The 288,358-nt window shown below is 37.7% G+C and overlaps 4 long non-coding RNA genes and 1 other non-coding gene across 5 annotated transcripts; 1 reads left to right on the top strand and 4 right to left on the bottom strand.

The window, feature by feature from the left end:
- The first annotated feature begins 97,339 nt into the window (after positions 1-97,339).
- LOC129650114 (uncharacterized) lies at positions 97,340-215,800 on the top strand. The gene is made up of 3 exons (XR_008713599.1): positions 97,340-97,419; positions 98,375-98,531; positions 215,169-215,800. It is a non-coding gene; the product is annotated as an uncharacterized LOC129650114 (long non-coding RNA).
- Positions 99,922-105,519, bottom strand: LOC129650110 (uncharacterized). The gene is made up of 3 exons (XR_008713595.1): positions 105,229-105,519; positions 102,925-102,981; positions 99,922-100,887 (listed from the first exon to the last, which is right to left on the bottom strand). It is a non-coding gene; the product is annotated as an uncharacterized LOC129650110 (long non-coding RNA).
- LOC129650109 (uncharacterized) lies at positions 192,850-197,569 on the bottom strand. Its single transcript, XR_008713594.1, has 3 exons — positions 197,505-197,569; positions 195,543-195,573; positions 192,850-195,312 (listed from the first exon to the last, which is right to left on the bottom strand). It is a non-coding gene; the product is annotated as an uncharacterized LOC129650109 (long non-coding RNA).
- A 16,151-nt stretch (positions 215,801-231,951) lies between the features above and the next one.
- On the bottom strand, positions 231,952-232,024 carry TRNAR-ACG (transfer RNA arginine (anticodon ACG)). The gene has a single exon. It is a non-coding gene; the product is annotated as a tRNA-Arg (tRNA).
- A 34,913-nt stretch (positions 232,025-266,937) lies between these two features.
- On the bottom strand, positions 266,938-268,144 carry LOC129650111 (uncharacterized). The gene is made up of 2 exons (XR_008713596.1): positions 267,814-268,144; positions 266,938-267,258 (listed from the first exon to the last, which is right to left on the bottom strand). It is a non-coding gene; the product is annotated as an uncharacterized LOC129650111 (long non-coding RNA).
- Positions 268,145-288,358: the final 20,214 nt, after the last annotated feature.

Below are 288,358 nucleotides of genomic sequence, written 5' to 3'. Positions count from 1 at the left end.
ATAAATTTAGGAAGGTCTTCATAACAAAATCTGTGATACAGGCAGGAGCAGCTGCATAATTTGTGGAGCTCTTTGCAAAATGAAAATGCAAGGCCCATGTTCAGAAATAACTAGGATTTCAAGACTGCCACAGGAAAGCATTAAACAAAGTGTAGGATGTGGGGCCAAAGAAGGCAATGGCAACCCACTCCAGTACTCCTGCCTGGAAAATCCCATGGACAGAGGAAACTGGTAGGCTGCAGTCCATGGGGTCGCTAAGAGTCAGACATGACTGAGCAACTTCACTTTCCCTTTTCACTTTCATGCTTTGGAGAAGGAAATGGCAACCCACTCCAGTGTTATTGCCTGGAGAATCCCAGGGATGGCGGAGCCTGGTGGGCTGCCGTCTATGGGGTCGCACTGAGTTGGACACGACTGAAGTGACTTAGCAGCAGCAGCAGGATGTGGGGCCCTGTGGGGTAAACTGATCTCATACCCATGAGGCCAGCTCTGTGTATGGAGTCAAAAGGGCTTCAAAAGTCTTTGAGTCAGAGCTAGATTTGAGTTCCATCCCTGACACTGTGTCACTTTGAGTGACATACTTTGCCTTTTGGCTTCTTGATATGTAAAATTTGCTGAATAAGTCTTACTTTGAAAATTTATTGAGAAAAACAAGTTAGGTAATAATGAAACTCTCTGTGGTAGCACGGGGCATATGGAAGATAATTTCTTTAAATTCTAAAAAAAAAAGAGTTGGTAGGGATGGAGAGGTTACTCATCTCAGTATGGGTGTGTCATTTCTCATAGTCTTACTAAACTAATTTATTAAAGGTTTGTTGATTACTTATAGAGTGTGAGACAGTGTCCTACATGTCCATGTTTGTGTAGGTCACAGTCTAATGGAAGACATGGCCAGTAAACAAGAAGATGAAACCGTAATTGTGAAATGTGAAGTGCAATGGAAAAAAATAACTGGCATATGCGGTATGGTCTTAGAGGGAGGCCCTGGAAAGCCTCTCTGAAGAGGCGGTATTGAAACTGCTATTATCTACAGGTGAGGAAAATCTCATTAGGGGAAAAGAATTCCAAGTGGAGAGAGAAACACAAGCAAAGCCTCTTAAACAGAAAGGACTTTGGTGTGTTTGAGAAACTAAATGAGACTAGCAGGCTGCAGCTAGAGAATGAGGTAGAGAGTGGTAGGAGATAAAGTTGAGGAGCAACGTAGGACCAGATAGGTAGCCCTTGGTGGGCGAAAGTTAAGAAGTCTGGATTTGATTGCAAGTGTGATGGGAAACCATGGAAGACTTAAGCAGGGAGATAATGTGAGCTCATGGATATTGTTAAAATATCACCAGTTGCTTTGTAGACAGTAGTGAACAAGGGACAAACAAGGAAGTGAGAAGCTATAGTGGAAAATTCAATGAGAAATGATAACAGGCCTGGACTAGGTTTGTGGCAGAGGCGATATGGAGAAATTGACTTTCTTTTTCTAATGTAGTTTGGTGATAGGAGCAATTGAATTTGCAATTGGGATGTGTGTGAGTGTGAAGAGAGATGAATCAAGAATAGATCTCAGATTTCTGGTTTGGGCAACTGGCTAGATGGTAATATTCTCAGAATTCATGAAGACCTGGAGGAAAACAGGCTTTGGAGGAGAGTGAGAAGTCCAATTTTGAACATACTGATTTTGAGATGATGGAATCAAGTTGGTTAGTTGAATATATATGACTGGAGTCCAAAGGAGAGGTTGGGTTGGAGTAAGAGTTAGTGTGGATATCATCTGTTTATAGATGGTAATAAAGCCCTGGAAATGAATGATGATTTAGATGACAATACACAGATAAGGGAGTGCAGAAAAGAACCATGTGGATATGTTTAGTAGAGAAACCATCAAAGGAAACAAAAAGAACAACCAGAGATGTATTTAGTTTCTCATGTCACAGAGGTCAAGAGAAAATCTTTCGGGAAAGGAGAAGTGACTATAAGAGGGTTGAATGCTGCAGAGACTGATCAAGAAAAATGAGGATACTAGAGACCATTTGTATTTGGTAGTTTTATATTCTTGTGAACTTGCCAAGAAGTTTTTGTTTCAGTAATGGGGACAGAAGCCAGATTGAAGTAGACTGAGGAATGAGGTAAAGTAGTGGAGACAGTGTGTGTACTCAATATTTTGAGACGTTTGATGTACAAAGGAGCAGAAAAAAATGGGATGGGCATTTAAGATGGCATACATTGTCAATGTGCTTTTTTCCTTGTAAGATAATGCTAGGGCATGTTTGTGTGCTCACAAATGATACCACATAAAGGGAAAAATTAATGGAGAGAAGAGAGGCTTATTAAACATAAAGTCAGTGAAGACTGAGGGGATCTCTAAAATTGTGCCAAAAAAGCCGAGTGACTGGCTGAGAATCAGTGGCCACATAGTAAACCTAAGATTTGAACTATGTCCTGTCTTATGATATTGCTTGTATTTGGGTTTTTTAACTTGTTTTGCATACTTACCTGTTTCTCTTCTTGGCTTATAAGCTCCCAGAGGAAGACAAAATGTCTAATTTACCTGACCCCTTACACAGTATCTTGGTATACATGTCATCCGATGAGTTTTCTGTAATGTTATAGTGGGAAAAAAGATGAAAATTTGAACCCAGATATCTTAAGAATTGGTAGGTGGCTTCCCATCAGGCACAAAACGATGGTTTCTGAACAGCATATGAGCACAAATATAAATTGGACCTAGGGTTACTGAACTGAGATATAAAACAACAAAGAAATGAGATTTCTCCACAGAAGACTGTATTTTGAGTTATCTATAAGAAGCCTTCAGTTCAGTTCAGTTTAGTCGCTCAGTCGTGTCCGACTCTTTGCGACCCCATGAATCGCAGCACGCCAGGCCTCCCTGTCCATCACCAGCTCCCGGGGTTCACTCAAACTCACGTCCATCGAGTCGGTGATGCCATCCAGCCATCTCATCCTCTGTCGTCCCCTTCTCCTCCTGCCCCCAATCCCTCCCAGAATCAGAGTCTTTTCCAATGAGTCAACTCTTCGCATGAGGTGGCCAAAGTACTGGAGTTTCAGCTTTAGCATCATTCCTTCCAAAGAACACCCAGGGCTGATCTCCTTTAGAATGGACTGGTTGGATCTCCTTGCAGTCCTTATGATGATATAAAGTGATAGTGATCTATAAGACATCCTTAAGAATCCAAATGATGGGAGATCTGGGTGGAAACCAAAAGCAGACCCTGAAAGTTGAAAAAGTGAGCTGGATTCACTCTCACTGGGAGCCCTCAAGGTCCAGAAGCTCAGCCAGCTGTTTCATTCAGCCCCTTCTCTCACCTTGTCCTGGACAAGTAAAAACATTACTGGACTTGGAAGAAAGGCAGATGATGGAAGTAGGTTAGTTACGTGAAGACTTGGTTGACATCGTAATAATCTTGGCCCCATCAGAAAAACATTGTTTCTCTGTATTATGAAATTGCAAGCTGAGGCTAAGATTTAAAAAGAAGTAAACTGTGAGAAATAGAAGAAAAATATTATTTAATGGTTTAGGCAAAGATGTTATTGCTCTGTAATGTCAATATCCTGAGCTATCCTTTTAGATTTTTTCAAATATATACTTCTTAAATTCCATAGCCAGAGATACTGAAAACAAAACGTTAAAAGCAAAAACTTTTTTTTTTAATTTCTAGAAGAACATGATAATGTTTTCTATCCATAAAAGTTCAGTAATGAGCATAAAACATTGGAAGAAAACAAACTTAAAACTACTTTCATGGTATCAGGCTTTAGTTCTAGAAGACTGTTTTGTAGAGAATGGTGACAATAAATAACTCCTAGTGAACAAAGGAATGTGTACTCAAAAATGCCAGGTTTATATACTGCTTAGATGGAGTTTTGCTTCTTCTGTATTCTGGTCACATTCCCAAATGGTTTTAAAGGATGAATCTTGAAAACAAAGTGGCAAATTTTGATTGTTGTTAAAAGGGTAGTTTATAAATAAAAATAAAAAAATCCTATTGAAAGATTTTTCTGGCCATCCTTACTGGATTTTTCCTGTTTACTTCATATAATGTTGTCAGTATAAAGTTGCTTGTCGAAGAGTGAATATTTACTGTGAACAGGAGAAGTAAATTTAATGGTAGTGAAAGCAACTTGCTCACAGCAGGGAATGGAATTATGCTCCAGATTTTTTGCTTTGTTGAGCAAGTGATGAGAGACTGAAATGAAAGTGCTAAGAACTGAATGAAACTCTTAATAATCAGCAGTATAGGGAATAGTCATAGAATGTATTTGTTCAGTTTGGTGGGATGGAAATTAGAGAAGTTTTTGCTTTGTAGATATTGCATCTTGATGTGGTCATGAATGTGGGAGGGGCCCTTTAAAGGTCACCCATATCACTATGTGTGGTAAACCGATAAAGCCAAAGGTTGATAAATTGTTTTTAAATCCCCACTGAACAAAAAGGTAAGATTTTATGAGTTGCTGTAATATGTAGTTGTCTCAAAGATCCGGAGATACTGGAAAATGTCAAATAATGTGTGTATTTTATCAGCTGAATAATCTTCAAAAGCTAACTGTTTATAAGAAGCCAAGCATAGCACTATTACATGGGTTCAGCCGAATGTGTCTCATTTGGAGTCCCTTTTTAATTTCAGTGATCTTGGAAATGTTTTTAGTTCACCTGAAGTCTTTGGAGATAAGTTTCAAGAAAAACCTTCAAATTATGTTATCTAAAGCATAAGGAGACTGATTTCTCAAACTGCTTGTTGGAACCCCAGGTTTTTGTAAAATGTTTATTAGGATTCTACGGGGAACTAGGTGTGTGGTCAAGTGGTCATAACTCTGCCTCTGCATTCAGTAGTGAATGCAGATTGAGGGATCTCAAAGGCAGAAAGTTTCCCAAGTCAAAAGGACAGAAAACCAATCCCTTAAATAATACATACAGATGGCACTGCTTGCTGTGAGTGTCTGTTTATAACTGTGTGGATAATCTGTCACGTTTTCCTTCAGTGTCTAAGATACTGCTTCCTTTTTTCATATTTTCCTTTTAGTATGATGTCAGAATGGTCATGGTTTCTTCCTGAGTTGATAGACGTATTATTGTACCTCCGTAATATTTGCTCCATTGCTCTTTTCAGAGTCTGTGCTTGACACAATTCCTCTAAACATCATCCTGAATGAAGGAAGGGTTTATTTAAGACACATTTGTTCAATTAATTAGGTGGCTCTTTAAAGGAGGAAGCAGGCAATAAAGCCAGTCTGGGTAGCATTCTTGTCTTGGTCTTTTCTTCAGTCACCTCTCTAATTCTCTCTTTTTCCAGTCCCCTTCTTACCAGACTTTCCACCCACACCACCCACCCTGAGATGTTTCAGATTCCTACTGTTCTCTCCTCCTTATGAAGAGTAGTATAAGACAAAGGTGGTAGCTAATGTTTATGAAGATTGTTAAATATGGAACATGTGAAAATTTTTATTTAAAATGATTTGTAGCAGAACATTTTATTTTAAAATTAATTTTATATTAGAATATATTTGATTTGCAGTATTGTGTTAGTTTCTGATTTACAGTGTTTAGTTTCTGCTATACAGCAAAGCATATCAGTTATATATATACATACATTCACTCTCTTTTAGATTCTATTCCCATATAGGTCATTGCCGGGTATTCAGTAGAGTTCCCTGTGCTATACAATAGGTCCTTATTAGTTATCTATTTTATCTATATTAGTGTGTATATGTCAGTCTCAACCTTCCAATTTATCCCTACCCCCTTTTCTCCCTTGGTAACCATAAGTTTGTTTTCTACATCTGTGACTCTATTTCTGTTTTATAAATAGGTTCATGTGTACCATCTTTTTAGATTCCACATATAAGTGGTCTCATATGATGTTTGTCTTTGACTTACTTTACTTAGTATGGTAATCTCTAGGTCCATCCATTTTGCTGAAAATGGCATTATTTCATTCTTTTTAATGACTAAGTAATATTCCATTATATTTATGTACTACATCTTTATCCATTCCTGTCCGTGGACATTTAGGTTACTATTTTAGCTGTTGTAAATGGTGCTGCAGTGAACATTGGGGTGCATGTATCTTTTCAAATTATGGTTTTCTCTGGATGTATGCCCAGGAGTGGGATTGCTGGATCATATTGGTAGCTCTATTTTCAGTTTCAGGAAACTTTATACTGTTCTCTATAGTGGTTGTACTAATTTATATTCCCACCAACAGTGTAAGAGGTTTCCCTTTTCTCCATGTCTTCTTCAGCATTTATTGTTTGTAGCTTTTTAAAAGATGGCCATTCTGACTGGTATGAGGTGATACTTCATTGTAGTTTTGATTTTCATTTCTCTAATAATTAGTATGTTAAACATCTTTCCATGTAGCAGCACATTTTAAATGTAAGAGTATAACCAGTTGGACTGTGGTTGGTTGACTATTTTTAAAAATTTATTTTTTTGACTATGTTGAATGGCATGTGGGATCTTAGTTCTCTGACCAGGGATTGAACCCTGGCCCCCTGCATAGGGAATGCAGACTCTCAGCCACTGGATCACCAGGTTAATTAGCCCAAGGGATTGGTTGACTATCAATAATAATTCATAATTTTATCAAAAAAGTAGTTTTGTTGGATTTCAGTGAACCTCAGGAGTTTTACTATTCAGTGTGAGAATTACACCTGAAATATGTATCTGAACCAAGATATGAGCATTGTTATCATTATTCTGATCTTTATTATGGAATGGAAACCATCAGATTGACATATTATGGGAAGGAAATTATCCAAAATAAGATGATTTATGTCAACTTTTAAGGTAGTTTTACTTTTTTATTGTGGTAAAATAAGTAACACAAAATTTACCATTTTACCATTTTTAAGTGTATAGTTCAATGGCATTCACTACCTTGACATTGTTATATTAGAGCTTCTAAGGAAAAGTATTTTGTGACATTTATTTCTGGTTATAAATTTTTATTGCAGATGTTTTTGTCTCTTTTGCTATTAGTTACCCAGTTATGAAAACTAAGAGAATTCAAGATTTATGGCCACAGTAAATTACCTGACTTGATACCTGACTAATTTTCCATCATGCTCAGAAATAAATTATTCCTCAGGCAAAGAGAAACCTACTAACATGCAAATAAACAGAAAAACCACTGGAATATACACTGAAAATTTCTCAAACCTGAAACATCTAACCAGTCATTGGGTTTTTTGGTCCTTTTGGAGAAAATTTTTTAATAGGAACAATCTTTTTAGAATAAATATCCACACCTTACTACTACTGTAAATAATTATTGTACTACATTAAATCTTATCCATAAAGCCTTTTCTAATATGAGCTTTGTAAGTTATTCTGGAAGAAAAATTGCTGTAGGAAGTAGATGCTATATTAAGATGAACAAAACTCATAATGGCTCTGACATTTTACATTTTATGATGGCTTGTTTTATTTTCCTCAGGTTTACATTCACCAATATGTGTTTTCATATGCCTGCTTTAGGTTCCTATCAGTGTAAGGAAATGTTAACATTTTCTAGATGTCTTATGGTTTTCACGGCACTTATGTACTTGTATAATTAGAGCCTTTTAGGAACCTTTTAGCTGGGGAGGAAGGGCCATTCTCAGAAGAGTTTTACAGATTGAGATATTTAACTTGACTGAAGTCATTAGTGGAGATTGACTAGTTCCAGAATACTCAGGATCTTTTTCTGTTTCATGTAACACACGAATACCCTTTCCCCCTAGATAGAGTCAGTGAGGGCTGTAATGAGGGGCCCACCAATACCTGGTCATGGGGGCAGGTATGAGATCTAAAGCATAGATGGTTAGAGTCTCCATTCTTGGAACATGAACAATGAGATTGCTTGAGGCTCAGGTTACTCCATCTCAACAGAGGGCATGTCATGATGAGACCATTCCTGCTAAGAGCACTGCAGAGCTTCCAGCTCCCTCAATCTAAAATCGCCTTGCTGCTTCTTTTCTAGGTTCTCAAACATCCTGGAGGCTCTGGGAGTCCTTGATATCTTTTCAATGAGTTCCCTTTTGTTTGAGTTTGCTGGAATCTTTCTGTTGCTTGCCACTTCAGAACCAACACAAGATCATTCCCAGTGTTGGTGCTTGGACTCAAATAGTCCCTCATTATGTTCCATCAAATAGTGGTTCTTTTAAAGCATATTGTTAAAACTGGATTAAAGCAACTTCTCATCCTTTTAAAAAGATATTTCCAATTACTTTAATGTTCATCCCCATTTCTTTTCCCCATTTCCATAGGACCTTCTCACCAAAGAAAAGTTTTTATAGTCTTTTTAGAAACTTAAATTTTAAACTTAAATTTTTTTTTCCCTTCATGTATTTGCTGACAGTGATAGAAGCATAATAAAGAGAAATGATTCATCAAGTACAGGCAAATAATGTATTGAAGGGATAATAAAATAAATCTTCCTCAAAGCTGAGGTAAGGCAGTAGTTAGAGATGAGTGTGAAATGATTTGTTTCATTTTCAAAGTAATCACGTCTTCTAAAGTCATTTTCTTAGAGTACTTCTTGTTTACATGTCTATATGAGACAGTAAAAGAACCCAATGTGCTGGGTTCTTTAATATTTCTGTTTTGTTCACACTTTACTTCTTTTATGCCCTCTCAGATATGCTTCCAATACTTGTTTCCTGTAGGTTCTTTATCCACTCACTTAGATTAAGACACTAAGTCACTTCAGTCATGTCCAACTCCTTGCAACTCTATGGACTGTAACCCACCATGCTGCTCTGTCCGTAGGATTCTCCAGGCAAGAATACTGGAGTGGGTTTCCATGCCCTACTCCAGGGGATCTTCTTGACCCAGGGGTCAAACTTGCATCTCTTAGGTCTCCTGCAATGGCAGGAGGGTTCTTTATCAATAGCAACATCTGGGAAGCCCTAAGACACTAATGTCATAGGATAATAAAGCACCAAGTCGTTCATTGAGTCACTATTGGGTGTCCATGAGTTGGGCATTGTGTTAGTATGGGTAGATATCTTTCAACAAGTAGACTGTTCTCGGAAAGATTTGGACAGGAACTTCACAAAGGATGATATAAAAATGGCCAGTAAGCACATGAAAAGATGCTCAGTATCACTAGTTTATCAGGAAAATGCAAATTAAAACCACAACTACACACTAGATAGAATGACTAAAATTAACAAGATTGATGCCCAGTATTGGTAAGGATGTAGAACATGTGAAACTCCCATATTAGTGAGAATATAAACAGGCGCAACACTTCAGAACACTTTAGAAAACAGTTTTACAATTTCTCACAAAATTAAGCATACACTTACCATATATCTCTGTAGTCCCTACGAAAATATTACCACCCAAAGAGTATTGCTTTAGTGTTCATAGCAGCTTTATTTGTAAGAGTCTCAAACTGGAAACACCTGGAAGGTCACTAATAGGTGAATTAATAAACAAATTGTGGTATATCCATACAATAGAATACTCAACAATAGAAAGGAATGGACTAAGAAATAAAATTGCATGGTTAAATCCTAATAATATGTTGAGTAAAAAAAGTCGAAAACAAAAGAGTACATATCATATGCTTTCATTTGTATGAGATTCCAGGAAAAAGCAATCTAAATCTATAGCAGAGCAGTGATTGTCTAGGACTGGGGATGGGAGTTTTGCTGTTTGGGAAGGGGCACAAGGAAGCTTTTGGGAGTGATGGAAATATTTGTATCTCATGGTGGTAGTTTCACAGGTGTATAATTTTGTTAAAACTCATTGATATGTACTTTTAAAATGAGTGCATCTTATTGTATGTAAGTTATACCTCAATAATATTGGCAAAAATCTAGGTGGGATACTGCCTTTAAAAGATTTTTTGTTTTATAAGTCAATTTGAAATACGATTGTAATTAAACTGGAAACACCACAAGGCACTTAATAGTTATGTTTTTAAAAGTATAGTACCTTTTTGAGAATTTTAAATAAAAATTCCCATCTATTTACAATGATGGGGAAATTATCCAGGAAACCAAATATATATTCCACTATTAAATAATCTATTATGCAACAAGAGTTCAACAAGTCCTCATACCCTCATATCTTTAAGTAGCTTGTTCTACTCATTTGGGAGAAAAACAAAAAATTTTTTCCTAGATGGTAAGAAGCTGTTGACCATTCAAACTAATTAATCGAATATAAAAATGATAATTTTAGCATACTGAACTCAGTATTTTATTATGTTTTATAAAATTTCCAAGAAAAAAATATGTGTTAACTTCTCCCATGCTTTCTTAAATAACTGCTTTAAGTTATGTTATTAAATTGCCTTCATGGACTTGTTTCTTTTAACAGGTGCCAAATAAATCCCAAACAATACTTTGATTCTGTAGGCAAAATGCCTAGATTCTGTCTTTGTGAAATAAAGCATGTTAAAAACTCATTTTTTCGGTTTGGTGCTGCTCTGTATTCCTCTCAACTAATGGAAGGTAATACCTTACAAAAAATCATTGGGATAACAGGATTATTAAAAAATAGGTTTTCCTGAGGTCTCAGGTAATAATAGAAATTCAGCATTCTACCATGCATTCTTTTAGTGCGATTTCAGAGTAAGTTTTTGGGAAATAGTCTCCTCATAATTCCTTTACATTCCTAGCTTTCTAACACTATTTCATTTTTGGTGCTTATATTTTAAAATCCACTCATGAAAAATCTAGAGAGGCTCTTATAGATGAGAGCCTCACAAAGAGTCTTTTGGATACCCATTTGGAAACACAGGGTATAAAAACTCTCATTGGGGCAGCAACAGAAAGTGGATGAAGCATTTTCCAACTTGGAGTCATTCAGCTTCCACTTAAGAGTTTAATGGCCATACATAGCAGTGGAGGTTTATAATTTCTTAAGTCTGTTTGCAGTTTTGAATAGTTCTGAAACTTGTGGGTTTACCTCCTTAAAAGCATATTTTCATAGCATCCTTAATAATGCTTCTATTTATAATTTAGGAAAAATTTTTTCTTATTAGGTTATTTTTAACAGAAAAGGAAATGGCAACACACTCCAGTATTCTTGCCTGGAGAATCCCATGGACAGAGGAGCTTGATGGGCTATAGTCCATGGGGTCACAAAGAGTTGGACTTGACTGAAGCGATTTAGCATGCATATAAATAGGAAAATATATTTATATATATTTTAAAAATAATTAGATAATTATACTATGTTGAAACTTAAGTATGACTGTATCAGTTTCTTGTGGCTAAATTTAACAATCACAAAGACAACAGAAACTTATTTTCTTGTAGTTTGGAGGCCAGAAGTCTGAAATTAGTACCACAAACCGAACTCAAGGTGTCAACAGGCTCACACTCCCTGCATAGTCTTTAGAAGAGCATCTGTTCCTTGTCTTTTCCAGGTTCTGGTGGCTATAGGCATTCCTTGGCTTGTGGCCACATTACTCCAATCCTTTCTTCCATAGCCATGTCTTCTGTCTAGGTCAGATTTCCCTCTGCCTCTCTCTCATAAGGGTACTTGTGACTTCATTTAGGGCCCACTCAGATAATGTGGAATAATCTTCTCAAAATCCTAACTCTATCACATTTGCAAAGACCCTTTCTTCAAATAAGGTAACAATTACATGTTTCAGAGATTAATTAGGACCTTGTATCTTTGAATGCCATTATTCAGACTACTGCAAATTCCTAAAAAAATGAAGCTTGCTATGCTAATTACATTGCTCTTTTTCCTGTCACTTCAAAGCACATATGGTCTTTCCTACACATTTTGTAGTTTAAATATATTACTTATTTACTCAAAAAGAGACTGAATATCTCTGTTATATAAGACACTGTCTGTTGTCATTTACAATAATTAGAAGAATCTTGGGTTTTCTCTGCCTTATGAGTTAATGTCCTGTTTCTCCATTACAGCAGTAAAGATTTTGCAGACAAGACCTATGTGATACCATGCTGTGTATTGTGAACATGAGAATTTCATGGATTGTATTAATTTAAACTATTCAGTCCTGTTGTTAACCAATGTGTCTATTACACGCTAAATTCAGAAAATGTGATTGATGTACACAGACCATCTGACAGAATAGGACTTTTAAAAGTATCTGTTCAAGAGAATAATGACATCTCAGTTTTTTAAAGCTAGTTTACCATATCCTACTTCTGTGGGGTTTTTTTTTTCCCACTTTGTGAAAGGAAGTATAAAGGTAATCGATGAGTAAGCTGTTAAGAGGGGGGCTATCTCAAGTCTTTCACCACATCAAATTATGACCTCCTATTATTGTTATGATGAAATGATTCTTGTAATAAGACTTGATGTAGGAAAAAATCTATCATATTAAAATTTCATTTCCATGGTCTTACTTAGATGCTGGCATCTGCCCTCGAATGGTATATTTTTCATTTTAACAGTATCTTTTAGCTTTCTAGGCCACAAAAACGTGCTGCTTCTGTGTGAGAGGTTAGAGCTACCCTGTACATCATAAAGAATGGAGTTACAACAATTGCAATACAATAGGACAAATAATTTTATTTTTATGCAGCACAATTAAAAAGTTTTTTTTCAGTTTAGCCTCATAAATATTACAAAGCAAAAAAATCATTCTTGGGAAGCCACTTTTAGGATAGTGTCTGTCAATGAGTGTAGTGAAGTACAGAGGTGTGAAAAGTGGGTTGACAGTACATGAGCCAGTGATGAGTATGCACTATGAATTCATCTATTCAACAAATATTAACAGACTGTCCAGTGTTGAGAGGCTTGTTAAGGGTGTAGTTTGGGGGGTCTGCCCTCATGCATACAAATCACATTGTGAATAGTTACTAATTTTATGACCTTGAGAAAGTTACTTAATCTCAGGTACCAAAGTCTATTTTCTTATCTATAAAAAAAGATAATAATAGAAATTATCTCATAATTTTAGAAGTTAAGTTAGATGAACTATAAGAAGCAATAGAACTGGCACATACTAAGTGTTTAACAGTGTAAATTATTGATTTTCAGGATTTGAACTAGGTATAAAACCAAATAGGAGATAATAGTTTGATGAGTTTGAGCTACCACCACTCTCATTCAAATTAATAAGTAGGCCATATTTAATGCATTTGACCAATAGAAGTTTTTCCTTCAATGAAAATCAGAACTCCATGCCAAACTCCAAACTGGCCCTCAGATTCTCTATATCAAACCTAATTATTGTTCTAAACTTGCACCCCTAAAGTCTGAGTTCTGAAAGTCCAGATCACTTTGTTGTCTTTGAGATCAATCCTTTATCCCTCAAGCAATATCATTATTTCCATTTTTAAAGAGGACTCAATACTTTGAAATAGAGTCCTCTAATCCAGTGGAAACTATTATGTGTCATGAAGGTAGTGGCACGTATGACATGATTGCAACAAAGATGGCAGAACAAACCAAACACATTTGTGTTGGTTTGATTTAAGGTCACAACAAATATCTGGAGAAGTTCCAGCCACATTTTTTTCTATGAACAGAATTTCCATTTTCTCCATTTTCTCTGTGTAAAGACAAAACAAAACTCATTTTTTGCTTACTGTGTGTGTGTATTTTTGTGTGCTGTGTGTGTGCTGTACTTTTCTTTTGGTAAATTTATATAAATGGTTTTCACATTTAGGAAGACCAGCTATAGCTAAATGCTGATGTTGGAAATGTTTAAGTCAATTCTGAGACATTTTCTTCCCTTGGAGTTACCCCTTTCTAACATGCCTTAATGTCCTCATTCTTTTAGGAAAACTTTGTTCTTCTTTTACTTTTTTTTCTTTTCTATACAATGTATCTCTGTAGACAGAGGCTATATCCTGTGCCTTCTTCCATGCTCTACATTCACCTCTTTAATTCAACAAATACTAAGCACTGCCTGTATCCCAGGCATTGTGCTAGGTGCTAGGAATACTACACTAAACAAAATAGACGAGGTTGGATCTTTTTTTAAAGGGACCTATTTACCAATTTCTTATTGTTTTAAAATAATGACACTGTATTCAGTAATGGAAGCCTTAATTTTTCTTGTTTTATTCTGTTACCTTCTTAGTATTTATGCACTTAAGTGAGGGGCAATGAAAAAATAGGTACCTAGATGTTTTCTTAGCCTTTGGCATCCTTTAAAATATATTTTCATCTTGAATATGTATTAGTTGTCATTTGCAAACTATTAATTACTGTTCTTTGAAGCATGCCTGGTACAGGGAATAAAGACAAATAGGGTTGATACTTTTTGCATAGCACTGTGAAAAAGGGAATCATCAGGAGGAGATGAAATTCATAAAATGACACTTGTTATAAAGCAGTTATAATTAGATCTCAATATGTACAAAGCAAACACAGTTTTTCCAAGAGAACTCTCTGAACTTATGGTGGTTAGAGTGGTTTAAGCTTACTTTTATCGTCCTCTCATTTTCCTCAAGGAAAAAACACACATCTATTTGTATAACATAGACAAGCAGGAAATATCTATTTATGGGGTTGAAGTTTCAGGATAAGATCTTGCTTACATGAAAAGAAAACCTACCAATTATCTATTACTGTTGGAATACCTTTGAGAATTGGAAGGATGTGGGCAGCTGTGTCTCTACCTAACCTAACCCCAATGGCTAATGATCATTTGTGCCCTTTCCTAAACTCCTAAAATTTAGCACAGGAGGAAAGATCCAATTTTTTTCTGATTTCTGACCCTATTTTTTCTTTGTATGTTCCACTGGGCATAGGACAGGGCCATACATATGGTAAGGGAGTGCTATACTCTAACAGACTCAGAACGAAGTTGTTTTTATGTGATGGTAGAATCTAAGGAGACAGTAAGACGAGGAGTAATTATCACTACATTTTGCCAGTTGACAAATATTTACTAATAATTAGTATGAGTCTCATGGATGGAGGAGCCTGGTGGGCTACATACAGTCCAGGGGGTCGCAAAGAATTGGACATGACTAGAGACTGAGCATGTATGCACAATTAATATGAGAGGCTGTCAAGTCAAATGAAAAGGAACCTCTGATTTAGAGGTACCCACAGTAGGTGAGGGCTTCCCAGGTGGCTCAATGATAAAGAATCTGCCTGCCGATGCAGGAGATGTGGGTTCAGTCCCTGGGTTGGAAAGGTCCCCTGGAGGAGGAAATGGCACCCTACTCCAGTGGGAAAGGAGCAGAAATTATGGCAGGGTAGTTAGATGGCGGGGGAGGGGAGGGGAGGCTGGGTAAGACTGTGTCTTGTGGGTTATGTGAAAAAGTTCGGACTTCATTGTTCATACAATGAGGAGCCATTGGAGGCTGTAGGAAGATCAGTGGCATTATCTTAAGACCCTATTTGTCAGTTCGAGATGGGCTGGAGGAGAGGAAAAGATTGACAGAGCTAAAACTATTAGATGATGACAGCACGAGTCCAGTCGAGAGATGACCAGGATCTGCCTGACATAAACACAAGAAAGGAAGGAGAGATTTATTTTGTAACATAGATTTGAAAGAAATCGATGAGTAATTAAATTGTAGGAAAGGATCGATAAAAGATAGGTAAGAGAAAGGCATCTGGAGGAATTGCAGATTCAAAATATTTGCAATGAAAATGCATCTGATTAGCTACGTTTATTTCCTAATTTATTAATATAACACACAATTATTGAACACATTTTTATTTCTTATGTGTTGGATACTCCTTTATCCTTAAAAATCCTATGACAAAAACTAGCATTATTGAGCTACTACTTTGTGTCAGGCATTGTGCTGCACACTAAGATATTTTTATTATCCTCTCTGTCACCCTGGGATGTGTGTATTATGGTCCTAATTTTATAAATGAGGCTGCTGAAGCTGTGAATAGCTAGTTTTTCATGAAATTGGATGTATAAGAGGTTTACTAGTTGAATGACAATTGGACATTTCTGATTCTAGAACTCTGCTCTTCTCTGCTTACTTTGCTTCTGTATGTCAGAATTTCATATACCCTGCATTTTCAGGATTTTGAAAGGAGAAATATTCCTAACTGGTCATTAGGAAGGACCAACTTGTTGACATACTCTGAATTCCTTTTAAGTTTTATTCCTGTGGATTCTTAATTCTCATTAGGAAAATGCACATGCCCTTTGTCTTCTAGGAGTCTGGAGTTCCATAAGTCTTGTCTTTTTAGATGGCATCTCCCAAAGGTTTTGTGGTGATAACTGCCTCATACTTGCCTTACAAGTGGTATAGAGCATAGGAGTTACACCACCCAGGTTCAGACCTCTTCTCTGTCATTTATTAGCTGTGTAACCTCACTTCCATTCTCTCTGCATCTGTTTACTCATTTATCAAATGCAGATTATAGTCTTCATGGGACTATTGTGAAACTTAAATGAGGTAATGAATGTGAAAGGATTAGTAGAGTAGTTAGCACCTGGCAAAAAGCAAACACTGAAAAATGGTAGTCAGTATTAATATAGCTTTTTCAACCACCTATTGCATAAAGTGCTTTGTAACCTGGTTCATGTTTATTCCTCTAGTTGCGTTCCTCTCCACCTCCTGAGCATACTCTATGTTCCAGCTACCCTGAGCCACTCATGGTTTACTTTGAAAAAACCATTTTTTATTTACTTTTTGGTCACTCTGCTATCTTTGCATAGATAGGTGGTGGTTCCCTACCAGGATGGACAGATTCTATCTTCAAATCCTTTATTACCTCTTTCTCTAGAGTAAGAGTTAATAAACTGTTTTTATTTTTTTGCTAAGGGCTAAATAGGGCTTATTTTAGGCTGTGGTATGTGGTATCCATGGCAATTACATATTGCTGCCATTGTACCATGAAAGCAGCTATGACAGTAATTGAAGGAATAATTGAGAATGCATTCCAATAAAGCTTTCTCACAAAACCAAATGAGTCGGTTTTGACTTGCAGGCCTATTTTGCCAACCTCCTTTCTAGAAAGTTCTCTGGAAGCTCCCAGCCTGAGGTGTGTTCCCTTTTAGATGAGCCTTCACCCACTCATCTACTTGTATAACCAAGCATTCTTTACACTCAGGAAATTGTCTCTGTCTCTCCTAAGACTGGGAAATTTGAGAACAGGGATTGCATCTTGTCTTTTCTGACTTTTTATACCTTTCCAAGGTTAGAGAAGTCTCATTAATGTTTCTTGAGGAAATGGGTGAATCTCAGTAACAAGATGCTGTGCACTGACTTTGTGATTCAATTGTTCTTTACAAAATCTTGTTGAAACTGATAAGATTAGTGGAAGGTTCAAATTGAGGCCAAATCAGCATGGATCAAAAGGTGTGGCCTCTTATCTCATAGATAACATGAAATTGGCATATACCATTCCTTTATGTTTGCTTTAAAGTATATTCTCTATAAAAGAGTATAACTTTCAGGGGCCATCAAAGTGAAACAATTTAATATAAACTGTTCTTTCATTTCTTAGAAATGGGATGATTCTGTTAAGTGCAATTTTAAGTTTAGAGATACAGAAAAAAATTTGGAGCATGTTGATTCATTGCATGCTTTGGAAATACCTGTCATATAGATTATTGAAGTAGATAGAAGAAATACCATACATTCGTACAAGCCCTGAGGGCATCTTCACCATAGCTGAGTAGGGAAGAGGCTGAAGATAGGGGTTACCAAAATTATCAAAGAAGAATTGATCTGGAGAAGACAGCAAACCAGGTACCTTATATTTGATCATTTTCTGTCATCTCTTTTCCAATTTTAGGAAACTGTATACACTTCTTATTGTCAACAGGTCTTAAAGCAGCAAGACTTTGTAGCATCTTTTCAAATTTTCATTAAGTTGTCCTAACACAAAAATGAATGTAATATCTAAAATAGCTTTGGATTTAAATTTATTTTGGCATATGTAAGCAGCAAAGTGCCAGGCTGTGTAGACTTGCATGCTGATTCTAATTTGTGATAAGGAATTGATGACAATTTTTTCAAGTGTTCATTTCTCCATTTCAGCCTTCCTGACTCAAAGGAGCAGAAACAATTCTGGGGTGTAGGCAGCCATCACTTTATTGATCATGAATGGTGTGCCCTTTTAGAACTCTTTTCCCTAGTAACCCATGAGAGTGATCTGAGGGGACAACATTAACTTTTACTTTTTGCTTCTTCCATTGACTGTTAAGCTGGATAAATCATTCACTGGAACTAATTTTTCAGTTACTCAGTTAGCTGTCTGTGGGCAGATTTGAGTCTAAGCTTTATTTTGACTTTGCGCCAGAAGTCTTAGGCTGTGTCATTCTTTTCAAAGACTGTTTTGAAATGGCAAACAGGGACTTTGCCTTCCTCCTCATTATAGTTCTCATAACTCAAGTTCAGCTCTTTAGCGCTTTAGCCTTATAGCTCATTTCCTATGCTCTGATTACTCTCTAAGCACCCTGTGTATTAATTCTGCTTTTAGGATGTCGTTATTTGTCCCAGAATATTCAGTAAATCCTTACTATGTACATCATCAAGAGCAAACTCTTCACTTTTGCTTTTTTAAGCAGTATTTTTAACATACAGACTTTATTTTTTATTCTTTTATTTTTGACTGTGTGCAGGCTTTCCTTAGTGGGGTCTGCTTTCTAGTTGCGGTGCACCGTCTTCTCACTGCAGTGACTTCTGTTGTAAAGCACGTGCTCTAGGGGCACGGGCTTCAGTCGGTGCAGCATGTGGGCTCCGTAGTTGTGGCTTGGTGGCTCTATGACACACAGGCCTCAGTGGTTGTGGCGTGCAGGCCTTGGAGCATGTAGGCTGCAGTAGTTGCGGTGCATGGGCTTAGTTATTCTGTGGCATGTGGAATCTTCCAGGCCCAGGGATTGAACCTGTGTCCCCTGCACTGGCAGGCAGATTCTTTATCCACTGCGCTACCATGGAAGTCCCAACTCTGCTTTTAAGACCTCCAAAATCTAGCTCCATTCTATCCATCCATTCCTCAATTTTTTCTCTTTTAACTAACTTAAAACACTATTTTCATATCTTGGTTATTGTGAATAATGCTGCAGGGAATATGAGAGTGAAGCTATCTCTTGTCAAACTCAAAGAAGTAGAGAATAGAATGGTAATTGCTAGGGCTGGTGGGGAAAAGAGAAAATAAGGTACAAAGTTACACAAGAGGAATGAGTTCTGAGATCTAGTGTGCAACATGTGAAAAATAGTTAACAATACTGTGTTGTATACTTGAAATTTGCAAACAGGATAAATCGTAAATTCTTCTCAACACACACATACTCAACACAAACAAACACAGTTGTAACTATATAGAGGTAATAAATTATTTGGGGCTTCCCTCATGGCTCAGCTGGTATCTCTACAAGAATCTGCCTGCAATGCAGGAGACTTGGGTTTGATCCCTAGATTGGGAAGATCCCCTGGAGAAGGGAGAGGCTACCACTCCAGTATTCTGACCTGTATAGTCCATGGAGTCACAAAGAGTCAAATGCAACTGAGCGACTTTCACTTTCAATAAATTATTTAGCTTGATTCTAAACTTGTATACACTGTATACATATATCACACTGTATACATATATCAAAACATCAAATTATATGCCTTAAATATATATGATTATTTACATATAGAAGATATCTCTATAAAGTTGTTTTAATAAAACCTACTGTTTCCAACAGATGAATTTATTTACTGTGCTTTTTGTTGTTCAATGGCTTGGTCATGTCCAATTCTTTGCGACCTCATGGACTGCAGTACGCCAGGCTTCCCTGTCCTTCACCATCTCCCGGAGTTGCTCAAACTCATGTCCATTGAGTCAGTGATGCCATCCAACCATCTTGTCCTCTGTCGTCCCCTTCTCCTGCCTTCAGTTTTTCCCAGCATCAGCGTCTTTTAGGCCTGCCAAAACCATGTCCCTCATCTGATGGCCTTTTCTCTAACAGTATGCTTGTATGAATCCCGGGTGACCTTTGAGTCCCTCCGGTTCCCTGCATCCCCTAACTACCCCAGCCTGCCCTGACCTGATCTTCTCTCATCTTTACCCTAATCTACATCCATTTGTTTCAATTAAATGAAACTGTAAGTTCCTTGAAAGCAGAGGTTACTTGCAATATCATTGATTCTTTCTTTTAAATATTTTTTTGATGAGGACCATTTTAAAATTTTTATTGAATTTGTTACAGTACTGTTTCTGTTTTATGTGTTGGGTTTTTGGCCTCAAAGCATGTGGGATCTTAGTTCCCTGATCAGGGATCATACCCACATTCCCCTGCATTGTAAAGTCAAGTCTCAACTACTGGACTGTCAGGGAAGTCCCTAATAGATTCTTAATGAATATGTATTCATTTTTTAAAAATGAAAATTAGAAACTCTTTTTTTGAATGTATTTTTATAAAGTTGGTCATTTTCCATGTCATTAAGACCTTGGGAAGATAAAGTATAAGAGTAAAATTAATATCTGTTTTCTAATTATCTAAAGATAACATTGTTCTAATTTTAGATTTCTTTGTAGTCTTTATTTGAGTATATATTTAATAAATAACTGTAATCACTGTGACTATATGAAATCTACAGTTTATCTAGATATTTTCACTTAGACTCTAAGCTCTGTGAAGTAGGGAATTTGTTTATTTTCCACTATGCTCCCAGTGTTTTGATAATTGTCAGCTGTATGCTGGATATGAACAAGGACAATTCTCTCTGCTTATTTCCATATTAAATAGTCTTCTAAGTCATGATGGTTAATGGATTCATTCTTTGTTGTAATTATACTATGTTATTTTAACATTCTCTATTTTTGTGCATTTAGGTTGTTGCGATATTTTTCCTAATAAAATTGCTGCCTTGAGGCTTCTTGAACACAGACGTTTCTGTATATATTTGGGTTTTCTTAAAAAATAAATATGGTTTTAGAATTGAGGCAAAGCATATGGCCAAAATTCTTCTATTTAAAGGCAAATTGTGGATATTGTTAATGCCCTTGATAAATGTTATCAATTTTGAGATTGAAAGGAGAACTTTCAGATCTGCATTTCTCACTTATGAAATTGAGCAATTTCCTACCATTCGTGGATTGTATGATTATCAATTGCCTGTTCATGCCATGTGGGCTTTCTTTTATGAGGATGTTCCTCATATTTCTCTCTTTACATTTATATGTGATTTATAGATTCAAAGTACAGACAGTTCCTGGCTTATGGTGGTTTGACTTAAAATTTTTTGACTTTTCGGTAGTGAGAAAGCAATATGCATTTGGTAGAAACAAAATTCAGATACTGAATTTTGATCTTTTTTCAGACTAGCAGTATGTGTGTGGTATGATGCAACTTCCAGTTAGCCAATGTGATCATGAAGTCAACAACTGATACATTTAGAACCATTCAGTTTTTTACTTTCAGTATAATATTTGCTAGGTTATATTTGATATTCAGTAGTTTATTGTAAAATGAACTTTGTTGGATGATTTTTGTCACACTATAGCCTAATCTAAGTGTTCTGAGCACTTTAAAGAGGCTAAGCAGTGAAGTTCAGTGTGTAAGGTGTATTAAATGCATTTTTTACTTTATTTTCAGTTTATGATGAGTTTATTGGTATGTAATCCCATTGTAAGTCAAAGATCTGTACACATAGCACCTTATTTACTCACTGTAACAATCTTCTTGGAGAAACAGTGGCAAGTATAAGCTTACTTTTTACATGAAGAGAGACTCAAGAAACTAAACTTCTTGCTCAGGGTAATGTGCTAACAGATGCAGCTGGGACTAGAACTTGGCTTTTTTTTTTTTTTTTCAATTAGGAAAGTATGATAACACTTTTACAGGAGGCTTGGAAAATATAGAGCAAAGTTACATATAGTTCCACTATGTATTATGTTTATTTTTTAAGTAGATAAATTAAGATTTTTAGGTGAAGTTTCAATATCAAACTGTCAAAAATTAATAGAATGAATAGAGAAGTAGAAGGATGTAGTAGACATGCAAAGCACTATGAGACAACATAGTTAACATAGTTAAGATTTATATAATTTTCATACAACAGCAGGATACAAATCGAATTCAAGTTCCCATAGACTATAAACCAGGAGACACTGGAACATATCCAGGGACATAAAACAAGGTGTAAAAATTTCATGATCTAAAGGTATTAAAAATATAATTTAAAATAACCCACATATTTTCAAGTGCAATGTGACATTTACCAAGAGAGATCTTTGACTTAGCCTTTGAAAGCCTCGATAAAGTTAGAAGACTGAAAAAACAGAGAGGGTAATTGCAGAGAAGAAAGCATTTAAATGAGAAATTAATATGAAAGACACTTTAAAAATTCCATGTATTTGGAAATTAAAGTCCATTTTAAAATGATGGTTGTATCAGAAGCCATAACAAGGAAAATTAAGAAATATCTGTAACAAAAAAGAGAATTTATCATAGTTTGTTGCATGCAGCTGAAGCTGTTCAATGCCACTAAATACAATGTGGAGTCTTGAATAAGGTATGAAAACAAATAATGGACACTAGCATAAATTTTTGTGAAATTTGAACAAAGTCTGTACTTTAGTAATACTGTATCACATGTTAATTTTGTTTTTACAGCATAGTATTTCTTTATATTCTCAGAATTGAATTAGAAATTTCAAGCCTCATTTAGATTTTGTTTAATCACTAACATAATAAACTTTCTAGACTTTTAGCAGTAATAGTAAATGCCAGAATAAATGGAATTATATCAAAGTTTAGAATGAATATAAATTAGAAATCTAGCATTCTGTTCATACATAGTCCAATGAATGGTACCAAAATGCCATAAATTTTTTAGCTAGGCAAAAATTCATATGTTTTCTACAATATATATGTTATACATGGTATTTATATATATATGTATATAAAAGCTTTTCTACTATACTTGATAAAGGCTTGAGAAAGAACAACAAAAAAGAGATGAAGAACTTGGAAAACATAAACTAAATAAAATGGGAGCACTGAATATGAAGTAGAAAAAAATGAAACAAACTAGATAAAAGATCATCATAGAGACCAGTTTTTTTTTTTCCAGTTGTTTTTTTTTTTTTAATTTTAATTTAATTTAATTTTTTAACTTTACAGTATTGTATTGGTTTTGCCATATATCAAAATGAATCCGCCACAGGTATACATGTGTTCCCCATCCTGAACCCTCCTCCCTCCTCCCTCCGCATACCATCCCTCTTCCAGTTGTTTTTAAACATGGCTGTTTATTAGAATTACATCTGGAGCTTTGGAGAAAAAAATCAATATCTAGGCATTTGTATTTTTTTAGAAAATTCCAGGATAATTCTAATGTACATCTGGAATTTAAAAAGTGATTACAGATTTTTCTGTTAAATGGTAATTTTAGTGATATAAAATTCTATTATTTCCTGTTGACCAATCATGATACAATCATTAAAACAAATACTAGTTGGATTATCACAATAGTAAAAGATATTTATATGTTTTTACAATTAATAACCAGACAAAAAATAGAAGATAATTACAGTTGCAAACCATGATGGAAACATGGTTAACCTAGCAATATAAAATAATTACATACATTTTGAGGGGTTAAGTAGAGTGATGTGGTAAGTGGAAGTGTGTATATATGCACATGGTTTTCATCTACTGAGCCAGTCTATCTTCTTTTGGTTGGTGCATTTAATCCATTTACATTTAAGGTAATTATTGATCTGTATGACTCTATTGCTGCTGCTGCTGCTAAGTCACTTCAGTCGTGTCCGACTCTGTGTGACCCCATAGATGGCAGCCCACAGGGCTCCCGCGTCCCTGGGATTCTCCAGGCAAGAACACTGGAGTGGGTTGCCATTTCCTTCTCCAATGCAGGAAAGTGAAAAGTGAAAGTGAAGTCGCTCAGTCTTGCCCGACTCTTAGCGACCCCATGGACTGGAGCCTATCAGGCTCCTCTGTCCATGGGATTTTCCAGGCAAGAGTACTGGAGTGGGGTGCCATTGACTCTATTACCATTGTCTTAATTGTTTTGGGTTTACTTTTTGTAGGTCTTTTCCTTCTCTTGTGTTTACAGCCTAGAGAAGTTCCTTTAGTATTTGTTGTAAAGCTGGTTTGGCGGTGCTGAACTCTCTTAAATTTTGCTTGTCTGGAAAAGCTTTTGATTTCTCCTCAAATCTAAATGAGAGTCTTCCTGGGTAGAGTATTATTGGTTGTAGGTTCTTCTGTTTCATCACTTTAAATATATCATGCCATTTCCTTCTGGCTTGTAGAATTTCTATTTAGAAATTAGCTGATAACCTTATGGGAGTTCCCTTTTTTCTTTGCCACTTTTAACATTTTACCTTTGTCTTTAATTTTTGTTAATTTGATTACTATGTGTGTTCCTCCTTAGGTTTATCCTGCCTGGGACTCTCTATACTTCCTGGACTTGGTTGACTGTTTCCTTTTCTATGTTAGGGAAGTTTTCAGCTATTATCTCTTCAAATATTTTCTCAGGTCATTTTTCTCTCTCTCTTCTTCTGGGACCCCTATGATGTGAATGTTGATGTGTTTAATGTTGTCCTAGAGGTCTCTTAGGCTGTCTTCATTTTTTTTTTTTTTCATTCTTTTTTCTATATTCTGTTTTGCAGCAGTAATTTCCACCATTATCTCTTCCAGGTCACTTATTCATTCTTCTGCCTCATTTTTTCTGCTACAGATTCCTCCTTCTAGTGTATTGATCATCTCTGTTTGTTTGTTCTTTAGTTCGTTCTAGATCTTTGGTAAGCATTTCTTCTGTCTTCTCCATTCTTTTTCCAAGATCCTGGGTCATCTTCACTATTACTATTCTGAATTCTTTTTCTGGAAGGTTGCCTATCTCCATGTCATTTACTTAGTTTTCTGGGGGTTTATTTTATCTCATCTGGGATTCATTTTGATTAACTTTCATTTTGATTAGCTTTCTGGTATAGTTCTTCTTACTTCTTCTGTCTGATCTCTGGTGGATGAGGCTAATTAAGAGGCTTGTGTAAGCTTCTTGATGGGAGGGACTGGCCTTTGGAAAAATTGAGTCTTGGTCTGTGGGCAAGGCCATGCTCAATAAAAGTGAAAGTGAAAGTGAAGTCGCTCAGTTGTGTCCGACTCTTTGCAGCCCCATGGACTGTAGCCTACTAGGCTCCTCAGTCTGTGGGATTTTCCAGGCAAGAGTACTGGAGTGGGTTGCCATTTCCTTCTCCAGAGAATCTTCCCAACCCAGGGATAAAACCAGGGTCTCCCACATTGTAGGCAGCTTTAGTCTGAGCCACCAGGGGAAGTCATGCTCAATAAAACTTTAATCCAATTGTCTGCTCATGGGTGGGGCTGTGCTCCCTCCCTGTTAGTTGTTTGACCTGAGGCATCCCAACCTTGGAGTCTACAGGCTCTGTGGTGGGGTTAATGGCAGTCTCCAAGAGGGTTCACACCAAGAGACGTTTTCTAGGATTGCTGCTGCCAGGGCCCCCACTCCAGTGGTGAGCCTCTGCCAACCCACACCTCCACAAGAGACCCTCTAACTCTAGCAAGTAGGTCTAATTCAGTCTCCTGGGATCATTGCTCCTTTCCCCTGTGTCCTGATGGGTACAGATTTTGTTTGTGCCATCCAAGAGTAGAGTCCCTGTTTTCCCCTGTCCTGTGCACATCCTATAACCAGATCCCCCTGGCCTTCAAAGTTAGATTCCCTGGGGGTCCCTAGTCCTTTTGCCAAATCCCCAGGCTGGGAAGCCTAATGTGGGGCTCAGAAGCTTCACAACAGTGAGAAAACTTCTTTGGTATTATTGTTCTCCAGTTTGTGGGTTGCCCACCTGGAAGTATGGGATTGGATTTTATCATGAAGTGACCATCCTATTGTCTCACTGTGGCTTCTCCTTTGTCTTTGGACGTGGGGTATCTTTTTTTGGTAGGTTCCAGCATCTTCCTGTTGATGATTCTTCAACAGCTACTTGTGATTTTGGTGGTGTTGCAAGAGAAGATGAGTGCATGTCCTTCCATTCTGCCATCTTGAACCAGTCCTCCAGAATCTGGCTTTTTACTGTTATCTTGAAAGCTTTCTTATCAATAATACTCTGGCCTAAAGAAAATGTTTTCAACAGAGAGATCTTTGGGCTTGTAAGGTAAAGAAAAATTATTACTAACTGGGAGTATCAAGTATAACTGAACAGATATATCATGAAGCTTATCATGACACAGACCAGTACTGATCACCTCCTTGGTCCTATGCTAGTGCCTGACACAGGTGATGCACTTAATACATGGTTGCTAAGTAAATAAATGGACAGAGTCTATGTTGGATAAACTGGGTAAAGTTGCTGAGAGGGTACAAGTTTAGACTGAAAATCTAACCTGTTTGAAAGGGAGTTTGTTTTAGTAAATAATCCATTCAATTTTCCAGGCAATGTTCAGATCTACATTTGAAAGCAGTTTTTGCCAATTTAAAGAATATCCAATGTGGATTTGATGAGATTTGATGGGCTCAAAATAACATAAATTCCGCATCTTTCTCTTTCAGTCTTTATGATGTAGAAATGAGTTCTGAATAAATGCTGTGTGATATTAGAATCATGAGTTTAAGTTACTGCACTTCAGATTACATAATCCTTGTCTAAAATTTCATTTCAGACTCCTCTGATTTAGGTAAGCAGACGTTTAATGCCAGGGATTTAACTGTCATTCCTTCTGCTTCTGGCAAAAATGTATCAGAGAACTATGGGGGATAGAGGAGAAACCCCAAATCTTCCTCTGTGAAGTATTTTTTTAGGTTTAACGCAATAAGCATTCATTGAGATATTGTATGTAATATGTAGTATGTAATAATCAACAGACCTTAGGATATCAGGAATCTCCATTATTAAGATAGGGTTCATAAGATTATTTGATTCAGAAAAATGGTGTATTATTTAGAGTAAAAAGGAGAAGTAAAAACTGATTTGTGGTTATACCGAAAGGTCTTAAAAAACGCTAGAATAGTATTGGAAAATATATGCTTTATAAACAAAACCTATTATCCCTGACCAGTACCCTCCAGATAAAGACTATACTGTTCTTGCTGTAAAGGAGATAATAGTAGCTTCCAAAATGGTCCTTCTCTAAGTAGAGATGCATTTCATTGTTGGAGCAGCATGGTTTTATCCTGGTTTCCAACTGTACTGTTTTACTTAGAAATATCTTATTATACTACATTAATGTTACTGAATTAATTTTCTATATTGGAGACATATTTTCTATATTATTTGTGATATAAGACTATTTTTCCTGCCTAATAAATTAGCATAATTAGATATAAACAAACACTGGCAGAACAAAGCTTGTGTATGTTTTTACTCAGCTGTGCATGTTGTACTTTTATTTTCTAACAGAAGGATTTTGTTCCAAAGATTGATTTTAATTTTCCTAGACATGACTCTTAAAAACATCTTTCTTCTGAAATGATATTCCTATGATTGGGATTTTCCAAATGTAAGAGCTTAATAGGATGACTCATATATAAAACTGGCCCTCTGACTTTAAAATATTCTACCCCATAACAACAAACCTATTGCTTAAAATGAAAGCTAAATCAAAGTTTCTGTAAACAAACTATGGTTGTTTTGCTCATGCTTAGACACTAAATCATATCCGACTGTTGGTGACCCCATGAACTTGTATCCCACCAGGTTCCTCTTTCCATAGGATTTTCCAGGCAAGAACACTGAAGTGGGTTGCCATTTCCTCCTCCAGGGGATCTTCTTGACCCAGGGATCAAACTAGTGCCTCCTGCGTTGGCAGGCAGATTCTTTACCACTGTACCATCTGGGTGCCCCATGATTGTTTTACAGCTGTCTAAAATCAAACTGTGTCACATTCTGGGCTTCCAAGGTGGCGCTAGCGGTAAAAAACCTGCCTGCCAGTGTGTAGGAGACATGAGACGTGGGTTTGATCACTGGGTTGGGAAGATCCCCTGGAGGAGGGCATGGCCACTGACTCCAGTATTCTTGCCTGAAGAATTCCATGGACAGGGGAGCCTCGCAGGCTGCAGTGCATAGGGTCACAAAAAGTCAGACGTGACTGAAGTGACTTAGCATGCACATGTCACTCTCTGGACTCAACAATTAAAAGTTGTTTGTTAAGTGCTTTGATAATCATTACTGACATATAAACATGTGTACATCAAGAGTATCTTCTCAAAAAAGAGTTCCTAAAAAGAATTTATAAATTTAAATGTAGAAAAAGTATATCTGCTAAATAATCTGTGATAAATTCTAAATATAATGAGCCAGAGCAGAAGACCAATAACTTTGCAAAGTTATTTCTGTTGCCAGCCTGCTTGAGTCCATTTTATGGCTCTAAGAGTTGTTTCTCATTGGTCATGGAATTAAGGTCAAATTACCAAGCTCTTCTTCAAAATAATCCTCTTACTTTTATTAACTTTCCAATTTTTATATATATATTTTTTCCATGTTAGCTTTCCTAAGTAGTTTTCCGAAACATTTTCGTCTCCTGACTTTTTATTTTTTGGCCCTCACTCTTACCTTTGTTCATTTCCCAAATTCATACCCAGGGAAAATTATTCTGTGCTTTCAGACTGTCAGCTCCTAAACATTTATATTAATTTTCTAATTTCATTTCTCCCACCGAATATTCTTTACTGATTAAAGAAGGCATTACTTTTCCCTCCAACTATGTCTTTTCCAAAGCATGTAATTTCTTCTTTGTTCCCATCTTCTGCTTTAAGTTTCTCTCTCCTTGACCCCCTACTAAAAGACAAACTTTTGGCCAATTTTGATTGGCATGAGGCTTGCCCAGCACATGAATCTAATAAATTCTTTTAATCATAAAGAATGAACTAACATAGAGTTTTAAGACATTAGTCAAGATGTCTAATCAAATGTTGAAGTAAGCTTTCATTAATTTGCTAGCAGTCAGAAAATAATCAGAAAGGAAAACAGTTAGTAATGTTTGATCATGTACTTTGGTACCAATATTGCCTGAGTATAGTACAGGTGTTATATTAAAGTTATATTAAAGTTAATAATTCATCTCAATATGTGCATGTTTCTTTAAAAATAACTTCCCTAGAAAATCCAAAGTTTTTGTAATAGTTGACCTTTTCCTGTATAACCTATTCTGATTTGTTGACATAGTGCTTAGCATTTCCTCAATTATAGTACTCAGAATTTTCGTACATGACCACACACTCAGGACCTCACTGCTCAGTTGAGGAAGGCAGAACATTTATATATGAAGTTGTTAATCCATACATAAAACCATATAATTAAGCACCAAATTGAGTACAAGAGATGAAGATCCAGAGAAGGAATGTGATGAAGGTGTTGGGGGAAATTTCCTAGAGAAGACAGATTGGTCTTGAGCCCCACAGGAGAATAGAGAATGGGAAGAACATAGACAAAGGCTTCACTGTTTCTCAGTAGAAGTGCTATTCGCATTTTGGCAGTACAGCTCTTCATTATGAGGGACTCCTCTGGTCACTGCAGGATATTTGGCATCCCTGGTCCTTGGGTACTAAATGATAGCAGTATCCCAGTTACAGTGGTGATCAAAATACCCTACGCAGGTCCAAAGCATTTGTGTGGTGCTGTGCTGCCTTGATTGGGATCCACTGTGGAACACGCCATCCTCTTGTGATGTCCTGATTTTGGTTTTCCCAGGCAAAGTTTACGAAGTCAGAAAGTAGAGTTGTGTTTATTCACTCTGTAACATATTTTAGAAGATGTAGAGTTGGGTGTTTTTAAAGACAAGTGGATTTTTCTCTTGAAGTTATTTCTAAATGAATTTCTCAGTTATCCAGGAGAAACCTTTTGGTAGGTTAGAGAAAATCATCTGTGAGATAGATAGATCGTACATAATTAAAAAGACTAGGACAACCTGCTGCTGCTGCTGCTAAGTCGCTTCAGTCATGTCCGACTCTGTGCGACCCCATAGACGGCAGCCCACCAGGCTCCCCTGTCCCTGGGATTCTCCAGGCAAGAACACTGGAGAGGGTTGACATTTCCTTCTCCAATGCATGAAAGTGGAAAGTGAAAGTGAAGTCGCTCAGTCATGTCCGACTCTTAGCGACCCCATGGACTGCAGCCCACCAGGCTCCTCAGTCCATGGGATTTTCCAGGCAAGAGTACTGGAGTGGGGTGCCATTGCCTTCTCTGTGAGGACAACCTGGCACCAAAAATATGTAATTTTCTGAAATTGAGTCTCCAGAAAAATTTGGAACTGGTCAGTTTTGGCTGACTGATATACCTGCACAGGGAAAATAGCTTCCTATTTATTCTGGAATCCTGTACTCTCTATGTATCTTTATAAATTATGTATAAATAATACAGATTAAATCCAAAAAAAGAATACATGCATATTTAAGAAAATTTATAGGACACCAAACATTGTGGAAAAATAAGAATTATAGCCTCAATAATGATGGAAAATTTTCCAAAATGTTTTGTATGGTTCACACATGCGATTGATATACAAAATGTAGTTTCCTGCTTTTTTTTCCCCTTAAAATTATGATGAAAATATTTTATTGGGTTGGCCAAAAGTTTCGTTCAGGTTTTTCTGTCAGATCTTACAAAAATTCAAATGAACCTTTTAGTCAACCTAATATATATATATATATGTTAAACTCTTTATATTTGTCATGCATTAATAATAGAATATTTAATATGAATGAGTCAATTGTAGTACTTTTTTCTTTTATCAGTTCTATGAAAACTCTCATGTTAAATGAATTCTGGCAAGCAGGTGTCACTTTTTTTCCTCTCAGCAATGATTCTTTATTTCTTGCATCTTACATCTCTTTGAAAAGAGGGCCTTAGGAAGTCAGTGGATCTCTCTTCAGAAAAAGGCTTATGTGTATTCTCAGAATTTCTAGACCACCTGAAGACTCTCTGTGGATCCTTTAAAGAAATACAGATCTTGGATTATAAACTCCTATTTTTCAGCATAAACTTTCTCTCAAATATGGGAAATGTCAGAGGAGAATGAATGGCACTGTTGAGATGGCTGTCACTCAGTGGTCTCAGGGGAACTTAATAACATGAGTGTGCTGTGTGGTTTGCTCTTGCCAACTGTTCTGAACCCCAAAGCCATCTAGAGTTTGTTTATTCCAAGCTATTGTACCAGAGCTTCCCTGATGGCTCAAATGGTAAAGCCTGCAATGCGGGAGACCTGGGTTCGATCCCTGGGTTGAGAAGATCTCCTGGAGAAGGAAATGGCAACCCACTCCAGTACTCTTGCCTGGAGAATCCCATGGACGGAGGAGCCTGGTGGGCCACAGTCCGTGGGGTTGCAGAGTCGGATACGACTGAGGGACTTCACTTTCACTTTCATTGTACCAGAACCTGTTTATTGATGGAACTGGCTGTGTAGTGTTGGAAGGAGTATGTAGAATTTCTAAGTTATTAACTTGGAAAGAACTGAAGTCTACATTTCCAATGAGTCTAGAAATAAATCTTTTTCTCTGGGCAGTACTAATTTGCTGCAGAATTAGGAAGTATCTAGATTTTTGTTGTGGAGAAGGTAGTGGCACCCCACTCCAGTACTCTTGCCTGGAAAATCCCATGGATGGAGGAGCCTGGTAGGCTGCAGTCCATGGGTCGCTGGGAGTCGGACACGACTGAACGACTTCACTTTCACTTTTCAGTTTCATGCATTGGAGAAGGAAATGTCAACCCACCAGTGTTCTTGCCTGGAGAATCCCAGGGATGGGGGAGCCTGGTGGGCTGCCATCTATGGGGTCACACAGAGTCGGACACAACTGAAGTGACTTAGCAGATTTTTGTTGGTGACTTCCCACTTTCCCTTCAGGTATTTTTAATCCTTCTGTTTGATGTTGTATCCTTAAGTTAAGCTCAACTGCAACTCTCCTCCACAAGCACACTTAAGTAGCACTTACCAGCATCTCCCTTTTCATATCTTGCCCCATCACTCTCTCTTCTGTTTTATTCTTTTCCACTTAGGTCAAATTCTGGAACATGAGAATGAAAATGGATATTGATTTCTCAACATATGGAGCATTTCACTCCATATTATGCTTTTCAGTATTTATAGAAATATCCACAAAGTGATGTTCTCTCTCAAACTTAACTCTGTGCTTCCCTTTGACTTTTTTTTTTATTGCCATAGAAACTTTAACACATTTAAAAGTCAATTCATTTATCTCACTCCTTTGGCTTGAATAGAGCTCTCCTTTTCTTATTGCTACATTATTTCAATTGCTCCAGATTCAATTGCCTGGTCATCTTTGACATCTTCATTTCACTGGCCATTTGGAACAATGGCATCCTAATTCTTCATGGAAAACAAATTGCTTCCTCCTTTTTAGTTCTGACTGCTACTGGCCTAATACAGGGCAATAATTTATGTTCTAGGTTGTCCTTTCTATGTTGTTCTATATTCCTACCAAATAATGTTCTAGAATGTTACTTTGACCACATTACACATGTACTTTTAAGCACTTAATGGCTTTTCCATTTCCTAGATGATAAAATGTTTCCAAGTGAATAATTATTCAAGTAACATGTCTTAAATGCCATTCTCCATGCTGTAGAGGGTACAAATGTAATTTAGATGTAGTAACTCAAGAAATTGTCCCATAGGAAAATGAAGATGTGCATAGTTCACTATAATGCTAGATAGAAGGTGATCCAAATCTTGAGAGATAGAAAGTTATAGTGAATTTTAATGGACTGATGTTTCCCTCTGACTAAGAGTTGGAAAGGCTTGTTAAAGCCAGAGCTAAAAGAATGAATGGGATATAGATGAGACTGAAATGGGGCAATAGCCTTTGAAAACAGGGAAAATAATAGACTCACACTGAGCCTGGGCACATTTGGGGGATTGAGGTTGTGCAGTTTAAACTTATTCTTGCATTGAGGACCTTGCAGATCTTGGGTTAGTCTTCTTTCTGGACTTCACTCCTTCCATCTCCTTATATACATCCTTTGTTCTAACAAAATTGGCTAATGCTTTATTTGCCAAATGCCTTGATTCCCCCTCCTTCATGTCTTTGCATTTGCATTTCTGTAAGTAGGCTCTTTCAGATTTTTTCCATAACCAAAATTCAGACTATCAGTTACAGGTCCTGATTCACTTCTGAAGATGTTTAGCAGGTATAAAGTTTGTTTTTAAATTAAATTTGAATGCTTGAATGTGGGGCACACATGCTCTCATTCACCACAGTTCCCCTATTTCTCTTGTCATACTTTTAAAAATGGCTTTTCTTTTCAATTCCCACCCAGACCCTCATCAGCATTTGAGTTTCTGATAATCTCTATGAACTTGTTCAAATCCTACTGAATTTTTCTCTAATGATTTTCCAGATCACTCTAGCCCATGGAAATGACTTCTGTTTTTAAATTGTCTTTCTTCTCTGAACTTACCATTTTATCCCCTTCATCTGGAAATTATGTACTGCTTTAAAATGTCTATGGATTTAGTGATAAAGTTTGCATAAATATTTGGCTATTATACCCAGTGTCTTCAGCACTGGTTATGTAGGAGCTAGAAATATTTTACAAGTTTTTCATGCTACAAGAACATCTTACATTCAGCATGAGTACAACGAATATTAAGTTGAACCATATGAAATTGTTATTTGTGTTGATCCAGATGGTTGAATATTAGCAATTTCAAACAGTGCAACATAATAAAAATAAAATTAGATTCTTAAATTTGCTAACTTATATAACTTCCTGAAATGAATTTTTTCATTGTTTGAGTAGAAGTTCATTTATTTAGCATCCTTCTTGTGGAAAAATTCCAATAACATTTAATAAAACTTGACCATTATATTCATGAGTTAGAATTTTAAAAACCAGTCCAATATAAGTATATGAATAATAACCATTATTAACATATTTATAATAGGAACAGTTTGGGGAAAAGGTATTGTCTTAGAATCACTTTATATGTTTTACATATATATATATATATATATATATATATATATATATATTTTTTTTTTTTCTCTCCAAGAAATAGAGGTAGATAGATGTAATTGCTTTTGTATTATTGTAGAATCAGTTATCTGAACTTGGTTTTTGGTTCTGAATGTTACTTCATTTTTTAACCTCAGTTTTCTATTGTATAAAACAGAAATCATAGTAATATCTCCCTCATAGGTTTGTTGGGATGATCAAAAAAGATAATATAGTTTAAGAGGCCAAGGATGGTGCCTAGTGTATAATAGATGCTTATGTTGGTTTCCTCCTTTTTGATCTCCCTACAGGGATGGTCTTAGGGAGAATGTTGGTGACAAATGAGGGTAATTTGTAGTGATCAAGGCTACGGAGAATCTGATATGTAGGACCACTTCATTAGAAAAGACCCTGATGCTGGGAAAGATTGAAGGTAGGATAAGAAGGGGATGACAAAAGACGAGCTAGTTGGGTGGCATCACTGACTAAGTGGACATGAGTTTGAGCAAGCTCCAGGAGATGGTGAAGGACAAGGATGCCTGGTGTGCTGCGGTCCGTGGGGTCGCAAAGAATCAGGCGTGACTGAGTGGCTGAACAACAAATGTTGCTCATTTGGATTGGTCTGATAAGTCACTCTGGCCTTGTGTTCAACACCTTTTACCTCTTCGTTATATTGTTGTTACCTCTGTTTTAGCCAACTCCACGTTATCTTTTTATCTTTGCTGGAACTAGCCTCTTCCCTCTGTGTGCTCATGAGGACAGGTCTCACAGGACTCTGTGCTGCTTTCTCCCTTGTAGCAGGTAACCACAACTGCAGTAAAACACAACCACGTACTTCAGTGTTTATTACCTCCTTCATTTGATTTAAATCTCCAGTGCAGTGACCACATCAGCTAATATGCCACCGTCACTGCAAGGCCGAGCATGGCACCTGGTCCATAGTAGGACAGGGTTCAATGAATGCTTGCAGAGTCAGAGACTGACATCTAGTTAGTGAATGTCTCCATCTAGAGTGTTGTGTGTACAGTCAAGATGGAGGAAGAGTCAGTTAAGTGGTCACCTCATGATAATTTCCCAGCTGTAAACTGTCTAAAAGAGGACTACTGATTCATGTTTATGGTGCTGGTAGAAAGGAGAGTTTAGCTGAACCAGTGATTGGGTTCTCCTTTTAGAATGATCAGAATTGAGAGATATACAAGTGACTGAAGCTGAAATTTGGACATATTCTAGAAATATAAATGCTGCTCAAATGACAGCAGCCAAGTTCAGTTGTTGATTGAGATGAGGAAAATTATTTGTTTGTTATGCACATAAACAAGGAAAACTTAATAATCTCGACATAGTACATTTTTTTTTCTCCCTCTACCCTTTCCCCCTTATATCCTTTCTTCCTTTAAATAAATGGGCCCCTAATAGTTTTACCTTCTGTTCTATGTGCTGGTAAGATCTATGTGGAGATAGATCTCACCTGTCTCATATGGAGAATGTAGATGAATGTTTGTATGTGTGTATATATGTCTGTTTATGTGTGTATATGTATGTGTGTGGAGATACACACACACACACACACAAAGGAATATAATCAGTGCTGTCTTGTCTAAAATATTAAGGTTTCTAGATGGGTTGTTTAAATTTTATATGAGGTTGAGATTATCTTATGTTTAGCATGTAACATTTTGTTTTTCATTTTTTCTCTAAGAAGCTGTTGCTTTGCTATAGTTCTTATAGCAGGATCAGATTTTTCAAGTAGCCAAACCTATTCACATTTCAGTTCAAGTCCCCAGAATTCTCATTTTGATTTCTCTGAAAAACAGTAGATTCCGTTGATCCCTGGGCTCTGGACTGCAAATGTGCATTTTCTCAAACTAAGAGTACTCTCTCCTGGGATCCTGAAGCTACATTAGGGAAACTGAAGACAAAAATTCTTTTTTTGTTCTTGAGTTTTAAATGACTTTACTCTGAAGCTAACGTCTCCCTTGGCTGGAATATGTAGAGCCATTACAAAATCAAGAGGCTAGTAAAATGTACCAGTAGACCCTAATACACTGTGTCAACTGTTCTCTAGGCTCAAATAGGTAGATGAGGCAGGAGCATGGATTAATTTCTGCTTCAGCAGTAAACGACTTACAGTGCCTAAAAGGATTTTTCATATTGTCAATGGCTTTCCTGCACACGTCGCACGTTATGAGGCCAAGATAATATAGCAAGTGCCATATATGCACTCTAAGGCTTATCTCAGAAATTTTGTGGGGAGGGACTTGTACCAAGCTTTTCTTATCACTTTTCAATCTTTAAGTCTTTCTTATAACCCGACTTGATTTGATTCTCTCAGGCACATGTAACCAAATAATCAGATTTTATACTTTTCTTGAAAAGAGATAATGCTTTTTGATTTTTTTATTCTCCTAAATTTCATGTAGCTATGTGTGTTTCTGTGTGAGCTTGTTAAAAATAAATATGAAAAAATAAGCCTCAAGGTGAGGTTTTTTCCTCCTGGTTCTTCATGTAACTGGTGGGTCTTCTTTTTCTTGTCTGGCTATGTGAAGCGGGTGTTGCCAAAATCTTGACAGTGGCATAGAACTCTGACTAATGAGCCTTTGATTATTGTGGATTCTTTGAAGACAGGAAGAGAATCCTTCAACTTATTATAACTGGAGCTGTTCAAAGTATATTATTTGGCAATGGAAAAGTTATTTGAGAATGTAGAGATGAAAAAAATATATATACATGTATGTGTATATATATATACATGTGTATATATTATATATATGTGGAAATATAGTCAATGTACAGCATAGTGTCTGAAGTATGATCTTATTTTTATCCAATGAGAGGATACTTATATGTGTTTGCGTCTGTATGTGCCAAGACATTGTGCATGTCTTGTGGAATATGCATTTCAGTGCTAGTAATGGTTATCTCTGGAGATGGTACTTTAGTTTTTGGAAAACTTTTATAGTAAAAGTAGCTACTGGTAGGTAGTCTTGACTACTACACATCAGGCGTTGCTATGCCTTATCTAAATTATTTACTTCTCACATTTAGTAACATTATACATATTTTTATGTATAATATATAACATTATACATATTTTAATAAGAAACAAGTAATGTTTAATGAAAATAATAAAAATTAATGTTTCAGAGGGTTTTTTTCATATTTTTCCAGCTATACTGAAAGTGGTATGTATAGTTATCAAATATTTAATTTGAAAAGTTGTGGAATTAGCATTACTTTCATAAAGATCCAAAGTCTATCCCATTTCTTTCTAGTTTAAAATACCTCTTCATAGATTCAATTTATGGATATAAAATACCATGGTTTTTTGTAAAAATTAAGATAGTTTTTAGGATCCTGTCACTTTCTATTTATCTCTGCATCTGCCAATAGTAAATCCTTCCTTGAGAGATATCCCCCATAGATAATTTGTTGCTATCAAATTAAAGATTAGGTTCTAATATCTAGTTTCTTGTAACCATGAAGATTTAGAATTCAGGATCAAGTTTAGTATCATGCTTGGCAATTGGCAGCTCTTTCATGTCCTGTGGTCTAAAATTCAGTGTTCTTGAAGCTATTTAGAAAGCTTCTTAACTGGGTTTAGACATGCATTCCACCCAGATGGTCTCAAGAACATCTTATCTTTTCAAAGCTATATCCTTGAAATGGCTGCTAGAGCAGGAATAGTAGGAATATACATTCCAAGGACAAGTGATGGGGTGAGGAGCCTTGAATGCCAGAGTCCAGCTTGTAGGTCAACCAGTAGTCATGTTCTCTTGATGCCCTCCTCTAACATGAGTCATTTTGATACATAAGATAACCTTAATGAGTGTGCTAAGTTGCTTCAGTTGTGTCCGACTCTGTGTGACCTCATAGACAGCAGCCCATCAGGCTCCACCATCCCTGGGATTCTCCAGGCAAGAACACTGGAGTGAGTTGCCATTTCCAGTGTAGGAACCATTAGTTGAATAAATGATATCTCTGGGAAAGCAACCTGCAAGTATTCACTACATTTTCCAATATTCGAATTGTTATTCAGCTGTGTATTTTCAGTGCCAATGGAGAATAAAGTGCTCTTACTAGAAAAGTAAGTGTTTGTACATTGTATTTATGTCCATCAGTTAAGTTACATGGTCAACTAAGAATCAAACTGAATTTATAGAATATTATCATTTTATTCAGAAATTTTATGAGTTCTCAGGTTGTTAAATATTACAGTTATTCCTAGAAATTGAATCCTTATCTATAGCTTATGCTACAGGGCAAGTATATAATGAGTGATCTGGTATCATGATGAGCAATATTATATACTTGATTTTCTTGGGGTTACCATTAATAACAGCATGAAAGTTCATAGAGGTTAGTTATATATATATACACATACTCCCAATATTCAGTTGACTACCAGATATATGTGAACCTTGATATTGCACAGGTATTATAAAGTCAGTGATTCTAGATTTATTCTCATTAATTCTGCTACCCCTAGCCCTCTAAATGTATCCTTCTCCTACAGTTACTATTTTAGGTAGTAGTCCACTGCTTTCCTCCTTTTACGTCCTAACCCAGAAATCTCAATCATTCTTAGTTCCATTCTTCAACTTGTAACTTCTACATTCAACCAACCATAATTTCTTACTGATGTTTGTACCTATATATTCTAAGATTACTTAAAGATAACAGATAATCTGTGCATGTCAGTGTGGTGACTAGCACATTTTCATTGTAGATAAGGGCTAGTCTTTTAATTTGAGCATCATAGTTTGATCGTAATGTGATTGGAAATGACAAGGATTGTAGCAAGTTGGATAGTAGCCATGTAGAAGAGCAGATTCCAAGTTTTCAAAATAGTCCAGTATTTTAAGAGAAGCAAGAAATCTGATTCTTTGTGTTAGCTTCTGATTTTTTAAATGTAAGCCTCTAATTTAAGTAAAAAATATACCAGGTATGTTAATATACTCTATAAATCCAGTTTCTACCTTTATACCTGTATATATAGATCATATTGGGTACTGTGTTTCATATACATTAAAATTGTTTTTTTTTAAGTAGTCATTGCTTCTGCTGCTGCTGCTGCTAAGTTGCTTTAGTCGTGTCTGACTCTGTGCGACCCCATAGACCACAGCCCACTAGGCTCCCCTGTCCCTGGGATTCTCCAGGCAAGAATACTGGAGTGGGTTGCCATTTCCTTCTCCAATGCATGAAAGTTAAAAGTGAAAGTGAAGTCGCTCAGTCGTGTCCGACTTTTGGTGACCCCATGGACTGTAGCCTACCAGGCTTCTCTCTCCATGGAATTTTTCAGGCAAGAGTACTGGAGTGGGGTGCCATTTCCTTCTCCGGGGATCTTCCTGACCCAGGGGTCAAACCCAGGTCTCCCATATTGCAGGCAGATGCTTTACTGTCTGAGCCACCAGGGAAGCCCAAGTAGTCATTAAGGAAATAATTATTTTTCAGAAAAATTGAATTTCTAGATTGATATTTTGAGAATACTGAAAAGGCAAATGTAGAAATAATGCTCTATTTCCTCGTATTCTGGAACCATTCTCTAAGACTTCAAACAAACTTCCATAATCCAAATTTATGGCTCTCTGTGTGCTTGTTCAACCCTTTTAGATCTTTCATTTGTCTTTCCCTTTATCAAGGGAAGAGTTTAGTTTCATTCCTAAAATGGAATGGAAGTTAACTGTGTCCCCATTGAATGACCTCAGGAGATTCAAAATTTTGTAATTTCTTCATTACATTTTGCCAAAGGAAGTAGACTTCAAAATCTGTTAACTTTTCCTCTTCATTATTTGAAAGATTTTTATTAACTGAGAAATTAATGCCTTTTGTGACTGTTGATTCTTAAATGACATTATAAATAATCTTTTAAGAATCTTGAGGTTTCCTGAACAGTTTTAAGGCTCACCTGGTCTTGTATTAAAATGAATTCTTCCTGATACTGTATTCATTGCACAGCATTTGATGCCTGAAATAAATTGTTACACTTAGGTACAATAAAGCAAGAGATTTTGTTTTGTTTTGTTTTCTTTCTGGCGTTGCCAGAAAGCCCTAAGACTGCTAAAGGCTAAGAAAATCATAGCTGAAAATTCAGTGGTATCTCTGGGAGCATCAAGGAATAGAAAGGTTAGTGACTGGCAGTTTCCATGGCAACAGCGGAATTTTCGGGCTAGAAAGATGGTAGGTTACACCATCAAATGTGCCAGAGATTGGTCTCCATGACGACAGCACTGTGAATGGGGAAATACATGCTCATGAGATTTTGTTTTAAAAACCTATTGGATTATTTTAGAAGAAGATCCTTGATAAATCAGTATTTTTTCTTCCTGTTATGCTTTCCTTAAAAAATATGGTAAAAAAACAAATTCCATTTGTCCTAATATTTGAGAAAGTGACATTCTCACTTTCTCTGTATATTTGTGTTACAGAAGGGGTTATTGACTTACAAATAACTCCTTTGGCAGCATATCTGAAATAGAGAACCCAAAGAATACAGAATTTTCAAATGTATTTACTTTAAAATTTCAACATTTATTTCAGGGAGCAGTGCCTCTAAATGTGAAAATAACTAGTTATTTAAACTTTCTGATGTTTCTGAACATAAATCAACCACCAGAAAGCATAATGTTTTAAAGCTTTACAACTGTTGTATCAAAAAGACAGGATTTATTACACCAGTCATAGGGTAAAAGAATGTTCAAGACTAATTGCTACTCAGGTTCTTCTTATGCTTCAGTTTATAACAGCTCTTGGCAAATTTTCCTTATTGCTGTGTTTTGTAGTCTCTATGTAAGCACTAGGGAAACGGAATGTGGAGTTAGTATGTTGTGTACATAATTAAGACTTCATATACAAAGTGTTAGTGAAGGATCGATTCAACCATAGAAGTAAACACTGGCTTTATGCCTAAGGTTTAAAACACTTGGTGAACACATTTTGTTTTCATTTCATGGGCAGATGCTTGTGTAATCAGTTTTTGAGACCTGCTTGGTAAGATTGATTTGTTTGTGTTAGTGAGGAAATGCAAAGTTTACAAAACTGTAAGCAGGGTTGAGGAAAAGCCAAAGAGGCATAGTATCCACCAGGGTGGTACTAGCTGGAAGCAGGTAGGCTATATGGGACAAAAAAGAGGTAGTCCCAGAACCTGGAGAGAGGAGCTGCAGCCCTTTTGTAGAGGGACACAGGTAGCTAACTTGGAACAGCCTCACAGAGCAGGAGCTGAGAGAGGAAACACCCTAACCGTTCTTGGCACCCTTGTCAATCTCTTGTTGCTGTTTCCCACCAGCTCATCCTAACAGAAGTCAGAAGACAAAAAAGCATAATAGTCTCTCAAAGTCAGGTACCAGGGGCAGAGGACAGGGAAGAGAAGGGTGGAAAATGGATCTGCAGGGACAAACATAAGATATTTAGCACCAGCAGAAAGGAGACATATTTAAAAAGGTCAAGAATAAATATTCAGTTCAGTTCAGTTCAGTTGCTCAGTCATGTCTGACTCTTTGCGACCCCGTGAACCACAGCATGCCAGGCCTCCCTGTCCATCACCAACTCGCGGAGTTTACCCAAACTCATGTTCATTGAGTAGGTGATACCATCCAACCATCTCATCCTCTGTCGTCCCCTTCTCCTCCTGCCCCCAATCTTCCCCATCATCAGGGTCTTTTCAAATGAGTCAGTTCTTCGCATCAGGTGGCCAAAGTATTGGAGTTTCAGCTTCAACATCAGTTCTTCCAATGAATAAATTTTAGCTTGATTTACAAATATCACATATACATATGTATATATATATATTAGTTTGGGTTAGTAGTGTTGTAAATATTCATATAAAGTGTTGGAGAAATCATTGTTTTTATGCTCTGTTTTTAAAAAAAGCCTATTTAAAAAATGAATAGTAACATAAGATATTGACTAAATGTATTTTTAATAAAATGAGTTCTACTTCATCATTGTTGATAATCATTTATCCAATATCCATCTATAATATATGGTATTGTTTGGGGTTTATATAAAGTAAGCTAAGTAATAAAGTCCCCTTTTCTTTTTTTTTTTCTTTTTTTTTTTTTTTTTAAAGTCTCCTTTTCTAAAGATCAGTACTATAGACCTCAAAAGGATTATCAGACACTATTTTAATGTTTATTCTCTAATTTGAGACAATATATAATATCAACTTTTAGTGAGTTAAGTAAAATGTATATGGTCATTCTGAGTAAAGGTGAAAAAGGAAGTATAAAACATTGCTCTGGCCTTTAAAGAGCTAAAGATTTAATTGAGAAAGAAGAATCCATTTGAGAGACATAAAGGACATTAAACAAACAAAATTTCTATTGCTGTTTTGAGGAATTTTAATTTAATATGTTCAAATAAAAGAAATCAGAATACCACAAATTTGGAGGTTCATCTAGTGCTTTTACTAGGTCTGCATATAGCAAGCATTTTCTATTGCTTCTGCCTTATAGTCTTATAGGTATGAATTTTTTTCTGACTATTTAAATTCACTTCTAAATACCATGATACGTAGAATGAAAAAACATGAGTCCACATCTTGGTTTTACTATTTTCTAGTAGTGTGGTTTAGACTTTTAACATATTGGCTCCTCAGTCACCTTATCTATGAAATGTGAACTTAGAATAAAATAGAGAATGGAGAGATTTTCCACATGCAGCTGACACACAGTATATACTACAAATGAAGTGGATTCTAGGTTTTTATTTAGTCAGCTAAACACTCAGTTAGATTTTTATGGAGAATTAAAGAAGTAACTGTTTCAAAGTTGAATTAACTAAAATTCTCATTGACTTTTCTAGTCCATGACTTGTTTCCCTCTAGGTGAAACAAATAGTTCCTTTCAAGGACTCGGTTTAATAACTGAATCTTTAAAGTGGCTTCCCAGTTATACATACTTAGCTTCTTGTCAAATTGTACAAGGATTTTGAGTTCCAAGTCTACAGAAACTGAATTGGTTTTTTTGAATTTAGTGACTAATGTGGCAATTGTAGACAGTCGTGAACAGTAAGAAAGGTAGACATTTGTTTGTGTTCAAACTTGTTAGTGCTTTTGCCTAGTGGCATGGAAACAAAGGTCAGTCTAAACTTTAGACCACAGGACACCATCACTTATAACACCAGAATAAGCAGCAGTTTATTGAATGCTTACTCGTCAGATACTGCACCGAGTGCTTTGCATACATGATTTCACTTAACTTGAATAGAGACCCTGTAATTCCTAGGTTGTATGATCCTCATTTTATGGATGAAGAAGCTGGAGTTTTGAAAAATTGAATCACCCTATACAAGTCTGTGGGAGAAGGCAATGGCACCCCATTCCAGTACTCTTGCCTGGAAAATCCCATGGACGGAGGAGCCTGGTAGGCTGCAGTCCATGGGGTCGCTAAGAGTCGGACACGACTGAGCGTCTTCACTTTATTTTTTCACTTTCATGCATTGGAGAAGGAAATGGCAGCCCACTCCAGTGTTCTTGCCTGGAGAATCCCAGGGACGGGGGAGCCTGGTGGGCTGCCGTCTATGGGGTCACACAGAGTTGGACACGACTGACGCGACTTAGCAGCAGCAGCAGCTATACAAGTTTGTGTAGGTAATAAGTGACAGAAGTAGGATTTAGAATAAAGTCAGACACTAAAGTGATGTTCTTAACCAAAACCACAATTTCAAATACTTAATTGTGTTGCATGGCATGAATTTGTTTATCCATCCATTCATTCATTTACTCAACTGTTGCCTGTGTCACAGTATACTGTAATTGTTTATTCTCTTCTCTCTCCTGTGGGTCTGTCAGCACTGTGAGGTCAAGTTCAGGTGGAGAGGAGGTGCTCAAAAACTGTAGAATCACCCAGCATTTACCAAACCCAGGACCTTCTCTTAGTGAAGAGAAGACAAATAGGAAGGATGAGGAACCTGGAAAGAACACTTAATAATGCTCCTGTCTGAAAACTAAAGCCATTCTAATATTAGAGGAAACCCTGTAACATAATGAATTGTGTGGGCTCTGAAGTAGGCATATTCACGTTCGCATCTTAATTTGCTTGTTGGAGTGAATTTGCTTGTTTCTGTGAGCCTGTTTCCTTACCTGTAGGTTGCTGTTAATAGTGGCTACATCATTAACTGTCATGCTGATAACAAATATTAACATTTAACAATAAGAGGAATACTTTAGTGCCATCTGTTTGTCAATTTAGTTAGAAAATTTTTTTTAAACTTTGAAACTGGCATTTGCCTGAAGTCCCACTTAATCACTGAAAGCACTAAATGACACACGAGGCCTTATCTAGTCATTGAAATGGCCAGGTTTTGACTTGACCCATACTTAGGGGACTCTTACTTCCTCCTACTTGTGGTCTCCAGGGATGTACTCACCTGCTGTCTTCTACTTCTGTGGTTTTGATAATATTCATCCTATGTCTTAGAGATATCAAGGGAACATTTCATGCAAAGATGGGCACGATAAATGATAATTTGCCCATTATCGATATCTGCCCTTACCAGATAAGGGCCTAACAGAAGCAGAAGAGATTAAGAAGAGGCAAGAATACACAGAAGAACTAAAGAAAAAAATGTCTCAATGACCCAGATAATCATGATGGTGTGGGTGATCACTCACCTAGGGCCAGACATCCTGGAGTGTGAAGTCAAGTGGGCCTTAGAAAGCATTATTACAAACAAAGCTAGTGGAGGTGATGGAATTCCAGCTGAGCTATATAGAATCCTAAAAGATGATGCTGTTACAATGCTGCACTCAATATACCACCAAATTTGGAAAACTTATCTGTGGCCACAGGACTGGAAAAGGTCAGTTTTCATTCCAATCCCAAAGAAGAGCGAGGCCAAAAAAATGTTCAGACTACCATACAGTCGTGCTACTTTCACATGCTAGTAAGGTTATGCCCCAAATCCTTCAAGCTAAGCTTCAGCAGTATGCAACTGAGAACTTTCAGATGTACAAGCTAGGTTTAGAAAAGGCAGAGGAACCAGAGACCAAATTGCCAGCACTTGCTGGATCTTAGAGAAAGCAAGGGAATTAAAAAAAAATCTACTTATGCTTTATTGACTACATAAAAAGTCTTTGTGTACATCACAACAAATGTGGAAAATTCTTAAAGAGATGGGAATACCAGACCATCTTACCTGTCTCCTGAGAAACTTGTGTTCAGGTCAAGAAGCAACAGTTAAAACTTTACATGAACAACTGACTGGTTCAAAATCGGGAAAGGAGTACAACAAGGCTGAGTATTGTCACTCTGTTTATTTAACTTATATGCAGAGTAAATCATGTGTACATCACTGATTCAATGGACATGAATTTGGGGAAACTCTGGGAGATGGTGAGGCACAGGGAATCCTGGTGTGCTGCAGTACATGGGATTGCAAAGAGTTGGACATGACCTGGCGACTAAACAATAACAGTATCATGCAAAATACTGGACTGATGAATCACAAGCTGTAATCAAGATTGCAGGGAGAAATATCAACAACCTCAGATATGCAGATGATACCACTCTAATGACAGAAAGAGAAGAGGAACTAAAGAGCCTCTTGGTGAAGGTGAAAGAGAAGAGTGAAAAATCTGGCTTAAAACTCAATATTAAAAAAACTAAGATCGTGGCATCAGGTCCCATCACTTCCTGGCAAATAGAAGGGAAAAAAGTAGAAGCAGTGACAGATTTTATTTTATTGGGCTCCAAAATCACTGCGCATGGTGACTGCAGCCAGGAAATTAAAAGACTTGCTCCTTGGAAGAAAAGCTATGACAAATCTAGACAGTGTATTAAAAAGCAGAGACATCACTTCGTTGAGAAAAGTCCATATAGTCAAAGATATGGGTTTTCCAGTAGTCATGTATGGATGTGAGAGTTGAACCATAAAGAAGGCTGAGTGCTGAAGAATTGATGCTTTGGAATTGTGGTGCTGATGCAAGGACTGATGCTAAAGCTGAAGCTCCAATACTTTGGCCGTTTGGTGTGAAGAGCCAACTCATTGAAAGAGATCCTGATGTTGGGAAAGATTGAAGGCAAAAGGAGAAGAGGGTGGCAGAGGATGAAATAGTTAGATAGCATCACCAAATCAATGGACATGAATTTGATCAATCTCCAGGAGATAGTGAAGGACAGGGAAGCCTGGTGTGCTTCAGTCCATGGGGTTGCAAAGATTTGGACGTGACTAAACATCGACATTATATGTCTGGGATGATAATCTTTCTCTTCCCCCATCTGACTGTCACTAGCTTTTAAGATTTAATTCCAACTTTCATTCTTCTAAAAATACTTCCCTATCCTCTAGTGTTTATTGATGACTGAGTATTCTAGCCTCTACCACATAATACAACACTGTTTTATTCTGTCTTAGGTCATCTGGTATCATTTCATATGTGTGAGGATTATGGGCAGTGACTGTTGTCTTATTATTACTTAAATATAGTCATAGTTGGCCCTTATTTCAACCTGGGAACAGACCTGACTCTGCTTATTTAAACCTGTGTGTGTAATGTCCTTCCAGTGGTTACAAGTTGTTCCTGTTCTTCATTCTTCAGTCTTATACTTCCTAGTACCTAAGGGCCAGTTGCATAACTTCTTCCCTAGTAAGTTTTAAGAAGTTCTGAGTCAAGATGCTGAGTGCTTCAGAGTCTTCTTGGCCCAAGATCAGGGGAGTGCATTCTCCTAGTCAGGTCTTAAGTTACTAGGTAAGTCTATTTATGATGTAGTGAGTGAAAGATTTAGAAGTCCAAGAGACAAAACTGTAAAAATGGATTTTTTTTTTAGTAAAATCACTTCTTTTTTCTATGTAATATAATGTTAAATAATAACCAGATATAGGCCATACTGGCTTCTTGAGTTCAGTTCAGTCGCTCAGTCGTGTCTGACTCTTTGAGACCCCATGAATCGCAGCACGCCAGGCCTCCCTGTCCATCACCAACTCCCGGAGTTCACTCAAATTCATGTCCATCGAGTCGGTGATGCCATCCAGCCATCTCATCCTCTGTCGTCCCCTTCTCCTCTTGCCCCCAATCCCTCCCAGCATCACAGTCTTTTCCAATGAGTCATCTCTTCACATGAGGTGGCCAAATACTGGAGTTTCAGCTTTAGCATCATTCCTTCCAAAGAAATCCCAGGGCTGATCTACTTCAGAATGGACTGGTTGGATCTCCTTGCAGTCCAAGGGACTCTCAAGAGTCTTCTCCAACACCACACTTCAAAAGCATCAATTCTTCGGCGCTCAGCTTTCTTCACAGTCCAACTCTCACATCCATACATGATTACTGGAAAAACCATAGCCTTGACTAGATGGACCTTTGTTGGCAAAGTAATGTCTCTGCTTTTGAATAGGCTATCTAGGTTGGTCATAACTTTCCTTCCAAGGAGTAAGCATCTTTTAATTTCATAGCTGCAGTCACCATCTACAGTGATTTTGGAGCCCCAAAAACTAAAGTCTGATGCTGTTTCCACTGTTTCCCATCTATTTGCCATGAAGTGATGGGACCAGATGCCATGATCTTCATTTTCTGAATGTTGAGCTTTAAGCCAACTTTTTTACTCCCTTCTTTCACTTTCATCAAGAGGCTTTTTAGTTCCTCTTCACTTTCTGCCATAAGGGTGGTGTCATCTGCATCTCTGAGGTTATTGATATTTCTCCCGGCAATCTTGATTCCAGCTTGTGTTTCATCCAGCCCAGCGTTTCTCATGATGTACTCTGCATATAAGTTAAATAAACAGGGTGACAATATACAGCCTTGACGTACTCCTTTTCCTATTTGGAACCAGTCTGTTGTTCCATGTCCAGTTCTAACTGTTGCTTCCTGACCTGCATACAGATTTCTCAAGAGGCAGCTCAGGTGGTCTGGTATGCCCATCTCTTTCAGAATTTTCCACAGTTTTTTGTGATCCACACAGTCAAAGGCTTTGTTTGGCATAGTCAATAAAGCAGAAATCGATGTTTTTCTGGAACTCTCTTCCTCTTTCCATGATCCAGGGGATGTTGGCAATTTGATCTCTGGTTCCTCTGCCTTTTCTAAAACCAGCTTGAACATCAGGAAGTTCATGGTTAACATATTGCTGAAGCCTGGCTTTGAGAATTTTGAGCATTACTTTACTAGCGTGTGAGATGAGTGCAATTGTGCGGTAGTTTGAGTATTCTTTGGCATTGCCTTTCTTTGGGATTGGAATGAAAACTGACCTTTTCCAGTCCTGTGGCCACTGCTGAGTTTTCCAAATTTGCTGGCATATTGAGTGCAGCACTTTCACAGCATCATCTTTCAGGATTTGAAATAGCTCACTGGAATTTCATCACCTCCACTAGCTTTGGTTGTAGTGATGCTTTCTTTGTAGTGATGCTTTCTAAGGCCCACTTGACCTCACATTCCAGAATGTCTGGCTCTAGGTGAGTGATCACACCATCGTGATTATCTGGGTCGTGAAGATCTTTTTTGTACAGTTCTTCTGTGTATTCTTGCCATCTCTTCTTAATATCTTCTGCTTCTGTTAGGTCCATATCATTTCTGTCCTTTATGGAGCCCCTCTTTGCATGAAATGTTCCCTTGGTATCTCTAATTTTCTTGAAGAGAGCTCTAGTCTTTCCTATTCTGTTGTTTCCCTGTATTTCTTTGCATTGATCACTGAGGAAGGCTTTCTTATCTCTTCTTGCTATTCTTTGGAACTCTGCATTCAGATGCTTACGTCTATCCTTTTCCCGTTGCTTTTCATGTCTCTTCTTTTCACAGCTATTTGTAAGGCCTCCCCAGACAGCCATTTTGCTTTTTTGCATTTCTTTTCCATGGGGATGGTCTTGATCCCTGTCTCCTGTACAATGTCACGAACCTCAGTCCATAGTTCATCAAGCACTCTATCAGATCTAGTCCCTTAAATCTATTTGTCACTTCCACTGTATTATCATAAGGAATTTGATTTAGGTCATACCTGAATGGTCTAGTGGTTTTCCTTACTTTCTTCAATTTCAGTCTGAATTTGGCAATAAGGAGTTCATGGTCTGAGCCACAGTCAGCTCCTGGTCTTGTTTTGGTTGACTGTATAGAGCTTCTCCATCTTTGGCTGCAAAGAATATAATCAATCTGATTTCGGTGTTGACCATCTGGTGATGTCCATGTGTAGAGTCTTCTCTTGTGTTTCTGGAAGAGGGTATTTGCTATGACCAGTGCATTCTCTTGGCAAAACTCTATTGGTTTCGCCCTGCTTCATTCCGTATTCCAAAGCCAAATTTGCCTGTTACTCCAGGTGTTTCTTGACTTCCTACTTTTGCATTCCAGTCCCCTATAATGAAAAGGACATCTTTTTTGGGTGTTAGTTCTAAAAGGTCTTGTAGGTCTTCCTAGCACCATTCAACTTCAGCTTCTTCAGCGTTACTGGTTGGGGCATAGACTTGAATCACTGTGATATTGAATGGTTTGACTTGGAAATGAACAGAGATCATTCTGTCATTTTTGAGATCACATCCAAGTACTGCATTTCGGACTTTTTTGTTGACCATGATGGCTACTCCATTTCTTCTAAGGGATTCCTGCCCGCAGTAGTAGATATAATGGTCATCTGAGTTAAATTCACCCATTCCAGTCCATTTTAGTTCGCTGATTCATAGAATGTTGAGGTTCACTCTGCCATCTCCTGTTTGACCACTTCCAATTTGCCTTGATTCATGGACCTGACATTCCAGATTCCTATGCAATATTGCTCTTTACAGCATCGGACCTTGCTTCTATCACCAGTCACATCCACACTGGGTATTGTTTTTGCTTTGGCTCCATTCCTTCATTCTTTCTGGAGTTATTTCTCCACTGCTCTCCAGTAGCATATGGGGCACCTTCTGGCCTGGGGAGTTCCTCTTTCAGTATCCTATCATTTTGCCTTTTCATACTGTTCATGGGGTTCTCAAGGCAAGAATACTGAAGTGGTTTGCCATTCCCTTCTCCAGTGGACCACATTCTGTCAGACCTCTCCACCATGACCCGCCCGTCTTGGGTGTCCCCACAGGGCATAGCTTAGTTTCATTGAGTTAGACAGGCTGTGGTCCGTGTGATTAGATTGACTAGTTTTCTGTGATTATGATTTCAGTGTGTCTGCCCTCTGATGCCCTCTCGCAACACTTACCATCTTACTTGGGTTTCTCTTACCTTGGACTGGCTTCTTAGCTCTTTGCTAATGAGGGTTCTTCCCCTAGGAAAAGTTGTCTTCCTTAGGAGGGATGCTTTAGGGAGATTGATGTATGTATGGTTCAGCCCAGTGGATTGAAGTTAATTACTGCTTCTCCAGGGTCAAAATGACCTAACTCCCTCCTTAGGAGATGAAATGATTGACAAAGATGAAACAGTTTGAACTTATCTGTTCTTAATTGTGGTACTGAGAGTTGGGATTCCTTGACTTTAGTTATAATACTGATATTGCAAAGTCACAAGCATGCATAATTTCTCATAACGTAGGGCATGGTTTAAATGTTTACATACCGTTTCATATGTTTGTTCTTTTCTGCATTGTATGTATCATCCTTTGGGATTGGAATGGCCAAGGACTTGCCCTGTTAAGCACAAAGAACATCAGTGACATTTATAAGTGTGTCTTTTCCTTGAAAGGAGAATTTCCCTAGGTAGATATTAATAACTAAGAAAACCACTGCACATTGAGAAAAAGCTACAGTCCCATTGAATTATGGGAGTGTTGAACACTAACATTTTAAATCAAGATTGTACTTCTTGAATCTGCACATTTTAGTAAATTTCCTATGTTGAAGGATTGTAAAAGCAGTGAAAATTAATATATGCTTTTTTAAACCTGAGCAACCATTATTTTGCCCTAGGAAAATTGGTAATTTAAATTGATGATTGTTCCAAATAATGCTCTTTAATACTTTGTCTCTTTCATAAGACCTACTTAAATAATGAAGATCTATTCTATCATGGCATAAAGATATGATTAAGCATTTATATAATTTATATTTTCTTATTAATATGTCACTTGATGTTTTACATTTATCTAAAGTTAAAATATTTAGGTACTATATGATAAAGAAATAGAAACATCTAATTTCCATGTCAAGTCAAAGTAGTTATAAATTTCTGTGATACAATACTATACCTAAAAAAAAAAATACTATAGCTAAAATGGAATTTAAAAATAAGACAACACATTTTTGCTACTTAAAATTTATGCTCCTTTGATATTTATATCTTTATATTCTTATGACAAAGCAATTCTTTTTACAATTGCTGGACTTTTAAGAACAAAGATGCATCTAAATTATATTATTGACTGTTTCAGTGATAGTTGTACCCTTTATATATTATTATTCAGGAATAGGTAACTCTTTAATAGTATCTAAAGTAAAGGTTGGACGTGCCTAGGTCCTGGCAAAGGGAATTTTTTGGACAAACAATTGATTAAAATTTTACTTCAATGATATTTAAAGATAGTCACTCAAGAGGGCATTGTTATAGTCTAATGTTTTGTTAATTTGAATAGTGACAACATAGAAACATCCCCCGAAGGTTTCAGAGGGTAGCAAAAGGAAGCATCTCAGTGTGAAAATACAAGGGAGAGTTGGAGTCTTATATCCTCAGGACCTGGTACAGTGTCTGTGACATACTAGGTATTCAGTAAGTTTTTGACTGAATAGCATTTGCATTTTGCCCAAATCAAGAAAATTATGGCAAAGGTTTCCAGTGCCTTGGATGGCTCTAATTATAGAATTATTAAATAAAGAATATTACAGATGAAACTGCCATAAACATTTTTGCTAAATAGTGAAAGTATTTGTACCAATTTACAAGTAGTTCTATCAGCTTGTGCTGTTTGTGTTCAGTTGCTCAGTTGTGTCTGACTCTTTGTGACCCCACGCACTGTAGTCCACCAAGCTCCTCTGCTCTTGGAATTTCCCAGGCAAGAATACTGGAGTGGGTTGCCATTTCCTACTCCAGGGGGTCTTCCTGACCCAGGGATCAAACCTGCATTTCTTGTGTCTCCTGCATTGGCAGGTAGATTCTTTACCACGGCACCACCTGCTATCAATGGTGTGCCTAAATTCTAGCTGTTCCATTTTCTTGCCACTACATGGTATTTTCAGTTTTTTCCATGTTAGCCATTTCAGTCTGTGGGTAGGGGTATCTATTTTGTTTTAGTTTATAGTACCCTGTTGCTTAGTGAAAATAAGTCCTTTTTGGGATATTTAGGACTATATGCCTATCTTTTTTGAAGTTCTTATTTCAAATCTTTTGTTCATATTTCTCTAGGATTGTCTTTATTTTTGATTTGAATTATTCATGTATTCTGGATATGAGTAATTTAGACATACATATGGCAAGTATGTTCTCCTACTCTGAAACTTTTCTATTTTTTGAATAGTGTCACTTGACAATCCAAATGCCCATTAATAATGGAATGGATACATATATTGTTGTAATTTCATAAACTGAATATTATTTAGATTATATAGCAGTTTTAAAAATAGGCTACTGCTACATGGGCAACATAGGTGTATCTCACAGATTAATGTTAAGTGAAAGAAGCCACATACTAAATAGACTAGTGATGTCTTATTTTTACATCTAGATGCTGTTCACCTAAATGTTGATTGTGTTGGTGTGTTTACTTAGTAAAATATTTTATACACTAATAATTTGTATACTTTTAGTATATATGTATGGTGGCTCATATATGGTGACTTCCCTGGTGGCTCAGCAGTAAAGAATCTGCCTGCAATGCAGGAGACATGGGTTCAATCCCTGAGTCAGGAAGATCCCCTGGAGGAGGGTATGGCAACCCACTCCTGTATTCTTGCCTGGAGAATCTCATGGACAGAGGAGCCTTGTGGCTACAGTCCATAGGGTCACAAAGAGTCAGACACAACTGAAACACTTGAGCATGCACGCATGCTGTAATATATGTATACTTTTCTATATATATCTTATACTTCAATAAAAACTTTACATAAAAGAGAGATTGACTAATCCCACTTATAGAAGGATAATGTATCTAAAATAGAAACTCTTTAACAGAAGATGAAACATAATGGGCATGGTGATTTACTATAAATCTATCTTGTGATGAATTGATTCAGGTCAAGGTCATATTAAAATTTTGGCTATTGAATACAAGCAATTTAATAGAGCCAATACTGATGTTTCATATTAAGTGTAAACAACATTTGGTTTAAAGAAACTTAGATAAGAGCCTTCATATGACTGTTTCCTCCTTCTTGTCAAATGACTCAGATGATTATCTTTGAATAGTGGTTTAATACTCCATCTCTGGATAGTGGTCAACAGTCCATCTCTGAGGTCAAAGAATAGTTAGAAGGTTTTAATACCATATGTCTAAAGTTTATTATAATAATGTTACCAAAATATCTTTGGCTAATAGGACTTTCTAATAGATAGCTATTATGTTTAAATATTTTTTCCATATGAAGCAATATACCAGGGTGAAAATTTAAAAAATTGTTTGGCATCTTCAAAAAGTGCTGTGAAACTTGTTTCTGTCATTTATCAGTTGTTCTCATTTGTGTAATTTCCGTAAGTTTTGAGCCATTTTTAAATTGTGTACTGAGAGAAACACTTTTATAGCAAATAGTAGGTACATGATAATTGGTAGCTATTATGCAGTTCTGAATTGTAAATTCCATTCTATGAAAGAATTTTAATTGCAGTGATATAGATGAAAATTACATTTTAAAAATAGCATTGAAAATAAAAAACACTTTCAAATTTAACTGAAATATTGAGGATAAATATAAAATTTTAATCCATGCTTCACTGTGACTTGTGAATAGAAACACAGAGTTATAAAATTTTTAATTTTCTTAGCATGTCATTAAATTAGAATAACCTTGATTATAAATTGCATTACCTATTTTTGATGATTAGAACCTGGATGTATGTGTTTAATTTGGTGAAAAGGAGTTACAATTCTAATGATCAAAATGTTGATGATGATGATAAAATAGCAAGCAATTATTGAGCCCTTACTACATGGCAGGCACTGTTTTATTAGTTTTATATGCATTTTCGTGTTTAATCCTAACAACTTGGATAAAATAGAACATTTAGATAACTGTTATACTGACAAGGAAATAGAAAGTTTAATCTATTTAATCTAAGTTTAATCTAAATCTAAAGTTTAGATCTAAATCTAAATCTAAAGTTTAATATAAGTTTATCTATTTAAATCTTTAAATAGATAAAGAAGTTTCATGTAAATCAAGTGGAGGGGAGACTTGTTTTCTCAAAGTTATGAGAATAAGCCTTAAAATTCTACATTGTATTTACATTATTCTATGTACTACATTATTCTATATAATATGTAATATATATATTACTTAGATTATATTCTATGTTATATAATCCTAAATGAAAATGAGACATAAAAGTTTATTTTTTCCAGATTTCATTTAAGTTAATTCAGATTTGGGGATATAACTCCCTCCCCCTTACCACTCAATGTTGGAAATGATTATCTATGAGTTAGAGGAAAGAGATTGCAGTCTTGTCAGGAAGTATCTGGTTACATAATTTAAAAAAAATTTTTAATTGATTAATTTTTTAATTGAAGGATAGTTGCTTTACAGAATTTTATTGTTTTCTGTCCAACCTCAACATGAATAAGCCATAGGTATACATATATCCCCTTCCTTTTGAAACTCCCTCCCATCTCCCTCCCTATCCCACCCCTCTAGATTGATACAGAGCCCCTGTTTGAGTTTCCTGAGCCATACAGCAATTTCCCATTGGCTATCTATTTTATACATGGTAATGTAAGTTTCCACGTTACTGTTTCCATACATCTCACTCTCTCCTCCCCTTTCCCCCTGTCCATAAATCTATTCTCTATGTCTGTTTCTCCACTGATGCCCTGTAAATAAATTCTTCAGTACCATTTTTCTAGATTCCATATATATGTTAGAATATGATATTTATCTTTCTCTTTTTGACTTACTTCACTCTGTATAATAGGCTCTAGGTACATCCACCTCTTCAGAACTAACTCAAAGGCATTCCTTTTTATGGCTGAGTAATATTCCATTGTATATATATGTACCACAACTTCTTTATCAATTTGCTATTGTAAATAGTGTTGCAAAGAACAATGGGATACATGTGTCTTTTTCAATTTTGGTTTCCTTGGGGTATATGCCTAGGAATGGGATTGCTGGGTCATATGGTGGTTTTATTCCTAGTTTTTTAAGGAATCTCCATACTGTCTTCCTGGAGAAGGCAATGGCAACCCACTCCAGTACTCTTGCCTGGAAAATCCCACGGACAGAGGAGCCTGATAGGCTGCAGTCCTTGGGGTCACTAAGAGTGGGACATGACTGAGCGACTTCACTTTCACTTTCATGCACTAGAGAAGGAAATGGCAACCCACTCCAGTATTCTTGCCTGGAGAATCCCAGGGATGGGGGAGCCTGGTGGGCTGCCGTCTATGGGGTCACACAGAGTTGGACACGACTGGAGCGATTTAGCAGCAGCAGCAGCAGCAGCATACTGTCTTCCATAGTGGCTATATCAATTTACATTCCCACCAACAGTGCAAAAGCATATCCTTTTCTCCACACCCTCTCCAGCACTTATTGTTTGTAGACTTTTTGATGATGGCCATTCTGACCAGTGTGAGGTGATATCTCATTGTAATTTTGATTTGCATTTCTTTGATAATGAGGGACATCAATCATCTTCTCATGTGTTTGTTTGCCATCTGTATGTCTTCTTTGGAGAAATGTCTGTTTAGGTCTTTTCCCCACTTTTTGATTGGGTTGTTTGTTTTTCTGACATTGAGTTGTATGAGCTGCTTGTAGATTTTGAAAATTAATCCTTTGTCAGTTGTTTTACTTGCTATTATTTTTTCCCACTCTAAGGGTTGTCTTTTCACCTTGCTTATAGTTTCCTTTGCTGTGCGAAAGCTTTTAAGTTTAATCAGGTCCCACTTGTTTACTTTTGTTTTTATTTCCATTACCCTAGGAGGTGGGTCATAGAAGATCTTGCTTTGATTTATGTCATTGAGTGTTCTGCCTATGTTTTCCTCTAAGAGTTTTATAGTTTCTGGTCTTACATTTAGGTCTTTAATCCATTTTGAGTTTGTTTATCTTTGTGTATGGTGTTAGGAAGTGTTCTAATTTCATTCTTTTACATGCAGCTGTCCAGTTTTCCAAGCACCATTTATTGAAGAGGCTGTCTTTGCCCCAATGTATATTCTTGCCTCCTTTATGAAAATAAGTTACCCACAGGTGCATGGGTTTTTTCCTGGGCTTTCTATCTTGTTCCATTGGTCTACATTTCTGTTTTTGTGACTGTGCCATACTCTTTTGTTGACTGTAGCTTTGTCGTATAATCTGAAGTCAGGAAGATTGAGTCCTCCAGCTCCGTTCTTCTTTCTCAAGACTACTTTGGCTACTCGGGGTCTTTTCTGTTTCCATATGAATTGTGAAAGTTTTTGTTCTAGTTCTGTGAAAAGTATCATTGGTAATTTGATAGAGATTGCTTTGAATCTGTACATTGTGTTTGGGAGTATAGTCATTTTCACAATATTGATTCCTCCTACCCAGGAACATAGAATATCTCTCCATCTGTTTATGTTGTTTTTGATTTCTTTCATTAGTGTCTTATAATTTTCTGTGTATAGTTCTTTTGTCTCCTTAGGTAAGTTTATTCCTAGATATTTAATTCTTTTTGTTTCTCTTTTAATTAATTCTTAATTTCTCTTTCTGATTTTTCATTGTTAGTATACAGAAATGCAGGTGATTCCTGTGTATTGATTTTGTATCCTGCTGCTACTGCTGCTAAGTCACTTCAGTCGTGTCCAACTCTGTGCGACCCCATAGATGGCAGCCCATCAGGCTCCCCCGTCCCTGGGATTCTCCAGGCAAGAACACTGGAGTGGGTTGCCATTTCCTTCATCAATGCATGAAAGTGAAAAGTGAAAGTGAAGTCGCTCAGTCGTGTCCGACTCTTTTTGACCCCATGGACTGCAGTCTACCAGGCTCCTCCATCCATGGGATTTTCCAGGCAAGAGTACTGGAGTGGGGTGCCATCGCCTTCTCCGTTGTATCCTGCAACTTTGCTAAATTCATTGATTAGCTCTAGTAAGTTTCTGATACTTTCTTTAGGGTTTTCTATGTACAGTATCTGGAGAAGGCAATGGCAACCCACTCCAGTGTTCTTGCCTGGAGAACCCCAGGGACAGGGGAGCCTGGTGGGCTGCCGTCTATGGGGTTACACAGAGTTGGACACGACTGACGTGACTTAGCAGCAGCAGCAGTAGCATGTACAGTATCATGTCATCTGCAAACAGTGAGAGCTTTATTTCTTTTCCTATCTGGATTCCTTTTTTTCCTTTTTCTTCTCTGATTGCTGCTAGGATTCCGAACTATATTGAATAATAGTGGTGAAAGTGGACACCCTTGTCTTGTTCCTGACCTTAGGGGGAATGCTTTAAGTTTTTCACCATTGAGAATAATGTTTGCTGTAGGCTTATCATATATGGCCTTTACTATATTGAGGTCGGTTCCTTCTATGCTCATATTTTGAAGAGTTTTCATCATAAATGAGTGCTGAATGTTGTCAAAGGCTTTTTCTGCATCTATTGAGATTATCATATGGTTTTTACCTTTCAATTTGTTAATATGGTGTATCACATTGATTGATTTGTGTATATTGAAGAATCCTTGCATCCCTGGAATAAACCCTACTTGATCATGGTGTATGAGCTTTTTGATGTGTTGCTGAATTCTGTTTGCTAAAATTTTGTTGAGGGTTTTTGCATCTATGTTCATCTGTGATATTGGCCTGTAGTTTTCTTTTTTCATGTCTTTGTCTGATTTTGGTATCAGGGTGATTGTGACCTTGTAGAATGAGTTTGGAAGTGTTCCTTCCTCTGCAATTTTTTGAAAGAATTTTAGAAGGATAGGCATTAGCTCTTCTCTAAATGTTTTATAGAATTCTCCTGTGAAGCCATCTGGTCCTTTGTTTTTCAGGAGATTTTTGATCACAGCTTCAATTTCAGTGCTTGTAATGGTTGTTCATAATTTTTGTTTCTTCCTGGTTCAGTCTTGAAAGATTGAACTTTTCCAAGAATCTGTCCATTTCTTCCAGGTTATCAATTTTATTGTCATAGAGTTCATAATATTCTCTTTTAAGCCTTTGTATTTCTTCACTGTCTATTGTTACCTCTCCTTTTTTATTTCTAATTTGGTGATTTGATTCTTCTCTCTTTTTTTCTTGATGAGTCTGGCTAAAGATTTGTCAATTTTGTTTATCTTCTCAAAGAGCCAGCTTTTAGTTTTATTAATCTTTACTATTGTTTCTTTCATTTCTTTTTTCATTTATTTCTGCTCAGATCTTTATGATTTCTTTCCTTCTACTAATTTTACTTTATTTTTTTTCCTTCTTTTTCCATTTGTTTTAGGTGTAAAGTTTGGTTGTCTATTCAGTGTTTTTCTTGTTTCTTCAGGTAGAATTGTATTGCTATAAACTTTGCTCTTAGAACTGCTTTTGCTGCATCCCATAGGTTTTGAGTTGTCATGTTTTCATTGTTATTTGTTTCTAGAAATTTTTTGATTTCCCTTTTGATTTCTTCAGTAACCTGTTGGTTATTTAGAAACAAATCGTTTAATTTCCATGTGTTTATAGTTTTTACAGTTTTTTTCTTGTAATTGATATCTAGTCTCACAGCATTGTGGTTGGAGAACATGCTTGATATGATTTCAGTTTTCTTAGATTTACTGAGGTTTGATTTGTGACCCATGATGTGATCTATCCTGGAGAATGTTCCATGTGCACTTGAGAAGAAAGTGTATTCTTCTGCATTTGGATGGAATGTCCTGAAGATATCAATGAGATCCATCTCATCTGATGTATTACTTAAGACTTGTGTTTCCTTATTAATTTTCTATTTTGATGATCTGTCCATTGGTGTGAGTGGGGTGTTAAAGTCTCCTACTATTATTGTGTTACTGTCAGTTTCTCCTTTTATGTATGTTAGTGTTTGTCTTATGTATTGAGGTGCTCCTATGTTGGGTGCATAGATATTTACACTTGTTATGTCAGCCCTGGGATTTCTTTGGAGGGAATGATGCTGAAGCTGAAACTCCAGTACTTTGGCCACCTTATGCGAAGAGTTGACTCATTGGAAAAGACTCTGATGCTGGGAGGGATTGGGGGCAAGAGGAGAAGGGGATGACAGAGGATGAGATGGCTGGATGGCATCACTGACTCGATGGACATGAGTCTGAGTGAACTCTGGGAGTTGGTGATGGACAGGGAGGCCTGGCGTGCTGCAATTCATGGGGTCGCAAAGAGTCGGACACGACTGAGCGACTGATCTGATCTAATCTGATCTTATGTCTTCCTCTTGGATTGATCCCTTGATCATTATGTTGTGCCCTTCCTTATCTCTTGTAATCTTCTTTATTTTAAGGTCTATTTTGTCTGTTATGAGGATTGCTATTCCAGCTTTTTTTTGCTTCCCATTTGCATGGAGTATATTTTTCCATTCTCTCAGTTTTAGTCTATATGTGTCTTTAGGTCTGAAGTGGGTTCCTTGTAGACAACCTATACATGGGTCTTATTTTTGTGTCCATTCAGCCAGTCTATGTCTTTTGGTTGGATCATTTAGTCCTTTTACATTTAAAGTAATTATTGATATATATGTTCGTATTGCCATTTTCTTAATTGTTTGGGGTTGATTTTGTAGATCTTTTTCTTCTGCTGTATTTCTTGACTATATAAGTCCCTTTAACATTTGTTGTAAAGCTGGTTTGGTGATACTGAATTCTCTTAACTTTTGTTTGTCTGAAAAGCTTTTTATTTCTCCATTAATTTTGAATGAGATCCTTGCTGGGTAATCTTGGTTGTAGATTTTTCCCTTTCAGTACTTTAAATATATCCTGCCATTCCCTTGTGGCCTGCAGAGTTTCTGCTGAAAGATCAGCTGTTAAACGTATGGGGTTGCCCTTGTATATTACTTGTTGCTTCTCCCTTGCTGCTTTTAATATTCTTTCTTTGGTTTAGTCTTTGTTAGTTTCATTAGTATGTGTCTTGGCATGTTTCTCCTTGGGTTTATCCTGTATGGGATTCTTTGCATCTCTTGGTCTTGATTGACCATTTCCTTTTCCATGTTGGGGAAATTTTCAACTATAATCTCTTCAAAAATTTTCTCATACCCTTTCTTTTTCTCTTATTCTTCTGGGACCCCTTTGAATGTTGGTGCATTTGATATTGTCCCAGAGGTGTCTGAGACTGTCCTCAGTTCTTTTCATTCTTTTTACTTTATTCTGCTCTTCAAAAGTCATTTCCACCATTTTATCTTCCTTCTCACTGATTCATTCTTCTGTTTCAAATATTCTGCTATTGATTCCTTCTAGAGTATTTTTAATTTCAGTAATTGTATTGTTTGTCTCTGTATGTTTATTCTTTAATTCTTCTAGGTCTTTGTTAATTGATTCTTGCATTTTCTCCATTTTGTTTTCAAGGTTTTTGATCATCTTTACTATCATTATTCTGAATTCTTTTTCAGGTAGTTTGCCTATTTCCTCTTCACGTATTTGGACTTCTGTTTTTCTAGTTTGTCCCTTCATTTATGTAGTATTTCTCTGCCTTTTCATTTTTTTTAAACTTATTATGTTTGAAGTCTCCTTTCCCCAGGCTTCAAGGTTGAATTCTTTCTTCTTCTTGTTTCTTCCCCCCTAAGGTTGGTCCAGTGGTTTGTGTAAGCTTTGTATAGGGTGAGATTTGTGCTGTGTTTTTTTTTTTTCTTTCTGATGGGCAAGGCTGAGTGAGGTGGTAATCCTGTCTACTAATGATTGGATTTGTATATTTGTTTTGTTTGTTGTTTAGATGAGGCATCTTTTACAGGGTGCTACTGGTGGTTGGGTGATGCCAGGTCTTGTATTCAGGTGGTTTCCTTTGTGTGAGTTCTCACTATTTGATACTCCCTGGGGTTAGTTCTCTGGTACTCTAGGGTCTTGGAGTCTGTACTCCCACCCCAAAGGCTCAGGGCTTGATTTCTTCATTTAGGACTGATGAGATGAAAATGACCTCTTTGTTTTTCAGACCTCTTTTATAGTTATTTCCCATATCTGGTCAACTACATCTTCAGTTTCTCTGCATCCAGCATGCCTCAGGAGCCACAGTTCCTCTCACATAATTTTTTAAAGAAATATTTTACTGCAGTATAGTATATATGCAGAAGCAACACAGATTATAAGTGTAGAAACTGATGAATATTCACAAAGAAGCACAGTAGTGTAGCCATAACCTAATCAAGAAATTGACCATCATCAGCAAGTCAGAAATCCCACACTAGCCTTCTAGTCACTATTCCGCTATATGTAGCACTAGTATATGGTCTGTCTTCTTCATTTAGTTTCTCTAAGTTGCTTTTTTTTTTTTAATTTATTTTTTTTAATTTTATTTTATTTTTAAACTTTACATAACTGTATTAGTTTTGCCAAATATCAAAATGAATCCGCCACAGGTATACCTGTGTTCCCCATCCCGAACCCCCCTCCCTCCTCCCTCCCCATTCCATCCCTCTGGGTCGTCCCAGTGCACCAGCCCATTTTACATGTTTCAATGCCGTTCTCCCAAATCTTCCCACCCTCTCCCTCTCTCACAGAGTCCATAAGACTGTTCTATACATCAGTGTCTCTTTTGCTGTCTCGTACACATGGTTATTGTTACCATCTTTCTAAATTCCATATATATGCATTAGTATACTGTATTGGTGTTTTTCTTTCTGGCTTACTTCACTCTGTATAATAGGTTCCAGTTTCATCCACCTCATTAGAAGTGATTCAAATGTATTCTTTTTAATGGCTGAGTAATACTCCATTGTGTATATGTACCACAGCTTTCTTATCCATTCATCTGCTGATGGACATCTAGGTTGCTTCCATGTCCTGGCTATTATAAACAGTGCTGCGACGAACATTGGGGTACTCGTGTCTCTTTCCCTTCTGGTTTTCTCAGTGTGTATGCCCAGCAGTGGGATTGCTGGATCATAAGGCAGGTCTATTTCCAGTTTTTTAAGGAATCTCCACACTGTTCTCCATAGTGGCTGTACTAGTTTGCATTCCCACCAACAGTGTAAGAGGGTTCCCTTTTCTCCACACCCTCTCCAACATTTATTACTTGTAGACTTTTGGATCGCAGCCATTCTGACTGGTGTGAAATGGTACCTCATAGTGGTTTTGATTTGCATTTCTCTGATAATGAGTGATGTTGAGCATCTTTTCATGTGTTTGTGAGCCATCTGTATGTCTTCTTTGGAGAAATGTCTATTTAGTTCTTTGGCCCATTTTTTGATTGGGTCATTTATTTTTCTGGAGTAAGTTGCTTTTTTAATAGAAATATGTCCTTTTAGTTATATTTTCAAGTGTATTGGCATAAGGCCATAATATCATCTTATTTTTTAAATGTATAGGCTATTATTATTCCTTTTTAAAGTCCTGATATTAGAATTCCTATTTTCCCTCTTTGCCTTTTGATCGACATTACTAGGAATTCTATTAGACCTTTCAGAAAAACAAAGTTGTTGATTTCTCCTTTTATATGTTTATCTTTTATTTCATTCATCCATTTTCTCTGCTTTCATTTTCATGATCTTTTTCCTTTTCCCTAAAAAGGGAAAAGGATGCATAGTTTATTGATTCTTTTAGCCTTTTCAGCAACATATCAATATATCTGTAAGACTGTATCCCCAGTAAGCATGATCTTTTTTTATATACTACATGTTTTGATATGTCCTATTTTTATTTTTAAGTTTACCAATTTTTAAATTTCCATTGTGATTTCTCTTTTGTTTGGAGGATTTTATGCTTTTTGTATGTTTTATTTTCACTTACTATATTTTGCAAAATTGAGTGGATTCAGCAGAAGTCCATTGTTAGCAGTTGTCTATCTTGCTTGTTTTAGTGTTTACCTAGTTGTGGATAATATAGAAAATATTTAATTCTTTTCATGAACCAGAGTCAAAGTATTTTGTTTATTGCCTAAACTTAGGTGCAAAAAAAGAGAACATTTCAGAACAGTAAATCACTAAAATCATCACATACAATTATATTAGAGCTAGAGATGATTGTATAACAAATGTATTACAAATATTACCACATATTAAGCATTACCTATTTTGATTTGTTGTTTTAAAGCCTTAATACTTATACACATCCAATAATGGAAGATTAAGTTCATTTTACTCTGATATTGAAATTGGTGAATATTTGGGGGCTCTGCTCAGGGTACTTATCAAATTTAATTTATAAGAAACTAGAAAGAAACTCTATTTCAATGCTATGACATTTAGAGAAACATAGACTGAAGTTAATTTGTAGTCTTAAAAGTGCTATTTAAATTTTACTAATTAAGTGAAACTTTTGGCCCCAAAAGACAGAGTGTTGAATATTAACATTAAATGCTTTAGGAACAATTGGTACCAATTACCAGTAGTAATTGGTGAGTCATGATCTTATATTTCTACATATCTAAGGATGATTTAAGAAGTTTTAAGAGACATAGAGTAATCTTCAAATTTTGACTCAATTCTAGTATCATATATTTTGACATAAAGAACACATGACAATGAAGAGGTAACATCATTTTTAGGAAGAAAAATCAGAGTATCCCTACAACAGGCTAAAGTGATAAGACTTTAAAGACATGCATCTGGGTATTCATATAACGACTGCATTTTCCAATTACTAGTAAGGAATTTGTGAGTGTTCCCAAGCAATACTTTAGGTATGTGCTTGCGTGCTCAGTTGCTTTAGTCACGTCTGACTCTTTGTGATCCTATAGACTGTAGCATGCCAGGCTCCTCTGTCCATGGGATTCTCCAGGCAAGAATACTTGAGTGGGTTGCCAAGCCATCCTCCAGGGGATTTTCCCAAGCCAGGAATGGAACCCATGTCTCCTGCATTTCCTGCACTGCAGGTGGATTGTTTACCCACTGAGCCACCTGGGAAACCCTACTGTAGGAATATGAGATAATAAAGTATATAGGATTTTTAAAAGTTTCTGTTTGAGTAAATAAAAATCCTTTTTATTTTTAAAAAAATGTGTTTATTTTTTATTATACTGCCAGGCTGAATCTGTCTTTAAAATTTGAAAATAATGCCTTTTTTCTTTTTCTCAGCTTGAAATTACTGCACCTTTTTGTTATAAATTGTTAAAGGGACTTACTGATGTGTCTATGCAGGTTGTGCTGTAGGCTCAGTGTGTTTTTCTTGGAGTGGGGAAAGGAGGAAATTTTTGGAAAAAAAATAGAGTCCATTACAATAACAAGCCTTTAGTGAAATAAAACACTTAAGCTTATAAATACTTAGCATGTATGAAAGTGATAGGTGACATTATAACCCTCATATTGTATTGCTTTTTCCAAAGCGCTTCTTGAATGTGACCAACTATGATTTTACTTTGTGTTTTAATGAGTTGGTTTATTAATGATGAAATGGTTTCAGTTAGTTGTGTTTCAGATACTTTTGATTCTTAAGCCTCTTTTAACTTTATATTTTCTTCTAGCTTTAGGATCCTAGGAATTAATGGGTAAAAAAAGAAATTGACTACCTTATTTGCCTTTTTTAAAGGACAGTGGATTACTCATTACTACCTGAAGTCTCCAAATGTGAAAAAAATATTAAAATTGTTTATTTACATGAGAATATGGTTATAAATATGGTTATATAGGTTATTATACTCTGGTTCCCATTAGGTCATATTCCAGTGACTACTCTAAGCAGGCATTATACAGGTAGCCAGTTACCTAGCAAGGTAACAAATTCACCAGTAAGTTTAGCTACTGAAATTCCTTTCACAAAGAAAATGAAAATAAGAAGAAAAAATAGAAAGTGAGACAGTTAAACCAACAGTATGGTTTAAAGGACACAGGGCCGCATGTGTGTAGTTTGTGGCACCTCTTGCTGAAGATGCACATCATGTCTGCAATATGCAATGTAAATACTCTTGCTTCCCATTGTAGTAGGTTATGACAACATGTGATTTGATTAACACCATTAAGCAGGGGACTGTAGGACACACAGAAGGCTTTAAGACAGTTGAGAGTTGTCGGAATTCCTATGATTTGTGTCTCTAAATTTTATTGGAAAAAAATCACGGTATAGATGATAAAAAATTCATGTATGACTTCTGAATTACCCTAGAGTAGATATGGAACTCTAGCTATAATATTTCTTTGTCTTCTTTCCTCTTTTTTTTTTTCCAGACTCAACTTATGTACTTTCTTTATAGAGTAGAGGCAAAGGACCACCCCAGACATACACATACACATTTTATTGCAGGTCTTTTCACTTATTAATTCAATAAACATTTCCCAGGCCACCATCACTATATGCTGGCCCTTCTGCTCCCTGCTGGGCAAACACTGTTGAACAAGGTAGACAGGGTCCTTTCCACCTACTGGTTAGGACACTGCTTTACTCCTTTGATCCAGTGATCCAATGGTGGAACTTTTTTCCCTATAGGCCTTATAAGATTTTGAGATAAAAATTTCTCTGCTGTCACTTGCATTCACATGGGAGTCAGGCCTGTAGTTTGGCCAGCTGACTGAGGATTATACTAATTCTAAAGTTTAAGTTTAAAAATAAAATTAAATAAAAAAAAAAGTTTATCAGCAAAAGTTTCAGGGTAGCAATAGCTCCCCTGATCTAAGGCATAAACTCTGTAGCTGTCAAACAATTAATCAGAAGGTTGAATCAGCTTCTACAATTGTACTCACAATCAGAGGAAATAGTGCTGTTGGGAGTCTTCATCACAATTTATTAATACCAAAGAAAATCATTTTAAGTTCACTGTGGCAAATCCAAAATCTTGGTCCTCTCTTTAATGGTTGCAGATCCACCCTTGGTTACTGATACTTCTTTAGTCAGTTAGCCTAAGACACACACACACACACACACTCACTCAGAGGAAGATATTGTGACAGTAAGTTGAGACACCAGCTGTTTAATACATCTAAAGTAGGAGAAACACATCTACTAGGATCCCCAAAAAAGCAACCTTAAACCATCCTAAGAGTAACTGAATATTTGCCCAGGACCCAGGCGGACACTAACTGCACATATTCCTCAAGAGAGGTGACAAATTCCCCATGGGTATTTTGCAAATAAATTAGCAACACAGAGAAATTGCTAATTCCTCATGCCTATTCTCTGTTTACAACACATTTGCCTTTATCCTTTTACTTAATTGTTTTGGTGAGTTTGTACCTAAACTAGATCTTTTTGGATGAGAAAACAGGCTGAAGGAGAATAGTGAAACTGTATCTAGAACTCAGGTCTTCTTTCTCTTCCTGTTACTATTTCATGCTGCGTAACTTTATCTCTGTTCAAAACTTCACAAAATGTTATATTTATAAACTTTTATTGTATAAACTGTAGACAACTCATTGAACTTCAGAAAATCTCCATTTTCTCTGTCTACAAAATGGATATGATAAAATCTTCCTCCCTGAGTTCTCCTGAGGATTAGTGGCCTTCTCCCCATCATATAGAACAGAGGAAGACACTCCAGGAGGCTCATCTGTTACTATACAACACTTTCCAAAATGCTTTACTATGCATGTTCTCTTTTGATTGTTTGTATACATTCTTTTTGAATTGCGCTCTTAGCCTAGGGTAAAGCATTGCTAATATCTCCAGATTTTTCAAACTATTGTTTTAAGAAAGGAAATTTGATTCTGAAATTACATTGAATGTTTTTCTAATGATCACTTTGCTTTGTTTATTGTCTTGTTAGAACAAGACAGTTCAAAAAAAAAAATCCGTAGGAAATTCCTTATTAATTCTATTCATCATATACAAGTTAATGCCCTCTGTCTACCTGGCACTTTGAAACAGTCAATTAAATGGATTCATTTGCTTTATGAACGTTTTCAGCTTCTTTCAATTGGTGGAATCTCAGCTATAAGAAGTCTATTTGAATTTGTAATGACAGTTTAAATTTCTGAATGTGCAGATTCACCACTGACAAATTATTTTCACTAGAGAGTAATCTACATTGAAATTACTGACTTCACTTTTCATAGACCTTTCATGTAGTAAAAAAAAAAAAAATGCAAGTTTTAAAGACACAAATAGAAAGCAATTATTTTCGTGACCAACTGCTGTGTGGGATAAATTATTAGTAGGAAAATGATCTCTTGGGGAGATAAAATTTTAGACAGCACCTGACCATATGCCCTTAAAAATACAAAGAATCACAGTGGCTCCTCAGGGTCAAGCCCTAAGCAAGTTGATCACATAGGTAGGCTTGGGTGTGGACCCCATATATCCTTCTTTCCTCCCCCACACCACCTCAGGCTCTCTTCCTGCCTGTTCCATGAGACTTCAGGCTGTCTGCTCAGCTGCTGAGCTTAATGTGGCCCTGCCCTCCCTCAGTTAGTGTGTGTCTCAAGCCCCATCCACCTGCCTGCTCTTCTCCCTGGTGCCAACACAAAATGTCATTCCTTTAGGTTCTCTAACTCCGTTTCTCATGTTTTCTAAGGGAACAATAAGAGACTGTCCATGGTAAGGTCCTTGTGGGTGCTTTTGTATAGATTTCCAGTAACACTTGTGTATAAGAAAAAAAATTAACTTACATTTTTGTTACAACACTTACATTTGAGTGGTTACTAGGTACTAAGCATTTACTGTACTAATTTCTTTATTTGTAAGATTTTTATAATGGTCAATCTTTGGAAAACTCTTTTAACAGCCTTCACTTCATTTTATTCATGTTTGAGCTCAAGTGTAACCTCCAAAAGATCTTTGATAATCACCATTTATCTCCCTTTTCTATTTCATTTTGTTTTGTAACATTTATTGCATTGACATATTTAATATTGATCATGTGTTTGTTTATATTTTCATATCAAGCAAAATGGTAGTCCTGTGAGGACATGAACTTTGTTTTGTTTGCCTCAGTTTCCTCCATATTTAGAACAATAGGTGCTACATGCATATTTGTTGAATGAAGTTGGATTTATCTCCATTTCCACAGCTGAAAAAGCAAGACTTAGAAAATTGAGCTCAAAGTCACACTCTAAGAAAGTGCATGGAAATGGGTCAGAACCTAGGCTTGTTTGGCCCCAAATCCTTCATCTCTCATTACATCATGGTGCAACTTTTCCCACTGCTGCCATATAGCAAGGAGGGATCCTAATTAAATAAATGGCAGATGCCACAATCTCTTCAGGTGACAGTTCTTAAAGTCACACCCTTCAGAATCCCTAAAATCATAATGCTTAGGTTGCTATCAGTTTTGCCTATAACCCAGCCCAGTTCATGTTTCTATCAGGGGAATTTTTAGAATCGAAAGTGATGTCTTGAGTGAAATGAAGTGAAAAATATCATTATAGGATGAGACAAATAATATGAAGATCAGTCCAATATGTTACCTGGACACTGAAAACAGTAAAAAAAAAAAAAAAAAAATAGAACGAAAAAAAATTTTATGCCTCTACATGGGGTAGAGCTTAGTAGGAAAACAGAACTTAACAAAACCATGCAATTGTATGACTTAATATAAAAAAGCAGTTCACTGTGAATCAGTGGTTGGAATTCTGTTAGATTTGCTCCTTCATTCCAGGGACCCAGGGTCATGGAGCAGAGCCAGAAGTGGGGTCTTGGCCTGTTATTTACAGTGACCTCGAGGAGGAATCAGCTCTTGTGCTCTCAAGTCCCCTGTCAGCTTATTTCCTCCTGTACCTTTTCTTTCTGTTTTACTTTCCTTTCTGACCTACTGTCACTAAAACCAGGTTTTTTTTGTTTGTTTGTTTGTTTTTGTCTGTAGGTCTACATTGTTAAAATGTGCAGATTCTAGTGAGAAATAAGATTGTATCTTATTATTCTACTTCCTTTATGAAAAACAAATTCCTTTCCCCCAGGCGAATGCTTATGAACATTCATGTGATTATTCAGTTAAAAAGAAGAGGGATGTAGTCCTGTGTCTGAGTAAATCTTTAGTGATTCACAGTTCATGGTTTTCTTAATTGCAGACTTCTCTGTTGTCACTTTTAGTGTCCTGGGTCAGTAACCGGACATTCAGGATGATAAAAGACATTTTATTTAATGAGACACAAGCTGTAGGTATAAATATTCTTTTATTGTGTCATCCATGGAATCCTTACTACCTCCTCTCTCCTAGGATTTGTGAAAATTTTAAAATCACTTCCTTGTCCCAGTTTAGCTCTGAACCTCATGTTAAACTCTTAAGAGGATTTATAATTTTTCATAGTCATTTGGAATAACCAGTTGGGTTTTGTGATAAGCAAACAAATTAGCCGAGCTTCTTCTAATGACTCTTCCTGACGCTGCTGAAGGCAGATGTGTTAAGGTAATCTGCCTACCACACACGTTTTATCCTGACCAATTAGTGGCTAAAAATGTTAAGAAAATTATCCCATTTAATTCAGCAAAGATAAATGATGACTCCATGTGTCTCATTATCTTTGAGTGCTTAACTTTCCGTAAGTGATTTGAGAGTTAGTTTTCAAAATTGTTTTTGAAATTGATATATTCTAATCATGGTTAACAAATAAGGCTGCCCCAGGAATGGACGATGTTTTCTTTATATGTGGGGACCCAATACTTTATTTTAGGCCATATTCTGTGTTCTCTGCTTCTTCTCTTTTTCTCCTTCTTTTGTTTGCATAAAGATGTCTTATCATCATACCATGAGATAGTACTAAATATTTTTCCAGTCCTATTATTCTTCCTTGTTGACACTAACAAATAGTTTTCAAAATTCAAATGAACTTCAGTACCACAAATTTAGCATATTATTTCATCCATTTATTTCATAAATGTTTTGTAAAAATGCTAGGCTTGGGCATACAGTGGGCTCTAAGCCAGGTTCAGGGTCTATTTCTCACAGAACTTATAGACTAGTGGGATGTCAGCCTTCAACAAGCACTTGATTCTAGTGTGATGTGTTCTGGTAGTGAGTAGAAGCTATGGGAACATGTGTCAGGGTCCTCCTGTTCAGGGATCAGGAGAGAATTCCCAGAGTAAGTGCGATATAAGCTGGGGTGCAATGGATGAGAATGAGTTAGCTTAGAAAAAGAGATTTTTACAAAGAATACAGTTTTACCTTTTATGCTTTGAGCTTCTAGCTCTGACAAGTGTATTTTATGGAGATGGCTAGGACCAGAAGGGGTGTTTTGTTTTGTTTTTCTTTTTAAGGAAAAACAACTCATTGAATTAAAAAAAAAAAACAACAACAAAGCATAGTTAGACCATGTGAGGCAAGTTAGTGACATGAAAATGAAAGGACCTTAGAATGATGGGGGCTTGAGTTCAAATCACACCTCTGCTGTTTATTGCTATGAGTCCCTGGACACATGACTATGCCAATCTTCATTTCTTTCTTCTCTACCTAGGGTTTGTTTGGCTGAAATAATGAGGTATAAAGTATCAGCATGCAGTGGCTTCTATCTAAATGGTATCATTTTTGTTACTAACTCACTGGCACCCCACTCCAATACTCTTGCCTGGAAAATCCCATGGACAGAGGAGCCTGGTCAGCTGCAGTCCATGGGGTTGCTAACAGTCAGATATGACTGAGCGACTTCACTTTCACTTTTCACTTTCATGCATTGGAGAAGGAAATGGCAACCCACTCCAGTGTTCTTGCCTGGAGAATCCCAGGGACGGGGCATCCTAGTGGGCTGCCATCTATGGGGTCGCACAGAGTCGGACATGACTGAAGTGATTCAGCAGCAGCAGCAGGACTGAAAACAAGCTATCACATTACACTTTTGCAAATAGGATGAGCAAATTAGACAACTGAAAGGCATTTGATTTGGCCATTTTTGCTCTCTTATTCATGACATGGCATGGGTGGCACCTTTTTTTCAGAATCAAATTACTCCATGCCAGGAAAGATGGTGACGATCATTGAGATTTTCTTGTAGTTAGTAGTGAATCCAAATGAAGTGAGCTGTACAAGCGCAGTGAATTTTATATGTTCTTTATGGGACTAAGAACCTATGCCAGCATTTTGGAGTCTCCACTATTATGTGGTTTCCTGGAGCACAACTTTGGATTTCTGTTTTATTCCTTTAGTTTAAAAAAGATGAACTTGATGGAATTAAGAGTATTTATTTAGCAAGCTCTTAATCCAGATTCTGTGGAGAGCATTTTCATGGCATATCACATTTAACCAGCATTTATGATCATATACATGAGAAGCAGTCACTGTAGTGACGGGGAACCTAGATTGCTGTTACCCTGACTGTGTTCTAGTTCTGGCCTTGCTGTGTCTTAGCTTGGATAAGTTAATGTCACCAACCCTGTCTTTCCCATTTCTACAGTAATCATTATTACAGTAATAATAGCCATCTGATAGTGATTTCATGGTCAGTTAAGATAATGAATGTAAAGTACATACCACATGCTTAGCATAGAGCAAGGGATCAATTAATGGTAACTAATCTCTCAATTTGGTTTGTAACATAAAAATAAAAAGTGAAACTCCAGGTCTGTTGGCAGGTAGGCTACTTACAGATCTATTACAGACAGAACAAAACTAGTTCCATGACCCTTCCAGGAAAAGATTGTAGCATGGTGTTATTCACCTGGGAATGATGGCAGATATCTTCTTATTAGCTGGGTGTTCCCTTAATACACTATTAACTTTCCAATAGTAATTTAAGTTCTAGCTGAGCCCATATACAGAAATTTGCCATATGAAAATGTTATCGGAATGATCACTCAGGAGTAAGTTGTACAGGTAGTAAAATGAATAAAGTTAACATTTCTGGTTTTTCAACTGTAATATTAGCAAGACTTCTTGTTTTCAAAATATTGCTCTGAAGATGATTTTGCTTTTTTAGTTTGCTTGTTTCATATGAAAGAATTGCTTTTAATGATCTTAAGCAATTCCAAAGAAATGCTAGTCTGTTTTCACAAACCCATGCCTACTAAGTTTAATTCCTAAAGTGGTTATTATTATTATTTTATCTTTATAAGTTCTGGCCTAAATTTTGTACAGTTATTAACTAGAGCCATAATCTGTGTTCCCAAGGCACTCAGCTTTAGTAGATATGCTACTGCTAAGTCACTTCAGTCGTGTCCAACTCTGTGTGACCCCATAGACGACAGCCCACCAGACTCCCCCGTCCCTGGGATTCTCCAGGCAAGAACACAAGTGGGTTGCCATTTCCTTCTCCAATGCATGAAAGTGAAAAGTGAAAGTGAAGTCGCTCAGTCATGTCTGACTCTTAGAGACCCCATGGACTGCAGCCTACCAGGCTCCTTCATCCATGGGATTTTCCAGGCAAGAGTACTGGAGTGGGTTGCCAATAGGTGATGTTTAATTTGAAACTTTAGAACTAATTCATTATGTTAGAAGAAAATGTATTTAATTAAGTTATAAAGAATTGTCATCCATTATGTTCAGGAGGTTTATCTGTAGTCATAGAGACAGGCAGTAATATTAAATAGAGGATCATTATGGATGTTGGTAGTTTGAAACTTTCATTTTAACTAATTTTTAGAACGTGTGAGTACAAGGGCTACCCTAATTGAAATTTGCTTTAAATAGATAAAAGTAATAGTTCTTCATGGCCAGCCACAGGGGAAATAGTCAAGTAGACAGTTTTTCTTGGATCCAGTCACAGCTTCCTGTACCACAGCTCTCCTTACTGTTCTGAAGAAAGCCCCCCGAGGTGAGCACTATTAACTTCCTATTCACTGGACCCTGCCCTTCACAAGGTTAGTATCCTTTGTTCTGGACTGATTGTTTTTAATGGCTTCGGGCACATCTCCTCCCAGGGGATCCAGGTTTGTAATTTCTTATCCCTGAACAAGAAAACCTTAAAAATCCCTATGTGCAATGAAAGATATTCTAGTTGTGAACAGACCTAGCAGGGGATAGAGAAAACCCTGCCTGAAGTTCTTTCAGTTGCCCATATGTGAGATAAGGCCTGTATATGACCTTATCCATGGGTATCATTCACGCAGTGAGAAACACTAGGGGAGTTAGCCATTCAAGGCTCCATCCCAATGTGGCATTAAGTAAGGTGTGATGATCATAACCAGTCCATTCTGAAGGAGATCAGCCCTGGGATTTCTTTGGAGGGAATGATGCTAAAGCTGAAACTCCAGTACTTTGGCCACCTCATGCGAAGAGAGTTGACTCATTGGAAAAGACTCTGATGCTGGGAGGGATTGGGGGCAGGAGGAGAAGGGGATGACAGAGGATGAGATGACTGGATGGCATCACTGACTCGATGGACGTGAGTCTCAGTGAACTCCAGGAGTTGGTGATGGACAGGGAGGCCTGGCGTGCTGCGATTCATGGGGTTGCAAAGAGTCGGACACGACTGAGCGACTGATCTGATCTGACTGATCATCAGATCATAAAGCAAATCACCTCCTAGCTGAACCTTAAGTCTCTTGCCAATGAAATGAAGAAGCTTCAGCTTGAACATCCTGTGATTCTATAATCTCTTTTATCTCTTTTAGCACACTTGCTTCCATTGGACTGCAGGGGGGAAAAATGGAAAAATTTTTATTTTTCAAGTATATTTGAAACTGATCAGGGAAGAATGACTAGTCCTTCAACTCTGCAATAAATCCAGTTTAATTAGTGTCAACTTTTTGGTAGAAGTTGTAGTGTGATATAGACTTTGAAAAAAATTGGAGGAACTTCATATGGAATAATTCATTGGTGCTAGAAACAAAGAAAGCCATTTTTACCTACCAGAATTTCTCCATTTCTGTGGCAGTGCCAGAGGAATACCACCAATAAAAATGCAATCTGGTCAAAAGAGTGAGCTTCGACACAAACACATACACAAGAAAAAACTTGCTCTCTTTTCCAGCCAGCTTGCTGTACCCGAGCCACTCACATGTAAAGCTTTGATAGCTACCACTGTTTAATCAACAATTTGGTATGGTCAGCCACAAGGACTGCACATGACCACTCCCTGCCATAAGTATTTCCACCTAAAGGAGGCAACATTTTTGGGAAAAATTTTCTTGTCCCTTTTGCTTCCTTTTATCTCTACCTTGTAACTTTCATTTTCCTAAAAATCTTTGAGAGTTAAACTTATTTTTCTATGATCTTTCAAAACATCATAGGGACATTTAATGTTCTCATATTTATTAGTTTTTGGAAATGCAAGGCTCATTTCAAGGTGACATGATAGTTAAGATTTTTCAAAGTCTAATTTTTAAAAATTATTATGAAAAAATTTTAATATACACGAAAGAGAATAGTATAATTACCCCCTACATATCTATCCTCTGCTTCCACAATTTTAAACATGGTGGCAATTTGCTTTCTTCCTGACTATTTTTCTGAAGCCCTTTTCTACAAACTCCACTGTTACAGTTCAAAGTCCTATGATATAAAAGGATATACTGGGTTGAGAAGATCCGCTGGACGAGGGAATGGCAATCCACTCCAGTATTCTTGCCTGGAGAATCCCCATGGACAGAAGAGCTTGGCGAGCTACCGTCCATGGAGTTGCAAAGAGTCGGACATGACTGAGTGAGTAAGCACAGCACATGTGTACTTCATGGTTACACAGCTGAAAGGTAAAGACTAGGACAAATATGATAAGAATGATACTGATGAAAATAACAACCAACAATTATTTTAACTATATGCCAGCTACTTTCCCACCAACATTGTTCATTCTTTCTCCTTTATTTAATAATTTTTTATTGAATTCCCACTAAGCACCAGGTAGTGTTCTAGGTGCTAGAATATAGCAAGAAGTAGACCCCCGAATCCCTGCTCTCATGCATCTTGTAGTAGTATTCTGTATAGATCATTCTGTTTGAGTGTATACTGCAACTTTACTGATAGCTACTCCTCTTTTCCCCATTTTATTGTTGGGGAAATTGAGTCCCAGAGAGTTGAAGTATTTTAAATTCAAGGTCACACAGGTAGGATGTGACACCAAGAATTTGAATACAAATGGCTTGCTTCCAGGATCTGTTATAGTTCAGTTCAGTCACTCAGTCGTGTTGTCTCTTTGCAACCCCATGAATCACAGCACGCCAGGCCTCCCTGTCCATCACCAACTCCTGGAGTTTACCCAAACTCATGTCCATTGAGTCGGTGATGCCATCCAGCCATCTCATCCTCTGTCATCCCCTTCTCCTCCTGTCCCCAGTCCCTCCCAGCATCAGGGTTTTCTCCAGTGAGTCAACTCTTCACATGAGGTGGCCAAAGCATTGAGGTTTCAGCTTCAGCATCAGTCCTTCCAATGAACACCCAGGACTGATCTCCTTTAGGATAGACTGGTTGGATCTCCTTGCAGTCCAAGGGACTCTCAAGAGTCTTCTCCAATACCACAGTTCAAAAGCATCAATTCTTCGGCGCTCAGCTTTCTTCACAGTCCAACTCTCACATCCATACATGGCGACTGGAAAAACCATAGCCTTGACTAGACGAACCTTTGTTGGCAAAGTAATGTCTCTGCTTTTCAATATGCTCTCTAGGTTGGTCATAACTTTTCTTCCAAGGAGTAAGCGTCTTTTAATTTCATGGCTGCAATCACCATCTGCAGTGATTTTGGAGCCCCAAAAAATAAAGCCTAACACTGTTTCCACTGTTTCCCCATCTATTTGTCATGAAGGGATGGGACCAGATGCCATGATCTTCGTTTTCTGAATGTTGAGCTTTAAGCCAACTTTTTCACTCTCCTCTTTCATTTTCATCAAGAGGCTTTTTTTAGTTCCTCTTCACTTTCTGCCATAAGGGTGGTGTCATCTGCATCTCTGAGGTTATTGATATTTCTCCCAGCAATCTTGATTCCAGCTTGTGCTTCTTCCAGCCCAGCGTTTCTCACGATGTACTCTGCATAGAAGTTAAATAAGCAGGGTGACAATATACAGCCTTGACCTTCTCCTTTTCCTATCTGGAACCAGTCTGTTGTTCCATGTCCAGTTCTAATTGGTGCTTCCTGACCTGCATATAGGTTTCTCAAGAGGCAGCTCAGGTGGTCTGGTATTCCCATCTCTTTCAGAATTTTCCACAGTTTATTGTGATCCACACAGTCAAAGGCTTTGGCATAGTCAATAAAGCAGAAATAGGTGTTTTTCTGGAACTCTCTTGCTTTTTCCATGATCCAGCGGATGTTGGCAATTTGATTTCTGGTTCCTCTGCCTTTTCTAAAACCAGCCTGAACATCTGAAAGTTCACAGTTCACATATTGCTGAAGCCTGGCTTTGAGAATTTTGAGCATTACTTTACTAGCGTGTGAGATGAGTGCAGTTGTGTGATAGTTTAAGAATTCCTTGGCATTGCCTTACTTTGGGATTGGAATGAAAACTGACCTTTTCCAGTCCTGTGGCCACTGCTGAGTTTTCCAAATTTGCAGACATATTGAGTGCAGCAATTCCACAGCATCTTCTTTTAGGATTTGAAATAGCTCAACTGGAATTCCATCACCTCCACTAGCTTTGTTCACGAGAGGGCATCAGAAGGTAGACACACTGAAACCATAATTACAGAAAACTAGCCAATCTGTTCACACAGACCACAGCCTTGTCTAACTCAATGAAACTAAGCCATGCTGTGTGGGGCCACCCAAGATGGACGGGTCATGGTGGAGAGGTCTGACAGAATGTGGTCCATTGGAGAAGGGAATGGCAAACCACTTCAGTATTCTTGCCTTGAGAACCCCATGAACAGTATGAAAAGGCAAAATGATAGGATAATGAAAGAGTAACTCCCCAGGTCGGTAAGTGCCCAATATGCTACTGGAGATCAGTGGAGAAATAACTCCAGAAAGAATGAAGGGATGGAGCCAAAGCAAAAACAATACCCATTTGTGAATGTGACTGTTATCATAAACATCGTGCTATATTATCTCCATATCAAGCTCCAAAACCTTTATAGGTAACCACTCTGCTATGCCACACCTCTAATTCTGCATTTCTTACTGAAGTTCTTAGCTTTATCTTTAAAAGTGAAACATGGGTGGCAAATAGACTATGTATCCCTATGGTTCATTCAGCCTGTTTCCAGGGAACTTCTTTCAGAGGTAAGGGGGCAGTTGTATCTCCATACTTGTTCAGTCATTGGTATGTTAGGTAAGATCTTCAGTTGTGGTTGTGAATTTTCTGATGGTAACAGAGAGGGCTGGCTTGTTTCAAAATTTGAGCAGCTTTGTTTCTTGGGATCAATCTTTGAGCTGCCAGCTAAGATGCCCTAAGTCAGCCAATATAAAATTGAATTTAGAGGATAGGAAAATGGACTTCTAAAAATATCACTTAAAAAAATTTCTAAAAGATAGCTTTCCTATTGGAGAAAAAAGTAGGAAATAGGAAAGAGATTTAGCATATTTCTAGTACTGACTCATCATGAATATGTCAGAATATGAGCAATATGGTAACCAGCCTCAGAAAATGAGTTAAAGCAGCCAGAAACTGACAACATGAAAGGTAAGAAATTGCTTTTAACAAAAGCATTCTCTTACTGTGTTTCATGGAAACATGCCAATTGATGAGATGTTTGAATTTAAAAGGTAAAACAGAGACATTCAGTATCTACAGTTATGCTTGCTTCCCTTTTAAAGGGTTCTTACAGAGTAAGGGTATTTTCCCTCCTTAGTGTGAGCTGTTAAATATGAGTGTTAAGGATATTATTAAGTTGGGTCTCAAAGGCCCTAAATTGCAAAGGCTTCTCTGGAAGAGTCTATCTATAGAAATAGCCATGAAGCGTTCTGAAATGGATTGAAACCATAAGATATTGAAAGCATTTGTGTTGTAGCCAAAATTGAGGATAGTGCTTAATTAAAAATTTTAACATCTTTCATAAGATATCTTGACACTCTTGCTTAGGAACCAAGAAATATTCCCTGTGTGCTCCTTCTATTAGACTGAGTCTTGAAAATAATGAAATTTTCTTCTTAATGTGAAATTCCAGGAATATCTTAAAATTCTAGAAGGAAATATGTACCGAAAGAGAAAATTGTTAAGAATATAAAGATTAAAATTTTAAATATTGGCAAAATAGGAACTGTGGGAGGTTAACCATGTTTGTCTCTAGCAATTAAATTGACAAGTGAATGCAGAGGCTTTGAAAGTATTTGTATCTTAGAATAATAGCATTTACTTAGGCACAATCTAGAACTTTCTGTCAGTGTTTCAGTACTTCTCTTCAAGATTTCCTTTCTTCATGGATGCAGCTATATTTGATCATAGATACAACTCACAAAACAAGCATGTTTTTTCTTTTCCTTACTAACCATTTCTTGACTCTTCACCAAATGAATTATTTAAATTCTTACAGATTTATTGTTTCACATTCAAGTTCCAAGCCTCTTCTTTCTTCTACATATTGATTCAGATCAGATCAGATCAGTCGCTCAGTCGTGTCCGACTCTGTGCGACCCCATGAATCACAGCACGCCAGGCCTCCCTGTCCATCACCAACTCCCGGAGTTCACTGAGACTCACATCCATCGAGTCAGTGATGCCATCCAGCCATCTCATCCTCTGTCGTCCCCTTCTCCTCTTGCCCCCAATCCCTCCCAGCATCAAAGTCTTTGCCAATGAGTCAACTTTTCGCATGAGGTGGCCAAAGTACTGGAGTTTCAGCTTCAGTATCATTCCTTCCAAAGAAATCCCAGGGCTGATCTCCTTCAGAAAGAACTGGTTGGATCTCCTTGCAGTCCAAGGGACTCTCAAGAGTCTTCTCCAACACCACAGTTCAAAAGCATCAATTCTTCGGCACTCAGCCTTCTTCACAGTCCAACTCTCACATCCATACATGACCACAGGAAAAACCATAGCCTTAACTAGACGAACCTTTGTTGGCAAAGTAATGTCTCTGCTTTTGAATATGCTATCTAGGTTGGTCATAACTTTCCTTCCAAGGAGTAAGCGTCTTTTAATTTCATGGCTGCAACCACCATCTGCAGTGATTTTGGAGTCCAGAAAAATAAAGTCTGTCACTGTTTCCCTTGTTTCCCCATCTATTTCCCATAAAGTGATGGGACCAGATGCCATGATCTTCGTTTTCTGAATGTTGAGCTTTAAGCCAACTTTTTCACTCTCCACTTTCACTTTCATCAAGAGACTTTTGAGTTCCTCCTCACTTTCTGCCATAAGGGTGGTGTCATCTGCATATCTGAGGTTATTGATATTTCTCCCAGCAATCTTGATTCCAGCTTGTGTTTCTTCCAGTCCAGCGTTTCTCATGATGTACTCTACATATTGATTGCTATCCCCTAATTCTTTCTCTTTGGGTAGAAGATGATAATTGCTATAATTAATCCTCCCCTAATCCCAGTTCTTAACATTTAGATAAATGACACCTAGCCTTGGTTTCAAGTCTCAAAGAAGCACTATATCATAAAAAAAAAAGTTTGCCATAATTCTTAAACGGTCAATAGAATGATTTGAACTTATTTTAATGTATAGAAGTTGTAAGTTATTTTTAGAAAAATGTAAAAGGCCTGGAGTATAACTGCTGCTGGCAAAAAGTTTGGGAATTATAGGCTATATCTATCTGTTCATCCTTTGGGCAGTAGCATCTATGTGTTGCAAGCTCTGATAATTCTCATACAATTTCTGTAAAAATCTGTAAATTTTCTTCTAAATGACTTGTGCTTTAAAGATCTATTTAAGGACGTCTTTGTGATTTTGAAGTCACAAACATACTCTCTTACATTTTCTTTTGGTAGTTTTTATGATTTTTCCCTTCCACATTTTTATCTGTGGTCTCTTGGGACTTAATATTTGAATTTGATATGCAGTATTCTAATTTTACATTCTTCTATATTGTGTTGTTGTTCAGTTGCCCAGTCGTTTCTGACTCTTTGTACCCCATGAATTGTAGCACGCCAGGCTTCCCTGTCCCTTACTCTATTCTGAAGTTTGCCCAAGTTCACATCCATTGCGTTGGTGATGCCATCCAGCCATCTCATCCTCTGACACCCTCTTCTGCCCTCAGTCTTTCTCAGCATCAGGGACTTTTCTAATGAGTTGCCTGTTGGCATCAGATGACCAAAATCCTCGAGCTTCAGCTTTAGCATCAGTCCTTCCAGTGAATATTCAGGATTGATTTCTCTTATGATTGGCTGGTTTGATCTCATTGCTGTCCAAGGGACTTTCAGGAGTCTTCTCTAGTACCAGAGTTTGAAGGCAAGTCTTTGATGTTCTGCCTTTTTTATGGTCCAGTTCTCACAACCGAACATGACTACTGGGAAGACCATAGCCTTAACTATATGGACCTTTGTCAGAAGATTAATGTTTCTACTTTAAAATCCACTGTCTAGGTTTGTCATAGCTTTCCTGCCAAGAAGCAATTGTCTTCTGATTTCATGGCTGCAGTCACCATCTGCAGTAATTTTAGAGCCCAAGAAGAGGAAATCTGGCACTACTTCCACCTTTTCCCCTTCTATTTGCCATGAAGTAATGGGGCTGGATGCCATGATCTTAATTTTTTTAATATTTAGTTTTAGACTGGCTCTTTCACTCTCCTCCACCCTCATCAAGAGGCTCTTTAGTTCCTCTTTACTTTCTGCTACTAGAGTGGTATTAGCTGCATATCTGAGGTGGTTGATGTTTCTCCTGCCTGTCTTGATTCCAGCTTGTGACTTATCCAGCTCAGCGTTTCTTATGATGTGCTCAGCATATAGGTAAACAGAGTGACAGCAGACAGCCCTGTTGTACTCCTTTCTCAATTTTGAACCCGTCAGTTGTTCCATACAGGGTTTTAAATATTGCTTCTTGACCTACATACTGGTTTCTCAGGAGACAGGTAAGATGGTCTGGCATCCCAATCTCTCAAAGAGCTTTCTACAGTTTCTTATGATCCACACAGTCAAAGGCTTTAGTGTAGTCAATGAAACAGAGGTAGATGTTTTTCTTGAATTCCCTTGCTTTCTCTATGATCCAATGAATGTTGGCATTTAACTGCTGGTTCCCCTGCCTTTTCTAAACCCAGCTTGGACATCTAGAAGTTCTTGGTTCACATAATGCTGAAGCCTAGCATGCAGGATTTTAAGCATGACCTTACTAGCATGGGCTGCTGCTGCTGCTGCTGCGTTGCTTCAGTTGTATCTGACTCTGTGCGACCCCATAGACGGCAGCCCACCAGGCTCCTCTGCCCATGGGATTCTCCAGGCAAGAACACTGGAGTGGGTTGCCATTTCCTTCTCCAATGCATGAAAGTGAAAAGTGAAAGTGAAGTCGCTCAGTCATGTCCGACTCTTCTCGACCCCCTGAACTGCAGCCTACCAGGCTCCTCTGCCCATGGGATTTTCCAGGCAAGAGTATTGGAGTGGGGTGCTATTGCCTTCTCTGTACTAGCATGGGAGATGAGTACAATTGTCTGATGGTTAGAATATTCTTTAGTACTGCCCTTCTTGGGGTGTAGGATGAGGATTGACTTTTTCCAGTCATGTGGCCACTGTTGGGTCTTCCAGATTTGCTGACATTGAACGCAACATCTTGATGGCATCATCCTTAAGGGTTTTGAAAGGCTCTACTCGAATTCCATTGCATCGCTAGCTTTATTAACAGCAGTGCTTCCTAAGGCACACTTGACTTCACACTACAGAATGTCTGGCTCTGGGTGACTGACCACACCATTGTCGTAATCCGGTCTCTAAGATCTTCTATGTAGAGAGTTAATTTCCCCAATACTATTTATTAAATAGTTCTTTCTTTCCAGATTGACATGTTCTAGGTTCCTATGTAAATGTTTTTGTTTCTATATTCTCTAATATATCTCCTTTTATTCATCTGTTATTGTTCCAGAACTGTGCTATCATAAAATCTGTGAATTTTTTATGTGACTTGACATATGATAAAGTCTCCTGTTTTTGATCTTTGAAAAATTGTTTTATCTCTGTATTAAAACCTCTTCCATGAAAAATTTCTAGATCTGTCCATTTTATCTCCTTTCCCTATGATCAGATACTTGATAGAAGATGTCATATCCTAGCTTTAAAACGTCTGCTGACTTCCTCATTCACTTTGCTTTGTTTTCTGCCTTTTTTTTAGTCTTCTGACCACAATTTTGTATTTTCAATGCCTTTATATAGGGTAAGAAGTTTGAGATATCTTGTAATTAGAAGGATTGTCAGTAGATTATAAAACATTAAGGCTTATGGTCCTATTTAATCTGAAGAGAACAGAAAGCTTGAGTGAATGGATAGCTTAGAGCCCTTCATTTTAGAGTATATTCTAACCCACAGTCTCTACAGTAGATTCCTGTAGTTTTTTCCATTATTAGCGGTGGGTTGTGTTTGTCTAGCTGTGTATCTTACTTCACCCTGCCTGACAAATAACGCACGTTTTCTGAAAGATGGTCCGAGGTTTACATGCCCATTAGTCTCGAGAGTGATGTAAAATTAACAGATTGAGATAGAGGTTGAATCCATAACCTTGGCCTCATTAAACGCTACCAGTGAGTGAATTGTTAAAGCCACAGAGAAAAAGAGAAAACAACAAACGCTGTTGGGAATGATGTTTGATAACAAATTAAATGGATGTTCTGATAATTACTGAACATTCAGACTGCTTTCCCAAAAGTGAGATTTGAACCCAAATTTATTAAGTTTATTGAAGATAAAATGCCTGCCACCTCTTGTCAGTAATTAGGTTCTGTTCAGTAAGTATTGTATTCTCTTAAAATACAATAAGTATTTTATTTCCACTGTATTTATTTTTTTCTACACTTTTTCTCACTCCTCAAGGGCCTTGTTGCATTAAGATCTGGGACAGAAATGTAGAGTGAGTAATATAGTCCATTTTGAAAAACTGAAATTTGTTTGCAACAGAGTATTATCTTTTAAATTGCTTTCCAAATGCTTTTGGAATCACTTTCCTTCATCACAGATTCATGGGAAAAGCCTTAGAACTGAATAGTTGCCTCTAGATCTCTTTTTAATGATTAAAAATTTTTTGTTCTTTCAGAGATAGCATATCACTTAAGTATGAAGCAGTTAAGCCTGCTTTGAACCTAGTCCCAGTGATCTGAGGGCATGATTTGTATTTCAGAGAAGGTCAGTTAATTCTGATGTGTGACATCACAATATAGGCAGTATTCCCAATTCCAGCAAAACATCTGGCAAATGCATGCTATTGTTAAAGAGTAGGCCAGGAAATGTTGATGGATGCAAATTCAAGCCAAAGTGAGGGCACAGTATTGCTGTCTTTGTAAATCATAGAGTTGTTATGAATTTTAGTACAACACAATGTGTCTATTTAAGCTTCGTGTTTGGAACTCCTGAGCTTTGGTTCATTGTCAAGTTACACATCTCACACTGTTTGAACCCATGACACTTGAAGAATGTGAACATGCTTTTTGAAATAAAACATTTTGGTTTGAAGAAAAATGACATGAAATTGTATCTTTAATATAACATTTGCTTCTTTAGAAATAACAGAAAATATTGGTAATGCAGCAAGAAGCAAAGCTTGCAATGTTTGAAAATAAGTCAAATCAATTTTAACTGAGTAATGTGTTCATTTTTTAAAAGCAGTTTCTCCCCATAGCAAACCTAGCATTGTGGTAACCCTACGTGTAGTGGTTTGATGAAAGGTGGGCTCTCTCTTTTGTGTATCCTGCTGTCTCTTTTCACTGTTTTATTTTTCATGGGTTCTATCAAGCCAACAACCACCAGGTTTTGGTAGAATCGGTTCCTTCTGAAGGTCTGAGTGAGAATCTACTCCATTCCTTTCTCCTAGCCTTGGTGGTCACCAGCCATCTTCTTTGCTTGTAGAAACATCACTCTAATCTCTGCCTCTGTCTTCACATGGGATTCTTCCCTGTGTGAGTCCAGATTCTGCATCTAAATTTCCCTTTTCCTATAAGAACACTAGTCAATGGATTAGTGTGTACTCTCCTCTAGTATTACTTTTGTGAAGATGCTTTTTCCAAATAGTTACATTCATAGATACTAGGGATTGGAATTTGAACATATCTTTTGGGGGGAATAAATTCAGGCCACAACAAGGACCATGAAGTACAATCAGACCATCAAGTTGGAAAAGTAGAGACATGGAAATATTTGGCAAAAGGTTTCAGTGACTATGCCCCCTTTTGAAATTTTAAGGAGAAACACTTCTTTTCAGAAGTTGCTGGTAGTTTAAGAAAAGTTAGCAGCTCAAAGAATCAAGATTGACTATGGATGTTAACCAAATAGCCTGACCTACTAAGAATGTATGAATAACAGAGGGATACTATTTGGAAAAGGAGCCCACAAATATTATTTATAGTCTCAGTGGTCTGAGGCCTCTGCCTTTCTACTCATCGTTGTTACCTCACAGAAGGAAGTAAATCAGGACTTATGTGAGCTTAGGGGCAGAAATAAAAACCAAGTCTTTTACCTAACTGGAGCGTTTTATGTAGGATATGTATATTCTCTTGGTGGTGATTTTAACAGAAGACATTCTAGTGCCAGCCTTGTCTCAAGGTTGAGGATTCACTACAAAAAACACAGTTTAATTACAAACAATGACTGTAAAAATTGCTGATGAAAAATTCAGGGTTAAAGTTGACAAGCTATATCTTTTGGTTAGTTAATACTCAGGTATCTTTTAAAATAAAATTGTTTTATGTTTAAATTCTGCTGCTTAAAAATGAAGTATATTTGGATAAATAATCTGTGGGAAATGTATGGTAATAAATGTCTTTGGAGTTAAGAAGGAGGTCTCATCAGTAGGTTGTTTAAGGTATCCTTGAGTTGGTTCCACGGGATTCGGGTTATGAGTTTAGTGTAAAGGGTGACACAGAATCCCAAAATCAAAGTGGTAGCAACATCACAAGGAAACTGTATACCTAACAAGTGTGAGGGTGGTTAGGATGCAGAGAGTATGCTTAGGACCTGTCAAGTAGCATAACATAGTCATCCATCTCTTGTTGTAAGATGAATCTTCCTGGACCTTGCTCTGTGGACTTCTATAGCTTGATTGTGATTTTCCCAATTGCCTATCTCCCACAGTTTTGAGGGGTAGGAATTGGTGGTGATGAGACCTTTCATGCATTAAAATTTCAGCAAAAAATGACAAAGTATTTCAGAGGAAGGGAGGGAGAAACATGTGGAAATAACAAAAGGACTCTAGCTACTGCTTATGGTGAGTGATCTGGAAGTTAAGGAAGTCAGCAGTTAATCAAAATGAGAAGCCAGGAAATGAAGTGGAAAGACTGAGAGACAGAAGAGCTGGGTTCTAGGTCAGGCTTTGTTACCAACCATTTATAGCTTAGGCAAATCACTCCTCTAGTTTACAATTGAAGCAGTATTTCCTAAATTCCTTTCTAGCTGGGAAGTATTATGGTTAAGGGCATTAGCATCTTTCTGTTCATCAATATACGTGGTCAACGACTCATGGCAAAGATACAGTCCTCAGCATTGGCAGAAGGATTTTTTTCATAAAAACTGCCAGTTGTTTGTAAAGGAGGAGTATCTCAGGTTTGGTATCAGAACTGCATACAGTGATCATAAGAAAAAAATAGTATAATATTTATTGAGTGCATTAATAGATACTTACTGACAGATCCTGCTCTGTTTTCTCAGCAATTAGTCTGCATACAGTCCTAGAGAAGGAAGTGGAACTACAGAAGTTTGAAGTAACTTGACTGAAATGACACTTCTAGTGATAAGGTGGCCTGACTGTTGAGACTTTTCTCCTTACTTCTTTATTAAAATTCCTGCCATGGATAAATACATAGACATTCAGTTGGGGGAAAAGCCACAGGGGTTCATGATGGCCTTGGACTTCACTTAAATATATGCATTCACTTATTTACTAAATATTTATTTACCATGCACTTGCTGAGTTTCAGTCACTGTTTTATACACTAAAGATAACAATTATGATCAAGAGGAGCCCAAATCCTGCCTTCACAGTGATTCCAGTGTAGTAAAGGAACATAGACAGTTAGACAGTACTTATAATACAGTGTGAGAAGTGCTGATATGGGAACAGTTACAGTTAAGAACATGGGTGTGTGTGTAGGGAGGTCATCTGCAAGTAACATTCAAGTTGTACCTTGAAGGATGCACATCTGGTGAAGGAAGTCGAAGTAGATGAAGAGAGGAGTGTTTGCAGCAGAGAGAACAAGTGAGAAGAATCTAGCCCTTCATCTGGCCTGGCACTGACATAGTAACTTAAGTGTCACTTGAGAACTGTGAACTTCCAGATGTTCAAGCTGGTTTTAGAAAAGGCAGAGGAACCAGAGATCAAATTGCCAACATCTGCTGGATCATCGAAAAAGCAAGAGAATTCCAGAAAAAAACATCTATTTCTGCTTTATTGACTATGCCAAAGCCTTTGACTGTGGGGATCACAATAAACTATGGAAAATTCTGAAAGAGATGGGAATACCAGACCATCTGACCTGCCTCTTGAGAAATCTGTATGCAGGTCAGGAAGTACCAGTTAGAACTGGACATGGAACAACAGACTGTTTCCAAATTGGGAAAGGAGTAGGTTAGGGCTGTATATTATCACCCTGCTTATTTAACTTATATGCAGAGTACATCATGAGAAATGCTGGGCTGGATGAAACACAAGCTGGAATCAAGATTGCAGGGAGAAATATCAATAACCTCAGATATGCAGATGACACCACCGTTATAGCAGAAAAAGAAGAACTAAAGAGCCTCTGGATGAAAGTGAAAGAGGAGAGTGAAAAAGTTGGCTTAAAGCTCAACATTCAAAAGAATAAGATCATGGCATCCGGTCCCATCACTTCATGGCAAATAGATGGAAAAACAGTGGAAACAGTGGCAGACTTTATTATTTTGGGCTCCAAAATCACTGCAGATGGTGACTGCCACCATGAAATTAAAAGATGCTTACTCCTTGGAAGGAAAGTTATGACCAACCTAGATAGCATATTCAAAAGCAGAGACATTACTTTGTCAACAAAGGTCCATCTAGTCAAGGCTATGATTTTTCCAGTAGTCATGTATGGATGTGAGAGTTGGACTATAAAGAAGGCTGAGCACTGAAGAATTGATGCTTTTGAACTGTGGTGTTGGAGAAGACTCTTGGGAGTCCCTTAGACTGCAAGGAGGTCCAACCAGTCCATTCTAAAGAAGATCAGTCCTGGGTGTTCATTAGAAGGACTGATGCTGCAGCTGAAACTCCAATACTTTGGCCACCTGATGTGAAGAGCTGACTCATTTGAAAAGACCCTGATGCTGGGAAAGATTGAGGGTGGGAGGAGAAGGGGATAACAGAGGATGAGATGGTTGGATGGCATTACCAACTCAATGGACATGAGTTTGGGTAAACTCCAGGAGTTGGTGATAGACAGGGAGGCCTGGTGTGCTGCAGTCCATGGGGTCACAAAGAATCAGACACAACTGAGCAACTGAACTGAACTGAACTGAACTGAACTGAGAATAATTGGTAGGTGTGGGCCTGGGCATTTATCTTGTGAACAGAGTGATTTGAATATCAGGCAGGTTTGTAAACGCTGAGTTTCAAGTTGTTTTGACTCCAGGAATCCCACATATTCTAAGGTCCTACCTGAAGGTTCTGAATCATTTTGGAAGTGGGCAGGAAAAGAACCTGGTTTGATGTGAAAGATTACAACCTCCTTTGGGTTGGGTGGTGTTTGAGACAGACAAAGGTTGGGCCTTCTGCAGATGGTCTGCAAGTGGCTTGAACCAGCTAGGGGGCATAAGTTAGAGGAGATGCTGAAGTGATATGGCATGACCTATTTCCTTCTTGTTTGAAAAACTGAATTTGAAGATGTATTTCATTCTCAAAGATTATGACAGAGTTACATCCCATGATGAGTTGTGTTCACTTAGGTGCCCACAGTCACATGAATCATGTGGCAAGTGTCTGTTAGTTTTGTGACAACATTTGTAGGTATTTTGCATGTGTATCATAGGCCAAATGCTGTTATAGCTTATCCCATTCTTATCAGTTGAAAACCTTACAGGAATACAAATGGGGCCATCATTTTTTATTGTGTCAGTGACATCTTTATGCTGTTTTTCCTAGGAAAAACGTTCATTGTGTAATCCTGTGGAAAAAAATCTCAGAAGTTATACTGTATTTGAGTCACTTTCAGAGTATTCATAGAAGTTTTTATGTCAGTTACCCTTTAAAATTTTATCATATTTTTTCTTTCACATTATGGAACTTTTCTTATGTATAAAAAGGTAAGAAGAATAGTATACTGAACACATATATGTATTATATTCACTTTAAAAATGTTCCCAATTTCACTCCTTTCTCCCTTATTTTTATTACCCACCCCACCCAAAACACTCTTTGTTGAACTTGGGGTTCAATTTCAATAGGTGTTCAATTTCAATATTGTTTTAGAATGTCCAATTACTACATATTTTAGAGTTAATACCCTTATATAGTAAATGATGACATCAATAACCTCAGATATGCAGATGACACCACCCTTATGGCAGAAGGTAAAGAGGAACTAAAAAGCCTCTTGATGAAAGTGAAAAAGGAGAGTGAAAATGTTGGCTTAAAGCTCAACATTCAGAAAACGAAGATCATGGCATCTGGTCCCATCACTTCATGGAAAATAGATGGGGAAACAGTGGAAACAGTGTCAGACTTTATTTTTCGGGGCTCCAAAATCACTGCAGATGGTGACTGCAGCCATGAAATTAAAAGACGCTTACTCCTTGGAAGGAAAGTTATGACCTGCCTAGATAGCATATTCAAAAGCAGAGACATTACTTTGCCAACAAAGGTTCGTCTAGTCAAGGCTATGGTTTTTCCTGTGGTCATGTATGGATGTGAGAGTTGGACTGTGAAGAAAGCTGAGTGCCGAAGAATTGATGCTTTTGAAGTGTGGTGTTGGAGAAGACTCTTGAGGGTCCCTTGGACTGCAAGGAGATCCAACCAGTCCATTCTGAAGGAGATTAGCCCTGGGATGTCTTTGGAAGGAATGATGCTAAAGCTGAAACTCCAGTACTTTGGCCACCTCATGCGAAGAGTTGACTCATTGGAAAAGACTCTGATGCTGGGAGGGATTGGGGGCAGGAGGAGAAGGGGACAACAGAAGATGAGATGGCTGGATGGCATCACCGACTTGATGCATGTGAGTTTGAGTGAACTCCGGGAGTTGGTGATGGACAGGGAGGCCTGCTGTGCTGTGATTCACGGGATTGCAAAGAGTTGGACATGACTGAGTGACTGAACTGACTGAACTGAGGACATTTAAAATATTTTTGGGGGTGTATGTAAATGTATGACCGTAAAATATACAGCAATTGCACATTTTAAAACATTTTATAAATCATAGATTCCTGTATATATCTTCTAAAACCTTTTTTAGCCAAACATTATTCTTTGAAGATCTAGCACTATTGGTGTATATTGCTATTTTGTTCACTTTTATTGCTGTATAGTATTTCCATCTAGAAAGACCATGATTTATTATTCCATTGACAGATGTTTAAATTGGAAATGTGATGAATTATAACTATAATTTAAATGATTCAATCTTTGCCATTTATAGCTGCCTCCTTCCTCCATTTTTTTCAATGATCATCAAAAGTATGCAATCATTTTTTCAGAAAGATTAAAGAAAAATAGATAATATTGCAGTGACTAAATTTGTGTGAATATGATTACAGCTTGAACACTGTGTGCCTAAGCTTACAATTGGGACTCATGATGATTTAGTAAATGGAGAGGAGTCAGTGAGACATAATAAAGCTGAAGCTCCAGTCATATTCCATAACCTAATATTTTCTAGATCGACTGAACTTGTTAGAGGCCAAATAAATTGGTAAGTTTCTACAGGAAAATATTTTCATATCAGTGTCTTCAGGATAGCCTTGCAGATTCACCTTTACAAGAATTACTTATTGTAAGAAAAGGTCACCCAATCAGGTCCTGTCACACTCTTGACCTTTTTGGTCTTGAATTCCAAATTTTATTTTTAAAAAATCTTTATTGAATTTGTTACAATATTGATTCTGTTTTATGTTTTGGGCTTTTGGCCCTGAGGCATATGGGAATCTTAGCTCCTGGACCAGAGATCCAGCCTACACCCTGTGCATTGGAAGGCAAAGTCTTAACACACTGGACTGCCAGGGAAAGCCCTTGAATTCTGAATTTTAAAATGCCCCCATTTTTAGCCTTCTTAATTCAGAAAGTTTTAGAAATATTTGTTTCATGAACATGGCGACAGATATCAACATGGCCGAATCACCATAGTGTGTATGGAGCTACCATCTTCTCCCCAAAATATCTCCTATGTCAGTTATCAGTGGTATCGGTTATCAAATGGTCTCATTAGAAGATACATCCTTTCTGCTGTATAACTAAAGATAGTGCTTGTTAAATTTGGATGATATGAATTCTGGAAAATGATTGTAGGTTAGATAACAAAGGTGGTAATTTCATACATTTGAAGGATGAACCCAAGTCAATGAAATAAAATAAAACTAGAATGAATGGGAAAATTAAAAGAATCAATGACAAAACATTAGACTAGGCCAAGTATATTTGGCAAACTTTTGTATGAAAAACATGTAAGGGTTTTAGATTACAGTAATCTTACTGTGAGTCAGCAGTTCAGTTATCCTGTGAAACTAAAATTCAAATGGAAATTTATATTAATAGAAGTATAAGTCCACAATCAAAGGAATTAATCAGCCTGTTCTACTCAGGGACTAATCAAACAACATCTGAGAACTTGTTTGCAGTTCTGGAATCTGCAGTTTTCATTGACATGGATAGACTAGAAGTCTGGAAACTGACTAAAGTATTGAAAAGTTTGGAAATTGGGCTACTGAATAAAAATTTTCATCAATATGTATCTTTTGGGATCTAGCTTCTTTCACTTCCACTTAACAAAATTCATTTGAGATTCATCTATGTTACTATGTGAATCAATTGTTTGTTACTTTATATGCTGTGTAGTATATCCAGTGGACATACCATAGTTTATCTGTTTACTAGCTGAAGGACATGTTTGTTTGCAATTTTTGATTTTGAAAAAAGCTGCTATAAAAATTTCTTCCATAGATTTTTGTGTAACCATAAATTTTCATTTTTTGGGTGAAAACTTAGGGATAAAATTGCTGCTTCATATGGTAGACTTCAACCTTTATAAAAAACTGCCAAACTGTTTTCCAAAGTAGCCATATAATTTTGGATTCCTACCATCAGCATTCTTAGTTGTTCTGCCTTCTTGTTAGCACTTTACTTGGTATTGTCAATATACATATGTGTGTGTGTGTATATGTGTGATTGTGTGTGTGTGTTTGTATAGCCATTGCAATGGAAGTGTAATGTTGGCTTTTTACCTAGTTTTAAAACTGTTTGTTTATTATCGAGTTTTAAGAGTTCTTTATCTATTAGGATATATGTTCTTTGAAAAAAATGTGATTTTTAAGTATTTTCTCCCAGTCTGTGGGCAGCCCTTTTTAATTTTCTTAACATGATGTTAGTTGCCATGCAAATCATTTTATTTGTAGATAGTAATCAAGGTTATCAATCTATAATTTTATTGAATATAGATTTTTGAGTTATAGTGTTAGACCATTTCTTATACTTAGGTTACAGAAGAATTCACTCATTTTCCCTTTTGTATAATTGGCAGTTTTATTTCCAAAGTTTAGATCACATATGTTTGGAGTTTATTCTAGTATGTGGTATGCAGAATTGGTTCAGTAGACCCAGTGTTATCATTTTTCAAATGGCTATGCAATAATCCCAGTATTATTTATTTGAGTATGTTACTCCCTAGTGGTTTGAGTGGAGAAGGAAATAGCAACCCACTCCAGTATTCTTGCCTGGAGAATCCCAGGGACAGAGGAGCCTGGTGGGCTGCCATCTATGGGATTGCACAGAGTCGGACATGACTGAAGCGACTTAATAGCAGCAGCAGCAGCAGCAGCAGCAGTGGTTTGAGATGCTACCTTTATAATATGCTCAATTTCCATAAGTTGTGAGGTCTATTTTAAGCCTTTCTCTTCTGTTTTATTGGTTTGTATATTCATGCACCAGTGTGTGCTGTATTTTAATTTTGGAGGCTTTGTTGTGTCAGGTAGAGCTAGATTTCCCTCCAGAACTCTCTTTTTTCATACTGGTTTTCCCAATTTTTATTGCGTATCTGTTTTTTTCCACTTGAACTATAGTATCAATTTGTTTAGCTTCAGGGAAAAATGTGATTTTTATTGTGATCACATTTTGTTGTTCAGTCGCTCAGTTGTGTCCAACTCTTTGCAACCCCATGGACTATAGCATGCCAGGCTTTCCTGTCCTTCACCATCTTACAGAGCTTGCTCAAACTCCAGTCATTGAGTTGGTGATGCCATCCAACCATCTTATCCTCTGTCGTCCCCTTCTCCTCTTGCCTTTAGTCTTTTCCAGCATCAGGGTCTTTTCCAATGAGTTAGCTCTTCGCATCAGGTGGTCAAAATATTGGAGCTTCAGCTTCAGCATGAGTCCTTCCAATGAATACTCAGGACTGATCTCCTTTAGGATGAACTGGCTGGATCTCCTTGCAGGTCAAGGGACTCTCAAGAGTCTTCTATAACACAACAGTTTGAAAGCATTAATTCTTTGGTGCTCAGCCTTCTTTGTGATCCAACTCTAACATCCATCCATGACTACTGGAAAAACCATAGTTTTGACTATACAGATCTTTGTCAGCAAAGTAATGTCTCTGCTTTTTAATATGCTGTCTAGGTTGGTCATAGCCTTTCTTCCAAGGAGCAAACGTCTTTTAGTTTCATGGCTGCAGTCACCATCTGCAGTGATTTTGGAGCCCAAGAAAATAAAGTCTGTCACTGTTTCCATTGTTTCCCCATCTATTTTCCATGAAGTGGTGGGACAAGATGCCTTGATCTTAGGTTTTTAATGTTGAGCTTTAAGCTAGCTATTTCACTCTCCTCTTTCACCTTCATCAAGAGGCTCTTCAGTTCCTCTTTGCTTTCTGCCATAAGGGTGGTATTATCTGCATGTCTGTGGTTATTGCTATTTCTCCCAGAAATCTTGATTCCAGCTTGAGCTTTATCCAGCCCCGCATTTTGCATGATGTACTCTGCATATAAGTTAAATAAGCAGAATGACAACATACAGCCTTGGCATACTCCTTTCCCAATTTGGAACCAGTCTGTTGTTCCATCGCCAGTTTTAACTGTTGCTTCTTGACCTGCATACAGGTTTCTCAGGAGGCAGGTGAGGTGGTCTGGTATTCCCATCTCTTGAAATATTTTCCAGTTTGTTGTGATCACATTAAGTTTATGAATTAACTTGGAGAAAACTTACATGCTGATGCTATTAAGACTTTAAGACCAATAAAGAGATGTTTTCCATTTGTACAAGTCTCCATTTATATCTTTTATGGATGTCTTTGTAATTTAGTTCATAAAGCTTTTGACGTTAACTAAGTTAATTTCTGGGTATGTATCTTTATTGTTCCTATTGTGGATTGTTTTCTTTTCTATTTTATCTTATAACTTGTTACTTGTTATATAAAGAATATTGAGTTTTCCTTGTTAATTTTATATCTGCTACCTTGTTTAAATCTTTTATAATTTAAGTTAGTTTTAGCATTGATTCTCTAGTTGTTTTTTGGTGTAGTGGTGTGTTACTTGCAAATAAAGATAGTTTTATCTCTTCTTTTCTCATGTCTAATTGCATTGGTTAATGCCTAGAGTACAGTGTTAAATAGTTTTGGAGATAGTGAGAATTAGAATCCTTGCTTTGTTCTTGATCTTAATGGAAATGTTTATGCTGTTTCCTCACCAAGTAAAATGCTGACTCTGAGACTGAGGTAGGGGGGTGTGTGTGTGTGTGTGTGTGTGTATGTGGACAACAAAATATCCATCCATTCTTCATCAAGGGTTTTACTAGAAATAGCTGTTGAATTTTGTCAAAGGTGTTTTGACTACCAATTTAATCATTTATTTCAGATATTGTTACTTTTTCAGTTCTAGGATTTCCATTGGTTTCTTTTGTAGTTTTCATATCTCTCCTGATATCTCCATATCTTTACTTATAAATTCAACTTTTCTTGGAGTTTAGCATTGATCAAAGGTTCTTTTCTTTGTTTTCTAATTGTTATGTGTTAATTCCAGTCTGCTTTGTCAATGGATCTGTTTATGATGACCTTTTTTTCACTTGACCAGAGTTATATTTTTGTTTCTCTGATAATATGCAGGACATTACACTGATGAGATTTGGGTTCTGTCATTTCCCAGAACACCTTTATTTTCTGTAGACTTGATTTCAGGTTTTTATTTTTGGAGTGGTCCTGTATCAGTTTTACCCTTAAGTTAGTTCAGTTCAGTCCAGTCGCTCAGTTGTGTTCGAGTCTTTTCGACCCCATGAATCACAGCACGCCAGGCCTCCCTGTCCATCACCACCTCCCGAAGTTCACTCAAACTCACGTCCATAGAGTCGGTGAAACATCCAGCCATCCCATCCTCTGTCGTCCCCTTTTCCCCCTGTCCCCAATCCCTGCCAACATCAGAGTCTTTTCCAATGAGTCAACTCTTCGCATGAGGTGGCCAAAGTACTGGAGTTTCAGCTACAGCATCAGCCCTTCCAAAGAACACCCAGGGCTGATCTCCTTTAGAATGGACTGGTTAGATCTCCTTGAAGTCCAAGGGACTCTCAAGAGTCTTCTACAACACTACAGTTCAAAAGCATCAATTCTTCAGTACTCAGCTTTCTTCACAGTCCAACTCTCACATCCATACATCAGATCAGATCAGTCGCTCAGTCGTGTCCGACTCTTTGCAACCCCATGAATCGCAGCACGCCAGGCCCCCCTGTCCATCACCAACTCCTGGAGTTCACTCAGACTCACGTCCATCGAGTCAGTGATGCCATCCAGCCATCTCATCTTCTGTCGTCCCCTTCTCCTCCTACCCCCAATCCCTCCCAGCATCAGAGTCTTTTCCAATGAGTCAACTCTTCGCATGAGGTGGCCAAAGTACTGGAGTTTCAGCTTCAGCATCATTCCTTCCAAAGAAATCCCAGGGCTGATCTCCTTCAGAATGGACTGGTTGGATCTCCTTGCCGTCCAAGGGACTCTCAAGAGTCTTCTCCAACACCACAGTTCAAAAGCATCAATTCTTCAGCGCTCAGCCTTCTTCACAGTCCAACTCTCACATCCATACATGACCACGGGAAAAACCATAGCCTTGACTAGACGAAACTTTGTTGGCAAAGTAATGTCTCTGCTTTTGAATAGGCTATCTAGGTTGGTCATAACTTTCCTTCCAAGGAGTAAGCATCTTTTAATTTCATGGCTGCAGTCACCATCTGTAGTGATTTTGGAGCCCAGAAAAATAAAGTCTGACACTGCTTCCACTGTTTCCCCATCTATTTCCCATGAAGTGGTGGGACCAGATGCCATGATGTTTGTTTTCTGAATGTTGAGCTTTAAGCCAACTTTTTCACTCTCCCCTTTCACTTTCATCAAGAGGCTTTTGAGTTCCTCTTCACTTTCTGCCATAAGGGTGGTGTCATCTGCATATCTGAGGTTATTGATATTTCTCCCGGCAATCTTGATTCCAGCTTGTGTTTCTTCCAGTCCAGCGTTTCTCATGATGTACTCTGCATAGAAGTTAAATAAGCAGGGTGACAATATACAGCCTTGACGTACTCCTTTTCCTATTTGGAACCAGTCTGTTGTTCCATGTCCAGTTCTAACTGTTGCTTCCTGGAAAAACCATAGCCTTGACTAGATGGACCTTTGTTGGCAAAGTAATCTCGCTGGTTTTCAATATGCTATCTAGGTTGGTCATAACTTTCCTTCCAAGGAGTAAGCATCTTTTAATTTCATGGCTGCAGTCACCATCTGCAGTGATTTTGGAGCCCAAAAAAATAAAGTCTGACACTGCTTCCACTGTTTCCCCATCTATTTCCCATGAAGTGGTGGGACCAGATGCCATGATGTTTGTTTTCTGAATGTTGAGCTTTAAGCCAACTTTTTCACTCTCCTTTTTCACTTTCATCAAGAGGCTTTTTAGTTCCCCTTTATTTTCTGCCATAAGGGTGGTGTCATCTGCATATCTGAGGTTATTGATATTTATCCCAGCAATCTTGATTCCAGCTTGTGCTTTTTCCAGCCCAGCGTTTCTCATGATGTACTCTGCATATAAGTTAAATAAGCAGGGTGAAAATATGCAGCCTTGACGTACTCCTTTTCCTATCTGGAACCAGTCTGTTGTTCCATGTCCAGTTCTAACTGTTGCTTCCTGACCTGCATATAGGTTTCTCAAGAGGCAGCTCAGGTGGTCTGGTATTGCCATCTCTTTCAGAATTTTCCACAGTTTATTGTGATCCACACAGTCAAAGGCTTTGGCATAGTCAGTAAAGCAGAAATAGATGTTTTTCTGGAACTCTCTTGCTTTTTCCATGATCCAGCAGACATTTGATTTTTACTCCTCAGGTAAACTGAGAGCTTCAGTGGAATGACTGAGGTATTTACCAAGCCCCTCTGACTTAGTGCAGCAGGCAGCTGTTCAAGTCTTGGTCAGTTTTTTCAGTATTCTGGTGTTTTTTGTTTTTTTTTTTTCCTTTGGGCTATTTGGGGTCTTGCCTTTAAACCTGTACAGTTAGAAGTCACACAAACATCTTAAGAGTAAATTTTATGTAGATTTTAGGACTCCTTACTTTTTGCTCTCTCCTCTCAGGGAGTTTGCTCCTTGATTTATAGTTTTCCTAGCAACCTCAAGCTCTGATACTGGACTCCTCAGTTCATTGAGATAACCCCATTTTCTGCTTGAGGTCTAGCTCTTGCCTTGAAAAGAATAGACTGTGCTTACAGAAGAGTAGTTGCATTCATGTGGATCTCATTCAGCACCATTTCTTTTTTCAAGTCATAGATTCTATCCAGTTCCTATCTACTTTTCAGTCACTTTCGAATATCTCCAACCATGTTAAAAATAAAATAGATTTTTGATTGTTATTGACAGAATACTGAATAGTCTGATACATTGACTCTGTCATTGTTTGAATCCATACGTACAGAACCAAGACTAATCCCAGTGGAATTAAATCCACAGCATATGCTTGTTCTATTTTATCACACTTCCTTACCTACTCTGATTGGTGCTTCTTAGATATAAGAAATGAGTTTTACTATTTTCTGGTTATTTTCAAAGCTAGGTTGCCAGAAGCATTCTTCTTGGAATGTGGTACTATGCCAACAGTTTGGCTATATTTAAATGAATTCATTCGTAGTTTGGAGGAGTAACCATGTTGACTGTTTTCTCCTGTACCGATGAGTCTTTAAACCCATGATAATTTGCCTGACTTTGGGAAACCCTTCTGCTGCTTTTATGTTGTTTATATACAGAATCCAAAGTTGAAGAGTACCATATCTTGTCACTTTGAACAAGGTTAAAGATATTTTGTACTGCAAACCCAAACTAATTTCCAAATGTTATGTTTGATAGCTCTGTTTGATAATAGACCTTTCCCAGAAATCCCTCATGTTTAATTTTAAGATTTGGAAAGTATATGACTTATCTTTAAGAAACTCATTTAAAATGATTATTTGCTTATTCTTTCAAATAACCCACATTATTGGTCCTAGGGCATAACAGAGACTAACTTATAATTTCATTTTCATTATTTCAAAAAGGAAAAAACAGGTGAATTCAATTTTGGCAACTGTCTTCAGAATTGTTTCATATTGATGTGAGGAGATATTTGATATGCCACTTCATCAAATTATGAATTGTTGATTGAGTCATATAATGAGAAGATTATAAAAGGTGTGTTCTACTTTAAGAGTACTCAGTATATGAGAATGTAACTGCTAGTTTGTTAAGTTTAAGAATGGCTACTCATTTTAAGAATGGCTACTCATTGTAGATTAACTTTTAAAATTGGAGTATAATTATTTTACAATGTGGTGTTAGTTTTTGCTGTACAACAAAGTGAATCAGCTATGTGTATATATATCTATCCTCTTCCTTTTGAGCCTCCCTCCCACCCACCCTCTAGCTCATCACAGAGCACCAAGCTGAGCTCCCTGTGCTATAGAGCAGCTTCCCACTGGCTATATATTTCACACATGGTGGTGTATATACATCAATGCTACTGTTTGTCCCACCCTCACCTACCTTCTCTGTGTCCATATGTCCTTTCTCTACATCTCTGTCTCTATTCTACCCTGCAAATAGGTTCATCAGTACCAAGAATGACTACTCTTTTTATACAGTATTATTTTCTTAATGTGATTTTGTGTCAGTGGTCTACTGATATACATAAAACATCATCTAAAAGTTTGATTTGCTGAACTTCTACCAAGGATTTTAGGGGAGTGTTTAATTTACTGCAATCTGTGATCATCTGTGCTAATTTAGCAGGTCTTGCCAAAAAGGAAAGCTAACTTGAAGTCCCCAGTGAGCCAGGACTATGACTCAATTTTACAGACTTATTAATATGCTTTCATGTCACTAAAATTGATTATAGTTGCTGTAATCCATAATTTCTGGTTATCCATAATCTCCTTTCTAATATTTCCTAGTTCATTGTTCATTTCATTATGGTGGTTAAAATTTCAGTTGTGATTGCATTTTTTATTGTGGGGCAAAATTCTATCATATTATCTTTAACAGTTGACATTTTATTGAGTGATATTTTAAAGAGTTCAATTTTGGTATGTATGCCTGTGTGCTCAGTCACTCAGTTGTATCTGACTCTTTGCAACTCTGTGGACCATAGCCCATCAGGCTCCTCTGTCTGCGGGATTTTCCCAGCAAGAATACTGAAGAGGGTTGGCATTTCGTTCTCCAAGGGATCTTCCTGACCCAGGGTTTGAACCTGTGTCTCGTCATTGCAGGTAGATTCTTTACTGCTGAGCCACCTGGAAAGCCCATTGGTATGTATGCATGGTGTAAATTAATAAAAGAGTTTATAGTTGGAAAGAAAAAGATGAATAGATGAAAATTACATAGTAATTAGGATGTTAGTTGGTGAGGGCTTGAACTTATTCTTATAGAAATATAAAGGAAGTAGTATTTAAGGTAATTAGATTAAAGAAATAAAGAATATCTAATGAGGCTTGGTAACTAGATGAAAATGACTATGGTGGAGCAGTGCAACAGGGAGGCAATTTGAGGAGAAAAATGAGTACTGAAGAAGAAATAGATTAGCTAAGAGAAAATACAATTTGAGATAAAGGATTGTAGTTTAAGGATCCGGCCATGGATGAAAAGCATATTTGGGATTCATTCTCATAGAAATGATAGATGAAATGTTGAAAGTAAGTAAAATAGGATTAGCCATCATTTGTATTAGAACAGATGATGTTATGGTAATTCTGTGGCACAAATTTATAGAAACATTCTGTCTTAAAATATTTCAGTATGACTTATATTCCTGAGTGTATTTCTGTATTAGAAATTGGCTTCTTTTTCCTAGCAGTTAGTAACTCATGTATATTAACCACAGTATAGGTTTTTAAATTTAAAAAGGAGGAAAAATAATCCCTTGGGTTTACTTTGCTGCTTGCTTATTACCATTTGGCAGAAACACATGAACCAAATGTTAAGCAGCTTTAATATTAGAGCTTTGATTGATTCAAGGTCTCTCTCTGGTGAATTGCTCAGTTAGTTATGATTTTTTTCTTCTAATTTTATTACTGATTACCCTACCTCCTTACAACAGGAACTTCTTACCTTTTAATATATCATCTCTGTTGTCATTTTATACTTATAACTAGAAGAAGAAATAGCTGCATATTTATCTATTGAATGAATTTTTCAAGTTTAAAAATGTTAGGATATTTCACACACATGAATCTGAATTTCCGGCTGCTTTGGGAGAATTGGGAAATCTGGTGACACTCTGCATTAACTATCTACCGGTTAGCACAATAGTATCTGTTGTGTCAGTTTCTGTGGCTTGGGAATCCAGGTGCAGCCTGACTGGCCCCTCTGGCTCAGGGCCTCTCATGACTCTACACTCAAGGTATGTACTGGGATTGCTGTCGCTATAAAATTTCACTGGGAGAGGATCATCCAAGTTCACTCCCAAGGTTGTGGGAGGCATTCAACTCCTCAGGGGAGGTAGGTTAAAGGCCATCCTCAGTTCCTTTTTTAAAAAATGAATTTATTTTTTGTTGAAGGATAATTGCTTTACAGAATTTTGCTGTTTTCTGTCAAACCTCAACATGAATAAGCCATAGGTATACATACATCCCCTCCCTTTTGGACCTCCCTCCTATCTTCCTCCCCATCCCACCCCTCTAGGTTGATACAGAGCCCCTGTTTGAGTTTCCTGAGTCATACAGCGAAGTCCCATTGGCTATCTGTTTTACATATGGTAATATAAGTTTCCGTGTTACTCTTTCCACGCATCTCACCCTCTCCTCCCCTCTCCCCATGTCCATAAGTCTATTCTCTATGTCTGTTTCTCCATTGTTGCCCTGTGGGAGGAGGGTTCAGGATGGGGAACACGTGTATACCTGTGGTGGATTCATGTTGATATATGGCAAAACCAATACAATATTGTAAAGTTAAAAAATAAATTAAATAAAAAATAAATAAATAAACCTAAAAAAATTATTCAGTACCATTTTTCTAGATTCTGTATATATGTGTTAGAATATGGTATTTATCTTTCTCTTTCTGACTCACTTCACTCTGTATAATAGGTTCTAGGTTCATCCACCTCATTAGAACTGATGCAAATGCATTCCTTTTTATTGCTGAGTAATATTTCATTGTGTATATATACCACCTTGGTTCCTTTTCAAGTAGGCCTCTTCACACGGCAGCTCATCACATGGCAGCTTGCTTCATCAGAGCAAAAATGAAAGCAGGACGGAAGTCACAGTTTTTTTGCAACTTAATCTTGGAAATGCCATCCAGATACTTTTGCTGTGTTTTTTTCATTGGACACAAGTCACTAGGTCCAGCCCATGTTCAAAGGGAAGGCATTCATTACCCAAGGGAATGAACCTGTCATGAGCCATTTTAAAAGTCATCGATTGCTCCCTGTTCATGAGTTTTCACACAACAGGCATGTGTTAGAGCTGAGTCATGACGGGCTCCTTATGAGTGGGTCATGAACTCTCTGGTCCACAGCTGACCTCCTCCAGTCGCCTTAACCTGTTTATGTTCCCTGCTGGGATTCTACATATAATTGAGTTAGTGACAATGACATTAAACAGGGATCACGATCTTTTTTGTAGAGATGTTTCTCGACAGTTTCAAATTCTTCTCTTCTCTGCTCTGTGGAGAAAAAATAACCACAGGAAGTCAGAATAGGAGATTTGAAAAGGACCAGATTTAATATAGACTAGTTGGCTAAAATATACCACTTAGTTTTGCAAAGGTTCTTTAAGTATTCTCCAAGTTTTGAGTTAAACGTTATTAATATAGATATTTCAATTATTTAAAAACTGTTTAAGTAAACCTACTAAAGGCATTGATATTTAATAAAAGTTGTCATACTGAGAAGACAGAGAAACTTATTTTGCAATACATTTTAAAGTATTCTAAATACGTTATTAATTAAAAGCTTGTGGCACTGCACCAATTGTTTTTTAAGAAGTTCATTAAAATTATACATGAATGCTCAGTGCTATGAAGCGTTTAGGTAGAATGGTATGAGTCAAGTTCCTCATGAAAATACGCAACTAAAATGAAATATCAACTTCATTATCAATTTATCCATATATAACACTGTAACTTTAATACCCTGCTTTCAGATTTTGGGGTTTATCAGATCATGTATTCTCATTGACTTTATACATTTTTTAAAACATGAACTTATTTATGTTAATAAAATGTCACTTTTAGCTCAGTTGCAGTACTGTGTAAGAATTCACATAAAGTTTCACCATTAGAAAGCATAAACAGCGTTCCAAGCTACTGGCCTGTAATAAATTTCCTTTGGGTTAAAGAAACTTTAGCAAGAGATATTTCCAGTATAAGTTTTATTTTTCTTAAGCAAAGCCATAAAATAATCATTTCAAATAAAAAATTGCTTTTCTAAAACAGTGACAAATAATATTTAAAATAAAAAACCCTGAGATGCAGCAAGTTTCCAAAGTGTCTTTTTAAAAATCATCTAAGATTTAATATGCATAGTGTAGTTTCCACCTTAAAGAGATTATTAATTATCCAGTTGTATTATTATGTTACCATACCACTACATTCAATTAACCAGAATTTGCTATTCCCTGACCATACTATGTAGCAGAGTTCATTTTATAAACACTGTATCTACAGTAGCCTATGTAGATACTTGTTTATTTATTTACAGTAGCCTATGTAAATACTTGTTTTATTTACCATGTTGGTTACTATTTTTAAGATACCACTTTAATTATAAGAAATGTAAAAAGTATGCTGAGTATCTCCTGGGATTCCTCTTGTTAGGTATTTTGCCTCCTCTAGATAGAATTTTGTAGAGAATTGTGGCTGCTATGTGCAGTAACAATGTTAGCAAATCAAATATTACTATAAGTCAGCACTCTTCAAGAATATTTATTAATGTGTCAAAATAAATATATGGCTAGTTTATCTGAACATTAATGAAAAGTTTATTGTGTTCTTAAACATAGATATTTTTAAGAGTTCATAGTATAACTTTTTTTGATGAGTTTCTGTTGTATAGTATTTCCTTTTGTTTCACCTCATTTACCACTCCAAGATGGCAGTGGCTTTGTGGTATTTTCTCTAGATGTGCCACATTGTTAAGGAACCTGATACCCCAAAGAAATTGCCTCATCCCATGTTTCATGCCAGAGAAGGCAATGGCACCTCACTCCAGTACTCTTGCCTGGAAAATCCCACGGACAGAGGAGCCTGGTAGGCTGCAGGCCATGGGGTCTCCAAGAGTCGGACACGACTGAGCGACTTCCCTTTCACTTTTCACTTTCATGCATTGGAGAAGGAAATGGCAACCCACTCCAGTGTTCTTGCCTGGAGAATCCCAGGGACCGGGGAGCCTGGTGGGCTGCAGTCTATGGGGTCACACAGAGTTGGACACGACTGAAGCAACTTAGCAGCAGCAGCAGCAGCTTTCTTCTATTGTCTTTCTAAACGTGGGTCTTTTTTTCTCTTTATTTTTCTCCTGGTCTGCCAGCTTACACCCAACAACTCCTTCAAATTAAAACTCAGAATATGATGCATCCAAAAAGTTTTCTATATTTGTACCAAGGTTTATGAATACTTATGTTTGAGTTATTGGTTGCTCAGCATACAACAGGTGCTCATAAATGCTCCTTTAAAAAATTCAGAAACCATGAAACACATTTTTACCTTTTTCTGTATGGAGATAGTATCCTAAATTCTGGGGTCATGCATGTATCTTTTTTCCTAAGAATACAGAAAGAGTATAGATGAAATTTACTCTAGTATTTAAGGATAAGTGATTTGATTCAAGATACCTAAGGTATGTATTGATTTTTTTTATGGTTGCATATCATTTTGATTACCCATGGTGCAATAGTTTCAACCCCTCTTTAATTTCCTTTTTACCCAATTTCAATTTCATTCGAATATCCAAGTTCTAAAGCATATAAAATAAAGCTTCTGGAGTTGAAACTGCATCTTCTTGGCCACTTTGAGCCCTAATTGTATCCCCAAGGTTCAGCTCAGTTGTATAGCTTTGAGATACTCCATATCCAACTCTTCTTGACCAGTTGAAATATTGAAAAATCATCAAATAATTAAAATTTTTCTACTGTCTACTTTATGCTTTAAATCACATTAGATACTACTACATTAGAAAATTATAAGATATAATCATGTCTTTTGGAGAAGGCAATGGCACCCGACTCCAGTACTCTTGCCTGGAAAATCCCATGGACGGAGGAGCCTGGTAGGCTGCAGACCATGGGGTCGCGAAGAGTCGGACACAACTGAGCCACTTGACTTTCACTTTTCCCTTTCATGCATTGGAGAAGGAAATGGCAACCCACTCCAGTGTTCTTGCCTGGAGAATCCCAGGAGTGGGGGAGCCTGGTGGGCTTCCATCTATGGGGTCACACAGAGTCGAACACGACTGAAGCGACTTAGCAGCAGCAGCAGTAGCAGTAATCATGTCTTTACAGATGCTACTTAAGAGATGATACAAGGGTGAACAATCAAGGCATAAATAATTGAGAATAACTATTTCACAGTTCTGGGGATTCTTGCTGTTGATGTGCTTCATGGATGCTGCAAAGCTGGAGATAATGAATAATAGGTAACTTTTATTCAGTTGTGTCAGGCAGTTCTCTTGCCTTATCATCATAATAACTAAGTGTCTCTCCTCCTTTACATATGAGGAAACTGAGGCTTAGAGAGGTTAAGTGCCTTGCCCATATGCACCAGAGCAGAGTTTTCTAAGTTCACACTATTGATTATTATACTTTTCTGGCATTCAGACTTGTGCATATGTGAGAATGGAAGGTCTTGGCATCTGGAGCATGGCGATAGGGATGCATTTATTAGTATGACAGTATTCACGGTAGCAGCTAAAATACAAATGTGACTCGTGGTATAATGCTATGCTGCTGCTAAGTCACTTCAGTCGTGTCCGACTCGGTGCGACCCCATAGACAGCAGCCCACCAGGCTTCCCTGTCCCTGGGATTCTCCAGGCAAGAACACTGGAGTGGGTTGCCCATTTCCTTCTCCAATACATGAAAGTGAAAAGTGAAAGTGAAGTCGCTCAGTCATGTCCCACTCTGTGCGACTCCATGGACTACTGCCTACCAGGCTCCTCAGTCCATGGGATTTTCCAGGCAAGAGTACTGGAGTGGGGTGCCATTGCCTTCTCCATAATGCTATGCATGAGACTATAAAAATTTAAAAATCAACTGAATAATCTTTTGTATTTTGGAAGCAGTTGTATGTACATTATCATAGATATGAAATTATCATGATTAGCTAATGTTTTAACAGATATTGCTATGCACATTGGAAAGATGAGGAAATACACCAAAAGACTTTAAGTGACTTGTCTGTCCTAAGTCACAGGACTAGGAATCGATTGAGAAATAGAAATCAGTCCTGGACTCCTTTGGAGCCCTTCCACCAAGGTTTTCTTCAGAATTGTAAAACAGAATAAAAAAATGCGTATTTTGTGGGCTGCCTAAATACTTTTATTAATAGCAATTTTCAGTTTATAATAATGCTTCATGCTTGTCAAAGAAATACTGGATGGAAATTAAACATTAATTACTTGGACATGGAGACCTGATTCACACCTAGTTTTCATTTTTTACAGATATTTTTCAAATACCACTGGAATTGAACCCCTTAACTATTTGATCATATTTTCCCCAGTAGTGATTGTGGAGGAATTCAAACCTGCTTGCATGAAACCTATTGGCAGTCACCTGGATAGTAGTAGTTACTGGCAATCTTTAGTCTTGTGATCAATCAGTTCTTTAGTATTAATAAATTAGTTAAAAACACTTTCCCTCTTGGCTCAAAATTTCAGGAAAAAACCCGCCTCAGTCACATGTTGAGCTCTTGATTATTTGACACCCCATGGCCTGTTAAGGCTGAGGAAAAGATCAGGATGAAACATGAGGTGTCCTAGTTAGATACTAGGACAAACCTGGTACTCACAAACCTGGGACAAGTTGGACTTCCAGAGAGGCTGCAAAGATGAACGAGAAGCCAGAATACAGATGGGGGTTGAGGACCCTTTGGCCTCCTCATTCTGATCACCTAGTAGCTTTTTCTCAGCACAGCATATCTTTTCCTTGGCTAATGACATCAGTAGTCATTCCCGCCCTTGTTAATATCCAGAGGCTCATCACCATTTCCCAAATGAATTCTACTGAGTAGAGCTGTAGAGCAAGCAGCCAGCACAACTTCAGGTAGGAGGACTGGCTCCCTGAAGGGCTGCATTCCTGTTCTGCTACTTAACGTTAAATACCACACACAGCTGACACTCATGAACTGATTCTCCTTATATTCCTTCTGGAAGCAGGGAAGAGATAATGATTAATACATTACAACATTTTTAAAACATTGATAGACCGTCTTAGGAAGATGCTGGTAGGTACAGATTGTTTCTGAAGCAAAGCTAACTTCTGATGGGAATTCAGAGGTTGTTGGAGAGATAAAAGAAGAGTTGAGGGAACCTAGGAACAGTATGTGTTTGCTTTAAGATACACAGAATTTTTAAAAAGGCTATATTATTTAAACCTTTTGAAGCACTGATTTATAGCTTTTGATTTGAAAATCAGTGGTTGACTTGTCCTGCACTCTTCCATTTGGTTGTAAAGTTAGTATCTTACTGCATATTTACCTAGTGAATTTTGCCCCAGAAGCTGTCAATGTGACTATTACTGCAGATAAAAACCCTCCTGTATCCTTGGAAAGCTAATACATCTCTGCTAGAGGCAACATTACCTGGGGAGGCTGAGTGTATGATGTGGCTGCTCAGTTAGCTTGTTCTAGAATGCTGGGTGCTTAGGCATCCCTAGAAGTACTAAGATTAGATGGTTGTCCACATTGGTTGCTCTCCAAACTCACCTTTTTCCAGTGATCCCCCCCCGCTTAAAACATTTAAATAAAGTCCTAACTTGATGTCAAATCTTCAGCATCTCCTTAATAAAAATGGAGACATCCAGCCTCAGTACCACAAGAAAGTAGATGCTGCATTCCAGGAAAGATTGGAGAAGTAACATAATTATAAACAGCAGGTCCTACCAGCTAGTCCAAGTGTAAAATCTCGGATCTGAACTTTGGAATGGACTACTGCTAGAGTGGAAATATCTTTTGAAATGATAGTCTTAGATTCTGTCCAAGCTGGCCAAAAATGAGTAAAATACCTGGGTTAATTTGGTTATGATTAGCAATAAAAAATATAAGCAGACAGGATTTCCCTGGTGGTTCAGTGGTTAAGATTCTGCTTCCAGTGCAGAGGATATGAGTTTGATCCCTGACTGAGGAACTAAGATCCCACATGCTGTGTGGCATGACCAAAAATTAAATAAAATAAAATTTAAAAGCAATAAGCACAGTGAGAAAAATAAAATTCCAAAGGAAAATCATTATCAAATTACCTTTCTCATTTAATGAAGTATGTGGCAGTATCTAGATCACTGTATGCATGAGAGAGAGAATGAGAATATGGTTAGTTAGCATCTTTGATTTGGGAGAATGGCATTAAAACATGTATAATATCATATAAGAAACGAATCGCCAGTCCAGGTTCGATGCAGGATACAGCAAGCTTGGGGCTGGAGCACTGGGATGACCCAGAGGGATGGTATGGGGAGGGAGGTGGGAGGGGGGTTCAGGATGGGGAACATGTGTACACCCATGGCGGATGCATGTTGATGTATAGCAAAACCAATACAATATTGTAAAGTAAAAATAATAATAATAATATAAAAAAAAGAATGAAAAAGGGAGAAGTTGCATCTTTGTTGACTTGGTTATTGCCATTATTTTTCTGTCTAAACAATTCTTTCATTTATTAACAAATTGTCCTCTCTCACATGTGGGCAAAGATGTGTTGGAAGTTACATGATGGTTTCTTCAGTTCTTAGTTTTATAACTTATAATTTCTGTGACTGTAGACATTTTCTCTCTCTGAGCCTCTATTTCCTCATCTAAGAAATGGAGGAACACTTTCCTCACGAGATTTTTGTGAGGATTTAATAAGCATATATATAGTAAAAAGATCAAAAATATGTAAGTAGCCTTTGAAGACATGTCAGTTCCTTTGCTTACCATATCAGCTCTGTTGACAAAAAATCAGTTGATCTAAAAAAGAAATCAAAAATTTTATTTGAGTCAAATTGAGGATTATAATCCTGGAAAGCCCCTCAGAATGCTCCAAGAACTATTCTACCCATTCGAAGTAAAAGCAGAGTTAAAAGTTTTTTGAGACAAAGGGCTGTACAGTAAAGGATATATTAATATTACCAACAGTTCAGCAATCCAGATCAGCAAGTACAAAGTGGTGGGTCATGTGAACCCTTAAAAGATCAAGATGGAAGAGTATCTTTAGGAGAATTGTCTTGTTGGAGTGAGGGAAATGTTGCTCTTTATGGTTAAACAGGTATTTCTGCTGAGAGGGAGGCTTGGTCAATGTAATGCAGATATGAAATGCACAGTAGAGGGGAGAAAGGAGGCCAAAGGGCAAAGATGTCTTCTGTTTAAATTTTTCTTCTCTTTCCATGAAATATGAATTTTATTTCAAAGCTCTTATTGTAGAATTTGGCTTCTATTGACATTAGTCCTGATTCACAGTCATGTGGAAGATTGTTTCAAAATATTGTACTATGGAGGATCTGGTTTTTTGGTTTGGGTTGCAGACAATACTAATGACTTCGGATCATTTATTCAAGAGATCTATGATTTCCAAGACTCTTTTCACTTAGATACTTTCCTTAATTATTTCCTAGTTGTTATTTTCCTAATTCTTATATATATATATAAATTCTATTACAATTATAAATGAAACAATAAATATATATCTCTATATAAAAATTGAATAGTAAGTTATACCAATGGGCATATTCTGACACTCTGTTTAAGGTAGCAAAGAAATATATTTCACAGGGAAGAGCAAATTCAACATTTTGAACATGACAAAAGCAATGGGAATAAAATCCAGAGCTTGATATTAGGTCTCTACTACAGTTTTTTAGCCAAGGCAATTTTGACTGTGACAGAGCCCACTCTAGCTAGCTTAAGTAAAGAGATTCATTGTATGTCTCTGGTAGTTTAATTTCATTGTCATCCAAGATCAGGAAGTAAATTAGAGCCAGACCTCATGGGAACCAAAACTGGATAGCCAAGTATAAGATTCTTTTTTCTCCCTTTTAGGTTGCATGGTTGCTTTCATTTTGTCTTCTCTCTGATCTTAGTATGTCAACTTCATTTATTTTCTTAACCAGTTTCTTTGGCTTGCTCGTATTGGATATGGCTTAGCAAAGTCATTTCATTTCAGACTACACTGTGGCTTTTCATTATTGATGCCTAGATGCAACTGACAACATCTTTTTGTATCTTGGCTCAAATTCTCAAAACAGTCTCATGGATTGTTTGAGGTCAAATACCCATGCCTGATCCATTTGGTAGTTTTGGTTGTGAAGGGTACAGACAACTAACCATATCTAGTAAAACCCTTACTAGTTTAGTAAACTTGAAAAAGATGCAGTTAAATTTTGTCATCTGAAAAAATGTGGATAATGACTTCAAAGTATAATGTGAGAACCAAAGTCAAATACTGTTAGGTAAGGTGTACAGAATTCTATCTATAGCAAGGGATTCTCCCTAAGGATTAATGGTTAGTGAGTAAGTTGAAGTGTTTGGCAGCTAGTATTCCCAAGTCTACAGCTACTCCTCTTTACGTTCACTCCAGCTCATCTTAAGGACATATTTCCCAATCATGCTATAAGATGTGAAAGCTAATGAAATTGTATCTCTGAAGAATAGAGACCACACTGTGTTTGAATTACTGGGGTGTGAAAACAGGACAAATTAGCTTGAGCCACAGAGGAGAAAAAAATAACTATTTGTGTTCCCAAATGTTGAAATATATTTAATAATTATCCAATCTTGACATTTAGAATGTATCACCTTTTTTATTAAAATAAAGGCAAAAATACTTAGAAATATTGCAAAAAAGGTGAATGAAGTGATGAAGTGGCTGATCTGTTTGTCAGCAAGCACACTTTTTTAGATGAACTATTATCTTCAACTTGAACTAACCACTTCCTTTTATCAGGTCAATTTACTCAATTTGTGATTTGCATTTTTAAAAAAGGATTTTTGGTTTGTTTTTGTTTTTTGTTTACTTTGAAAATGACGGATTCTGGGAAGAATTGCTTAACTGTGCAACTCATCATTTGGACAATATATCAAAATGTAGAGATCAGGCCAAAAATAAACAAAAAATAATTAACTGGTTGATATGGTGCTTTTTCATGAAATCCTGGGCTAAATGTCTTATTTAGTATAGTTTGTTTTTTAATGGTCTCTGTTGACCTCATAACATATAAATTGGAAAAAGATGACTGCTTTTTTTATGTCTTGTTCCCAAAAAGCTGTTCATGAGATAGGACTCGGCATTTTCCTTGTAACACCTCACTCACACAGAACATGTTGGCATAAACTCTGCTGTAACCTGAGGCAATATAACTAGCTGAGATGTCATTTCTAGGGTAACATATCCGGTTGAATAGCTAGTTATATATGAAGATGCTTAATGAATTTTCATTTAAGAGATCTACTGCAATCTTACAGAAAACATTTTGAATAATAACATTCATTCCAACAACTATGACATCATCATCATCTGATTGCACAGTCATTTGAATGACCGCGAAATATCTGTGCAAAATTTACAGGCCAATATTTATTTAACGTCCCAGTGAGGTCTCTCTTATCCTCTAAGATGGCTTATGGCCAAATGAATGACAACTGATTTTTGTAATCTAAAATGTTTAGGGCATAAAAGCTACTAAATATTATGACTAATAAACTAGATGAAATACATGGTATACCATTTTTCCTCATACAAAAAATCCAGGTTGTCTATACAACCAAAATTATTTGATGAAAGTTTCTGTAAGTCAAAGCTCTTGCCAAACCATAGGCTACTTCATCTACAACTTCTTACTAAGCATTTAGTTTTCCTACTTCAGTTTTTTCCTATGAAGCTTGTATAAACCTATTAATCTCTTATCCCTCACCTCATTTCTTTCCCTTTTGTTGTATCTTCTGGTTGTATGCTTTTAAACTTTTTTTTATATATTAATTATGTATCCTCACCTAGATGATGAACACCTCGAGAGTACAAATCATTTCTTGCATCTCTTTACTAAAAGTTGTTTATCAAATTAATGTACGTGTACTCAATAAGTACTTTCTGAATAAGAACGTTTTATACACAATAGCCTCAGCTCAGACCCCCTCAACGGCTCATAGACACTTAATGTCTAATGTCTAATATATTAGACACTAATGTCTAATGTCTAAATAATTAGACACTAATGTCTAATATATTTACCAAGAAGTTCTTTTTATAGTAACTATTGACATTTAGTTGATGAAAGATGTGTATAATACAATTTGTATCCTATTAGCCAATGCATAAAAATTTTAAATGTTTATTTCTGTGTTCCTTGTGTCTTATGACATAGGAATGAAAAGTCTCATAAATGCCTCTTATAAAAGTGATATTATGCATATTCAGTTTCATGTTAACTGAATTTTCTATTTGTACGATTTCAACTAAGTAGGTTAAGCAAGGGAGAGATTAAAATCTTCTGCTTTAGAACAATCGATGTGACTGAACTTGTAAAAGAGATCAGGGAAGCAAAGACTGGAAGTTAAGAGAATAGTTTCAAAGTGATTAGTATATCCTGGCAAGAGATGATTATGATGATGTCAGTCTAGTTGGAGTGGCTTTGAGGGTGGAGAAAGGTGGGTAGATTCAAAGAATATTTAGTAGGTAGAATAAAAAATTTTGGTTGGATTTCAGGTATGGTGAGGGGAAAGAGAGGATGGTTTTTGTTTCGAAAGATTCCTCTGGCTCATTTGCAGAGTGATGAGAAGGAAAAGAGGAGCCTGGAAGAAGTATGGGTTGGTTTGTTAGGGAGTTACTGTTGCTGTCCATGATGACAATTTGGATGAAGATGAAAGCAAGTGGGATGGATAGAGGTGGCCTGATTTAAGAGAGATACTGTGTTTAGAGGGTTAAAAACAAGAATTGATGATGGCTAAAGCGTCTGCCCGCAATGCGGGAGACCTGGGTTTGATCCCTGGGTCAGGAAGATCCCCTGGAGAAGGAAATGGCAAGCCACTCCAGTATTCTTGCCTGGAGAATCCCATGGATGGAGGAGCTTGGTGGGCTACAGTCCACGGGGTAGCAAAGGGTCGGACACAACTGAGCAACTTCACTTTCACTTTCTAGATATAGGAGGGGGATTAAGAAGAATAAAGTGTCAAGGGAGGCCCTAATGCATGGGTAGCTGGATGAATCATTTACTGAGGTAGGGAGTTGTGGAAGAGGATCTTATTTGGGAGGAAGATCAAAAGTTTATTTTTGGGATGTTGATCTTGAGATGACTTTGGAACATTCAGAAAGATTTTTCAAGTAGGTGAGTGAATATGTAAGTCTAGAGCTATGAAGGGAGGTTTTGGCTGGAGATATACTATTGTGAGTCATCATGTGTAGTTGACAATTAAAGGCATGCGAGTGGATGAGACTGTCAGAGAAAAGAGAGGACTGACAGTTGAGCTTAGAAACATTTTAGCCTTTACCCACTAGGTCGAGGGAGTTACACATGAAAAGGAGATAGAGGAGAAATTGTCAGGGTTTGAGCACTGGGGCTCAAATCTGTCACTGGGCTGGAGCAATGACGGAACAAGTGATAGAGTGTACGGGATATTCATAGGAGAGGGTTGTTCCTTCTCTCATCTCTGACTGACATCAATATTTTCTTATTTCCATGCTATCTGTTGATCTGATTCATTTGTAGAAACTATTCTGATAAGCAGAGAATTCTGTTTCATGAGCAATTGCTCAGTGCTTAGACCATAGAAAATATATTTGTTCTTAATTAACATTGCAAATATGTTTGTCACCCAGGATAGAGGAAATACAGTTCTAGAACTAATGCCATTCTATCCTGCCACTCTTTTTAAAGAATTTTCACACTTTAGGGAAGATAGTGTTTTGGAATGATTACAGCCTGGAAGATAGCCCCTCCTGCTTACTCAGGTCTCTAGTCTAGATTTATCAGAAGTTATCTCTTCTCTGCCCTTTGCTTGCATTTTCTAATTATGTACCACAGTTCTTAAAATAACAGTTATTTTAACATAATAAAATATGTTTTCTCAGGCTAGAATTTTATAATTCCTCCTTTTTAGGCATCACAGGAACTAACAGTAATGGTCCAGGGAGTATATGTTTTCCCCTCTCCAAATTTCCTTCCTGTTTCATGCAGTAATAACCATTTGCTAAGGACCATTTACTTGTTGCCAAAGTAATGGAATGTCTGAAGCTGAGGTTAACATTTTTAATAGTAATGTTACATTAATTTAATAATATTATCTTGCAAAGTAAATGTAGCATTTGGCCATGGAGAAAACCATGAAGGCCAGCTCATTAATTTGTTCACTCATGGTTAATTATGTAAATAAAAAAAATTAGAACTACACTCAGAAATAAAAAGGGAAGACCTACTGATATAAGCAGCAAAATGGATGAATCTCAAAATTATTAGGGCTTCCCTGGTGGCTCAGTCAGTAAAGAGTCTGCCCACAATACGAGTGACCTGGGTTTGATCCCTGGTTTGGGAAGATCCCCTGGAGAAGGAAATGGCAACCCACTTCAGAATTCTTGCCTGGAGAATTCCATGGACAGAGGAGCCTGGCGGGCTATAGTCCATGGGGTCACAAAAAGTCGGACACAACTGAGTGACTAACTTTTGCTTTCAGAACTGTTTATGCTTAGTTAAAGAAGCCAAGCAAAATAGAATACATGATGTATGATTTTATTTCTGTAAGATTTAAAAAAATACAAATGTATCTATAGTGACAGAACAGGTCAGCGTTGCTGGGGTTTGGGGCTGAGGGTAGGGAAGTAGCCTGGGATGCATCACCAAGGGACTGGAAGAAACTTGAGGAGCTAATAGAAATATTCATTATTTTGATGTGGTGATGATTTCAAATGTCAGAACTAATCAACTGAATACATATTTAAAGTTTATTTTACTTTGGTAAATTATATTTTTTAAAAAACTAAGTAACAATAAAAATCAAATTTACTCACCCTTCAAACTCTCACTTTCTGTGTTCCTTTTATTTTAGAGGTGAGGAAACTGAAAGCAAAGGACAGTATGTCTTATGAAAATTTCTCTGCCTAGTGTTAGGGCTGGTTGGTTATGATTAGATTGCGATTTCTCAACAACTGCCCTTCCAACAGAGTATCTCCTCCTCCTCAGAACCTTATCTAGTAAGAGAAAGAGGCCTTGAAATACGACATCCCTGGTGGTTAAAGGAGAGCTGTGTATGTTGTGAACATTGTTATTGAAAAATGAAAAACTTTACTTACCATTCAGATATCCTTTAATTACATGCAATAAAATCTCATCATCAATGTAGAGTTTTGGAAGTTCCATGCAAATTTGTAATAGGTTAAAATTTAATATTTTATTTTATTTTATTAATGTCATTTTAGTTGTCAAAGATAAGTGATATATTAGTGGAACATAATTATATTTGCAGTTAAGCCTCTATTATATAATGTCTCATATTTCAAAACCTCTGATTTTGACTGCTGCTGCTGCTGCTAAGTCGCTTCAGTTGTGTCCAACTCTGTGCGACCCCATAGACGGCAGCCTACCAGGCTCCCCCGTTCCTGGGATTCTCCAGGCAAGAACACTGGAGTGGGCTGCCATTTCCTTCTCCAATGCATGAAAGTGAAAAGTGAAAGTGAAGTCGCTCAGTCGTGTCTGACTCGTAGCGACCCCATGGACTGCAGCCTACCAGGCTCCTCCGTCCATGGGATTTTCCAGGCAAGAGTACTGGAGTGGGGTGCCATTCTCTTCTCCATGATTTTGACTACTTTTTAATAACTTGGAATTCAATAATAAATGCATTTCTGAATTGGTACAAAGTCTGTATTAATAGACTTGTCTTACAAAGCTTCACTTTTTCCCAGTCTATTTAAAATGTTGAAACCCAATATTCTGCCTGCAGTTTTTCTAGGATGTACTCAAAGGATTCATTTTTGTTTGTGTTTTAGATGGGCCAAAATTTGATGAACATGATTAATGTTATATTTTTGATAACTTCTGAATACTTTCTTAAAAATAAAAACTATTTCATTGGGTAAAAGAAGAATGAATGAGAGTAGCAGTTCAAAATGTAATTAGAATTAAAATGACAGGATTTTTTGCCATTGTATATTTTGAATAATTTTTTTTCTTGACTCTATGGAAAACACAAAAGTTGTTTATATTTATCAATCATTTTCTACTTAACATTGTTATCATTCTGGCCAAGATACTTGCCATTCCTTCTCTGCTAGAAAGAGTTGATTAACCTCTTGTGCACTCATTTTTTGAACCTTTAATATCAGCATTCATGGGCATGCTGCAGTACAGATGTAATATGATAGGACAGAATTATATCCTGGTTGTTAAGAGTGCATCATTGATATCTTCTGGAGAAGGGAGCAAAGCAGTGTCAGAAACCAAAAAGCTCTCACTGGGAGAGCTGCCCAGTGTTCCTCTATCTTCAAAACTAGCAAGGTAGAATCTCTCTGTAACCTCTGACTCTTAGCCACACATGTTCTTTTAAGGAATCATGTGATTAGCATTGAGAACACCTGCATAATTCAGGGTACTCTTGCATTTGCAAGGTCCTTAACCTTAATCACATCTGCAAAGTCACCTTTGCGACTGAGAGTAGCCTGGTCATAGGTTTTAAGGATTAGGGTATAGACGTCTTTGGGAGGCCATTATTATGTTTGTTATATGGGTGAAATTCAAGAACAGTTAGGGACTAAAACAAGGGCAGGGAGAGACTGAATTAATGGATATATTTCAGAGAGTATCAGTTATGTGGTTTTCAACAGAAGAGTCAACAAATGGCGGGGGGCACGTAGGGGGGAACTACCAAAAGAAAAAAAGCAGGCATCAGGATAACACTTTTAGTTATCAGTTGCCACACTTTGCACGTAAAAAGCAATACTCTTTGTTCAGTCAATGTTTAAATAAACTAATTACATGAAAGGATCTGTTCTGTCACCGGGTTTTAAATTTTGTAGCAGGTGAAATTTCATTACTTAGGTACTTGAAGTTCTGTAGCAAACATTTATGAGAATAAGTTGACAACTATTAGGGTAAAAGAAAAATTAGGTTAATACCATTTTTAAACCTAGAGTTTCTTGCTTAGGATGTATTAAAGATTCATAGGAGAATGATGATAATTATACACCAAATAAACTAGAGACTACAAGAGTCTTAGGAAGATTTTACTTAAATAGATGAAACTATGTTATGTGAACATCAATAGGAGTGTAAGATTAGTTCTAGCTTTTAAATTAGCAAAACAAAAAAATTCTATTTTCACAAAGCTTAGTTGATATGGAAAGGCAGATTATACTTCAAAAATTTTTTAAAAAACACTGCTGGATAATATTCTTTTTGTTTTAGTTCATTAAATGCCCTTAATTCCTTAAGGAATCCTTTTAAACTATATTTTTCTTTTTAAAATAAATTTTAATAAATGGACTGGATAAAATTAATACTCTGTTGATTCTAATAGATGCAAATATAGCTGGATATGGTGGTCTTAAAATTAACTGTAGTTTGAGATTTAGAGCTCAAGCTATAAAATCTGTGACAGGTGATCTAGGCAGAGTTGGAAGATAATTTTGTGTATCATGGGAAATTCCTCAGCTTCAACTATGTAGAAAGTTTTTAAAAATGCTCTCTTATGTTTATAAGGAAAAACTGGTTTTACATATAACAAATAGCTGACCTTTGCAATAGAATTATTTGGTCTGTTTTTTAAAGTTAACTCTAAATTTAGTAATAATGGCTGTACATTGACACCATGTTTACATGTATAATTCTCTTATTCCATCTCCTGGAGTTGGGTAGATAACCTGGAAAGATCCAGAGTTTGCTTTATTTCACTCTTCCTCGAGTCTTAGAGGAAAAAAGGAAAGGACCATGTGAAGTGAAGGGCATCTGGAGGCAGGGAAGGGAATTAATGCTTCTTAACACAAGCTACGCACTAGGTACGATGCTTCATGCTTTGCACACATTGCCAAAACTTACCGAGTTCATTATTATCCAAGAGAGAGAAATGAAACTTAGAGTGGCCAAGAATTTTGTCAAACACACCTGTGCAGTACAGCATGACTTGAACGCAAGTAGACTTGACTCTGAAGCTTTGTTCTTCTCCTTGTCTCGGTGCTTCCTTCTTGAACCTTAAGATCCATTTTTTTCTGCTTCTGCTCCTTAAATAGAAGGCACTGTGTGCAATAAAGAAAGGGCAGGTCCTCAAAACGTGTGACACTGACAGGTTTACAGGATTTTCCAGAGTATCCCAAGGTTCCGAAATCAGAAAAGCCTTCAAGTCATGGAGCCATTCTTGTTATAGTTGTGTGATCCATCTACTCCTTTAACCCAGAGTCTCACTTCCATGTAGTTATGAATCTTCTCCAGGAGCAGATGGCCTATGAAGCTGGCTATGTTCTCTGCATGGTTACAGTGTATGAGGGCTCCCTTTTCTCTATACCCTCTCTAGCATTTATTGTCTGTAGATTTTTGATGATAGCCATTTTCTGAATGGTGCAAGGTGGTACCTCATAGTTTTGATTTGTATTTCTCTATTGATTAGCGATGTTTAGCATCTTTTCCTGTGCCTCTTAGCCATTTGTATGTCTTGGACAAAATGTCTATTTGAGATGGTTATACTTCAGCTCAGTTCTTCCTGTCTTATCAACTCAAAGAGATTTCTCTGAGGACTCCTGCCTTCTTGTCTGTTCCTCTCTTCCTTACACTCGGTCAGCATAAGGAATAGAGTGTAGGGCCTAAATCATTTTTCCTTATTTTAAAAGAACTTTAATAATGTGGACTAAAGTTGGACCTACAAAACAAAAAGAGTTATCACACAGGCTACTGAAAGGGAAATGACCTCTTAAAGGCGGGAATATGTGGAAAATATGTTTGCAGAGTACATTGTGAGAAACGCTGGACTGGAAGAAACACAAGCTGGAATCAAGATTGCCGGGAGAAATATCAATAACCTCAGATATGCAGATGACACCACCCTTATGGCAGAAAGTGAAGAGGAACTAAAAAAAGCCTCTTGATGAAAATGAAAGAGGAGAGTGAAAAAGTTGGCTTAAAGCTCAACATTCAGAAAACAAAGATCATGGCATCCGGTCCCATTACTCCATGGCAAATAGATGGGGAAACAGTGGAAGCAGTGTCAGACTTTATTTTTCTGGGCTCCAAAATCACTACAGTTGGTGACTGCAGCCATGAAATTAAAAGACGCTTACTCCTTGGAAGGAAAGTTATGACCAACCTAGATAGCATATTCAAAAGCAGAGATATTACTTTGTCAACAAAGGTTCGTCTAGTCAAGGCTATGGTTTTTCCTGTGGTCATGTATGGATGTAAGAGTTGGACTGTGAAGAAAGCTGAGTGCCGAAGAATTGATGCTTTTGAACTGTGGTGTTGGAGAAGACTCTTGAGAGTCCCTTGGATGGCAAGGAGATCCAACCAGTCCATTCTGAAGGAGATCAGCCCTGGGATTTCTTTGGAAGGAATGATGCTAAAGCTGAAACTCCAGTACTTTGGCCACCTCATGCGAAGAGTTGACTCATTGGAAAAGACTCTGATGCTGGGAGGGATTGGGGGCATGAGGAGAAGGGGACGACAGAAGATGAGATGGCTGGATGGCATCACTGACTCAATGGACGTGAGTCTCAGTGAACTCCAGGAGTTGGTGATGGACAGGGAGGCCTGGCATGCTGTGATTCATGGGGTCGCAAAGAGTCGGACATGACAGAGTGACTGATCTGATCTGATCTGATGTTTGGTAAAATGGATATAGATCTCTGTACTCTTTTTATGTGATGAAGGATAATATAATTGTGTTCATGGTGTATTGATCACAAGTACATTTTATTTTTAAGGCCAGTATGGTATCATTTAAAAAGCATCTATGGAAGTACTTAAAATTTAAGCAGGCTTTACTGAAAAGGTGTTGGTTACATCATAATGCTCATAAGCAGGAAAATGTACCTCCATGTGATGTCCTGGAGAAGGAAATGGCAACCCACTCCAGTGTTCTTGCCTGGAGAATCCCAGGGACGGGGGAGCCTGATGGGCTGCCATCTATGGGGTCGCACAGAGTCAGACACGACTGAAGCGACTTAGCAGCAGCAGCAGCAGTAATGTCCTTAGTCTTTAACAGTGGTGTTTATAAGGAATTTATAGTGATAGAACAAAAAACCTTTACAATAATATTTTGAAAACAAGATGGAAGTTGGGGATATGATATTTACTTAATTATGAAAGTGGATAAAATTCTAAACAAAACTGCTAAAATGTTAACAGTATTTGCCTGGGGAATTTGGGCTTATTGCTGATATTTTTCTGCTTCATTATATTTGTTTCCACTACTTTAAAGTGGAAAATCAAATAAGGTTCCATGATGAGGGGGGAAAAAAAAAAACAGACAATTTTATGAGTATTTTCAAGTGACCAGTGAGGAAACAAAAGATCTTTCTGGCCAGATGAGACTTAATATTACTGCAAGTTAATTGATTCTGTGATCCTTCTGTTTAGATTAAAGTCAGTAGAAATCAGATAGTAACTGTATACCTAAATATTGTGTTATTTTAGCAACAGGAAAAAAATAATAAAAGTTATGCAACAATTTTTCAACTATCATGAATCAAGAAAAGGCATCTCAGGAATCATATAAGGCACATTTTTGAACATTAAAATGATCTTTGTAGAAATAATCATAAATCAATTATATAATTTTGAAGTAAATAGGAATAACATCTTAGTGCATTTTGCTATGTTCTAGTTTTTATAACTTCCTCTGATACAAGATTAGCTTTGTCTAAAGAACCACACAGGTCATTTAGAAGTTTGGAAACAAGCTATCAGGTATCAGTTCATACTTTTTAAAGCTATTAAAGTACTAGACTTGGGGATTAACATCAGTAAGCAATGAGTAGTTAGATTATATAAATTCATAAGTATATTAATTTTAAAATTCTGAGTGTTTCATTTTTTCTAAATAGATGTTGTCAGAGCAGATTTAGGCTCACAGCAAAACCGAACAGAAAGTACCGAGAGTTCCCATATTCTTTTATACCCCTTGCCTCACATAGATGCAACCTCCCCCATGCATCATCATCCACATCAAAGTGGTACATTTATTTCAGTCAGTGAACCTACATTGACACACCATTATCACCCAAAAGTTTGCATTAAGGTTCAATCTGAGCATTGTACATCTGTGGATTTGGACAAATATATAATGACATGTATCTACCAGTATCACATGCAGAGAAGATTTCTGCTTCCCTAAAAACCCTTTGTGCTCTGCCTATTCATTGTTCCGTTTCTCTAACCCCTGGCAAGCACTGATCCTTTTACTGCCTCCATAGCTTTGTCTTTTACAAAATGTTATATAATTGAAATCATATATAGCATGTATCCTTTTCACATTGGTTCTTTTCACTTAGTAATGTGTGCTTAAGTTTCCACAATGTCTTTTCATGGTTTGAAAACTTGTTTCTTTTTAACACTAAATAATATTCCCTAGTCTGGATGGACCACAGTTGGTTTGCCTGTTTACCTAGTGAAAGTCATCTTGGTTGCTTCCAAGTTTTGGAGTTTTTTTTTGTTTGTTTGTTTGTTTTAAGCTGCTATAAATGTGTGCAGGTTTTTGTGTAAGTGTACATTTGCAGATTTCTTAGGTAAATTTGATGGAGCTTGATCACTGGATCATATGGTAAGAGCATATTTGGTTTTATAAGAAATTAACAAACTGTCTTCCTGTGATTGTATCATTTTCACCACCAGTGAATGAGAGTCCCTGTTGCCCCACATCCTCACCAGCATCTGGTGTTGTCCATGTTGTAGATTTTGGCCATACTGTTAGGTGTGTTTTAATTTGCAATTCTGTAACATACAATTTGGTGCATCTTTTCATAGACTTCTGGTCATCAATATATCTTCTTCCAGGTGTCCAGATCTTTGGCCCAGTTTTAGTAGAATTTTTTATTTTCTTATTGTTGCATTTAAGAGTTTTATTGTGCATTTTGAGTAATGGTGTTTGATCAGATATGTCTTTTGCAAATATTTTCTCCCTGTTTGTGACTTCTCTTCTCATTCTCTCAGGCACGTCTTTCACATAACAGAAGCTTTCATGAAGCCCAGTTTATCAATTACTTCTTTCATGACTCATGCCTTTGGTATTGTATCTAAAAGGCCATTGCTATATTCAAGGTCATCTAGATTCTCTCCTATGTCATTTTCTAGGTGTTTTATGGTTTTGCACTTTACATTTAGGTTTATGATCCATGCTGAATTAATTTTTGTGTAAGGTATGAGGTCTATCTAGATACATTTTATTACCTATGGATGTCAAGTTGTTCTATCACCCATTTTCTGAAGAGTCTATCTTTCCTCCATTATATTGTCTTTCCTCTTGTCAAAGACCAATTGACTATATTCATGCAAGTCTATTTCTGGGCTCTCTATTCTGTTACATGGGTTGATTTGTCTATTCTTTCACTAACGCCACACTGTTTTGAAGAGATATTACCTTGAAAACTAATAGAAAGTAGAGTTTTTTCCTTCTTGACTGTGATACATATTTTCTAAAAAGATATTATTTTTGTAGAACTTGTTTCTCTAATGTTGAAATTAGTTCTGATATCCTAAAGAACTTAAATTGTGTTGAAAATATGAATTTACAGAAAAAAAATACTTTCTTAGTGACAGTTTGGTTTCACTATACCTATTTGTATACAAGTTTTAAACTCATTTCTACAAGAATGGATGTGAAATAATTATCAGAATGACATTAGATTATATTTTGTGCATGTTTTCTTTAAAGTTACTTCTAAAAAGTATGTAAGAATAAAGAGATGAAGAAAGAAAAAGTATAACATTGTGGTTTCTGTTTATCCAGTTCTAGAGTAATCCTTCTGATAATTTTTAGTAGGAAGGTATATTGAGGAATAAAACTCAATTGAGGAACAGATTAAGAATTTAAACCAATACAGATTAGAAGCTGTTTTAATCATTTATTACTATTTCTTAAACTTTACAAATTATATTTTATTTCACCTCTTTATTGACTATGTGATTAAAAAAAAATACATCAAGCTGTATCAGGTTTAACTTTCCTTGGTGCCTACATTTTGGTAAAGAGTGTTATTCAGGGTGTTGTCCTATGTTTGAAATCTCAGAGTATGTCTGTTCAGTCTGAAAGATTGATTTGTATTAGCCAAAATCACAAGAGACTGATTTATAGGCCTTAATGCCCACTTATTAATTTACAGTAGGAGCTATATTAATACAATAACTGCGTCAGTTAACTATATAAGACACTCCCTTTGGGTGAGTAGATGTACTCTAGTGGCCAAATTGTAGATAGGAAGCTTGTTTGGAGGCTATAAAATTAGAGCAATGGGAATTGAATATTAATAGGTATTTCTTTATAGCTAAGAAGCCTGATAATTTGCCCTTTACCCCTCTAGGGATTTTTCAATTATAATAACCAGAGATGTTGCCCAGATCGCCCCTTTAAAATTTTTTTAACCTACCACTCCTTTCCTTGGATTGTATAAGTTTACTGAAACATACTGTCATGAAATCATCCTTCATGAAATGTTTGTGTCTAGTTCCAAGATTATAGTATATTTCTGATTCATTTTACTGAGTGAGTTCTGTTAATTCTTGGAAACAGATCTTCCTCAAAAAGATAAACTGTCTGAAAATAATAGTATAGGATACAATGAATCCAGCTATTGTATGTCGATTATTACTCCTTTTAATTTCAGAGATTACCACACTGTGATTTAGGATTCTATCCCATTTTTTCACTTGTTCTTTTTCCCTGTAGTATACTGGATGATAGGATATACCTATCATCCTAACTTTCAGTTCAGTTCAGTCCTTAAGTAGTGTCTGACTCTGCGACTCCATGAACTGCAGCACACCAGGCCTCCCTGTCCATCACCAACTCCCAGAGTTTACCCAAACTCATGTCCATTGAGTCGGTGATGCCATCCAGCCTCTCATCCTCTATCAGCCCCTTCTCCTCCTGCCCTCAACCTTTTCCAGCATCGAGGTCTTTTCAAATGAGTCAGCTCTTAGCATCAGGTGGCCAAAATGTTGGCATTTCAGCTTCAACATCAGTCCTTTCAATAAACACCTAGGACTGATGATCTTTAGGATAAACTATTTGAATCTCCTTGCAGTTCAAGGGACTCTCAAGAATCTTCTCCAACACCACAGTTCAAAAGCATCAATTCCTCGGTGCTCAGCTTTCTTTATAGTCCAACTCTCTCATCCATCCATGACTACTGGAAAAACCATAGCCTGGACTAGATGGACCTTTGTTGGCAAAGTAATGTCTCTGCTTTTGAATATGCTATCTAGGTTGGTCATAACTGTTCTTCCAAGGAGTAAGCATCTTTTAATTTCATGGCTGCAGTCACCATCTGTAGTGATTTTGGAGCCCCCAAAAATAAAAAGTCACCCACTGTTTCCACTGTTTCCCCATCTATTTCCCATGAAGTGATGGGACCAGATGCCATGATCTTCGTTTTCTGTATGTTGAGCTTTAAGCCAACTTTTTCACTCTCCTCTTTCACTTTCATCAAGAGGCTCTTTAGTTCTTCTTCACTTTCTGCCATAAGGGTGGTGGCATCTGCATCTTTGAGGTTATTGATATTTCTCCCGGCAATCTTGATTCCAGCTTGTGTTTCATCCAGCCAGCGTTTCTCATGATGTACTCTGTATATAAGTTAAATAAGTAGGGTGACAATATACAGCCCTGACGTACTCCTTTTCCTATTTGGAATCAGTCTGTTGTTCCATGTCCAGTTCTAACTGTTGCTTCCTGACCTGCATATAGGTTTCTCAAGAGGCCGGTCAGGTGGTCTGGTATTCCCATCTCTTTCAGAATTTTCCACAGTTGATTGTGATCCACACAGTCAAAGGCTTTGGCATAGTCAGTAAAGCAGAAATAGATGTTTTTCTGGAACTCTCTTGTTTTTTCGATGATCCAGCAGATGTTGGCAATTTGATCTCTGGTTCCTCTGCCTTTTCTAAAGCCAGGTTGAACATCTGAAAGTTTACGGTTCACATATTGCTGAAGCCTGGCCTGGAGAATTTTGATCATTACTTTGCTAGCGTGTGAGATGAGTGCGATGTGCAGTAGTTTGCGCATTCTTTGGCATTTCCTTTCTTTGGGATTGGAATGAAAACTGACCTTTTCCAGTCCTGTGGCCACTGCTGAGTTTTCCAAATTTGCTGGTGTATTGAGTGCAGCATAATTGTGTATTTTATTTTGATAGCTATGAATATCAGTAGTATAGTATTTTTAGTATTTTTGCTATCTACCTTAATATGTTATATATTTTATAAAAGAAATTCTTTTTAAAGATTTATTCTCCATTATGAAGTTCTGATCTATTGGTTGAGTAATAGAAATCCTTAATTCAATTTTAAATTCCATAAATCACCTTCAGAAAGTAAAATAGCATGCTGGGGAATTTTTTTGTATAATTTTGTCAATTCTGTCATGACATATTTATGCTATTTTGATAAAAGTGAATGTGTATTTTCATTGTAAATTAACATGTCAGTATAAAGGTTTTGGCTTCCCGCATGGCACTAATGGTAAAGAACCCTCCTGCCAATGCAGGAAACATAAGAAATGCCGGTTTCCATCCCTTGTTTGGAAGATCCCCTGGAGGAGGGCATGGCATCCCACTCCAGTATTCTTGCCTGAAGAATTCCATGGATAGAGGAGCCTGGTGGGCTACAGTCTATAGGGTTGCATAGAGTCGGACACAACCGAAGTGACTTGGCGTGCACGCACGTACATAAAGAGTTTTAGGAAGAATTTCATTCTAAGAAAATGGTAACAATGAATTAAATATTCAAGGTGTGTCTTCCCTTTGAGATATTTATTAAATACAGTATATTTGTTATTCCTTTTTATGTTAATTCAGAATTATATCAAAGTTGTAAAATCATGAAAATAATGAAAGATCCAGCATTGGAAAAATGCAATTGTGGTAGTTCTTGACAAGCATAATTTATTTTTGAGTGATATGCTTTTACAGTGATGGCTGGCATCCTTTGCTTATGTCTGCTAAGTAATTAAAATGAGTTTGCCTTTACCATTTGCACTAGGAAACATCTATTTTTCATGCATTGAAAGTAAAACTTCTATTTTGGTATCTTTCTGGAAAATATATGTGAGAAATGTTTATTATTACTTTGAGCCTGTTTGTATTGACTATTCATGAAACAAATGGAAATTTTGCTATGAATACAACACAAAAGTGGAATATTTATGAAACTTACCTCAGAAAGTCTAGATGCTGAAAATTATAGCTGTAATGAAATGGGTAATAACCAAGAATGTTTGTTGTGAGTCCTTTTGAAAAAGAATACATAATCTGATGAAACTACATTATTAAGTACACATTAAAAAACTAAGAGTTTCAGATGTTGTTTGTATCTCTGACACTAAGTTCTGTTTCATAAGGTGGCTCCAGTGATTCTTTGGAACATGTAGCAGGACCTTAAAGTATTGACCAGTTAAAAACAAAATCTTACACTATGGAAAACTCTGATAGTTGAGTCAAGTGCCAGTCAATCTTAGGCTACAATGTCTCTTGATGCTAGAACGATATAGTCTGTGTTAAACTGGAAAGAGAGATATTTAGGGGAGTATTGTTTACAATTTAACACCAATATGAGACCTCAGTTCATTAAAATTGGCTTCATAATCTTATGTTCCTAAAGGTTGGAAAATCAGTCTTAACCAGAAGCCCCCATTGGTCTGTATTTCTTTTCATTGATAGTTTATTGGTTTTCTGCTTCTACAGTTTCATGGGCTGTCTTTGAGTTTCAAGTACAGAACACAGCAGTACTGTTTATGTCAATGCCCCCCATTACTTTGTTTTCTCTAGTGTAAAATAATTTTCATTCTGACCCAGAACAAGTCCTACCTAATCTCCAGCTGGCCCCCGTAAATGAAATGACTAGGTTCTTCAATTTAAGGGTGTTAAATACTATCTTTAGGAAAGGCGTTTTAATGAAGTGATAACTGATCATTAAATAGTTATGCCAACTATACATTCTTTTTGAATTGCTAATAAGACCATATAAATGTATAATCACAAATTGATGTTTAAATTATATATATAAACAAGCTTATTAATTTCCCACTCCATTCTCCTGGATTCATGCTGAGATAACCTCAAATAATTCTCTATGCTCAGTGACAATGTGTAAAAACAAATAATCTTTTTATTTCTGAAATAAATATTTCTCAGTTATCATTCTTTCATATAGATTATAAGTTATTTTTATTGATTTGGGGGAGTCAAGAATGTTAAAATATACTGAAACACATAAATCTTAAACATTTAATTATTGATATGAGTAAAATTCTTAGATAAAAAAGTTTCAATGGCAAGTCACATAAAACATAGACCTCTAACCCTAAAACTCGAGAACTGTTGTCACTTTCAGAAAATAAAACTCTATAGTAGAAAAGTTGAGTAAACAATAAAGTAAAAGAATAAGCCTACTCAGGCAACTCACATTTATCCTAGAATTTATTCAGTATTAATAAGTTCATTAATGTTCTTAGTTGCTCAGTCGTGTCTGGCTCTTTGCGACCCCATGGACTGTAGGCCACCAGGTTCCTCTGTCCATGGGGATTTTCCAGGCAAGAATACTGAAGTGAGTTGCCATGCCATCCTCCAGGGGATTTCCCTAACATGGGATCAAACCCAGGTCTCCCACATTGCAGGAGGATTCTTTACCATCTGAGATATAAGTTCATTAATAGAAGAGTCAAATATCACGAGCTAGCAGAAACCAATAGGGTTATGATAATAGGTAAGGAAAAGACATTTGATAAACATTAGCACATTTTATCAGTTCAGTTCAGTTCAGTTCAGTCGCTCAGTCGTGTCTGACTCTGCGACCCCATGAATCACAGCACGCCAGGCCTCCCTGTCCATCACCAACTCCCGGAGTTCACTCAAACTCATGTCAATCGAGTCGGTGATGTCATCCAGCCATCTCATCCTCTGTCATCCCCTTCTCCTCCTGCCCCCAAATCCCTCCCAGCATCAGGGTCTTTTCCAATGAGTCAACTCTTCGCATGAGGTGGCCAAAGTACTGGAGTTTCAGCTTTAGCATCATTCCTTCCAAAGAACACCCATGGCTGATCTCCTTCAGAATGGACTGGTTGGATCTCCTTGCAGTCCAAGGGACTCTCAAGAGTCTTCTCCAACACCACAGTTCAAAAGCATCAATTCTTTGGCACTCAGCCTTCTTCACAGTCCAACTCTCACATCCATACATGACCACAGGAATAACCATAGCCTTGACTAGACGAAACTTTGTTGGCAATGTCTCTGCTTTTCAATATGCTGTCTAGGTTGGTCATAGCTTTCCTTCCAAGGAGTAAGCATCTTTTAATTTCATGGCTGCAGTCACCATCTGCAGTGATTTTGGAGCCCAAAAAATAAAGTCTGACACTTTTTATGAGGCCACTCAAAATATAAATATAAGAATATTTCCTTGACATAATTAGCATATATACTCCAAAATAATATGTATTTCTACCCAGTTAAAACACTTACTTGCATAAAATGCAGAATATGTTCATCATGATTATTTTAGCATACATTATTTTTAGTATTTTTGGCTGTTTTACAAATGTAAAACAATGTAGATGCCAAAATATCAGTATAAGAATAACCAAGAAAATTCATTGTAATTAATTTAAAATAATTTAAATTAAGAAATGACTCAAGTTCTTAGAAAATAGGTAACTACTGGTTAAACTTAATTGTAATACATTTACAGTTTTCCCTTCAAAAAAGGAGGAGAAATGCCCAATATAAAGCAGTTTTAAATAAAAGGTGGGCAGTTTGAGTAACAAATCTACTTAGATGCACATTTTATACAATTTACTACAGTGATTTTCAAAGAATTAAATTATAATAATATATAAGAAAAAATTATATATTTATTAGTTCTTAGTTGAAAAAATAATCCAAATTTAAAAGTGCCAGAAGAAGTTTAAAAGGAAAAAGATCAACAAGTTTAATTAATTTTTTTAAAGATAGTCACCCTAAGGAACCAAAATAGTTAGGTAACTAAGTATGATACTTAAAAAATATTAAGAGCAAATAGAATTTTTCAAAAGGCAATATATTTGTATTATTAACATATAAATATATAATATATTTATAAAATAAATGCAGTATGTAAATATGCAATTTGGTAAGAAAAATATTTGATCAAGTAGATAAAAGATCAAATTTAATAAAGTACAACAGCAACTAACAAAATTCACAAGAGTGGCCATGTTGATAAATAAACATGAAAATAGAGAAAGATCAAAGCATTGTTATATTAGGTATAAATTGAAAGAGAGAACAAAGGAAAACGAAATTTTAAAGTAAGAAGTAAGAAAATGGTTTCCCCTAATGAGGTTGCCATGAAACCATCAGTCACGTACTGCTGCAGTCAGTCCACATAAAACTAACTTTGAAATTCATCAGTATTCCAAGAAGTGTTTATATCCTTTGACCCAGTAATCCCACTCCAGATTAATTTAATTGAAGATAAAGCTAAAATCATTAGGCTAAAAATACATGAAATGTTTATTTAGCACAGCAGCATTTATTCTAGTAAAAACATTGGAAGCAAACTAAATAGTGAATAATATATGAATTGCTAAAGTATGTTTCATAGTAATGGCAAATAAATCTTTTACAGACAGTAGGCAACGGCACCCCACTCCAGTACTCTTGCCTGGAAAATCCCATGGATGGAGGAGACTGGTGGGCTGCAGTCCATGGAGTCGCTAAGAGTCGGACATGACTGAGCGACTTCACTTTCACTTTTCACTTCCATGCATTGCAGAAGGAAATGGCAACCCACTCCAGTGTTCTTGCCTTGAGAATCCCAGGGACAGAGGAGCCTAGTGGGCTGCTGTCTATGGGGTCACACAGAGTTGGACACGACTGAAGCGACTTAACAGTAGCAGCAGCAACAATGATACAGTCTCAAAATACCCCTGAACAGATACTTTAGTTTTTTTAAACTATCTTTGTATTTGAAAAAAAAATAAAGAAACCTATAGATATTAGAATAGTGTTTATATATATATATATATATATATATATATATATATATATATACACCCCACCCTGCTTGCCAGATTAGATTTGTAATATAAAAAGAATAAACTTAAAATTGAGAGAAAAAGGGACACTTTCCATACTGACCATGTCTGTGTGTTACTTACAAAAGTATCAAACTAAGAGCAGAAAATGAAAAAAGAAAGTGTTTATGGGACTGTTCCACATTAATTCAGGCAAAGTTCTCTCTGCCAACTGGTGCCAATTACAAATGGAGGTCCTGGAGGCCAATAGAAGTCATATTATGGTTGTGAGTCTAGCATGAAGTTGTTAAAAAAAAAAAGAGAGAGAGCGCGAGATGGTCTAGTCATATAACCAGAAAGTTAACAGATCTGCAGGGATTTCCTGGTTAGTCCAGAATTTAGATTGCAGAGTTATGACTTAATGTCAGTGAGCAAAATTTTTCTTTCCATCGTCTAAACTATAACCAACCAGATATATTTATGGTAAGAGTTAGCAAAGCCCCTGTGCATTTTTGCTTGAGACTATGCACTTAGAACAATTATGTATATGCATCACAATCAAATATCCTTTTTATTAATGGCAACCATCAAACCCTAGAAGAGGATCAAACTATCAACTTGAAATGCAGAATGAGAAAATTTAGTATTCATGAGCCACTTTTCTTGGATGTTCTCTTTACAGTTAGAGAAAATTGCAAAGAAACATCATGATTAGGAATAAGCCATGATTGCATAAAGAAATTTCCAAAGAAAATGGTCCTAGTATCCATATAAATCCTGATGATAAGACGATATAGCTGTGAAGAACAGGCATCATGACCTAAAAGAGAAAGTGGGGCAATGCTAAATTTTTACAATTTCTAAACCTAATCTGAGAGCTGACATGTTACATCCTTCTCACGTATTCTGGTAGAAAAGAACCCACTTGCCAACGCAGGAGACTTAAGAGATGCAGGTTTGATCCCTGGGTCTGAAAGATCCCCTGGAGGAGGAAACGGCAACCCACTCTAGTATTACTATCTGGAGAATCCCATGGACAGAAGAGCCTGGCAGGCTACAGTCCTTGGGGTCACACAGAGTCAGATATGACTGAAGCAACTTAGCACAGCACATATTCTATAGAATGAGTCTCAACCCTGACTGCATATGAGTATCTCATTAGAGTGCTTAAAAATTCCTGATGTCCAGGCCATGACAGAGCATTAAGATAGAACCTCTGGAGGTGGACCCAGGCATCATTATTCTTAAATATCTGCAAGAAATACCAATATGCACACAAGGCTGAGAACTAGTGCCTTAAAGGAATATCAATGGTTTAAGAAAGTTATTTCATAAAATAGGGGCTGCAAATAAAAATATCTATGTGGTCCTGATACATAGTTAAATAGTGTAAATGAGTAAAGCTGACCAGGTTTTCTTTCATAATAGTGTCTTCAGTATTCTTTCAAAGCAAATACTTTGCACACATATCAATATTACATGTTTAGGAATGGTTTGTTTTCTACCACCCCCAGCCACCCCCTCCCAACCCAGATATTTTCCTGTGTGTTATTAAAATGTATTTGGACCTGTCTTTGGATTGGGCCTCTCTTTGATTTGTCCAATTTTGATAGAGTTTCAGAACAAGAAATATTTCATTTTCTACTTTATTGTATGAAAACCTAGAACAAGGGTGATAATAAAAGACAATCAACATTTGTCGGCTGCACCATGGCAGCTGCTCTCTCTCTGTGGCCTTCGGTTACCATGCAGTAGTGCAGATCCAGTCATTACCATACTTTCTAGATAGTTCAGAAGACAAGAGACTCAAATTTGTGTATGAAGTCACTCAGTATTTATATATTGGTAACTCAATTTAAAAAGGGAGAGGATGGGATGATTTGGGAGAATGGCATTGAAACATGTGTAATATCATATATGAAATGAGTCGCCAGCCCAGGTTCGATGCATGATACTGGAATCTTGGGCTGGTGCACTGGGACAACCGAGAGGGATGATATGGGGAGGGAGGAGGGAGGAGGGTTCAGGATGGGGAACACATGTATACCTGTGGCAGATTCATTTTGATATATGGCAAAACCAATACAATATTGCAAAGTTAAAAAAAAAAGTGCGGTGTACATCAACATTGCAAGCCAAAGAATACACGTGCGGGCTTTTTCTGCTCACAAACCAAATCTGGTCAGTGGGGTGGAAGTTCATAGGTTTTGTTCTAAGGTAAATCTATTGAGGCCCCATAACTAGTTGACCTAATTGTATCATTTCAGAAAAAATCTGTTCTTGACTGTAAAATAAGCAGGGTTCAGATTCAGTTATAAAAAATATGACTTGTTCTAAAAGTAAGGTCAAAGAACTAGAATTAAGGCATGTGGTCAGATTTAGACTATTGGCCGACTATTGGCCAAAGGTTTTTGATAATGAGTGCTTCTATGCTGCTACTGCTGCTGCTACTGCTGCTAAGTCGCTTCAGTCATGTCTGACTCTGTGCGACCCCATAGACAGCAGCCCACCAGGCTCCCCTGTCCCTGGGATTCTCCAGACAAGAACACTGGAGTGGGTTGCCATTTCCTCCTCCAATGCATGAAGGTGAAAAGTGAAAGTGAAGTCGCTCAGTCCTGTCCGACTCTGAGCGACCCCATGGACTGCAGCCTACCGGGCTCCTCCATCCATGGGATTTTCCAGGCAAGAGTACTAGAGTTGGGTGCCATCGCCTTCTCTGGAGTGCTTCTATAGTAACGTTAAATCAACTCTCACCAGGGGCAGTGCGTGTTCTATGGACTCTGGCAGGGTTTAGTTAGTAGGGAAGATGAGAACTGTGAGAACTAACATCAGTCATATCTGAAGCCTTGGAATAAATCTTTACACCGTTGACCTTTACTGTGGCTTGTTGATATCTTCCTCTTGTTACCACCAAAATCTAAACAGCTCACATAATCTTCCATATGGTCTTTTCACAAGGTTGGTTCTTGGAGAGAATTTGGGGAGAAAAATATGTTCTCCTTTAGCTGACTAGACAAAATATTGATGTTATATCTGGAGAGCAGTGGTCCTCAAACCTCAATGCACATTAGAATCATCTGGGAAGAGTTGTTAAAGCACAGATTGCTGGTCCTGCCCCCAGAGTCTCTGATGAGTAGGTGTGTAATGGGACCTGAGAATTAACATTCCCAGCTGATGTTGATTGCTGCTAGTCTGGGAACCACATTTTGAATCCTCAGGTCTAAGATCTTTAATTCTCATTTCCCTGCTAACCTATTTTTGTATACCTTTGTTTCTGATAGTGGGAAATGATGTTCTTTTGGTGTGTGTGTTAGAGTTCTCCTTTGAATAAAGTAAGTACCAATGCTAAATAAGTATTACAAAGTATTTCTTCATAGAGACAGCACTAATCTTTGGATACTGTTAATTGGCAATTGTAGGAGACACTTGAGATCCCTTTCTTGTAAGTTTTCTGTGGCAGTCAATGGAAGCTATCTCTGCATTCCAAACTTCCTGGCATATTGGTGGGGATGATAACTGGGGAACCCCAGAGCCTATACCTTATATAGTCCCAGTGCAGGTTCCTAGATTGTCTGGTTGAAAGCAGGATATCTGTCTTTTCCTTGTCTTTATGTATCTGGTGTTATTTTCTAAGACAGTTAAATCACGAGGCACACCCTGGAAGCTGTTCATGGTTTCCTTGTTATTATGATGTTAGTTACTGGAGCTGTCATTTGTCAGGCATGGACCTAGTAATTGAACTCTGTGGAGATCAGAATTACTGAGAGGGAAAACATAAGTATATTCAGTTCAGCCAGATATTTTTTCTGTATTATTTTCTGGGAAGGATTCCATTTGGAACAAATCTTAAAGGAACAAGTCAGTGATTCTCAACTCTGGCTGAGATATTTTTAAAAATCCCTGGGCTTTGGGGTAGGAGACTGAGTGTTTGGACCCTCCACCCCCACCCCAGATTAATTAAATGTGATGCTACAGGGGTGGCGCCTGGAATCGTGTTATATTTAAAAATCTCTCTAGATTGCTGCCACTGCCAAGTCGCTTCAGTCTTGTCCGACTCTGTGCAACCCCATAGACAGCAGCCCACCAGGCTCCCCCATCCCTGGGATTCTCCAGGCAAGAACACGAGTGGATTGCCATTTCCTTCTCCAATGCAGGAAAGTGAAAAGTGAAAGGGAAGTCGCTCAGTCGTGTCCGACTCTCAGTGACCCCATGGACTGCAGCCTACCAGGCTCCTCTGCCCATGGGATTTTCCAGGCAAGAGTACTGGAGTGGGGTGCCATCGCCTTCTGCACTCTCTAGATTAGTGGTTCTCATATTTTCACCGGCCTCAAAATTACTTGCAAAGACTGTTGGAGATTGTTGGGTCCCTCTTCTAGAGTTTTTGATTGAGTAAGTCTGGGTTGGGGACCTAAGGATTTACTTTTCCAACAAGTTCCCAGGTGATGCTGTTGCTACTAGTTTTGGAACTGTGCCTTGAAGACCACTGCTTCTAATGATTACAGTATACAGCTCTAGATGGCACGTCTGCTCTGGGTGCCTTTTCTCTGAGCTCAGCTGTTAGTTACTTCATTAACCTCAGCTTCCCTAGCAGGCTAAATAATAATCCCTAAATCCACTATGAACCTTTCTTCACAGACTGAAGTATTTGGGGGGAGGGGTGGCACTGTTAGTTACATTGGAGCCTTTAAATTATATGGCAATTTCATTTTGTATAAGCAAAACTATATTTGTATCAAATTTGTTACTTTAGTCACTTCTAGCTGTATCAGTCAGCTTCAAAGAGCTCTATCTTTGCTGGTAGTTTTCACTATATTTTCCTGTAATTTTATTTACCAGACCATTAAATTGAAGAAAAATAGCAACCACAGCATCAGCAGGCCTAAAATAAATTAGATATGTGTGGGCTGTTTTCTGCATTATACTCCCCTGGTATGATAAATTCAGTCATCATTTTATGAAGCTCACCATTACTGGAAAGGTTATTTTTACCAAAAATGTCTAAAGAGCATCTTCAAACTCAGTGAATCTTAGGAGTTTCTAAATCTTGGTTCTTGGACGCTTTTTGGTCCTGCAGAATTCTGAATGTGTTTTAATCATAATTAAACTTTTAAAGCATATATACATATACATTAACTTTCTCACTGTACCCAATGTTCATGCCTCTCTTGCTAGTATGATAAGGGTAAGGCCTTCACAGACATATCTGTATTTATATTACTAGCTGAATAAGTTTGGGCAAATTACTTGGGCACTCCTTGCCTTAGTTTTCTTATCTGTAAAATAGGAGAAATCATCCTGTTTCACAAGGATATTGTAAGATCAGATATAAGGAGGACCAAGTCCCCTGCATAGTGCCTGAAAAAAGTGCTGTACGAGTGGGAGATATTTTTTGTGGTGTTAATGGTTTCTAAGAAACTCTTGGAACCCTCTATGTGGAGAGAGGATGCCATGAACAAAACGGGAAATTCACCCAAACCACAGAACCAAATTTTAAAAAAGCCATATAAAACTCCATTGTGTCTAGTCATGGATTCACTATATGTCTATATTACTTTTGTACTTCATTCTAAAATATTAAATATGCTTCAGTGCAATGCAGACTGGATCCCTGCTCTTAAAAAAAAAACACAAAAAAACCTCATGCAGGTATGGTTGTTAACCTAGTTTTTAGTTTTCTCTCTCACATTTACATGGTGACATGATATGTCTATTAGGCATTGTTGTTAATGTGGAGTCTTGGCAATAATTCACTTAGGCTTAATTAAAAATGGGATTTGATTTAATTAAAGGATTACCTTCACAATAAAAGCTAGGTTGGACTTCTTTGAGGTTTCTAAATCTTCCTTCTAATAATCATGTGACTGATGCCTTGTGAGACTGTGCTTATTTACAGCTTAAACCAGTCCTTTCAATGCACTTCTCATTTCCTTGAACAAAAAAGGGCTTTGGAACTCTACTCTCCATTGAATGAGGTGGGTGCACCCCCGTAGTCTGCTATAGTTTTTCAAAGCCAGCACTAGTTTGGAAGAAATAAAGTTATGTAAAAAACAAAATCAAAATCAAAACCATACCTGGAAAACTCCAATTACTTTTATCTTGGTATGCTAATTTAGCAAGATTACAATATAACTGTATAATTCAATGCCACCCCTGGTAGTTCAGATGGTAAAGTATCTGCCTGCAATGCAGGGGACCTGCGTTTTATCCCTGGGTCAGGAAGATCCCCTGGAGGAGGGCATGGCAACCCACTCCAGTATTCTTGCCTGGAGAACTTCATGGACAGAGGAGCCTGGCTGGCTATATACAGTCCATGAGGTTGCAGAGTCAGACATGACTGAGCAACTAACACATATCATTATGCAAATTAAGTATATAGCTTATTTTAAGTACATTAGCTCAACTTGTTGCATCTATTATTGCAGTTCTTCAAGTTAGGAATTTTCTGTGTTGGTCTTCAAAATGTGTGTGTCTCAGTCTTCACAGGTTTGTTGATACATATGTTTTTGTATAGGTTGGTGAGCATTTTGAGGAGAGGAGATTGTTATTATAATGCATAAAAACAAACCTTGAATCATCATTATAATATAGTGAGGATAAAGCATAGCTTCATTTTCCTTCAGTATTTCTGTTAAAAATGTTTAAAATGATATAAAATCTTTATTTTCTGCCTTTTCTCTTGAAGTCTTGATAATAGAATTTTCTTTTTTATTTTAATGAGCTAGTGAAACAAGCTAGTCTCTTACATTTGATTTTCCCTAACCTTTCTCCTATAGCATTGACCTTTCCTTTCCTCTCTTCCTCAGGGAGCATATCTCCTCTTCTCACTGATGACCTAAAAACTTAAAAATAGTGTTAATGCCAAAAAACACATAGGATTATGATTCCTGGCCCCCCACATTTTTATCCACTGTATTCACTTGGACTTTTTGCCAACTGTCTACTTCTCTAGAGGTTCTTTTTGAATATTTCTACTTGCTTATTCTGCCAGTGTTCACAAGTAACATCAAGAAAGCGCTGCCATCTATTAGGATTTCCACTGCAGGATGCAGTGTACAGATACAGAAACTTGACTTTGTTTTCTGCAATTGAACTCAACTTGATCATGAGCTCCCATTTCTGCTGATGGTGAGATAACATAAACTTACTCTTTCAAGGTAATTTGTTTTCTTCCTTTATACAATTTTGTCTTTATATAAGGCAGTGGGCCCAGGATTGTTTTCTACCATCCCTTTTTTATTTCCTTCTCTTGAGAAAAAAGGGAAAGCTTATTGAATCCTTTAGTTGTGAGTTGGGATGGGTGGAGTGTTCTCTCTCTGGCCACTGTGGGTAGATAACTAGATTTATTCACCTCTGAGCATCGGTCAGTACCACCTGTAGCACCACCTCTATCCCTGAAATCTGTGGTAGAATCAGGCCTCAAAAGTCAGCAGCTCTGAAAGCATCTACTTTAACTTCACTGGTGGCCACCAGGTGGACCTGAGTGGGCCTCTGAGAGCCCCAGCTATGAGCCAAGGCACAAGCCTCCTCTACTGTACCTTCCCCTTCAGTCTATCTGTGGTTTATACAGTTTCCTCCTGGACCCACATCTTCTCCCCAGCCAGGGTTTCTTACAGACACAGGTAGTATCTTAATGTTAGACTTCTCATTTTACAGTCTCTTCATTCTGCAATACAGTTGTAAAGGGCTTTTTAGAAAACCTTGTTTTTTTGGTTTAAGAATGTATTCCATATTCTGCAGTTGATCTTATTTATCTTTGTGAAAATCTTTCAACTTTGACTCATTGGTCCTTTGAATGCATCCTTGCAACAACATCTGGCTCTTACAACATAAAAGCATTTGCTCTCACAAGTGTCATTTTAAAAATGGAAATTAAGAGCCTGTTTTGATAGTTCAAAAGTAGACTATTAATTTATTTTTCTCTACTGGATTTTTGTCTGCAAAATCCCATGAACAGAGTAGCCTGGTGGGCTACAGTCCATGGGGTCACGAAGAGTCGGACATGACTGAGCAACTGAGCACAGCACTGGATTCTGCCTTTCTTCTGAACCAATGGACACCTCAGCTTCAAGGAGTACAGACTAAGGGTTGTGCTTAGTTGCTCAGTCCTGTCCGACTCTTTGCGACCCCATGGATTGTAGCCTGCCTGGCTCCTCTGTCTGTGGGATTCTCCAGGCAAGAAGACTGGAGTGGGTTGCCATGCCCTCCTACAGGGGATCTTCCCAACCCAGGGATTGGACCCAGGTCTCCTGCATTGCAGGCATGTTTTTTACCATCAGAGCCACCAGGGAAGCCCAAAGACTAAGGGTTAGCAATAATTAAATAAATTAAATTATATCAAGTAACATTTCAGTATTATTTGATATTACTACTTCAAATAAGCTGATTTTACAAATCTTGCATAATGGTTTTGCCAGTATTGTTTCAGATACTATTTTAGTGGATTTTGGACTTTCATATCAATTAAGTAGCCCCCAGGCTTCCCTGGTAGCTCACATGGTAAGGAATCTGCCTGCAATGTAGGAGACTCAGGTTCAATCCCTGGGTTGGGAAGATCCCCTGGAGAAGGGAATGGCTTCTTAAATTCCCACTTTGGTATTCTTGCCTATAGAATCCCATGAACAGAGGAGCCTGGCATAGGGTTCAAAGGGTCCAAAGGGTCCAAAGGACACAGGGTTCAAAGCCTGTCCATAGGGTTGCAAAGAGTTGGACACGACTGAACGACTAACACTTCCACTTTCATTTACTTAAATTGTTGGCTTTTCAGTTTGATTATAAAGTCATATGTAATGAGGATGCATAAAATATTTATTAATATTTATTGGAAAATTTCTATGAATTTCTATTGGCAAACATATTGAGAAATATTTGCAATGACCTTTATTCTTACTGCGTGGTTTAAATACAGTTTATTTTTTAACTGTGTAGGTTTTTAAAACTACAGTTACATAGAAAGCAGTTTAAAAACCTACTGTGTAGGAGTTGATTTGTGACACTGAATTATACATTTTTTGTTTTATATAGATATTTGGAGTTTGCTCCCAAAGCTACGGCAATTATCTCTAATGGTTCAGCGCAAAGAAGGGCATAAACACACAAGCTATTTCATAAGGTTCATTCAATGCAGAATTTGTAGAGAGAATAACTGATCAGATTTTATAACTATTAAGAAAACCCCTTGAGGGCAAATCCATGTTCCCACAGAAACATAAAGGGAATTAATATTTATGGAGCATCTTCTGTATGCCAGGCACTACAGTAACAGCTTATATGTATAGGATGTTTTATTTAGTCTCTTTTAGGAAGGTAGTTCCGGAGAAGGCAATGGCACCCCACTCCGGTACTCATGCCTGGAGAATCCCATGGATGGAGGAGACTGGTAGGCTGCAGTCCATGGGGTCGCTACGAGTCAGACATGACTGAGCAACTTCACTTTCATGCATTGGAAAAGGAAATGGCAACCCACCCCAGTGTTCTTGCCTGGAGAATCCCAGGGACAGGGGAGCCTGGTGGGCTGCCGTCTATGGGGTCGCACAGAGTTGGACACAACTGAAGTGACTTAGCAATAGCAGCAGCAGGAAGGTAGTTCTAGTAGTAAAAAAAAAAAAAAAAGAAAGTGCATTTTATAATGAAGCAATTGGCACATGGCCAAGCTGGAATTAAAAATGAGTTCTCTCTCCTACATTGCCAAGCACTAAAATCAGTTCTTTCTTTCCATTACATAAACAGTAGAAACCATATAATAATAAAATGATTAAGAACATTTTTTAATTGAAGTGCAGTTGACTTAGAATATTATATGTGTTTCAGGTGTACAACATAGTAATTCAATATTTTTATAGATTATACTCCATGTAAAGTTATTATGACATATTGGCTATTTTCCCTGTATTCTTAATTATATCCTTGTAACTTAGTTATTTTGTGTCTGTTAGTTTGTACCTCTTAATCTCCCTTACCCATTTTACCCTCCCCTGACCCTTCTCCCCTCTGGTACCAACCAGTCTGTTCTCCATATCTGTGAGTCTTGTTTCTGTTTTATTTGTTCGTTTGTTTTATTCCTTAGATTCCACATATGAGTGATAACACATAGTATTTGTCTTTCTCTCACTTAGTTCACTTAGCGTAATACTTTCTAGATCCACCCATATTGTTGCAAATGTCAAAATTTTAGTAATTTTTTTACACCTGAGTAGTATTCCATTGTATATATGCCACATATTCTTTATCCATTCATTTGTTGATGGACACTTGTATTGCTCTCATATCTTTGCTTTTATAAAGCTCCTATAAACTTTTTTAATTCAGTGTCTTCATTTTCTTTGTATAAACACACAGGACTGGAATTGGTGGATCACGCTAGTTCTATTTTTAATGTTCTGAGGAACTTCCTTACTGTTTTCTACAGTGGCTGCCCCAGTTTATATTCCCACACGAGGGTTCCCATTTTCCACGTCTTCTCCAGTGCTTCCTGTTTGTTGTCTTTTTGATAATAGTCATTCTGACTGATGTGAGGTGATATCTCATGGGGGTTTTGATTTATATTTCCTGATATTAGTGATGTTGAGTATCTTTTCATGTACCTGTTGACTATCAGTATGTCATCTTTGGAAAAAATGCCTATTAAAACATCTTCTGACCATTTTAAAATCAGGTTGTTTGTTTCAAGTTGTATGAGTTATTTATATATTTTGGATAATAACCCTTTATTAGATATATCATTTGCAAATGTCTTCTCCCATTCAGTCAGTTGCCTTTTTGTTTCATTGATGGTTTATATTGCTGTGCAAAAGCTTTTAAGTTTGAGTAGGACCCATTTGTTCACTTTTGCTTTTGTTTCCCTTGCCCAAGGAGACAGATCCCAAAAAATATTGCTAAGACCAATGTCAAGGAGTACTGCCCATATTTTCTTCCAGGAGTTTTATAGTTTCAGATCTTGTACTTAGGTATTTAATCCATTTGAGTTTTTTTAACGAATCTTAAATTTTATTGTCATAATCATTTCGACAAGATTAAATGAGAGTGACTAAATTCAACTCAGTGAAAAATAAATACAGCAAATTACTAGCTAATTTGAATAAGATTATCTTAACCAAAAAAAAAAAAAGAACAGATAACATACACTTTGTTTCTGATATTCAACTCTAATTCCATTAAGGAAAAATCACATCTGAACAAGGGAAATTACCCTTCCTTAGTTCTATTGAGATCCTCATCCATCATCCTGCTTTGGATTCATGTTTTTCCATTTGACCAGTATTTACTGAGTCTCTGTACTGTAGCTGACGGGGGTTACAATGATGAATGCAAATGGTCATTGCCCTCCAGGAGCCTACAGTCCAGTGGAGAAAGCTGAATTTTAAACAGAAGCCACAAGTGGGAATCCTAGGTCATAGCTTCAGGGTAACAAGAATTCTTAACTGCCTTTTCTATAACTGCATTAAATCTCTATCTTGATCTCTCATTATGTCAGTAGTAAGAAGTTTACTTCTAGCCAATTCAGACTGATAGACAATTCAGGGGTTCCATCTTGCCCTTCTCCCAGCTCCTTCAGCTCCCTTCCCAGATATGGGGGAAGCGAAATTCTTAGGAGCTCTCCTCCGTTTTGGGGCACCCTCACCCACCCTCCTAGTCACTTGCCAGTGGCTTATGGATGCTTACTTCTCTTCCCTTTTCTCTGGCTCCAGTCCATAAGACCTTCCAAATCAGAATGAACTTTGTGCTGGAAGATCCTCTGGACCTAGACTTTTGATCTTTTAAAATATTTTTTAAACAATGAACTACCAATTTGAGTCTATTTGGGGAGACCATGTGAATTGATTTTTGTATATGGTGTGAGAAAATGTTCTAATTTCATTCTTTACATGTAGCTGTTTAGCTTTCCCAATACCACTTACTGAAGAATCCATCTTGTTCCCATTGTATATCCTTGTCTCCTTTGTCATAAACTAATTGACCATATGAGTGTGGGTTTATTTGGGGGCTTTCTATTCTGTCTCAGTGCTCTGTATGTCTGTCTTTGTGGCCATATCATACTGTTTGGATTACTATAGCTTTGAATGTAGTATACCCTGAAGTCACAGCACATGATATCTCCAGCTTCATTCTTACTTCTCAAGATTGCTTTGGCTAATCGGGGTCTTTTATGGTTCCATATAGATTTTGGGACTATTTGTTCCAATTCCCTGAAAAATGTCATGGGTATTTTGATAGGGATTGCATTAAATCTGTAGATTGCTTTGGGGAGTATGGACATTTTAGCAATATTAATTCTTCCAATTCATGAACATGGGATATCATTTTATTTATTTATTATCTTCAATTTCCTTCTTTAAGTTTTTATAGTTTTCGGAGAACAGATCTTTCACCTCCTTGGTTAAAGTTATTCCTAGGTATTTTTGTAAGATGTGATTCTTTTCTTGATTTCTTTTTCTGATAGTTCATTATTAGTGTGTAAGATTACAATGGATTTCTGTATACTAATCTGGTATCTTGCAACTTTACTAAATTTATTTATTAGTTCTAGTACTTCTTTTGTGGAGTCTTTGGGATTTTCTCCGTATAGAATCATGTCATCTGCATATAGTTACAGTTTTACTTTTTCCCTGCTAATTTGAATGCCTTTTCTTTTTCTTGTCTGATTGCTGTGACTAGGACTTCCTCTATCATATTAAATAGAAGCAATGAGAGTGGTGAGAGTGGATGTCTTTGTCTTGTTCCTCATTTTAGAGGAAAAGCTTTCAGCTTTTTACTGTTAGTATGATGTTAGCTGTGGGTTTGTCATACTTGGTCTTCATTATGTTAAAGTATATTGGGTTCGATTCCTGGGTCAGGAAGATCCCCTGGAGTAGGAAGTGGAACCCCATTCCAGTATTCTTTTCTGGAAAATTACATGGACAGAGGAGCCTGGTGGGGTACAGTCCATGGAGTTGCAAAGAGTTGGACACAACTGAGTGACTGAGCACATGTTTCCTCTATACCAACTTTGTGTAGAGTGTTTAATCAAATCTTTAAATATTGTTTTCACATAAAGTATAACTCTAACTCTTATTTATTGACTTAGTATATGACTTTGAAACTGGGTGTAAGGGATTTGGAGAACAATTGGACACAATAGTTTGGCACAAATTCAGTGACTCTTGGAACCTGGGAATAACAGTGATCGACAAAACATATAAAGCATTATTTCCCCTTCTGGGAATTATTTTAGAAATAGAAGAATTTCCCTTTCCATGCTTTGTTTTATCCATAAAGTGAAAACTTATTCATCATCACATGCAAGTCCCAAACATTACTTGGATGCTTATGGCCAAAGTGCTATACCACTTGTTCAGAAGACAAAGATGCCATCTCTTACTTGTAATCAGATGTCTACACTAAATTAAAAGATTTTGGGCACATGTTGCCCTCCTGATATGGTTCCCTGGAGGGCAAGTATGTGGTTTTTCTTTTTATATTTAAAATGTATATATATGAACTGCCCTACCCTAAGCACACTAAAAAATAAAAAGGAGCCTCAGTGTAGTAGCATGGAGTTCAGCTGTTTGTTGTTTTTTTTTTTTTAATTTTTGTGATTTATCTCTACTTTCTTTTTTCTTTTTGTCTGTGCTGCATGCCATGTGGTATCTTAGTTCCTGACCAGGGATTGAACCCAGGCTCCCTGCAGTGGAAACACAGAGCCATAACCACTGGACCACTAGGGAAGTTCCCATATTAGATACTGAATATGGATTAATTACTTTAAAGTGACTTTCAAAGTGCTATTTAGGCTCAACTGATAGTCTAATCTGGTCCTGAGAACATGAGTCATTAGCTAGTGTCTTTCTAAGCTCTGAAATCCAATATATTTTGGGGGAACACCATTGACTTTTTTTTCCATTTCATAAGGAAAAGATCTTTGAATAGTATCATATAGGAATTCTACACTTGGAAAAAACTGTCAGGGCTTTTATTACTAATGAATTACCTTGAGTTGAAGATTCTAAATTGGGAAGTATGAAAAAATTTCTGACTTAGTGTTCTGTTTAAGTCAATATCATCTTTAAAAATAAATGTATATTTTAACATACCTTGCTATATTCATCATTCACACAGCCATTCTGACTTAACTGTGCGTGTGTGCCAAGTCACTTCGGGCATGTCCAGCTCTGTGTGATCCAGTGGACTGTAGCCTGCTAGGCTCTTCTGTCCATGGGATTCTCCAGGCAAGAATACTGGAGTGGGTTACCATGCACTTCTCCAAGACTTAACTGTACTGAGTTGAAAGGGTTGAATATTGTAAACTGGGGTTAAATGTGTAGGTCCTAACGCACCTTCACTCTATATTTTGGCAAAGCAGAATCCTTAGGAAGGCACTAAGGTACCTTATCTAAGGTACCATATATGATACAACTAAATAGGAAAATAACTCAATTAAATAATTTACTAGCTCATTAATAGGTAGACATCTCAATTCTTAGCTTCTTTGGTAGTACCATTATAACTATCTTACAGCTTCATGCATTTTGAAAGTGTTTTGACCACCAGTAGGAATATATTTAAATTAAATTTTTATAGAGTTAATAGTTAAGTTACTTTTCCTTTGGTTACCTTATGATTAAAAATATTTCACCATTATAGAGTTCTTTTCATCTTTACGAGCTGTGAAATGAGGGACAGTACCAGTGCTATCTTGCTTTCTTTATGGCTCTCAGCACAGGAAGAGGTAATTTTTTATTTGAAATTCCATTTCCTTTTTATATATGGGAAATAGCACATGGAGGCAAATGAGGCATCTGCCTGGCTAATTTTACTAGACTTTCCTCTACCACTAAATTTCTCCCATGTAAAGGTGCCCTTCTTGTGGATTTTTATCCCATCTTCCTTCTCCTTTACATTGCAACATGTCATATCTCTTTGAATTAAGATGATCTTTTCCCAGTTATCTAGAGTTTGCTGCTTAATAGTTTTATTTTTTACAAATTTTCTTTTCAGTCTTTATGTGTATAACTAGGTACAAGACCATTTTTAGGAGAAGGCATGCAGTTTTAGTCACAACTCCAACAACTTTCTAGATGGAAAGTGTTGTTTGATTTTTTTTTTCCCCCTGAGAACCGAGTGATACATTTTATACTAAAACTAATAGTGGAACAAATACAGTTGGCAAATCGGAATAATTTCTCCATTACTGTAGTCCTTCCTTCCTTTTTACCTGTCTTTCTTTTTCTTCTTCTCCTTTCTCTCCCGTAGTCCTTCTGGTTCATAATTCTTCTCTTTCCTCCCTTTCCTATCATCTTTCTATATTTATTTTATTTTTTCACTTTTTACAATTTTATTTTGGTATAGTTTTAGAATTGTAGATGAATTGTAAAAATAGTATAAAGAATTTCCATATACGATCCATCTAGCTTCCCCCAAAGTCAACATATTACATAACAAATAATATGTTTATCAAAACTGTTACTTTTACATTTTTTGTGTACCCCAAACCTTCTATTGCAACACCTGTCAAGCACTACTAAATAACAGGACTATCTTATGTCAATGAAAATAATGCATGTTTCACAAGGATATAATGAAATAACATCAGCCCAAATTCTCTTTTTTCCCCTCTACCACTTACCCTTATTTAATCTCTGATAGTGTGCTTTTATGAATGACTTTAAAGAAAACTTTCCCTAATGTAATAATCTCACTAAAGAGGCTGTTTCAGAGCTTTAAGTGGTTTAATATCTCCCAAAACTTACTCCTGGAATACTGAAGCCATTTCTGAGCTATTCCCTTTGTCTCTAGTATTGACATTTCCATCCTTTCTCCAGCCATCTGCCAGGGTGTTCTTTATAGAGAGAATTTCAGAATTGTGTCATTCTCCTGCTTCACATCTTTCTATGGTTCCTCATTGACCAGAGCCATGGTTTCCAAACTGTGTGCTTAAGGTGCCCTGGGCATGACAGTTAACTCACATCGTTACCATCAGTTATTTTAAATATTTGAGGGAAACAAAGCTATCCATCCGTGGAACACCCTCTGTAACAGCTCAAGATAGTTCAGTTTCAACATTAGATTGTCTCCATTTGATGACATTTTGATGACATCATATTTTGTAAAGCTGAGTTTTCAGTGATTGCTATGATGAAAAGCAAGTATTACATAAAAAACAACATAAAGCAAAAAAGGTGGCAGTGTACAGTCTGATTCCAAAGTCCATGTGGGTGCCCAAGCAAGCATGTCCCATTGGTAAGTAATGTGGCTACTTAAGGATGAAATAAAAATGTTAATTTTCTTTTAAATATGTGTGTATTATTTTTCAAATGGTTACTAAGTTTTTAGGACCTAAATATTTATTGTTTAGATCTAACCTTTTAAAAGAGAACTGTAATTTATCTTTTTGGGTCTAGAGTCTTGATGAAAAAAATTACTAAAACTAAGAGTGCTACAAACCAAGGAAATATTTAAATCTCTGGTCAAAAAATAAAATTCAAACTCTATGGCAAGGTATGCAGGTAGAATCCTTCAAAATCAGTCTGCTGACCTTAAAATGATGAAGTAGTACCATTCATGCTTACAATTCTAGGTTTCAATTTCCTTATCAATACGATTGGGATAATATTAGTACCTAATATATGTTAATAGAATTGTCAAAATTAGCATGTACCAGCTCTTAGCACATGGCAAGCATTCAGTAAAATTTTGATAATTAAATTAAACATGATGATATTTGATCTTTAAATGAACATTGTCTCAGTCAAAACAGATGCAGACTAGAATCTAAGAGCCCTAAAAGTCTTAAGAGTTCTAGAGTTGGTTAACTTCCTTAAGGTAGCTCAGCTAGTTACTGGCAATGTGAGGACTCAGAGTCAGACCTCTTGAATCTGTCTCCTCAGCCTTTCCTTCACTCTGCAAACAAAATTGGTGGTTTTCATCCTTGAGAAAGTGTGCATTAGGAAGTACTAGTCATGAGTAGGTTTTCAAAGTTCAAGGAGGACATTAGGTAATCAAATCCAGCGTGTCTTTTTTATTTTCTACTTTTCTTTGGACAAAGGTTTATCTGGTATTACATTTATGAAAAGGGGAAGAATGAAATGCTGAGTTGTTTGTCTTCCTAAGAAAAGCAGGACAATGTGGGTTATAATTTGAGTTAGTTCTTATTCCCATATTGTGTTTTTGATTCTGTATCTTTTTTTCCTTAGAAGAGAGGTTTCTATAAAAATATTCAGATTTATTCTGCAGGTGAAAACACATTGCCTTAATGACGCACGTGCCCTGGAGGAGATCTGTTTTGAGCTAGAGAAAGGTGTAGAGAGATAGCAGAGGTGACATTAGAAGGTCTTTCCTGTGTTGCTACCTGCAGTTTGGTCTTGGGCCCTGGCCAAGCAGGGATAGGACATCTGTTTAGGCTCTGAATTCCTGTTATTGAAAGAAATAGAACTAAAACAAAAAAGAGTAGATGATGGTCTCAAGATTAGTGAAGTATCATATTAAGCATTATTGCTGCCTAACAAACTTAAAACTGTGAACCCTGATTGTATTTCTAGGTAAGAAAAATATATTTGAGTAGATTATTTCTAGGCTTTTCTTGTTTCATGATACAGTATCAAATTTACTGTCTGTAGGACCATATACTCATATTCTACACTGGGGCTTAGAAAGGTCACTTAGCTCAGTGCGTGAGTTTCCTAATCTGTTGGATTGATCCAGCTGGGTCTATGGATTGTATTTCCTCATAGCATGCAAAACAAACAAGCAATAGAACCAAACAAATCATAAGGATTTCCAGATCAAATAAATTTAGCATATATTCCTATATTCCTCTTAGAGATTCATAATACACATTATTATATTAAATACTCAAAATATCCTTCAGGAAAGATAAGTTTATTTGACTCAGTTTCCTAAAGAAACTTTCTTTTCGGTGACAGTTTGTTGACATAACGTGGAATGACCACTCTGGACTACTGTATGTGTGTGTGCACATGAAGTTGCTTCAGTCATGTCTGACTCTTTGTGACCCTATGGACTGTAGTCCGCCAGGCTCCTCTGTTCATGGGATTCTCCAGGCAAGGAATGTAAAGCGGGTTGCCATTTCCTTCTCCAGGGGATCTTCCGAACCCAGGGATGGAACCCAGGTCTCCTGTGTCTCCTGCATTGGCAGGCGAGTTCTTTACTACACACGCCACCGGGACTACAGCATCTCTAAATTCCAATGGTAAACATTTTTATGCTATGTTTCCAAAAGAATAACTTGGGGCCGAATGAGTTAGTAGCCAACTCTCTACATCTGCTGAACTATGCCTTTCACCTTTTACTATATACAAGGGTCAGTTGTGTTCTGAGTGTGCTAATAAGTAAACCATGAAATTGTGCAGTCAAGAGTAAGGATAATGGAACAAACTGCTTGGATTCAAAATTCAAACCCTGCCTCTGCCACTTACTAGACTTGAGAGCTAGGACGCATTAAGAAACTCAGTGTTTCATTTTCTATCATCAGTTAAATGGAGATGATGGTAGAACCTACATGGTAGAGTTCAGATCAGGAGCAGGGCTTGGCATGTAATAGGTTCTCAACAAATATTACTACTACTATGATGATGGTGATGACTTCTAAAGTAACCTGCTGACTTCTTTTCTGCTGATATTGAGAAGGAATGGGAAGAGTCTCATCTCAGGTTCACACATTGTTAAATTTGTATCTCCTTGACCTTTCTTCTCTCTGCAGTATTTCCCAGCTCAGTAAATGACATTACCCTTCAGCCAATAAGTAGTTCAGGCCCCAAACGTAGGAGGCCAGTTAGTAAGTTTGTTGTCCTCTACCTTCAAAATGCTTCAAATAACATCTCAAAACCCATTCTTTTAAGATGTTTATTAGCGTCATCCAAGTGCAAGCTACCACTGTCTCTTTCCTGAAACCCTGCAATAACCATCTAATGGTTTGTGATCATTCATAGTTCCCTTATCAGTAGCAGCTAGAGTGCTCATTAAAACATACATCAAATAATTTGCTTTGGGCCCCATTGTGTAATATGGGGATAAAATGCAGACATCTAACTATGATCATCAAAGTCCTACCTGAGCCCAGCCGGGGGCTCTGTGAAAAACCTAGAGGGGTGGGGTGGGTGTAAGGGTGGGAGGGAGGCTTTAGAGGAAGGGGATATATATAAACTTATGGCTCATTCATGTGGTTTTATGGCAGAAATCAACACAGGATTGTAAAACTATTATCTTCCAATTGAAATTTTTAAAAAACTCCCACAAAGCTAATTTCAAATAATGGCTATGGAAAACTTTTCGATAAAATAATGATTATACCTAAAAAAAGTTCTAAGCAAGTTTAAGATATTTTGTTCTACAGTAAGTCAATGAATTTGTGGCTATAACAAATTTATGTTTATAGAAAGTTTTTATTAAAAGCACAGACTGACAATTAAAACCATAAACTTTGTGTTCTTAAAACAAACAAACAAACAACAACAACAACAACAAAAAAACAGAGTCCCTGACTGCCTCTCTAATCTCATCCCCTTCATTCACAATGCTTTGGACCTCCTGGTCACACAGCAAATGTTTGTTCTTACCTTGATCTTTTGTTTTTGATGTTCTTTTTTCCTGCAGTATTACTTCTCCAGATTTTTACAAGCCTGGTTGCTTCTTTATTCTGGTCTGAGTCCAGTGTGACCTTCTCAGAAGGTCTGAGTCCAATGTTACCTTCTCAGAAGGACAATACTCCACCATCCTGATAGCCTCTAACATACTCTATCTGAATTTTTAAATTTGTTTATTTGTTTATTTTTCCATCCTTCAGCATTTAAAGTTGTACAGGGATAGAGACCATACAAGTCTTGTGTATGGACATTTAGAATAACTTTTATTTCCATTTCAGTATCATTTAATGACTGAATGCTGTTTTGCTTGAGTGTCTAATAGTACCCATATCACAGGCTTGTTTTGAAGGTTAAAAAAAAGCTACACATAAATAGCAGCCCAGTTCTTAGCAGATGGAAGCCACTGAGTATCTGTCCTTAGTATTCCTTAGTATTTTTATGCCACTTCCACATTTTTTCATTCTAACACCTCCAGTCAGTCAGTTCAGTCGCTCAGCCTTGTCCAGCTCCTTGTGACACCATGGACAGCAGCACACCAGGCTTCCCTGTCCATCACCAACTCCTGGAGTCTACTCAAACTCATGTCCATCGAGTCAGTGATGCCATCCAACCATCTCATCCTCTGAGGTCCCCTTCACTTCCTGCCCTCAGTCTTTCCCAGCATCAGGGTCTTTTCAAATGAGTCAGCTCTTCGCATCAGGTGGCCAAAGTATTGGAGTTTCAGCTTCAACATCAGTCCTTCCAATGAATATTCAGGACTGATTTCCTTTAGGATGGACTTGTTGGATCTCCTTGCAGTTGAAGGGACTCTCAAGAGTCTTCTATAACACCACAGTTCAAAAGCATCAATTCTCTGGTGCTCAGTCTTCTTTATGGTCCAAATCTTACATCCATATATGACTACTCGAAAAACCATAGCTTTGACTAGACAGACCTTTGTTGGTAAAGTAATGTCTGTGCTTACACCTCCAAGGTCCGAATAAAAGGCTCCCCCCTACCCCCTGCAATATTTGGAGAATGCAAGAAGCAGAGTTAGGGCTTGAGACTGGATCTTTGGGCCATTGGTCCAGGTTGTCTCTTACTGTGTCACTCAACTTTTGTGGTAAAATTTGTTCAGCATTTAAGAGACATTAGATATTCTTTCATGCACCATACAAAAAATTCTTTTTAAAGAAGAAGGAAACCACGACAACAGATTTGAACCCATGATGAAGTTAATTCATTATCCTATAATCATTTCAGATCTTTTTTTAAAATGTATTGAATTATCTATATGTTTTTACATCCTCTAAAATTCAACATTTGAAATGAATTTTCATTCTATAGTGTTATACTCAATCTACTTTAGATCCCTTATATAATTAAAAAATTATATTTCCAAGCTTTGAAAGTGCTATTATTATTTATCATTTTCCATATCTAATCCCTATTCTACTCTTCTGAGCTTCATGTTATTTGCATACTGAATAAGGGAGATTCATATTCAGGTACCTATGTTACTGATCAAATTGTGCACACTGGAAAGTATTGAGATATATCATACATACAAATATGTGTAAAATGAACATGTGTGTGTGTGTATAGTTTAAAAAATGCCAAGCATTTCTATTCACCATCTGGGTTATAAAAATAGAACATGATCGGTACCTTTAACATGGGTACCTAAAAAAAAAAAAAACATTCTCTGTGTGCCTCCCTCTATACATAGAATTTGGTAATCATCATTCTTTTGTTTTCCTTTATATCTCCTAACAATGTAAGTTTAGTTTTGCCTATTTTTGTTCATTTCATACCAATGGAATCATACTGTATATGTTTGGTGACTTGCTTTTTCATCTTATGTTATGTGTTTGAAATTCATCCATGTTGATGAACACAACTGTGATTTCATCAGGCTCACATCAGTACAGAATTCCATTATGTGGATAAATCACTATTTATTTCTCCCTCATCTTATTGATGGGTATTTGAACTGTTAGTTATTTGCTATTATGAACAGTGTTGCTGTGGACAATTTCTTATGCTTGCTTATACACATGTGCAAGAGTTTTCTTCTAAGGTTTATACCTTGAATTGGGTTTCTTTGTCATAGGCTATTCTCATATTCAGGTCTACTGTGTAGTACTAACTTGTTTTCCAAAGTGATTCTATCAAGTTACGTTTCCCTCCAGTGGTACATAAAAATTCATAGGGTTTTCTGTCTTCCAGAAGATTGTCAAGAAGGCTGTCAGGCTTTCAAGTTTTACCAGTTTGGCAGCTGTGAAATGGTATCTCCTTGAGACTTTACTTTGCATTTCTTTGCTTACTAAAGAGACTAAGCATCTTTTCATATATTTATTTGTCTTTCCCATTTTCTCTTGTGGGAATGTTTGCTCACATTTTTTTTTTCTATTGGCTTGTTTGTCTTATTGACTTACAGAAATTATTTTTACATATTCCAGGTGCTATTTTGTTTGTCATACATACAACAAATATTTTCTCCAAGAATTTGGATTGTCAGTTCATGAATTGCTTTTGATAAACAAGAGTTTTACATTTTGATATAGTTGAATTTACCCGCATTTTCCTTTTTAAAAAATTGGCATATAAACCATTCTCTATCTTGATGTCATAAAGATATTCTCCTAACTTTTTCAATAACCCTTAATGTTTATAACTCTTCACATTAAAGTCCTTGAATAGATTTTTGTATAAATTCCAAGGATGGGATCTTGTGTTTCTGTGTGAATTTATAATTATTCCAACATAAGTTATTGAATAATATATCCATTCCCTACAGATGTACAATACCACCTCTATTATGTATCTGGTCTCCAGTTACACATGAATCTGTTTCTGAGCTCTCACTTTCATTTCACTGACCTAGTTGTCTATCCCGGTGACAATACCATAGTTTTAAAATTGCTCTAGCTTTATGATAAGTCTTAACAACTTATAGGTTAAGTCTTTTTTATAATTTTCTTACCTCCTACCTGAAAATATTTAGAATCATTCTGTCTGGTCCTATAAAATATCCCCTTGGGATTTTTATTGAAATTGCACTGTAAGTATAGATCAGTTTAGGGAAGGGTGTTGATATCTTTACAACATTGGGAATTTCTCTCTATGAAAATACACCTCTAAATTTTGGTAATTTAGACATGCTTATGTTTTCTATACTCACAATAATGTTATCTGAAAGTAATAGAAGTTTTATTTCTTCTTTTACAAAACATTTGTGTGTTATTTTTTCCCTTGACTTATTCCACTGATTTAAAAATCAAAGGTAATGTTGAATAGAAGTGATAGTGGGCATTTTTAAAATGTAAATTCAAAGGGAATGAGTTTGATATTTCACCATTGAATAAACTGTTTCCTCTAACTTTTCTGTATATACCCTTTTCAGGATAAAAAAATTCTTTGATTTCTAGTTTTTAAAGAATTTGTTATGAAGGAATGCTGGATTTTATACAGTGCTTTTACTACATAAACTGAGAAGAATATATAGATTTTCTCCCTTTGGGTTGTTAATATGATGAAGTATGTTTCTTATTTCTTTTTAAAAAATATTTGCTTCTTTATTTATTTGTTTTGACTGCACTAGGTCTTTAGTTGCACATACAGGATCTAATTCCCTGACAGGGACTGAACCCAGGCCCCCTGCATTGGGAGCACAGAGTCTTAGCCACTGAACCACCAGTGAAGTTCCTGTTTCTGATTTCTAATGTTCAGCTAACTTTACATTCTTGAAATAAATATTTAAGATTCTTTTTGATGCATTGCTATGTTTGTCATGTATATTCTTTTTCAGATTCTTTTCCATTATAGGTTAGTACAAGATATTGAATGTAATATTGTACTAATATAACTTTTGCTACCTTTTTTCTTTTAATTTTTTATGTCTTTATAAACATGCATGTAGATTTTCTTTTTTGAATCAAATCTGTTACTTTTTCTTAACTGGAGAGTTTAGTCATTTATGTTGAATATTTCAGGTATATTTGTCTTCATTTCTAACATATTGTTTGTGTTTGTACTTATTTTTTCACTTAGCTCTTTGTTCCAGAATTTTTTTCTCATTCCAGTATTATCTTCCATGAGTTTAGAATTTATATATGCTCTGTCTATTCTTTTAGGCCCCAAACATTTAAAACTGCTATTTAACTTATCAAAGTCCAATATTAATCCATGTTTTTTTGAGTTGACTAAAAACATTCATTTGAGTTTTTCTCAGATAGAGAAAAAACTTGAATGAACCTTTTGGCCAACTCAATATTATCTGCCCAAACCATATAAGGATTTTAGAATAATTTAGCTAGTATTTTCTGAGTTGTATAATTGTCCTAGCTTTTAGCTATTAATATACTTTGATTCTTCTAACACCAGAAATAAGGCCTGTATTATTATTATTATTTTGTTATATAGTTTCACACATATGTTACAAATTTCCTTTGTTAATAATTTCTTGCATCTTATATATTCCTTTTGAGGTCATTTTCGTTTTTCTAACATATGAGCTTCAGAAGGGCCTTTAGAGAGAGTCTCTTGATTCTACACACTGCTTCTCTTGATTGATCTGAATCTTTGTTCCATTCTCATTCCACTGGACATTCTCGGTTGACTTTTTTCTCTCTCAGTATTTTGAAAATATTATTCCAACTACTGGTTTCCACAATTGCATGTAAAAATCATCACTCAGTATAATTCTATTTCATTGTGGATATTTATTTTAAATATGTTTTATTTGCTTATGGTATTCTGAAATTTCACTCTGATGTATTTATGGGTCTCTGTTTTTTCATGGGCTATCTTAAACTTCTTAAATATATAAATTAGTATGTTAGGAATACTAAATCATTATCTCTTCAGATAGTGCCTCTGTCCTGTTTTGTCTTTCTGTTTTTTTGTGTGTGAAATTTGAATAGATCTGTGTTGCAGTTTCTCATTCTATTCCCTAGCTTTTTGGCCTCTTAAATATTTTGCCCCATTTTGCTACATTAAGGTAGTTTTTTTAGATCCATCTTTTAGGTTCACAAATGTTTCTTTCAGTTCAGTTCAGTTCAGTTGCTCATTCATGTCGGACTCTTTGTGACCCCATGAATTGCAGCACGCCAGGCCTCCTTGTCCATCATCAACTCCTGGAGTTCACCCAAACCCATGTCCATCGAGTTGGTGATGCATCCAACCATCTCATCCTCTGTTGTCCCCTTTTCCTCCCACCCTCAATCTTTCCCAGCATCAGGGTCTTTTCAAATGAGTCAGCTCTTCACATCAGGTGGCCAAAGTATTGGAGTTTCAGCTTCAGCATCAGTCCTTCCAATGAACACTCAGGACTGATCTCCTTTAGGATGGACTGGTTGGACCTTCTTGCAGCCCAAGGGGCTCTCAACAGTCTTCTCCAACACCACAGTTCAAAACCATCAATTCTTTGGTGCTCTGCTTTCTTTATAGTCCAACTCTCACATCCATACATGACTACTGGAAAAACCATAGCCTTGACTAGATGGACCTTTGTTGGCAAAGTAATGTCTCTGCTTTTTAATATGCTGTCTAGGTTGGTCATAACTTTCCTTCCAAGGAGTAAGCATCTTTTAATTTCCTGGCTGCAATCTCCATCTGCAGTGATTTTGGAGCCCAGAAAAATAAAGTCTGACACTGTTTCCACTGTTTCCCCATCTCTTTGCCATGAAGTGATAGGACTGGATGCCATGATCTTAGTTTCCTGAATGTTGAGCTGTAAGCCAACTTTTTCACTCTCCTCTTTCACTTTCATCAAGAGGCTCTTTAGTTCTTCTTCACTTTCTGCCATAAGGGTGGTGTCATGTGCATATGTGAGGTTATTGATATTTCTCCCGGCAATCTTGATTCCAGCTTGTGCTTCCTCCAGCCCGGTATTTCTCATGATGTACTCTGCATACAAGTTAAATAAGCAGGGTGACAATATACAGCCTTGACGTACTCCTTTTCTTTAGCTGTGCCCAACCTCCTGGTAAACTCACTTATTAAAGTTCTTATTTCTATTATAGGTTTTATCTCTAGAAGTTTTATTGATATCTTTTGCTAAACTTTGTGTTCAGTCTTTGAAGATCTCTTTTTCTACTGAGTTACTCAGTATCAGTCATCTTCTATTTATTGCACTGAAAACATTTATAGGTACTAAATATTTATGAGTTTACAGGTGTGCTCCTGCAGTTTGTGTTTTCTGCTGACTCTGACTACTGTTTCCTTACATGTTTTGTTAGTTTTTTTCTTCTGAGCTTTTGCTCCTTGGAACTTCACCTGTGGAAATTTTTGAAATTGATTTTACAGTTTGTTGTTCCTCTATAGAATATTTAAGTTTGTTCTGTGTGTGGTACTACAGATAGTACCCATTCATCCCTCTTTAAAGTAAATGTACACATTAGGGGTATTTGAGCGAATTCAATTGCACAACTGAGTTTGGGATTAGAAAATCTCAGGAAGAAATTTTTCTTTCTTTCCCACCTAGAGTCAAGAGCATGAAGGCACGATGCCCACTGTTGCCCTCTGCAGGACATTTTATTTTTCTCTCAAACACGTCAGATCAGTTGCTCAGTTGTGTCTGACTCTTTGCAACCCCATGAATCGCACCACGCCAGGTCTCCGTGTCCATCACCAACTCCCGGAGTTCACTCAGACTCACGTCCATCGAGTCAGGGATGCCATCCAGCCATCTCATCCTCTGTCGTCCCCTTCTCCTCCTGCCCCCAATCCCTGCCAGCATCAGAGTCTTTTCCAATGAGTCAACTCTTCGCATGAGATGGCCAAAGTACTGGAGTTTCAGCTTTAGCATCATTCCCTCCAAAGAAATCCCAGGGCTGATCTCCTTCAGAATGGACTGGTTGGATCTCCTTGCAGTCCAAGGGACTCTCAAGAGTCTTCTCCAACACCACAGTTCAAAAGCATCAATTCTTGGCGCTCAGCCTTCTTCACAGTCCAATTCTCACATCCATACATGACCACAGGAAAAACCATAGCCTTGACTAGACGGACCTTTGTTGGCAAAGTAATGTCTCTGCTTTTGAATATGCTATCTAGGATGGTCATAACTTTTCTTCCAAGGAGTAAGCGTCTTTTCATTTCATGGCTGCAGTCACCATCTGTCGTGATTTTGGAGCCCAGAAAAATAAAGTCTGACACTGTTTCCACTGTTTCCCCATCTATTTCTCATGAAGTGATGGGACCAGATGCCATGATCTTCGTTTTCTGTAAGAGATCCCAAATGTGTGTTGGGTTGGCCAAAAGTTCCAATTTTTCTGTAATATCTGTGGGAAAACCCAAGTGAACTTTTGGCTAACCCAATATACACTGGTTTTCTGTCTGACTTCCCATTTACTTGAGCCTTAAGCTTTTCCCTGCTATTTTCTGCTCATGTAATCTTCGAAAAGCAGACTCTAGGTAACTGTGGTTTGGCTGGTACTCCCAGAGTTCAGCAGGCTTCAGTGCTATTTTACCTCTCCGGATTCTTCCTTTCTTGTCATTACTGTCCTCCCAGGAATTCTGTTCATTTATCCACTAGCTCAGACCTGCACTAAAATTAATTTTTAAAAATCTATCATTTTTAGTTCTGTATTAGAGGTGTGTGTGTTTCTAAGTCTACCATACTATTGGTATGTACACATATAGTATCATAGATTTTAATTCTGTTTATAATGAAACAATTTTAGCTTACATACAGAAAATAATATAGATGACATTGTAGACTTAGGAGTTATTCCTGTGCTAATATGTTTTCTCCTTTCCCCAAAGTATCTCTTTTTAATGCCATGATTTAGTTAAATATCAGGGATTTTGAGTGAGGAATAATGGCAGGGGGAACCCTTCACTTTCAAGAAGTAGCAAATGTTATAAAATTTCTGTCTAACCAACAACGGATAAGCCAATTTAACAAATACTTAGGATTGAACTTAATCACAAGAGCAGACAATTAACACAGACCTTCTGTCTTCTAGGAAGTTTTAAGTTCAGGGCCATCAGGATCCGTCCTTGGCTGTACCTGTAAGTAAGCAAACTGGTAGAGAACTTCCTAGAAATGTGACCTTCCCTGCAGAGTTAAAATTCCAGTTCTTATTACATGGGAGACATTGGATATCTTTCCTAAAATCTCTAACCACCATTTCCTCATATATTACATGAATTTAATGAAAATTAAAATTTTACCTGTCTCATTTAGCTGCTGGTGAGAAATAAAACACTGTATTTAGTTGGATATTCAGTGCATGACTAATGTAAAGTATTAATAGGCCAGTCTTATTTTTCTGAGTTAATGGCATGTTCTATGATTCTGAAATTTTAGCCTTTGTATGCACTGAAATTCAGCAGTTGAATTTTGAAGATCTTTCTCTCTGTCCTCCAAAATGAGAACCTACGCTTGTAATGTTCCTATTTTTCTGAAGTTGCTCAGCATTCAAAAATATTTTGTCTGTTACCAAGAGCACATGTAAATTTTTGTAGATTAGTGTTTTTTTTCCTATACCCCACAAAAGTTGGAATTTGTGTGCCAGCTCTATAGTAATTTCTAGTATAAAAAATCTGTTTTGCAGCAACAAAAGCACATTCCAAGATTCCTGAGACTCAGAAGGATAAGCCATTGCTTCTTTTCTGAATGCCTATAATTCTTCCTCTTGGCATTCAATGCATTCAGGTATTGTTTTTCTTACACACTTATCTCAAATTATATGGTAAATTGCTAGAAGATAGGTATCCTAAAATTTCTTGTATTAATTATTCAATATATATTTTTAAGTTTTTGAGAATAATCATATCCCTAATTAATTCACTCATTTAACAAACAAGTAACCATTAAGCACCTAACTTTAAAAAAAGCATCTAAAAGAAAAGTTCTAGGCCATGGGGTAATGAACATCAGTAAACAGGAGATAAAAGGCCCTGTTCTCATGGAATTTAGATCTGTATGAGGGACAGGAAAATAAGTAAATTAAAATGGATTAGTAATAGTAGTAAGTGCTATGCTGTCATAAGAAATGTGGGATGGGAAGTCAGTCTTTGGCTGGGTAGGAGGGAAGACCTCAGTAAGAGGTATTATTTGAGCTTTGAATTAAACAAGAGAAGCCAAGCATGTGAGAAGATGAAAGAACAATCCAGGTAGGGGAAAGAGGTTGGCATTTTGAAAAACAGGAGGCCATTGTAGCTGAAAAATAACAAACAAGGTACATAGACTATTACTTGATGAGATCTAAGAAGTTGAGCAGGGCTGGGTCATTTAATAGGTGATTTTACTAACAGTATTTAGGTACAGTTGACTAGAATTTACCATATTGATTTATATTTCATTTTGTCTCTTCTCCCTGTAAATTTGCTGCTATTTTCTTTGCTTAAGCTGTCAATGCCAGTGAATCTCTTTTCCTATCTCAGCCTTCCATACTCATTGTAACTCCTTTGGGTTCAAAGGACCACAAAGCTAGTTTGATTAGTAAGAGATTAAGGGATAAATGTGTTAATGGGCTGGATTCTCTGGGAAGAGATTTTCCCTCTCCATGGAAGACATTCTGTAAAGGGAGCTTTGCACATGAAGGGCAGATCACAGCAAGATTCTGGCTTCTTGCAGTAAACAGATTGCAAATCTGAATAAATTACATGTCCTTTCTTGGCTTAGCTTAATTTGAATTACTATTGTCTAATATGAGTTTCCTGAGCTGTTAATCATGATTTGTCAACAAGTTGATTGTGAAGCTATAAAACAACTATCCTTGATCTGATGACACAGCATTTCAGTGGTTACCACACCTTCCTACCTGTAGGAGGAGCTCATGAAGGGATTCTTAGGATCTTGCCTGTGTGTGTGCTCAGTCATGTCCAACTCTTTGCGACCCCATGGACTACAGTCTGTCAGGCTCCTCTGTCCTAGGATTGTCCAGGCAAACATACTGGAATGGGTTGCCATTTCCTATTCCAGGGGATCTTTCCAACCCAGGGATCGAACCTGAGTCTTTTGCCTCTCCTGCATTGGCGGGTGGATTCTTTACCATTGGGCCACCTGGGAAGCCCCTCTAAGGATCTCAGGCGACATTATTAAACCTTCTCATGGATATGGGGCCCTTGATCTGGTGGCTTATAGGTCTCCAGAAGTGTTGACAAAGGGCCATTCTTTTCTGAAAGTCACGTGGATTTTTGCATTGGAAGAAATAAGTATTTGAAGGGATGTTATAAGCAAATATGAATAATTTCATGCTGTGGCATTATGAATCTTCTGCTTTTGTAAAAGGGATATGTAGCTGTTTTGAAATTATGAGGCATTAATTTGCACCTGCAGGGTGACTGTCAAAGGGAGTCTAGGTGGCATTGCTCCATGAGACTTAATTTTGTAATTTGGTACAGACTCCAGCTGAGAAGTTAGGCTACAGAAAGCAGCAGGAGCAAGCTAAATGGGTATAGAAACTGGTGGTATTGGCCCATGTTCTCAGCAGAGAAAGTCTTGTATGATGTCTGAGCACTTGAGAGCCTTGGACCAAACAGCATTGGCATTATTTGACTTTGACTGAGTAGCCCTGGGATGAAACGGCCTTTCATTCAACTTTGTTAAACTTAAGGGCATGCTGGGCCTTGCTTCACTCTGAGTTTGCCAAGGACAGGATTGGTAGCTGTGGAACAGAGCAAGACGTTTCTGCCACGTCAATCTCTTGATGGCAGCAGTAAGAGCTAATAGGCACTTTTCAACTCGAAATTATACTGTTTGTTCGGTATTTCCTTGTTTGTCTGGATACAAAGAAAGGACTAGAAAGGCAAGAAGCACAGAGCCTCTCTTTACATAATGTAGCTGGGACCCTCTAGTGGATGATGATAAGTATGCAGGTAATTTGAACTGCAAGTCTGGAAAATAGAATTTCTAGCCCTCAGATAAATGATACATACCCAGGCAGGATTGGCTATGCGTTTAGAGGGGCCTAAAGCTTATACAATTTAAGGGCCCCTTTTAGAAAAAAAAGCAAAATATTTAAGTTTTACAGAAACAAGCAAACGTAAACACACCTAGGATTCCTCCCTTATCACCTAAACCTCATGAAATTTACGGTAGATTCAACTCTGGATTTACTGAATCCTGTGTTTGCTGATTTTCAGTAAAATAGAAATTATTTTTTTTTATTTTGTAACTGTAGCTTTTTAGTCTGTAAAAGATTGAACAAAATTATGATATACTTTTTAAGTGCAATGTAGCATTCAGACTTAATTTTTCATTATTAGAATTAGTTAATTCAGCCTTTATAGCATATAATTTTATAGTGACTATTCTATTTCCTAGCTGAGTTCAGAATTGTATATACTGTATATGTGTAGCAAATTAATCTTTAAACTGTAAAATCTTACTTAATAAAGATGCAAAGTTAATAAAGCTTAATAAATAACTTTGCCTTCATTAACCTGAAGAGAGTATTTTAGTGATCAGCATAGTCAGCTTTGCTTCTTTACTGGTAATTCTAGAAATAGATGAGTCTCATCATCAGAAATGTTGGAATTTGCAAATTGGCTCGAAGATTTGCAAAGTGGGAGCCAGAACCTGCCAAGTGTTGTTAGAATAAGATTGATTCAGTCTTAAAGTGCAAAAACATTAATGAAAGACACTTTTCACTCAAAACTAGGGCATTACAAAGTCCATTTTTTGAAACAAAATAAGCAATCCATTTTTGACTGTTTCCTTGAATTAGGAATGTATATTTATGGTTTTGTGCTTAGTTGTAAGCTCTTTCTTAAAAACTAGAGTTCTAAGTAAAGTTACTAAGAGAATTTTCTATACTAAAAAGCTCCTAGATAATGATTTATAGATGTTTCCTTTTCAAATAACTGAATTTATAATTGGATTTTAAACATATAATGTGTTCTTTATTGCCAGAAATATGCAGTCTTACCACTCAAAAGGACCATAAGCTAATAGAACAGAGTTTATTGGAATCAGATTCAGAGAGACAAGAGCTGAAAAACAACTTGTAAGGTCATCTCGTCCAGACCCTCTGCCTTTAGACTGATCAGGACCTGTGTTCTCCATGTTTTCTTTACATATAATAAGGGTGGGTGATTTTAAACAAAAAGTTAACTTGTACTTCTCAATCTTCATAAGCATTGAGGCAAGCTAACTGAACGATTAAAAACCCTCAACTTTTAACCTGAATCACTAGCTTTTTATATCCAGAAATACAAACTGATTTTATTTTTGCAAAGATAATGTATTCCAATTTACAATCTAAGGTAACAGCCTTTTTGTTTGGTTTTATTAATATAATACATCAGGCTCTGGCCTGTGTATTATTGTAGAGCTTATGCTTCTCAAGTATTATTTCCCTGTTATCCTTGCAAAAAACCCATTGAGGCTGGTGTACTGCAGATGAGAAAACCAAGGACCAAAAAGGTTAAAGAAATCATCCAGGGTCATTTAGCTAGCAGGTGGCAGATTAGGGCTCGTACCCAGGCAGTCTGGCTTCCTGATATATTACCTCTCTGTCAGAAGGCGGTGAGGAACCCACTGAAATTTGTGACAGATTAATGCTTTAAAAAAGAAGGAATACATGTTGGATTATAAAACACAAACTTCAGAAGATAGTAACTGTGTTCACATAGATGTGGGTGTATTAGAAAGTGCACTCAGCTTGGCATCTTAAACTTCTGAATAGTGATAGTAGTTAAAGGTGGAGTTCAGTTCAGTTCAGTTCAGTCGCTCAGCCATGTCTGACTCCTCGCGGCCCCATGAATCACAGCACGCCAGGTCTCCCTGTCCATCACCAACTCCCGGAGTTCACCCAGACTCAGGTCCATCGAGTCAGTGATGCCATCCAGCCATCTCATCCTCTGTCGTCCCCTTCTCCTCCTGCCCCCAATCCCTCCCAGCATCAGAGTCTTTTCCAATGAGTCAACTCTTCACATGAGGTGGCCAAAGTACTGGAGTTTCAGCTTTAGCATCATTCCTTCCAAAGAAATCTCAGGGCTGATCTCCTTCAGAATGGACTAGTTGGATCTCCTTGCAGTCCAAAGGACTCTCAAGAGTCTTCTCCAACACCACAGTTCAAAAGCATCAATTTTTCGGCACTCAGTAGATAGCCATAAAAAAAAAAAAGATGAAACCTTGCCTTTTGTGATAACATGGTTGGACCTTGAGGATATTATTTTAAGTGAAGTTGGTTAGACGGAGAAAGACAAATACATGTGATTCCACTCACATGTGGAATGAAAAACAACAACAACAAACCAAAATAAATCAACAAACCAAAATAAATCAACAAACCAATCCAAAACAAACACATAGAGAACAGAGTAGTGATTATCAGAAGGAAAGGGATGGGGTGGAGGAGGGCAAAATGGATAAAGGGGATCAGTTGTATGGTAACAAAATGAGCAAAGGGAATCAATTGATTAGTTTTCAAATTAAAACTAAATCTTTGGTGTGCACTCTGTTATGTATAAAGAAATAGATAATAATGTTATACACATGACACTTCTATAATATAATGTCATAAACTAGTGATACCTCAATAAAATTAAATTTCAAAAATATAGGAGTAGATACAATTTCCAAGAAAGGAATTCTTACTACAAGCGGAGGAGGAGTGATAAGTGGAAGCTTTGGGAACACCAGAGAAGAGGAAAGGTGGCTGAAAGTGAGATTACAAAGGAATGGTTAGTGAAGTGGAAGAGCTACCTTCTGGCACTGCCCTGGGGGAGGGAACAGTCTCACCAGTTGAGAGTAGCTGGCAGTGCTGGTCATCCAATACACCAAGCCTCCTTGAATAACACCTGAAATTGACCTAAAGGTGTCTGGTCACATAAGCCATATTTAGAGTCTGCTTATACTCTAAGTGTAAGTAAATGAATTACTTAGAGGTGGGGCTGTTAATATTCCTTAGATAAGAACACGGATCCAATGCTTCCCTCCTGCTCCCCAACCGCTGCATTGGTTTTAAGTTCTCCTGCTTAAAGTGAGCCTCAAACAAGAAAGAGCAGGCTGCTATTTTTGATTTTGAATTCCTGTACAGTTGGTGCTAACAGATGTTTCCAAACAACAGACTTCTAAAAATCACAACTCTTCTTGAAGCTTCAAACACAAATATGCAGACTTTGTAATATTTTGGCATACCTCTTGTTTTAAAAATAAAATCATCTTCTCAGCCCCTTGGGGTGAGTGAACCCCTGTATAATTACTCTTTTCACATTTAGACATACGTCACTATTGTTGAGAATGTTCATGTACACTTAAATATGGTTTTCTCCTGTCTTTTTAATAGCTTTCAGTTCAGTTCAGTCGCTCAGTCATATCCGACTCTTTGGGACCGCATGGACTGCAGCACGCCAGGCCTCCCTGTCCATCACCGCTCCCAGAGTTTACTCAAACTCATGTCCATTGAGTCGGTAATGCCATCCAACCATCTTGTCCTCTGTCGTCCCCTTCTCCTTCAGCCTTCAACCTTTTCCAGCATGAGTCAGCTCTTCGCATCAGGTGGCAAAAGTATTGGAGTTTCAGCTTTAGCATCAGTCCTTCCAATGAATATTCAGGACTGATTTCCTTTGGGATAGACTGGTTGGATCTCCTTACAGTCCAAGGAGTCTCGAGTCTTCTCCAACACCACAGTTCAAAAGCATCAATTCTTCGGCACTCAGCTTTCTTTATAGTCCAACTCTCACATCCATACATGACTACTGGAAAAACCACAATAGCCTTAACGAGATATAAGCAATATGATGGCTCAGAGATCCAACAATTTCTAAAATAACATGAAAGGTACACTTCCCCAGCTTACAAAAATACAAAGAGATGTAGACAACAGTAAAAGTGGTAATTAAAAAGACTTTTCTTTAAACCCCCACCAATAGAATTCATGTAGTCATTAAACATTTGAGTGCCTACTACATACCAGTTTTCTATGTAGGGAGACAGCAACAGAGAAATGTTTTCCAAGGGAGCCTTATTCTAGACAATAAAATAGGTCAATTAAAATGGATAGTATGCTAGATGGAGGTGAGTGTTTTAGAAATAAAGGATCAGGAACAAAGGTGAGTTCCCTTAAGTGTCTCAGGGTGCCTTTGCCTTCTTTCTAAAGGTCATCCAAGTTCTGTCACTGTCCCTACTGAAGTTTGCCTCTCCTCTGTCCCTTGTGACCTGAGTTGGTTGCTGCCTTCTTGGCTTCCGCTATGGTAAATTTAACCTGGCAAGGCTACAACCAGCCAGGATAGGTCTTTATCATATTGATATGCCTCTCAGTTTATCTTTTGGGGTCCAGATTTTGTCTGTGGTGGTGCTTCTTCCTGCAGTATATTCATTGATTATTTCAGGAGATCTGTATTGAGAATATATCATATGCCAAGCACTGCGTCAGATGCTGGGGGCACAGTGGTAAGACCATACATGGCCTTGCCTGCATAGAGCTTATCGTCTAGATGGGGAAGGGGGAAGCAAAAACGTGTAAACACTAACTGCTACAAAGGAAGCAAACAGACTTGAAATAGAGAATAAAATATGGTAGTCAGGGGACTCCTCCTAGAAAGTGCACCATTCAAGTTGAGATTGGAAGAAGGGAAGGAATCAGGCTTTTAATTTATGTATTTGTGTGAGGGGAGAGTGGAGGGTTGCATTTCAGGCTGTAAGAACACCATATACAAAGTCACTTAGCCAAAGGGGATAAAATCCAGAGCCTTCAAGGATCTGCACAAAGGCTTTCATAGAATTGAGTTGGAACTGGAATACTGAATGGCCTGAATCTGCCTCTTAAAGCAAGATCAGATCAGATCAGTCGCTCAGTCGTGTCCAACTCTTTGCAACCCCATGAATTGCAGAACGCCAGGCCTCCGGGTCCATCACCAGCACCCGGACTTCACCCAGACTCACGTCCATTGAGTCAGTGATGCCATCCAGCCATCTCATCCTCTGTCGTCCCCTTCTCCTCCTGCCCCCAATCCCTCCCAGCATCAGAGTCTTTTCCAATGAGTCAACTCTTCACATGAGGTGGCCAAAGAGTTTCAGCTTTAGCATCATTCCTTCCAAAGAAATCCCAGGGCTGATCTCCTTCAGAATGGACTGGTTGGATCTCCTTGCAGTCCAAGGGACTCTCAAGAGTCTTCTCCAACACCACAGTTCAAAAGCATCAATTCTTCGGCGCTCAGCCTTCTTCACAGTCCAACTCTCACATCCATACATGACCACAGGAAAAACCATAGCCTTGACTAGACGAACTTTTGTTGGCAAAGTAATGTCTCTGCTTTTGAATATGCTATCTAGGTTGGTCATAACTTTCCTTCCAAGGAGTAAGCGTCTTTTAATTTCATGGCTGCAATCACCATCTGCAGTGATTTTGGAGCCCAGAAAAATAAAGTCTGGCATTGTTTCCACTGTTTCCCCATCTATTTCCCATGAAGTGATGGGACCAGATGCCATGATCTTCGTTTTCTGAATGTTGAGCTTTAAGCCAACTTTTTCACTCTCCATTTTCACTTTCATCAAGAGGCTGTTTAGTTCCTCTTCACTTTCTGCCATAAGGGTGGTGTCATCTGCATATCTGAGGTTATTGATATTTCTCCGGGCAATCTTGATTCCAGCTTGTGTTTCTTCCAGTCCAGCATTTCTCATGATGTACTCTGCATATAAGTTAAATAAGCAGGGTCACAATATACAGCCTTGACAAACTCCTTTTCCTATTTGGAACCAGTCTGTTGTTCCATGTCCAGTTCTAACTGTTGCTTCCTGACCTGCATACAGATTTCTCAAGAGGCAGGTCAGGTGGTCTGGTATGCCCATCTCTTTCAGAATTTTCCACAGTTTATTGTGATCCACACAGTCAAAGGCTTTGCCATAGTCAATAAAGCAGAAATAGATGTTTTTCTGGAACTCTCTTGCTTTTTCCATGATCCAGCAGATGTTGGCAATTTGATCTCTGGTTCCTCTGCCTTTTCTAAAACCAGCTTGAACATCAGGAAGTTCACGGTTCACATATTGCTGAAGCCTGGCTTGGAGAATTTTGAGCATTACTTTACTAGTGTGTGAGATGAGTGCAATTGTGTGGTAGTTTGAGCATTCTTTGGCATTGCCTTTCTTTGGGATTGGAATGAAAACTGACCTTTTCCAGTCCTGTGGCCACTGCTAAGTTTTCCACATTTGCTGGCATATTGAGTGCAGCACTTTCACAGCATCATCTTTCAGGATTTGGAATAGCTCAACTGGAATTCCATCATCTCCACTAGCTTTGTTCGCAGTGATGCTTTCTAAGGCCCACTTGACTTCACATTCCAGGATGTCTGGTTCTAGGTCAGTGATCACACCATCGTGATTATCTGGGTCATGAAGATCTTTTTTGTACAGTTCTTCTCTGTATTCTTGCCATCTCTTCTTAATATCTTCTGCTTCTGTTAGGTCCATACCATTTCTGTCCTTTATCGAGCTCATCTTTGCATGAAATGTTCCTTTGGTATCTCTGATTTTCTTGAAGAGATCTCTAGTCTTTCCCATTCTGTTGTTTTCCTCTATTTCTTTGCATTGATCGCTGAAGAAGGCTTTCTTATCTCTTCTTGCTATTCTTTGGAACTCTGCATTCAGATGCTTATGTCTTTCCTTTTCTCCTTTGCTTTTCACTTCTCTTCTTTTCACAGCTATTTGTAAGGCCTCCCCAGACAGCCATTTTGCTTTTTTGCATTTCTTTTCCATGGGGATGGTCTTGATCCCTGTCTCCTGTACAATGTCACGAACTTCATTCCATAGTTCATCAGGCACTCTATCAGATCTAGGCCCTTAAATCTATTTCTCACTTCCACTGTATAATCATAAGGGATTTGATTTAGGTCATACCTGAATGGTCTAGTGGTTTTCCCTGCTTTCTTCAATTTAAATCTGAATTTGGCAATAAGGAGTTCATTGTCTGAGCCACAGTCAGCTCCTGGTCTTGTTTTTGCTGACTGTAACCTGACATTAAAGCTTTATTTGACTCCATTGTTTATTTTTTGCAACACATCCCTCTCTTAAGAACTTGGCTTGAGAGAGGGCGAGGGTGGGATGATTTGAGAGAATGGCATTGAAACATGTATAATATCCTATGTGAAGTGAATCGCCAGTCCAGGTTCGATGCATGATACAGGATGCTCGGGGCTGGTGCACTGGGATGACCCAGAGGGATGGTATGGGGAGGAAGGTGAGAGGGGGTTTCAGGATGGGAAACATGTGTACACCCGTGGTGGATTCATGTTGATGTATGGCAAAACCAATACAATATTGTAAAGTAATTAGCCTCCAATTAAAATAAATTTATATTAAAAAAAATAAACCACACACACACAAAAAGAACTTGGGGGTCATTTCCATCCATGCTGGTTATTGGTACATTTGACAAAGTATGAATCACCTTTACTCCTGCAACCTCCTCTCCCAGTCTACCTTCAGCTCCACCACCTAGGTTCCTTTCTCAGAGATTATTTTCTGAGCATCAGAGGTACCAGTACTTCTAAATATTCCCACCATTGTTCTTCCTAGGATGTCACAGAGTCTATACCAGTCTCCCATGTCATACCAGACCTCCTCAGAGGCTTGACACCCTTCTGAGACCCTAGTCACCAACACATGTGCTTGGCAAAAAGATACATTTTTAATTTTTTTCAGTTAGATAAATTTTCATGTTGTTTCTCTTTTATAAGTACTGTATTTTCTAAAAGTTCCAGATGGACAAATATTTAACTACACCCATATTGGGCTTCCCTGGTGGCTCAGATGGTAAAGAATCTGCCTGCAATGAAGAAGACCTGGGTTCAATCCCTTTGTTGGGAAGATCCCCTGGAGGACGGCATGGCAACCCACTTCAGTATTCTTGTCTGGAAAATCACCATGGACAGAGGAGCCTGGCAGGCTACAGTCCATGGGGTCACAAAGAATAGGACACAGCTGAGCAACTAAGCCCAGCACAGCAAACCCATATTGTCTTGGTGAATCTCAATAAGCCAACATACTTTTGATCTCTGTTGTATAACTGTCCATATTTGTTTTTGTTTTTTTTTTCATAGTATATTTTTTACACAGTGGGTATCATTTCAACTGTTGATACTTTCACAGGAAGAGGTTGCCCTCCTCTGCCTGTGTGAACATTTCGGGTTTAGTAGCTGGGCCAAAGGAAATATTTGTGGTAAAGGACAATCTGTTAAAGAAACGAAGCTACTTCCTTTCATTTCCACAACGGGGTATTCAGCAGTTTGGAGAAACTGGAAGAAAATAATGAGCAGAAATGGTCACTGGGTGTTTTTTGTGCCTAAGAAGGATAAGTTTGGTGAAGAGAGAAATTGAGAAATAAGTAATCTTTGCCAATCTGATATCCAAAAAATAGTATCTTATTGTTTTACTTGCATTTCTTTGATTACCATTGAGATGAACTGTCCCTGGATGTACTTGTTGGCCACCGGCATTTCCTTTGTGCATTGCTTCTTTCTCTTATTCTTTTTTCTCTTGAGGCTTTACTTTTCTTATTGATAAATAAGATTTCTATATATGTAACGTATGGCTATGTTAGTATGTAATCATTAACCCTCTTATATATGTTTCCATGTATGTCATATATGTTTCCAGGTTCTTAATTCTAGTCAAATCTGTCTATTTCTTTATATCAGGTTGAACCACAGGCTGTTGCTGTCTTTGTACGTCAAACATGGTTAAAATAATGTAGCAATTACAAATGGTTCATCCTAAATAGTTTATGCCTTTAATGTAAGACTTGAATTTCTACTTACTCTGAATTAGTGGACTTGAGTTTCTACTTACCCTGAATTAGATTGTTTCATATATACTTTTTCTCATGCCTAATAACCTTATATTTGTTCCTTTCACAATTCTGTTTCTTTGAAAATAAGTACTCTATTATTCATTAGAGTATTAAAAACACTCTTCTAACATGGTGTAGTTTTATCTAATTTGGTACCTTTTGGTTTTGTCCTGATTCTAATACTGTGGTATTCATAACTTTCCCTAACTCCTTTTAGCTTCACCTTAGGAATTGCCTCCTCTGGGAAACCTCCTCTGACTCCCTTAGCTTGGTTTGGTGTGAATGTTCTGTGCTTTGGTGGGACCTGTATACATCCTTCTTCCATGGAGTTTACCGCATCTACTGGGATTGTTGATTTCTTCACTGCAATCTGGGAGCATATTTTGTTTACTTCCAAGTCCTAGGAGCTCAGATACTGGTTGCCTCATAATAAATTCCCAAGTAGTATTCTTTTAATTGAATTGAACCACTTGAACAGGAGTTTCCCACAGATCAAAGAATATTTTTTAATAGTTTATATGATTTACATGCAAGTAGTCTTTTTAGCACAGCACTGATGGACATTATAGGAACATGAAAACAAAATGTGCTGAACTGAATTGTGACCCTGCACTCGTTCTAGTTAGAACTCTCTTCCTTTTTCTTTCCTCATCTTTTATTTTATTTTATTTTATATTTTCTAAGTAACCTACTTCCTTACATTTCTAGTCTCTGACCTTGTTTCCCCCTCCCTTTATTGATAACCACCAATGAAGTGCAGTGTTTGACTCTTTCATGTGCATGAGTATTATATCATGATGAAGTGTTTTCCTATTTGAATATTTTATTCTTGACTTTACCTAAATATTGTCTAGATGTTTGTTGAAAAAAGTATAATTAGAAGAGTTATATCATTATATTCAGGTTGACTGTAGATATTTTTTTTAGCGGGGAGAGATGTTCTGCATTTTGTCTGATCATAAACATATTGTAGGCCATTAAACCTCATTCATAGACTTTAGAATTTCACACTTTGTACTGATCTTTGCTGTATACATCTTTCTTTTTTAATTCTGTTTTTTTTTAAATCACCCAACCCAGTCATGCTGCTTTGATTTATTGCACTGATTTTTCTAAAACTTTCCATTCATAAATGTTGTTTACTACATCAAGTGTAAATAGTTCATTGTCAACTCTTTTTAAAAAGCAAAAATAAACAGAAAAAGATTTTTATTGAGGAATAAAGTCTACAAATGAAAAGGCACAGAAAACATGAACTTTAAAAACACTAAAGAAATACATATCAGTATACACTTCACTCAAAGCAAAAAATTTGTTTACCATTTCCATTTTATTCTCATCTTTTTACTCTATAGGCCTTTGTGGGGAGGGTCATCCTGAATATTGTGTCAGTTATTCCCTTACTTTTCTTAATAGCTTTCAGAAATCAGCCTTTCTAGGAATTCTAAAATATTGTTTAGTTGTCTGGTTTTGTAATTCAGGTAAATACAATAAAATCATACTACATGAATTTTTAGGTGATTCGATTTTTATATATTTGAAATTTATCTGTTCTGATGAATGCAACTTACATTATTTTTTATGGCACCATAATATTTCATGGTATGGATATATCATATCTATTTTTCCATTTTTCTTTTGAGATACATGTAGGGGTTTTCCAGTTTTATTGCTATATCAAGCAGCAGAGTTGTAAATATTCTCATACATATTTCCTGGTGCACATATTATAATTTTTTCCAGAATAAATACTTAGTAATGAATTTTCTTAATCATGGACTAGGCAGCATGTTGAACTTACATGATTTTCCAAAGTAGTTTTATGCATTTTCAGACCTAGTTTCAATGAGATGAGAATCAACTACTATATTTTCATGGCAACACTTAGTATTATTCTTTTATGTTTTTGCCAACATTATGGGCATGAATTGTATCTCATTGTGATTTTAGTTTATACTTCCATGATTACTAAAAAGATTAATATCTTTCAATAGGCTTTGAGGCCATTCATTTCTTCTATTTTGAATTCATGTTCATTCCTCTTTACCATTTTTCAATAGTGCTGTTTGACTTTATCTTATTATATATACTGCTTGGTAACTCTTTGATTATGTGTTTTAAAAGTCTTCTAAATTTATAGCTTGTATTTTTATTTACATTATTTTGTTTATATATTTTATATTAATTGGTTGAATTTTGTATTTTTAAAATATAATTCCATTTGCCAATTTTTCCCTTCATAATTTGCCCATTTGTTTAAGGAATAATTCCTTGTTTAAGGAATAATTTTCTATCCCCCAAGGTAAAAAGAAATCTTCCCTAAATTTCTTCGAAAATCTTATTTTTTACATGTAAGTGCTTAATTCATCAGGAATTGATTTATTTGTATGTCTGGAAAGGGATTTTTTTCCCACACATGTAGTCAATTGTCCCAGTACAATTTATTTTAAAAATTTCATTCTTTCTCTGCTGATCTGTATTATAAACTCAATCATATATTGTGACTATGTGGCCATCATTCTTTTTCCAAGCTCTCTGTTTTTATTGGTTGCTCTGTTTGTTAATCCCTGTTCCAATACTTGATTATCTTTATTAGTAAGGCTTTAAAATAAAGTTGTGTATCTGGTAATTAAGCCCCATGATATTATTCCTCTTCTTCTTTAGTATATTGGCAATTTAATATATTGGAATATTTGATATATTCTTCTTCTTTAGTATGTAGGCAGTTATTACAACTTTGAAATTCCTTATGTATTTTAGAGTCAGTTTTTCAAGCATCACATATAAAACACTCACACACACAGCTTGACTTCTGATTGGAATAAAATTTATAGATCAATTTGTGATCAAATAACATTTCTTCCAATATTACATATTCCAATCAGCTTATAATTCTACTTTTAAATTATTCTTTCATGTCCTTCAATAAAATATTACAATTTCACTGTAGAGATTTTGCATTTGATTTTTTAAGCTACTCTAAATGGTGTCTTTTTTAAAGTTTTCATTTTCTAAATTTTATTGCCAGTAAATAAAAATTCAAATTATTATTGTACACTGATTTTTATATCCAAAAATCTTGCTAATTGTGTCAAAAGTTAGTAATTTATTGTGTGATTCTTTTTTGTTGTCTGCAACCATAATTATATCATGGTGAATGAAGATAATTTTGTTTTTTTCTTTTCCAACTCTTATGCCTTTATTTATTTATTTATTTTTTCTTGCCTGATTTTAATAGCTAGGAACTTCAGGACAAGAATGAATAGAAAAGGTGATAGCATGAATCTTTGTCTTTCTTTATGAACTCAAAAGAGATACTTTCAATATTTCAAAATTGAGAATCAGATGGACTCTCCCTGTCTGTACTGGGTCTTAATATTGTATAAGCCCATTAAGATAAATCACTGCAGGCAAAGGAGAGAATGCCAAGTTATGTTTAAAGTTATGTTCCTGTCACAAAGCATATTAGGACCTTAAAGTAACAATTAATTTCTATCAGAGAAAAATAAAATAATATTTTCTTGTACACTTGAGGTTGTAGACTAACATATATTGCCATTACGTAGAGAGTAAAATCGGGAAAATAACACTTATTCCAGTGAGGAAAATATCATCAGAACACTTTCTGGTTCTCTCAGTGGACAATTTCTTAAGGAAATCCTTTGCAAAAATTCTCCGAATTAGAGAGCAACACAGTGATTGACACATTAATTAGTTGCAGCATTTCTTGGAGAAAGGGAAGGTGTCAGGATGAATGTAGTGTCATTTAACTGTCTCAGTAAATGTATGAGGGACCCGGTGTACTCTTTTACCAATATTTTACGAGGTAAGGGAAAGTGATGAAAAGAAAACAGGGTGTTTCTACTACACAGCTGTCTCATTCAAAGAATATATATATATGCATGTGTGTATATATATATGAAAAGTGAAAGTGAAGTCGCTCAGTCGTGTCTGACTCTTTGCGACCCCATGGACACCAGGCTCCTCCGCCCATGGGATTTTCTAGGCAAGAGTACTGGAGTGGGTTGCCATTTCCTTCTCCAGGGATCTTCCTGACCCAGGGATGGAACCTGGGTCTCCTGCATCATAGACAGATGCTTTACCATCTGAGCCACCAGGGAAGTAATATATATATATATCAGAACCTCTTAAGTCTCACTCAGTAAAGCCACCCAGTTCCATCCCAAATAAAAACAGAATTCTTGGTGCTGGTGATCCTGATATAAAGAAGGCTTTCTTTGTAGTAGACATTCATCCTCCTGAAATCCAATTGGCGGCTTTAGAAGTCAGATCCCAGGCATAGTAAATGTAGAAGCCCCTCTGGTTGACACACTCCCATCTTGGTGAAAGTGCCCTGAGTCACAGGAGCAGCCTGGAACTTGGGTGAATAGCAGACAAGGGAGATGGTTTATTCACAGCTCCAGGGAAGGGGATGGGGATGAACACTGTACAGAAACCATTGGTAACAGATGAAGAAATGCATGGATTTTATCAATGGGGGTATGTTATTCTCAAATGATTGCTCAGAGGTAAGAGGTGGCATATCCTATATTGTCAGGATCTATAGTTGAGACACACAGGGTAACTCAAGAAGGAAAATCATAGGGAACAATGTGTAGGCTGTAACTGGGGTGTTGGTTGCCCTAGAAAATATGTTTCATCGTGCCTAGCAGACATGTCTCTTGGGCAGTGTAAACCAGGCTTTGCTCCAGGCATAAACATTAAAAAGATGCAGAAACTTGAAATGTTTTTTAGAGATTTATCATCTCCCCCAAGAATTCCAAACCCATTACGGGCACAACAGCTTAATTGGCACTTGAGGGAGTAGATTAATAGTAAACATTATAAAGTTTCCAGAATAACATAAAGTCTTCCTTTTGAAATTTTAAACTGAATGTATAACTTTACTGACATCCTTAATGATAACCCTAACAGGGAAAAATGCAGGACATCATGATACTTTATCACAGTATCACTTATTGATATCAACTTAGCTTGCCAGTGCAATCTCCCTGCTCTTGTGATAAGAGATGAAAGGGGAAACAGAAGACAGAAAAACAGGTTCCGTGGTGAAAAGTCAAGGGGCAGGGCCAGCCTTCCTTCCTTCTAGTGTGTGTTGTCATGTTTGTTGTCAATGCCACAGTGCAGTGACTGTGGTTTTGCTCTGGCAGCCACTGGTGAAGAACTGTATAGATGGGACTGAGCGTGTGGCTGATAGTGGAGGGGCATAGAGCAAACCGGGTTTTCATTTCTCCCTTTATCTTTAGGAATCTGGTCGTGTAAAATGATTGTTATAGAATTAAACATGCTTCAATACAATTTCTATATTATAAATTCTTATAAATTTTAATATCTTGGCTCTATATGCCATACTAGAAACATACATCTTAACTCTCTCTATACAGAGCATAATTATGAATAAATAATATAACATTATAATAAATAGGTGACCATATAAAATGATAAAATATATAATATGAAAATGTATAAATGATTTATGTGGTTCCTCTTACAAATGGGCTAATTTCACAGCATTAGTCTTGAGGAATGAACTACATTCAGGAACATGAGCTTGATCTAGTGGATACCAATACATTTATCCTTTTCATCAGAGACTATAAACTTCTGAATCTGTTTCATCTTTGTATCTCCCAAGCTCCTTAAGTAATTATTGAATGAATAAATACATGGATGAATTAGTAAATTAATAAATGAGCTGACATATAAGTATACAAGTACATAAATAAAGTCTGACACTGTTTCCACTGTTTCCCCATCTATTTCCCATGAAGTGATGGGACCGGATGCCACGATCTTCGTTTTCTGAATGTTGAGCTTTAAGCCAACTATTTCACTCTCCTCTTTCACTTTTATTAAGAGGCTTTTTAGTTCCTCTTCACTTTCTGCCATAAGGGTGGTGTCATCTGCATATCTGAGGTTATTGATATTTCTCCGGGCAATCTTGATTCCAGCTTGTGTTTCTTCCAGTCCAGCATTTCTCATGATGTACTCTGCATATAAGTTAAATAAGCAGGGTCACAATATACAGCCTTGACAAACTCCTTTTCCTATTTGGAACCAGTCTGTTGTTCCATGTCCAGTTCTAACTGTTGCTTCCTGACCTGCATATAGGTTTCTCAAGAGGCAGGTCAGGTGGTCTGGTATGCCCATCTCTTTCAGAATTTTCCACAGTTTATTGTGATCCACACAGTCAAAGGCTTTGGCATAGTCAATAAAGCAGAAATAGATGTTTTTCTGGAACTCTCTTGCTTGTTCGATGATCCAGCGGATGTTGGCAATTTGATCTCTGGTTCCTCTGCCTTTTCTAAAACCAGCTTGAACATCAGGAAGTTCACGGTTCACGTATTGCTGAAGCCTGGCTTGGAGAATTTTGAGCATTACTTTACTAGCATGTGAGATGAGTGCAATTGTGCGGTAGTGTGAGCATTTTTTGGCCTTGCCTTTCTTTGGGATTGGAATGAAAACTGACCTTTTCCAGTCCTGTGGCCACTGCTGAGTTTTCCACATTTGCTGGCATATTGAGTGCAGCACTTTCACAGCATCGTCTTTCAGGATTTGTAATAGCTCAACTGGAATTCCATCACCTCCACTAGCTTTGTTCGCAGTGATGCTTTCTAAGGCCCACTTGACTTCACATTCCAGGATGTCTGGCGCTAGGTCAGTGATCACATCATTGTGATTATCTGGGTCATGAAGATCTTTTTTGTACAATTCTTCTGTGTATTCTTGCCACCTCCTCTTAATAACTTCTGCTTCTGTTAGGTCCATACCATTTCTGTCCTTTATCAAGCCCATCCTTGCATGAAATGTTCCCTTGGTATCTCTAATTTTCTTGAAGAGATCTCTAATCTTTCCCATTCTGTTGTTTTCCTCTATTTCTTTGCATTGATCGCTGAAGAAGGCTTTCTTATTTCTTCTTGCTATTCTTTGGAGCTCTGCATTCAGATGCTTATATCTTTCCTTTTCTCCTTTGCTTTTCACTTTTCTTCTTTTCACAGCTATTTGTAAGGCCTCCCCAGACAGCCATTTTGCTTTTTTGCATTTCTTTTCCATGGGAATGGTCTTGATCCCTGTCTCCTGTACAATGTCAGGAACCTCTGTCCAGAGTTCATCAGACACTCTATCTATCAGATCTAGGCCCTTAAATCTATTTCTCACTTCCACTGTATAATCATAAGGGATTTGATTTAGGTCATACCTGAATAGGCTAGTGGTTTTCCCTACTTTCTTCAATTTAAGTCTGAATTTGGTAATAAGGAGTTCATGATCTGAGCCACAGTCAGCTCCCAGTCTTGTTTTTGTTGACTGTATAGAGCGTCTCCATCTTTGGCTGCAAAGAACATAATCAGTCTGATTTCGGTGTTGACCATCTGGTGATGTCCATGTAAATCACTGCAGATGGTGACTGCAGCCATGAAATGAAAAGACACTTACTCCTTGGAAGGAAAGTTATGACCAACCTAGATAGCATATTCAAAAGCAGAGACATTACTTTGCCAACAAAGGTCCATCTAGTCAAGGCTATGGTTTTTCCTGTGGCCATGTATGGATGTGAGAGGTGGACTGTGAAGAAGGCTGAGCGCCGAAGAATTGATGCTTTTGAACTGTGGTGTTGGAGAAGACTCTTGAGAGTCCCTTGGACTGCAAGGAGATCCAACCAGTCCATTCTGAAGGAGATCAGCCCTGGGATTTCTTTGGAAGGAATGATACTAAAGCTGAAACTCCAGTACTTGGGCCACCTCATGTGAAGAGTTGACTCATTGGAAAAGACTCTGATGCTGGGAGGGATTGGGGGCAGGAGGAGAAGGGGATGACAGAGGATGAGATGGCTGGATGGCATCACTGACTCGATGGACATGAGTCTGAGTGAACTCCAGGAGTTGGTGATGGACCCAGAGGCCTGGCGTGCTGCGATTCATGGGGTTGCAAAGAGTCGGACATGACTGAGCTACTGAACTGAACTGAACTGAACTGAAGTACATAGATATTTGGTATTTCTTTGGGAAAAGTGGTTAGTACATATTGTGCATCCTGTTGTCGAATAGACTTTCATTACTTTTATACCCCTTACATCAATGTACAAGATTTTGCATTTGTAACTTAAAATTTTTTGTTATTGTTTAGAACTTGTTGTGGTTCAGTCTCTCAGTCGTGTCCAACCCTTTGTGACCAGGCTATGTGCAGCACAACAGGCTTCCCTGCCCTTTGTCATCTCCCGGAGCTTGTTCAAATTCATGTCCATTGAATCAGTGACACCATCCAACCATCTCATCCTCTGTCATCACTTCTCCTCCTGCCGTCAATATCTAGGGCTTCCCTGATAGCTCAATTGGTAAAAACTCTGCCTGCAATGCAGGAAACCCCAGTTCAATTCCTGGGTCAGGAAGATCCACTGGAGAAGAGATAGGCTTCTCACTTCATTATTCTTGGGCTTCCCTGGTGGCTCAGCTAGTAAAGAATCTGCCTGCAATGTGCAATACCTGGGTTTGATCCCTGGATTGGGAAGACCCCTGGAGAAAAGATAGGCTACCCACTCCAGTATTATAGCCTGGAGAATTCCATGGACTGTATAGTCCATGGGGTTGCAGAATCACCTTTTGGAAATGTCAGTTTCTTTCTACACCACTTGTACTTTCTTGATGTCTTCATCATTGAAAATTGAAGAAGAGAGAGAAAAAAATGAAACACTTTTCTTTCATACCCAGACACTGTTTGAATAGGATATTCTCTCATTCAGTTTACTATCTGTGGGGTTCATTTGCCAATATTCCTTTGAAGGACAACTCTTAGCTTTCCAAGTTTTGAATTAAAAGGTATTCTCTCTGTTACCCAAAATTATGTTTCAGATGATTCAGCTGTCAAAACAAGGCTGGGATAAGTGGTCTGTTCTTCACAAGACAAAGGATGAGAGCCACTCATTTGGCCCCCCAGGGATAGAGAGTGAATAGATCTTTATCCTTTTCTTCCTCCTATCACACTCCTGTTCACTGGGCTTCTCTCATGTCTTTTGATTGAAGGAGACAGCTTCAGTTACTGTTCATCAAGTGGAAAAATGACTCTGGTCCATGTGTTTGGGACTTTGTGTCTCACGCTGCTGGGGTCAGCAGTGACACCTCTCACTGAGAGGTGTGTTTGCCAGTTTAGTCATTTTCCAAATCAAACCAGGTAACTCTGGGAGCCCTTTGTGACTCTGACTCTTTTTTAGGAAAAGGGAAAAAATACTCATATTTGACAACTGGGACTCATTGTATTAGTAGCACTTATTGTAAAGTATAGGGTTAATATGTTTATTCAAACTTCCAGTAGCTCAACTTCCTACATAATTTTTCTCCTAATCACATGGAAAGTACTTTTCACATCAAATTTAGGAGAACTGTATTTTATTTCCACTTCCAATTTTGATTGGAATTTGACACATTGGATAGTTTGTGTTTGTATACATACACCAATGTCATCATACTTCCAGTGCAGCTCTACTGGGAAGTCACACACACACAAACGCACTGCAAGTATTTTGGGTGTGTGTGGATATAATGTTGCTTCATTTTTGAGAGCTCTGATTAAACAGACACCTCTGCAGCAGTGACTTTGTATAGATCTGTACAGATGGGCAGGACTTAAACCAGAGAGGCTGAAAGGACTTTCTGAAAGGAAGCCAAGAAACAGATCTAGTTTTCTCCACTGAAAATTTGGGGGGAAAACACATGAAAGTGCATGCTATTTGTGTGTACATGCATGCTGGATGTATGTAGATCTTTTACTCCTATTTTTGGTCTTGGAATTATATATGCCATACCTAATACATACTTATTAAGTCTCAAACCAGATACTTATGTAGAAATGTTAAAAAAAAATTATGTTCTATTTAACAGAAATGGCTGAATAGAGATCAGTTGTCCCTGCCCTGGCTCTTTGAAATGGCTTTGAACAACTTGGATGCAAATTGCTTAGGTGGTCTAAAGACAATAAAAAGATTACCTCTATTACATTTGTTTGCATTGCTTTCCACCTCATGATCTTTTTCTTTCTCTCTCTCTCTCTCTTTTTTTTTCTGGTGACCATCTCTCCTACCTTAATTCTGGTCCTCTAATATTTTCCCCAGTTGGTTCTTGCTTAAAAAAAAATCCTCTTCTCTACATCCTGTACATTTCTGCTATATCTCCATATTCTCTGTCCTAGAATCATGATAGGGGATATCATGCAAAACAAAATAGAACTTTTTTTTTTACCCTTTCTGCAGTTCAGAACATGCAGTTTTGCCCAAGGGATTACTGAGTACCCTTGTTTCCTTTTTTTTTTACTGGGTACAAGTACTTCTTACTCTTGCATGAAATCTGAGCCATCGCACAGGTTGGGAGAAGGATTCAACTCACCAATCTCTTTTATTCCTTGGAGAAAAAGTGAAATCAATTTTTCACAGAATGCTAAGTTATTCTCTTTAAAGATATCTGTTGAGCATCTATTCTAGTTGACCCCATTCTGGGAATAAACATTGATGAATCAGACAGACAAAATTTCTGCCTTCAAAAAGCTTACATTTCAGCGGTGAGGAGACAGACACTAAACAAAATTAAAAAGGGCAATATAATAAGCTAAGGAGATAAGTATGAGAAAGAAAATAAAATGGAGTAATTTCATAAAATGTGACAGAGTCTTGAAATATGTAGGATTTAGATTACATGTCAGGAGAGATGTATATGAGAAAGCATAATATGTATAACAAATTAACCCACATCTAACAGCTTAAAAGCATTTATTATATCATGTGATTTTTGTTATATAGGAGTTCAGTACTGACTTAAATGGGTAGTTCTATCTCAGGGCCTCTTAGGAGTTGGCAGGCTTCTGAAAACTTGACTGGGGCTGGAGAATCTTCCAAGATAACTCATTCCCACTATTGCTGGCAGGAGGCCTCGGTTCCTTCCCCCACCCATCTTTCTATAGGAACATACGAGTGTTCTCCTGATACATTAATTGATTTTTCCCCAAACAAATGATCCAGGAGGGTAAATCAGAGAACAATATTTTTATTAGCCTTGGAAGTCTTGTGATATCACTTTTATGCATTGCCACACAATTTAATACTGGTGCAAGGTAGGAGGAAACCACTGGAAAGGTGTGAATTCCAGGAAGTGAGGATCCTTTGAGGGTTGAGGGGACATTTTGGAAGCTGACTACCACAGGAAGAGATAGTTGAACTAAGGCCAGAATAATTAGAAAAGATCTGTTAAGTGAATACTTTGGGGGAGGGCGTCTCAGATGGTGGGAACAACAGTTCATATGACACTGAGACAAGGAATAGTTTGTGTTTTCAAGGAATAGATACAAGCTTGGTTTGAGTCATCAGAAATGTTGCATAGGATGAGTCCAAAGAGCAAGGGCCAGATTACACAGGACCTCACAGCAGCTTGGAATATATTCTGAGTATGAGGAGAAGCTGTTGCGGGAGATGTTAAGCAGTCCAGTTCAGTTCAGTCGTGTTGAACAAAAGTACACTTCTAAGAAATTAACTGGACCTGAAAAACTGTAATGCTAAAGAGAATGAGTTTAATACTTTTGACTTTGATTCTTGATGGTCATACTGTGCAAATGCATCAAAGATGTAAAGTATAAATATTTATTCTACTGTACTCTGTTGAGTAATAAAACAAAATCAATCCAGGGATTTAAATGTTAAGTATGGGCTTCTGTGAATCAGCCCTCTCCCCCTATTCTGTCACCAGAAAGAGGCTATACTTTTGCCCTGATCATTTATAGGAACCAAAACCTACAGGGAATTTCAGGAAGGAATATACCTATTGAGGTATTTTATAAATGTTTCAAGTATCAGGTTTAATTCCTGCTCAAACAGTTGGGTGTTCTCCCCTTTGTTTGCCATATAGAACGTCACTCACTCCTATTCCTCCAGTTCTTTTTCATGCTGTTAAGAGGCAGGGTTTAACTCATTTTTAGAAAATTCACTTCAGGCATTAAAGAATAGCTCTTTCTTCCCTTGACACAGGCATAAGCTCTTTCTTCCCTTGACACCATGTCCCACCCTCTCAGCTCACTGTCCAATGATGAATCTTGCCCTTAATAAGGAGGTTCTAACCTCCAGAGAGAATGCAGCCTTTTATTTTAAATGAGATTGTTCTGCTCTGTTGCTTTGTGCGGGTGCTAAGATTCTGGCTATGGTTCACTGACTGGAAGGGAGGGATGTATTCAGTTTCTCTCTTAGCTACCTGCCATGGCCCTCAAAACATTTTAGCAATAATAGAATGTATTTTATGTACATAAAAATGTTCATAGTCTCTCATCTTGATCCTGTACTCAAAATTAACCTTTGCTCCAGGCCTGGTGGTTTGATGTGACCTTCCTATCTCTTCACTGCTTACATTTCCTTCTTTTTACTTAAGAACAGGAACATTTGACTTTCATACAGAGACTTGCATATAATGTACCATATATTTGTACTCTTCAAATACAAATGTACTACACTGTGTGTGTCTTTATTATTTAAGTATTTCAAACAGTTGACATGTATCTGCATTGTAGAACTGAATATCTCCATCTTGGTTCACTCTCCACCTGTGCCCACACCCTACACCCCATGCTCTTAGTCACCAATAAGTATACCGTATACTTGGCTGTCTCCCCTCCTTTGTTCATGAGGTTTGCTCTGGCTGAGAGGTCCTCTAACCTCTTAGTCACCAATAAGTATACCATATACTTGGCTGTCTCCCCTCCTTTGTTCATGTGGTTTGCTCTGGCTGAGAGGTCCTCTAACCTTACCTCTCTTGTGAATTTATATTTCTCTTTCAGTATTCAGTATGAATATCACTTCCCCTGGGAAGCCTTCTCTGATCTCTGTAAGCAGGTCTGTGTCCACGTCCACCATAAACCCATTCTAGGACATTCAGGCTTCTGCAAAGAGCATTTGGTTCTAAGTACCATAATTGCTTAATGATATAACTCAGTTCATAGTCTCTGAACTATATCGTAGGCTCATAAATATTTATCTTAACCAGTCAGCTCAAAGCCATTTTAAGTAATCAGTGTAAAGTGTTTCAAGTGTTTCCAAGCAAATATGCTTCTGTGTCTTTGTTCATTAGAATCTTGTAACAGCTTTAAGAAAAGGAACAACTTCAGGGTGACTGATCTCAAAGGATTTTAAATATACTGAGATGGACAGTAATTCCTGACTTTTCTTGTACACACTGGAAGCTTTCGTAGCAACACTCAGGAAGATAGAGGTTTATCTTATGTGGCAATTGTTCTCATCATGTATCACCCACTGGGAAATTAGCAAACATGATACTTGCAAGTCCATCTTCTGTTGTGTACAGTTGTTTAGATTATGTGACAGTAAACAAATGCCAACTCAGACCTCTGGGCATTCTAAAAAGTAAATATGATTAATAACCACACAGAAAGAGTGAGCCTTGACTTTTAAAACGGGATACAGGCTGTGGAGTTTGAGGTCCTCTGAGGGAAGACTGGCAGAGATGATGAAGTGGACTCTGACTGAAGAGCTTCCCTGGGACTTTTGAATGTCTCTGTGACAAGAAGGAGCTTCAGTACACAGTATTTGGGGAAGTCATCATCTGTTTACTTTTCTCTGTGTGTGTGTGTTTATTCATTAATTCAACAATCATCTACCAAGCTCTCCTCATGGGCAGCCACTGCGCTGGGTACAGTGATGAATGAGACACAAGTATATTGTCCCCATGTTGCTTCCAGTCTAGAATGGAAGACTGAATGATTGGAATGGAATGGATAACATGAATAATTTGTGTACTATCTTTTTAATAAATACCATAAAGTAGTATTCAGAGGTGATATGCGTATCACCTGATATGATAATGGATAGGGTATTAACTCAATGGGAGCTCTTAGTGCCGGGGTCCAGCCCCGGCTGATCCAGGGTATTCGAAGCGGGGACGGCATCGGCGACTTATTTATTTATAAATATTTATCAAAGATTTAAAGAGTAATAGAATGAGGATAGCTCAGTGAGGAAATTCAGTGGAGAAAAGAGGCTGAATAAAATTCCAAAGCAGGGTATAACGTCACCTACGAAGGCCGCAGGCGTCCTCCCGTTCTCCCGAAGGAGAGGAGACACTAAGGCCTCCCCGGTCAGATCTTAGAAGCCCAGGCAAAATTAGTAGGCTTGACGAGCTTCCCCGCCTCAGAGGAAAAATTCAGCCAGAAGGTGAAAGAAAGAACGACATGGGGAGACCAAATTTCAGTGAACAAGGCCCGCACTTTATTTTCCAAAGTAGTTTTTATACCTTAAGTTATGCATAGAGGATAATGGGGGAAGGGGTAGAGTCATGCAGCAAGCCAGGCTTTTTTCCTGTAAACTTATCATATGCAAAAGTTCAGGTGATAGACATCATCTTCTGGCCAGGAGGCCTGTTAACATTTTAAGAAACTTATCTTTCTCTAAAGGTGATTATTCCAAAGTCAGGCGCCAGCCTTCCAAAAAGCATTGGACAAAGCTGCATTTTACATTTCTATACACCCATTATATCAATCAATACACTGCCAAGGACACAGTAGGTAAGGAGTATGGAGACTTAGCAGCAAACATTGGCCCAACAAGTGAAAAACCCTTCACCAATACAATTTCTAATCAATCTTTTAACTACTCAAAGGAATCTGTGTTTAGGCAGTTTAGAACATCTCCTGCCTCTCACAGTTGGGAGGCTCTGAACAATCACATGTGGCCGGAAAAACCCATTCAGGCAGGCTAGAGGATTTCCAAAGGAGTTTGTAGGTTGAAACACTGTCACACCCAGGAATTATTAACTGGAGCTGTAAGCTAACTCTCTTTTCAGAGAGAGGTAGTGGGGGACAGCCCCCCGTAAAGTCAGAGGTGTAGGTGAAAGCACAAAGCAGAAAGTAGGCAGACTCTGGTTTTCGGGGTAGATGCTCGAGAATTTCCAGGGGGACTCCTGAGGCTCGATCCCGCCTTTGCGTATGCCGAGCCTCCTTCCTCATGACCTTTGTCATGGGCGGAATTCCTCACGCTGGCTCCCGGCAGTGATAGAATTCCAGTTGAGCTATTTCAGATCCTGAAAGATGATGCTGTGGAAAGTGCTGCACTCAATATGCAACATGCACTCAATATGCAATATGCCGGCTCCCGGCACTTAGAGCTTTTCTATGGAGATGACATTTAAGTTGAATTTTAAAGGATAAGGTAATCAGGCAAAGGCAGTCATGTCCCCAGAATGGGACATGGGGAGGAGAAGGACAGGTAGGCCAGGATGGGGAAGAGAGATCGAGCTCCAGGTGGGTGGAACAGTTCCTTGGGCCCTCTCCATGAATGAGTTTGCTATAAATAACAGACACGGTTAGCTTTCTTGCTTTTTTTTTGAAAGTTTGAATTATGTGGAATTAAAATTGACTTTTGGCATGACTTTTTTTTTTTTTTTTTTGCAGGGAATAAGGACATGATATCCAAAGAATTAAAACTTTATTCATGAATAAAAACAGAACACACTAAAACTATATGCTTCTATGCTCATTCTACCATTTATGGAGAGAGTTAGGAAGGGAGGGAAAGAGAGATAAAAGGAAAGATAGGATTCCTAGAAGGAATTACTGCAGGGGCAAAAGGACAGAAAGAGAAGATAGCAGAATAAAATATGAATAGGGCAATGCATTTTTGTATCAGCAATTAAAAAATGATTTTGTCCTTTCTTACTGGAACATTGTTTTAGATTAGTATTTTTTTATTCTTTCATGATATAAAAATTACAAGGGTAGTCTGTGTTCACAGTCCTCTATGTTGACATCTTCAAATAAATTATTTTCCAGATTTCAGTGCCTAGACAACATAATTTTGAGAACAGGACAAAATGAAGGCAAGGGTCCAGACAAGCTTCTGTTCACTAGTACTGTGCAGTGGGATGCAAAGAGAAGAGCCAGATTATGAAAATAGCCAGGAAATACCAAATATCCTAGGATTCTGTGTTTGGCTGCAGTAGAGTCCTTAGGTTTGAGAAGTCTGATAGGCTTCAAGCACTCACAGCATTGGCACTGGTGATAGACACCAATTCCCTTTCTCTAACCAGAGAGGGTCCAAGCACAGCACAGTTGACACTCAATGATATGATAAGTTACTTATCTTCAGAGAGAAATCAGGGTGCGACATCCGTTGATGATAACCATCAGTTTTGAATTTTAATTGAGTGGGTCACTTGAATTTAAAATGTGGGGATAAGAAAGCTGTGGTACATATACACAGTGGAGTATTACTCACCCATTAAAAAGAACACATTTGAATCAGTTCTAATGAGGTGGATGAAACTGGAGCCTATTATACAGAGTGAAGTAAGCCAGAAAGAAAAACACCAATACAGTATACTAACGCATATATATAGAATTTAGATGGTAACAACAACCCTGTGTGCAAGACAGCAAAAGAGACACAAATGTATAGAACAGTCTTTTGGACTCTGTGGGAGAGGGAGGAGGGGCATGATTTGGGAGAATGGCATTAAAACATGTATGCTGCTGCTGCTGCTAAGTCGCTTCAGTCATGTCCGACTCTGTGCGACCCCATAGACGGAAGCCCACCAGGCTCCCCCATCCCTGGGATTCTCCAGGCAAGAACACTGGAGTGGGTTGCCATTTCCTTCTCCACTGCATGAAAGTGAAAAAATAAAGTAAAGTCGCTCAGTCGTGTCTGACTCCTAGCGACCCCATGGACTGCAGCCCACCAGGCCCCTCCGTCCATGGGATTTTCCAGGCAAGAGTACTGGAGTGGGTTGCCATTGCCTTCTCCAAAACATGTATAATATCATATAAAAAATAAAATATGGGGATAAAAAGAGGTGAGAGAGAAAGAATGGTCTCTGGTTAGGAAAGGTGATGGTGTAAGGGAAGAACTGCAACAGTAAATAGCCAAACAGTAAATAGTCAACTGTTGGACATTAGAAAGGAAAATGCGAATACACAAAAGATGTTTATTTTTGCTATTTAATACCAAGGGGATTTGTTCCTGATGCTTGAGCATTTGTTCTAGTATTATGAATAGCCCTAGTCACATATTATGGAGGAGTAAAAACAATTATTAATAAAAGAGGCTTGAACATCTTTTAAAAACAGATGTTTGAAAATGTATGAGGTGGATGAGGAGGGATTAGAAAATTATTGAAACTGGAATCAAGGATGTCTTGAACTTGGTTAACTTGATATATGTACTCAGGTAGGACAATAAAGCAATAGCTACTTTGCACATATGTTCACTTATACATCCCCAAGTGTCACCCATTTCAAAGAGGATTTTAAAAATCAGTCTTACTAATTTATAGTTCCATCTCTTATCCAAATGATTCATCTAAAGGATATAAGAGAAAACAAGTTTAATAAACTGCATAAGGAAATTAATGTCAGTAAGATAACCCTATGCAGAGTACATCATGAGAAACGCTGGACTGGAAGAAACACAAGCTGGAATCAAGATTGCCAGGAGAAATATCAATAACCTCAGATATGCAGATGATACCACCCTTATGGCAGAAAGTGAAGAGGAACTAAAAAGCCTCTTGATGAAAGTGAAAATGGAGAGTGAAAAAGTTGGCTTAAAGCTCAACGTTCAGAAAACGAAGATCATGGCATCCGGTCCCATCACTTCATGGGAAATAGATGGGGAAACAGTAGAAACAGTGTCAGACTTTATTTTTCTGGGCTCCAAAATCACTGCAGATGGTGACTGCAGCCATGAAATTAAAAAACGCTTACTCCTTGGAAGGAAAGTTATGTCCAACCCAGAGAGCATATTCAAAAGCAGAGACATTACTTTGCCAACAAAGGTCCGTCTAGTCAAGGCTGTGGTTTTTCCTGTGGTCATGTATGGATGTGAGAGTTGGACTGTGAAGAAGGCTGAGCGCCGAAGAATTGATGCTTTTGAACTGTGGTGTTGGAGAAGAGTCTTGAGAGTCCCTTGGACTGCAAGGAGATCCAACCAGTCCATTCTGAAGGAGATCAGCCCTGGGATTTCTTTGGAAGGAATGATGCTGAAGCTGAAACTCGAGTACTTTGGCCACCTCATGCGAAGAGTTGACTCATTGGAAAAGACTCTGATGCTGGGAGGGATTGGGGGCAGGAGGAGAAGGGGACGACAGAGGATGAGATGGCTGGATGGCATCACTGACTCGATGGACATGAGTCTGGGTGAACTCCAGGAGTTGGTGATGGACAGGGAGGCCTGGCGTGCTGTGATTCATGGGGTCGCAAAGAGTTGGACACGACTGAGCGACTGAACTGAACTGAACTGAAGATAACCCTCTCTGTGACTACTGTAAAACATCTCGGTATCATTACCCTCAAAGAAACTTTAAAATTAAAAAATAATTTTTTACATTTTAGATAGATATTTTATAAGTAATATATGAGTGACTTTATTAATCTTTATATTTTTTCTTTGTGTCAGAAAAGTTATAATTCATCTTTTCCCTTAATTCGTATTGAAATAATAAAGATCCCACACTTAGATTTAAGATAGCCAAGTGGGTGTTTCGTATTATAAAAATATCTTTCTTTGCTCTCATCCAAATTAAATGTGTCTCTTTGTTAAAGCACCTTGTGGTAAGATTTAAACATTCTTTCTCCAGTCTTAATGAGAAATGTTACACCCACACACACACAACCAACATGCTTCTAAGAATTTTTTTTAATTTGGCATTAAATGGATTTCGAACCTTCTCATAGAAATCTCTGCTTTGGGACACAAAAGCTAGAAGAGGGAATACTTTTATAATTGGGAAGAAAGGGAGGCAGAAATGAAGCTTCAGGGAAAGGCCGAGAGATGTGACGGTTATGTGTGCAGCTCGGAAGTACACATGTCTAGGTTCTTCCTCACGCTCCATTCAAGGGCTGCCTTGAACAAGTCACTCAAACTTTCCTAGCCTCAGTTTCCTTATCTGCAATCTGGGTGATAGTGGTTCTTACCTCATAGGGGTTTTGTAAGGATCAAATAAGTGAATGTAAATCTCACATAGAGACTGCACGTGGCGTAGACTCATCCACTGTCAGTCTCATCTGTTATTCTCTTCTAAGAGGAGGGCTATTCCTATGCTGATGCGAGGACTTCCCTTTGGGCTCCTTAACGCGACTACAGAAATAGCACTCACTCTTTCGTTTCCTGGTAATCTCAGACAGCTGCGAAGGTAAGAGGTGGAGGCCACTTTTGTCAGAATGCATTCTCGTCTCCACCCTCTAGACAGAGCACACCAGCCCACAATGTCGTTTTCTTATTCAGCTCTTAACCCTTTATCACTTTTGCTACTTCAGAATCTTAGGAATGGAATCAGAGGTAATAGCATTAACTGTGTGAGGCAGAACAAGGGTAGTGAATAGTTCGACTTAGAGCAGGGAAGAGGGTTGCGTCTTTGAGATCTGAGGTATTTCCTTGTCTGGTTCTGTGGCCCTTGTACACATCCACAGCATGTTATTTCTGGACTCACTGCGATTATGACAAAATTAACATACAGCTTTGCTTATCTCCTCTATGCAGAACAATCTTAAGTGCTCTGGAGTATAGAGAGGTAAATAAGATCACTTAGCCTAAGGACTGTGTCCTCACAAACATATACATGTTAACGGACAGTTTCACAGAAATCTGTGTTAAATGTCTTGAGAATTGTGGCTCAAAGAATTGAAAGATGAAATAGATTGAGATAAGCCCAGAAATAGTCTTATCTTTTGGAACTTTTCTTTCTCGTGCTCTTGGAAATAAATTTCAAGCAAAATAGACAGTCTTTTGACCACACCATCTCCTGTTCATTTTTAAAATTTAATTTTGATACAATTAACCACAAAGAAGAAAAAATACTCATAGATTTGATTACTGTAACTTTTTAAAAGTATTTTTAATTGTAAGCAAACTAAGTCTGGATATTTGGAAGGAAGTTAACTAAATTATAGTGACAAGTAAATGAAATAAGATGCAGTTATTAAAAATGATACTTATAAAACATGACATAATGTTAAGTGAAATCAAAATTATAATAGTTTTAAAAAGAAGAGAAATAAGACAATGCTGCTGCTAAGTCGCTTCAGTCGTGTCTGACTCTGTGCGACCCCATAGACAGCAGCCCACCAGGCTCCCCCATCCCTGGGATTCTCCAGACAAGAACACTGGAGTGGGTTGCCATTTCCTTCTCCAAGGCATGAAAATGAAAAGTGAAAGTGAAGTAGCTCAGTCGTGTCCGACTCTTAGCAACCCCATGGACTGCAGGTTACCAGGCTCCTCTGTCCATGGGATTTTCCAGGCAAGAATACTGGAGTGAGGTGCCATTGCCTTCTCCGAAGACAATGCTAGTGAGTGTTAAATGTAGGATTATAGGGATTTTTAGTTTTTTGCGGTTTTCCTTAAAACCATTAGTTCTTATAAATGTAGTTTTAAAATAAAACTGAGGAAATCAGGTACCCAACTAAAATTACTGTCAACAGGAAATAAGTTTACAAATCCATCAGTTCAGTTCAGTTCAGTCACTCAGTCCTGTCAACTCCTTGTGACCCTATGGACTGCAGCATGCCAGGCTTCCCTGTCCTTCACCATCTCCTGGAGCTTGCTCAAACTCATCTCCATCAAGTCCATGATGCCATCCACCCATCTCATCCTCTGTCATCTCCTCCTCCTGCCTTCAATCTTTCCCAGCATCAGGGTCTTTTCAAACGAGTCAGTTCTTCACATCAGGTGGCCAACGTATTGGAGCCTAAGCTTTAGCATCAGTCCTTCCAATGAATATTCAGGACTGATTTCCTTTAGGATGGACTGGTTGGATCTCCTTGCAGTCCAAGGGACTCTCAAGAGTCTTCTCCAATACCACAGTTCAAAAGCATCGATTCTTTGGTGCTCAGCTTTCTTTATAGTCCAAATTTCACATCTATAAATTGGAAAAACCATAGCTTCAACTAGACAGACCTTTGTCAGCAAAGTAATGTCTCTGCTTTTGAATATGCTGTCTAGGTTGGTCATAACTTTTCTTCCAAGGAGCAAGCGTCTATTAATTTCATGGCTGCAGTCACTATCTGCAGTCATTTTGGAGCCAAGAAAAATAAAGTCTGTCATTGTTTCCATTGTTTCCCCATCTATTTGCCATGAAGTGATGGGACCAGATGCTATGATCTTAGTTTTCTGAATGTTGAGTTTTAAGCCAGTTTTTTCCACTGTCCTCTTTCACTTTCATCAAGAGGCTCTTTAGTTCCTCTTCACTTTCTGCCATAAGGTAGATGTTATCTGCATATCTGAGCTTATTGATATTTCTCGGAGCAATCTTGATTCCAGCTTGTGCTTCACCCAGCCTGACATTTCTCATGATGTACTCTGCATAGAAGTTAAATAAGCAGGGTGACAATATACGCCTTTTCATACTCCTTTCCAATTAGAACCAGTCTGTTGTTCCAAGTCCAGTTCTAACTGTTGCTTCTTGACCTGCATACAGGTTTCTCAAGAGGCAGGTCAGGTGGTCTGGTATTCCCATCTCTTTAAGAATTTTCCACAATTTGTTGTGATCCATACAGTCAAAGGCTTTGGAATACTCAATAAAGCAGAGGTAAATGTTTTTCTGGTATTCTCTTGATTTTTCAATGATCCAGTAGATGCTGGCAATTTGATTTCTGGTTCCTCTGCCATATCTAAATGCAGCTTGAACATCTGGAAGTTCACGGTTCAGGTACTGCTGAAACGTGGCTTGGAGAATTTTGAGCATTACTTTGCTAGCGTGTAAAGTAATTGCACTCACCAGTGCAATCGTGCGGTAGTTTGAGCATTCTTTGGCATGGCCTTTCTTTGGGCTTGGAATGAAAACTGACCTTTTCCAGTCCTGTGGCCACTGCTGAGTTTTCCAAATTTCCTGGCACTTTGAGTGCAGCACTTTCACAGCATCATCTTTCAGGATTTGAAATAGCTCAACTGGAATTCCATCACCTCCACTAGCTTTGTTTGTAGTGATGCTTCTTAAGGCTCACTTGACTTTGCATTCTAGGATGTCTGGCTGTAGGTGAGTGATCACACCATCGTGATTATCTGGGTCGCGGAGATCTTTTTTGTACAGTTCTTCTGTGTATTCTTGCCACCTCTTCTTAATATCTTCTGCTTCTGTTAGGTCCATACCATTTCTGTCCATAATGATCATTACAAACCCATAATGATCCCCAAAATAGTAAGAAGTCTGTAATTTAAAAAATTGAGCTATATTTTATTTACAATGTTGTGTTAGTTGCAGGTGATTTATTTTATTTGCAGATTATATTACATGTTATTACAAGATGTTGGGTATAATTCTCTGTGCTACAGAGCAAATCCTTGTTGCTTATTGTGTATTTTATATATAGTAGCTGTAACTGTTAATCCCATACTCCTAATTTGTTGCTTTCCCCCTCACTCTCCCCTTTGCTAATAACCTTAAGTTTGTTTGCTGTGTCTTTGAATTTCTGTTTTGTATACAGATTCATTTAGACTTCACATAGAAGTATTGTCATATAGTACTTATACATATTTGTCTTTCTGTATGACTTAATTCACTAAGCATAATAATCTCTAGGTCTAGCCAATATTGCTACAAATGGCAATATTTCTTTTTTGTGGCTGAGTAAGACTCTGTTTTACATGCATACATACACCACATCTTCTTAAGCCAATCATCTGTTGATGGGCACTCAGATTACTTCCATGTTTTGGTTATTATAAATAGAGTTTTTAGTGTATAATTTCTAAGGGGACAACTTTCTGGATACTGAAACCAGGGAAAATTTTTTTACCCTTTTGATTCTCAGATTTCGTTTCTGTAAAATACCCTGTGAATGTTGGAATGATTAAATATGATGATGCATGTACACTTACCATGGCACCTGGCAGTCAGTAATCACACAAAGATCTTAATTTAATGAGTTTGTGTATTTAGAAGTATTTATGTAATTAATTAAAATATAAAAAAAAATTTTTAAGGGATAGAAATTCTAAGTGAAATTCCTATAATGTAAATACCAATTTATCATTATCATAAAAATAACTTATTTTTGAATAAAAGCATATGAAGTAAGAGGAAACTTTTCTCAATGTACAAAATTCAGATCATGAATAGATACAAAAATCTAGATGGATAGAATTCATGTGGACAGTGGAGGTACCTGCTTGAAAGGTTACAACTAAACAAGTACAGATAAGGGACAGCCAGGGGGTCAAGAGCTCATACTCTAAGCCAGGCTGCCTGGGTTCAAGTCCCTACTTTGCTACATACACTCGAACGCCCTCCCTAACTTCAGTTTCATCATCTGTAGAGCAGGATTAATAATAGCACTGATGTGATACTGTTGTGGTAGGAATTAAGTGAATGAATATGTGCAAAGATCTGAGAGCAACACTTGGTGCATTAATGAGTGTCTTGTACTTTAACTAGAAAATGTGATTATGAAGTTTTAGCCACCTTGTAAGTTTGTTTCCATAATTTCAGCCATTCATCCACTTTTGATGAGAAGCCACTTAACGATGTTAATAAAATAAAATACCGTTCTTGGAAAATGTAAGTCCTAATGCTTTCAGAGGTGAATATCTTCAGATGTGCCTTCTTGAGGTGTAAAGATGCATTGAATGAGTATGAGCAAATCATTATATAGAGCAGTTTAACACATGTGGCATATTACCCTCCCCCAGTTGTTTATCTCATAAAGAAATATCACTTCATCCTCAGGAACTGAAGCCATCAGACCTCTGGATAAGAATTAAAACAGTTCACTCTGTTACCAGTTTATTAGCTAGAATGAAGGAGTATTGACTATCCAATGATATTACCAAAAGACTCACCAGCACTCTGCTTATCTCAACTTTAAAAATCAGCAAGCATTCAGGAGCACACAACACAAAGATGCATTCATTTGTAGTTACAGATTTTATGAAAGAATTTTCCTGAGGATTTCTATAGATATACAATTTCTGTAAATATACAATTTCTCTTGGTGTAAATAAATTTCATTTAGATAAGTTTGTATATATAAATATGTAAAGAAATGGGTCTCATAGCTCAATCAGATCCAATCATTTACTAATATAATGAAAAATATTTTCTATGTAATATTGCAGTCATCACTATCAGTTCAGTTCAGTTGCTCAGTTGGGTCCAACTCTTTGTGACCCCTTGGACTGCAGCATGCCAGGCTTCCCTGTCCATCACCAACTCCCGGAGCCTGCTCAAACTCAGTCCATCACATCAGTGATGCCATTCAACTATCTCATCCACTGTCGTCCCCTTCTCCTCCTGCCTTCAATCTTTCCCAGCATCAGGGTCTTTTCCAATGAGTTGGTTCTTCGCATCAGGTGGCCAAAGTATTGGAGTTTCAGCTTCAGCATCAGTCCTTCCAATGAATTTTCAGGACTGACTTTCTTTAGGATGGGCTAGTTAGATCTCCTTACAGGCCAAGGGACTCTCAAGAGTCTTCTCCAACACCACAGTTCAAAACCATCAATTCTTTGATGATCAGCTTTCTTTATAGTCCAACTCTCACATACATACATGACCACTGGAAAAACCAAAGCTTTGACTAGATGGACCTTTGTTGGTACAGTAATGTCTCTGCTTTTTAATATGCTGTCCAGGTTGGTCATAACTTTTCTTCCGAGGCGCAAGTGTCTTTTAATTTCATGGCTGCTGTCACCATCTGCAGTCATTTCGGAGCCCCAGAAATAAGTCTGTCACTGTTTGCACTGTTTCCCCATCTATTTTCCATGAAGTGATGGGACCAGATGCCATGATCTTAGTTTTCTGAATGTTGAATTTTAAGCCAACTTTTTCTCTTTCCTCTTTCACTTTCATCAAGAGGCTCTTTAGTTCTTCTTCCCTTTCTGCCATAAGGGTGAAGTCATCTGTGTTTCTGAGGTTATCGATATTTTTCCCGGCAATCTTGATTCTAGCTTGTGCTTCATCCAGCCTGGCATTTCACATGATGTACTCTGAATATAAGTTAAATAAGTAGGGTGACAATATACAGCCTTGACATACCCCGATCATCACTATCACATGGATTTTTTGACCTTCTATTGAGCCCATGGCATGAAGGGTTTCACCACATCAGCACAAGATCACTATTTTGCTCCCAACTTTCTCTTATTTCCCTTTTTTATCAGATGACCCCAGCATCTGTTAAGTTACCCTGTTTGACAACACAGGGTCCATCTTCTCCTCCATCTTCTTTACACTGTACCCACTCACTTCCCACCCAGTCAGATAGCATATTCTCAAAAGTCTCTCCCTTAAATATTTGTTATCCTGTTAAAGAACTCATCATTTTTATCTGTACCACTATAGCACTTGGCTACCTATTTCTCCCTCTAATGTCTATTGGATTACTTTAGAAGATGATCTTGAAACAACTCTTCTAAAATGCCAATCTAATTCAAGGCCAAATATTTCCCATATTGCTCTGCAAAACACTCATTCTGTAGAATGTCAGAGATGTTACATTTTGGAAATTCTGGTTTAAATATTGTTAAACACGTTTCCTCATTGTAAGATTAATCAGGGCTTTTGGGATTTGTACATTATACTATCCAAAGGGTGGGATTTTTTGTTTGTTTTGTTTTGTTTTTGGCCATGCCTCACAACATGTGGCATCTTAGTTCCCTGACTGGGGATGGAACCCGAGCCTCACGGAAGCCAGGAAAGTCCCTCAGAATATGTCTTAGTATATAACTTATATAAATTTTACTGAACTATAGTGACCAAAAACTTCTTTCTTAGAAGTACAGAGAGGACTGGTGGCCTGTGGAATGTACTTTGTGAAATACTACTTTGTTTGCCTCTCCAAATCCACATTAACCTGTAGGATAAAGGGCAACTTCTTTAACATAACAAGAGCCTCTCAGCCTCCTGCTACCACCTCATCCTCACTGCACCTGCTCTATAAGCCTTCTGTTCTGACCCTGTCAAACTAATCAGGAAAGGAGTACATCAAGGCTGTGTATTGTCACCCTACTTATTTAACTTATATGCAGAGTACATCATGTGAAATGCCAGGTTGGATAAAGCACAAGCTGGAATCAAGATTGCCAGGAGAAATATCAATAACCTCAGATATGCAAATGAAACCACCCGTATGGCAGAAAGCGAAGAAGAACTAAAGAGCCTCTTGATGAAGGTGAAAGAGGAGAGTGAAAAAGCTGGCTTTAAAGCTCAACATTCAGAAAACTAAGATCATGGTATCTGGTCCCATCACTTCATGGCAAATAGATGGGGAAACAATGGAAACACTGACAGACTTTTTTGGGGGGGCTCCAGAACGACTGCAGATGGTGACAGCAGCCATGAAATTAAAAGATGCTTGCTCCTTGGAAGAAAAGCTATGATAAACCCAGACAGCATAATAAAAAGCAGAGACATTACTTTGCCAACGAAGGTCCATCTAGTCAAAGCTACGGTTTTTCCAGTAGTCATGTATGTATGTGAGATTTGGACTATAAAGAAAGCTGAGCAGTGAAGAATTGATGGTTTTGAACTGTGGTGTTGGAGAAGGCTCTTGAGAGTCCCTTGGACTGCAAGGAGATCCAACCAGTCCATCCTAAAGAAAATCAGTCTTGAATATTCATTGGAAGGACTGATGCTGAAGCTGAAACTCCAGTACTTTGGCCACCTAATGCAAACAACCAACTCATTGGAAAAGACCCTGATGCTGGGAAAGATTTAAGGCAGGAGGAGAAGGGGACAACAGTGGATGAGATAGTTGAATGGCATCACTGACTCAATGGACATAAGTTTGAGCAAGCTCCGGGAGTTGGTGATGGACAGGGAAGCCTGGCATGCTGCAGTCCATGGGGTTGCAAAGAGTCAACATAACTGAGTGATTCAACTGAACTGAACTGTCAAACTATATCTAGACCCAATGTTCTGTGTATTGTCAAGCCTTGCATGCCCTGCTCTCTCTCTACCTGAAATGCTTTCTCTTATCTTGTCTGTTTGGTGAACTCTGCTTTATCCTTCAAGATGAAGGATGGGTTAAAAATGACACCTACTTTGTAAAACATTCCTGGACCGACCCATGCAGCCAGTCTCTTTCTCCTCCATACTTGTTGGTACTTATCTTTCTTGTAGTTCTAATCAAATTTTATTAAAAGTAAAATATTTGTACATAGTCCCATTTCTGTGCCAGATGGTGTGCTCCATCACTTAGTCGTGTCTGACTCTTTGCAACTCCATGGACTGTAGCCCACCAGGTTCCTGTGTCCATGGAATTTTCCAGGCAAGAATACTGGAGAGGGTTGCCATTTCCTGTTCCAGAGGGTCTTCCAGACCTGCATCTCTTGCATTGGCAGATGGATTGTTTACCACTGCATGACCTGGGAAGCTATGTGCCAGGATAGGGGTCCTTTAGTGGCCAGTATTCTTTGATCCTGTGCTCTGGCCTCTGGTCCATGGTTGGTGCTCAATAAAGAAAAGAATAGTGCTTCTGTAGAAATAAGTGGACACCCTATTGTCAGAGGAGAGAGATGCTATGTAATCAAGTTAGGACTGCAATGAAATCACAGAGGCAAAGCTGTGATTGCTAATTAATATGTGGCAACTTCAGACATGAAAACATAGCAGAAATAGCATCTGTATTCCAATGTCATTGTCTACTAAAAGAGATGTCCTCAAGTCAAATGGTGAGCATTAGTTACATTCCAGATTACGTCTTACCTTTTATTCTGCTTTCCTGGTCACCATATCTCTGAATAAAAGAGAAAAGAATAGAAGCATGTTCACAGATACTGAAATCATTATTGAATATGTTACATCTCAGATTGTGGAAGGAGATCAAAGGAGAAATAATAAATAGGTATTTTTCCCCTTTAGATGTAATCACTCACTCTTGCTTGGCTATAAATCATTCATTTTTGAAATCAAGGTAATTGTAGTGATAGCTGTCTATAAGAAGCAAACAGCAGAGTTGACTGTCTCAGGAGAAAGCATATTCAAAGAATGAATTTACTCAGAATAACATTAGAGCTTTTACAATTAAAAGGGGCATACAGAATCCATATTATTACATTTAAGAAATGATGCTGGAACAGGATAAAAGACTTCCCCACGTCAGATTTTATAGGTTGTGAAGGTATGTTTTTATGCACGTTTAAAAATGTAACCCAAATAAGACTAGAGAAATAAAGCAATGCAGACTTTAAGCTCATCAGGCAAAATAATATTGTTAAACTTTCATCTTTCCTTTTTACTCATTTGTGTAGAGCAGATGTCTTTTAAGTAAGTTTTACTCTAGCTGATATTTTAGGTTGGTAGGTTGTTTTAGCCAAGATCCATGAAGAAGGTACCAAGGAATCATTTAGGAAGAGATGGGTGGTGTCTGTGAATTGGGGCAGGTTGGGTGAATGCTTGGTCAGCCAATGGGATTGATGGTGAATCACCATCTTGTAAAAGTTTTGCAGGAAGAATCTAAAGCATTCTCCAGAAGCAAAATGGTTGAGAGATGGGGTGCTGGGAAGGCAGACATGAACAGAGGTGGTCACAGTAGTAACTTTTGGTCATGTTTGCTTAGAGCAGGCCCAGCAGTGGATTGGTGGAAGCTCTAAGGATTTTGATGTAATCCTTTGTGAACTAAGTTGGGCTGGCTAAAAGGACACAGCTCCAGGGCTGCAGAAAGCAGTGTACTCCTACAAAGGGTGTGGTCTTGCTGGAATGAGGGCTGTCTATGAAAGAGGGAGGGGCTCTCTTTTGCTATTTGGGTAATGTCAGCTAACCTTATCTGAAGGAGAGATAGAAGGGATAGTTCATTTTTTCTCCTGTCCTTACCTCCTCTGCACTTTAGAGGCTGCATGATTTGATCTTACCATTTTCAAAAATACAGAAACAGTAAAAATTAAAACCAGATCAGTAAAATAGTATTTATTAAGAATATATTGTGCCCATAAGAAGAGTTCATGAATTAGGGGCTTTCAAACTCCAAACTGATGTAAAGCTTACAGAATGGCTTGTAAAGTGAAAATGATGAAATGGTTTAGTCTGTACACTGATAGGTTTTTATAGTGGGGGTTTCTCCAAGGAAGGATTAAATGTGATTATCTTATACCTTTAGATAGGTGACTTTAATTTATCTTATGATTGAAATCTAAAAGAATAAAGGAACTCAAAATTAGCTTGTATCTAAATTTTCCTTTAGGGGAGGTGAAGGTTCTAATTTTAAAAATCAAAATTCTGTGTTATAATGAATTAATATTATACTTAAAATTTAATATATTTAGGTATCTATTTTAAAGCTCCCAAGTATAAAGGACAGTATTGTGGCATTGAAAGCAATGAAGAAGACAGTGTTTATTCTCAAGCACTTATTGTCTTATAGGGAAGATGAGCACAAAATTACTAGACTAATTTATCAGAAGGTAAGATTAGTGCTCTACTAGGGAAGTTCAGATGAGAAAGTGAAGAATTATAACTGGTGAGTGAAGAAAAATAAGCATCAGCTTTTTGTCTTTCTGATTTCCTGACCACAAGCAGTATATATCAAGAACATTTGCAGATCAGAAGTGTCATCCTCTAGTATTTATAAAGCTGGCAGAAAGCTGTGATATGGTATTAGTAGGTTGTTCTCAAATTTTTCTCTTCAAACAAAACATTAAAAGGAAACTTTCTCTCAAAATGCGAGAATACCTGTGTTGTTTCCCATTCTTCCTTCCAGTTATTCTGCTGTTTCCCCTGTCTCAGGACCTTTGCGTCCTGAGGAATTTGCACCTGCAATTCTGTCCCCATGCTCTTGGCTCCTGCACTGTACTCTGCTGACTGTTTCTCATGTTTCACATCCCAGCTTAAATGTCTCTTCCTAGAAAAGGTTCCTATTTACAGCATTTGTTCACGTCCACCATTACACGTCAAAGCACTACTTGAGAGGAAGAACCCTTGCCTATTTTGTTCACTAATATATCCCTAAAGAAGGCGTAAGAAATAATGTATACTTAATATGTATATTTTAAATGAATAGATGAATACATCTCTTCAAGTGTTTATCCCTACATTAGATTATATATAAACTTCTTAAGTGCAGAGTAAATGTCTCTTTTGCTTATGCTAATATACCTAGAACAGTGCCTAGTTTAAGGAAGATTGTCAAGAAATATTTTTTAAAGATGGAAATGAATTAATCAAAGTCTAGTTAAAGTAAAAAGCAAAATGAGCAATAACAATAACAAAAGCTTATGATCCTACCATTGGGTTGCCAGTAGGTATAATTTAAAAAAATTATAGCTCCAAGATTAAATACATGTAAACATCTTCTCAATTTGAATTTATTGTGGGATAATTCCTTAAATTTATTAAGCCAGATGTAATAATTTTAAACATGCTCCCTTTCCCCTCACAAAGAATTGTGACTGATAATCCATTATTAATATTCCTTATGAATCTCTCATCACTCTAAGTTAAATAATAAGTGTTGTTAATGGGGTTTACTATGTTAATTGCAGTTTGGAGTTACCAAGTCTTAAATTATGGATCATATGAAAGACTGATATCCATATTGTATAGTTTTATTGATCTACAATTATTCCCAACATTGCCCACCAGATGGCAGTGTACAGGAAAACTTCTTCACTTCAAAAAGAATTCATTCTTCAGCCACTGGATGGCATCTCTCCTTTGTTTTCAGAAACTCTTGACCCGTTCGTCTTGATTGCTTTTGTGTTCCCTGTCTGCACAGCTTTCCTCCTGTAGTTCTTCCCTATCACATGGGCTTCCACCTGCAGTGCTAGTCATGCATAAGATTCCCTAAAGAGAAGGTCTTTAGGAGATTCATTTGAAGGATATTCATTGTGAATATTTTCCACTCTAATTGTTTAAACTATACTTTAAAGAAGAAGAAATTGTTTCTTGCATTTTAAAGGCAACAGAAAGCTGCATATGATTCTTTAAATATTATGAGAATATCATATATACATTTATAATAGACAAAATGTGTATGAGCAAGTGATGTTTTTGTTGAAAGGCTTTTGATTACCTTGTACAATAGCATCATGTTGTTCCCTATATGATTCCATATAGGGAGCTTTAAGCTCTACCATTCAATATAGATTATTTATACCTCCTTTGCCTATTAAAAACTCCTGATTTTAAAAAAATATTTAGGGAAAAATGTACAACCGTATCAGAATCCCAGTGTAATTTAGACTGTGATTTTATAGTGTTTGCAGACAAATGAATTTTTTTAAATATGTGTATATACACACACATATATATACAACATATATTTATAATTTGTTAATAAGGGCTGATAAATTTTCCTCTTTGGATATTTCCTTATTAACATATTTGACTTGTCAACCAAAATTCTTATAAGGTCATTATATAAAATGATGCTTTTGGGGATCATACTTTCAAAGCATTTTAAAGATGCTCCAAGAAGTTTAGCTATTATAACCAGCAGTTTTAAAATACATTGCCATGTTTTGTAAATGCTATTTTTAAGTCAGACAGTATATTCTACATGAAACTTTGTTTTCATTGCCTACTGTTTAAAAGCAAATCATAAACGTCTTAAAGCTCATTAGAGATGATCTGCTTTGAAATAAATCTGTTTTCATATTCTTCCCTCTTGAAGATTTTTATCTGTATATCCTCAAATGGCTTATCTTTGTACTCCGTGCTTTAAGAGGCTCTTCTTTTCACAGTTCACAGAACTTGTATTTATGATCTTGAGGGCTCTTTCAAAGTGTTGGTGTTTAGAGAAATTGACAACCATAGGGAGCTATGTAAATGTATAACAATAACACTGTGTGTGTAACTGTGTGCATTATAATACAAACCAGACCTCTGTTAAAAGTGCCTTGGTTTGGTGTGTGCTTGCTGTGTTTAGTCGCTCAGTTGTGTCTGACTTTGCGGCCCCATGGACTGCAGCCCGCCAGGCTCCTCTGTCCATGGAATTCTCCAGGTGAGAATACTGGAGTGGGTTGCCATGCCCTCCTCTAGTGGATCTTCCCAATCTAGGGATCGGACATGTCTCCCACATTGAAGGCGGATTCTTCCGTCTGAGTCACCAGGGAAGCCCTTGGTTGGATGGGAGAAATCAATCAGAAAATGAGATTTGGTAATTTCTCTCTCCTCTGCTCCTTCCACCCTCTTAAATCAGTTAAGATATAATTTGTTCCAAATAACAGCAAACAAAAACTTAAAGTATGATAGAAGAAAAATGCATTATCTCTCGTAAAATAGAGAACTGAGGTGTGGTTAATATAGAATCTGATAAGATATTCTTTCTGTCTTCCCCTTTTACCATTCAGCCTATCAGCTTTGTCTTCTGGCTTACCTGCTTATGGTTACTAGATGAGTGTATATGTCTATAAAGTGAAGTCGCTCAGTTGTGTCGGACTCTTTGCGACCCCATGGACTGTAGCCTACCAGCCTCCTCCGTCCATGGGATTTTCCAGCCAAGAGTACTGGAGTGGGTTGCCATTTCCTTCTCCAATATTTCTATAAGTCTCATTCAAATACCAGAACATCCAGAGAAAAAAAGATAATGCTTAGCCATACCCAGAGGCCCTGAAGTCAACTTCCTCAGGTCTCATTGGCCAGAATTGATTGTATATATACTCCTTTCTAAACCAGTCCATGGCAAAGCAATTTGATTTCCATGATGACTCAGACTGTTTAGTTTACCACTGAGTCACATAGTGGAGGGGAGAATTTTCCAATGAAAACATCCAAGAAGGGTGGATGGGCTTAGGGTAGACAACCAATAATTTCTGGTGCCCTACATTGGTGGAAGTGTGGGAGAACTTGGAAAAATTTGTTAATCAGATAAGAGGGAGAGTCTGCTTAAAATCTCAGTAGTTTTAATGTCCTTGGCTCACGGACTCTCTGGGGATGATGATCCATTAGCCTTTGAGACTGTGCTATCAGCTCGAAAAAAGCTGGTCTGTTTGTTCTTTCAAATATTTCACTATTACATCCAGCTTAAAATCTTCACTCTAGCTGTAGAGTATTTGTTATATGATAAAGACTTGGGGTTCTGAGCCTTCTTGTTTTTAACCCTCGTTCATAAATGTAGGATCTCATATTTCTGCCAGGAATGGAAATTCTGTTGTTCAGTTGCTAAAGTTGTGCCCAACTCTTTGTGACCCCATGAACTGTAGCCAGCCAGGCTTCTATGTCCATGGGATTTCCCAGGCAAGAATACTAGAGTGGGTTGCCATTTCCTTCTTCAGGGGACCTTCCCAACCCAGGGATCGAACCTATGTCTCCTGCATTGGCAGGCAGGTTCTTTAATTACCACTGAGCCACCAGGGAGGCCCTAGTAGTAATTCTAGACCATTAGGGGAGGGGAGAATCTATCCTGTATTCCACTAACCCCAGCAACTATTCCTTCACACACATCTGATTACCTTGTATCCCTGAGAAAATAAAGGTCAGGTCATAGGAACTTCATCAGCTGATCTTCCTTTTGTCATTTCTGAGTCTCTTCTCCTTCCTTTTCATTTACAAGCATGAAATACCTCTCCTCCCTTATAGTTTTCTCCTATTCCTCCAGTAACGTTTTTGATTCTTTTCTCTCCCAACTCTTTGAGCCCTGTGATCCCAGTCCTTCTCCAAGTCAGCTGGGCTAGAGACTTTGGACTTATCTTTGACCCCCCACATGCAATGAGTTGCCAATTTCTATTGATTCTTCCTCGCAGGTATCATTCATTCTTTCCTGATGTCACTGTAGTCTCTTGCTGAAATAATTTTGGTTTTTGTAGTTCAAATTATGTTCTTGAATCAAGTTGTGCTGTAATCTGGCATTTGAAATAGAGCTTCTATTTTGCTATTTTTTATCTTTATTAAGTATTCTGAGAGGTAACCTTTTGGTGATCTATATTTGCTTTGCAGCACACTAGAATTACAGGGTGCACATAAAACCTGAAGAGGCTGAAATGGTAGGAACTAACTACCAAGTACAGAGAGAGCACTAATTAAAGTGTCTTACCACTAAATCTTCCTGATATTAGGGTAGATAAATTAGAACTGTGTGGATTTACAGAGGCTAATTTTGAGATGACAAAATAAATCCCATTATTATTCACATCCTAAAAGGAGGTTGATAATGTTTTAGGCGAATGTCAGTTGATTTTGTGAAACCAGCTATTTGTATAAATGGCTATTAAATAGGGCCAATTCAGTTCTAGGCGCTTTTTGTTCAAGCCATTGTTTACTTTTATTTTTTATTTTTTCCTTTTAGTTCAAAATTTCAATCCATTTTATATTATGGCCAAGACTGAACAGCTTGCTGAAACATCTCATTTTCCAGAACCATATGCTAAAAAGTATAAAGGGGGAGCACCTTAAGTAGTTTTATTAAGTTGGTATAAAATATTATGTTTGCTGTTCTACTCTTGTTTTCATTGATTTTATCCATTCACAAATCCAAAATACGATCAGTCTTGTTTGCAGACATGACAGACATGCCTTTTTTCTAATAGTTTCTAAAATATAAACACTTTGAAAATAAAAAATCACTTAAACATCTACAAATCCTAGAGAAGAACATAAAACATTCTTGTAAGACCATTTTAGTGTCAGAACTTTTATTGAATTACTTCTCCACCTACCAGTCGATAAAGTACACGGTACATCAGACAACCAAATGAGGATCCAAATTACCTGGCAATCCATTTCCCAAATCTTCATCCAAGTCTCATAATTTAAAAACTTTTAAAATGATTTTTAAAAACCCAGCCTTAAGGATTAATCTAATCCTGTCCTTCTCAACTAATGGATCTTGGGTTCTCACTCACTGAGAAAACACAAATCATTCTTTATTAAAGTCATGAGACAGCCTTATCACTTCTTCCTTTCTGTAAATCTCTTTTCCATTCTTTCCCTCTCTGGTCGAGTTGAGCCCTCCTCTTTTTGAATATGGGCTTCCCTGGTGGTGCAGAGGTTAAAGCATCTGCCTGCAATGTGGGAGACCTGGGTTTGATCCCTGGGTCGGGAAGATGCCCTGGAGAAGGAAATGGCAACCCACTCCAGTATTCTTGCCTGGAGAATCCCATGGACGGAGGAGCTTGGTGGGCTACAGTCCACTGGTCACAAAGAGTCGGACACGACTGAGCAACTTCACTTCACTTTTCCAATATAAACTCCAAACCTATGTATTTGATAACATTTATTATCAAATGTGTCTCCTGAGCCTTTAGCCTTTATCCCTCTAGTTGTCCATACTGTACACTTTCTAATCTTTGTCAGCCTTTCCCAGGAACTCATTATCAAAGGATTACTCATCTCAGTTTATTCAACTTCTTCCTAACTTTTCTATCAAATTCTTTGCATTTCCACCAGTACTGCTCCATCTAAAACTTACCTCACCTTCACGTTATTAGCACTACTAATATTTTTTCTTAATGAATTCCTTCAGTTATGTTCTCAAAACAATTAAAATCATGTTACTCCTTGCCTCAACAAAATTCATCAGTGCCTGTCTGTGGTCTGAAGATAAAATTCAGATGTCTTCACATTTCATTCATGCTCTTCTTTGGTCTGACACAAAACTACCTTTCCAAACCCATCTCCCAGAATATTCTTCATTCTACGCACCTTGGACTTGCCCATGATGTATTACGATTGTCCTGCCTATGTTTATGTTATTATAGCAACCCAGAAAGTCCTCCCCACCAACTTGAACTATTTAAGTCCTACTTATCTTTCATGATCCATTGGATTTTCATTAACTCCTTCCTCTGATCCTTCAGTGAGAATAAACCCAATGCTCCTGTACTCCTGAACTAAACTTTTTATAGTGCTATCAAATCACTTCACTCATCCTGCTTTTTATTGTATCCAATGGTTCATTTGCATTTTCCCAAACAAATGACACATCTTTTGAAGATGATGACTATATCTTATTTATCCTTGTAGCCGTTCTCCCTTCCCTGCCCCAAGCATTTATCAAAAGTTTTATACAAAGCAAGAACTCAACAACATTTGCTAGAATGAAATTACTTACCTGTTATTCAAATAGTCTGGCTTACATTTTGATGAGATTTTTATAATTTCATGACATTTTCAATGTAAAGTAAAGCACAGTGCTCAACTTTCTAGTGTTCAGTGCACTGGTTTGCCTTAAAGGATCTTTGATGGGTCTAAATATTGATTCTCTTAGCATTCAAGACATCACGACATGGCTTGGCATGTCTTGAAAGATTTATTCCAATATGCATTACAAACATCATTTTCTGTGTTTACTGTGATGTGACAAGGTTGTCAGAGTGGTTAAAAGCATGGGTATTGAAATAAGAATGGGTGGATTGGAAATCAAACTGCCACTCACTTTTTTAAGACTCAAACTTTTTAGTCTTATTTTTTAGACTTGGGTGAAAGGGGTCCTTGCTTTAGAAAGCTCTCCTCTTCCTCTGGCCACACCTTTCATCACAAGAGGAAGAGTTCATGCCACCAAGGGGTATGTGTTTACCTAGCACCTGCATCTCCACTTTTAAAACAAGCTTTTGGATTCCTGGGGCCTATTGTGCAGATGACCTTGTACCCACTTTCGGGTCCTGCACAGGCATCTCTCCTTGTCTGTTTTCCATGGGTAGACCACAAGAACAAAGTGTCCTCCAGGGAAAGCTATTTGGTAGAGCTGGGACTGAGCTGAGACACAGGAGCTGGGCTGTCCACAGACTGAACATATGAGGTCTCTTGAAGAGTGGAATGTGGTCTAGGGTGGGAGGTTGGGATCCAGAATGATCTTTCCCCTTATCTCTGTGTCCCTGTGTGGAGTTTGAGGAATTAAAAAAATTTAACCCTGATGTTACATATTTTTATGTTGATATATTGCCAAGATAAAAGTAGAGAACATATTTTATGTAACAGTTTATTAGCTTGGTATGTAAATTTTGAATATTTGGACTCAAAGTGTCTAGGTCCATATTTGTCTTCTTCCCTAAGCCTGGCATATGTAATAGGCTATAAAACTGAGATAATTAACACTTCTTTCCCTTACCAGCTGACACTGTAGGTTAATTATGATAATGTAATCACAGCACATCAGTTCTTAGTAAATGATCAGTAAATACAAGCTATTATTAGTAATAATTTATTCCTCCATTTGTTCAAAATATTTTTGAGTACTTACAATGGATTAAGCACAATTTTATGTGAAAACAGACACGATTCCTGCCCTCATGCCATTTATATGTTGGACAGCAAAGACTTGACCATAAAAATTGCAAGCTATGCCAGAAGCAATAAAAAGATGATAAGCTAGAGAGTGATAGGATGGCACTGGGCATCCAGGAAAGGACTCTGTCAGGAGGTGGCAGTTTAACAGTGAAGATGACAGCAGCTGGCAGAAAGCGCCACACAAAGCCTGGGGCATGAGAATCCCAGGTGGTGGGAATCCCAGGTACGAAGGCTCTGGGGCATGAGTAAGTTCAGTAGGATTGGGGGCCTTGAGGGCCAGGGTACTATGATCTGTGCCTTCCTCTGTACCCCAGCTATACTTCTTAGGTATGAAATTAGTAAACAGGGCAAGATTATTTATGTTTAACAGGATAAGTAGCTTGCATTTTACTTTGAGCAAATGGTCAATCACTGGAAGAGTTTAAGCAGAAGTGTGATACAGTCTCATTCACACTTTTGAGCGCTCAGTCTGATTGCAATATGGAAAACGGAATGATAAAAAGTGATGAAGGCAATGATGAACAGTAAAAGTACAAGAGGAGAGCTAGTAAAATTAGTGAGGAGGCTATTACAGAAGGCCCAGGCAAGGGGTGGTTGTGGTAATGATAGTAATGGTCATAGAAGTAGAACTAATAGTGATTATAGAAGTAACATCAATATTAGTATCAGTAATAATAGCAGTGAACGATATAGAAGTATCTTTCTTTGTCAGGTTTTGAATTGAATACTATAGAATTAAATTTTTAGATAGCCAGCTTAAATTTGAATTCTGTTTTTATCGAAATATAGTTGATTTACAATATTAGTTTCAGAATCACAGTAGAGTGATTCCACATTTTTACAGTTTATACTCTATTAAAAGTTATTATAAGATAATGGCTTAATTCCCTCTGCTGTACAATGTATCCTTGTGCTTATCTACTTTATACATAATAGTTTATATCTCTTAATCCCATACCCCTGTCTTGCCCCTGCCCTGTTTACCCCTCCCCACCAGTAACCACTTGTTTGTTTTCTATACCTGTGAATGTATTTCTCTTTTGCTACCTATATTCATTTGTATTTTTTTATATTCCATATGTAAATAAGATCATACAGTGTTTATCTTTCTCCATTTGACTTGTTTCACAAAGCATAATAAATTGCTGCAGTGGTAGAATTTAATTCTTTTTTATGGTTGAGCAATACTCCTGTGTGTGTGTGTGTGTGTGTGCACCACATCTTCTTTATCCGTTCAATTTTGTCTGTCCAGTGGACATTTAGGTTGCTTCCATATCTTGGCTATTAGAAATAATGTTGCTGTAAATATTGGGGTGCATATATCTTTTCAAATTAATGTTTCATTTTTTCTGGCTATAAACCCAGGAGTTGAATTGCATCAAAGTCTAAATTTCTTCATTGATAGGTCGTTCTTTTAACAAAAGTCAATCTTAAATGAATAGGTCATTTTCTGTACTTAACACAGTAAGTACCAAGACTTTTGAGAGCATGACTATATACTTATAGAGGGTATTTGGCTGCGGGGAATCAAACATTTCCTCAGCTAACTGATCATTTCACAGAGTCAGCCTTTTAGAGCTGAAAGTCATCCTGTGGATCCTGTGAATCATCTTCCAGTGAAGAAACTGCCTCTGAGGATTTAGTGAGCTAAGCTGAAGATGCCTCAGTTTCTTTTTGGCTTCTAGTCTGTATCATAGCCACGCTCTGTGCATAGCCCTGTACGTTGTGCTGCTGAAGAACAATGGAAACTTATGTCTGAAATATTGCTTTCCACATCTGTCTGCCACAAAAAAAAAAAAAAAAAAAAAAACTGTTTAAAGCTTTGAGAAGCAGTGATTTCCCAAGTTGACACATATGCAAATGTGAGAAATGTTTTTGTCCTAAAGTCTCCTTCCAAAAGCAATATACCTCTGAGCCATTCTGACTCTGTGTACTCACTGATGAAATTAGCGTTGCTGTGGATGTCTGATGAAATGAATGTCCTGAACAAAGTCACATGAGATGGATCTCCTCTTAAGAATATTTTAAATCTACACTAATTTGCACAAAGTCCTTCTCTTAAACCTTTAATTTGAAAATGAGTCTGCATACATAACATTTATTTCTATAATTTGTTTTATTTTTGATAGTTGTGTTTGGATGTCATTACATCAAATTAGTAAGCTTATGAAGCATTCACACATTACATAATAGAATTTCAGTGTATTCTGTGAAGTATTTTTACAGGAATTCCAATTTCAAACCATAATTATTTTTTAAAGTGTGAATCAATTGAATTTTTGGCTTGAGACGGTTAAGAAAAGGCCACCAGAACTATAGTGAAAAGAGCAACAAGGACAAAAGCAGAAAAAGCTCTGGCAGCTTTGCTATTGTTACTATTGAAGAAGATTTTAAATTTAAAAGTATGAAACAAAGAAACTGGTGAATGTCTCATTGCCTGAGATTCAAGGGCCATTTGAAGGACTGTGCATGTAGGTGAAGAAATGTATTCTGCTGTTAACTTTAAATTTTACAAAGAAGTGATCATTTTGAGGTATTTTCCTCTATTTGTATTTTTCTTGGAATCCAAGTATCTTGGAGTATTTTAAAAGCTTTTTATGTCTTTGGAAATAAAATAAATAGTTTAACAAGGACATGATGTTCATAAAAAGTTTCAATGATCAACTAATAATATAAAGCAGAATCTACATTGTAGGAAATTTTCAACACAGAAAATTTGGTATTCTTCTAGGAGCCAAAAACATTCAATTAAAATTTTATTCCTGGCATGACCTAGATACCACTCTATGAATTCCTTGTAGCAGACCTAATCCTACGATGGGTAGACTTCAGACTTCTGTTTTGTTTTTGTTTTTCCTAAAAAAAGTTGGTATTCTTGTCTCCCTCTCTCATTCTTGTACCCTTGCTTTCTCTCTCTCTTTTCTTTACTTTTCCAAATCTACCTTAAATACTGAAAATATTTTTGTAAGAGTATTATTAAACACAAGAAATTGTTTTTTCAAATTTCTTTCTTGGTACCAGGCATTAAAAAATAGGTTTGTTGTTTAATCCTGGGTGTTTAATGCAAGCATTTAAAGTTATATTGACACTTTTAGAAACCATTAATATCTATATTACAGTAAGTATAGACTTACTGTATAAGAGTAAATAGAGACTTACCTGTGTTAGAGTAAATATAGACTTATCTGTGTTAGATAAAAGATGTTAAACTAATGGGCAAAGCCCTATGATAAAAATAATGTATTCCATGGGCTAAACATCATGGCTAGATTTATAATGCATTAATTCTTTTGCTCATTCAAGATGATGCTTGTTTATTGCTTACTCTTGTAAATAGGATGCCAAGGATAAAAAGATGACTATGACATAATTCTTGCTCTCCAGGAGTTTGTAATCTGGCCAATTTCTTCCCCTGATGGTCATTTTGAAGATTATGGCAGAACTTAACATTTCCCTAAAAGAATCCAAATAATTATTCAGTCTCTATGTAGAAAATTATTTTCAAATTTACAAAATAAATTTCCAATAAACAGTCTGACAAATGCAAAAATTGGTAACATCTAAGGCTTATCCAGTTCTAGTGGAGGGAAAAATCTTTACATTTATGTAATGAATATCAAGATGCACTAAACTATTCCTCTGAGCTATATTTAGATGCTATAAAGGTCTCTTCAGTTAATCCTTGACAAAAGAACCAAATCTTTCAAGTGAATGCATTCTTATGTAGCAAATGTTGTGAATAAATTCCACAGGCTGCCCTAATTAATTCCATTTTCTAAGTACAATGAAATCCCTCTTTTAACAAAGATCTAAATAGACAAAGTAGTCTTAAACTCCAATTCACGAGGCTGAATTTTGGTAATATAATAGTTCCAGTGCATAATTTTTATATCTGGCATATTTAAGGACTTGGAGTTGATAAATTACATGAAAACATATTTTTCTCATTCCTGTTTAACTAAAAAAAAGAACCAGGCCATCAACAACTTATTCTGAGAAATGCATAATATATTACCATTCAAAGGAATGAATAAGTGTATTATATTTCCTGTTGAAATATATTCTGAATTTGTATCAAAGAAAACATGCAAATACTTCCTGTAACTAATGTAATCCTTCTTTTGATTCATGACTTTTGATATAGAAAGGCAATTATGTTTTAAAATTATGCTACTTTTTAGTGAAGTTTATTTTCTTCAAAATATTTGATGCTTTTTGAAAGACAAATTCATGGATCAACATGGTTTTGTATGTTTTCCTATGGAACACTGAGCTATAGTTAAATATTACCATCACAAATTACAATCATGATTTAATATTTCAGTGATTTAGGAATGCCCTGAAGATATTTGAATTGTGAGAGCTCTGCACTTTGAAGTGTTTCTCTGTGAGAAACTTTTAAAAATATACCAATAGTAGTGGTAGTGAGCCTATTCTGCCATTTGTGTAAGAGAAATTCTATAAATAAAAATCTATTAACAGGGTTAAATTTTAACACATGAAATATTAAAAATTCCACATTGGATTTGCAGCACTAGATTTAAAATATTCTATCATTTTTTTCCCTTTTTCAAGGGAAGGAGGTATGGAAGGCCATCTCAAGAAGAGAGGTATACTTGACCCAACAAATCATATGTATTTTGAAATATTCTAGTTTGAGATATTTTGAGTATTGTATTTTGGTGGCTACTGTACAGTTGGTAGAAGGCCATATCAGAGAGAGTAGTAATATCTCTTAGAATGAGAGTTGGCAGTTTTTCAAGAGTGCTCTTCAAAAGTGACATTAATACTCTTGAGGTATGCTAGGGAGAAAGAAAGCCTAGTACCCCTCCACAGGGAGGAGCAGGTGATTGTTTGTATGGTGGGATTTGAGTTGCACCAAGAAGATCCCTGTTACCCTAAGTTTTCTCGATAATCTCACGTAATCTCATTGCCTAAAGTTCTACTGATACGTAGAGTTTATGAGTAAGTGACCCTTGGTGAATAAAGATGTGTCATGCTAAATTTTATATTCATGGTACTTTAACAAAACTCCAGAAAGAGGGCTTTCTTACATAGTCAGATGATACTGAAGCACCAGGAACTGAGATCAAGAGATAAGGGAACAAGATGGTCAAAATTAACTGAGGACAAAATAAAGGACACCCAAGCCGGGTTTCACTTTGAACGTTTTTCTTGTGGTTGAGCTGATAATTTAATTTAAATCATTGTGTAATGCTTGGATACAGAGAGATAGTTATCATTTCACCTTAGTTAGGGAATGATATATGGAGAAGGAAGCCAGATTCTTTTCCTGAAACATTGGCATACATAGTTCAAGATCCATGTTAGATGGAATAAAAGTAGATTTACTGAGGATAAAATGGCTATCTGAATAATTTAATGCTACTACTGCTTTTATTCTTCATAGAAATGCTTTATGGAAATGCAGAAAAGGTGTTACTTTGAAAAACCTGTGAATTTCTACTAATCCTTCATTATAATGAGCCATTAGAAATTTTATAGGTATAACCTACATGTCTCTATTGGGAATATGAAGATGAAAGATCTGCCAATCATGTTTTGGTTGTCTTCTAATCTTTTACTTCATATTTATATTGAAAATGGCATCAAAACTTAAAGACAGATTTAAATCCTATCAGAAGTGCCTAAAGTCTTTACAATGCAGTTCATCTTTCTGACCACCTAAATGTAAAATTTGAGCTGCTATTGCTCTCCATATCTCCTCCCCAGCCACTTTGTTTCAGAAACTTGCTTCAATTCCAAACAATATGCCTGACTGAAGAAATACTACTTACATTCCCAGATTAAAATATTTCAAAAGGATATGATCTAGACAAATGTTGAAGTCATATGAAACATTCTGTATGTTTACACTATCACCACTGCATTCAGACAAAAGCAAATGGCACCCCACTCCAGTACTCTTGCCCAGAAAATCCCATGGATGGAGGAGCCTGGTAGGTTGCAGTCAATGGGGTCGCAAAGAGTCGGACACGACTGAGTGACTTCACTTTCACTTTTCACTTTCATGCATTGGAGAAGGAAATGGCAACCCACTCCAGTGTTCTTGCCTGGAGAATCCCAGGGAGGGGGAGAGCCTCATGGGCTGCCATCTACGGGGTCGCACAGAGTCGGACACGACTGAGGCGACTTAGCAGCAACAAGAACATTTCAGGTCAAGCTAATGAATTAGAACATGTCAAAAATGAAGAGTCTAACATTCTTGTCTTCATAATTGAAGAGTGGTGTTGGAGAAGACTCTTGAGAGTCCCTTGGACTGCAAGGAGATCCAATCAGTCCATTCTGAAGGAGATCAGTCCTGGGTGTTCTTTGGAAGGAATGATGCTAAAGCTGAAACTCCAGTACTTTGGCCACCTCATGCGAAGAGTTGACTCAATGGAAAAGATTCTGATGCTGGGAGGGATTTGGGGCAGGAGGAGAAGGGGATGACAGAGGATGAGATGGCTGGATGGCATCACTGGCTCGATGGACGTGAGTCTGAGTGTACTCCGGGATTTGGTGATGGACAGGGAGGCCTGGCGTGCTGCAACTCATGGGGTCGCAAAGAGTCGGACACGACTGAGCGACTGAACTGAACTGAAGTGATAGATTTCTGGTATAGCTCAGAATTAAACTGTTTCAATATGTAACAAGTTTTATCTATGGATTTTGTTTTGCTCAAAATGTGCAAAAAGGAGTTTTAAACAAAACTTGCTGTAGGGAGAGACACACTGGCACAGAGAGAACAATTATGGGACATTCTAGTTAGTTGATGTAAGATATATTATCCCGCCTCTCTCCTGAGGGGACATTTTAATTAGTGTTTGTGACTAGGGTGTCTTATATGTGGAGAGTTCAATATAAAAGTCATCATCAGATCAGATCAGTCACTCAGTCGTGTCCGACTCTTTGCGACCCCATGAATCGCAGCACGCCAGGCCTCCCTGTCCATCACCAACTCCCGGAGTTCGCTCAAACTCATGTCCATCGAGTCAGTGATGCCATCCAGCCATCTCATCCTCTGTCGTCCCCTTCTCCTCTTGCCCCCAATCCCTCCCAGCATCATAATCTTTTCCAATGAGTCAATTCTTCGCATGAGGTGGCCAAAGTATTGGAGTTTCAGCTTTAGCATCATTCCTTCCAAAGAAATCCCAGGGCTGATCTCCTTCAGAATGGACTGGTTGGATCTCCTTGCAGTCCAAGGGACTCTCAAGAGTCTTCTCCAACACCACAGTTCAAAAGTATCAATTCTTTGGCGCTCAGCCTTCTTCACAGTCCAACTCTCACATCCATACATGACCACAGGAAAAACCAGAGCCTTGACTAGACGAACCTTTGTTGGCAAAGTAATGTCTCCGCTTTTGAATATGCTATCTAGGTTGGTCATAACTTTCCTTCCAAGGAGTAAGCGTCTTTTAATTTCATGGCTGCAGTCACCATCTGCAGTGATTTTGGAGCCCAGAAAAATAAAGTCTGACACTGTTTCTACTGTTTCCCCATCTATTTCCCATGAAGTGATGGGACCGGATGCCATGATCTTCGTTTTATCAATGTTGAGCTTTAAGCCAACTTTTTCACTCTCCACTTTCACTTTCATCAAGAGGCTTTTGAGTTCCTCTTCACTTTCTGCCATAAGGGTGGTGTCATCTGCATATCTGAGGTTATTGATATTTCTCTCGGCAATCTTGATTCCAGCTTGTGTTTCTTCCAGTCCAGCGTTTCTCATGATGTACTCTGCATAGAAGTTAAATAAGCAGGGTGACAATATACAGCCCTGACGTACTCCTTTTCCTATTTGGAACCAGTCTGTTGTTCCATGTCCAGTTCTAACTGTTGCTTCCTGACCTGCATACAGATTTCTCAAGAGACAGGTCAGGTGGTCTGGTATTCCTATCTCTTTCAGAATTTTCCACAGTTTATTGTGATCCACACAGTCAAAGGCTTTGGCATAGTCAATAAAGCAGAAATAGATGTTTTTCTGGAACTCTCTTGCTTTTTCCATGATCCAGCAGATATTGGCAATTTGATCTCTGGTTCCTCTGCCTTTTCGAAAACCAGCTTGAACATCAGGAAGTTCACAGTTCACATATTGCTGAAGCCTGGCTTGGAGAATTTTGAGCATTACTTTACTAGCGTGTTAGATGAGTGCAATTGTGCGGTAGTTTGAGCATTCTTTGGCCTTGCCTTTCTTTGGGATTGGAATGAAAACTGACCTTTTCCAGTCCTGTGGCCACTGCTGAGTTTTCCAAATGTGCTGGCATATTGAGTGCAGCACTTTCACAGCATTGTCTTTCAGGATTTGAAATAACTCAACTGGAATTCTATCACCTGCACTAGCCTTGTTCATAGTGATGCTTTTTAAGGCCCACTTAATTTCACATTCCAGGATGTCTGGCTCTAGGTCAGTGATCACACCATTGTGATTATCTGGGTTGTGAAGATCTTTTTTGTACAGTTCTTCTGTGTATTCTTGCCATCTCTTAATATCTTCTGCTTCTGTTAGGTCCATACCATTTCTGTTCTTTATTGAGCCCATCATTGCATGAAATGTTCCCTTGGTATCTCTAATTTTCTTGAAGAGATCTCTAGTCTTTCCCATTCTGTTGTTTTCCTCTATTTCTTTGCATTGATCGCTGAAGAAGGCTTTCTTATCTCTTCTTGCTATTCTTTGGAACTCTGCATTCAGATGTTTATATCTTTCCTTTGCTCCTTTGCTTTTTACTTCTCTTCTTTTCACAGCTATTTGTAAGGCCTCCCCAGACAGCCATTTTGCTTTTTTGCATTTCTTTTCCCTGGGGATGGTCTTGATCCCTGTCTCCTGTACAATGTCAGGAACCTCATTCCATAGTTCATCAGGCACTCTATCTATCAGATCTAGGCCCTTAAATCTATTTCTCACTTCTACTGTATAGTCATAAGGCATTTGATTTAGGTCATACCTGAATGGTCTAGTGTTTTCCGTACTTTCTTCAAGTCTGAATTTGGCAATAAGGAGTTCATGGTCTGAGCCACAGTCAGCTCCTGGTCTTGTTTTTGCTGACTGTATAGAGCTTCTCCATCTTTGGCTTCAAAGAATATAAGCAATCTGATTTCGGTGTTGACCATCTGGTGATGTCCATGTATAGAGTCTTCTCTTGTGTTGTTGGAAGAGGGCGTTTGTTATGACCAGTGCATTTTCTTGGCAAAACTCTATCAGTCTTTGCCCTGCTTCATTCTGTATTTCAAGGCCAAATTTGCCTGTTACTCCAGGTGTTTCTTGACTTCCTACTTTTGCATTCCAGTTCCCTATAATGAAAAGGACATCTTTTTTGGGTGTTAGTTCTAAAAGGTCCTGAGGTCTTCATAGAACCGTTCAACTTCAGCTTCTTCACCGTTACTGGTTGGGGCATAGACTTGGATTACTGTGATATTGAATGATTTGTCTTGGAAACAAACAGAGATCATTCTGTCGTTTTTGAGATTGCATCCAAGTACTGCATTTCAGACTCTTTTGTTGACCATAATGGCTACTCCATTTCTTCGGAGGGATTCCTGCTCGCAGTAGTATATCTAATGGTCATCTGAGTTAAATTCACCCATTCCAGTCCATTTCAGTTCACTGATTCCTAGAATGTTGACATTCACTCTTGCCATCTCTTGTTTGACCACTTCCAATTTGCCTTGATTCACGGACCTGACATTCCAGGTTCCTATGCAATATTGCTCTTTACAGCATCGGACTTTGCTTCTATCACCAGTCACATCCACAGCTGGGTATTGTTTTTGCTTTGGCTCCATCCCTTCATTCTTTCTGGAGTTATTTCTCCACTGGTCTCCAGTAGCATATTGGGCACCTACTGACCTGGGGAGTTTCTCTTTCAGTATCTTATCATTTTGCCTTTTCATATTGTTATGGGGTTCTCAAGGCAAGAATACTGAAGTGGTTTGCCATTCCCTTCTCTAGTGGACCACATTCTGTCAGATCTCTCCACCATGACCAGTCCATCTTGGGTGGCCCCACGGGCATGGCTTAGTTTCATTGAGTTAGACAAGGCTGTGGTCCTAGTGTGATTAGATTGACTAGTTTTCTGTGAGTATGGTTTCAGTGTGTTTGCCCTCTGATGCCCTCTTGCAACACCTACCATCTTTCTTGGGTTTCTCTTACCTTGGGCATGGGGTATCTCTTCACAGCTGTTCCAGCAAAGCGCAGCCATTGCTCCTGACCTCGGAGGAGGGATATCTCCTCACTGCCGCCCTTCCTGACCTTCAACGTGGGATAGCTCCTCTAGGCTCTCCTGCGCCTGCACAGCCATGGCTCCTTGGATGTCGGGTTGGTTCCCGGCTACCGCCCCTGGCCTCGGCGTGGGGTTGGTCCTCCCGGCCAACGCCCCTGGCCTCCGGCGCAGGGTAGCTCCTCTTGGACGTTCCTGCTCTGTCGCAGTCTCGTACTCTCGGCCGCTGCCCCTGACCTCGGACGTGGGGTAACTCCTCTTGGCCGCTGCTCTTCGGGCATGGGGTCTCCCGGCTTCTGCCCCTGACCTCGGACGTGGGGTGGCTCCTCTCGGCCGCGCTTAGTGCGCCAGTCGCAGCCGCCTGCGCTTAGCGCGCAGGTCGTTTTAGCAGAATTAGCGAAGTGCTGCTTATTTTCTTCTAGTTTGAACAATCAATAGAGTCGTGTGTTGTATGACTGCTCTTATGACCTGAAGTTGGTAACTTAATTCACCCCTAGAAGATTCTCTGGAGGTTTGGGAGCAGCAACTGAGGAGGAATGAATAGTAAAGTACCTTCCTTTTGATTCTTATTAAGTTAAATAAAATTATTTGCTTATGTATCATTGTCATTCCTAAGTTTTTCCAGTTACTTCTTTGTATTTACATCCGAAAACCTGGGGAAAATATGAAGTGACAGGGCAAGGAAAGGTAAATGATCGGATTTCACAATCAAAAGAAACAATACATATTGAACACTTACTCCTTCATTTATAGGTAAGTAAGCTCATGTTCAGAGAAGTTAAATACCTTATTACAGTCCATACGTAATTGTGGTTTTAACACTAGAAATCAGGTGCTCCAAATACCAGCCAAGAGACACATAGATGTATACAATTTTAGAGCAGATACAGATACATTGCATCACTTGAAGTGTTTTTGGTAGGCTATGCCTATTAACTTATTATATAGCATCTTTAAACTGTGGAGAGTTGCTGAGCTATTTAAACTTTTGTCACACCGTGATAGGTAAAAATTTCTTTATAGTTCTACAAATTGATTTTCAGGAAAGAAATTAATAAACAACAAAAAGGAAGTCATGAAGCATTTTGTAAGTTTTATCTTTGATGATGCACACTGCTTTATATTTTATTCAAAACTCAGCCATTAAGGTAGAAGATAATTCTTCACTTTTTAGCTTTCAGACTCTGATTTGTATTAAATCCAAGAATCCTAGGGAGATTGAAACTGTTATCAGTCACTGAAAACTGATTCATTATTTATATTTTAAGTCATTGATGCAGACAATTGTTTATTCACTATCCAGTTATCAACAGTACATTGCTTAGTTTCAGCTTCAGCTAATGTATTTCAGGCACAAACTAAGGGCCAAGCACTATGGTGGGTATCATAATCACATAATAAGATGAATGTAACATAGTTTTTTCCTTTCAAAAGCTAATGATCCTTTAAGGATGTGGTAGGGGAAAATCACACTGTATTTAATTTTATTAAACTTCAAGCAACTGTGTACACACACTCACTGCAGCTCTGGGCAGTTTCATCTTCTGGGGCTATTGTGTCCCTTCATCCTTTTCCCTCAGACATATTCTTACTTTACTTTTTGTCTTGCTGCTGCTAAGTCACTTCAGTTGTGTCCAACTGTGTGCGACCCCATAGACGGCAGCCCACCAGGCTCCCCTGTCCCTGGGATTCTCCAGGCAAGAACACTGGAGTGGGTTGCCATTTCCTTCTCCAATGCAGGAAAGTGAAAAGTGAGAGTGAAGTCACTCAGTCGTATCCGACTCTTAGCGACCCCATGGACTGTAGCCCACCAGGCTACTCCATCCATGGGATTTTCCAGGCAAGAATACTGGAATGGGGTGCCATCACCTTCTCCGACTTTTTGTCTTACTGGGTTTTTATTCCCTGATTTATTTCACAGAATCTCCAGCGTTACCAGTTGCCTGATGGGGTTCCTAGACCCTGTGTTGGAATCAGTGACTTGGCCAAAACCTGACCACACAGCCACTTCTATCCTCATAAAGCCAGTGGCTCACATGGACTTTTAGAATGGAACTGTGCTATATGGCAGCCACATGTGGCTACTGAGCACTGGAAATGTGGCTAGTCCGCAAGAAAGTAAAATAGTAAAATATCTCATTAATATTATTTAAAGCTTTTAAGTATGTTAGATTAAATCAAACATTAAAGTTTATTTTACCTTTTAATATGGCTATTAAAAATGTAAAATTATGTAAGTTTGCATATTACTTATATAACACTTAAAATGGAAAATCACACTGTATTTTTATGGCCCTTCTCTAGGATGAAGGTCAGCCAAGCTTTTCAGTAAGCGGCCAGAGAGTAAATGTTTTGGGCTTGAGGTCATAGACAATATGTAATGAGTACAGCTGTATTTGTGAGCTGCATAGGGGAAAGAGGGGCCATATTTTGCCTGTGGGCCATAGTTTTTGGATGCTTGATCTAGACCTTAAGCTACTGATGAATATTTTGCCCAGGGATGCTGACTTTAGTTGGTTTTTGAAACTCTGCCTCTCTTGAGTCAATTTTACTAACTTAAAACTCATACATTCACCTTGCTGTGCAATGCTCTTAATCAGCCATTCTCCCATTTTAGAGAATGGAATAAAGGCCTGTGTTTGAGTCCCCACAGCAGAGAATCATGAAAGCAACTAATTTGCATACAAGACAGAGCATGATAAATGTAAAGCAAAATGGTGTGGGGGCACAGAAGGAGGTGGGGTGGGCACAGGGTGCTACCAATAAGCTTGTTAGCCTTTCCTTGAGAGCACTTTTTGATTGGAGGGCAGTCATATATTTTTGTGTGCAGGCACAGATTACCTCATTGTACTCTTTAAAACCTGTGAAGTATGTTATTAAGACCATTTTATAAGGACAGAGTGGCTGAGAAAGGCTAAGGAATGTGTTATTCGAAGGAACATAGGTTGTGAGAGACAGAGCTGGGGTGAGAACTGGGCCCTGTCTGAGACCAAAGCTCATAGTCTTTTTTGCTGAGTTGTACCTCTTCCTCTGATGGTCCTGAATGTCTGACATTGTATTTGAATATCACAACGGGGCATAAACTAAGGAAATATTAATTGTCCCTTGAGTTAGCTAGTATATTAAAGGCTACTGGGAGCATGTGGTGTGGGATCAACTTTTCTTCTTTAACTTACCTATTTGGGTCAGTTGGTAAACTGAGCATACACACACACACACACAAAAACAAACTTTCTCAAAATTCAAAAACATTATATATTAATACTAAGAGCAGTGGACAAGGAAGGAAATAATGATATCTACTGTCTCAACTGTCTATTCTCTTAATATCCTCAGGGCAGGATTTTCTACTATCTAGACATGGCCTTGGCATAGGGTAGCTGATGTCAAAAGTGGGATTGGTGATTCCTCTTGAAATGTGATTCATCTTTTGAGTTCAGTTTTTTTTTTTTTTAAAGTAATACTGGAGAAACTTTTAAACAGAAAACTTTATGTGTACACCTTATTATACAGTGAACCAGACATAAATATATACAAGAAACAATGAATTCTAAAACAATAGAGACCTGATACCAACTTCTTTCTTACTAGTGAACACTGTAAGCCTGATAGTTTTAAACCTTGAAGGGTGAGTGAGTGGTAAAAGGGAATACAAACCAAGCTGAGACTGAGATAAAAATTCATCCTGGACAAATGTAGCTTTGAGCACACACACAGTTTTGTACACAATATCAGGCAGCTTATGGATCCTTGAAGGCCACTCATAGACTGTAATTTAAGACCCCCTGATGTGTGTTCATTGTCCCACATCTGTTGCTCCTCTGTTGGCCTGTCCAAGTTGCTTAAATGTACCCAAGACTCCCTGGCTCCTAACTCCCACAATAATGCTCACATATTTCAGCATCTAAGACATAGTTGTTGAGACTCCAGAAAAATTTATGTGATATTTTACAGTAGATGCTTAGATACTATGTCAAGAAACATGACAGAACATAAGTGTACAAGACTAAGCAATTTTTAGTTATCCTGAGTTAATAGTAGACAACATTTCTTTTTCTCAATTTAGGACAATTTTATTGGTTTTTTGGATGGCAGCTATTTCTGCCTGTAAATGATATAAATATTCAAGAATGACTAGACTGGCTTAATCTATCCCTTAAAAACTTGATGTATAGATTTAAATAGCACAGAATACCATCAAAACCCTCTACAGTGAACCATAAAGAGCATCAGGAATAGGTACACTACTTGAGAGATTAGAGAACACACTGCTGTGTGCTGTTTTTGTCAAGTTGATGTCAATGTATGTGAGTTCTTAATATTTTGGGAGGTGCTTATTTAAATAATTGTAATTCAGACCCATGAATAAAAAATCTCCCTCACCAACCTTTTTTCACTTGCTTTATCTAAATAAATACACAGAAATAAAAATACAGCTTTTCTCCCTGGAAAGTTTTGAGTGTGGTCATAATATAGTCATGAAACCACCAATGTTTCACATTCTTTTAGACTTGATTATATTATCACTCATTATGTAAAACTTTCCTTGCCTTGGCAAACAGTCACTCTGCTTTCTGTGTTTCTATAGCACTTTGAACAGACTGTGCAGCATGTTTTGGAATTATGGGCCTGCTTTTCCTAGTAGATTGCAACCTTAGTCTCATCCATCTGGGTAACCCCAGCTCTAAGCACAGTGCTTAGAATAGATGCTCAATAAATGTGTGCTTAATGAATGGGAGAATGGGCAAATGTCCATAAGAAGAACCAAAAGAAAATAGTCATAGCAGGTAGCCAAATGAAGCACTGAAATGTCTCTTCTGGGAATTAAAATTCACTCTTGGTGATATTCCTCGGCAATATCAACTTAGTGATTATAAATAGGGGCACAGGAGCTAGATGGTAAGTTTCAGAAGCTAGATGGTGAGTTACACTAACAACCACTCTGTAGTGTCCAACTCTTTGTGACCCCATGGACTGTATGGTCCATGGTTTTCTCCAAGCCAGAATACTGGAGTGGGTAGCCTTTCCCTTCTCCAGGGGAATCTTTCCAACCCAGGGTCTCCCACATTGCAAGCAGATTCTTTACCAGCTGACCCACCAAGGAAGCCCATGCTTCAATTTATTTATCTGAAAATGGTTGTAAAAATATATCTACCTCATACATTGTGTTGATTATGTTATAAGTTTGATTAAATGAATCAATATTTGTAGAGTGCTGACCTGTAAGACTGTGTGGATCACAATAAACTGTGGAAAATTCTGAAAGAGGTGGGAATACCAGACCACCTGATCTGCCTCTTGAGAAATTTGTATGCAGGTCAGGAAGCAACAGTTAGAACTGGACATGGAACAACAGACTGGTTCCAAATAGGAAAAGGAGTACATCAAGGCTGTATATTGTCACCCTGCTTATTTAACTTCTATGCAGAGTACATCATGAGAAACACTGGACTGGAAGAAACACAAGCTGGAATCAAGATTGCCAAGAGAAATATCAATAACCTCAGATATGCAGATGACACCACCCTTATGGCAGAAAGTGAAGAGGAACTCAAAAGCCTCTTGATGAAAGTGAAAGTGGAGAGTGAAAAAGTTGGCTTAAAGCTCAACATTCAGAAAATGAAGATCACGGCATCTGGTCCCATCACTTCATGGGAAACAGATGGGGAAACAGTGGAAACAGTGTCAGACTTTATTTTTGGGGGCTCGAAAATCACTGCAGATGGTGACTGCAGCCATGAAATTAAAAGACGCTTACTCCTTGGAAGGAAAGTTACAACCAACCTAGACAGCATATTCAAAAGCAGAGACATTACTTTGCCAACAAAGGTCCGTCTAGTCAAGGCTATGGTTTTTCCTGTGGTCATGTATGGATGTGAGAGTTGGACTGTGAAGAAGGCTGAGCGCCAAAGAATTGATGCTTTTGAACTGTGGTGTTAGAGAAGACTCTTGGGAGTCCCTTGGACTGCAGGGAGATCCAACCAGTCCATTCTGAAGGAGATCAGCCCTGGGATTTCTTTGGAAGGAATGATGCTAAAGCTGAAACTCCAGTACTTTGGCCACCTCATGCGAAGATTTGACTCATTGGACAAGACTCTGATGCTGGGAGGGATTTGGGGCTGGAGGAGAAGGGGACGACAGAGGATGAGATGGCTGGATGGCATACCTGACTCAATGGACGTGAGTCTGGGTGAACTCCGGGAGTTGGTGATGGACAGGGGGGCCTGGCATGCTGCGATTCATGGGGTCGCAAAGAGTCGGACACGACTGAGTGACTGAACTGAACTGACATGTAAGAAGTACTATGTGTGTTCTTTGTTATTATTTCTATGTATAATATATTTGTAATGAAATGGAATGAACAGACAGTTCACATGTCCTGTTTCACTTCTCCAAATTCTCACATGTCCTGTTTCACTTCCCCTAATTCTCTGGATGCACTGGGATCATGAGGATAAGGAAAGTTAGACCAAAAACCAGACTGACAGAGTTGAAATGTAAATAATCATGTATCTCTCTCTAATTTTGCCTTTAATCAAATTTTTTGTAAACAGATGATGAAAATCAGTTAAGTAAAACCATCCTCTTCTTATCGGAAAAATTTATTTATAATAATTCCAACAGTCTGTAATTCAAATGAAATAATTTCTGGTTTGGAAAGGAAACATTTGTATAGAAACAGTCATTCCTCCTTTTCCAGGTCCTAGTTGTTCCAGGGTTATAAGTCAGGGTGTAGATGGGGTGCTGAGGTCTTCCAGACTCCTAGTCACCTGTCAAGTACAGTCTAGCAGAAGAGTCCCAGAGGGGACACTGTAGTCAGGACACCATTGCTTAAAGCATTGTGCCCCTGGTGCCAAGTGTGCTGGCTTGGTTCCCAAGTGAGTGGTCTGGCTTGGGAAGCTGAATGATCTGGCTAAATGAACACTGGGTTTAATTAGGAGAGTTAGATGTCAACCCAGACTTCAAAATCATTGCTTTAAACCTTTAGGTGTCAAAAGTTTTCCATTCATCCTTTGCCTGATATGTTGTTCATCGCTGTTGGTTTGGTTTGGTTTTAGTGGCTAAGTCCTGGCCAACTCTTTTGTGACCCCGTGGACTATAGCCCACCAGACTCCTCTGTCCATGGGATTTCCCAAGCAAGAATACTGGACTGGGTTGCCATTTCCTTCTCCAGGGGATCTACCTGACCCAGAGATCAAGTGCTTGTCTTCGGCATTGGCAAGTGAATTCTTTACCCCTGAGACACTGAGGAAGCCCTGATGTGTTATTAAATGGCATAAATTAATAAATTTTTGTTGTGCACATTATAAGGATACTGTACAAAATACCATGGATATAAATTCTGACTTCAAAGGGAAGTGATAAAAGTGGCTGGGTAGAAAACTACTGTCTTTAACTCTTTACTTGATTGCAGAGACACACAAGAAACAGTCCTCAGTTCCCACTCCCTACCCTTGACACCTACATTCTTTAGGGCCTACAGAAGTGTAACAAGATGACTGTTACATGGCACGTCTTTGCTAAATGTATAACCAGGAACCTCAGTCACCCTGTCTAGAGTCCATAGGAGTGACAGTGTTCTAAGAGAGGTCCAGTGAGTATGCATGCACAAAGTTGATCTCATAAATTATGGTGAGGGTATTCTCATCAAATATTTTTATGAAGTAAATTTTCTTGGGGATCAGTGTGGAAATATATGCTCTTTCTCAAGGAATAAGGCTAGAAACCTGACATTCAATTCCATGCCACAAATTCATCATTTCTTTAAAAGAATTTTTAGGGAAGAGGGTCTAACTAAATCTAAATTTGCCAGGTATGCTGGGTTCAATGCAAACATGTTCTTTTTGGGCTTCCCTGGTGGCTCAGTCAGTAAAGAATCCACCTGCAATGCACGAGACCCAGGTTTGATCCCTGGGTCAGGAAGATCCCCTGGAGAAGGAAATGGCAACTCACCCCAGTGTTCTTGTCTGGAGAATCCCATGGACAGAGGAGCCTGGCAGACTACAGTCCCTGGGGTCAGAAGAGTCAGACACAATTTAGTTACTAAACCACCACCACCATACTGGGTTCAGTGCAAACACGTTGTTTGCTTAGTTCTTCACTTTCCATTCATCCCTGTAAAATAATTGAAACATTAGTTACCTTTCTGTCTCTATAAATGTGTCTTAAAGTCTTCATGGGCCTATGTACTGGGATGTGAACACAAAGGTCCAAAGTAAAATTCCCAGCCTTCTGCTAAAGAAAAAAAGTATAGTTATTATTGTATGTAGATTAAAGTATATAATAACTGGATTAGCCTTTTTAGGCAATTACAGTGTGAAAATGATTTATAATCTTTGATGCCTTTACCATAACTCACCAAGAACTCTCATAAGCAAATATGAGAGACAAATGAACATAATAATCTCTAAATCCATTTTAATCTGCTTGACAGGTATCTATGGGATCAACCCATTCTAAGATGTGCACAAATTAGTAGAAGAATGATTAGTATTATAAATTAATTGTTTGTAGTAATTATCTTCTAATAAAATCACATCTGTTACTAAACAACCAAGAATTTTTATAGATCCCCTTAGCTGGAAGCAAAATTCTGTTAGTAATTTTATACTTTAATTGCAGCAGTGAGGTATAGGCTCTCACTGAAGCCATCAAATGATGAACTTCACAGTGTACAGACTGGGCCCTTTTTTGCAGCTGTCTGGCGGCTCCACTTTAGCTTCTGACCCGTCTGTAGCTATAACAAGGGCCTCTACCCTCCCATCCTGTGAGCCCACAAGGGGTAGACATTGCCATACGTTGTAAGTAACTTTGAAGTGTCCCTGCTACTTAGCGGTATTAACGTCCTCTGTTTTGTATTGAAATGCCTGTTCATCCTGACATTAAAAAAATTTTTAAAGCCATGGAAAACTCTATTAAAAAGCACACGAGCAAATGCCTTTGTAATTAAAACCACCAACAAAGAAAATCTTCAATTCCTTCCCCAAGTGGAACTGAGTACTCTAGAGATTCCCTTCAATTTTATTTCACACAAGTAAACCTGCCTCCTAAATTTGCCAATTTCTTAATAGTGATCTTGCTTTGAATTCCCAAGGACGTCAAGAAAATTTAGTTCATTCATTGATAGTGGTCCAATAATGCATTTAGTTAAGTTCAGAGGAAAAAGAAAAAAAAAAATTAACTCTGATTGCTTCTGGAAGGAATCTCTTAAGCTGAAAAATGAGAGGAGTTAAAAAGTTCTATAAATCCATGAATCCTAACATACTTGTGATCCTGAGCAAAAGTGATTTGCAAAGCAGAGCTCCCAGTCTGTCTTAACTTTGCAAGCTTTCACAGAGGAAGCTACAGATAAAGCCTATTGTAATAATACAAACAGATGACATGAAGACAATTATCTTTGTCTTATGCATGCATTTTAAAAATGAGTGCTTTTCATTATCTCCTCCATGTAAAAGCCAAATTCACTGTCTTATTAAGATACATTAAGAAGTAAGATTTAAAAAGTAAATATTGTTTTCTAGTAAAAGTATCAGCCATGTTCAGGCATATTAGTCATTCAACAGAAACTTTATGAACCACAACTTTTTGTCAGGCATCTGTGTAAAACATGAATAAGTCATTTTTCCTGTCCTCCTAGTACTTACAGTCTTGAGAGTTTGATTTTGTGTGTGTGTTGTTTTGTGTTTTGTGAGATTTTTTTTTTTTTGGCAACAGTGAACAAGTATATATCAATAAAGCCTGTTAAAAAGTAAAATAAACAATGATAGGATTATGAAGGTCATGAAGAGGCTGAGCTGTAAAAAAGGAAGGGGTGAAAAAGGGAAATTATTAGCAAGGAATGCATTCTTTCAGGGAATGTCACCCTCTAAAGGGGAACAGATTATCCTTACCAGTGCTGACTAGGTAAATCCAGGTTGATGGGTTAAAGGTTATATTCCTGGCAGGTGAGGGAGGGCGAGACTGTGATTAGGTATTAAGTTTTGGTTTGTGACATGAGATTTAGCACAAGTGACTCCATTTGGAGCCTGCTGTCTCACTTTTAACATGGCTTAAGTTTTCAAAGGAATTTAAATTTCCACCAGGCTCTGCTTTGGCAAACAGGTTCATTGTGTGTTTGTGCTATCAGAAAAAGTTAAGTATTCATGACTTTTAAGAAGTCAATGGATGGGATCATTTCTTTGTATCAATGTTAGTAGTAGTTATAGACCTAATGGAACATATGGATCATGTGTTGGTCTTCTGATCAGAATTTAAAAGTTGAGAATCATTGCAATATCTCTTGAATGCACTCCCACCTCTTGATTGCTTCAAGAACTACTGTTTCCATCTGTGTCATATTCCTTTTTCAAAAGGATAAAGTCAAAAAGACAAGAGATCAACCCATTCCATAGCTATAAATAGTCTTGTGTTTCATGATATCACTATAAAGTATCATTAGAAGTTATTTATTCTGAGGTTAAACATAATCAGCCAAGGAAAGAATTAAAGCAAAGATCTAGTTTAGAGGCTGGCAAACTTTTTCTGTAAAGGGTCAGCTAGGGAATATTTTAGAATATGTGTACCATACAAGTTTAACTATTAAACTCTGCTATTGAAGTACAAAAACAGCGGGAGACAAAATGTCAATTAATACATGACTGTGCTTCTATTAAACTTTATAGATGGACACAAACATTTAAATTTCATGCAATGTACATATGTCATTGATTCTTTTTTTTTTAATTTTTTAATTGGAGGAAAATTGCTTTACAATGTTGTATCGGTTTCTGTATTGTATTTGCATATAATAATGCAAATAAGTCATAATTATGCATATATCACCTCACTCTTGAGTCCTCCATCCCCTACTCCCATGCCACCCCTCCAGGTCATCACAGAGCACCAGACAGGGCTTCCTGTACTGTACCAAAATTCTCACTAGCTATCTGTTTTACACATGGTAGTGTATATATGCCAATGCTACTTTCTCTGTTTGTCCCACCCCTTCCTTCCCCCAGTGTCCACAAGTCCATTCTCCATATCTGCATCTTGATTTCTTCCTTGCAAATACACTCATCAATACCATTTTTCTAGATTCCATATGTATACATTAATATATTGTTTTATGAGTTCTTGTTTCATTCTAACTTACTTCATTCTGTTTAACAGGCTCTAGGTTCATCCACCTCACTAGAACTGACTCAAATTCACTTTTTTATGGCTGAGTAATACTCCATTGTATCTATGTACCACATCTTCTTTATCCATTGATTCTTTTTCACCATTTTAGAATATAAAAACTATTCTTGTCTCATGTACTATACAGAAGCAGCCAGTGAGCTGGGTCTGGCCTGCAGGCAGAAGTTTGCCTCCCACCATGGGCAGTTCCCCTTCCTCTCTATCAACAAGTGTTCTTTGCCTCTCCCTGGACTTTTTCCAGGCAACTACTATTCTTTGGTTACCAACAGTACATATTTGACAGATATAAGGGAGCATATAAGATGGGCACCATTACCAGGTATTGTTTTGCTTGAGATTATTTCGGAAATACATATTTTTTCTCCAACTGATTATATATTTGCGTTAGAGAAAGAAACACTCTCTTCCTTCGCCACCCTCCCCAGATCCCAGTACCTCTCTATGTCTGACCCTAACTCTATCTCTGTTTCTCTAATTTAAATCCCCTTATTTGGTTAGATATTTTAACTCAAAAATTTCTTTTGGAACTGACTTCCTCAGAAGTGAGGTTAAACTTAAGAAATAAATTTTGCTTATGAAAATGTGAACAATCACTTCCTAATATTTATAGTGAAATTATAAGCTTGTTCCTTAAAAAGCAAGCAGTTAGTTTTAGCAGTCATTATGCAGAACAGAAATGAGGCATCAATTTGCTAATTCCTATTTCCTACTCTAACATCAGTTAGAATTCAGTTTCTGGCTAGAGCATATGAATAATTAAAAGGGTTGAAGTTTCATGATTTGCATTATGTCTGGATGGGCTAAGATGTATTCACTTAAGTTCTTTATAAGAAAATAGTTTCAGGGACTTCTACTAAAAGTCTTGAGATTTTCACAACTGGAAATGTATAAGGTTTACTAGGATTTCTAAGATATGTAATAAAACTTCATAATAACTTTTAAATCATTGAGGGTTGCCTCTATGTTTATATTTTCCTGGCCATGTCAATTAATAAAAGAAGAATTATAGTGCTAAGTTTAGCAGATATTATAAAAATATTGAGATGTTATTTTGAACATGAGATCTACTTCTATGACAGTAAAATTTCTTATGAGGTAATTTGATTTTTTTTTCATGTTAATTATAGGGTACTTTGATGTACTTCAATGACCCAAGTAAATTCTTGGTTCTTGGTTCTTTCTTTCTTTCATAAATAATGCTACTCAAATTAGGGCTTCACACAGTAATTTGAAGTGTTTGTTCTTAACACATACACCCCCACCACCAAATGTTTGTGTATCTTCCACTGCAGGAATGTTTTCTATTTATTTTTATTTTCTTATTTATTTCTGGCCATGCTATGTGGCTTCTGGGATCTTCCCCAACTAGGGATCAAACCTGGGGCCCCAGCAGTGGCAGCACCAAGTCCTAACCACTGGACCACAAGAGAATTCCCTCTATTGACTTTTATTCCAGGTTTTGGATAAAGGATGGAAGTTAAGATCTAGTATTTCACTGAAATGTTTCCAAAGCTTTTTAATACCTAAATTATTGTTATTTTTGTGAATGTTTTATTTAAAATGAAAATTTAAAACTGAAACAGTAGTTTGACGTCTGTTTTCACCTCTGCCCTTACCCTAGCAATATCATTTTATGCTGTTTTCCAGTGGTTAGTTCCAGCTAAGGTCAATACCAATTATTGGTTGGACAAGCATGTCAGATAAAAATAATTAGCTTAAAAATATTCTATCTACCCTGTTTTTTGGGGGGTGGGGGCGGGGGAAACACCAAAATTCTCTTTTCAGGAGCTCATGCTTCTTCCAGTTCAGGGCTAGAGATGAAAGAACAAAACTGAAATAATTCTAGCCCTTTCCTGTTTTGTAAACTGCCCTCCTTCCTTATGCCTTGTGATATAAGATGCCTTATTCCATTGGTCAATTGTGGACCTGAGAAAGGAATGCTTTTGGAATAAGGAAACAATTCCTGTCAAAGAATGGATCAGCATAATTTTAGAGCAGTTAATAAAAAATAAAAAGTTAAGCTATATTGGGGAGCTGATGAAAATTTAATATGCTTGACATATATCAACTCTTTATGTTCTTTTATACTGATTTTTTCAAAGGGCAATGAAGATCTGTTGAAAAGCATTAATCAGTTTTCTATGACACAGTTAAAAATATTTTAAAGTTTATTCTCATTTTGAACAATAACTGATTCAGGAAGTTTCTGTGATTATACTATCCATTACTGTATGGAAAATTTCAAGTACCACACTAAAAGTGCCAAATTTCCCACTGAAGAATTAACTAAATGGTATATAATATTTCTTACAAAATATATTTTGACTATTTCATATGTATCTCTCTATCTCTTATGTCAAAAATCACTTTAAAGAATAATAACTAATTTGACTTAATTGGGCACACTACTGAAGTATATTAATTTTTTTTCATTTAAAAGAGGCAAATTATATGAGATGTATTGTTTATTCCAGGAAGTAGGTCTGTAATTGTTAACAGTATGTTAAATATTTTATAGTGTCTTAATCCTTTTATTTAAGCAAAAGGAATTATGTATAAACTGGCTGCTTGTTCCATAAGATTGCAAGGAAGAAAGTTATTGTTTCTAATCTGTTTTCAAGGTGTAATGTTGTCCTTCAGTCACTGAGTCATCTCTGACTCTTTATGACCCCATGAACTGCAGAATGCCAGGTTTCTCTTTCCTTCACTATCTCCCTGAGCTTGCTCAAACTCATGTCCATTGAAGTCAGTGATGCCATCCAGCCATCTCATCCTCTGTCGCCCCCTTCTCCTTTTGCCCTCAATCTTTCCCAGCATCTGGGTCTTTTCCAGTGAGTCAGCTCTTCATATCAAAGTGGCCAAAGTTTTCTAGCTTCAGCTTCAGTATCAGTCCTTCCAATGAATATTCAAGGTTAATTTCCTTTAGGATTGACTGGTTTGATCTCCTTGCTGTCCAAGGGACTCTCAAGAGTCTTCTCAAGCACCACAGTTCAAAAGCATCAGTTCACGATGCTCATCCTTCTTTGTGGTACAACTCACATCCATACATGACTACTGGAAAAACCATGGCTTTCACTATATAGACCTTTGTTGGCAGAGTGATGTCTCTGGTTTTTAATACACTGTCTAGATTGCTTGGAAAATCCCATGGACGGAGGAGCCTGATGGGCTGCAGTCCATGGGATCACAAAGAATCAGACATGACTGAGCGACTTCATTTTCACTTTTCACTCTCATGCATTGGAGAAGGAAACGGCGCCCCACTCCAGTGTTCTTGCCTGGAGAATCCCAGGGATGGCGGAGCCTGGCGGGCTGCCGTCTATGGGGTCACACAGAGTCGGACACGACTGAAGCGACTTAGCAGCAGCAGCAGATTTGTCATAGCTATCCTTCCAATAAGCAGCATCTTTTAATTTCATGGCTGCAGTCACTTGTCCCCATTGATTTTGGAGCCCAAGAAAATGAAATCTGACACTTTTCCACATTTTCCCCATCTGCCTGCCATGAAGTGATAGGACTGATGCCATGATCTTGGTTTTTTGAATGTTGAGTTTTAAGCCAGCTTTTTCACTCTCCTCTTTCACCTTCATCAAGAGGTTCTTTAGTTCCCGTTCATTTTCTGCCATTAAAGTGGTATCATCTACATATCTGAGGTTGTTGATTTTTTTCCTGGCAATCTTGATTCCAGCTTGTTTTTCATCCAACCCAGCATTTTGCATGATGTACTCTGCATATAATTTAAATAAGCAGGGTGCAAAATACAGCCTTGGTGTACTCCTTTCCCAATTTTAAACCAGTCTGTTTTTCCATGTAACTGTTTCTGCTTGTCCTGCATACAGGTTTCTCAGGTGGTAGGTAATGTGATCTGGTATTCCCATCTTTTTAAGAATATTCCACAGTTTGTTGTGATCCACATAGTCAAAGACATTTTTTTGGAATTCCCTTGCTTTTTCTATGATCCAGAGTATGCTGGCAATTTGATCTCTGATTCCTCTGCCTTTTTAAAATCTAGCTTGTACATCTGAAAGTTCTTGGTTCATGTACTGCTGAAGCATAGCTTGAAGGATTTTGAACATAATCTTGCTGACCTATGAAATGAGTGCAGTTGTACAGTCATTTGAACATTCTTTGACATTGCCTTTCTTTGGGATTGGATTGATAACTTACTGCTGAATTTTCCAAATTTGCTTGCAAAATGGCTGCAGCACTTTAACAGCATCAGCTTTAGATCTGAAATAGCTCATCTGGAATTTCATCACATCCACTAGCTTTGTTTGTAGTAATGCTTCAGGTGTATACTGGGGATTTAAAAGGTCAACGCTTTATTTTATACTGGTAGCTACTTCTTCAGTCTTCTTGTTTAGCTTCTGTGCTCACTTCAACTGCTAAAAAGAAATTCCCGGTAAGGTTGTCTTTGAGATAAATTAGAGGAACTGTCTGGTATGTTATAAACCGTTTTTGCCCTACAAGGCATTTTGCAAACCTGTGTACAGTAGTTCCCCCTTGTCTGTAGGGGATATGGTCCAAAATCTCTGGTGGATGCCTGAAAAAGCATATAATATCCAACTCTATAGGGTTGATTCTTGAACACTGTGGGAGTCAGGGGCACTGGCCTCCAAGCAGTCCAAAATCCTACAACTTTACAGTCAGTCCTTCATATCCATGGTTCTACTTCTGTGGACTTAACCAAGTGCATGATTCGTGGATTGTTTCATACTATGTTATATATTTAAGGGGAAAAAAATCTGATTGTAAGAGGACCAACACAGTTCAAACCAATGTTGTTTAAGGGTCCACTTGTATGTAATTTTTTGTATGTTTCCCTATACATAGCTATGATAAAATTTAGTGCGTAAATTAGGCACAGTAAAAAACGAACAGTAACTAATAATCAAATAGAACCATTATAGCAATATACTCTAACAGAAGTTATGTGAATATGGCCTCTCTCTTTCAAAATGACTTATCATACAAATTTAATGCCTTTTCCATCTTAACCGAGCACTTGTCACATACACTGGCTGTGACTTTTGTAATTTGGGGTGTGACAGCAGAACTAGCAGAAACCTCTTTTCTTCTCTCCCTTGAGGTATGACAGCAAAACTGGCACATGTCACAGATAGAAGATTCATTCTTACCGGGATAGATGGGAGATAATAAATCAGTGAAAGTTGCTCAGTCATGTCTGACTCTTTGCGACCCTATGGATTATACAGTCCATGGAATTCTCCAGGCCAGAGTACTGCAGTAGGTATGCTATGCTATGCTATGCTAAGTCACTTCAGTCGTGTCCGACTCTGTGTGACCCCATAGACGGCAGCCCACCAGGCTCCGTCGTCCCTGGGATTCTCCAGGCAAGAATACTGGAGTGGGTTGCCATTCCCTTCTCCAGTGCATGAAAAGAGAAAAGTGAAAGTGCAGTCGCCTTTCCCTTCTCCAGGGCATCTTCCCCACCCAGGGATCGAATCCAAATCTCCTGCCCTGTAGGCGGATTCTTTACCAGCTGAGCCACAAAGGAAGCCCAGGAATACTGGAGTGGGTAGCCTATCCCTTCTTCAGGGAATTTTCCTGACCCAGGAATTGAACCCAGGTCTCCTGCATCGTAGGCAGATTCTTTACCAACTGAGCTATCAGGAAAGCCCATAGATCTTAGCAGCCTCAGCATACAATTTCTTTTTCTTTCCTTAAGTCAAAAACTTTCACCTTTTTACTTAAAGGAAGTGCTTTACAGCTTCTCTTTGGCATATCTGAATGTCTGACATCATTACTCTTTGTGCTTTGGGGCCATTAAGTAAAATAAGGGTGAGCTGAACACAAGTACTGTGATGCTGTGACAGTGGATCCGATAACCAAGGTGGCTGGCTACTAAGGGACTGATGGGAGGGATATGCTAGTCAAAGATGATTTAATGTTCCAGGCAGTATGGAGTGGGACTGCATGAGATTTCATCACTGCTACTCAGAGCATCACTCAACTTAAACCTTATGAATTATTTCTGGAATTTTCCACGAAGTATTTTCTGACGTAAGTGGATCACGGGTTACTGAAAATGCTTAAAGAGAAACAGTGTAGCTCCAGGGAGGTGGGCGGATACTATTGCATTTTCTTTACCTGGTAAACTTTGTCTTTACCCTGCTGCTGCTGCTGCTAAGTCGCTTCAGTTGTGTCTGACTCTGTGCGACCCCATAGACGACAGCCCACCAGGCTCCCCCATCCCTGGGATTCTGCAGGCAAGAACACTGGAGTGAGTTGCCATTTCCTTCTCCAATGCATTAAAGTGAAAAGTGAAAGTGAAGTCGCTCAGTCGTGTCCGACTCTTAGCGACCCCATGGACTGCAGCCTACCAGGCTCCTCCGCCCATGGGATTTTCCAGGCAAGAGTACTGGAGTGGGGTGCCATTGCCTTCTCCTGTCTTTACCCTAGCCATCTAATAACTCTCATGTTAAAACTCCATTTTCCTTTCAAATTCCTGAAAGAGTGTTTTTTGGAATGGAAGCCAAGGCTTTGTTTGCTGTTTCCTTCCCCTGAGGTAGCTCGTTCACACTCTTATTTTTACTGAAATCCTAGTGTGCAAACACAAGGATTTCTGTCATTTTTATGGAAACTACCAGAAGACAGTTCAATTTGGTCACCGTGATGGCAGTGTTAGGCGAGAGACATTTATTAATTCCTGTGAATGAATCAGTTTTACTGCTACACAAAATGCGAATTTGAGAAGGATGAATAATTACTTCTTGAGCTGATATTGTTCCGACTACATAGTATATAGTTCAAAATGTATCTATATTTTTTTAAAATAATGCATAATTAGTAAATATAGCTTTATGTTCTCAAGTAATCCCTAATGTGTTTTACCACTTCACACAGCATTGCATATAATTCTGTTTAAAAAATGTTTGGCCAGCAAAACTGACATGAGTGCCAGTCCATCTTCCTTACTCTCCTATCTAATTCTTTTCCTCCTTAACCACTATCTACCTCACTAGGAAAAATCTGGGTTAGACACTAACTCAAGCAAGTTCAAAGTAGTACAAGTTAAATTCATTTTTAACTCAGTGAGTAGCTTTATTTTAAGCTTTGAGAAGAAAAACTAGTGTGTATTTTCATAGAAGCAATCTTTTTCCTCCTTTTATACTCAAATCTTTGAAATGATATTCGTAAAAATTCTACTATCTGTGGCACCGGATTGCATTTCAAATGATGATAGTTGATGTCAGCTGATACTTCCATAATGTTCCTCACACTGTACCAAGAACTGTCCAAAGTACCATAGGTGTGTCAACTCATTTAATCCACACAGCAACCCTAAGAGGTAGGTACAACTATAACTGCTGTTTTACAGATGAAGAAACTTGGGACACAAAGAGGTCAAGCAACATGCTCAAGGGCACAGAGCTAATATAGTTGATAGCAGAGCTGGGATTTCAACCCAGCTTCTTCAAGATCATTCTGCCTTTCTAATATCATTAGCATTCAGTTTTGTCCAGCCCCTACTGAGATTTCAAGATGCAATTTTGGCTGAATAAACAAATGAGAATATTAAACACATAGACTAAAATTTATGTCTGTTGCACTTTGGTACAAAATTAGGTATGGTGGATTTCACTATAGCTTACTGAAAGATGTTAAAAGGGAAAGATGGGGTAACAGTAATATTGAATATACATTATGAGCCACGATTGTCCAGTAAGGGGGAAATTTTTCAGGTTTGTAGAAACGGGAGGATGAAGCCAAGAAAGGTTAGTTAATAAATGTGTTGAGTAACTGTGTCCTGCTCCAAAGCTTCTCTGCTCTGAAACTAGACCTTCCTCAGTGTCAACCAGAGAAGCCTAACAGCTACGTATCTATGGAGGCCAACCTGCAGGCCACCAGTTTGTAACATGGTTTTAAATAATTGATAACTGTTTTCATATAATCACTGTGTACCATGGTATTACTTGCTTATTTGGAGCTTCCTTTTTTACAAAAAAAATGCATAAGTCAATATTTATAACATCCTTTCTCAGAGAACATTTTCTAATACCTGCTATGTATCCAGTACCATTTTAAGCTATTTACATAAATTTACTTATTTATCCTTCATAACACTTCTATGCAGTCAGCCATACCATTAGGTTCATCTCACAAATAAGGGTACAGAAGAGGAAAGGGCCTTGTCGGTGGCATAGTTGGCATTTAGATCTGAACAATCTTCATAGTCTAATCTCTTAAAAATGATTCTTTGCTAAGTGTTAGAGTCAAGAGTACTAAAATTAACTAACTGACACATGGTCCTACATTATCCAACTGAGTTCTTGGGCCCATCTGTCCTCCCCATGAGGCTTATATGTACCTGCCACTCTATACCTGGAAAGATGCTCAGAGCAAACACAAAGGAAAAGTTAGGAAGTGTTAAAAGTAACAACCTGGGATCTCTGCTGATGAAATCCATGCCAGAAAGCTCAATTATAACAATATCCTTTAAAAATGTTAGTAATTGAATTATCTTGTGAGATATACACAAGGACCTAACTTATAATCCATGATGCTGTATAACAAAGAATGCTTTGCAGTGCCGCTAGTATGCATAAACAGTGGTTTTTAACAACCATAAAGAAAATAGTTTTCTTTACAAATATATAGATGTCTTATATGTATTACTAGATAAAATTTAAAGGAGAAACCCTCTCTCTTAATGGGTCCGATGCTTACTTGGTTTAGCTGCAATTTTATTACTAAGTGTCAATCAGAAAGCAAACATTGGGGATGATTAGGGTGGCGTTAGAGGTGAGGTGACAGCAGCAGGATAGGTGGTCAGTGCACAGGGGAAAGGGGGGCAATCTGGTGAAATACCCATGACCTTTGTTAACAGAATATGTAGACTATAAAACTCCACCTGCGATATGAAGCTAAAAATACAAATATTGACTATGCACATGTGCATGCACATGCTCAGTTGTGTCCGACTCTTTGTGACCACATGAACTGTAGCCTGCCAGGCTCCTCTGCCCATGGGATTTCCATGGCAAGAATACTTAAGTGGGTTGCCATTTCCTACTCTAGGGTAATCTTCCCAACCCAAGGATCGAACTCACGTCTCCTAAGTCTCCTGCATTTGGCAGGCAGATTCTTTCCCAGTGAGCCACCTGTGGAGCCCCTGAACATGCACATGAACAAGGACCAAAGGGTAATGCAGTTTTTAAGCAATGCACTTGAGGATGTGAGTATAAGTAATTGTTTTGCTTTCTGTTATTTCAGTACTATCTGAAATGAACTATTTAAAAAGAAGGGAAAGAAACATATTAAAGATCAAAAAATTGGGAAGTGAAATAAATATACTGCAAGTAAAACAAATAATATATAGAATACTATTTTGTGGAAATTAAAGAATACACATATCTTTCATAGTAGTCTTTAATATATATATAGACATATATATCAATCATTGTATATCAATATGTATATCAATGTATGTACATCATACATTGGTTCTAGTGAATTACCTATCTAGAAATTGATTCAAGGTGATTATTCTTTGTGTATTTGTATTGTAGTATATAGTTTGGTAACATTTGATCCCTTTTTTAAGTCTAGCTGAGTTCTCAGACATAACTGATGTCAAAGACATCAAGTTACAAGTTACTTTTTTCTAAGTAACTTCAATGCATTTCAAACTGTATACTTTTAATATTATCCATATACTACCGGTACTACTATAAAAATATTTTCTAATGTATGTATATTAGTTAAGGCGAAGCTTGCTGCTGTGGCAGATGAATTTAATGGTTTAGCACAATAGGAGTTTCTCTCTCACTTGTATCAGAGTTCAGTGGGAGTAATCTTGGTTGGGTACCTCTTCTCCAAGCAGTAATTCAGGGTCCCAGAGCTCTATCTTGTGATTGTAATGTCATCAATTTGACACCCAGACTCGCTTTGGCCGCCATATTCACTCCAACCAGCCAGTCACCTGTAGGGGGTTGTTCATGAACTGACAGGATCTGGAAATAGAATGCATTCTTTTGCCCAATTCTGATGGATAGAACTCAGCAACAGGACCGTACCTAGCTAAAGGGAGGTATGGAAACATGATGTAGCTGAGTGTTTGTTAAGGAAGAAGAACAGAATTTAGTGAGCACATAATCTCTGCCATTGACCCTCTTGGTAACCATATTTCTATTTCACTTTTCTCCCCTATGTGAAACATTCTCATCCCCTTCCCACGAGAAATTTTGAACTATAAGAGCCAACAGTCATTAGTAAAAATTCCAGTGATCTGTAACTATAAATTAAGTTTTCTAATTTAGCAGAAACAAAGTGGAGGAGGGAGGAGCCTGATTCAAGCTACCCATTACAAAAATCACAGTTACAGCTACAAAAGTTAAGAAAAACTGCAAAAAATATCACCCTCTCAATAAAATGAATTTTCAACATTGCCTATACTTATAAAATTATTATATATCTTTTCTTTTCCAGATTCTTTTCTATTATAGGTTATTATAAGATATTAAATATAGTTCCCTGTGCGATACAGAAGGCCCCTGTTGTTTTTTTATGTGTAATAGTGTATATCTGTTAATCCAAATTCCTAATATATTGTCTCCCCTCTTTTCCTTTTGGTAACCATCAGTTTGTTCTCTATGTGTGTGAGTGTATTTCTGTTTTGTAAATAAGTTCATTTGTATCACTTTTTTAGATTCCAAATATGAGTGATATCATTTGGTATTTGTCTTTCTCTGACTTTACTTAGTATGATCATCTCTAGATCCACCCATGTTGCTGCAAATGACATTATTTCATTCTTTTTTTTTAGTGGCTGAGTAATATTCCATTGTGTTTGTGTGTGTGTGTGTGTGTGCATGCATGCCACATCTTCATCAATTCATCTGTTAATAGACATTTGGGTTTCTTCCATGTCTTGGCTATTGTAAATAGTGCTGCTATGAACACTGGGGTACATGTATCTTTTTGAATGATAGTTTTCTCTGAATATGTGCCAAGGAGTGGGATTGCTGGATCATACAGTTACCCTGCTTTTTGTGTTTTAAGGAGCCTCCATACTGTTTTCCACAGTAACTGTACCAATTTACATTCTTAGCAAGTGTAAGAGGGTTCCCTTTCCTACACACCCTCTCCACCATTTGTTACTTCTAGACTTTTTGATCATGGCCATTCTGACTATCGTGAGGTGATACTTCTTTGTAATTTTGATTTGCATTCCTTGGAAGGAAAGTTATGACTAACCTAAATAGCATATTCAAAAGCAGAGACATTACTTTGCCAACAAAGGTTCGTCTAGTCAAGGCTATGGTTTTTCCTGTGGTCATGTATGGATGTGAGAGTTGGACTGTGAAGAAGGCTGAGCGCCAAAGAATTGATGCTTTTGAACTGTGGTGTTGGAGAAGACTCTTGAGAGTCCCGTGGACTGCAAGGAGATCCAACCAGTCCATTCTGAAGGAGATCAGCTCTGGGATTTCTTTGGAAGGAATGATTCTGAAGCTGAAACTCCAGTACTTTGGCCACCTCATGCGAAGAGTTGACTCATTGGAAAAGACTCTGATGCTGGGAGGGATTGGGGGCAGGAGGAGAAGGGGATGACAGAGGATGAGATGGCTGGATGGCATCACTGACTCGATGGACGTGAGTCTGAGTGAACCCCGGGAGTTGGTGATGGAGAGGGAGGGCTGGCCTGCTGCAATTCATGGGGTCGCAAAGAGTCGGATACGACTGAGCGACTGAACTGAACTGAACTAAACTGAATAATTAGTGACATGAGCATTTTTTCATATGCCTGTTGGCCATCTGTTGTAAACTCTTTTAGAGAAACTTCCATTCATTTATTAGTCTCCTTTAGGTTGAACTTTAAACTGTCAATTTGCTTTCAGAAAGCAAAACATCATGCCTTATTTCAGCCGCCACACCCTCCACCACCCTGAAGCTTAGGTTTGGGAGAAGACAACATTAAAAATTCTGTAAAAGGAGGGAATTACAATGATACCCTTTAGACTTTTTGTTCATTAATATGTACTTTTGTTATACTTTCATAAACATTTAAGAGAGTGCATTTCTTTAGCTTAGAAAAAGCAAGAGAGTTCCAGAAAAACATCTATTTTTGCTTTATTGAATATGCCAAAGCCTTTGACTGTGTGGATCACAATAAATTGTGGAAAATTCTGAAAGATATGGGAATCCCAGACCACCTTACCTGCCTCCTGAGAAACCTATATGCAGGTCAGGAAGCAACAGTTAGAACTGGACATGGAACAACAGACTGGTTCCAAATAGGAAAAGGAGTACGTCAAGGCTGTATATTGTCACAGTGTTTATTTAACTTCTATACAGAGTACATCATGAGAAACGCTGGGCTGGAGGAAGCACAAGCTGGAATCAAGACAGCTGGGAGAAATATCAATAACCTCAGATATGCAGATGACACCACCCTTATGGCAGAAAGTGAAGAGGAACTAAAGAGCCTCTTGATGAAAGTGAAAGAGGAGAGTGAAAAAGTTGGCTTAAAGCTCAACATTCAGAAAATGAAGATCATGCCATCCGGTCCCATCAATTCATGGCAAATTGATGGGGAAACAGTGGAAACTGGCTGACTTTATTTTTCTGGAATCCAAAATCACTGCAGATGGTGATTGCAGCCATGAAATTAAAAGATGCTTGCTCCTTGGAAGGAAAGTTATGACCAACCTAGACAGCATGTTAAAAAGCAGAGACATTACTTTGCCAACAAAGGTCCATCTAGTCAAGGCTATGGTTTTTCCAGTGGTCATGTATGGATGTGAGAGTTGGACTGTGAAGAAGGCTGAGTGCCGAAGAATTGATGCTTTTGAACTGTGTGTTGGAGAAGACTCTTGAGAGTCCCTTGGACTGCAAGGAGACCCAGCCAGTCCATCCTAAAGGAGATCAGTTCTGGGTGTTCACTGGAGGGATTGATGTTGAAGCTGGAACTCCAATACTTTGGCCACCTGATGCAAAGAACTGACTTATTTGAAAAGACCCTGATGCTGGGAAAGATTGAGGGCAGGAGGACAAGGGGATGACAGAGGATGAGATGGTTGGATGGCATCACCGACTCAATGGACATGGGTTTGGGTGGACTCCGGGAGTTGGTGATGGATCCAGTACTCTCGCCTGGAAAATTCCATGGACGGAGGAGCCTGGTAGGTCGTAGTTCATGGGGTCGCTGGGAGTCGGACACGACTGAGCGACTTCACTTTCACTTTTCACTTTCATGCATTGGAAAAGGAAATGGCAACCCAGTCCAGTGTTCTTGCCTGGAGAATCCCAGAGACGGGGGAGCCTGGTGGGCTGCCGTCTATGGGGTTGCACAGAGTCGGACACGACTGAAGTGACTTAGCAGCAGCAGCAGCAGCAGGGAGGCCTGGTGTGCTGCAGTTGATGGGGTCGCAAAGAGTCGGACACAACTGAGTGACTGAACTGAACTTAGCTTAGAAATAAAGGTCAAAAGTGAAAGTTGCTCAGTCACATCTGTCTTTTTGCAACCCCTTGGACTGTAGCCTGCCAGGCTCCTCTGTCCATGGAATTCTCCAGGCCAGGATACTGGAGTGGGTAGCCTTTCCCTACTCCAGGGGATCTTCCCGACCTAGGGCTCAAAGCCAGGTCTCCTGCATTGCAGGCAGATTCTTTACCATCTGAGTCACCAGGGAAGCCTGAAATAAAGGTTACTGGATATCAAATACATTTTTCTTTAAAAAATTTTTTATTTCACTACTGAAAAGGCAAGGCAAAAAAGTTACAAATTTATTAGAATGTTGCATTCATTTCTATGTGGGAGAATAAAGTAGTCAAAGACACCTCACAAGCTCTCCAGGTCACTAAACAGAAAGATAATGTAGCTCGCAGATACTATATTACCCTGAGGCCAGGGCTCCCAGTGACTGAATTCACAGTTCAGTTCTCTGATCCTTGATAAAATAGTAGGTTCAGAAATTTGCTGTTCAGTTGTTCCTTAAGGAAATAAATACAGATTAAAGTTAAGAGTTTTTCTACAACAAAAGATCCAGTGTTTATGTTTGAAAATGAAGTGCTCTGAGTTGTCAGAATAGCAATGCTTACAAAGTTTTTATCTCATAGAGTTGCAGACAAGTAGAATACAGTCCAGCATAGAAAATACCTGTATCCATTATCACTGGGTGCCAGACATTCAGCCTAGATGGTGTAAAGAATTCAAAGTTTAAGAATTAATGAGACCATGGGATAAAAATAAGTGAAAAAGATCAACAAATACATAAATGTTACAAGGAATTTGGGCATTTATTGTGATTTTCTAGCATAGACCATGAGTTAAGGAGAGACTAAAATGAGCTGGAAAGGCCAGTTATGAAAAGCGTCATGGAAGAACATGAACCTGAGAAAGGGGTTGAAGGTGGCCTTTTCCTATATAGTCAAAAAGCAAACATATGAAACCCACAGGATCTTGTTTTATTTATTCAACAAAAATTGACTGAGTGACTACTATGTACCCAACACCACCATGGCACTGAGGATAGAGACTGGTGTTGAAGTCAGAAATTATAGGCCTATTCAATACAGCTTTTATGTTTTAGAGAGCTTGGATTCAGTATTCAAATGCTGGCTACATTATTTTTTACTTGTGTGGCCTTAGAAAAGTTTTATTATCATTTTAAGCTCAGGTTTTCCTCATCTCTAAATCTAAAACATAAAGGCTCACTGGCAGTGCTATTCTGAAGAGTAAATGAGGAAATTTATCTCTGCTGTCAAACAGTGCCTGGTATATAGGTAGTAAGAGCTCTGAAAACAAGAGTTGCTTTCCCCTTGGTTGGAGCTTACATTTAGTGGAATAGAAAAAGATTTATTGGATACTTGGTTGGGAGACAATCTGTGAATAGATTTCAGTGCCGGTCTGGGGGTTTGGGCAAGTTCTGTAAATTGTGGAGAGTCCTGCCCAGGGTAATATCATGATCACTGTGAGTGTTTAACAAGTGGACTAGGTCAGAGGTGCAAGGTGGCTAACTGGGTAGTTTTTTAAAGCTTAATATCCTAGATGGCTGGATGGCATCACTGACTTGATGGATGTGAGTCTGAGTGAACTCCAGGAGATGGTGATGGACAGGGAGGCCTGGCATGCTGCGATTCATGGGGTAGCAAAGAGTTGGACATGACTGAACGACTGAACTGAACTGAACTGAACTGATCCTAGAATAAATGATATTGTGGTCCCCTGTGTTTAGGTAAATGTGGGGAGTTCATAAGAAAATGCATGTTATAGATTTATGGAATATATAACAGCATCTGTAGGAGTTTATAAACTGTTAAAACGTTTCCCTTTACCCAGTCCTTCATTATCCTACACATCCCCTCTTATAGAGGGCCTCAGATGCCTGGAAGTCTTAAATGTTTTCAGATATTTCATACCTTAAACAAAATAATTGGATGAGCAAAGAGGATTGTTGTCTTTGAGCTAATTACATTAAAGCTCTGTGGCAAGCACTTCTTCAGCTTGATGTCCGGATATGCATGGGAGTGCCTTAATTGGTGAGATTATAATAAGGATAGGCATTCGCTCAGCAGATAATAACTGCATGCTCAGTACTTAGACATTTGTGCAAGTTCTTTAGGAGTAAGATAGGCTGAGCTGCTTTGTTCAGTATATTAGATACTTGTGGATCCCAAGTGAAATGGAGATTTCAACACCATTACTGCCTTGTTTATATTGAGGAGCTGTGCAAAATGACATGATCTGATTACTGTTCTTGCTTTGTGTACTGAGCTGTCAACATAGCCAAGCCCTTATACCTTTAATACAAAAGTCAAGTCAAAAGACAAGGCATTTGATTTGCTCTTTCAGATTCTTACATCTCTGATGGCAACTGGGGAAATTAGTTTGTAACTTTCAGTGTATAGAAATGACACCAAAATCAATCAAAAGGAGAAAAAAAAAAACCACTGCTGATTTTGCAAATTCTTTCCCGGTTACTGTGGCCTGCAGATGGATTTTTATATGAATAGTGCATGTGAGTGGAAACACTATTATGTATTTGATATGTAAAGTCTTGGAGATAAAAGATTTTAAAAGCAAATCATAGGCACCTATTCTCAAGAGATACAGAATCTCAGTGGAGGGAGAGAGATGTACATATAAGATTATGTGGCAGAAGTTAACTTGAGATGTATATGAGAGAGAGAGGAAGGAAGGAAAGGGAGGGACCAGACATTTGAGTTGGGCTTGAAGGATGCATGGGAGTTTGATATTGGAGTGGTTGGGTGGAGGGGACACAGTATCTCTACAGAAGGGCCAGCCTGAGCACAAGCACAGAGAAATGAAAAAGTGGAAGGTATCACGAGCCATGGAGGGCAAGGTAGAGTGGCACTTGGGAGTGGGTGTGATGGGACTAAAACAAGAAAGCTGAGATAGTCCCAGAATGCAAACAGTCTTATTTCTGGAGCTAAGAAATGTGTGCATCCAGTAAATGAACCATATGGACAGCAGCTTGAGAATTTGTGTATGTGCATGCACCTTAGTACACATTATATGACACACAAGTAATTTTATTTAACAGCAAACATTTAGATGGACCTAAATCAAATTTATCAATGCATTCTTATCTTGATTGACTCATGTGGCAGGAACAACAGGTTTTCATGTGAACTAACCTGCAGTAATCTTCCACTCAAAAATAGTTTTTCCCCCCTCTCTTTTTGAAAGGATGAGAATAACATTTAAGAAAGCAGTAAGCTTTTATTTTTCATTTCTCATGCCTCCTTTGATGAAGGTTTATGCTAGAGTGTGAAATTCTCATAGGGAAAGGGGAAGGAGGTGAATTTTACTATGTAGTAAATCAAGGGAGTATGTTAGCCTTATGATTTTTATACAAATGTACCATATTGCTGTTCAAGGAAGAGGCTACCAGTCAAGAAAAAACTAAATACAAATATATTGCTTAGTGAGCAGAGGAAAACTGTACTTCTAAAGCAGAAGGAAACAAAGGAAACAGATGACCTAACATAGACCTCGGGGAAGGAGTCTTAGAAGTGAGACTGCTTGGGGACTGGATGATCTTTATCCCAGAAATCCTGGACACAAGATAGAGGCCATTGCTGATTAAATGAGTTTGGGAAGCTCAAACTTCATCATATCCCTGTTGATATGATGTCACACAAATTGATTTAAAACCCAGTCTAGGTATTATGTGCTCCACGTTTGGGGAAGAGAACAGTCTCTTCCTTTCTTGAATTTGTAAAATGGGTCCTTTTTTGTTTGGTGGACATGTCTACAAAAAAAGCATGGGAGTATAAAAATAGCAATTTTTCACATTTACTGTATGTCAAGTACTGTGCCTATTACTTTGTATACATTATTTAATTTTACATCGATTTTAAGAGGTGAGTATCATTTATTACCTATCAGTCAGTTTGGTCAGTTCAGTCACTCAGTCGTGTCTGACTCTTTGCGACCCCATGAATTACAGCACACCAGGCCTCCCTGACCATCACCAACTCCTGGAGTTCACTCAAACTCATGTCCATCGAGTTGGTGATGCCATCCAGCCATTTCATCCTCTGTCGTCCCCTTCTCCTCCTGCCCCCAATCCCTCCCAGCATCAGAGTCTTTTCCAATGAGTCAACTCTTTGCGTGAGGTGGCCAAAGTATTGGATTTTCACCTTTAGCATCAGTCCTTCCAAAGAACACCCAGGACTGATCTCCTTTAGAATGGACTGATTGGATCTCCTTGCAGTCCAAGGGACTCTCAAGAGTCTTCTCCAACACTACAGTTCAAAAGCATCAATTCTTTGGCGCTCAGCCGTCTTCACAGTCCAACTCTCACATCCATACATGACCACTGGAAAAGCCATAGCCTTGACTAGACGAACCTTTGTTGGCAAAGTAATGTCTCTGCTTTTGAATATGCTATCTAGGTTGGTCATAACTTTCCTTCCAAGGAGTAAGCGTCTTTTAATTTCATGGCTGCAGTCACCATCTGCAGTGATTTTGGAGTCCAAAAAAATAAAGTTTGACACTGTTTCCACTGTTTCTCCATCTATTTGCCATGAAGTGATGGGACCAGAAGCCACGATCTTAGTTTTCTGAATGTTGAGCTTTAAGCCAAATTTTTCAGTCTCCACTTTCACTTTCATCAAGAGGCTGTTTAGTTCCTCTTCACTTTCTGCCATAAGGGTGGTGTCATCTGCATCTCTGAGGTTATTGATATTTCCCCCAGCAATCTTGATTCCAGCTTGTGCTTCTTCCAGCCCAGCATTTCTCATGATGTACTCTGCATATAAGTTAAATAAACAGGGTGACAATATACAGCCTTGACGAACTCCTTTTCCTATTTGGAACCAGTCTGTTGTTCCATGTCCAGTTCTAACTGTTGCTTCCTGACCTGCATATAGGTTTCTCAAGAGGCAGGTCAGGTGGTCTGGTATGCCCATCTCTTTCAGAATTTCCCACAGTTTATTGTGATCCACACAGTCAAAGGCTTTGGCATAATCAATAAAGCAGAATTAGATATTTTTCTGGAACTCTCTTGCTTTTTCCATGATCCAGCGGATATTGGCAATTTGATCTCTGGTTCCTCTGCCTTTTCTAAAACCAGCTTGAACATCAGGAAGTTCATGGTTCACATATTGCTGAAGCCTGGCTTGGAGAATTTTGAACATTACTTTACTAGCGTGTGAGATGAGTGCAATTGTGCGGTAGTTTGAGCATTCTTTGGCATTGCCTTTCTTTGGGATTGGAATGAAAACTGACCTTTTCCAGTCCTGTGGCCACTGCTGAGATTTCCAAATGTGCTGGCATATTGAATGCAGCACTTTCACAGCATCATCTTTCAGGATTTGAAATAGCTCAACTGGAATTCCATCACCTCCACTAGCTTTGTTCGTAGTGATGCTACTTTACAGAAAAAAAAGCAAAGTGTGGGGATGTTAAATAGCTTGCTTTTTGGCACAAAGCTAGTGAGTAGTTACCTAGATTCATGTGCAGGTTAGGCGGCATGGTGGCTCTTGGGTCTTGATTCTGGGGTGTCTGGAGACAGTGCTCCGATGTGGGCTGAGAGCTGTTGTGTAGATGTTTAAGAGGCAGACACTTTCTAACACCTTGTTTCCCAGGGCTCTTCAAACTCTAGGAGTTTCTACTATGAAGCATTATAATAAATATCACCTGATAAAATCAGAAGTATCATCTAGCAGATTAAACAGGGAAATTATGAAATTGCTTGTACACTCATTATAGGGATAGAAATGTATCAAGGGACACGGTCAGCCTGTGTATGTCAGCCATAGATGGCGCTGCTATTGTGTCTATATGATGTTTTTAATTAAGAACTTCTCTTTTGCTAATCAGATTGGAAAAGATGAAGATGTTGATAGTACCTGGTGTTGGCAAGGTTGTGGGGGAGCATGCATTTTCACACTGTGCTTCCAAGAGTGTAAACAGCTATAGCTTTTGATGTTTCCCACTCAAATGAAAACAGTGTAATAATTTTATTCAGCACTTCCCTTTATAAAAAGTTATTGTATAGGTGTATTTGTGTCCAAAGGAAGGTATATTCAATGTTTATTGCCGTAGTTTAGAATATAAAAAATGGAAACAAACTAAATGTTCATTAAGAGTGAAGTGAAAGTGAAGTCGCTCAGTCGTGTCCGACTCTTTGCGACCCCATGGACTATAGCCCACCATGCTCCTCAATCCGTGGGATTCTCCAGGCAAGAATACTGGAGTGGGTTGCCATTTCCTTCTCCAACACTTCTCATTAAGAGAGAAGTGTTAAATTATTATAACTATATAATTGAATATTGGTTAACTTAAATAACTTATATATATTAATATTTATGGGTAAATGCTTGTGTGTATATTGACACGAGGTGAGGAAGTATGTTGAGAGAAGAAAGTATTGTAGAATAATATGGAAAATATATTCCTTTTTTACTTTTGTGTAAAAGTATGTGCCCTTATGTGATCGTATATTCTTTGAAAAAGTTTCAAGAATCAGCAAAAAGGAGTGATCAGCTTTGGGTAATGGGAAAACAGGGAAGGGAGCTTTTAAGTTTTGTGTAATATTCTTCTGTATGGTTTGCGTTTCTTATTTTATGAAGAGGTTGTTACTTTTTTTTATTTTTTAATAAACATGAGGTTTAAAAAAAGCACTTGATTTTGTAATAGTTTTCTTCCTAAGATGATTCTATGTTTCCCAGTTTCACTAATGCCAGGCTTCCAACTCTAGTTTCCCAGAAATTTACAGGTGGAGTGAGCGGTGCCATGTGCACGTGCCTGGTTAGGATGACAAGAGATTGCAGCCTTCCTTCTCCTTTGCTCCTTCTAGCCTGTAGACCTTTGCCCAGAATGCTGAGCATCTCAGAGGATGTGGTGGAATAAGAGATGAACAAGAATTTCTTGCTGTTGAGACTAGGAATTTCCTGGGGGAAAGAGGAAACTTCATACTGTGTTGAAAGGTAATTCAGTTGGAACAAACTATGTGGAAACAAAGATTGTGATACTAGCATATAGCCTCTTGCATGTAGACTGATCAATTAGGAATGAAGGAATAATTTAACTTAAATTGAGCTAAAGTTTAACGTTGTCTGATCTGTGAGAAGAGATTTGCCAAGCACAAAAGCACTGTTAGAAAGATAGCCAAAGTCTTGTTTTATCTGCTGTATAGACCTCCTGTTAAAAATTAAGTGAGCTAATTATTGGTATGCAAATGTGTTAGTAATTATAAATCAGCCTTATCTTTTAATTAAAACTGGGCTAGAATTATGTATGCTCATATGATAAAAGTACTATGCACTATTATAGATGTTTTTTAACTGATAGGGAAAAACATGTTTATGAGATGTCTTTAAAACCTTATGCATTCTCTGATTTGCTCACAAACCCTGTTGAGGGAGAATAAGATGGTTAGACTTGCTAGCTCAACTTTTCAGAGCATTAGTCAAACAGTGATACATGTGAGGAAAGCTTAAAGATTTTATAGATATGCAAATCTACTGTTTTTTAAAAGAGCTAAGTATACCAATTGATGGCAAATTTTGCCCATATTTCTATTTAGGGATATTGCAAATTTTTATAGAATTCCAATAGATCTCATTCTCAATCATGTTCTGGGCTGACTGCATATTTCTTTGATTCATTTAGATATACTCTCAGTCAGATATAGTTCATCACTGGACATTAATCTGTTGCCTTCTGAGGGCTAATTTGCAAATAAAATGCCTTGGAGATAGGAAGCTAAGGTAGGCATAGAACTTGCCCTTAAAAAGCATGTAATCTAGGGTTTGCTGGTGATCCAGTGGTTAAGACTGCACTTCCATTGCAGGGGGCATGGGTTCAATCCTTGGTTTGGAAACTAAGATCCTGCATGCCTCATGGTGTATATATATGTGTGTGTGTATATATATATGTATGTATATATATATATATATGTATGTGTATATATATATATGTATGTATATATTTATATATATATATATTGTCCAAGGCTAGTTCTAGGATAGGGGTTTCTCTGGTGGCTCAGTGGTAAAGAATCTGCCTGTCAATAAGGGAGACAAGCATTCAATCCCTGGGTCAGGAAGATCCCCTGGAGAAGAAAATGGCAACCCATCCTAGTTTTCTTGCCCAGGAAATCCCATGGATAGAGAAGCATTGCAGACTACAGTCCTTGGGCTTGCAAAAGAGTCAGACACTTCTTAGCGACTAAACAACAATAGAAGTTCTAGGTTAATACTTCACAACAAGATTACCTGCCTGCTCAATGCAGAATCTGTTCAGCTGGCATCATTGCAGAAAACAGTCATGGAATGAATTGAGGATGAGCAGATACCAGGAGAGGCCCAGACCATGTCTATTTTTCAGGGTTTCAATAATTTTGAAAAGAAATGCCAAATCTGGTCACAAAAACCGTTCTGTCTTAAATGATTACATTCAGCAAGTTAACACTTTTTTCATTTAGAGAAAAAGCCAGGAGTCTAGATTTGACCCTTACTAATGAGTATTGGGCCAAGTGGTCCTCTTTGAGCCCCCATTTCCAGGCCCCAGCATGAAGTCATACCCTTAGTTATCCATTGATCCATTTGGAGTGCTTGGGATCAGTTGTTCGTAGTTAATAGCTAGAAAACCTCATTGCCAGAGGTGTTTCTGTCTGATAGCCACACAGATGACATCTGGAAAAGGGTTCCCAAAAGCTGTTTCTGGAGAGAAAACCTGGCTACCTGTGTAGCTGGAAACCTGTCCTGATTTTGGCCTAGCTAAGGGTAGGAACTGATGTTTCCTGACAAGGGTATGGGCTTCCCTTGTAGCTCAGACGGTAAAGCGTCTGCTTACAATGTGGGAGACCCAGGTTCGATCGCTGGGTCGGGAAGTTCCCCTAGAGAAAGAAATGGCAACCCACTCCAGTATTCTGGCCTGGAAAATCCCATGGACGGAGGAGCCCGGTTGGCTACAGTCCATGGGGTTGCAAAGGGTCGGCAAGGGTATGAGAGAGGATGTAACAGAGCAGTGATACTATTGCTCGCTATTTGTTAGTGGGGCTCTGACTGAATTACTATTGAATTATCTACTCTGTGTACAGTAATGGGTGTATGAGTGAGGCCTGAAAGCTGTTAACTGCATTTTCTTCTATTCCATAGCCTGTATTTTCCATAGTGGAAACCTGCTAATGTTTTTTTATTTCTAATGCCCCCATAGGTTACACTGTGAGAGATAGCCTTGTTAAAAAACAGAAAACGTTGGGAAAATTATACCACTTACATCATTCATGTTATTAGTGTGTTCAGTAGGCAGTGTTATTAGCTGCAGTGATAGGATAGAAACTCTAGAGAGGAAGATTTCCCCAGCTTTGAGTATTTGGATGGGAATGTGCTCTAGATAAATCATTAATTATAAATTCTTGAATTAGCATGAAATTAATAAGCAAAGCTTAGAAAATAGGTTGGTATATGATGAAAAATATTATGCAATACAACTGTGCTTGGCTAGAAATGCTTTTAGAGTAGTTACAGGAGAAGGAGCCAATAATTGTAATAAGGCAGGAAATTGAAGACTGAAAGAGGAAGATACTTTCAAAGGGGCTGGATGGCCAAGAGAAATGCCTCCAGCTGAGAAGAACTTCCAAGAGAAAGATCTGATTCAAGTGAGGTATTTTCTTCTCTGTTCATCTACTTTCATTACCTTAGAGAACCTGGGAAAACATGAACAGGTAGTGCTGAAAACAAGAAAGCATAGCAAGTGTCTCGGCCTTGACCTTGCAGGGTTTGTGGAGTGTACCATTCTAACTCAGTTGCACATTAATAAGTCCTGGATCATGAATACTTATTTGATTTGGGGTCTTACCCAAGTGGTGGGTGATAGATAATCTCATAAAATATGTTTTTCTGTATACCAAATTTGCTATTTACTGCCTTGCCCAGGTACTTTCTATCTGTATGCCACCAGATAAATGAATGTCTGTTTTTAAAATTCCACTTGAGAAATGAGTTAAATCATTCAATTTCTTGATGGAATGAACTGTTTGCTTTTTAATTTTTTTATTAGTGAGCATTTTTAGTCATATGTGAAAGTGAAGTTGTTCAGTCGTGTTCAACTGTTTGCGACCCCATGGACTGTAGCCTATCAGGTTCCTCCATCCATGGGATTTTCCAGACAAGAATACTGGAGTGGGTTGCCATTTCTTTCTCCAGGAGATCTTCCCAACCCAGGGATTGAACCCGGGTCTCCTGCAATGTAGGCAGACGTTTTACTGTCTGAGCTACCAGGGAAGTTATAAGTAAGCCATTATACTGTTTTCTGTTTTTGTTGTTTATTTTGATCAAATAAGATTGAGAGTTGCTAAAAGTAAAAGTGTCTTTTAGGATAAATTGACTCATTTATTTATTTGATAGATATGTATGAAGTCAGGGCCATTTTATTCATTGAGATTAAATTAAATTAAACCTCATGCTAAGGTAAATTTTAAAAATAAACAATCAGATTTTACTTGCCTATGTATAAATATTTAAAGACTCATAGGAATACAGATTCATTTCATGGTCCTGCAACCCTGGAGAGTTGCTCTTCCTTCTGTGACTATTTTTTGAGGAGGGAGATTCAGTGGGACAGGAAGTATTTATATCACTATCATGTGTGACCTGGTGGATTAGCAATATTTTCACCCCTTCATAGTTGTTTTCTTTCATATTCTCTGTTATGCTGCTGCTGCTGCTAAGTCACCTCAGTCGTGTCCAACTCTGTGCAACCCCATAGATGGCAGCCCACCAGGCTGTCCCATCCCTGGGATTCTCCAGGCAAGAACACTGGAGTGGGCTGCCATTTCCTTCTCCAAGGCATGAAAGTGAAAAGTGAAAGTGAAGTTGCTCAGTCGTGTCTGACTCTCTGCAACCCCATGGACTGCAGCCTACCAAGCTCCTCCGTCCATGGGATTTTCCAGGCAAAAGTACTGGAGTGGGTTGCCATTGCCTTCTCCTCTCTGTTATGACTTCAACTTAAAGTAACATCTTTGAAATCTTAGTACCAAATTATATTTAGGAATAGAAAGGAAAACAAATGAACATCTATTGAATACACAAGTGCTTATTATATGCTTGTGTGAATCTAGTAAAATACGATCCATATAAAAAAGAAACAAGAAAACTGAGAGTGATATATAAAAAAGAGTTCAGGATGGGGAACACATGTGTACCTGTGGCGGATACATTTTGATATTTGGCAAATCTAATACAGTTATGTAAAGTTTAAAAATAAAATAAAATTAAAAAAAAAAAAAAAAAAAAAAAAAAAAAAAAAAAAAAGAGTTCAGGGCATGAATGATATAGTTGTTGTTGATTTCATCGTTCAGTGTGCTTAAAAATGGCCCATGGGGCCTGTCAAACATGCATTTCCCAGGCCCCCCATTGATTCTGGTTCTGTATTTATGAAGTAGCTCAGGAATTTGCACTTTCACAGACACATTGGGTGGTTATGATGCAGGTGGTACCAGAGACACAGAAAGGATTATCTTAAACCTGTGCTTTATGTTAACCACCATGAGATCATCTTGAAATTATTACCTGGGGCCAGACATTTGAGCAAAAGTTGTATCTAAGGATTGCTCAGCAGCTAGTTCAGTTAGAGCAATCCCATGTGAGTAAGTGTGTATGGAAGATGCAAGAAAATAAAACTGAAAAATGACCTCTTTTTGCTGAAAGACAATGGTAAATTTGATCTCACATTTGTAAGTTTCAAAAAGAAAAACTGATCTGTAGAAATGCAATAATTACAGTATTTATCTCATAGGGAGGGTTAAACATGATAGTGATTGTAAAATATTTTGTGTAGTATGTCACACAGTGCCTGATAAGGTTTAATAAACACAGTATGTTCTTCTTCAGTTCAGTTCAGTCGCTCAGTCATGGCCGGCTCTTTGCGACCCCATAGATTGCAGCACGCCAAGCTTCCCTGTCTATCATCAACTCCCGGAACTTTCCCAAACTCATATCTATCAAGTTGGTGATGCCATCCAACCATCTCATCCTCTGTCATCCCCTTCTCCTCCTGCCTTCAGTCTTTCCCAGCATCAGGGTCTTTTCTAATGAGTCAGCTTTTCACATCAGGTGGCCGAAGTGTTCTTCTTAGTTATTATCATTTTGTTATTATTTAAGCTATGCATTTCTTATTCTCTGATTTATTTTGAGTAGAGTAAGCTGACCTGAGGGCTTGCTTATCATCTTGTGGTTTGAAGAGCTAGGTTTCCTCTGAGTCAGAAGAAAATAGCAGTTATAGACTCCATTATTCTTAAAAAAAAAAAAAAAAAAAAGTATATTTTGATTAAAACAGGAATTGGAATTTTTTTTACAAAAAGACTTACATATTTTCCTAATAGGGTTCAAAGTTGTAGAGGGCTCTGATGTAATACAAAGATTAGTTTCCAAACAATTTAAAGGAGAGCCTTAGATAGTCTGAATAGTGAATGACTGGGATAATGCCTTTGTTCTCAGGAAGATCACAAGATCTTTCTTGCTCTATAAAGTAGGACTCTTTTAAAAGGCATAGTTCAGTTAATTTTAATGGAAATGAATCCAACTTCTGAAGCATCTGAGTTCTCCGGTAACAGTAGTCTTGTCAACCCCCTGTGATTAAATTAGCATGATGGAAGTAAACACTAGAGCCTTCATGAACTGCTTGCTTCTATTTTAGCAACTTAATTCTCAGAGGACTGAAAGGCCAAACCTTTAATAGTACTTTTATTCTATAATTAGAAAATCCAATATGCCAGAATTTGCAGGAAGATGAAGGGCCTCTTTAGAAGAACTATTAATCTTTTATTTACTCTAACTGCCTAATCTTGGGATTTAGAAGTTTTAGCAGTTCAAATCTTGTTTTACACAAGAGAGAAATTCATATGGACTTACGCTTTCTTATTTTTGGTAAAAAGTTTCAGAATTCCTTAGGCAACAAAGAGAACCTGTGGTCTAGGACATCTGCCACATCACCCAAGAACTCACTACTAGTTTTTAGTCAGGACCATATAGCCACTCTGCTTCTTTCCCTTATATCCAGTAGCATATGTTTTCAGAAATTAATCTGACCTCAGAATGTCTTTTATGGATTCCCATGTGAGATACTGCAGCTCACATTCCTCACAAAGTGTAGCACTTACAGAATATAGGTTTCTTTCTAGAAATAGGGTCAGGTCATGGCCCATATACCTTAGGGAATTATATCCAGGTTAAATTCCTTTTCAGATGAACTGAATTTGAAATATATTGGAAATGTCCCTTTCTAAGAAAGACGGATGATAAGGATCTCCCCTTTTGTTGTGTAATATAGAATCTATTATATTCTATTGCAATTTCCTGCAATGATGAACACCAACATTCCTGACACATTAATGCCATATGGTGGGTCCTGCTGCTATTGTCAGGTGAGCCTCTAAAATTTACTTCCTATTCTGGGAAACAGATTTGATTAGGAAGTCTCATTATGATTTAAAAGTTTTGTTTACACAGGATGCTTATGGGAAAAAATGTATTCCTCAAATGGAAAATTCCCCAAGTGGGAATGTATGTTGGTTATGTTTAATTGATATGACAAGTAAAGTCCTTCTGCTGCTGCTGCTGCTAAGTCGCTTCAGTCATGTCCAACTCTGTGCGACCCCATAGATGGCAGCCCACCAGGCTCCCCCTTCCATGGGATTCTCCAGGCAAGAACACTGGAGTGGGTTGCCATTTCCTTCTCCAATGCAGGAAAGTGAAGTCGCTCAGTCGTGTCCGACTCTTAGCGACCCCATGGACTGCAGCCTACCAGGCTCCTCTGTCCATGGGATTTTCCAGGCAAGAGTACTGGAGTGGGGTGCCATTGCCTTCTCTGAAAGTCCTTCTAGATCACTACAAATCACAGCTGTCTACAGCTAAGTCAGCATCCTACTGAAGAAGTGTAGAGTCTGGTTTCCTCATTATCTTTCTTCCTTCAGGCAATCAATCTCTTTACTAAGTAGATTCCATTAAAAACTGATCTCTTCAAAATTATCTAAGCTGATCAAACTCACCAAAAATTAGTGAATCTTCCATTTTGTTTTACATAATATCCATTGGGATTTGGTTCTCAATTGAGCAAAAGGATGTCAAGAACAAAAATTAGGAGCATGGGAGACATTCTCAGCCTACAACTTCAGATATTGTGTACATTTTGCTGTTTTGCTGGACAACTGGATGTTTGTCTGGTGATGATTAACTCTCTCTAGGATCCTGAATGATGATGCCTCCTTCCTTTTCCTGTTGTTTTGATCAGCTCATCCTATCACTTTCTTCAGGCCCAGTCTGACTCATGCCATCCAGGCCTTCACTTTGCAACTAACAATGCATGGGTAGCTGACACACTGCATTTCACATCAAATTGTTTTCTGTTTCAAGTGTGTTTGTTTTTTCTTCTAAACTGGATTGTCAGTTCTTTGAAAACAGGGAAAATGCTGGGATTAAGAACTAAGGAAAATCATGGTTTAGTATCTTCTGGAAATTCTTCTATCTAGTTCATCATTCTAATATATGAAACTTTTATTTAATAAAAGTTTAAATTGGCCTCTTAAGATTTTTTTTTAAGTTAATTTTTAGAATCCATGGCAGCTGGTGTGTCACTGAGGGAATAAAATAGATTAATTACATGAACTTCATAGAAGTAATTCCTCTGAAGTAAGAAAGCAGACTCTGCTTATCAGGGTTTCAGAGTGAAGGTAGAAGGAATTTTTAATAGCAGATTGGAATAGCAAGGATGAGGGGAATGATGACTCTGAGATAGTTATAGATTCTATAACAGTTATGTCTTATATTCTTAAAAATACTCTTAAAGACTGAATGATCTTATAAATTTTCGATTTCCTCTTCATGTGTATTTTCATCTTCTAATTTGCCTGCTCTTCTGTGGTTATTTCTTTAAATACTAAATACCAGTAACATAAAGATAATATCTAAAAAGAAAAGATGCCTGAAATCTTATACAATGAGAGAAATTATTTTTTGTTTTTACTCTCCTTTTGATTTTACTTATTTCCAGCATTATTAACACATAGCATTATGTAAGCTTAAAGTACACAATATGTTGATTTGATTCATGTAAATGTTGCAGAATGATTACTATCATAGGTTATTTACCACCTCTCCCCCGCTCCAATCACATAGTTATTATTTCTTTTCCTCCTGTCATTATAAATTGCCTGAGTGTGTAACCTACTCTATTCAGATGCTTTTATATTGAACTACTGTGAGAAAGATATGTTTATACTATGTAAAACAAAATGTATTGAATTTATGTACCCGTTTTCTGTAATATTCTCTACTCTTGTTATATTTTAAGCTGTAATTGTGTATAACATATGCATAGCAATTCCTTCTTGAAAGTCTTATCAATATAAATGCAATAATACTGTAAATTATACATTACTCATTGCTACATTTGCCATGTATAGGTTTACTGCACTCTTTCTGCAGTGTGGCTATGTGATAAAAATCTTATCTAGAGGAAAATAAATTCCAAGAACCACCAAGCAGAATAATTTTTATACTGAGTTTAAGATCATATCTTGGTTTAATGAAAAATATTTTCTGTTAGCAAAGGCAGGTTCATTAGAAGCATTTTTGCTTTAAGCTCTCCATTTCATTCTGGTACAAAAATATAATGTCCCTGTAGCTTAAGGAAAGTAAGGCAAAAAGAAAATGAAAACCTCATAAAAGTTGATTAGGATAGCCCTATGTGGTGCTTCCACATGACTTAGACTAAGCCTTAGAGTGCTAGTCCCAGAGGCAGAGGAAGCAAGAGCTAAAAATCTAAAAATCCCAGTGACATTTGGGGTCTGGGTTTAGTAACTTTAAGGATATTTATGATATTATCTGGGTCTTCTTTAATTTGGGTATTTGTATATGGGAATAGCTGGGTTTTCTAGTGCATGAATAACACCAAACCCTGTCTATGTATGTGAAACTTGGGTATTGAGTGTGCTAGAGAAATATGTCATATTGCATGCCATAAAATCACTGATTTTTTTCCATACCTTCTAGTAGTTCTGCTCGTAGCTTAGATTTTTAATGTCTAGCTTATCCATGTCCTTTATCTTTTGATGATTTCATTTTCTATGTTAAAAGTCATCCATTCTTCCGACACCTGGCTTTAAGCCTTTGATGGCACATTTTTTTAGCAGCAGCCCGGACACAGAATACAATGGGTATTACTTTGCTTCAGAGGTTTCGTCTTGGTCCTCTTTCTTTCCTAATTTCACTGCCTGCCACCACTGAGACCAGTCATCACTCCAGTCTGCCTGTCACATCTACATCACTAGTTGCCTGCTAGCTCGTCACAATCCTTCCTGTGTTTTACCTCTAGTCTTCATTATATTGTTGTTGTTCAGTTGCTCAGTCTTGTCAACTCTTTGTGACCCCATGGACTGCAGCGTGCCAAGCCTCCCTGTCTTTCACCATCTACCGGAGCTTGCTCAAACTTATGTCCATTGATTTGGTGATGCCATCCAACCATCTCATCCTCTGTCATCCCCTTCTCCTCCTCCCCTCAATCTTTCCCAGCATCAGGGTCTTTTCCAATGAATTGGCTGTTCACATCAGGTGCATCATTTTATTAGAGATTTATTTTTTCTACCCACAGTTTCCTTGATCTGCTTCATTGTTTCTCAGATGCGCTGATAACACTTGCAAGTGTTTCAGCTCATGTTCTCTGTTCTTCTACTCCTCAGTTGCCAGACTTGATGGGAAAGAAGCATAGGATTATACAGGCTGAGCCTATGACAGGTTTACACAACTGTAGTTTGGCCTTCGCTGCAGTTTCACGAGCCATATACTTCTTTTGTGTAGCCCTAACCTTGCTCTTTGGAGAAGGCAAAGGCATCCCACTCCAGTACTCTTGCCTGGAAAATCCCATGGATGGAGGAGCCTGGTAGGCTGCAGTCCATGGGGTCGCTAAGAGTTGGACACGACTGAGCGACTTCCCTTTCACTTTTCACTTTCATGCATTGGAGAAGGAAATGGCAATCCACTCCAGTGTTCTTGCCTGGAGAATCCCAGGGGTGGGGGAGCCTGGTGGGCTTCCATCTCTGGGGTCGCACAGAGTCGGACACGACTGAAGTGACTTAGCAACCTTGCTCTTGCAGAGGCTAATTCCAAACTTTTTTCTCTTCTTTGAATCCCAGTCCTGCCTTCCCTCACTTTCACATTTGTGGTGAAGATCATTACAGTCTGGCCAGAGCTGCTCTGCCTCTTCAGTCATGTTTACCTCCATCAGGTACTTTCTTCCTCCTAGTCCTCTTCTCCCTAAACTTCCAGTCTCCATGGCATTTAGCCCACCTGCCATTCACTTAGGACTGTTTCAAGACTCTCAGTCTCTCAGTTCCAATAGCCCTAGTTCTTCCTCTTCTACTTTTAAGCAAGACTAGCCCTCAGTATCTGAAAATAAAAAACCAAATAGATTTTGCTCGGCCTCACTGTCAAATCTTAGTACTCAAACATGGCTCTGTCTCTTCAGTTGAGCTGCTAGAATGTGGTCCTTACCTGATGGCTACATCACCTTCATCAGCAGCCTCTCTTACTGTCCTTGGACTCTGATTTCTAACTTTGCTGAATCCATATTCTGTCCCACAGTCCTGCTCTGATTTTCCTCCTGTTACCTAATAGTTCTTTTTTAATCTCAGACTTTAAATATAAAATTTCTTAAAGTTTATCCTTGATAATTTTCCCTTCTGATTCTTTGCTTGACATTCTCCAGTTTCAGCTATCAACTATATTTTCACAAGGCTCCAAGATATGCCTGCATACAAATCTCTCTCCAGAATTACAACTCTATTTTCAAAGGCCTACGGTACATTTCAACTTAATTTTCCTGTGATTTCCTCTATTTACTTGTCTAAAATCTAACCAGTTATCTTTTTCCAAAACCTTTCCCCTTTGACATTTTATCCAAATGCTTTTTCACTTCCATATTTATTTTAATTTTTGAGTGAAGGAAAATAATACTAGTAGAAACATATTCTTGATTTGGTGCTAAAATAATCATATGCAGACGGAGATACCAATTCTGTAGATTATGAAATATTTTCCTTCATAGGAAGTACATTGAATTGCAGATGATTATTGTGATCTGGTTTATTTTGGAGTGCAGTGAATGTAGAATGATTTTATTTTTAGCAGTTCATAATGCAAAGCAATGCCCAGATCATGTCAATTATTTGCTAATCAAATTCATTGTATTTTTACAAATAAAAGCTCACAAGTAAGAAAAATAATTTCAGGAAATAAATTGGTCTTCCTAGGTAATACATCTGAAAACAAATTAAAAGTTGACTCATGCTGTCCTCTAGCTGTTTCAATATCATTCTTACCTTGAATGAAGGTAGGAAAAAAAAAAAAAAAAAAGACACTTGAACAGTTTGTGATGTGCCCATCTCCAGAGCTGGCTTACTGGCAGATAGTGATCTATCTGTCCCCATAGTCCCCTGTGGGATTTTTCATAAGGAACCTGGACACCTCCATCAATACACAGCCATGGATCTACCTTCTCTCAGACATAGGGAGATCCTTGCCTATGGATCTATGTTTTAAGGAATAGCATTTTTGCAAAGTATAACTTGTTTCTTTCATTATCAACAAATGTAAGTTTCTAAGGTAAATACACTGTCTTTCCACATATGTTCCATAGGAGAGAAAAAAATTTTCCTCTTTTCTCTTAAGGTTCCTGGCTGGGTCTGAATGTTAAACTGGCAAAGTCAGATTAACAGAAGAAAAGCATACAGGTTTACTTAAGTTTTATGTGACATGGGAAACTTTATAAGGAAATAGAGATCCAAAGAAACAATTACCCTAAGTATTTTTATGCTAGATTTGATGAAGAGTGGTCAGTTGTGTAGAAATATAATAGGTCAAAGAGTATGAGGTAAGTGTAGTGACCTAGGGAAAAATTAGCAAGACATATTTGTTCAGATTCTTCTGGGCGTCATTTGTCTCCAGAGAGAAGAATGCTCCTTTGCACCTCTCACATATCAGGCTCTGAAGTCATAACCTATTTCAGGGGAGAAGTTGTCGAGAAAGGCCAGAGTGACCTCCCTGCTTCTGTTTTCTTAAACTGCTTCAGTTTAAAACATTCAATATACTAAGGTGACGTATTTCAGGATAGCATGTCCTGTACTCCATCATTCACGTCTTGAAATCTTTGTTTCTCTTGCTGTCCTTATTATTCTCATTATGTCCTTATTATTAGAAAAAGTTATTATGATACTCTACTAATGAAAATGGGTGTTTGGAGCAGGAGATTCCCTTTAAACTGTCTCTATGTGTTTGTATGAAAGTTTAGAGTCTGGGGCAAAGTTAAATTGTGATGCATAAGAAGGAGGTAGCAGTATTAGAGACAGAGAAGGAAGATCAGGAATGGTAAACATATTACCCTAGTATATTCCCCCAGTATGGGAAACTCCAGTAGAAAGCCGAGTAAAGGGACTGGAGAAAAAGGAACATGTGGGATGGGGATTTAGAAAATGAGCTATGGTGAATAAGACACAATGCCTTTCTCCAAGTATACTATAGTATGTTCAGGAAAGTCAACTTTGATCACTAATCCTTTTCACTGTAAGTAACTTCTTTCTGGAAAGGCAAAGAATCCTACACATGGATGGCGCTCCTAGATTGCATGTTGGCAGTTGGTACAACTCACATAGCATAAAGCAGTTGGTAATACCATTGTTTTCTATTTATATTCATCATCAGTGCATATTCGTGGCATGGGATGATATTCAAGACACTGGAAAATGCAGAGACAAGGCACTTATGAGTCTAGTTACGAAAAGAGAACAAAAATTATAAAGGTGATTAGATATCATTGACAGGTGGGTGGTTCAGTCAAAAGGTGTTCAGAAGAGGAAGACATGGTTTGCAGAAAAAAGCCCTACCAGCTGTTCTTCACTTTTCTACTTTGTCCTGTATTTTGTAATTACCTTGGCACTTCAGATAGTTCTATTTTCCATATATGATGTCCTTGCTAAACTTCACACCACCTTTAATTTTGGTCTTCATACACTGGACTCTGATTCAGTCCATTTTAGTTCAATGTGAAGAACCTATGTAGCTATTCTGTTTGGGGCATTCTTTTACATATGTCACATTTTGGGCTACAGTGAGAAAGGTTTGTTCCTCTCTGAGTCCTCACAATTAAAGATATGACTTGTTATTTGGTGGCAAATGTCCTTTAAGCATAACATTTGTTGACTAAAAAAGATAGTCACAACCTGAAAATAGAGAGTTATTTTATTTGGTGGGAATGTTTAGGACTCCGAGCCCGGGAGACAGCATCTCAGTAGCTCTGAGAAAACTGCTCCAAGGGGGCAGGAGGGGAAGTCAGGCTACATACAAGTTTGCAACAAAGAGAGCAGGCAGTCTGAACATCAAAGATCAGGTATCAAGGCATTTAGCATTCTCTGTATGGGAAGATACAAGCCTCTAGACTCAGAATTCATTCCTTTCATACGCACCTCAGCTATCTGGGGCCAATTCTGTTTCCTTGATCACCTTGTTGCTTTGCATTCTCCCAGCTCCTCAGCAATCTTCCTGGCGGGGTCCTTGCATCCACTGGACCACAGTTTGGGAGCCCTCATTATATCTGGAGGCCAGCAGTCACTGATGGCTGTGGCAGTTCTTGTTTATTAATACGGCAGGAGACACTTTCGTTTCATACAGTGATGAAGCTATTAAGGACTTGTAGTCTATTTCTATTTTACTTTTTTGTAACATGTTCATCTGACAAGAGTGAGATCATCTTTGTTCTCTTCCCTCTCATTCCCAACAAGTATCCGTGTGGCTAAATGCTACTGTTACTTTTAAGACTCAGTCCAGAAACATCTGCCTCCAAAAACCCTTCTATGATGTGAAACTTGTCTCATTTAGATGTTTGAAGTTGCCACATTACACAGTTCCAGAGGACCCATTTACTTCCTGTCTATGTGAGAGGCACTTTCTGGATTTACACATTTCACAGCCTGAGCAGCAGTACACAGCAGCCTTGGGTGCTTCTCCAATAGCATCCTATGCCTCACTATTACAGTATTGAGTATATTATATTTATTTATGATTTTAACACCTTATATTTTAGAGACAGAAACTGTGGCCTAATTCCTGGCCCATAGCAAGTACAGAATAAAGGGGTTTTTTTTGTTTGTTTTTGTTTTTTAATGAAAAGGAAAAAAAAAAAAGGCTGAATGGAACCTCTTTGTAAAATTCATACCTTAATGATGGCTCTAAAGACCTAGGCTTAACTCACACTGTTGCTATGCTACATATCCTGACTCATAGGTTTAGCAGTCCAGACTTTCTCCCCAGTTCTGACTCCTGGTCCATAATACTGGGGTTTCCAGTATTTTTTAAGAGTCTTGTACCCATCTGATCCCTTCTGTTCCCCATCTCTCTCTCTATTTGCTTATTCATTGGCCATTTTCACCTTATTCCCCAAGCTCATTAACTTTTTGTAATGAGTACAAGAAAATCTTTTCAAAACTCTAGTACCTCCTGTTTCTCCTCCAGGGCTTTTCCCATTTAGCTTTTGTTATGGATCTCTCATACCATCTTTCTCCACACTTGTCACCACAAATTAGAAAATTAGTAAAAGTTGAATTTAGATTTTTATATTAATGTATATTTTTCTTTCCTACTTTCTCCCTGAGAGGGGAAAATTCATAGGATTAATCATACTAATTAGATATCAAATCTATTTGTCTAATTGAAACACAATGACTGATTTTCGGGTGTTAGCGTTAGTCGCTCAGTCGTGTCTGACTCTTTGTGACCCCATGCACTGTATCCCGCCAGGCTCCTCTGTCCTCGGAATTCTCCAGGCAAGAATACTGGAGTGGGTTGCCATTCCCTTCTCCAGGGGATCCTCCTGACCCAGAGATCGAACCCGGGTCTCCTACATTGCAGGCTTTACCGTCTGAGCCACTGGGGAAGCCCCAGTCTGATGCCTCCAAATAGCTTAAAATTTTTTGCTTAGCTCCTATCCAGGAATAGTTTTTAAGTGAGCTTTCCTAATCAACCCTTAATCTGTATGCATGGCCTCATTCTGCACATCATTTATCTGTTGCATATAAACAGTATTCACCTATATACTCTCCCCATTCAAGGCTGCATTTACAATTTTCTCTTACATAGAATAGATTTGGGGGGTCCTGTTTCCAGCTATTGGTGAACATGAAGAGCAAGCCTTGGAAACTGGAGGCTTTGATCTGCAGATGTGTTTTATTTGGCAAGTACACAACTTGGAAAAAATATTTAACATATGAAAATTGAAAGATTTCACATAAAAATTCAGTTTTCCAGGTTTTCTTTAAAATAAAGTTCAACAGATAATCCACTTTACAACATGGTAAATACCAGTGGGGGTTAGTAGCTACTTCATTTATACAAATATCCACCCTGCATAGACCAGTTTCCTCACCACTCCTTATTACCTGCCTGTGGAGGTCTAATGTTTATTACCATTCACTCTGCTTTTCCTCTGTATTCTCTTATTGTGAAGAAATACTTCCTCATATCCCTGGTTTTGTCAATTATAGGAAAATTAAAAATGACTTGAGAGGGAAGTTTCTTTTAAGCAAAAACTGGAAGTAGCTTATTTCTTTGTGTCAGTGACACATATTTCTACATATCAAATGCAAAAAAAAAAAAAAATTGTGGAGCTTTAACGAGGCATCTACACTTGTTAAAGTTGCTTCCTAGTTCTTAAAGGCATTTATGTTTCTAAACTTGAAAAATAAAAAGAATGATGTTATTGTTAAAATAATAATATTTCAGGAACTAACTCATTGCTTGTGGCATAGGGCAATCCATAAAGAAAGAAGGTCAGGGTTAAAGAAAGGTGTTGGAGGTGCTGGAGTGGGAAATAATAATGAAACAAAGCTCTGACTTAAACTCCCTGTAACTTCAAGTCACCTTGCAATACCCACTGCTGTCTTATTCTCTCCACCCAAGGTGAATATGGGGCCTGGCTTAGGAGAGGACAGATAGTATAGGAACTATAGTAATTTACCCTCTGATACAAGAAGTCCAAACAAGTAAAAGCTAGACCATACAGAAGATAAGCTTTATATTCAGTCATTGTAGTCTGTATGCCACTTGGAAGCAGAAGTGTTTGGTGGCTTCCAAGCCATATAAACAATACCAATAAATAGGATAGAGCGATGGGTGGTAGTTGGTAATTTGGTTTGCTTTGCCCATTAAAGCAACATTTTTGGCAATCTTACTGTTGTAAGATAACAACAGTATTTCTTTCTCTAAATGAGGTATGTCATAGTGCACTTATTTTCTGCTTCAGCAAAAATAATTCCATAGCAGTCTATCTGTCATGGTATTTATACAATTGTTGGTGAGATACCTGTGTACCTAATAAAAAGTATTGTTTTATTTTCTCCATTCGCCCACATCCTTCCCTCCACTTACCCCTTCTAATTTCTCAATTTTTTTCTTCTGCAGAATGAAACTAGAATGCTATTAGATTTTTAAAATATATGCCATCATGATTGCCTCCATAATTGGTTTATTGAGAAAGGTTGGGTAAATCTCTCCTAGCTCAGCAGGGAGAACATTGTAAAAACAAAACCAAAAAGCTCTAGCTCAACTTTTACAAGGGGTACAAGAGAGTTTTAATTGGACCTCAGACATGCGCCTATTTACTTCTCAGAATTCTGGCAACTGCTGATTAGGTTCAAAATTAACTTGTGCATAGAGCAGAAGACTGTTGACTTTAGAAATGTATTGTCACTATGTGGAAATGTGATACCTATAAAGAATCAAAAATGCAAATATCATGGGAGAAAGAAGCGTGTGTATGTTTTTTTTTGAGGGGGATGGAGGGTGGCAGGAGATATTTTCTTGTTTTTACTGGTTTTATGGACAAAGAAGGTATTATTCAGATAAGTTAACGCTAGTGTTTGTACTAGTGTTCTAGTGTAAAATGTGGGACTACCAGAGGAAAAAACAATTAATTTCAAATAAAATATAACAATATCTATACCATACTCAGTGGTCTTGAGGAAAAAAAATTCATGAGAGAAGTAAAATAAATAAATGAGGAAATCATCTGTGTGTAGATCAGATTGAAATGAATACATCTTTTCCAGAATTATTTGGATGCTGACACTGGCCTTAAAACAACTAGCCCAAATAATGTTTTTCATTTGAGTCAAATTTTGAAATAATGGCTGTAATAAATAAATTTTGTTTTTCCTCTTTTTTGATAACTCATTTTCTTTTATCTGTGGATCAACTGTATTCTAGAGACCAACTCCATTCATATTTACTTGATATGATATTGAAGTATCCAATAGAGTTCTTCAGTACCTTCTGCTATGTATCTCATTTTCCTCAAATAAGATGATAAAAAGCACCCAGGATATTTCCCTGTTATTTGCTGTAATGCCTTTAATCAACTTGATTTAATCAGTATATGATTCCAGGTCATTTATATGAATTTTCAATATGTACAATACATTATTTTACATTATTTCTTTTTTTAAATAGTCAATTTCCAAATATTTTATGCTTGATGGTGTGGCTAAATTTACTTTTTTATGATGGTCTATTAGTCCTTTTAATTCTTCAAAACATGATTGTAAAGAATATACTAACATAGAAAAATTATATTTTTATTTCTTTAGTACAGTTTTCAACCTATTGTGTTGAATTTTCTATTTCATTCAGTCCATTTTGGCCAGCTATCATAACTTTCTGGTCACTTTGGATTATTGTAATTATTCTACTCCTGTTTAAATTCCAATGTCATATCTGATTTCAATGTTTTCTTCCCTTCCCCCAGCTGTAAACTGTGAACTTGGCTGTTTGGACTTTGGAGAATAGGAGAGTCTGCCTTTTAGATTTTCATTCCCTCTTCCTTTTCAAGGTCCAGGCTCTTGAAGAAAGGAAATAGAAGAATAGTGGAAGCAGAGCTTGTATGTAACTAGGCTTCTCTGGTTCCATCTGTGATCTACTCAGAGAATGGATTCAGTTTAGATTGTATGTGGGGTGGGAGAGTCAGGACTTTGTTCAGCCTCTTATGGTGACCTCTACTGTTGACAACTCTTGCAGAGAAGGACAGCTACCTTCCTTTGAGTCCTTCAAGAAGACAGTGTTCCCATTTCTTTCTGGTTCTTCCTCATCTGTCTCACCCTTCCATTGCCCTCCTTGCATCTTCATATGGGACCATGCCCTCTGATTGCCTCTGGGAACTTGGAAGAGGCTGCCCCACAATTTTTCTTCACAAGTATCAGTGTTAGTCCTTTTGAGACTTGCTGACTAACACTACTCTGAAGACCTTTCTGCTTTCAGACAACCCTAGCCCAGAAATGGGCACCAGGTTCTATGTTTATGTTTATCCTACATTTCAGGGGGTGGATGTTAACCTTGCTTGAGAGCTTTCTCACTGTTCTCAACTCCAGCTCAGGAATCAACCAGCCTGGTTTCCTCACCAACTGCTGTAAATGAGTCTACTCCTCCCTGGAAATGCTTGGCTTTAAAGCAATTCTTCTTGTCTTTCTCTTGTGATGGGGTCAGGGATGAGTAACCTCTCACCACAAAGGGTGCATAGTCATGAAGTCTAAGGCTGTTCTTCAGGTTCTTTCTTCCATGCATTGAGGGAATAGAGGACAGGGAGAAAGTGAGTGACTGGGGGCACAGGTAGCTGATTATGCCACTTTGAGAAGACTACATCTGGGAGGCTTGTTGTTAGAACAATTTTGGACCCTCCCTGCAATATACAAGGTCTCTTTCAACATTTTGTTAGGGTGTGTTTGTGTGTGTGTACATGTGTGATAGTCTCTCTTCCATGGAATTAAGCTACTTTGAGGCAGAAAACATACTGCAGCTTTTTTCATCCATACTAACCATCACTAACAATAAAATTGATATCAAAACAATAATAATAGTGGCATACACTTAAATGATGCTTACTTTTTAGGTCAGGCATTGTTCTAAAAAACTTGTATATATTTGTGTATTTAAGCCTTACAAACCCTATGAGCTTGGTATTGTTATTGCTGCAATTTGGTTTGTGAAAATGGATTATAGAGTAGTTAATTACCTTGCCTAAAGTCACACAGCTGATAAGCAGTGAAGCTGAGATTGGAACCCAGGCAGCCTGACTCTGATGCTCATCTATACTGATTGTCTTTGTCACAAGCATATGGCATCACTGTGAACAGGTGTTGTTGGTAAAGTTAATTAGACACCAGGATAATTTTCTCAGTTTGATTTGGTATGTGAAGGAACATATTAAATTTTAATTTAATAATTTTACTTAAGAGAAAAACAATCAGATTATTATCATTTATGCATACAACTTAATAAATTGTTGTTGATCTCAGTGAATATGAAGCTTTATGGATTAAATATAAACAAAAAGTTTAGTCATGAAAGAATGAACATTAAAGCAATCCTTTCTAAAGATGAGTCAAAACAGTTAATGAAAAAAAAAAAACAGTTAATGACTTACTGTCATTGTATATGTTAAATGTGTTTACAAAGGTAAGTTTTAAAAGTTCAAAACAAATTGTTTGTCTAGTCTCAGATACTGTCTTATTATCTCTTTGTTGATAAGAAAATATAAATCAGAGTAAAGTTCATTTTTGTTGCCTTGATTGCCTCCCAGGTTTAAACAGATACCTTTCATACCGTATCTCTCATCTCCCCTTTCTTCTCCTCTATCTCAGCTTAGTGCTGGATTTTGAATTCTCCAGTGAGATTTCTCTGGCCACAGAGACCTTTGACTTCATTATGGCTAAACCTAGAAGCTACAATTCTGTCTTTAAATTTCTTGATAATCCCATTGACTTGTGCTATGTTGAACATTCTCTGCTATTTAAAATCATTTTCTTTGTTTTCCAGAATCATTCTTTTCAGGATTTATGGTTTCTCTTTTATTAATAAATAAACCTTTATTTTTAATAAACTCTTATTTCTGTTATCTTTACAAATCCATCTTTAGCCACACACTCCCTTTAATAATGTGTTTCTTCAGGACAGGGAGAAAGTTAGTGAGTGGGGGCACTGTTAGCTGATTTTGCCACTTTGAGAAGACTACATCTGGGAGGCTTGTTGTTAGTCCTGTATTCTGTCAATTGACCTTCCAATGTCCTGTTGTTACTGAAGTGCAAGGCTGTGTACCTGACACACAGTGAGCCCAAACACCAGAACATGAGCGTTTGGAACAGAGAATGCCTTATTATTGGGCCATGCAAGGAGATGAATGGCTCATGCTTTTAAAAATCCTAAATTCCCATAAAGTTTTCAGCAAAGCCCTTTTATAGGAAAGAGGAGGGAGGGGTATGGTTAGTTGTTGCAGACTTCTTAGTCAGATCCTCTGTTCTTGAGGTCAGGTCATGGTCAGGAAAGGATGTTCCTTTCAATCCCTGCCAAACAAATGTTTTTCTCTGTTCTGACAAGAAAGGACAGGGTGCCAAGGCACAACTTTCACCCTCTTTGAGATCCAGATCCTGGCTAAGAGGAGGTAGATCTAAGTGGCCGGCTCCCTCAGGGGCAGGTTCTCAGATCCTACCCAGCTGTCATCACTGAGGGAGCAAGGCACCCAAGATCCAACTGGCTCTCAGGCTCCTCAGGCTACCCACCTGGCAGGAACCAGATCCCCCAGACTGTGACCCATGCCGACTGTCACTGCCATTATGTTGCAGAGGCGGGAATGAGAGAGAGGTTCACCACCACCTCAAGGCCTGGGCCCAGCCTAGTGGATGGCCTTGGCAAGGGCTCTGGAACCCTGCAGGACACAGCCCCCAGCCTGTTCCCTGGGCTGCCTAGTTCACTCACTGGCCTGAGGCCAAGTGAATTGGGGGACCTCAGGAAAAAGGCCAAAATCTGTCTCTTGGCTCACTCTCCACTTAAAGACCACCACTCCACCAACTGTTAGCTGAATGGGCCCACTGTGCCATGCTTAGTCAGTCAGTCATTACCCCCTGGACTGTATCCTGCCAGGCTCCTCTGTCTATGGCATTTCTCAGACAAGAATACTGGAGTGGGTTGCCATTTGCTTCTCCAGAGGATCTTCTTGATCCAGGGATCAAATCCACGTCTCTTGCCTCTCCTACATTGGCAGGTGTGTCCTTTATTTACTACTGCGCCACCTGGGAAGCCTGAACGGGCCCACAAATGGTTGCTAAATGACAGCTGCTTGCTTGGGGGAGGGGCCCTCTGCCGCACCAACCAATGGCTGAGCAGGCCAATTAGGGGCGGCTCATTGACCGTTGGTCACTTGTGGGAGGGGCCGCTGAGCACGCAGACTCGTGGCTGAGAGAATCACTAAAGGGTCGCTCTAACCGTCCTGTGCCTTTAGCGGTCTCACAGAACCCTTAACCGGTAATGAGTTGGGAGGCAATGTTGCTCAGCAGTAGCCGCGTTCTGAGGGCTGCACGGTGCCCCGCTCTTTTAGACTATGGGAATGTGCATTAACTCTGCACCTTGGAGCGCTGGCCTCTTTCTCCTCTGATGTAGTGTTTCAAAACACGAAACCAACTTTTGAGGTAAAGCATCCTCATGAGAAACGCTGGACTGGAAGAAACACAAGCTGGAATCAAGATTGCCGGAAGAAATATCAATAACCTCAGATATGCAGATGCCACCACCCTTATGGCAGAAAGTGAAGAGGAACTAAACAGCCTCTTGATGAAAGTGAAAGTGGAGAGTGAAAAAGTTGGCTTAAAGCTCAACATTCAGAAAACAAAGATCATGGCATCCGGTCCCATCACTTCATGGGAAATACATGGGGAAACAGTGGAAACAGTGTCAGACTTTACTTTTTTGGGCTCCAAAATCACTGCAGATGGTGACTGCAGCCATGAAATTAAAAGACGCTTATTCCTTGGAAGGAAAGTTATGTCCAACCTAGATAGCATATTCGAAAGCAGAGACATTCCTTTGCCAACAAAGGTCCTGGCTATGGTTTTTCCTGTGGTCATGTATGGATGTGAGAGTTGGACTGTGAAGAAGGCTGAGCGCCGAAGAATTGATGCTTTTGAACTGTGGTGTTGGAGAAGACTCTTGAGAGTCCCTTGGACTGCAAGGAGATCCAACCAGTCCATTCTAAAGGAGATCAGCCCTGGGATTTCTTTGGAGGGAATGATGCTGAAGCTGAAACTCGAGTACTTTGGCCACCTCATGCGAAGAGTTGACTCATTGGAAAAGACTCTGATGCTGGGAGGGATTTGGGGCAGGAGGAGAAGGGGACGACAGAGGATGAGATGGCTGGATGGCATCACCGACTCGATGGACGTGAGTCTCAGTGAACTCTGGGAGTTGGTGATGGACAGGGAGGCCTGGCGTGCTGCGATTCATGGGGTCGCAAAGTCGGACACGACTGAGCGACTGATCTGAACTGATCCTCATCTTTCAGCTTGTCAGTAACTGGAAGACACACTAGCATATTTCAACCAGTTGAAATTAAACTGTTGAACCAAAAACTGTCAACCAGTTGTATTTTTCATGGCAAAATTGTTTTAAGGCCAATTAGTTTTGCGGCAAAATGCTTCTGGAAAACACTGGACTCTGACACTCCCCCCATGTTGCTGTGGACATAACAGGTATGAGTTATTTTTCACTGGAAAGATTTTGATTTCAAGAATAGTCAAAGGAAATTTTTTAGAAAGAAGGTAGTTATATAGTAAGTTTCTGAGAAACGAAAGAGATAAAATATGTTTGTGGGTTTTAGTTTCATTAGGGATTTTTTAAACGTGTGTGGTTCATTTGGTCAAATACTGAAGTATGCATGCTTGATATATTTTATTCAACATATTGACATTTGGGTTTTCTCTTTAACATAGATGATGTAGCCAAGCTTTATTGTGTTAATGGCCCTCTTGGGCCATTTTCTTCACTCTGCTTGCACTATACTTTATTTCTTATGCTTACAATGACCCTATAAGAGAGAGATTTTTATTCACATTTTCGAGAGAGTTTCCTGAAGCTTACAGAGGCAAAATAATTTTGCCCCAAGATACACAGTTTATTTGTTGTGGTGGTGAAATACTGAAAAAATAGTTCATATTGCTCTGACTTCAAATCCTTTGTAATTTCTACATGATTGAATTGTCACTTTCTTCTAAATCCCTTTGAATCATATGTAATTAGAGTCCAGTAGAAGGAATAAACTGTTAATTGGTTAATGGCTACTGGGTATTCATCTTTGCCTGATATGGTATTCTAGATCAATTTAGGTAGGCATTTAAACATCCTGGATTCAAATGCTAGCTTCCCCCTTATGAATGGTATGACTTCAGTCAAGTTATTGTACAGTTTTGAGCTTTCCTTTACTGACCTAAAAAGTGGAAATAATCATACCTACCTTGTAGAGTTGTTGGCAGAATTGAGTAAGGGTATATTTTTGACAAGTAAAGCTTTCTGTTTTTGCTAATTGAAGACAGTAAGACCTTTTCTTTGTCTGGTTTGCAAAAATATTTTTATATCATGGATAAATAGTCTAAGCTATGTCATAACTTAAGGATTTCATGTAATATAGCTTCCTAGATGTGAAGAGAAGAGAAGCCCCCAGCTCAATTTTTGGCTCCTCTTTTTATATGTTTTTTCTCCTCCTTCTGAGGCTGCCTTATGTAAACTGATCTAGCCAGGAGGACTGTTTGTTTTACCTGAGGTTCTCACTCTGGTCCTCAGACCTTCTTTTGTTCTAATTTTGCAGGCTTTTCCCTTCTTTGTCTTTTAGCCACTGCCATTTTGGACTCCTTTTTTTCTATTATAGCTACCTAACATGGCCCCCCTCAAGAGATGGGAGGCCCAGTTCTTTGGAAATAGGGAAGTAGTCTCTCTGGCTACTTCCTGCTGAACTGGGATGGCGAGGGGGCATTGGGCTTCCCCCTCTTGCTAGCCTCAAGCCTCAGAGTCCTTATTAGCAGTGTCCATCTAAGGGTGAGTAATATTTTCCATGGTCAGCTATAGTTGTATATATCCTTGTTAAATTGGCATTGCATGTTATAGTCTGTTGACCTGTGCAGAGACGAAATGGATTAGACAATTGATAATACATGGAGCAATCATAAGCAGCATCAATATGGTGATAACAAGGATTAGTAGGGGCATTAGCCAACTCCAAATTTCCCATCACCAGGAGGTTCCTCCAAAGAGAGATTGTAGCCACCCCAAGAACTCTCCAGCTCGTTCTTTGAGATCCTGTAGGCTCTGAATGTTTTCTTGAGGACTGTGAGACTTTCTTTAACTTAGTTGGAGGTATTTACCCAGAAACAACAAGTCTCATTCAAGATGGCTCAAGTCCCTCCTTGTTCAGGTATCAAGAGATCCATCCTCTATCTGTTTTGGATTACAACCCCTGCCAAGCTGTTGTTAGCTTTTTAGAGCTGTCCTGAGAAGTGTTATCTCCAGAAACTTAATTTTGGGGGTGTTCATTAGAATGGCACTCATTTGTAGCCCTGAATAGGTATCTGAGATCTCCCAGGGACTCACAGGTGTATTGAGTGTCCTCTTCTGTTTTCTTCCACGGGCTTGACTCATAAGTAGTGAATCCAGGAGTCATGTCCTGGTACCTCAACTGCTGTGGGGGTAGAAAATATTACAGGGTAAGAGCTCTTCCATGTGGGCTGGAGTTGAACATTTGGGGACCCATCTTTCCGGACTTTAATTAAGACTTGAATCCCTGGAGCATATAGCGGTGACTCTTTAGAATCTTTTGGGTCCTGGTTGACACCCCACAAGGGTATATCTTGTTGGAATTGCCCAATGGCCATGGTATAAGACCAGAGGGTCTGAGCCTCTGGATCTAGGAAAAGATCATTGACATAAGCAAAAGGTCTCCCATATAGCATCTCATAAGGACTAAGACCAACCTGTTCCTTAGGGGCAGTATGGGTGCAGAGGAGAGCTATTGGTAAAGCCTCCTTCCATCCCAGGAAGGTCTCCTGGGTTATCTATTTTATTGCTGATTTTAAGAATTGGTTGGGTCTTTCTACTTTTCCTGAAGACTGAGGCCTCCAGGCACAATGCAGATAATAAGTAATTCCGGAGGAGGCAATGGCACCCCACTCCAGTACTCTTGCCTGGAAAATCACATGGACAAAGGAGCCTGGTGGGCTGCAGTCCATGGGGTCGCTAAGAGTCGGGCATGACTGAGCGATTTCACTTTCACTTTTTACTTTCATGCATTGGAGAAGGAAATGGCAATCCACTCCAGTATTCTTGCCTGGAGAATCCCAGGGACGGGGGAGCCTGGTGGGCTGCCGTCTATGGGGTCACACAGTGTCAGACACGACTGAAGCGACTTAGCAGCATTGTCACTTTGTAATGACCTGGACAGACCAAATCTCAGAATGAGTTCATGGAGCAGTTTTTTATCACCTTCTCAGCCTTCTCAGTCTGGATGGGAAAGCCTTCAATCCATCCTGTCTAATGACTAATAGGTATTTATACCCTTGAGAAACTGGCATCTGGGTGAAGTCCATCTGCCAGTCCTCTTCTGGATAGGTCCCTGGGCCAGCTGGGGTCTTCAAGCTCCTTGGGATTTGTTTAATTGGCAAGTGGGACAGGAGACCATTTGCCTTATAGTCGTTTGGAGGCCTGTTCCTCTGAAGGACCTTTCTAGTAATCTTTGGAGGGTCTTTTCCCCTAAATGAGTGGTGGCATGTAAGGAGTTAACCAACTTCCATTGGAGGTTCCCAGGCAGAAAAAGGAGTCCCTCCTTGAACCACCCCATGTGATCTTCTTGAAAGCCCTCACTCTTAGCTTTAAGAGTCTCACCTTCAGTATATGAAGGAGTTTCTGGCAAATTAGTCTGTGGAACTAAGGTGGCAACCCCTATTAGGTCATTGTTTTGTAATGCTCTCTTAGCTGCTTGATCGGTTGCTTGGTTACCTCATGCCACTTCCATGCTCCCTTTTGGTATCCTTTACAATGGGAGACTGAAACCTCAGCAGGCAGATGAAGCCCAAGGATTTGATCACCATATTTGATTGGGGACCCTCGGGTGGTCAAGTGGCCTCTTTCTTTCTAAATAGCATCATGTGCATGTAGAACCAGAAAGGCATACTTAGTTCAGTTCAGTTCAGTCGCTCAGTTGTGTCTGACTCTTTGCGACCTCATGAATCGCAGCACGCCAGGCCTCCCTGTCCATCACCAACTCCCGGAGTTCGCTCAAACTCATGTCCATCGAGTCAGTGATGACATCCAGCCATCTCATCCTCTGTCGTCCCCTTCTCCTCCTGCCCCCAATCCTTCCCAGCATCAGAGTCTTTTCCAATGAGTCAATTCTTCACATGAGGTGGCCAAAGTACTGGAGTTTCAGCTTTAGCATCACTCCTTCCAAAGAACACCCGGGACTAATCTCCTTTAGAATGGACTGGTTGAATCTCCTTGCAGTCCAAGGGACTCTCAACAGTCTTCTCCAACACCACAGTTCAAAAGCATCAATTCTTTGGCGCTCAGCTTTCTTCACAGTCCAACTCTCACATCCATACATGACTACTGGAAAAACCATAGCCTTGACTAGATGGACCTTTGTTTGCAAAGTAATGTCTCTGCTTTTGAATATGCTATCTAGGTTGTTCATAACTTTCCTTCCAAGGAGTAAGCGTCTTTTAATTTCATGGCTGCAATCACCATCCGCAGTGATTTTGGAGCCCCCAAAAATAAAGTCTGACACTGTTTCCCCATCTATTTGCCATGAAGTGATGGGACCAGATGCCATGATCTTCATTTTCTGAATGTTGAGCTTTAAGCCAACTTTTTCACTCTCCTCTTTCACTTTCATCAAGAGAAGGCATACTTAGAGTCAGTGTAAATGGCTACTCTTTTTCCTTTTCCCAGCTCTAAAGCTCAAGTCAGGGCTATGGGCTCAGCTAATTGGGCTGAAGTACCTGGTGGCAAAGGTGTAGCCTCTATGGCCTCAAAATTGGAGACTACTGCATATCCAGCTCTTCTTTTTCCATCCAAGACAAAGCTGCTTCCATCAGTGTACCAGATTTCCTCAGTATTGATCAGAGGATCTTCTGACAATCCCTCTCAGTGTTTTGTCCAGTGGTCCAAAGTTTCTAGGCAAGAGTGAAAGGGGAGAGAGCCCTTGGGGGTAGGAAGGAGGGTGGCTTAGTTAAGAACCTCACAAGGGGATATAGTCAGGTCTGGATTTTTCATCAGCACTACTTGATATCTGAGGATTCTTTGATCAGACATCTACAAATGGCCTCTCCCATTCAGGTGTTGTTTCACTTGGCTGGTAAAAATAGTTAATTTGCCCCCAAGAGAGATTTTTAAAGCTTCTTCTATCAGTACACCAATAGTTGCAAGATTTCAAAGGTGGGGAGAGATCTGTTCCCAATAAGGGAGTAGGACACTCAGGGACCACAAGAAACTGGTGGAAAAATATTTGTCCATCCCAGCAACAAAGAAGTGCTTGGGTAAATCTTTTTGTAATTGTTTTTCCTGTAGCTCCCAAAATGGTACAGGTTTCGGGGGAGAAGGCTCTGGAGCAGGAGGTCAGGACAGAGTAGGTAGCCCCTGTGTCAACCAAGAAATTCTCGGATCTACTTGCCACATCCAGTTGCACCCTTGGCTCTAGCCCCATGATAGTTATCTGCGACAGGTGGGCTTGCTGGAGTGGGCCACTTCAGTCCTGTTGAATCATCGTGAGGGAAGGCTTGGCACTTGACTGGCACTTGAGGGCAGAGTGCCGCCCAGTGTCCCAATTGATGGCATTTGTAGCAAGCCATTTTAGGAGACTTGTCACTAAGTTGGCCCAATGTCCTGCCTGTCTACAGGTTAGGCATTTGCCTCCTGCCTTGTCCATCAAGGACTCAGGTTTTGCCATAGGGCTTCCCTGGAGGGTGGCCAGCATCTAGGCATGCTTTATCTCTTTCCTTTTCTTCCTTTCCTGGGCCTTGGACTCCCTCTCCTGTTCTCTGTTATAAAAGGTATTGGTGGCTGTCTGGACCATCTCATCTAAAGAGGCAGCAGGGTCCTGCTACTGTAGCTGTTGTAACTTTATCCTGATGTCTGATGCACACTGGGACAGGAATTTGTCCTTTAAAATCACCTGTCCCTCATAAGAGTCAAAGTCCAGATTGGTAAACTTTGGGAAGGCCTTTTTTAGCCTTTCCAGAAAGGCAGTGGTGTTCTCACTGGATTCCTGAGTAATTGCTGAGACCCAGCACAGTCCCACAAGTAATAGGCTTCCTTCTATTTTCATGGGTGGACTTCCTTAGGGGTGAGTCTTAAGCTTTTCCTACCCAGTACTGTTGCAACCTGAGAGCCAGGCGTCCCTGGGTCAGGGTGCAGATCCCCAGGCAGGCTGAGGCGTGACAGCCTCCTGGAGATTGAATCCCTGGGCAGGTCGAGGCATGTCGGCCTCCTGAGAGTTGGGTCCCTGGGCAGGTTGAGGCATGTTGACCTCCTGGGACCCCTGGTCTGATGGATTCCCGAGCAGGTTGAGGCATGATAACCTTCCAAGGACCAGATCCCTAGGCAGGTCAAGGCAGGTCGGCCTCCTGGGACCCCCAAGTTGGAGCTGGGCATCCCCAAGTTTTCCAGCAAAACACGTGCTGGGTCGGATTAAGGGGTTGTGACTTATTGCTGGTTTATCCACTGCTGATGGGAATGATACCATGATGTAAAAGCAATTCAAGTCTCTGCCCTGAGACTGGGAACCTGGTTAAACAGCCATAAGCCTTATCCTCTTATTGCTCTGAAGGAATTAAGTCACTGATTTCCTCCCCTGGTCTTTCATAAGAGCAACTTAGGGTGTCTCCAATGGTAAACATTTCATTGTCACAGACCCACTCTAGGTAATAATAGAAGTAATGACAAAGGAGTACGTTATCTGGTCCTGTTAGGGGCATTAAGAGTATTTTAATAATAAGTGGGATGGAGCAATGTTTCCTACAAAGGGTCAGGGTCCTGGTTGTAGGAGTTAGTAAGTGGTTTAAGAACAAATTAATAAGAGGCAATAGACAGGAGGGAAGGGGGCAGGGCACAACTTTTGAAAGAATGACATGGTCCAAGGGAATAACATAAACCAAATGGGTCCAAGATGACAAGTCAAATTCAACTAAACCTTGATCCTCAATCTGCAAGCTAAATGACACACCCAGAGGTGCAAGGACAGTTCCAAACCACTATCAAAAGACCAGAGGAGTGAGTGGTTCCCTAATTGTTGGGATGATACTCCCACTCATTAGCATATGAAATCACCCAGCTCAAATCACCCAAAAACTAACCACACCACATTCCATGGCCACTGCACTCTCCTCTGTGATGGCCCACACCCTGTTGAGTGTGCTTCTCTCTGAATCCAAACAAATCCACCTCTTTACCTATTGCTGTGTCTCTCACTGAATTTTTGCAACGAGACATCAGAGCCTAAGCTTCATTAGGTCCTGAAGCCAGGCACCATGGGTTTTGGCGGGGCTCAAGTCCTGGGAGAGAGGAGCTGAAGGACGGGAGGAAAAAGCAGTGGGGAAAACGTGCCAAGGAATCCCCTTCATAACCTGCAGGAAAATCTGCTAAATACCTGACCTGCGCTCACAGTTTCATTGGCCTGATCTTTGGCACAAAGAAGATTAAGGACAGAAGAACCCCCACCGGCTTGGGCAACAGCTACTAAGGCACGGTAGAGCCTTCGGGACACCCTGGGTCACCCACTGCCACTCGCCTGTTCACAGGGGATTTGAGGAAGCAAGAAATGAGAGATTGTAAAGGAATTAAGATTTTGTTAGCCATATGTCTTTCCAGCCATAGGAGCAAGGACTTCCTACTGCAACTGGAGGTCTTTTGGAACCTGAGACTGAGCCGCATAAGCTTTCTGCCAAGTTTGTTTTTGCTGTTCCAGTTTCTAGCATGCTGGGCTTCTTGTCACTTCCCCTAAGCTGGGTTTTCTTTGCATCCAGCTTCCACCGTGGCAGGAGCTTTCGCCGAGTTGGGCTTCTGCTCTGCTTGATCTCTGCCTCGCGGGGGCCAAGCCGAGGTTGTTTCAGCCAGGTTAAATCCAAGAAACAGCACCGTAGATGTTGGGGGAATGTGTAATTTCCTCGGTCCTGTCTCCACAGCAAAAATTTGAAGCAACGGATGGACCAGAGTTAAAGCTCTGTGATATAGCTCAGTTTTATTTAGAAAGCAAAGGAAAATACATCCTCGAGGCATGAGGGCAGGCCGACCCAAAAGACGAGAAGAGAGGAGAAACTTCCAGGTCAATTTTGGTTCCTTTCTTTATATGTTTTTTCTCCTCCCTCTGAGCATGCCCTATATAAATTGGGCTAGCCAGCAGGGCTGTTTGTTTTACCAGAAGTTCTCACTCCGGTCCTCAGACCTTCCTTTGTTCTATTTTTATGGGCTTTTCCCTTTGTCTTTTAGCCACCACTGTTTTGGACTCCTTTTTCCTGTTCTAACTACCCAACAGTACCAAGTGCAGAATTTTTTTGACAATCTGTCCTCAGTTTTTGCATGATTTAATTATTTCGGTTCCAACAATCTGTGTGCTCTTCTGCTTAGATATTCACTTACTAAACAACTTGATTCCTCATATTCATGAAAGAATAACTAAAAATAGCATATCTCTAACCCAATTCCTTTATTACTTACTATCCACCCTCAAATATTGTCACTGAAGCAGTAGGCCATCACAGATATATAGTTCTTATTTCCTGGCATACTTAAAAACAATAATGATGTAGCAAAACATTTGTAGGCTAATAGCTTGGCTAATTACTGAACTTTGATCAGAGTTTTAAGTTTCTGGAAAAATATGTATTAATGGAAAATCAGAATGACTTTTCTTTGACTTATAGATTTTAACTGATATTCTTTTTGTAGTGTAATAAGATTCCTTAGAGGATGCCCTTGTTTTAATTTTATCTTGCTCTAACTATGAGAGAGGCAAGAGTTGGGCAAATGATACTATCTATATGTTAAAGTGACTATAGGATAGAAAATAGTAGAAAGTAACATCTTTTGAAATTGAGAGCTATAGCCTTTAAAACTTTTTGAAATGGACAGTAATAAATTTTTAAAGATGTTTAGATAACACTGTAGACACATTTAGGGTAACTTGCTTCTGATTTTTTTAAAGTTGTGATACTATGCTATTTTGTTTAACAAAATATTCTTTGCCTTCAGAAGTGTAACATTTGTTAGCTCAGAAAGCCAAAATGTTCCCTCAGCATTGTGTAGGTGTTATGTTTTTTGTTGATAATTTACTGTTTTTAAATCTTCTATTAATATTTGGAAAATAAACCTGAAGTCTCAGAAAGTCAGTATGTATCCAGTGTGGATTATTGTAGTCAAGGAAGCCCTCACTAATCTTTGTGGGAAGCAGTCAGACATGTAATATTTTTATTATATATAAAAAGGAATTAAATATTTAATCAAGTATGCTTTATGGAAATTATACTGGACTTTGACATTCTTGGACACAATTGTCATGGAAGCCCCTTTGTAACAAGGGTTATGACAAGAGCACTTTCAAGTGATTTCGTCTTAGTAATTATCATGAAGATGACTGTTATGACATCAAGCTGTGATCGTTTTTCTTTCCAAAGCAATTTGGAAATGCATATATGGAATGCATATACAAGTGATATCTAGCATTCTTTCATAAAGGTTTGCAAATTTTCAAGAGGGTAACATTTTTCTGATCCTATATGAAAAATAAGTCTACAAGTCTCTTAAGAATCCTGAAGAATGCTTATAGCAAGTCTTCTTAAGTACAATGATGAATAATTTAGAAATATAAGTCTTTCTCATGACTTGAAAAGCATTTAATAATATAATCATATGGGATTATATGGATTGCATCTGAATCACAATCAGTTCTCATTTAAATCTTTAAGAGTGCAAGAAGTTCAATTTGCTTTAAAAACGTAGATTAAAAGACTAGGCTATTCATTTAATTATTAATAATTATAGTTGGTATTTACTGATCAGTTACTATGTATCTGGTGTAGTGATGAGGTAAAAACAATGATGTAGATCCTGGTAGTATAGTCGTATTCTGTATAAAGAAACAAAGGCTTAAAATATAATGGTTTGCCCAAGTCTGATAGCAGTATTCAAACCAGTATCTGTCTCCAGAATTCAGGATCTCAATCAGGATACATGATGGTCTTTCCTGAACTCCCAATGTACCTGAACTAACAAACATCAACCTAGGGTTGACTGTTAGAGAGAAGAACCCCAACACACAGTCTGGTTACTAGAATATGACAATTTATTGATTAATTTAGAACAGTGGCTTTCAACTCTTACTTTGTATTAGAATTATTGGGGGAATTTTAAAATATCCTGAGATTCTGATTCAGTTGGTCTTGGATGGGACCTGGACACTGGTGTTTTTTAAAACTGCTCTATAATTAATGTTAGTGTATAGCCAGGATATAGATGCATTTATTTAGAGCAAACTGTGTCTTTTAAGACAATAGCATTCAGTGGAAATATTTCAAGTTTAATTTTTAATATATTTGAACTATTAAGTAATTAAAATAAAGCCTATTTTATAACATGTATTAGCTACAAATGCGTAATCCCAGAATGAGCCAAGTTTATTTTAGTCTCAGGGTCTTTGCAATTTGCCTACAATACCTTGAAGATTTGCCTGAATGGTTTCTTTGTTTTATTAATGTGTCTACTCTGATGTTCCTTTAGAGAGACTGTCTATGAGTGCCCCCCAAAATACACCTGCAATTTTTTATCACATTGTTTTTAAAGCTTTTCTTTGAAACACTTTTAATTTCCTGAATTTATCTCATTTTCAGTTGTTTTTTATTGATATCCTTGAAAAATGTGAACAGACATTTTCTCTGTCTTAATATGTGTCTATCCCTAGCACAAGGAGTGAAGTTTGACACATAGTAAATACTCAGTAAATGTCTGTTGAGTGAATAAATGAACAGCAAAAATTTAGCATAGGTTTTTGGATAGTGCATCTGCTTATAAACTAAACTGACTCTCCCAATTTTGAACACAACTTCTGTGTTCAAAAGTATTGCCTAGATAATTGAAAAAAGAACTCACCCAGTACACAGATATAGATATTCTTTTTTTTATCTTTTTTTTAATTTTATTTTTAAATTTTACATAATTGTATTAGTTTTGCCAAATATCAAAATGAATCCGCCACAGGTATACATGTGTTCCAGTTTAAAATAAAGGTGAATTTGACAAAGCTGTCTCTCATAACTGGGTTTGTGGCTCTTATTTGAGGATAAGCTTATGTTTCTGGAGAATGCCAGTTGTGTTTTACAACAAATTGACATCTCCAGTTGTAGCAAGGCTGATTTTTTAGACTATACAGCAAAAGAAAAAAAAAAAAAAAAAAAGCCTAAGGTGTTTCTTTTCATGTGTGTCATTAGTAATACTGGATATTATTTTATAAGTCTATACCATTTTGAAGTGAGTCATGATTTTGAATTCTAGGTTGTATCATCCTTTGATAACAATGGTTTTCAACTTTAGTACAGTATTCTTTGCATAAAGTAAAACTATTTGGGAAAAACTGAGTTTCTAAAAATGGGAAGTTTAACAACAGGGAGTAATTAACATAACTCATACTGCTTGGCCTTTATCTGCTTTTTTAGAATGGCAGTTCCTAGAAAACTTCAAAGCGAGGTATAGCGCCTAGAATAATGTAAAAGAAAGCTCACTCTTGAGTAAAATTGGCTTAGTGCTTAATGTGAGATGGGGACGTTTTCTTTAGTTATGATTGTTTTGAAAGAGAGAAGTCAGTTGGATTTCATCCTGTGCAAGTGTATTTTGACCTGCTGCCGATTGAAGTTTGTTAGCTTCCAGTATAGCAATAACTTAAAAATCTTTAAGTGTGAAGAAGATTTAGATACCGTTTGTTCAATCACTTTGTTTTAGTTCAAGGAAATTGGGGCCCAAATAGGAGAAGTGAATCTGGAACTCTGTCTTCCCTCAGTAATTGCAGTGTAGCTATATGAACTGCCTTTTCAGCAAATGTAGTGAATGGTTTACTCTTACATCTTTTTTTTAATATAAATTTATTTATTTTAATTGGTACTTTTGCATCTTTTGATTTTTTTTCAAGAAGTGTTTTGCTTTGTGCTTGTAAAGACTAAAAATATATGTTTTGAATATAATAAGTGTATATGTATAATATAAATGCAAAATATCACTGGATAGGAGGCCTAAGGCATAAACAATCATTTGAAATGCCAATTTGAAACAAAAGTTTTTCTGTGAATTTATCTAAAATAGAATAACCTTATTTGGAAAATTCACGGATAATAAGCTCCAAAGTTGTGGTGGTGGTTTTTGCTGCTTAAGACCTGAACTTGGCCATTGCAACTCTCCTCAGGTTCACTCTCACAGTGCCAAACTAAATGTACTCCTGGTGTTTTATGGCATTGGCCTTATAGAAAAACGGCTTCATAAGCCTCAAATTGTAAGACATTAAAGGAATTTGATAAAAAATATTCTATTAGACTATGTGCAAGTAAGTAAGGTTGCTAAGTTACAAGAAAAAAATGAAGATGCTCACTATACTTGTGGGCTTCTATTTTAGGGATGTAGAATTCCAACTCCTGTGGGAATGTAGTGAAAAAGCACAGACTTCAGAGTCAGGCTAATGGAGTACTAGTCTCAGAACTGCTCGTGAACTAGGGCCCTTGGGCAAGTGACAGGATATCCCTGACCTTCCTTGGGCTCCTGCAAAATAACCCTGATAAAAGTACAGTGGAGTGAACTGAACAGGGATATGTCCCAAGGCACCAATGTTAAGGGATTACAAACCCGTTAAAACTTGAAATTTTAATGGTGCCGTTTAAAAATTGTAATATTTGCATATTGGCAGCTTACTACCTAATTAGCAAGAAAGAATATTTAAAACAGGAAGCTACCTTGTGACAAGTATTGTTACTGATGCCCACACCTGAGACACATTACCAAGATGATCTGATGGTTTCTACCATTCCGTGGGCTCAGTATTTATTGCCAATGACTGACTGCTCTGACGATGCCAGCTTCACAGGGGTGTAGCTGTTTCTCAGGCCTCGAGGTTTAATATTATGCTGACTTTCTTATCACCCTGCTATCTCTTTTACTCGACTTTCTGTAGAGTAAGGTCCCGGCACTGTTGTTTTATTCTTTGTGTCTATGAAGCAAGTGCCTGATGTAAGTCCTCTTTAAAGACTTCAAATGAATGTACACAGTTATCTACAAGTTACTTAACTGGGGATCTTGTCATTTTGAGAGCTTTAATCTGTGTCCTGATAGGAAAGATGAGCTGTTAAAGGAGAGTTCATTATTAATAACTCTACTGTCTAGATGACTTCAACTTTCTTGGGCAGTAGTAAGGCCAGGAAGAGCCAGTGGTGATCACTCTAGTGGGAAGACAGACTGTATATCTATATATTATCTCCTGCTGGTTCTCCCCTCTGTATTTGCAGTTTCTAAAATATAATAGTTTGAAATTCAAAATTAAAATTCTCCCTTGTTTATATTATTTTAATTGGACATCAGTGATCCAGTTTACTGGAAAATAGAACTTTTGGAGGGGGCAGTTAGGGTTAGATCAGATCAGATCAGTCGCTCAGTCGTGTCCGACTCTTTGCGACCCCATGAATCACAGCACGCCAGGCCTCCCTGTCCATCACCAACTCCCGGAGTTCACTGAGACTCACATCCATCGAGTCAGGGATGCCATCCAGCCATCTCATCCTCTGTCGTCCCCTTCTCCTCCTGCCCCCAATCCCTCCCAGCATCAGAGTCTTTTCCAATGAGTCAACTCTTCACATGAGGTGGCCAAAGTACTGGAGTTTCAGCTTTAGCATCATTCCTTCCAAAGAAATCCCAGGGCTGATCTCCTTCAGAATGGACTGGTTGGATCTCCTTGCAGTCCAAGGGACTCTCAAGAGTCTTCTCCAACACCACAGTTCAAAAGCATCAATTCTTCGGCGCTCGGCCTTCTTCACAGTCCAACTCTCACATCCATACATGACCACAGGAAAAACCATAGCCTTGACTAGACGAACCTTTGTTGGCAAAGTAATGTCTCTGCTTTTGAATATGCTATCTAGGTTGGTTAGGGGGATGGTCAAAGGTGTATTTGCTCTCCTATTTAAATATTTACTTGAGGTTGAAGCCTTTTAATAACGATTTACTCACATAAGTACAGTACTAATTGTAAAGAAATTTGTCAGTTCAAGTCCTGAGCATCCAGGTATAAAGCAACCAATATTCAGTTCTTTTTTTGAGAATCCATAGCATTTACCCTCTAAAGTGATTTGGTTTTTAGCTGTGGCCTTGACTTGAGAAATAAATCTCCAAGTTACTATGCAGTAAACTTCAGAATCATTTCTCTTATTGTTTATAGCAGGGCGAGTTGAAAGTTATAAAATTTTTATCAACAAGGAGTTCACAGTTTTATGTCTGATTAAGGACATGTACTTCTGATTACTTATAATATGTGTCCAGATTTAAAAAACCCGCATTATCGTAAAATCAGCTATGATGTATAAATTGATTGAAAACAAGCCATAGTTCTTGTACCTCTTTTGAAAGGAAAGACATATATCATAGTATGGTTTTTATAATATGCATTTTTCATTTGTTGATGGCAGATAGTTAAAGCAAAAATCTCGAAACCATCATGCAAAAGTTTAACACATAATTAGTAATGGAAACATGATTGTTTTTCAACCTTTTCTTTTTTTCCTGCTGGGAGCCCATTCTATATTAGTGTGTATAGAATTGCCTTATACTTTTTATGAACTACTAAATATCCTTTTATTTGGATTTATATAATTAGATAACCATTCTCCCGTGGATAGAAATTTATACTGTTTCCAAACTTTTGCTACTATAAACAATGATGCAAAGAATGTCTGTGTCCATGTCATTGAGCTTTTGGGTACTCAATACTCTGAGGCATAAATATGTAGCAGTAAAATTGCTGGGTCCTAGAGTCTGTATATTTTTTATTTTTGATAAAGATAGACAAAATGTCTATTAAATTACACCCTTACCAAAGGTTTGAGAAGATACATAATTCCTCACATCAAGCTTTTAGATCTGTACCAGTCCTGATAGGTGAAAAAATGGTATTTGAACACTTTTAATTTATACAGCTCTTCTTACAAATAAGAACATTTGAAGTTATTTATATTTTATATTCTTTTTGTTCAATCTTAGATTGTTCCTCCTTTTCTGATTTGTGTAAACACTTTCCATATTGGAAAACTATGCCTTGGTGAAAGGATTTGCAAATATTTGCAAACATTAATTTTCCTCATTTGTTATCTATCTCGAGGCATCTTAGTGATATGTTTTGCCATGAAGAAAACTCAGTTTTTTTTACCTATTCAATTTATGAATCTTTTAGTTTATGACTTCTCCCAACACAACACATGCACACCCCCTCTCTTCTTCTCTTCCTCTCCCTCTTCCTCTACCTCTCTCCCTCTTTCTTTCTCTTGTTTGTTAGGATTTTATCTGGAATTTATTTTGGTATGAGATAGATATCCAACCTTAGATTTTCCTAAATGATTTCCCAGTTGTCTAAATGTTTAATCTAGTTCTTCTACATGCCACTTACATCATAAAGTTCCACATTAAATGTCTAGACTCTATTCTGTTCCAGTGATCTTTTTATGCAACAGAACCACAATATTTTAATAGCAGTAGACATAATAAAACTAGTGTTCATTCCGCCGCCTCTTCATTAGAATTCTTTTCTAAAAATTTCCCTTTTGTACACATTTATTTTCCATGTGAACTAAATAAACAGCTTGGCATAGGTCTGAAAAATGTGTTGCAATTGTATTTAAGATCTGTGCATCTGTTTTCTTAAGTGTTATTCATTTGTGAATTTAGTGGGAGGCTATTTAATTGGATTTTGGCATCCATATTATACTGACTTTATACAGATAACTTGAAAGATTTTATTGTTTTGTTTTTAATGCTTTGGAACTGTTTCAGTAGTATTGGAGGTATCTTTACTTTAAAATTTGGTATGGTATCAGAGCTATTTACATAATCCTTATAGATTCCTCCCCCCACCCCAGGAATATCTGAGACTTGTGCTTGAAGGTATAACAGAGGGAAGAGGAATCACTTTTCTAATGTTTCTTCAATTTTATTTTCACCATTTAGGCTATTTATATATTCTGCTTAAATAAAGACTTTTTTAGAGCAGTTTTAACTTTACAGTCAGATCAAGAGGATGGTATAGAAACCCTCTCCTCTCATATGCATATAGACTCACCTATTAACAATATCATTCACAGAATGGTAAATTTTTTTCACCAAGGATGAAGCAACATCATCACCCAAAATCCATACTTTACATAGGGTTCTTGGTTTTGTATGTTTCAGTGGGTTTGGACAAATGCATAATGATATGTATTCATCATTATAATATCACATAGAGTACTTTTACTGTCCTCAAAATCTCTGTGCTCCACTTATTTATCTCTTATCCCTCTAGCTCAGTTTTTGTAAATTAGATTTTCCTAGTTAACCATGCATTTCATACAGAAGTTCAAATTCATTTTCAAATTGCTTAAAATATTAGCAGTATCTTATTTCTTCTAATTTCCTCTTTTGTGATTATTTTCCCTTTCACTGTGTGTGTGTGTGTGTGTGTGTGTATGTATGTGTGCATGTCTCTGGAAAAACACCACTTTTCCTTGGTTGTGTTCATTGTTTATTCAATTATTTTTTTAAAGACTCATTTCTTGTATTTTAAATTCATTCTATAATATTTCTATATTCTAATTATTTGTTTTTAATTTTTCTTTACTGTTTTTTTTTTTTTTTCTTTTTGTATTGCTTAGTTTCATTTTCCTCTTCTGGCTTTCAAAATTTTTGTGTAAGACTGTTTATTATTCAATTATTTTCTTTTTCATTATTACATAAATATTTTAAGACTGAATTTGTTCCTAAACCAGACTTTATCTATTTCTTGACATTATTAAGATAAATTTTATTATCTGTGTTTGCTAAGTATTCCATAATTTTTAAAATTTATTTCCTCTAACTCACATGTATCTGTACTAATTATATTTTGGGGAGATTTATTGAGTTTTTTTAAATGGCCTAATACTTATTTTTTTGTGATTATTATTACTTCAACAGAAGTTTTTTGTTGTTTTAAAGATTATAGAAATTTATATCAATTACTTTGGTAACTTTGACCCTTAGGTATAAGAAGACCTTGTTTATTTCTGGTCTACTTGATCTTTTGTTAGTGGGGGAAAAGGAATTCAAATTCTCTATCACTAATGTGATTCTACCTATATCTCATTATGTTTCCAGTAGCTTTTGCTTTATGAATTTTAATGTAATTATATTCACAGATATTATAACTGATAAACCTTCAGTGGGTTGAAATCATCATTGAATGCCTTCTTTTTTTTTTATTTAATGTTTATAGCCCTGAATTTAATCTGTTTGGTATTAGTTCATAAACCCTTAAACTCCTTTTGTTTACATTTCCTTAAATACTTTCACTTATCCTTTCATTTTTCAACCATCTTTAATCACCTTGTTTTAAGTGTTTTACGTGTATCTCAGGTATTGCATATACTTGTTTTGCTCTCAAGAATATCTATCTTCCATTATACCCTGAGGAAACCAGGGTTGAAAAAGACACATGTATCCCATTGTTCATTGCAGCACTATTTACAATAGCTAGAACATGGAAGCAACCTAGATGCCCATTGACTGATGAACAGATAAAGAAGTTGTGGTACATATACACAGTGGAATATTACCCAGCCATAAAAAGGAACACATTTGAGTCAGTTCTAATGAGGTGGATGAACCTAGAACCTATTATACAGAGTGAAATGAGTCAGAAATAGAAAGATAAATATTATATTCTAATACACATATACAGAATCTGGAAGAATGGTTCTGAAGAATTTATTTATGGGCAGTGGTGGAGAAACAGATGGAGAGAATAGACTTATAGACATGGGGAGAGGGGAGGAGAGGATGAGATGTATGAAAAGAGTAACATGGAAACTTACATTACCCTGTGTAAAATAAATAGCCGATGGGAATTTGCTTTATGGCTCAGGAAACTCAAACAGGGGTTCTGTATCAATCTAGAGGAATGGGATGGGGTGGGAGATGGGAGGGAGGTTCAAAAGGGAGGGGATATTTGTGTACCTATGGCTGATTCATGTTGAGGTTTGACAGAAAACAACAAAATTCTGTATAGCAATTATCCTTCTATAAAAAAAATTTAAAAAGAATATATATCTTTCAATAGATAAGGAAATTCTTTTTACAATTATGTGTAATGAACAGTTTAGCATTCTAAATTCTGCCATTATATTTGGTACTATATGTACTCCTTCTATTTCTTTAGACAATATATTGGCACTCTCCTATATGTGGTATTTAAATGGACATACTTGCATTTTGTCCCACTTGCCTTCCCTCATGACTTTCCCTTCACAATTTTGGGTGATTACATTTTTTACTAGTCTTGAAATTTAAATTATATCTTTGAATAGCCCTCTCTATTTGATTTATCACCTAATATAAGATACCTTTTGAATCTCCAGTGCTAAAAAAGAGAGAATGTCAGCATACATCCACTACCATATCCTTCTTTCTCATTTAAATTTTGGTAGTTATATTATTTCTATGTTTCATATTTCTTTTACCATAATGGCCACAGGGTTGCATTTTTTTTCTTTATCCTAGAATCAGATGGCTTCAGTAGCCTCTGTATTTGCTGTCTTACTCCATTTTCCTCTTTTTCAGATGAAACTTAGCCTCTGATTTTCAAGAAATTTCAAACTACTTTAAGAAAACTTTCTTGGAACAATATTCTCTGAGTACTTATATGTTCAGAAATGTTTTCTGTGGCTTTTATACTCAAGTGATTGCTTAACTGGGTATAAAATTCTTGGTTCATGCTTTTCCTAAGACATTCCCAGGCATCACTCAACTATGTGCTAGTTATATGCTATATGCTAGTTATCTACTCTGGTGAATTATGTGAACAACTGACAGAACAAGAGAGGAGATTTTTAAAAATTATAAAATCTACAGTAAATGCCCCTATAGCAAAGCATTTCAAAACAATATCCAATAGACCTCAGTTGTATCTAAAAACATTATTGTAGCATATCATGTGATAATGATATATATAACCATGTCCCAGGGTGTTAAGAATAGTGTAAATTGCTTTCAGTGTTAAAATTCAAGAAAATGTAATGTTTTTACAAATATCTTTCTACTAATTGAAAAATAGTCTAATATTTTAAACATCTAGCAATTTTATGTAATTAAAAAGTTTGGTTCTGTGACATTTATTTCTTAAAGACTTAAGGAAAATATGATTCTTCTCCTATAGAAGTTCTTCTCAGTGGGAGAACAAGTATGTCATATTTACTGGAGAAGATTTTTAAACAGATGATTATACCACTCCCTCCCTGCCATTTTCATTTGAAAATGTGTAATTTTGTACAAAATGAAATATGATAGTGAGAAGCAGATAGGAACATCATTGGACTAAATTTTTCAGAG

This window comes from Bubalus kerabau, chromosome 4, assembly GCF_029407905.1.
Source record: "Bubalus kerabau isolate K-KA32 ecotype Philippines breed swamp buffalo chromosome 4, PCC_UOA_SB_1v2, whole genome shotgun sequence".
Classification (NCBI taxonomy): domain Eukaryota; kingdom Metazoa; phylum Chordata; class Mammalia; order Artiodactyla; family Bovidae; genus Bubalus; species Bubalus kerabau.
This window is presented reverse-complemented; position numbering and strand designations above follow the sequence as displayed.